Raw genomic sequence first — 288,358 nt, 5'->3', positions numbered from 1 at the left:
ATTCTTTGTTTCTTAAGATTAATTATTGCATCCATATCAAAGGCCCAATCGATGCCCAACAACATCGGGTAAGGATTACTAACATATATTATCTCAATTATTTCAAAATCAGTCAAAGTGCTTGCTCCTTCAATATCCACCATTACCCCATACAAGCGCTTCATAGGAATGATTTTCTGTTGATTGGTCATACAAAGATGGATAGGAGACCACTGCAACATAGGTCTCCCCATCCTTTCCCAAGTTTGTTTTGGTAGCACATTCGCATCAGATCCTAGATCAAGAATTACCTGCTCCATTTCATACTCTCTGATCTGTGTTGTTAGCCTCGTTTCATGGCCTATTTGTTTCTTGATTTTGCCCATTTTTCGTACAGGGCACGGAGGAGGTTTGACCTCACCTATACAGTTGTCAATTAACTCTCGAAGCCCTTCTACCGCCTTTCTATTCCGTAACAACTTCATACAAGTCTTCAGAAAGGTGGCTAATAGCGAAGGATCTACATCCTGCGCTTTGTTGTTTTCGCTAGACTCATCTTGACTTCCTAAGGTAGAGGCCTCAGAGAAGTTCTTTTTGGCTTTCATGAAGGTTTCTTTAGCCCTGTTTAGGTCAAATCCAACTTCCTTCTACACAGCCTTGCGTACCCATCCTTCAGTTTCTGGTTGCTTCCCCTTATCTTCTCTTGTGGCGATACCACTATGCGTTACTATGTTAATTCTATGCTCTTCTTCGCGAGGCTCCACCCTCATCATCTAAATGTTTTGCGTAGGTGTTTACGTCTTCTTTTTCTACATCTTGGCTATTAGTATCAACCAATCTTCAATGATGTGATCAAACTATCGGCAATACTGGCAGGAGGGACATGTTGGGTTATGACAATCGCGTGCCAAATGGCCTACTTCAACACAATTATAACAAATTATTTGGATGCGGCCCCTCCCATCCCCTCCTCCTCGTTCTCTTCCTTGACCCTCGAATCCTCAATGCACTGCACCCACGCCCTGATCCTGAGGCCAATTTTCCATCTGCATTCTATATGTAGGGGTTCGCTCCATCATTATTTTGTAGCTCCAGCAATTGCATTCATCACGCCTAACTGATTTACAGAGTACAAAATAACTGCGACAGTGTTTGCACATTTTTTTCCAGGAGATGACAATTATCAGTCGCATGCTTCCCAGCTACTTGACATATAGCGCACCATAAGGGTACTCTCACGCTCAATCCAACGATGTTTTCCAATTTTATAGGGACAATACCTCCCCCAGTGAGGTAGCTTTGATAAATGGGAAAGTGGTCCTTGTCATGACTCTAGCCTTTACACTTCAGGCACCAAACTTTTGCGCGCACCTCAGGCTGTGCTTCCTTTCCCTTCTTCAGGCTCTACAATTCCATGTGCAGGCTTGCCAGCTGCGATTGAATCTGTTGTACCCCTATATTTGTATCCTACACTAGCAAAGCTTCTAATCTCATGGCGATCTCCACTGCTTCTGCTTTCATTCCTATTTTCTGTTGTGACAAGGGCACTCTCAGATGTGGTAGGAGTGAAGCAATATACCAGTCTCTATGCTTGATTTTTGTATTTGTCATATTAACCTGTTGAATCAGACATTTTAATCTTTGATCAAAGTCCCATGCAAACTCATTTACCCTCTGTTGAATCTCCTTGAACTCTGTTACAGACTGAGCCTGAGATTTGGGCTTCTTGAATTCACTATTCAGTGCTTGTTGGGTCTCTAGCATAGTTGCAGTGGGCTTATCTATGCAGAACTTGATGTACCAACTCAGTGCTCTATCCTGCAGCGCTATGACTAGTTGTGCTTTCTTCATATTATCATCAGTGATTTGTTGTGCCCTCTATACAGCATCTGCGATAAACTAGAATTATTAGAGGTCTTCAGTTCCCACACCCTTAAACATGGGCAACTTCATTGTATTTGCGATATTAAATGATGGAGGTGGGGGTGGAGGTGAAGGCGGAGGTGGAGTGGATGGATGAGGTATTCCTGCGATACCTTCACTTACAAGTTGTAGCACACTTCGCAGTGTTCTCAGAATATTGCCTTCTTCGTCACTATCAGAAGATCATAATAGCGGACAGTATTCACAACCTGATTCTTCATTCCTTTTGAATGTTCTCCCACTTCGCGTAGTTCCAAACATCAATTTAAAGACATAACCTGTTTTTCGCATAATAGCATTTTAATCCAAGTCTTCAGAGATTTCATGTACTTACCTCTTAGCCCTTTGAAGAACATGCGCTCTACTTCACTGTAGCTGATGGATCGATCGCGAATTCAATGATGAATCCTCCCAAAATACGGTTAATCCAATGATCGACGGCCTGCACAATTTTGTTTTCTGAAGCCTCCAAGCACTTTACTAGTTCACAGGTCCACACAATAAGGTCATCAAGCTTCCACATACCCTGACTATCCGCTAATTTGGATAGCCACTCATGCACAAGGGAAAGAGCAGAAGAATATTTCATGTTCGTTTGTATATAGGTATCTATTCTTCCACTCTTCCTTCGATAAGTGCGGATTTATATTCTCATGAGCTGCGAACACATGCAATTTCCGATCGATCCACTTCTCAATTTCTTTCTTAGTGGGGAACCACTTATCACACATCCCTTTAGCAAGATCCCGGTCCCACCAATGGAACCATTTGTTGTCTTGATGGGGCCTGACCTAGGTTCAACGCTAGTTGCGCCAACCAAAAAAACCCTAACTGTTGGCCCTTTCATAAACAACCTGCGTAGCGCAGGCTGTGGTCTCACCCGAAGTAGTATTGGGGGATGATAGAACCAAGTTTCTACATCCAAAGGTCAATGTGATAAGTTAATGTGGCTACTAGGGCTTAGTTCTATCTTCACGCACCCTAACCCTTCCGGAATAGATTATTACAGTAAATTCACTTTAACAACTTCCAGATCTTCGCGAAGGCCTTCAATCATTCATAACATGTATAAAAAGTATAGATCTACCACTTTCGCGCACCAGATAATAGTTAATTCAAATAAATTACATTACATAGCGAACATACAGAAACTTTCAGAAGAAAAAAATATTACACAGATACGCAAGAATTGGCTCAAAATTATCATTATTAGATATAATAATTCAAGTACAGGCTTCTTTTCCCTGCGCACTCAGCTGCAGGGGCCCGCGCACTTAGCTTGCTAACTTACCAAGGTCTTTGCACACTAGGTTGCAGGGGCCTTCCCCTTCGCCTAAGTACAATAAACAGACCTTTCCTACCTTAGCTTACTTTCCCTTATAAAGATTCTTATCAATTCGATGCTCCCCTATACTTGCTATGACTCTTCTATTTATAGCCTTGCTTTTACAATACCATGGTCCATGGACCATGGGCGGGTCTCAAAACCTTCCTATCACCTACCCACCTAAGGGAGTAAAGCCCCTTTGACTCTGACTAGCTTCGCGCTCCGCTTCCACATTTTGCGGAGACTTTACATCTTTATAGAAAGAAATTAAAAAAATTATCAAAATTTGCCCCAGGGACCGCTTCCCAATAAATTTCCTCTTCATTTTCGTGTGGGGTAGCATTTCTTGTCCTCTACATGAACATAGGAGACAATCATAATCATCACACTCATTAAGTGGAAGAGTAAATTTAAGCTTCATCAAGCACAACTCTGTGATTCCAAACACAAATAGATAAAATGAAAAACACAACCCATTCAAATATTATTGTTCTAGATGATAGGAAATAGAATGTTCCAGTTATGGGGGATTTGAATACTTGTAACAGTAACATTCAATCTAGCCAAACAGTGGATTGTTTCCACTCTGTCTTGATCAAAGTAGAATTGAGTAGCAACCAAATGCTTGACGTCATTGGGGCCCTATTGATTGTGGTAGTTGAGAGGGTTGTAGGTACAAGGAAGAATTATGTCGGCTTGGTATCCAATGTAGTGTGGTATTTCTTTGATATTCCTTTGTTGAATGTAAATAGTGGGATCCCAAGTGGAGCCAAATTTTGAATGGTATATACAACCCATGACCCATATGGTGAATTGTGAGTAATGTGTTTATTAGTATCCAATTCGCTATTGTATGTCACCATTTTCTTTAGATCATTGATGCAAATTATTTGTGCACAAGGCTGAAGAAGGGTCATAAATATTGGTCAAATATGTGTGCCTAAAAAAAATCCCCACAATATATTTACTTCTAGATGTTAAAATTTTGGTGGTGTGTAGGTTTATTGGATAATATTGTAGAAACTTCAAACTACTGGTGAAGATGCACTCTCTCATATCCATCATTTGTGCAATGCTTAATGGTAAGGAGAAATACCATGATGGTCTCGAAAGATCAGACACACCCTTATTTTCAATGACCTATGGTAAGGTGTATGTGAAGGAGAAGGTGGCAATTTTCTTTCCAATACCATATCAAATAAAGAGCTCGCCATATGGGAGAACAAGAATAACAAGGCTTATGCCTTGATCATTGATTTTGTAAGTGAAGAGGCCAGTTACCATATTATTCCAATTACAAATTATTTTGATGCATTAAAGAAGTTGAAAGATTTATATCACTCACACTTAGAATTGGAGGTAGTTCAGTTGATGATCGCGCTTTTCAACCTAGAGTTGAAGGATGATGACCCCTAGCCATAGCCTCATAACTTAGGGTTGTCATGAGTGATGTAAAAACAATTATAAATAAAATGGACATCCCTCTTACAACCTTTGTCAAGGCCCTCTATCCTACATATTCTCACTATCTTGAATCCTTATAAGCTAGTGCTCAACTCAAGGACATTAATTTTGAGCCTCTTGTGGAGACGTTTGTAGCACAATATTTTGGGAAGAGGAAGAAAACTTATCTGTCTCCTGAAGAATTTGTGTGCCTTGCACCAAAATAGTAAAATCAAACATAAGATTCTTCTAGAGGAAGAAGTGGCAAAAGAGGATGTGGAAGGAATAATAACAAAGGTAGGGGGTAAATATAATCAAGGAGGAACATTTGAACTCCAATGTATTTTTTGTAACATAGATGGACATGATGCATCCACATGAAAAATCCCTTGGGAAAGCATATAGCAAGAATGAAAAGAAGAGAAAGGTAAAACACCCAATCTACGAAAAGGTAAAGAACCTGAATCTACTCATTATATTGTTGCAAATTGAAATATTCGATTAACTGAAGATATGTTTCATACTTCATTTGTTACTTGGAAACATTCATGACTACTTGATACATGTGTAACCTACCACACGACCTTCCAGACTTAAACTTCAATGAAATTTTAGATGGAGTAGTATTCTTTGCAGACAAGCAAGGCTCAAGCCATTCAGACTCGCCACCATCATGCTTAAATTGTAAAGACTTCCTAAATTTCTTTTGCATGACATACTGTACTTTCCAAAGCTGCAAAGAAACTTGTTGCCCCTTGTTCACATTCATTAACAAGGAAACTCCATTCACACATTTGATGGAAAAATGGAGATAAGAAAAACATAAAACAACACAGTTGTCATGAATGGAATAAAGGAGGAAAGATTATTGAAGCTACATGGAACATCTACTCATACACAGAACTATGCACACAGTTCTAAATACAATGAATGCACATTGCCATCTAGTCTTAGAAGGCATGCAAGATTTGGACATCTTAATATGAAAGTCTTTGTTTATTGAAAAGAAATGTTATTTCTGGTTTGCTAACTTTTCCAATGAAACTAAAGCAATGTGATGCTTGTATCCTAGGTGTCAGGCCAGGCAGTAACTCCAATAGGCAGTAAAACTGATTCGTTTTATTTCATTAGTTATGTTATTGTTATATACAAAAGGGTGTGACTGCTCAGTTCATCTCCTGATGACTGTTCACATTCCTAATTTAACAATTTACATAAATTCACCCAATTGTGAGGATTAGGTGTCAACATTCCCCCCCTTAATCTGAAGGGATGTTGGTGAGTCCAAGCATCATTCTGAATCTTTCAAGCTTTTCTCTTCCAAGCGCTTTGGTGAAGATGTCTGCAATTTGCTCATTTGTGGAACAATGACGGAGATGGATTGTTTTGGCCTCAACATGATGTCGGATCAGATGATATTTAATATTGATGTGCTTTGTTCGATCATGGAACTTTGGGTTCTTGGCCAACTTTATTGCAGAGGTGTTGTCAATCATGAGTGGAGTTGATTGTACTTGTTTTACCTGCAAATCTTCAATAATTTTCCTGAGCCACACAATTTCTTTTGTTGCTTCAGCTGCTGCCACATATTCTGCTTCTATTGTGGAATCTGCTGGAACTGATTGTTTGCGTGATCTCCAGGAGACAGCTCCTGATCCAAGACTCATAGCATATCCTGGAGTAGATACCCCAGTTTCTTTGTCTCCATCGAAGTCTGAATCAGAGTATCCGATCAAACTGAAGTCATCCACCTGTGTGTACTTGATTCCAAAGTCTTGAGTTCCCTTCAAGTACTTTAGAACTCTTTTTGCAGCAGACCAATGTCCCTCACAAGGCTTTTGCATAAACCTGGAGAGGATTCCAACAGCAAATGAAATGTCTGGTCTGGTAGTAGTAAGGTAGTTGAGACTTCCTACAAGCTGTCTATACTTTGTTGCATCCTCAAATTCCTTTCCTTCAATAGATGTGAGCTTTAAGTTTTGTTCCATTGGAGTAGTAAGAGGATTGCACTCTGTCATTGCAAATCTGTTTAACAAATCTCCAATGTATTTCTTTTGAGAAAGAAATATGGACTTTGGATGTTGGGTTACTTCAATGCCAAGATAGTAATGAACATAGCCCAAGTCAGTCATTTCAAAACTTTTCCCCAATTCCTTCTTTATGGATGCAATGTAGCTTTCATTATTCCCTATCATTAAAAGATCATCTACATATACCACAAGATATACAACTGTTTTTCCAACTTTCTTGACAAATAAAGTTGCATCATCAAGATCAAAATGATTGAAGTTGAGTTTCAGAAGATACTCAGTTAGTTTTTCATACCAGGCTCGCGGTGCTTGTTTGAGACCATACAAGGACTTCACAAGTTTGCATACTTTATGTTCATGTCCTTTCACAGCAAATCCTTCAGGATGGGACATAAAAACATTCTCTTTTAGATCTCCATTCAAGAAGGCAGTTTTTACATCCATTTGATGGAATTTCCAACCGTTCTGAGCTGCTAGTGCAAAGAGTGTCCGGATGGTGGCCCATTTTGCTGTGGGGGCAAAATTTTCTTCATAATTGACCCCTTCCTTCTGTGCAAAACCTTTTTCCACAAGCCTAGCTTTGTGCTTGTCAAGTGAGCCATCATCTTTGTACTTGTTCTTATAGACCCACTTGCAGCCAATTGGTTTGGTTCCAAATGGAGGATCAACCAACTTCCAAGTGCCATTCTTTATGAGGGCATCATACTCCTTTTGCATCACTTCTTTCCATTCATCATGAGAAGCAGCTTCTTTAAAGGAAATTGGTTCAAAATCTGTAGACAAGTTCAATTCACAATCATAAGAAACATCCATATCAACAGGTGAATTAGAGTCATCTACATCACCTCCATTTTGTCGGTTTGAATTTATGGTTCCTGTTTTTCCAATTTCTTCAGGATGAACACTTTCAAGTGTCTTTGTCAGCCACTTTGGGGGACCTTTCTGAGATGGTACAGGCTGTTCTGTTGATTGAGTTGGGACTGAATCAAGATTGAGTCTCCCAATTCTATAAATTACATCACTTAAAGCATCATCCGTTGTTGGAGTTTCATTCGAGGGAGAGTGTTCTTCAGAAGAAGATTCCACATGTTGATCTAGAATAAGAATCCCCCCTTCAAGATGTGGAATCTGATTATCAAATTCTTGAAATGATTTTGTTTTTGCGAATCTATCCAAGCGATCAAGTTGTCGCTCAACAACATTGTCAGATTTGGATGATTCAAGAAAAATTACATCTCTAGATACAACAAACTTTTTATTTACTTCATCATAGAGGCGGTATGCTTTGGAGGTGTTTGAATACCCCAGGAAGATACACTTACGACTTCTAGCACCAAGTTTGTTTCTATGTACCTTTGGTATCAAAGCATAACAAGTGGAACCAAAGACCCTGAGATGTTTTACCGAAGGAACATGTCCATACCACAATTCATAAGGAGTCTTGTTTCTTATAGCATTAGAAGGACATCTATTCTTTATATATGCAGCACATAGAACAGCATTAGCCCAAAACATTATCTTTACATTTTTTAAGAAAAGCATGGATCGTACCATATTCAAGATTGTTTTATTCATTCTTTCAGCTACACCATTCTGTTGGGGATTATAAGGCACAGTTGTTTGATGTTTGATCCCATGTTGGCGAAGATAGTTTTCAAATTCATTTGATGTATATTGTTTTCCATTATCAGTGCGAATAGACCCAATATGAGATTGTGCATCATTTTCAATCCATTTATGAAAATTATTGAATGTTTGGAAAGCATCAGATTTGTTCTTCAATAAATAAACCCAACACATTCTGGTGTAGTCATCAATAAACGTCATGATATATTTATTTCCATTTGCAGAAGGAACAAGCATTGGACCACATAAATCTGAATGAATGAGTTCAAGTTTCCTATGTGCTCTTGAATGTGAATCATGAAAAGACTGTTTGCTATGCTTTCCTAGAATGCAAGCATCGCATTGCTTAAGTTTCCTAGGAATTGTAGGCAAACCAACAACACCATTTTTCTTCAATAAGCGGAGACTGTCATAGTTTAAATGTCCAAATCTAGCATGCCATAATAAACTTGATGGAAGTGTACCTTCTTCATGATGAGAAATATATGAGAAATGTTGTGCATGAGCAGAGGTTCCTTGCAGTTTGAGAAGCCTTTCTTCTTCTATTGCCCTCATGACAAGTGAGTGGTCAGATGCTTTTCTTACCTCAAGCTTGCCATCAAACATATGAATGGAGTTACCTTGCTAGCGAATGTGGACCAAGGACAGCAAGTTTCTCTTGAGATGTGGGAGATATAGAACATGATCCAGAAGAAAGTCTGGAAGACCAGGCAGTTTAAGCCTGATTGTGCCAAGCCCTGATGGCTTGATTTTTTATTGATCTGCAAAGTATACTGCTCCATCAACATTGTCAGTGAAATCTTCAAAAAAATCTTTTCTATGAGACATGTGGCAGGTTGCTCCTGAATCAAGCAACCAATCATTTTTCCATGAAGCAAGTGAAGCATTAAACAAGTCTTCATTTACTCCAATGTTACATTGTGCCTCAACATAGTGAGCGAATTCAGGTGCTTTACCTTTGTCTGTATCATCAGTTTTACCTTTTTGTTGGTTTATTTTCTGCTCAATTTTGTCCCATGGTAGCTTGCATGTAGAGGCATCATGTGATCCATTTCTTTTGCAGGGAATACAGTGTAAATCTGCCTTTTCTCCTTGAGAATGTCTGCCCCCTGCCTTTGAAATATCTTCCTCTTCCTCTTCGTCCACCTCTTCCTCTTGTAGAATCTTGAGCAGGATGCTTTTCTTTATGAGCAAGGCACACAGTCTCTTTAGAAGACTCAGGGGTTGTCTTCTTTCCAAAAGCTTTCTCTCTTTCAGCAAACTTTTTCACAAGAGAGTCAAAGGTTATATCTTTGAGATTTCCATTTGCTTGCAAAGACTCAAGATAATTGGAGTAAGTAGGACAAAGTGCCTTGAGAAAAGCAATAAGAGGGATATCCAGCTCAACCGTAGTGGATTTGATATCATGCATTATAGACTTTACTTCAGATGCAAGCGCAAGAGGATCATTATTTTGCAGTTCAAGAGTGAAGAGTTTAATCATGAGTTGAACAACTTCAAGTGCAGAATGTGAGTCATAGATTTCTTTCAGCTTTTGTAAGGCTTCAAAGGCAGTTGAATATGACGAAATATGGCAACTCACCTCTTCATTTACAGATGCTGCAATTAATGCATAGGCTTTGCTGTTCTTGTTTTCCCAAATGACGAGCTCTTTGTCTGTGGTAGGCTGTACTGGGTCATTGTCCCCTTCTCCGACACACACTCCTTTCCACAACTCATTGAAGATGAGTGTGTGTTTTATCATCCGGGACCATTCAGGATAGTTCTCCTTGCCAATGAGAACTATTCCTACCATGGATATGATTGAATGCATTCTGTAAAAAAAAAACTTCTGCTGATAGAATAATACTTTTGATGGCAAAAAAAATGTGCTCTTGTGGAGAAAAAAAAACTTATGCTGCTAAAAAAATGATTCTGATATGAAAGTGTATTCAAAACCATCCAAAATCTGAGCAGGGATAGAATTCTGCTACGCCATTTATATATCATTGACCATTGAAAGGAATGTTGATAACCATGCTATCACTATCATAAAAATCTTCACCGCATATAACTTTTTAATCCATTATATGCCATGTCCATCATATAAAGGCAATATGGAAAAAAAATAATATGCATTTGAAGTGATATACGGTCATAGTTTAAAATTTTAACACCAAAAAAGGAACGCCCAACGAATATCCACAGGAAAAATACCGCAGCCAAACACTAACCATCAACTCAAAATCTATTGAAATCACCAGGCAAATTTTATGCAGGTGTGGCAGCGGCCCTAGGATTTCATTTTATGCTCGGCCCTTTCTCTCAGAAGCAACGTACAGTTCAATCAACTCGTCAGATGACGGTTTTAATACCTGCGATTAAAATTGTTACATCGTTGACTGAAGAAAAAAAATAACACCGCGCCACTCTGCAGTGCACCCAGATTCACACAATTTTGTGGGCAGAAAAGTTTCAACAACCCAATCGTTTTTCTCTACATCAGCAAACCAGCAAAAACATGTGGCATTTAAAAAAAAACTTCAATGTACAGTTCAACGTTATATGTCAACCAGCGAATACAATGCCAAAACAATCTTCAGAAATCGTTGAAACCAGCGTTATATGCCAAAACAACATTATATACAATGCCAAACAGTGTTATAATACCGGCGTTAAGAGCAGCAGCGTTAAGTCCAGCAGTGTTATAATACCGGTGTTATACCTCAGCGTTATTCCCGTCCAAGCTGCATTACATCCACTGATTGCTCAGGGCTGGTTGTCTGCTCATGCAGTAACACTTCATCAAAACTGAAAAGCTGCCTCTACATTCCAAAAGAACTAGCTCAGAAATGTACAAACAGGATAACCCGTCCAAGGATTCGAACCGCAGGCAGACTACACCAAAACCCGCAGGTAGACGCTTTGGAACACCACACAGTAACTCAACGCATTCAAACGGATGGCCAGTGGTCAGAGAATATGAAACATTTATGGAGTCTGAGCATATTCAAATGAACAGGGCGCAGAAATCATAAATAGAATATGTCAGGGCAGCGTAGGTGTGGCAGACAGAACGCAGGTATGGTAGACAGAATTATATAGAGAGCAATGGAGCAGATCAGGATTTACAAAGACATAAAGGCTAAACAGGGAGCTGGCTCTGATACCATGTCAGGCCAAGCAGTAACTCCAATAGGCAGTAAAACTGATTCGTTTTATTTCATTAGGTATGCTATTGTTATATACAAAAGGGTGTGACTGCTCAGTTCATCTCCTGATGACTGTTCACATTCCTAATTTAACTATTTACATAAATTCACCCAATCGTGAGGATTAGGTGTCAACACTAGGAAACCATAGCAAACAACCATTTCATGATTTTTATTTCCAAAGCATGTAGAAATATTGCATTGGTTCATTCTAATTTGTGTATACCTATGCATGTTGCTTCTACAAATGGAAATAAATAAATGATGACTTTTATTGATGATTACACCATGAATATTTGTTGAAAAGTAAATCAAAAGCTTTTGAAACTTTCAAAAACTTTCATGCATGGATTGAAAATGATGCATAATCTCATATTGGTTATATTCATACACATAATGAAAAATAATAACCTTCAAATGAATTTGAAAACTATATTTTCCAACATGGGATTCAACATCAAACAATTGTGCCATACAAGCCTCAACAAAATGGTGTAGCTGAAAAAGTGAACAGGACTATCTTAAATGTGGTTCAATCAATGATGTTCTTTGAAAATGTAAAGTTGATGTTTTGGGTTGATGTAGTTATGTGTGCAGTATACATCAACAACATATGTCCATATCATGCTCTCATAAACAAGGATCCTTATCAAATGTGGTATGGCCACATTCCTTCAATAAGGCATCTCAGGATCTTTAGTTCCACCTGCTATTCCTTGATTCCTACAGGACAAAGAAACACACTTGGTGCAAGGAGTCGAAAGTGTATTTTCTTGGGGCACTCACATACCACCAAAGCATATTGTCTCTACAATGAGGTAAATAAGAAGTTTATATTGTCTAGAGATGTGATTTTTCTTGATTCTTCCAAGACTGACAATACTATTGAGAAACAACTTGATCATTTGGAAAGATTCAGTCATGCAACAAATCTTCATGAATTTCATAATGAGATTCGACATCTTGAAGAGGGTATCCCTATCCTAGATCAATCTATGGAACCTCCTTTTGAAGCGCTCTCTCCCCCTCATGAAGTTCCAACCACTTCTTCAAATCCTGAAAACACTTTGTGTGATGTGATTGAGAGAATTGCAAGGCTAAATCTTGATGCAGCCCCATCTGAGTCAACAAAGAAACCTAGACCATCTCATAAAGGTCCTCCAAAATCACTCACTAAAACGCTTCAAAATGTTCATCCCAATAAGGTTGGAAAGATAGGTACTAGAAGTTCCAATAGACAAAATGGGGGTGATGTAGATGGCTCTGATTCAGTTGATGATATAGACATTTCTTATGATTGTGAATTAAATATGTTGACTAATTTTGAACCAACTTCCTTTAAACAAGTTGTCTTTTTTTTTATATAGATTTTTTAATTATCATTTATTTTCCTTTTATTTTTTTAAATTCATTGTATTTAAGTTTTTCTTTTTCTTAAATTTGTTTTTAAAATTGATTTAATTTTTGGTTTTTAATCAATTTTTATTGTGTTTTTTAATTCTCAAAAATGATTTCTTTTTTTAATTATTACTTTTTTTTAAAATAATTTTTATTGTTTTTTTTAATAAAAAAAGTTGACAAAGCCCCAAGGGATGATCGGTGGGTCGAGTTCTTGTTGCTAAGTGCCTCGCGTATTGGGAGGTCACGGGGTCAAATCTCCTTGACGCCCTTGGGGTTAGGCCTTGTTAGTTTCGACGTCAGGCAGATCCCTTCAAGTTGATCTACCTGGATTTTCCCGTGGATGTAGCAGCTACTCAATGTCTGTGAACCACCCTGAAAAAATAAAAAAAGTTGACATTACGCCAATATTTTTTTAGAGTGTTTTTTATGAATTTGTGTAAACTAATGATACTTGTATAAGTCGCCATTAAAAAAATATTGCAATTTTCCATTGAAAATGGATCAAGTTATCTTAGGATAAGATCTCAAAGGATATATACTTTTAGCCTTTTAAAAAAATGTTCTTCCTATAATGACTCTTTGATTTTTATATTGAATATTTTGGATTTTTTTTGCTTCATCATGATATTTGGATGATAAAGCCATGGTTGAAAGTTGTTGAAATTTCAAGGTCTTTTGTACTTGTGATATTTGGTTTTAATTCCATGGCTGAAAAATGTGAGAATTTAAGGTTTTTCAAAGACATGTTATTTGACCTTTAACGCCATGATTGGAGATTATTGTAATTTTAAGGTTTTCAATGTTCATGATTTTGGTTTTCAATGCCATGGCTGAAAAGTGTCGGAATTTAACCTTTAAAAAAAGGGTGATGTGGCATCACCACTTTTCAGTTTCATGGTGCTTTTTCATGTTTTTTACGCAAAAATAAGATTTTTTGGGCTAGAGTTCTCATTTTGAGGTTATAGTTCTCGTTAAGTTGGTAACATTGTTTGGACATCCCATCCATTGTTTGGAATTCATTTTGGCAATAAGGGAAAAGGTTTCATTGTAGTCATTTCCTTCAACTTGAGAGAATCTTTAACAACTAACCGAACCTTTTGTCTTTCAACACTTCCATCTAATGCATACTTAGTTTTGTACACATTTACATTTGACAATTTTTCTTCCTTTTAGAAGAGGTAAAAGTTTCCAAGTGTCATTCACCATTAAGGAATGATATTCTTCATTCATTTTTGTTTCCCAATCTGGATGACTTAAAGCTTCTGCAAATGTTTTTGGATCATTAGTCTTTGAAACTTGATCCAGAAGAGATGGGGCTCACTAGAATTGTGAACAAGTACAACAATGATTCGTAGGATCATCAAGAAGGTCACCAACTATTTCATGTGTTGAACGGACTCATTTGGGAAGTTGTGGTGATGGTGTAAATTCATGTTCAATAGACTTGTCTGGAGGAATGTGAGTAGGTGGAAATGGATTTTGATCCTTAGTGACATCATTTTAAGAAGAAATCAAAATAAGAAGAGAATGTGGCACAAATGCTAGAGATGGCTCACAAGATAAAGAGGGCACACCTATTGAATTAGGCATGCAGGCCAAGATATTTTCATCAAATTTAACATCTCTTCTAATGATTAGTTCATTGGAGAAAGGTTGAATAAGTATATAACCTTTTACATCTTAAGAATATCCAACAAAAATAGACTTCTCACTTTTAGGTTGTAAACCTTTCCTTTTTTCATCAAGAATGTAAGCCCATGCTACACTACCAAAGATATAGAAGTGGCTTACGTCCAACTTAATGTTAGTCCATGCTTCTTCCAGTGTTATATTGTTTAAAGTTTTTATGGGATTGCTATTTATTATGTAATTTTCATAGTTGATTGCTTATTCCCAATAATGAAGACTTAATCCCTTAAAATGAATAATACAATGAGCCATTTCCTTTAATGTACAATTGTTTCCTTCAAAAACAACATTTTGATGTGTATATGGAACAATATGTTGCATTTGAATGCCTTGTGTAGTGTCGTAAGTAGTGAATTTATTGTTGATATATTCACCTCCATTATATGTTCTTAACCTTTGCAATTGATATCTAAATTATTCTTCTACAAGGACCTTATAGGCCAAGAACAAGTCAAAAACTTTTCTCTTAAATTTTAAGAAATAAACCCTAGTGTGTCTAGAGAAGTCATCAATGAAAGTTAAGAAGTACTTGAACTCGGAGACGGAAGGATAATAAAGTGGACCACATAAATCATTATGAACAAGATGGAAAGGGGATGATGCATGCTACGAGGTATGTTTGCCAAAACTGTCTCGATGATGTTTTCCGAGAACACAATCGACATAAACACCATCTTTGCAAGAAACGAGAGGAAGACTAGTCACAATATTTTGATTACATAGTTGTTCTAATTATCTCCAACTAAAAACTTTGATTACATAGTAGTGAGAGATAGATTAGATTACCAAATTGCTTATGCCAAAGCTTTCTCAAGTTATCATTATGAGCAATAAAAAGTCAGGAAAAAGATGATGACCCGAAATTGTCAAACTTTTGTCACACTATTCTATGGGCATAAATTAGTACATAATAATTCAATCAATCTAGGTTTTTGTAAACTTAGAATCACATGGCCATATGTAGAGAATTAGACATTGACTTGTTTTCATGTTAAGAAATGGAAAATGATCATTTGTCCTAAAGATTTGAGTAAATTTCTTATGTTAACTAGTACGCAAATTGAAAAAACCTAAATTGGAAAAATTAAGAAAGCATGAAACAAAACTATGGCTTAACAAAAACAACTAAAAGAAACTAATCACACTTTTTGAAAGTAAAAAATCATTGCTTGGTTAAAATCTTTTGGAAGGTCAGACATGCATTAGTGTCCCACAAGCTGTAATTTCTTTGGATTCAAAGGCATACAATAGTTGACTTTTGAGTGTTGTACTTCTCTACAACATTTGACTTCAAGTTTTAAAATAAAAGGACATATTTGGAAATGGAAAGAATGCTTGAGTAAGTCTAATTAGCAGACTTGCATGTATCAAGTCCTTTTCAGAATGGATGGACACTTCTAATATTTCACCCAACCCATTAATAAGCTTGTTTCTCAACACATTCACTAATCTATGAAAGCAAAATCTATAATGCTTTTATACAATACAAGTTTGATAAGTTATGCATGCACTTGGGCCTTTTCCAATGGATGGGCACTCCTAGACTTTTCCCTAGTCTATCAATAAGCTTGTCTTTAAGAGCATTAACTAATCTATGATAAAAAAGAATCAAATTTTTCATGAACAATAACAAAGTTATGATATCTAATAAATAAATAAAGATGATAACTTAAAATAGAGGATTATGCACAAACGTAGACAAGAAAAAGCATGAAAATGATGATATGAACAAGATACTTGAATTTTCACAAAAGTAATGGTTTGCTTGCATAAATATCTATAAACATAAAAGGAAATCACATGAAAATATTTACCAACATCTACATCAAATGGAAACAAGTGAGTGCACTGAGATTGTGCAGGCCCTCCATGCCTTAGCTTACACAGTAAAGGCTACCACCTAATGAAAACTCACAATGGTTTCCTGCATTACAAATAAAGATGTTGAAATCAGAGCTTTAGTGATGAATTTTCTAAGTGTTAAGCTTCACAATACAAATTTAAGAGTTTGAAAATTAAATCTTGTTTGCCAAGCTTCACTAGCTTTGCTTTTATACACAGGTTTTGAAACAAACTATTGAAATTTATCTTTTCAACTAACATGAAACTTTTCTAAGCTTCCTTCTTGATAAATTCGACTTTTCCCATGGCCAAGATTGTGGAAAAAATCACATTTTAGTAGATCTCAGTGAATTTCTAGAGTAAATCTATGTTTTAGCAAGTAGAGTGGTTGTGTTGATTATGCGTTGATTGGACCTCTGTGAGTTTTTTTTCATGGAACCGAGGGGGATCTCACCATCTTGGAATCATTGGGGCAAAACCCATGTACCTGTTTTTATCCAAATTGCCTGCAAGTATCAAAACAAATGAGCATTTATGAAAAATGTTATTTTGTAGTAAAAATATCACGAAGTAGATTTACAATGCACACATTTTCATGAAATTTATAAAATAAAATTAATAACAAAATACCTTAGGGATTGGTTGATTGCTCAAAATGAGTTCAAATGTCACAAAAGTGGTATGAAAATAGGTTTATTTAGGGTTGGGATGTGGTATTTTATCATAGAAAAATGTCGTCAAAATAGAGGGTCGATAACTTGTACAAGCGAGTAATATCATAAACTATTCAAATGGCAAGGATATGCTTAGGATATTTTAAATCCTTAATTACAACTTGGTGAGATGAAAACTATATTGTTTTACGTTCACCTGAATCAGTGATCTGATATGTTGATAGAAGGTTGCAAGAAAGACTTGGAACACATAATACATCGTTGAAATGAACATTATCTACTTCAACCATTACAAAACCTACAACAGTAAGAGATCTATCATCACCAACAAATATTTGTGTGATGTTACAATCACTAAGAGTAGAAAAAATGGTTTTATGCTTAGCCATATGATAAGATGCTCCAGAATCAATAAGTCATTCATTAGAAGAAGAAGTAGAGATTGAATTGAAGCACAAACCAAAAGTAGAAAGTGCATGTCCATGAGAAGAAGAGCTAGAAAAAGAATCAAGGTTGATGTTGTGCTTCTTCATTGCTACTTTCAAAACCTCCATCTTTCCCACAATACTTGCAATGTTGGTCACTCTTATTACTCTTTGATTTTGGTCCTTTTTCACCATTAAGAGTAGAGGTCGGTTGAGAAAGTTTGGGACCCTTATTTTTCTCGTTGTTGCTCAGTTGATGCATCTTTGGATGCTTGTTTTTATCTTTATTTTGGGCCACTAGGACCTTGTTAGATGGAACTGTAGTGGTATCATTCCAATATGCAAGATTTTGTCTTATTCTTTAATCAAAAAGTCACAAAAAGATTCAAGAGAAGGTTTTTTATAAGCAGCCCCCAAAACCTCTCTAGTGGCATAAAATGTAGATACAAAAACAAAATATGTAGAACCAGGATTTTAAAGAATATTCCTCTTATGAATCAACATCATATTCTTTAAGCGAATGTCTGAGTGTATTATGTTCACAAAATATCTTTTCAACTTTTCCAAAGCTTCATTCAGAATATCGATTCCATGAATATGAAATTACAATATTTTTTTTGCTAGGTTATGTGAGTTCTGAGATGACTGGCATGCCTAACTTATGGCTTGAGTAGCCAAAACCTAGGGGCATCTAAGCCATCAAAATCACTTGGGGATCACACCCAGCCTAAGCCACACGAGCCCTTAGCATGGCTAGATTTTTTCTCAGGAGTTTCAAATCCATGACCTTTACACCACGAAGTGCCTTAACAAAACACCTGGTCACCATCTATTCTACAACCTATGGACTAATATGAAATCAAAGATTAGGATAAATGGACATTCCAATTAATTTGCGTGCTTCATCATTCCTATTATCCCATTTGACTCTCTTATTAGCATCAATGGGGGTATTTTCTATCCTAAGGTAATCTGCTACAATCCTTTACTTCTTAGTACATCCTTCATGTGGGATTTCCATGAGAAGTAGTTAGTACATGTAAGAAAAAGTTCACTTGCAGTGTCCATATTAAAATATGTAGGCAATATGGTTTCAAAAGTTGAAACTGACTATTTGGATGGAAAGCTCTAAAAAAAAGGGTTGTTTCAAAAAATACAACACTCAAAATGGACTTCTAATGTGAAAGTTATGCCATTTTTAAAAAAGGGCATCAATGGTGACAAAGAGCCATGTGTCAAGCAGAATTTGTCCCATGTGGTAATGGATATTGATAAAAAAATATTTTTCCTCACAAGCTTTGCTTATAATATCACCTTTACAAATAAATTACTTTAAGAAGTGACCCACTTTTATAAAACAAGTGAGAATCGGTTTTACAATGAACTTACTATATAAATAAAAGCTGCATGCAAAAAAATAACTTTAAAAAGATTAAAATTATTTTATAGTGTTTCACTTTTATATGACAAGTGAAACACACTTTACAAAAAGAATTATGAAATAACTTAAGTTTGCATGAACTTTTTCAAAAAGTAACTTAAAAGAAGAGATTTGAACACAAGACCTCTTAATAAATAAAATAATTTTTAACCAAGTGAGCTAATGCAAAAGACAAAACAATAATAGTGAATGAGGGTGGGGTTGTTGTTTTCATTTTTGTTGGAGATTTGCCTTGAACTATGTGCTTGCTAGAAAAGATGTGCTCATCCAAAATCAAATAGAAATACGAAGAAAGAGAGAGAGAGAGACTCAAGACTCAACAATAATGGGGTTAGATCTTGGTCAACTTACCTGGAAAATGTAAGTTTTCTCATTGCTTATGATTTGTTGATATTGCACAAAGCGCATGGCTAAGAGCATACACAATCAAGAAAACACTTTTCACTTTGTTTTTTATTTGCCAAGATCACACAAAGTGAAGGGAAAATAGCATATGTAAACCATAAAGAGTGGCAAACCGAGAATATAAACACAAAACTGAATTCTGCACTCTGTTAAAAAAAGGGCACATTTGTTCTGTATACTTCTAGATTTGACGAAAAAATTTCTATTTCAGGAAAACAAACACCTTTTCAGATGAAAAAAAAGGTGTTCTTAACTGAAAACAATGTTCCAAACATAATGAAAAAATTTGTTTATGCCAAAATGGTATAGAAATAGTATATCTTAGAAATGTTGAAACATGGGCTTTTAGATCTTGATCACCAAATGGAGTAGTTATTCAAGTGGGCTCTAATACCATGTTTGGGTAAACATGGTATTCCATACATGATGAATACCTTCACTAACCAATCACACAATCAAATCAAAGATCACAACACTTATATTTTTATGTCATTAAAACCCTCTGAGAGGGAAATAGTTTGTGGCCCTAGCCAACACAACCACTTGTTGCAAATTTATTAATGCAAAATAAAATATTTTACATAAGAGAATTCTCATAATCGATCATCATCCATGAGCCTCCATTCCCTTCCAATAGAGACCATGGACCAATCAGGTGTTAAGCCATTGATCAATAGTTGTTAGTATCGAGGAGAATATGAGTCATTAGATTACTTTATGTCTAGAACATATTGTAATTGTCATATTACAGTGCAACTAACGCATACTAAAGAAACACACTTTTACCTAATAAACACATTAGACCAAGTTGAACTTAACTAGAATCCTAAGTGTCTAAATTTCCTAGCATTCAAGCATGTTCAATTCATAGGAGTTTGGTGTAATTGAATGATCCAAAGGTATATTACACAACATAGGTGATATAATGGCCTTTAGATAGTGTTTTTAGGGAAGTAAGGTAATTATTTATTGTGAATCCTAATGCTCATTTCCCATCCTTTCTGAGGTTATGCACTAATATCAAGTTTGGATTTTTCATCTTTTGTTTTATCTATATCCTTTTATTTTGAATTCGAATTTAGGTTATCCTTATTCACTCTATTCCATGCTTCTTATGGTGTGATATTATTTTGGGTATATGTGCATTCTTTCCTCTAGTGTACTGGATTCTTGTTGGAAGAAATTTGTTCTTTTTTCCTTGGCAAGTGTAATGGAGTAATTCTTCTCTAAATGTGAGTTTTGAATTCTTAAAGGCGTTTTATGGATAATTTGGTCCATATTTTCTTAGTGGCTCACCTTTTCTCAATCTTGTTTGGGTTCTTTTCTTAAGGCAATTATGGATTTTCAAGACATAAGAAGAATATTGTAGGTACACAAAGAATTCATAAAGTATAACAAGGAAACTCTCTACATATCCATAGTGAAAATGTAGGACAATGAGCACTAAGTAACCTATCAAATTGCACCTATCATGGGGATCCTAGCTCATTTGAATCAAAGAGTAACACAATTGGAAGAGGAATGTGCTCTTTTTAGGAACAAGTGGTTGAGCAATATTGGGTTTTCAAGTGCCTATAATTTCATCAACCTCGACATTGCAAACCAAGGGGAACTTAGGGAAGAAGGCCAACAACTTTTTGAAGCCATGGAAATAAGTGGCATGGAACCACAACAATCTACGCAAGAATGGAGGATGCTACTAGCTGAAACATTTTCTAGTTAGTCTATATTTCAAAATTTTACTAATACTAGCAAGATTTTATAGGATTTACAGTCGTTCTAAAAACTGCGAACTTTTATTATCAATTTCGTGTACATTAATTTTTTTCACAAGTAGTTATCATGCTTAGTTTCTTTAAATATCTTAAGAGAAACACATAATTGTTTTTCAATTCAAATACATCATCTTTTGATTAAAGAAATTTGTTCCTCAATTTTGGTTAAAAAATATGTGTTCAATCATTTAGTCCATTTTCCTCCCGCAATCCAGTTCATTGTTGTTTAAACCCACTGTATTGGAGTTGCCACTAGTTATGGAATAAAGATTGGTGGATCCTCTTGGTCATGGATATAAACAATGTATAATTGATATGAACTTAACATTTTTGGATCTACACCTTCAACACAACTTGCTTCTAGCATATTTTCTAGTGTCAACTATGTGCCAAATAAATGTTTGTAAATTGACATCTTATGAAAAAATCAATTCTCTGTGTAACAATTAATGTGTTAATGTATTTTGTTCGACAAGTACAATGCTAGTGATTTAACAATACTTTCTTGATGTTTAGAATGGTGAATTTCAACTTTTAGTGAACATTTTAAGCATATTACCCTAAATCTAGTAGTAAACACTAACTATGTAAGGAGAACCTTTCCTAAAACCCTAGTCCATTATTTACTCCAATTTTCCTTATTATTATTTTTTTCTTATTAATATTTTCCTTGCTTTTATTATCACTTGTTTAATTATTACCAAATCTAAACCAATAATATAAAATTAAAAACCTTAAAGCAATTTTCCAATATAATTTGCTCCAATTCCACATAGATATATAAATAAATATAAATTGTAAAATAATCTTATAATAATATTTCTATATTTTTTTCCAAGGAAAGAAATCAACCTTCATCTTTGCTCAAAGGCAAGAGTGATGTCCATGGTACTAGGCCAACCCATAATTATACTCACTTAGGAGTGCTTTTCTTAAGCTCGAAGTCGTTATAACATTAATCATCAAGGCATCAAAGCTCATAATGTTGCTAGTGGGAATTTGAATCTGAGTAGAAAGGATAATAATCGTTCTTCCCAACCACCTGAGATCACCCCAATTAATAAAACAATATCTCTATATATAATATGGGAAGAAAATATTCCTCATATGTTATACATATAATTATTTAAAAATAATAATGTTGATATAAATATAATTATAAACCTCAGTTGGGGTGACTAACGTGATGGAGAAGGGGGGCAGGATGTCACCTCCCCACCTGCAAAACACATTTGGGGACATGGCACCCACCCCTGATGAGGTTTAATGTCAAAGGTAAATGCTTTCAATGGTCTATGTGCTTGAATTTATGGAAGCGATGATGGAGAAGACTATGTGGGTCATGGATGGTTTGTAGTGTTGGTGCAATCATTTGAGGTAAGAAGGTGGAATTATGAAAACTACAATGTTAAATATTCGATAGGAGAATATGGGAGGTTAGTCTGGGGTTTATCGATAGTATGTGGCAAAGGCTATAACACTCCTAGTAGAAATTATTCGGGATTTTCAAGGGTGAAACTGGGAAGAGGTCTAGAATGCATTGTCGATTTCCTCTCCTTTGCTTGGGCATGTGCATGGGTGTGGTATTATGTTCCAATTATTATGGGATTTTTGGATACTTGCTAGTCTATACTTCAAGCATTCGAGAACATCTTTTTCTCCCAACTGGTAGGAGAAGAATCAGTTAGTGGGTAATTCTCTTTTGTTTTGGTCTTTGGCCTTAGCATATTTCCTTCTCCCCCTCGCAAGCTTGTTAATGTCAATAACCGTAGAATGCAAGGAAAGTTCATAGTTTTTCTCCTGAGTAGAGTGACAAAGGGTTGTTGGTTGTGAGTCATATGCATTATCACTTTGGATTTCGCTTCAGGCTTGCAAGGTTGTATCTCCTCTTATGTTCACATTTCTTTTTTGTTTAATGCCGAGGGGAGTTTATTTCTCCTGGAATTAGTTGGGCTAGTTTTGGTGAAGTCTATTTGTAAGCCTTGGTGTGGGAATGCCTAGAAATCCAAGTGGGTGAGGTGTTTGAATTATGTTGTCTTTTCCTTGGTCAAGATATATTATGTGCTCAATTGTAGATGGTATATTGTGTTTGGTTTCATCATCTTTTAATATTTAAATAATATTGGAAGGGACAACACTCTAGGGATCATTTACTTGAGCAAGGAGAGGGCTACTTAGTGACTTGTTGTATATACTAGGTCTTTCAAGGGCTCCTCTATAGTTTGTATAGACTTTTACATGGTATCCCCATCCCCCTTGTATTCTTCTGGATTGATTTATGTTTGAATGGCTCAATGAAGCATTTTCGAAGAGCTCAGGTTATGGTGTTGGTTATTATTGTTGCACTAAGGTGGAGGTTAGTGGGTTAGAGGAAATGCCTCATGGAGATTTCTATTATGCCTACTACAATGGGGGCCTAATGGTCTCACACTTTGGGTGAATTTTTTTCCAACACATGCCCTCAGTTTGGGGATCTTTTGGTGTTGCGGGTTCTCAATGGTCTTCACTATGTTAGTGATTGTCAATCAATAGATCAGTTGGTGATGATGAATCAACAACTGCGTGGTACAATTCCACATTAGAGGGTACGAATCAGGAGATGGGTTGCATATTATAGGGATTGTGCCCAAAGGAGGAAATCACATATGCACCATAGGCTGGAGGACTTTTTTGGGAATTACCAGGAGTTGGTGCCAGGTCCTATCTAGGAGGAAATTGCCAAAGATGAGGCCGCAACCCCCATGCATAGATCCCCTCTATCTAAAACAAATGTCCTAGTTGAATAGTTTGATTGGATCCCTGACACTAGGCATACTAGGGGTCGGTTCAATTGGTACATATAAACTATATACTTGTATTAGCAGACAAAATTTATTTTCGAGCATATGTTGGTGGATAGACAGGAGCATCGGGAGGACACCTTATACTCATTGGAGCGCTTTCACCACCATTAGGGTAAAGTAGACCACAAGCTTGACAATATCGAGCACCATTTGGGTAGTCATCAAACAATGGAAACAACTAAAGAGAGCTCAAAAGAACTGATGCAGATTGTTACCTCAGATTTCGACCCCTCCAGATAGTTTTTTGATGACTTTTTTCTATGTAGCTTTTGATATCAATATCTCTTGGTTTATATCCCATGAAATGTCTCCAATAACCTTCTTGTCTATGTTACTTCTTTTTCTCTCTAGCTACCTTTGTTCTTTGTCTCTCTTTGGAGAGTTTATTTTTTTATTATGGTCAGGTCTCCCAGCAAGAGAATGATTAGTCAATGCTACTTTTTGAAGTAATTACTAGTTTCTAAAAATAAAAATAAAAACTCACTTATATATATATATATATATATATATATATAATGATGGTGATATAGATATAATTGTTAAAGATAATAATCCTTATCAACATTAGTATTGAGAATCTCCATATGCTTATCATGACTCTTGATAACTTCAAGCATAAAATATGAGATAAAGTTAGATTAAGAAGTTTAGCATACCCCCTACTATTCCCCGCCAAAATTAAGGTTAGCAGAAGGAAATGACTATGATGGTCTAACTCTCATAGTCATGTTATGGAAATGGGGTCTAAAATTTTTGCTTTCTTCTACTCTTTTGAAACACAAAATAAACAATGTCAGATTCTGGCAATATAAAATTCATCCCAATCCAACACTCAGATCAACAGATTTGGCCAACTAATATCATGGCCAATTAAGGGATGCCATGTGGTGCCCACATGGAGCCCTCATGATTGTCCAAATCATAAGCCACCTGCCAACTGTCGAGTCATTCATACTCTAGGTCAAGGGTAGACCCATGTTGGCGGCTCATAAGGCCAATGGAGGAATTTTATATCACACACACACACAAATATATTTACTTAACAAGCGTGGGCACGAACCACCCTTGTCAAACCCTGGAATTACCTTTATATTCTTTGTCCCAACCCATTGAGATGATGAGGATTAGGACGATGTGGACCTATAGAGGGACGTGGAAGCCTTAACAAAAACGTCGGGTGAGGTGCATAAATAAGTGCCAACAATTCATTACATGACAAAGAGGGGTACTTTCCCATTCCCCAAAGTTTTTCGCTCAACACTCTCTTAAGGGTGCAACAAGGGGACGAGTTGGGATGACTCAACACCAGAAGATGTGGCATGCAGGTCCAATCGAAATACAGAAGGCAACTAAATGAACACTACATGGATATGGGCCTGCATAACTTGGACATAGCACTACATCGTCACAAAGGGAGATCCCTGGGAGAAAACAAAGGGTGCACATTAAGGAATGGCTTGGGCTAATGAGGCTCCAGGATTATGTGGTGACAAAATGTGAACATCCAATAGAAACCACCAAAAGAAACCCTACAATTGCTTACCTATCCCGGTGCATGAAGGAATAGTGAGGTCGGGATGATGTGTCCCAAAGTACCATGATCATGAGCCTTGTTTGCATGCATCACATGGTAAATCATTTGGGCATTGAAGGTTAAACACCAATATTTTATTCCCCTGTCAAAAATGCCAACGAAAGAAAACTTCACTAAGGGAAAGGGAGAAGGTGTAATTCTTAAGCCACACGATGGTTATCAGATATGAAGGGATTCCTTCCCCACGCTCTTATGTGAGTGCCTTACCTGTTCCAAATGATCGATGCAAGTATAACATGATTCAATCATACAATTGGGTGAAGGAAGCACCAATGTATAAAACATTTGTGTATGCGTAAATACGTGTATGTAACCTACATACACGTGAACACTATCCTTCCCGAGCTTGAAAAATAATGGAACAAGGCTTAATAGTTCATTCCATAAGTGATACAGTGAATAAAACAAGGATTTTCCCCTTCATAATCACTAAGGCCCTATAGAAAAATTAAAAGCTTATAATAACTCATAAGTTTGCCAGCCTCTTAGGTTGATAATACTAGACAAAAATCAAACCCATTTTAACTGAGAGTTCCATTACCTCTTGGACTATTGATAAATATTTAATGAAATTCTGAAATCAAACATGAAATTGTACCATCCCCCAAATTTTCCCAAGGAAATCAACATTCCACAGGTGGACATGAAAACCCCATCCTATTTCAATTCATAGACATGAAACACACACATTTGAGCATTAATTTTAGCATCACTATAGTCTTGTAACCAACACACACATTTGAGCATTAAATTTAGCATCGTTATAGTCTTGTAACCAACACAATACTTGTATAACTGATGTGTGCAAGAACCAAAACTCCTTTATATTAGCATGTCATTACCTTATGCAAATAACAAAGGCAATATAGTAATCACAAGCATAAACATAAGGTTATACTTATCCTATAAAAGTTATGGAAACTGAAAGTGGAACACCAACTCTCCACCCAACCATAGAAAAGTTGCAACCAAGTCTTTCTTGCGGCTGTCACCCCCAAGCCAAATTCTAAAGCTTGAGGTAGGGTGCTTTCAAAGGAGTTTTAAACCAATATTATTAGATGAAATAGGGTGTCTCAAGGCTACCTCATCTCCACCCACTAGCTATCAAAGTCAAATAAATACAATGAGCCACATCACTGGCATACATCCATATTCTACTCGGGGGATTAAATCAGTATCACCAGCCGAAATAGGGTGTCTCAAGGCCACACTACCTTTACCCACCAGCTATTCAAAGATTTTACATCAGGTAGGGAACACTTTCCTTTAGTCAGAGGGACTTATAATACAACATCCCAACATATCCAATGATTTGGACACAGAGAGTATCAATTCAAATGTGGATAGAAATATATAGTTAATAACATGGAGGGTTTATCAATTATGTTACCTTGAAGGAATAAGAGTGAACTTTCCAGCAGCTTAGTGAATCTTCCACCTATGTTCTCAGCCCAATCCCATGGAACTACCATCAAGTGTTATCAACCCACTAGCCCTGGGTGCCTCCATCTCTCAAGGTTATCAACTAGCATAGCCTTTGCTGGATTTATCAACCCTATAGGGCACAACCATTTCTCTCTGATTATCAGTCAGCAAGCCTTAGGGGTTTATCAGTTGGCTATCATCAAAGTTATGCTCTTCTCCCTGAATTCTTTTAGTCCTCATATCTTTGTTTCCCTCTTTGTAATGTTCTTGATGTTAAAAATGCAGCAATAAAATCTCAGTGTGACTTTGCCTTGGTCAAGCTAGAGAAAATTTGAATTTCTATTTCAGCAGAATTATTGGAGGTAGTTAACCGAGGTGACATGGCACTTGTCACTCAGTTAACTTAGTTAATTTGAGTTGGGGAAGCTTGAGTTTAGTTAAATATGTTTGATTTCTAATTTGTAGCAATCTGTTTCAATTTATTTGAGTTATTTTCAATTTAACTAGTTATAGTTGCTAGAAGAACTAGTGGATGTCAAGTTGTGGAAGTGGAACTTCAACCACACTAAGAGAACAACCATTTAATTGATCAATCAGCCCAAAATAATTTTTGCATGCAAATAATTCGAGTTACCCAGTTGAGATGGAGATTCCAAAGCAAGTACTATCAGTTGTAGCATATTCCAATGTGTACATGTGGTGCATGCAGTCAGAGAAAGGACCTAAGGTAATTGCACAATTCCTTGGTGTGAAATTCCTAAAAAATAGGGGCAATTTCCTAAGGGAACAACACAAGGAAATAGGAGCTTGGAGGGTTTGAAAATTGGCTAAGTATTGGCCAAATTCAGTCAGTCAGGCAGAGGGATAGACTATACACTTACAAGGTGTGCTTAGGCTTGAGCAAGCATATGTATTTCTTCTCTATTCTATGATTAATGCAATATAGATAGTAACGGGTTTTGAACAATTTCTTTCCCATAGATAAATCTATGTGCATGTGTGATGTTTCCTTTTGCATGTCTATGATTCTTGTTTTAAATGGTCAATTAAATTCCGCAGATCAAAAGAGTAGCTTCAAGTCTTGTGATTTAGTATATTTCATGAGCAGTATTGAATCTACACATCAATTTCTACATGGTATCAGAGCTGGAATCACTGTAGAGCAGAGATTTCGAAGTTGTCATCGCAGGAGGTTTGAATTTGCAGATCAGAGTCGCAGTTTTCTTTAGGACTGAGAAGATGGCTTCCAATGGACTAAGGCTCAAGTATGTCCTTGAGGGAAGCTTGAATTATGTTGCATGGAAGGGCCGCATGGAGGCAGTACTAGAGGATAATGGTTTAAAGGAATTCATTGATAATGATCATCTGAAACCAGCAACATCTGATGCAAAGGATCTAGAAGAATGGAAGAAGTGCATTGCCAAGGTGAGGAGAATCATATTGGAGGGAGTACGAGACCATATTGTCTCAAATATCTACGAGAAAGAGACTTTGTATGGAATGTGACAATCACTAGCATATTTGCTCCAGAATAGTAGTGACCACATGAAATTGACACTCAAGGACAAACTTGGAAATATCACGATGCAGAGGAATGAGACCATTCCACAATACCTTAGCAGATTCACACAATGTTGTGATGAACATGGTCAATATGGTGTTACTATAACAAAGGATGATTTTGTGAGCCTAGCCCTTCTAGGTCTTCCCAAGAGTTGGCACAACTACCAAGATCTGGTGAATGGGAGGGAGAAACTACCATATTGGGAACACCTATGGTATGATTTAGTACAAGAGGAAATAAGGTGGAATACCAAAGACGAGACTTCATCCAAGGGTGAGGATGAGGAGAACTGTGCCTTAGATGAAAAGATAAACAAAGGGAAAGGGAAAGGGAATAAATCCTAATCCAAAGCAGAATCTAGTCAAGGGGGCAAGAACAAAGACTTGTCCAAAATCAAGTGCTTTCATTGTCATGAATTCAAGCATTATACCTCGAAGTGTCCACATAATAAGACAAGAAAGAAGGCCCCGGAAGGAGCAGTGGGCGAAGCTTTGGATTCACAGTTTGAGCTTAATTTTACTCTCATTGCATGCATGTCCAACACAGTGATGGGAAGCGTGTGGTATCTCGACAATGGTGCCTCATTCCATATGACAGGGAATAGAGATTTTTTTAGTGATTTGGAGGAGAAGGATCTCCAGATGCACATCAAGATGGGAGGTGATAGAACTTAAAACGTGACCGGGATTGGTACAACCACCTTTTAGAGGGAGGCAAGCTCCCCTCTCAGGCTCAAGGATGTGATGTTTGTTCTTGATCTAAAGAAGAATCTTGTCTCCATTGCAGTTTTGGAAGATCGTGGCTACGATGTGATATTCAACAAAGGAAAGGCATTCCTGAGACACATAGTTACAAGACAAGTGAAGCATATCGTGGTTCGTGTGAATACCCTCTACAAATTATATGTGGAGGTTTGTTCTGCATTGAGCACAAAGGTGGAGAAGGTGCAGGGCCGCGAGGTCAGTGAACTTTGGCATAAAAAACTTGGTCATTTGTATCATGGTGCTTTGAATATCATGCAGCAGATGACCACAAGCCTCCCCAAAGTAGCACTAGAGCAGCAGGACACATTCAAATTTTGTACCTTGGGGAAGTACACAAAAGCCACTTTCCATGATCGGGACAACTGAGCACATACAGTCCTTGAAAGAATCCACTATGATGTATGTGGTCATTTCTCAACAGCCTCCATTGCCAAGCACAAATATTTTGTCATCTTTATTGATGAATACTCGAAGAAGTGTTGGATCTTCTTCATGTGGAAGAAGGATGAGACTTTCTCCAAATTCATAGAGTTCAAGGAACTCATGGAGAAAGAAACAAACAAGAAGGTGAAGGCTCTCAAGAGTGATAATGGAGGTGAGTACGTGTCGAACAAGTTTAAAAAAAATGTGCAAAAGAAGGCATTCGACGAGAGTTCACAACACCCCACATCCCACAATAGAATGGGGTGGCTGAGAGTAAGAATCCTAGCATTATGGGAGAAACATGGGCGTTGTTGCATGACCAAACCCTACCTTTGCACTTGTGGGTTGAAGCATGCAACACAACGGTCTATTTGCAGAACAAGAGTCCTCATCGAATTCTTGGAATGATCATACCGAAGGAGGATTTCTCAAGGATGAAGCCAGATGTGTCACACTTCAAATCTTTAGAGCCTTTGTCTATTGCCATGTCTCCAAAGAGTCAAGGAAGAAGTTAGAGTTGACAGCAGAGTTGGGGGTATTTGTGGGTTACATAGAAACTCCCCACAACTACAGTGTGTATTTTCCATCCCTTAGAATGACAATTGTGTGATGAGATGTCAAATTTGATGAAGACAAATCCATGCGGTGCTCTCTTGAGAGGGAGTTTTAGATCCCACCAGAGGAGGAGCTTTTAGCTCCAAAGGAGGAACCTCAAGATGTTGTGGAGTAACCACAAGTTGAGGAGCAGAGAGTGGAGACAACCACTCAAGCAAAACCATCCACAAAAGGTTGGAAGAGAACCAGAGAAGTTGAGATACTTGTGCAAGATGCAAGGGAGAATGTGGGTGCTCCTTCAAATTATTGCAGGCAGAGAAGGTCACCAGATCGGTACACTAGCTACATAGCTCTAATGACTAAGCTAGTAGAGATTGTGCCATCCTCTGTTGAGGAAGAAATAGAGCAACCAATATGGGTTGATGCAATGGTAGAGGAGTACGAATCCATTGTGAAGAAAAGTGTTTGGGAAGTGGTCCCAAGACCAGCAAACAAATCAGTTGTGGGTTCGAGATGGATCTTCAAGGTGAAGCATGCAGCAGACAGAAGCATAGAAAAGTACAAGGCCATATTTTTGGCCAAGGGGTACTCTCAGGTGGAGGGGATTGACTATGAGGAGACATTTGCTCCTGTAGTAAGGTACTCATCCATCAGATCAATCCTTGCTTTGGTTGCACAGATGGGGTGGAAGATCCACCAGATGGATGTGAAAATAACATTCCTCAATGGAGTTATTGAGGAGGAGGTGTATATAGAGCAACCAGAAGGCTTCAAGACTTTTGATCGAGAGTCTCATGTGTGTAGACTCAAGAGAGTGTTGTATGGTCTCAAGAAAGTACCAATGTAACTATCTCACTAATTTGGGCTTCACCAAAAGTGGAGCGGATGCAAACCTCTATCATATTTTGGTAGAAAGTCAATTGTTGATTAGTGTTTTATATGTTGATCACTTGATCCTGACTAGTGATGAGCAACTAATCAGATCTTGCAAGGAGGACCTTGCAAGAAGGTCTAAGATGAAGGACATGGGTTGCATGCACTACTTCCTTGGATTGTAAGTATGGCACGGTGATGGGGAATTGTATGTCTCTAAGGGAATGTATGCCAACGAGATACTTCAGAGGTTCCACATGGAAAGGTGCAAACCCATGGAGACTCCTCTACGAACCAATTGGAGGAAAGAGGGTGCCACTTTAGGTGAGGAAGTGGATGCAACTGTTTACCGATAGTTGGTGGATTCACTCATGTATCTTGTGAACACACAACCAGATATGTGTTACGCAGTCAACTAGCTAAGTCAAGTTATGGTTAGGCCAACCAAACTGTTTTGGAGGGGAGAAAAGCATGTTCTACGGTACCTCAGAGGCACTACCCAGTTTGGACTATGGTACATACGAACATAGGGAGTGAAACTACGTGGCTTCACCAATGCAGATTGGGATGGAAGTCTAGCATACCAGAAGAATACATTTGGGGGAATTTTCAGTGTTGGGTTTGCAACGGTTTCTTGGTACAACATCAAGCAAAGATCAATGACACTCAGCTCAACAAAAGCAGAATACATGGTTGCAAGTCAAGCAGCATGTGAGGCGATCTAGATGAGAAAGATACTTGTTGGTTTGTTTGGTCAGATGATGGATCCTACTGTGATTCACTGTGATAATCAAAGTTGTATCAAACTCTCTAAAAATCCTATTTTTCACAATCGATCCAAGCATATTGATATTCGATATCACCATCTACTGGATTATGTGTAGAGGCAGATTATGTTGTTGTAGTACATTCTGACATAGGAATAAGATGTTGATATTTTGACAAAGGCCTTGTCAAGAGGAAAGTTCAAGTTCCACAAGTGCATGATAGGGGTGGTTGATAATCGCTTTCTTGCTGAGAGGGAGTGTTGAAAATGCAATAAGAAAATCTCAGTTTGAATTTGCCTTGGTCAAACTAGAGAAAATTGAATTTCTATTTCAGTGAAATTCTTAGAGGTAGTTAACTGAGGTGACATGGCACTTGTCACTCAGTTAACTCAGTTAATTCGAGTTCGGGAAGCTTGAGTTCAGTTCAATATGTTTGATTGCGAATTTGTAGCAAACTATTTCAGCTAATTTGAGTTGTTGTAAATTTAACTAGTTATAACTATCAGAAGAACTAGCGGAGGTCAAGTTGTGGAAGTGGGACTTCAACCACACTCAGTGATCAACCAGTTAACTGATCAATCAACACAAAATAATTGTTGCATGCAGAGAATTTGAGTTACCCAATTGAGATGGAGATTCCAAGGTAATGTACTATCAGTTGTAACATATTCCAATGTATACAAGTGGTGCATGTAGTCAGAGAAAGGACATAAGGTAATTGCACAATTCCTTGGTGTGAAATCCCTAAAAAATAGGGGAAATTTCCCAAGGGAACAATGCAAGGAAATAGGGGCTTGGAGGGCTTGAAAATTGGCTAAGTGTTGTCCATAGTCAATCAGGCACGTAAAGGGATAGACTATAGACTTGCAGGGTGTGCTCATGCTTGAGAAAGCATATGTATTTCTTCTCTATTCTCTTATTAATGCAATATAGATAGTAAGGGGTTTTGAGTAGTTGTTTTCCCCTAGATAAACCTTTGTGCATGTGTGATGTTTCCTTTTGCATGTCTATGATTCTTGTTTTAGATGGTGAATTAACTTTCACAGATCAATATAGTAGCTTCAAGTCTTGTGATTTAGTAAATTTCATGAGCAATATTGAATCCATGCATTAATTTCTACATTTGATCCTTATGAGCCTCTAGACCTCCTTTTTTTTCCTTCTTTCTTTCTTTGCGCTCCTCCAACTCTTCCAGTGCCTCTACTCTCTCGAGTGTAATTCTTAGAATGTCTTCTTTTCCCCCGTCGTCTAGTTTTTGTGCCTGCCTAACGGATCAACCGCATGTCCTTTTCCCAGGCTCCACCCAATCAACTTGCCTAGCACAACGCATCCCATTCCTTCTTTAATTTTTGTCCTTTATTGCTTGTAACTGTTTCCCAAAGAAAACATGGGCCCGTCCTTGTTTTGTAACTAAACTAATACATAGTCAACCCATTAAAAACCACTCAATGCATCCATAATTGATATTTAAAATAAATAACTCAAACAATGAAATATGTATCCCTCTCTCAACTATTTTTAATTTACAATTACATAATTACAAGGGAGAATTCCCACATGAAACATCCCTAAGGAGGATAAAAATGCATACAAAGTAATATTAAACAATAATAACTTTAAAATAATAATACTTTAAAAAAGTTTTGATGTGGAGCATAAAGATGCATACAAAGTAATACTAAACAATAATAACTTTAAAATAATAATACTTTAAAAAAGTTTTGATGATAAGCAATATAGATATTATTTTTTTCATTCATTATAAATAGGAGAACCGTTAGAACAAGTTCTCGTTGTTAATTTGTTCTTGTTTATGGTTCTTTGGTAGTTTAAAGTGTATGTTGTATACATTTTTAAAATATAATATAAATATTTATTTATTTATTTATTATTATTATTATTATTATTTTTAATAATATGATATATGTTATGTTATTTAAAAATAATAATAAAAGTTAATTTGTTTTTGTATTTTTATATTAATTATAAAAGATGTAAGATTTTAAATTACTTATTTTCTTTTATGTGAGAGTTATGATTAATAATGATATATAGATGGATGGATTTGTTTGGACAAACACAAATAATGTATAATGGTTGTAAATTAAATATTCTTAGATTTGTATTTAATCATAATATCCTTCTAAAGCATTTATTAGTGGCTATTACTTTTTGTTCTTTATATTATTAATTTTAACCATTTTCATACTTTTTAAATCTTTTTTTGGGTTGGTACTTAGATGGAATAGGTAATGTAACCATAAAACATTACATTTTTTTATTATTTTATATTTTTTTATTGAGTTAACAAATACAAGTGAGATGACGTTCAACTAGAAAACCTTAGTCGATGGGAGTTCTACATCCACTGCTCAAACAACATTTTGTGCTTCCCTTTGGATCTTCTCCCTTTTATTGCCTCAACTTGGAGTTAGATCTGGTTTCCTTTTGGGTTGATGCAAAGAACTTTGAAGACGACAATGAGGAGTTTGGAGAGGGGTGGCCACATGTGTCCTTAGCATGCATTGGCGCCCTCAGAAACAAATTGAAAGCCCCTTTTTATCTTCTTTGTAGGCATTGGAGGGGAGCTCAGGGATTCAGTTTCACAGGGAAGGGTTTTCGATGTTTGTAAAGCATCTCTATGGGATGTCATTACAAATGTGGGTCACTGAGTCTGATTTGATAGTGCCCCTAAAGCGGATCTTGGAGAATCATCTAGGGAATCTTATATCCATGCAACAACTTATCTATGAAGGGAAACAATTGTAGGATTCTTTTTAGTTGCATGGCTACATTATTTCAAGGAACTTTACCATTGTTTTGCTTTTGAGGTTGTGGGGGGGCATTGGTTTCAAGGAACCCAACTGCTTCAATTTATTATAAGGATGCGGCTCAGGGTAAAGGACCCATTGGAGTGGATTAGACATATTTTAGTCCAAGACCATATATTGTAGAACAACTGGTACAAATTCCAACCTTGGAAGTAAACTCAAAAGAGGTAAATCATCTCTTTTCTTTTCTATAAGATAGAGCTGTAATTGTAAATTTATTGGTTTTTATCCAAAGTTTGAAGCTTTGCATAACTAGATTTTTGTGACATGGTCCAAAAATTGTGATATATTTCTTTGTTCAAAAGGTTTTTTCATTGTTTAGTTTGATTCACAAGAAGATTTAGAGAAAGTCATGTAGGAAGGACCTTGGTTCCGGGGGAGAGAAAGGCTCTTTATCACCCCTTAGTTCCTAGAGTTTGATTCTACAACAATGGTGGTTACAAAGATGTTAGTTTGGGTATGATTTCCAAATATGCTCCTTCCTTTTTGGCATCACAAAGTATTAGAGGACATTGGAAACGCTTTAGGTCCTTTCCAAGTGATGGATATTGAAATAATGGAGAAAGGGCTATTCATCTTTGCACATATCTATGTAGAAATAGATCTAAGTAATGGACTACGAGATCACATCCTGTTGAAACATAAATCTTTTCAATGGCAACAAACCTTGGATTATGAAAACACGACATTCAAATGTTGTACATGCTACAAAATAGGAGATGTACAAGATTCATGCCCTCTCGCAAAAAAACCCTCAAAAGGGAAAAAGGGGCAGGTCCATAAAACAAAAGGTTCGAAATATTTTGACCCTTTCCTTTAGAGGAAGAAGATGGGGTAACTAAGAAGGATTTTTCAAAATAAGAAGATTTGAGTACTCAAGAACTTGATGGACAACCACCATACATACATAGTCATTCAAAAGCCACACCAATTCTTGAATTAGAACAATATGAAGAGATGGATGGAAAAGAGGAGGGGATTGTGGGTAAAAAGAGAGTTCATGTTTCAGAAAGTTTAGAATCTGACAAAGAAACCCCACCTGTGGTGACTATTAATGACTTGGCAATGGTTCCATTTAAACCTCCTTCGAGGGTTTGACAAAAGATCCAGAGGAAAAAAAGGAAGAAAGAGAAATTAAGTGATTATTATAACACTTAATTTTATCTGATATACTTTTAATTTTATTTTTTATGCTTTTGAGTCGAGATGCTACTTATACTAAATGCTTTAAGCATCTGCAAAATGTAATTTTGTTCCTTTTTAAAAGTTGCGATGAACTTACCATTTTTCCTAAGGAACTCCCCCCTTCTTTTATAAAAAAAATATGTATATGTTTATAGTAAATGCTTTACTATAAAAATGAGATATTATTTATATTCATATCACAATACTTATCAATCTCAAGATTTAAAGCTTTGTTCAGAAGGTAAAGATATAATATTCATTCATTAATGCCTTTTTTTATAAAATAAAAATGTTAATATATTAAAATTAAAATTTAATTAATGTTAACCAAAACTAATAAAAGTAAGAAATATCAAATTTTATAAGCAATATAAATGTTCATTTTATTCATGTCATTAGAACCTATTCTCATAGTTCTTTTTTTTAGTTATAGTTTTCTAGTAGTTTAAGATGTATATGCATAGATTTTAGTATAATACAATTAGTCTTCTTGATCTCATCTCATATGGATAAGGATTTCTCTCGAATGTTGTGCAATTGCACTCATTTTTAAAAGCATTTGATAATGATTGACATTTTTATATGTTCATATTGGTTTAACTCTAACCAAAAACATAATATGGTGAATCATTTAGTTCATTTTTCTCTCATGGTTCATTGTCGTTTGAACCCACTATGTGGAGTTGCTACTAACTATGGTATATATATTGGCGAAGCACATACACAATGCATAGTTGATCTAAATTTAGTATTTTTGGATTTAGGTGTTAAAGGTTACAAAATAAAAATGCAGATCATCAAGCTAACATTGGGGGTCACATGAAGGAGGGGTTATTAAACATTAGTGATTGGGTCACATTATTCAAAGCAATCCCATTAAAATTTTCATCTCGAGGCATTTATAATTGGAAAGGTATAAGTGCATGCACGTTGGATCAATAGAGGAATTACAACCCACAAAATGCATTGTTGATTCCCTTCTAATGCATGAAACAATAAAGAGTACAAGGATGGGATTATTTTTTGTTCATGGGTCCTTGATTTGAGTGTTGAAGTTGAGCTTTTGGATCTTGTTCATTCACTTTGGGCTTGGATCTAGTGGTAGCTCTCCAAGTAAAGAGAAAGCCTACAAATTCTTTGGGCAAGGAAAAGGATGCAATTATTGCATGGTTGCTTGGTTTTCTTATTATAGTTGTTTGTTATCACTAAGGGCTTAAGGAAATAGTGGTCCATTGTCATTGTGATAATAATTGTTGTGAGCCTCATGACTTGGTAATAGTGAAAAAAATAATAAAATGATGTGACAGGAAACCAATAACGGTTTATATCTCTACAAGGACTAGGTCATTAAAACAAAAGACATGAGAAGAAGATAGGCATGAGAAGTGGATGATAAAACAAACAAAGAAAGAGAGAGGTTAGTGGAAATGAAAGTATTTATGCATTCATAATGATAAAAATAGTTTAAGATGGAAGCAATAATGTGGTTTTTGAGTTACTAGGATGGAGTGTTAGAGTATTTGGAAATTTCTCTAGATGGAGCTACATCTCCTCCCCCTCTAGCTTTCATGACTAATGGACCCCCCTCTTTCAGTTTTTTTGGAGTTGAAGAAGATGTTGTGAATGAAGCTTATCATTTGGAACAACTTGACATGGACAAGGACACATGAGAAGTAAATGAGAAGACCCTGCAAAAGTGGATAGAAATAGCCTCACGGGGTGGGATTTTATAATTTATCTATTCAAATAGTAATTATTTTGTCATTTCATTTTACTTTTGTTTCTATTTGTAATGCATAATACTTGCCATATAGGTAGCGATAACTATAGAATAAGTTGTGAAACATAATTTATTTAGAAACAATATTTAGTTTTGTGTGTCATTCTTGTCAGAGCTTTTCAAAATTTGTATTAAAAGGCTATGTAATTCAGTCTTAACACCTTTCTTAATACAAATTTAATTATTGTGTAAAAAAAAATTCCTAGTGTGGAGCTTAGGGTTAAGCCCTAACCAATGAATGGCTAGGCATGTATGATGTAATTATGCTTAGATGGGCCATGTGGTAGGACTGTAATGCTGGGCTCAAGCTTTGTAAATAATTAAGTTGAAAACAATATATAATGTATGAGTTTGTTATTTAGAGCATGTGAACAAGAGGGGCTATGATTCCACCAGGGGGGAAGAAGAAAGAGGGGGCATATGGGGGTGTGAATGTGAATCTTATACTTCCAAGTGTCAAATTGTGTTCTTATTTACTTTTCACCATGTAACATTGATGAAGCCATACAACTCCAATGATTCATTAAACCATTTATTGAATACATGTAAGAGGTTGGTTGGAGAAGTCTTTCATGCAGTTATGGAATTATGGGTTGAGTACATCATGCCTTATGGAAAAGGTAATGTCATCCATCATTTCCTTGGTTTTTCCAATCTTTTTAAGGGTGCAAATTCACAATAGAAAATGTGTTAGTTCAAGATAATAAAAGGGGGGAATGATGGGGTATGGCCTCTGAAGGCTAGGATCTATGAGTATTTATGGTGGCTATTTGTTCCATGGTTAATGGAGTTGAGCAAGTAATCCATAGAGTGGAATTGAACCATAAGAGTGATATCAAGTCATAGAGCAACATTGTTATACTACTTTGGAGCCCATAATATTTATTTTCAAAACTAGGCCAAGACCTTAAAAGTGGGTAAGTTGTAGAGTGGTATTTTTAGACCACTTTGGGGCTCTTGAGTCTAGTATTGGAAATTGAATATTGATATCTAGATCTTATGAATGATTACCACATGTTCATGCGATATACCACTCCAAAGGGCATAGGGTGCATTAAATTTATATAATTGGGCCCTTCAAAATGAATATGAGTCATAGATATTAGTTTTTTAAGATCATGGACATGACCTTTGGTAGATCACCTTATCATGCCTGCACGTTTTATTAATGTATGGACATAGCCATTTGTGTGGACTCGGTTTGTAAAAATATGAATCGTAAAATGATGTGTAAAGAAGTAAAGAGGCTGCTTGGGGACTATAAAATTTTGACAAGGCCATACACGATTAGGGTTTTACATGTCAATATAAGAAAATAAAGTACCATGATAATAGTTGTTATATAGGTTTGGGTATGTTACAAACAACTGATATTAAAATGGATTACAACACTAGACCCTTATGACCTCAGAGATAAAATCCTAAGTTGTAAAGAGGTCATATCATATATTTCTTCACTAGACCAATATAGGAATGAAAGCCGAGAATAAATTGTTTTGACCATGGTTATTGGGAATGTCATAGAGGCCATAACAAGTCAAGAAAATTTGATGGCACATAATTCCTGATCTTATGAATGCATCGAGAAAACTTTGAGTCTTGGAGAAATTTTGCATGAGAGAAATGGTTTGAAAATATAGGTTATTGATAAACTAAAGGAATTGTGATCATGAAAGATGTGTAGGATCCCTATAAATTTGAGAGTGACATTGTAAGGGAGAATATGCAAAGAGGAAATGTGAAAAAATAGTCCATTGGGTGTCAGAATTAGGAAATTCCTCCTAACATCATTGAGACCAAGAAAATTTTGAGAGTAAAGTTACAAAGTTGTAGAGAAGATCACATGAGATTGACTAAAGCTCGAGAGAAGAAAAATCAATTGAACATTGATATGCTTCATAGTTTGATTAATATACAAAAGTGGTTGCATAATGGGCATAATTCAAGTAATTCCATAAGTGAAGTGAATAGTTCAAGAATTCATAAGAGGACTTGCAACTTTAAGAGCAAGACCTCCATCAATGGTGCATATACATCATTAACATCTTTATTAATAAGTATTTTACCTCCAAGGAATCGTTAAGCAATACATGATCCTATTTTGAAATATATAGGAGGAAGAAGCCTTGTAGAGATGACTTTTAGGGAGAACATAAAAAAGTAAGCCACCTACATTTGATGGTGAAATGAATTATGGTTAGGAAGTTGAGGATAGCTTCCAGGGATGAGAAAGTATTTTCAATTCATTGATTACTATAGAAACATGAAGATCATAGTAGCTACATTCAATTTGAATGGTAGAGCTTCAATTCATGGTGGTTTCTTAGACAAGTCAAGAGGATTAGTGAGAGAAAGATTGTTTAGAAGTTGATGAGCCCTGGTATTGCAACAAGCATGGTGCAACTCCTAAGGCTATTGACTTAAATTATCAACCTGAGGTTCGTACAAACTTAAGAGGTGTCGACACTATATTGCAACATGCAATGTGTCCTTCTTTCATTGATCTGATGCAACGAAGTGAATGTCATAAAATCAAATCCTAAACTAATAGGAGAAATGAAAATGCTACTCTATTTGTGAGAAATGGAAATGATGCTTCCTCAAATGTGAATGCTAATCATAATTGTAGAAATGTAAAGGTTATACTACTTGCAAAAATGTAAGCATTAAGTTAACAAAATGTAAAAGTTGCATTGAAAGGAAACGTAGTATATGGAATGGAAATAATAATGCTTGAAATAAGCTTAAAAATAAAGAAATCAAAATAATCTAACTTGCATGAAGGAAATATAATGTAATCAATCATTGCATTCCAAAGAGTTTAGATCCATTGATAGAGTTCATTAGATGTGGCAACTAAGAAAATCATTATTGTGCTATTCAATTCATAAATATGTCCACTAACCCAAATTGCAATGGAGAAGAGGAAAGGCTTAAGAGATCTTTGGTCTTACTCAATCATGGATTCAGAGCCTAGGGTTCATTATTCAAGCCTAAGACAAAAACCAAGCTTTTGGAGCAAATCTAGTCAAGTTTACATGTGTTATAGGACTTCTACTCCTCGAGATAACTTGCCGAATGCCCAAGAAAATCAAATGAAAATGAGATGGGACAATTTTTTTTATAAATTAGGATGTCCTAGGACTCCATTCCAAGTGGAATCACTCAAAAATACCCCTATTGACATGTTCTAAAAATAACAGAAAATTACTACTCTAAACATCAGAAATTCAAGAATTAGTGAGATAGTTAATATATCAAATGCCTAACCTGATCAATTGTAAATTCTATGGGGTATTTTTATTTATTAACTTGAATGTTTTTATGGCTCAACACAAGTGGAATCAACTCAAATTAAGCTCATTAACACTTTCTAAAAAACAATAGAAAATTACTACTATTTTGCTACAAGAGACTTCCATAAATTCTAGATTTTTGAACTAGTAAACCAATCCAAGTAGGTCAATGATGAATATGACTTTTCAAAGTTGTTCTAAGGATGAATCATGCTTGTAAACCTGTAAATAACCTACAAAACAACTCACTTCAATCATTTAACCAATGTAACCTACTATAAAAGAGGCTTGAACACTAAATGCAGAAATAAGAGATGCAAGTGAAAAAGACATTCAAAGGAAATGAAGAGATTGTACAAGAGGGATTTGAGGCTTCTGGGATGGCCAAGCCCAAGGACACTTAGAGCCCTATGAAAGAAACCAAGCTTTAGAAGCTAAAAATGTTAACAAACTTCATTATTTGAATCAATCCAAGTACATCTCTATTAGAAATGAAAGTGGAGTTTCTAAATAACAAGTTTTCTACACAAGAAGACTAAGAAACACATGCTCGTAGAGGAAAATTTGAATTGGTACTTATAAAAATAGATGGGGAAGCATCCTCCCTGAAGGGAGGTAGCTTTCCCCTCCAAAATCCCTCAAAAAGTGGTTCTGGTTCCCAACACTAGAAATCTTCATTTAATGACTGGGAACACATTCCTAGATTTTCTCAATTTGTGGAGTTCCATAATTTTTTCAATAATTTCATAATATTTTGTTATTTTATTATCCAATATTGGTCCATCCTGTAGTAGGGAGCAAGTTCCTATATTATCTAATTTAGAAGTTACTCAATATTCTTTCAATATTCTGCAAAAATAAATGATATTAGACACATAATATGCAATTATCTGTAAACCTTCCTAAGAACATATTAAATATAAAAAAACATTATTAAGTGTAGAAGGAGAGGTTTAATATATCTTTTATGTGCCTAAGAAAGGTTATATGTGCCTTAATTTGTGTCTAATTTGGAGGCCTATCAGAAGAAATTCAAGAAGCACTTCTGATAGAATTATCTCTTTCATTGGAACTATGATTATAAGATCAAAGAGTCATATGCGTTAAAGTTAAAGTTGGATCTTATGATTATGGAATAATATATTAATATGTTCTTGGAATTGTTAAGATATGTGAAATGTCTTAAGGATTAAAAAGAGAAGATTCATCATTTCTTAAGTGGGTCACCTCTATCTTATAGGGACATGGTTGAGTTTAATGAATCTCAAACTTTAGATGAGGCAAAGAGAAAATATAAGTATTGTTAAGATCAAGATAAGAATAGACCACAAACTCATAAGGAATGGAAGGACTTGTAGAAGGTGAAGCTTTACAAAAGAAAGAGTTCAAGCCACCTTATTTTAAGAATCAACCAAACAATTCCTAGTAGAAGTGGCAAAAATAAAGTGGGGCTAAATTGGTCGAATCAATGGGAAAGAGACTAAAATGGCCTATTCAACGTTGGGTATGTGGAAGATCATTCACGTAGAATTAATCCACCATAGAAGGAGAGCAATGGGAATGTTCAAAACATTCAAGAAGTTACAATTGTGAATGATGTGACAAGCACTACTCGTAAAATCTACGCTATACTAGATAATCATCAAGTGGACCATCAATCAATAATGGTTGATGTGAGAGGTAATATTGCTAAACAATCCCTTTCCATTTTCATTGATCAAGGGTCTATTCAAAATTATATTGCATAGCAAGTTGTTATTAGTTCAATTAACCATTGGATCCAAGAGGAAAGTTAATTGAAATGGCAAAGAGGTGTCCACTTAAGTTGAATGGATGGGTGAATTTGGATATTTTCCTACTTGGTTATATGATTTCCTTATTGTTATGGATTGGTTGAACTTGATTTACACAATAAGGCATTTGATTATATCAATGAATGTGGAAATCCAAGGGTAATGACAGGTTTCCTAAAGCCATCTCCATAAGGAAAATATTTGCCTTCCAGCTAAATAAATGCTTCAAAAAAGTGTTGTGAACCTCCCTAAGGGTGTAATGGGAGCCTAAGGGTCCATGAGAGTAATTATGGTATAGTTCATATGGTGGTCATTCATTATACAATGGATTGGGTCCACTATGTTGGCTATTATTTAATAAGGCTCACTAGTTTATTGTCATTGAATAAATGTAATATGGCATCTTTAAAGAATGTCCACTAGGGAATTAGAAGGTTTCTATGATTAACGCTCCCTAGCTAGGTATAAATAAGGATGGGTTTCTCCTTATGGAACATGAATTGGAATATTATTCCATTAGATCTTGGCTCATTAGGAGGTTGTCCCCTTGAAGAGGTATGTGAATAATAGTTGATCTTCCCATAAAAAGGATAATTTTACAATGTTTCCCTATGGTATTAGGGCTTTCGATATTGAATAAAATGTGAGCATATATAATACATTTTTTGTGATTCAATTTTAATGGTTAAAGATCAAAATAACTAGAATCAAAGCGACTTCTTAGGAAAAGGTAGATTTTATTTTATTTTGTAGGTTTTCAAAGAAAAGATAGGGTGATGAAAATCAAATACATTCATATAACTCTTTGTGTAGAATATGAACAATATAATTGTAGATTTGTGAACCTAAAACTAGAACCTAATTTCAAAAAAAAATGTGCAAATAGAAGTGTGAGAAATGAAGATGTCATTGTTTTAAAATCAAGAATCTTAGGGGTTTTTCCTATTATGGCCACAACTTTATTCAAGGTATTCCATAATATAGAAATTTTGACAAGCTACTGAGGTTAAATCCAAATCAAATTTATTTGGTAGAGCACGTAATAACTTTAATTCATGGAAAATTTATCTTGGGTGGTTTGGAGGAATGATTGTTATCCTCCTCACCCAAGTTCAATTCCAACAAGTGACATGATGAGCTTTGTTGTAATTATCCATAATTATCTTAAGGTAATATTCAATTTTCTAAGTATTTTATATAGTTTCTAGGAGTTCTGGATAATTTTAGAGTAAAATAACTTTATTCTATATAATTTGTGTAAATGAATTAAAAAAATGGAAATTAGAAAATTATTTTTTAGGAAAATACATGCAAATTTAGCGCATGGGAAAAATTTAGACTCTAAAATTTTCCTTGCTTTGATTTGATATATTATATAATATACTTCTAAGCTGAATTGAGGAAGTTTGGATGATTTCATTTCGCTGCCTCAAAACCCCAACTCTCACACTGACAATGGATTATGGAATTTTACATGGATATATTAGACCCAATAATTGAGAAATATTTAAGGTTCTTCACAAATTATGGAAGATGAAAATTACATGTAAGAAGCCCCTCTTAAGTTTTCTTGAACTTGCTTTGAAATATGAAGAGCATATCCAACAATGGTTAGTCAAAGTATAAGAATTTTCACATCTTGAAGTAGGCTTTGTAGAGTAGCCCCATCCAAAGCACATACTACAAAAAAAATAAGAAGCTTATGAAGTAATCCAAAGGTTGTAGCTTCAAAGACACATTTAAGATGATTATACAAGAGACACATATACTTGGGGTGATTTACAAGAGGCATGCTAGTTGTAATTTTTGGGATGATAATTACTTCCACTTCTCTCTAATGAATCCACTCCATCATATGTTTAGAATATCATTGAAGGAAGACAGAGATGGTTATAAATACCAATTTCTAGTTTTAATATTCTCTAGTAGAAGTGTTTCTTCCAGACCCATAGTTGAATTTTTATAGCTACATGGATGAACTTTTGGACATGGATGGTTCTCTTTATTTAGATCCATGTGATGATAGTGTAGGTTTTAACCTCGTACATAAATTACCTGCATACGAATTGTAAAACACAGAAAATAAACAATGCGAGAGCATAACACATAAAGCACATATACACAGAGGTTCCCCTGGATCCCAAAACCGGGACTACCAGCTTGATTTTTCATTATGTTCCTTTGATATGTTACAATACATATATATACATGCCGAAGCATCCAATACCATGGATCGAAAACCATCGCGCCCAAAACCATGTGCGAAAACCATAGGTAGGTTCGCCCCACCTAATATAGGGTCCAACAAAAATTTTCCCTAGGGCGCTGCCCTGAACCCCATAGAGGGGGGCTACCCGCCCCCCCTCAAACCCCCTGTCACCCCCCTGCTGTGTAATCAGAGCAACAAAGGGGGGGCTCCACCCCCCTCTAAGCCCCCGGTTAACTAGGGGGCCTACTCGTGGAAAGAATATAACACCACCCAACATTCTCCCACTTGTTGTTTTCTTTCCATAGGGGGCCACAGGAGAGCTTAGTCATTTATCCAGCCCTGCAACACCCATTGTTTCTCTACACTAAGGGAACTTCTCAGAGCTCATAGATTTTGTCAATGCATCTACAGTATTCTTCAAAGTGTCCACCTTTACCAACAACACCTTTTTGTCTTCTATCATATCTCTCACAAAGTGATACTAAACATCAATGTGCTTTGCCTTTGAATGGTAAGCAGGGTTATTTGCCAAGAAAATTTCACTTTGACTATCACAGTCTATCCATATAGCTCCCTGTACTAACCCCACACTTGAACACAATCTCTGCAACTAGACTGCTTCCTTGCTTGCATGAGTGGCTGCCATGTATTCTGCCTCTATAGTTGATAGTGCCACTATAGATTGTTTCTTACTCATCCAACTGACTGCACCTCCAAATAGGTTAAACACATACCCACTTGTAGATCTTCTCTGATCCAGATCTCCAGCCCAATCTGCATCAAAAAAGCCATGAATATCCAACACTCTATCCAATCCTGATCTTCCTTGGTAGCACAAACCATAATCACTAGTGCCACGCAAATACCTAAAAACCCGCTTCACTATTGTCCACTACTCCGTCCCTGGTTTTGACATAAACCTGCTCAATACTCCCACTGCATGTGCAATGTTTGGTCTAGTATAGACCATTGCATACATCAGGTTACTGACTGCACTTGCATATGGAACACGGGACATGTCCTCTTCCTCTTCTTGTGTCTTGGGACACTGTTCAGCAGATAACTTTACACCTACAGGAATAGGAACCTTCATCGGTTTACTATCCTGCATATTAAACCTCTGTAGTATTGTCTCGACATACTTTCTCTGGTTTAACCAGAGCTTTCTCTTTGCCCGATATCTTTTAATTTCCATGCCCAAAATATAGTTTGTAGCACCAAGATCTTTCATGTCGAATTTGGAGGACAATTGGGTCTTTAAATCCTGGATAATTTCTTTGTCATTTCCAACCAACAACATATCATCCACATACAAGACTAGATAAATAACACAGTCACCAATTAATTTAAAATACACACAGTGAACTTCTGTGATTTTGGTGAAGCTAAGTCCCCATATAAATGTATCAAATTTTTGATACCACATCCTTGGTGATTGTTTTAACCATACAGAGACTTCTTTAACTTGCATACCAGTTCTTTCTTGCCCTTCACCGCAAAGTCTTCAGGTTGCTTCATGTAGATCTCCTCTTCCAGATCCCCGTGGAAAAATGATGTCTTCACATCCACTTGTTCTACCTCAAAATCAAAAGCAGCAACAACAAATAAAAGTAATCTAATAGAAGCTACCTTGGCAACAGGAGAAAAAATATCACCAAAACCAATTCCTGGCACCTGGGAATAACCTTTTGCTACAAACCGAGTTTTGTATTTCTCCACCTTTCCTTCTGCATTTGTCTTCTTCTTAAACACCCATTTGTTGTCAATGGGTTTCCTTCCAGCCAACAACTACACCAGATCCCAAGCCTCATTTTTGTGCAAAGATGCCATTTCATCTACCATGGCCTCTTTTGAGAGTTTTCCATCCTCTGAATCTACTACTTCCTTCACAGTTATGGGATCATCATCAGTACTAGATAAAGCAAAATTTGAACAGAAAGCAGATGGACTATACCTTTCTAGCTGCCTTCTTTCTCGAACTGATCTTCTCACAACTAGAGTATGTGGCTCTTCGTCTTCTGATTCCTCTTCTGTTGTAGAGTCTGATTCTTACTCCTTTAGCTCAAACTCTATCTTCTCAGGTTCCTTTGATGGGACTTCATGCTTAATAACATCTTTCACCTCTCCGAACACCACATCTCGCCTGTACAAAACCTTCCTTGTTACTAGGTTCTAAAGCTTATAACCCTTTAAACCATCCTTATACCCAATAAAGATGCACTTTTCATATTTACTATCCAACTTGGTTCTTTTCTCCTTTGGAACATGTACATATGCATCACATCCAAATACCCTCAGATGTGAAAGAGAGGGTTTCTTACAAGTCCATACCTCCTGTAGAGTCTTATCCTCCAACGCTGATGAAGGTGATATGTTGACCAGGAAACATGCAGTTTCCACTGCCTCTGCCCCATAATTCATGTCCTAACCCGACACCATTGAGCATGCTTCTTGCCCTTTCCATCAACATCTTGTTCATTCTTTCTGCAACTCCATTTTGCTCAGGTGTGTATGGAGTAGTCTTCTGCCGTGCTATACCACACTTCTTACAGAATTCTTCAAATTCCTTGCTACAAAACTCTTCACCGTTATCTATCCTAAGCACCTTTATCTTATTCTCTGTCTGGTTTTCCACTAGAGCCTTAAATTTTTTAAACCTGTCAAAGACATCAGATTTCTTCTTAAGGAAATATATCCATGTATTCCTTGAGAAGTCATCTATAAATGATACATAGTACATAGACTTACCCAGTGATGGAACCTTCACAGGTCCAAACACATTACTGTGCACAAGCTCTAATATATGTTTCGCCCTCTTACCACAAGAGGGGAAAATCACTCGATTTTGCTTCTCATATACACAATTTTCATAGAAATAAAAAATCTAGAGAGCTATTAGTCATACCTTCTACCATACCTTTACCATGAAGTATTTGAAGGCCCTTCTCTCCAATATGTCCAAGCCTTTGATTCCATAGCATGGTATTTTCTCCAGAGACCACTAGATTTTATGTTCCACTTTCAGGAACCACAGAACTGTGGCACCCATCAACAATAGTGCTACCTTGCAGCGTGTACAAAGTTCCAATCCGAACTCCCCGCATCAATACCAGTGCTCCCCGAACCATCTTGCAGGTATCTTTCTCGAACAATGTTTTTACACCTACATCATCCAACTTGCTTATAGAAATCAGATTTCTGGCTAATGTAGGAATATGCAGAACACCTGGAAGTGTTCTAATCCTTCCACCTTGCAACTTCAACTTGACTTTTCCACGACCAACGATTCTAGACTTCTTGTCATCCCCCAAGAAGACATCACCACCATCATATTTCTCATACTCATAAAACCAATCTCTATGGGGAGTGAAGTGAAAGGATGCACCTGAGTCAATCAAACATGCCTCATGATCTACATGTGTACTTGAAGAAGCCAAGTACACATCCCCACCTTCATCTGAGGTGGTTTTCGCCTCTGTAGAAGGAGCATCATCAGATCCCTTTCCTTTGTCAGGAGCTTTAGATTTACAATCCCTTTTGTAGTGCCCTTCCTTTCCGCATTTCCAGCACACTAGCTTTACAGGTTTTCCTAGAAATTTAGATCTCCCTCTAGATTTAGATCTCCCACTCGATAACTTATTTTTATTTCTGTTCTGGGACCGTCCTCGTACAGTCAAGGCATCACCATTCTGGCTCTCCATATTTTTCCGTCTCATCTCCTTCGTCAGCAAGGATGAAACTATTTCATCAAACTGCAAGGCAGTTGCATTGCTACCTATTGCAATAACCAGACTATCCCATGAATCTGGTAGAGAACACAACAAACTGATGCACTTTTCTTCATCTAAAATTTTAATATCAACAGATAATTATTGACTTACCACAGCATTAAATGCATTCAGATGCTCTGTCACCGAGTCTCTATCTTTCATCCTCGGGTTATACAACTTTTTGCGTAGGAACAGGTTATTCACTAGAGACTTAGATTGGTACAAAGTCCCTAACTTGACCCACAAAGCCTTAGCCGTAGCTTCCCCCCTCTAACCCCCTGATTAGCCGGGGGGCTAGTCATCGAAAGAATATAACACAACCCAACAGATGGTAGGCATTTCAAGTACACAACTGAACCTTTCACCGCACTGAAGAGTCATCAATTGGGAATTAGCATGAGCAACTAAACATGGGGCTTGGGATTTGATGGAGCTTCTTATATTACTATAGCATTGAGATTACTACTTATATATAAGACCTTGGATTATGAATGAGCTTCTAGGACTACGTCCATGTTGTGGTCAAAACTCATACATGGGACCTAGGTTTGTGGATGAGCTTCTAGGAGTACTTTAGCATTGTGACCAACCTTGTACATGGGAAGTTGGTTTCCTAGACTAATTTAGTGTTGTGGTCATCACCTGTACATGGGACATTGGTTTATGGTTATACATCTTCACTATAAGCATTGGGGGAAATGCTTTTTGAAGGAGGATGGAGTGTTGGAATGCTCCTTAGCGATGTAAAGTGGGGCATATAGTAACAATAGTGTAGTTATGGTGGCCACTCAATGTGAAGTGAATTTGATCTATTGCCTTTGTTATTATTAAATAAGGCCCATTAATTAGTTAGTATTGAATAAATATAGCATGATCTCATTAAAGAAGGTGCACTAGATTTCACGAGGTGGTCACTATTAGGGTTCTTTAGCTAAAATATAAGTAAGGACGAAGTCCTCCCTATGATAATGTTTGGAAGATTATTGTTTGGAACTTAACTCACTAGAAGCTAACTATGTGCAATGTTTGAAGTAAAAGTTTTAAGTACTTTTTTAGTAAATAAAATTTGGTTTTCATTATTTTTTTAGTCATTAAAATTTACAACATTTTCACAATTCTTTTAATAATATAATGCATTTTTTTCACTACATTAATGTGTTTCTTTTGTAGTGTTATTGTCATTTTTCATTTAGCTCCCAACCCAATTATTAATGCCTTATCCTAATAACATATTAATTAGATAATTTAAAAGTTATTTTTTGGTTTAATTAAAATGTACTTTATTACTCACAAACTCCAAGATTATTTAATTAATTGTTTTGCAATTTAAAAATTTAAAATTTATAATATTTATTATATTTCTTGATTTTAAACTATATGATTCTTTCTCCCTTATTTTTTTTGGTTGGTAGATGCTTATAATATCCCAATACTCGATAGGAACACTTTTTTATATGCAAATATATTCAATAAAACAAAACCTTAACTTTCTTCCAACTAAAAAGTCACGTATTTGTTAGGCCAAAATCAAGCTTGCTCATAACTCTAGTTGTTGTTTTCGCTGACACTAAAACAAACATGAATACAATTACAAGCACAACCATGCAATTAGAGAAATTTAAACCTTTGTAAAGGCAACATCAACACACTATTTTCATCCACCTCACAACTCATTATAAATAATATTATTCATTTTACCAATAATAAAATTATATATGAAAAAATAAACTCAAAAATAATTCCTACACCACAATCTCTCTTAAAAAGCCCTAGGGTTCCTTCACATACATTCCATATCTCTCAATAGTGCTCAATGGAATATATTAAAGTTTTATGACTCGAACTAGTGGCACAATGTTCTTGAGAATATGTGGAATCATCGAATGTCATGCACAATGCTTTTGAGAATATGTGGAATGAAGTGAGCTTTGCATTATCTTAGATAAATTGACATACCATAAGTGGAATAAGTTACAAAGATAGGGAGCAAAGATCATGTTTACCATATTCTAGATAAAAACAAACATCCTTAAACTTTAGTGATTTTAATGCTGGCCAGGAATAATTTAAACAAGGACAATCACCACTCTCTCGAGCTAAAATGTCCACACAAATATGTCATCCACATCTTTCTAGAACATTAAACCCATGTTTTTACTCACTTTGCTATTCCGAGAGGATATCCAAGGTTATACTCTATCTTCACTTTCCTTTTTCACTTAGGTTTCTTTGCTGGGAATCTTGTGATTCATTGGATATAATGTGCATAAGCTTATTCGTCCGATGTAAGCGGAGGACGCAAACGTACCAGGCATTGCGCACTAAACAAATATTAATATAAATATAATATCTCTCAGGCGGATGCGCAATCCAAAAACGTCGGAACTTATTCCTTACGCGTTCGACAATAAAATATCATAAAAGGCGTGATTCCAAGATGGGAAGACTTTTCGATGTGCGCTACTCGGTGCGGGTTCCTGTCCTCACACAGTTCGCATGCATTCTTTTCAGGAGGGCCAGTGTCGAACAAATTAACTATAAATTTATTTAGTGCGACCTGAACATGGAGTGTTTTTGTCTTACTCTAGTGGCCTTGTGCGGTCATAATAAATATAATTTCTCCTTCTCGGCTTAACTCAAAAATATCGGCTAGGTAGCGCTGCTTAGTGACGTTCCAGTCAAACCGTCTATGGCGAATATTTAATTATAGTCTACATATAAGGAGGATTCACGGTGCAGAATCGCTGAATACGAAGGAATGGCAAGGGATCGAGGCACTGGAGCAGTTTCCAGCGAGAGAACTCCTCTTCTTAACGATTACACTGTATGTTTTACATTTTAAGCATTGAAGTGGAGTGTCAAGGGAGGAAAACATTAAATTTTAAGCGTTTTATACTTGTCTCAAAGATTTCTTTTCTCGACCTTGAATGCGCGGAATCTCTTCTCTTTAGCTCCAAATTCGATGGATTCTTACCTGTATGTATGAATATTTGAATTCTAGTATTTAAGGTAGGCACTAGATTTTATTAAATTGAAATATTTCGTATTTTCCGTTTAAATTCTCTGCTTGTTTCAAAGTTCTCTCCTTGACCTTGAATACACGGCATCTCCTTTCGTTAGCTTCATATTTGGTACGTATTTCTGAATTTCTGTATTCTTGTATATAAATTGGCATTAGATTTGATTTATCTAAAGTTTTCGCATTTTCCATTTAAATCTCCACTTTTGTCAGAGGTTCCTTTCCTTGACCTTGAATGCGCTGTAATCTCCATTTTTTAGCTCTAAATTTGATGTATTCTTCCTATTTCTGAGTCTTTAAATTTTAGTATTTAATGTTGACGCTAAATTAAGATATTTCGTATTTTCCATTAAATTCTGTACTTTTCTCAAAGCTCCCTTTCTTCGACCTTGAATGCGCGGTAATCGCCTTTCTTGAGCTCCGAATTTGATGTATTCGTACCTGTATTTCTTGATCTTTGAATTTCATGTTCGTTAACCTAATTAATATATTTTTGTTTCTCGACTCGTACCATTTTTTTTTTTCACAATTTTTTGTTATAACCTTAAAATTAGGTTCACTGTAGCTTTAGCTTTGCTGTTAAAGTACAGAGTCCGTTAGCTTAATTTTTGGCTTTCATTTTGTTATTTTCAAACTTGTAATGCTGTATGCATTAATTTTGTTCCGAGCTCTAAATTTGGCGAACTAAAGTTTTTATGTTAGGTGCTCTCGATGATCTGTATATGGTGCGTGTTAACCTCATCCTTACCTCTCCCTTTTTATCTTTAACCTGATTTAACTTGAAGTGCTTCTTTGACGACTTTATTTCTTATTCCGCTCGTATCTTTTGATTTTGTTTTATATTTTTAGCTTTGATTAGAATATTTGTACTTAGTTAAAATGCCTTGCACTGTTACTCAGCAATTCAAATATTTAACTTTCTTCCTTTGAGTCTTTGTTCTGAGCAATTCAATGCCATGTCAATTGCTTCCTTTTCAAAATCGTCCTTGAGTAATTCCTGCATTTTTAATTTTGTAGCGACTTTTTATGATCCCTGCTGGAACAAGTCTTCAGGTATCCAGCATTGAAAAGTTGTTCAATAAAGAGTATATTTGTTTTCTGAATGGATTCTTAAAAGTAGGTTCCACGTTGGAGTATTTTTTCTTAAATTGTAAACGACCTTTTGTTTAGATGGAGCATAGTAATATCACAAACCGCTTGAATGCCATCTCTTGTCCTACTTTATTACACACCACTACAATGCTGTCCCTTTTTTTGCTTTATCACAAACCACCTAAGTGCAGTCCCTATTTCTGCTTTATCCCAGACTGGTTTCCCGCAGTCCCCATTTCCGCTTTGTCACAGCTCATTATAGTGCAGCCCATTTTTCCCTTGTTCATGGTCTTTGCTGTACCTTCGCAAAGCTTTTGATCTGGACAGGAAGTCTCCTTATCTCTCTTTTCTGCATGTGTGGAGGTCGAATTTGGAAACATGTCCAACGTGAAGTTCACAAGTTCCCATGAAAGAAATAAGGTCATGTTTCGTGTTTGGAAAAATTGGCAATCTTGCCAAGGAATTTTGATAGAAGGAGAGCTCATCCCAATACAGGGGCAAATGGAAACATCAGAGGAATGGAATTGGAAGTGAAGAAAGTGGTAAGCTTGTTCCCTTGTTAATAACAGGGAGAAAAATGTGGACAAGAATCTGTGGAATCTGGATTTTTGACTGGGGTTGTCTAGACATATGGTTCCTATTAAGAAGTGGTTCTGTAAGATTGGGGAAGAAGGGAGCAATGGAAAATGTTGTTCTTGGTTACAATAGGGAGCACAAGGGAAAAGGGTTTGGAACAATAATAATCAAGCAAAATGATCACAAGAGTTAGGCAATTTACGATGAGCATTATGTTCCAAGATTTAGGAGGAGATATCTTTCAATATGCCAAATAATGAAGGAAAATAAGAACTTGATGGTGGATTTCATGATAAACAAGTTTGTGGTTGAAGTCATGACAAACGTGCAAGTTTGTTGCACAAGGGTAAGAAGACAGTAGGATATACAAGCTTGACACCTCATGTAAAAGCAACACAACTTAAGTGTTGGAATTTTGAGTGAAGGACAACTTTGGCCCGAGAGGATTGGACACCTCAACTGCCATTTTGTTGGTTAAATGGAAATGTTAAACATAGTTGAAGTGTTAAAATTGGCAACTACGGTGAAAGTCCATGTGGGTCATCTTATTAATGGCAGCTGATATTTTTCTTGGATCCCTCTCACCGAGAGGTCTAGGATTGATCTAAAGATCATCCGATTCCGATAAGTATTCATGGAGATATGAATTTATTTGTGTTATGGGACAATTCGTCAAGGTCGGCCAACAACCAAATAAACCCCACTTGTGCTCAACGTTTTAGTATAAATAAAGGAGGACTTCAAGTCATTTAGACACTCATCCTCTTGGTGATCTCTTCCTCTCCACTTGTCTTTGAGTTTTGGTGGGAGGAGAGACCTAAAGAGGATAAGCTGCCCTAGAGGATGCCCTATCCTATACGCTGTCATGAAGGAGACCTATACTCTGCCCTAATGAAGATCAAGCTTCAGCCATGGAGAGATCTATACGCTGGACATCTAGACACAGGCCCTATAGACGCAGTCAAGGAGGATCCTTATACGCTGTATAAAGGAGGCCTTAATAAGCCCTAGTCGCAGTCACAAAAGAGGCATAGCCGCAGTTGGAAGGAGCCCTACCGCAGGTCCTATTACGCAGCAAAAGGAGGTCTAAATACAACCCTATATCCGCAGTTGAAGGAGGCTTCTATATGCTGCACAAAGGAGGACTAAACGTTGTCAAAAGAGACCTAATCTATCTGCTGTTGAGGAGCCCTAATCCGCAATCCTGAAGGAGACTTATACGCAGTCAAGGGAGGACCTATATACTGCCTGAAGAAGCTCCTCCTAGACGTTGTCCAGGGAAGGTATTAGACACAATTTAGGATGATGCCCTAGCCACTGTTATGTGCAACCCTTATTCCGTAGCAAGAAGACCTTATATGCAGCTCTAAGAGACCTGTTACAGTCATCTAAGCAGCTGTCATAATGCCACATTGCTGTAGGTGACAGCGTGGCCTATTTAAGGACTGTTTGGGCAAGTTAATGTTATTCTTGAGGGGCAGTAGAATCTGCAATAAGGAGGAACTAGAGGTTGCTGTTTTAGGGTTGTTTGGATCCCTAAGCTACAACCAAGAAGTGCCCTAACCAGTCATCATGACAGCATCAAAGACTGTGTCATAGAAGTGTGGTGACAGTGCAGTGATGAGGCTGTTCATGAGGACAGTTTATAAGGTTGTCATTACAATGAAGAAAATTGTCCTTGTGTATATTCAAATTGAGTCAATCTTGTTGGACTCAATAATCATAGGCTTAACTTGCTATTGGGCTAGGTCGTAGGCCATAGCCAGCAGCACAGTTTGATCTAAGGATCGCTCAAGTGGTAGAGCCTCACCTTGAAGACCTGCATTGTTGACTGTATGAAGGAAGAGCACTGAATGTTGATGACCTATCTCATAAAGCAGTGACAGCTAGTGCAGCAACATGATGATTAAGAGCAGCAAGTTGTGTACAACATGATGAGGTACAGCGCAGCAGTGGAGCAACATGGTGCAACTAAGGAACATGGTATGATGTTGTAGCATGGTGTAGCACATGGACAAGATGCAACACAATGATAGGTGAAGGAGTTACCTTGGAGAATCAGTTGAAGCAGCATGTCTTCAACTGATATCATGTAGAGATGATCGATTCTCTTATCTAGAAAGTTGAAGTGTTGACTTCTGTTGTAAATGTACTATCTCTCTCTCTCTCTCTCTGCTGAACTATTGAAGAACATATAAAAAGAATTGATCAAAGGTTTCCCCACATTGGGGTTTGTCCCTGGCTAGCGCCACATCTTGTGTCCTCTTGTCTTGGCATGTTTTCTGCGATTTATGTTTATGTTCTATCTACAATTTACTTTAATGCTGATGTGATTGCTAATCTAGAAAAGGTATTGAGCTAACTATGAAAATTGAAATAAATTGCTCTAAGCATAGAACATACCTAAACTTAACATGGTATCAGAGGTGAGGTGAAGACAATGCCCAAGCAAGAGTGAAAGAGCAATCACCGAAGACAGTTAGGAAAGGACACAATGATCAATGGGTTCCTCATCCCTCTTCAAATTCACCGAGGGTGAAATCAAAGCAGAGAATATTATCAGTATGGCGCAGTGGAATATGGCCTACCTAAAGATCACTTCATTGAGAAGACCGGATCTTAGGGTGGAAGGAAAGACGGGTAACTAGTATGTCCATTATGCGAAGGAGTGTCCAAATGGCAAGGACACATCACTTGATGATGATAACAATCATTCCAGGGACATCTTCAATGGTTAGAGGAATGACAAGTAATGCAGGTCATCAAGGAAACGTTCGACTTTTCACAAAAAGCAAGGAACCTTAGGTATGAAGAATCAAATGTTGTTTCTGATAAGATAAGGAAGCGTTATCTTGTATTAGCCCTCTCCTTAAGATTCTTTGGGAATCTGGCTTATTAATTGTAGTGCCCCATAACACTTCAATGGATAGAAGGGTGCTCTCACCAATTTGGTAGAGATGGAAACAATTGTGGGATTATACTTGGAGCCGATGCCACCTATCCCGGAAAGGATGTAGGAAATGTTACCCCTCAATTGAATGAGGGTAACTTGATTCGTAAGAAGAACCTGGTATCCATTTCGGCAATGGAAGTCAAAGGTTACAGGGTGGCATTCATCGATGAAAAGGTACGTGTTTGAAAATGAAATTTTCAAAGATGCTTTTACTCATGGGTTTAGGGTTGGCAATTTGTATCAAGTTGCAAGATGGTCCATTGGGGACCATGTCAGTTGACACATCTCATCTGAAACACTGAAGGTCTACTTATTATGGGGCCCTACTTGATGTGAGTGAGATGGTGATTGGGATGTCTGAATTCAAGAAGAGCATGAAGGTACATGTCTGAGATGTACCAAAGGAAAATCTTACAAGGGGACCATTCCCCTCATGTAGCAGGTCCACAAGTTTGGAACAACCCGAGGGATTTGAGATTCATGATCGGGAATCTCATGTATGCAGGTGGAAGAAAGCCCTCTATGGCTTGAAGTAAAACACCCCGGACCTAATATGAGAGGATTGATAGCTGTTTGATGAAGCTGAGATTCACTAAAAGTGAAGCCGATCCAAATCATTGTTTGAAGGTTGTGGATGATAGACCTCTCATACCAACACCTTCTGAGGACGACCTATTTCTAACCAATGCAGACCCTCTTATTTGCAGAAGTAAGAGGGAGTTGGATTTCAGATGTGGAAAGGTAAAACTGCAAGCCTGCGACTACCTCGTGGATCTTAACTTTCAGAAGTTATATGGTAGTGATGCCGGACCAGATTTGGGAAATGCCTCTGAGTTCCATAAACTCATTTGCATTGATATTCTTGGTGAACTTCCGTCCGGATATATGTTTTGCAGTTAGTATGATGAGCTCATATTTGATTGAGCCTCATTGGATTGGTGGCAAGAATCTTCTGAGACGTTTTCGGGGCACAATCTCTCATGGATTGAGATACACTGCCGGAAATATGAAGTTGCATGATTGTTCGAATGCTGACTAGGTAGGCAATGTGGAGGATCTCAAGAGCACTTCTGAGTGTTGATTCTCTTTGGGTTCTGCTTCAATATCATGGATGAGTAGGAAGTAGAAGTCGATTGCTATAAGCACTACCGAGACCGAATACATAGCTACGAGTATGGTCTCGTATGAAGCTGCCTGGTTGTGGAAGCTCTTCAGTGAGCTGTTTGTACACATGATGAAAACCACCATAATCTTTGTGACAACCAGGGGGGGTTCGATTATTGAGGAATCTCGTATTCGATGATTGCCCAACAGATAGACATCAGACACTACCTTATTTGGGATATGATAAGTCGATGAGCGAGGAGGCTCCATCACATTGAGATTGATGTACAGGTCGCAAAAACTTTGTCAAAGCCTCGGGGAAAGGTCAAATTTGTGATTTTACCGAACGACTCGGAGTCGTTGAGAGACCTTCGTATAAGGGTCCTGCGTGTTGCATGCATTGAGCTTTGGGAGCTCTGGGGGGCTTGGGGTACTTACTGGAGCGACATACGACCACAGGGTGACTCACCCTCCCCTGGTGGTGCGCTATGTACAGGGTGACAGGTTCAACCTTTCCCTGTGATACCTCGTGGCGACTATCGAACAGGATGATTAGTTCTCCTATGGGACAGGATGATTAGTTCTCCCGTGGCAACTGTGGAATAGGATGATTAGTTCTCCTGTGGGCCGGGATGATTAGTCCTCCCGTGGCGATTGCGGGACAGGATGATTCGTTCTCCTGTGGATAGGATGATTAGTTCTCTCGTCGAGGCATCCTACCCATGTAGTCTGGGACTCATGGGAAGTACCTCTCATCTTATTAATGAGCAGGGAAATGGGTTAGGGACCATAGTAGTACTATCGATGGACGCATTTTTGTATCTACCGTACTCCCTATGCTAGGATGACATCCATTGATCTGGGATCAATGTAACTAATCTGGGATCAGTATGAGTGATTTGAGACACTCTCTTGTGATATTGATCTGGGATCAATAAAACTGACTTCGGGTCAATAGAGAATGGTATGAGACATTCTCGATCAATTCTTCTTCTTCATGGTTCAACAGAGTAGAGCAGCACTGAGCAGAGCAAAGCAAAGCGGAGTAGAACTGAGTAGAGCTCAGCAGAGAAAAGCAAAGTAGAGCAGAGCATTGATGTCAGAGATAGTACAGTCAGACATATGGATCAACAGATGGAGTTCTCCCTAGTTGAGAGGGAGTGTTAAAATTGGCAACTAGGGCCAAACTCCATGTGGGTCATGTTATTAGTGGCAGCTGATATTTCTCTTGGATCCCTCTCATCGAGAGGTGTAGGATTGATCTAAAGATCATCCGATTCCGATAAGTATTCATGGAGATATGAATTTATTTGTGTTATGGGACAGTTCGTCAAGGTGCCAACAACCAAATAAACCCCACTTGTGCTCAACATTTTAGTATAAATAAAGGAGGACTTCAAGTCATTTAGACACTCATCCTCTGGGTGATCTCTTCCTTTCCACTTGTCTTTGAGTTTGGTGGGAGGAGAGACCTAAAGAGGATAAGCTGCCCTAGAGGATGCTCTATCCTATATGTTGTCATGAAGAAGACCTCTACGCTGCCCTAATGAAGATCAAGCTTTAGCCATGGAGAGATCTATACGCTGGACATCTAGATGCATGCCCTATAGACACAGTCAAGGAGGATCCTTATACGCTGTATAAAGGAGGCCTTAATAAGCCCTAGCTGCAGTCACAAAAGAGGCATAGCCGTAGTTGGAAGGAGCCCTACCGCAGGTCCTATTACGCAACAAAAGAAGGTCTAAATACAGCTCTATATCCGTAGTTGAAGGAGGCTTCTATATGCTGCACAAAGAAGGACTAAATGCTGTCAAAAGAGACCTAATCTATCCGCTGTTGAGGAGCACTAATCTGCAATCCTGAAGGAGACTTATACGCAGCCAAGGGAGGAACTATATGCTGCCTGAAGAAGCTCCTCCTAAATGCTGTCAAGGAAAGGTCTTAGACACAATTTAGGATGATGCCCTAGCCATTGTTATGTGCAACCCTTATTTCGCAACAAGAAGACCTTATACGCAACTCTAAGAGACTTGTTACAGTCATCTAAGCAGTTGTCATAATGCCACATTGCTGTAGGTGACATTGTGGCCTATTTAAGGACTGTTTGGGCAAGTTAATGTTATTCTTGAGGGGCAGTAGAATTTGCAATAAGGAGGAACTAGAGGTTGCTGTTTTAGGGCTGTTTGGATCCCTAAGCTACAACCAAGAAGTGCCCTAACCAGTCATCATGACAACATCAAACACTGTGTTATAGAAGTGTGGTGACAGTGCAGTGATGAGGCTGTTCATGAGGACAATTTATAAGGTTGTCATTACAATGAAGAAAACTGTCCTTGTGTATATTTAGATTGAGTCAATCTTGTTGGACTCAATAATCATAGGCTTAACTTGTTGCTGGGCTAGGTCGTAGGCCATAGCCAACAACACAATTTGATCTAAGGATCGCTCAAGTGGTAGAGCCTCACCTTGAAGACTTGCATTGTTGACTGTATGAAGGAAGAGCACTGAATGTTGATGACCTATCTCATAAAGCAGTGACAACTAGTGCAACAACATGATGTGTGCAACATGATGATTAAGAGCAACAAGTTGTGTACAGCGTGATGAGGTACAACTCAGCAGTGGAGCAACATGGTGCAACTCAGGAACATGGTATGATGTTGTAGCATGGTGCAGCACGGTGAGGTGCAACACATGGACGAGATGCAACACAATGATAGGTGAAGGAGTCACCTTGGAGAATCAGTTGAAGCATCATGTCTTCAACTGATCTCATGTAGAGATGATCGATTCTCTTATCTAGAAAGTTGAAGTGTTGACTTTTGTTGTAAATGTACTATCTCTCTCTCTCTGTGCTAAACTATTGAAGAACATATAAGAAGAATTGATCAAGGGTTTCCCCACATCGGGGTTTGTCCCTAGCTAGCGCCACATCTTGTGTCCTCTTGTCTTGGCATGTCTTCTGCGATTTATGTTTATGTTCTATCTGCAGTTTACTTTAATGCTGATGTGATTGCTAATATGGAAAAGATATTGAGCTAACTATGAAAATTGAAATAAATTTCTCTAAGCATAGAACATACCTAAACTTAACATGAAGGGTTTCCTAAGATACAAGGATCAAGTCAATTTATGAGGCTTGTTATTGAGGGAAGTTAGCACACACTAGTTGATTAATGTTTGCTAATGAACACTTGATAGATTAACATTCTTGATATTGTGCTTTCTCTAGTTTGTCTAAGATAGATTAATGCTATAGACAAAAGTCCTTTAGTTGATGCATGGATCTAGTTAGCATGCCCTCAACAAGAAACACACCTTCATTGGGTGATGTTGTTTTTGAACCAACTAACTATTCACTATTTCAGAGATCTAGTGACATGTGGGAGTCCAGGCTCTGTTAGACAATCACCATCAAATTGTGTCCATTGACAAGAATTAGCTCTCATTTACATTAGCATTGCCTAGCTTTCTCTAACTTGGGTAGCATGGGCATGATTCTACCACCTTTTCACTCTATGTAACCACATCAAAGCATGTTTTCCTCCTCCAAACACATTTTGTGGATAATTATGATTGCAATGTGCATATATTGTGCCTCAAGCACCAATTGTGCATAAATACCTAGGCCATCAGTGTAGAAATGATTGGGTGAGAGTTAGGTGCTCAACTGCATAGTGTAATATGCTTTCATGTATTTGATGTTTCCATTAAGATTTCGTGCCATGTAATTGGAATATTTTCTGGTATGCTTGTAATTTCAGTTATTTGTGTTGACATGTGAATGTAATATTTGGTTCTTAGTTTGTTCTCCTAGTATTTCCTTGTTGAATTGTTATTTGTCGTGTTAACAATCCACACCAAGTTAATTGTTTAATCTCTTATTTTCCACACATAACATTGGTTCCATTAACAAACTGGTGTTGTTCCTATGTCACTTGTTCTTGTCTCATCCTAGCTGCAATGTTTGGAACTCTCTATTATGTCTGTACCTTTTTCCTTCATCGTGGCTTACCCTTTCCCATAATAGTCACGTATGATGGTTCCACTGACAATTGAGTACACTTAACGCTGTATAGATTTATCTCCCAATAGCTAAGGTTGTAGTTAAATGGAACAAATATCCAGTTCTTCATTGAGACCCTTTGCAAACTAGCTATCTGTTTGTGTCAACAGAGATCCATTTGACCAACCACGTCCTTAAAGTAGAAGACAAAGTTTTACAAGCATTCTAGTGCTTCCTACCATCTTGTGAACACCATAACAACTTTGGACCATTTGACTATATTCGATTGTTGATGTTGCTTTACAACACTCATTTATTGATCCCATTAAGCTTCAAATGCGCATCAGAGGATTGAATGCCTTTTTCACCTTTGATACATTATGGAATTTCTATTGGCATTGGCTTGCATTCAATGCACATTGCACTAGGCTGGGTTATAATTATTTATCATATCACCAGTGTCTTCCTTATTTTCCCATTGTAACCTCACTAGTACATACCAGTGTTGCGAACATCTCGATAGCATCTCGATTTTATCTTGAAATCACGATTTTTTGGGCTAACTGGTGTTTGCCGATTTTTACTGATGATGGTATCTTGATTTTGCCGATGTTTGCCGATTTTTATTGATATTTTCTAGAATTTTTTCGATTTTTGGTTTTCCAGACCCTTGCCGATTTTATCCCGATGCCGATGTTCGCAACAGTGGTACATGTTATCACCCCAAGAAACTCTCCTAGGTTGTATATCAGAGATGCTCGGGAACATTACAAACTCAACAAAATGTTGGATAAATGATGGATGAATGAAAGAAATGCTGCATATTCAAGCCAGATAACCACTTCTACTATGCTTGACCCCAGACATGGGTGAACACCCCCAGACTACAAGGCTTTAGACCACCAATTACTCACAGTTTTAAAAAAATGTGATAATGGAGAATACTGACCACACCAGCAGATGCACAAGACCATGTGATGGCCGGCTGCAACCAGTAAAGAGGTTTGCAAATTTATTTCCTAATACACAGACAGGATGACAGCTCTCTGGCATTAAGATAACAGAAACCTGCATACAAATTCAATGATACATGCTAGATCTAAACACAGAGGTGGGATGACAGCCCCTCTAATGCTAAACATCTACAACACATGAATAAATGCATAACAGGCACAGCTTGGAACAAAGAAGAAGAAGTGGAAAGTGAGCAATTAGCAGCAAAAAAAGCTTGCATTAGCTGAAAATGAAGACTAGACACTGCAGGTATCACAGAAGTTACAGTCTTCAGAAGTTGAAGCTTACAACAAAATAACATTCATCAACCTATTACATTTTGTCTTCCAGATATATATAGAATTTGATTACAAAAACACTCTGCTGTGTTATACGAGGAAAGATAATAATGGTCCAACAACCATATTAACTCTTTGGAATGGTCCTCTGCCATGATCTGCTGCTTTAATGGACAAATCGACCTTTCTTTGGTGTTCTGCAATCCTTCTCTGAGCGGGTGGAGTGAACAATGGATGAAATTCCATGCCTGATAAATGCTCGTCACTGCTCGAGGTCGTCCTTTTTGTCCTTCGGCCATTCTGTCTTTTAAATGCGGTTGCTGAGGATTTATTACATTGGGAGCTGAAACACTGGCCGCCTTCTTCCTTTGGGAACATAGAACAGGTTAAAGGCGCGGACGAAATGGAGGAGGCACGACTAAATGGCGGAACGAAGCCCAGCCGTCGGATCATACAGATCAACGACGGAGACCGCATGATGAGGGTTATTGGGAGTTAGCAGACAGGCGAAATGAATGTGAGCAGTCGGATCGCGGTCGGGCGCGAAAGGAGCGCGGAAGTGAACGGTCGGGGGACAGTGGTATAGTGGGCGGGCGGTATTCCCCACACCGCCTATGGGGGCTCGGTGGTTTCCGTATATGATGGCATGATCCCGTAATATTACGATGCGTGGCGGACGAAAACCGCCGCCCCTGCGGGTTAACGCGTGCGCAAGTCGAGCGATCGGGGGGAGCGTCCACCATTAGATCTGGCGATGGACGCGATCAACAGTGGAGATAAGAACGAGGCTTAGTGCGCGATAGAAACGACAGAGAACGTCGAATCAGGATGCGATCGACGGTGGAGATCAAAGCCGGGGGGGTTATATGAGAGCGCCAAGTTATATGCTTGGGTCATGTGTTAAGCGCCCGAGCTAAATAAACATTGGTTTACGCGGGTTTTTGGAATAGAACGGAAACAACGGGGTAAAAGGGAATTTACGGTTTACGAAGGATTTCAAATGAAAATAGAAACAGCGGGAGGTTAAGATGGTGTGAGGAAATTGAAAGAGGAAGGAAAAAGAGACTGCTGCGAGCTCCTTTAAGCACCAACAACACTGCCAAGCTGTCATTGACCCTCAACTGTTCAAAATTGTAGCAGAGCTAACAGTACATACTACATAACATCCATTATTACACAGTTCCAACATTGACATCTCCTACGTGGACACATCCCCTCTTGGGCCTCAAGGAAATGCTTTCATTCTAGTAATGACGATGTCACACACTATCCCCATCATCACCACTATGCACTGCTTTAGGAATACAAAAATTTTCATTAGAGAAATTTTGAGGTAAAAAATGGGCCTCAAAACAAAAATGTACAATAAAAATCAACTTTATAAGAACCAATAGGCTTCAATATGATGATATTGATCATGGGGGATGATTCACCTTTTTTGGAGTAAAAAGGTAAAAAGATAAAAAAATTAAAAAAAACTACTTTTCCAACTCGTATTTTCAACTTATCTCTCTACGATTTTACTCAAATTTCGAGCAGGAGCACTCGTTGGATACAAAATTTAACTTTGCATCCAAGGTGTACCCATGTTGCATACTTTTGATGGACCCTATTACACAAAAAATGTGAAATACATGAAAAAAGTGGTTTTTCATGTATTTCACATTTTTCGTGTAGTAGAGTCCATCTAAAGTATGCAACGTGGATACTGCAAAGTTAAATTCTGCATACAACGAGTGATCCCACTCAAAATTTGAGTAAAATCGTAGGGAGATAAGTTGAAAATACAAGTTGAAAAAATAGTTTTTTCTTTTTTCCCTCCAAAACTTGAGGTAATCTAATCTTATTTTATTATTTCCACTATTATTCTATAATATTCCTTAGGAGGCCCATTTTAGACCTCAAAATTTCTCTAATGGTAGTACCCTTTAACCAATCCCTAATTCTTGCCAAGTTCCCCAATCTTGTAGAATAATCACACTTGATTCTAGTTTGTGTGAAATACAATAATCATACTTGGCTTTTAGCGCGCATGTGAAGTAGAGTTATTGTGATTTACTTCCACCTCGTGTGTGAGGTAAAGTAATTGAGCTTCAATTCTAACACATTGTTGAAAATTGGTTGCCATTGATGTCATTTCAAGTAGAAGCCAAAAGAAGCCTTGCTTTCCCTGCTCTTGTTGTGGCATATGATTGTAAGAATGCATGCTAGACCATCATCATTTGATGGTACTCGTCATTTTGTTTCCAATGGTAGGTGGCATGCCACGTAACTCCTCACGGTATGGAGAACCTAGTTCTCAACATCAGTTAACCCTAGGACGAAAACCCTTGGGTTTCCATTTCTTGTGAGTTGGATGAAAACCTAACATACTGTTGAGGAGATTTCATTCAAAAATCTCATAGAGCTTCAGTGATATCAGTTGGTGAGTAGATCTACAAGAAATTTGTATTTGGAGTGGGGATCACATAGATCTCCAACCTGTGCTACATTTTCAGTGATTTGAGGAGCCACTGTCAACCATTGCTATTGTTGTAACAAGCTATTATATTGATATAATAAGGCTTTATCACACTCAAATCTTCTCCATAAATTTCCTCTTCTAAATTTCGATCCCCTAAACGAGGACGACTAGGCTGGAGCATAGAGCGAATTACATTAGAGAGTGAATTGGTGGATTCTAGGGGCATAGACATCAAGCTTAGGGTCTTATCCACAAGACCTCAAAGTTTGGAAAGCATCCAACTGGTTTTCACCCAAAATTCTGTCGCCCTAGGTGTGCCCTAAGAGGGAAACCCACAAGAGGGCCAAAATGCTGATGCCATCATTATGTGGGTCTCTTGGAGGCATGTGTTGATCTCTCTTGGTGCCAAACTGAAGGAAGAGGGCTTCAAAAATCATCCTGTAGGGGTTGGCCCTTAGAAATCAATGCAGATCGTCATGTGGACCCCAAGTTTGTGTTTGGGGCATAGAATTGGTGTCATGGGTCCCTTGGTGATCAAATAAGCTAGATTTGCTCCATTATTGAGGGCTTGGAGAATGATGCTAGCCCTCCCATGTCTTTACGGGTGAGCAAACCACATCTGGGCCTTGGATCAATTGCCACACCGACTTAACACTGCTTAAGCCGATTGGGGGCATGCTAGTCCAAGTGCATGATCTCAAGAACAATGTGGGGCAAAGTGCAATTTGTTGTGGTAATGTAGGTGCACATGGAGTGGAATGATGATGATTTGCAAGTAACAAGAGTCCCATGGCTCTCACCACTTCACCTATAGGGTGTCATATACTCCTCTAGTGGACTTAGGCCCCAATTAAGTTGTCCAACCCTTGATGAAACCACATGCCAATCACACATAATGTCTAGTGCTGCATTTTCACCATTAGGTAACATTAATCATTTGTGCATCTAAGTGAACCAAGCTTGTTAATCAAAGGCACCTTGAGATTTCATGTGAGGCTTCTCTTCCAAATTTGGGGTTTTAAAATCGAAGTGGTGTTACCTCCCTAGGTAGGAGTGGCTAATAAATGATCTTATCAGGGTTTCCCAACCCCTAAGGGGAAAAACACGTCCTTGGTGCATCCTTTAATCAATAGGTGGCATATGAATAATGATGAAATGGATAGGGGCAAAGGGGTCTCGAGGCCAAATGCCATGGATACAAGGGTGGAAATAATGAGGAAGTCCACATGTTGGGTATATAGATGTAAGGAGGGAGCAATCGTGGTTACATGTGTTTACTCCAACCTTTGTTTTTCCACGCCTCTTTGTTTGCCTTTTGCCTTTTCTTGATTTTTCTTTGTATTACTGCTCAAGGGTCCAGGAGATGAGAGCATGTTGTGAATGATGTATAACAATTATTACCTCCTTAAGGTGGGGCGGTTCATCACCCACCAGGGGTTGGGACGTGCATGGGTTCCTTTAATGATGCAAGGGGCACTCATGGGCCCTAGGAACCAGGGTGATGGCCATAATGATAGGGGGTAGAGCACATGTTTGGCTTTTGCCCATGTGCTATTATCTAATGTCTCGACCATCTTTTGCATTTTATAATTTTCTTTTCCTTTTGTTTCTTGCTTGTAGCCATGATATGCTTTTTTCTTTTAGCTGCATCAACCTTTGGGGCAACATTCCTAGGCTCGACCCAAATATGTGGACAAGGGGAGGGGGTGTACCAGTGCCCTGTGGACCTCGAGAAGGAGTATGATGAAATAGGGCTTGTAATGTGCGGAGGGGAGTGAAAAATGTGGAACGGGAAAATGAGACCACGATACCAAAATCAAGGTTTCCCAGGTAGTGCCCTTCTTAAAGCCATAGGCAAATAGGGGAGGTCCCATGGCACTAGGATTGAAGTATAACCCCCCATTTAAGGCGAGGGAACAAAACCACATTCAAAGCCATTCCTTCTTCCAAGTCACTCGATAATCCATACCCAAAGTGCCCAAATGAAAAACATACCTTTTGTATTGGATTGCCCACCTTCTAACATATGTTCTTGACAGATGGGCGAGGAAACATACAACTGATGCAGGGAGCGGAGATAAAATGACACATCACATCGGCTATTAGGTGGCTCTCAAGGGCTGTTGGCTGCCTACTGAAGAAGATGAATAGGAGCAAAGCTCTCTTAGGGGTAACCACTTTTTGTGGGCAATAGCCCACATTCACTTCCATCTTGAATAAGGACTATGAAGGTTAACAACACTCAAACTTGGCTTCTCTTTCTCTAGCTCTTTCCTTAACTCCTTTTATGGGTCTTCATGATCTCCTGATTTCCCCTTTGATTTGACCTTTGAGTTAGTGCCTCCATCTTCTTTGAACAGTCAGAGCGAGCTTGCTAGGGCCGCCATGAGTAGGATCATATTGCGATTGATGTTGGTGACTTGTTCTTCCAACCTTGAAAATCTCTTTCGCTAGATCATGAGGGTTATTGTGAACAGACTTGTTCGCTAGAGTTTGACGACTTTCTTGTTAAATTGATTCCTAGATCCTTGCAGCTTCCCACAAAATGCTCCAAAGAAACTTTCTTTGATACTAGCTTGATTTGTAAATTGTTGTGGATACAAGGGAAATTTTTCTCATGGATTTGTCTTCAGCCAGCAGCCAATAACCCCTTATAGCTACTAGTGTTGATGATTTTGTGCCAGATGTTTCCGCTCCTTGAGCCAGTCGTATGTCTCTTCACCCATCTGTTGAGAGTGTATGTTTGAAGGTGGGCCATCCAATCCTAAAGGTATGTCATTCATGGTGCAATCAGATGGTCATGCTTGTTTTTCTTGGGCACACTTGGGTATGGATTATTGGGTGACTTGGAAGAAAGAAGGGTTTCAACTGTAGTCTTGTTCCCTCACCTTAACTAGGGTGTTAATCCTCAACCCTAGTCCCATGGGATCTCCCCTATTGACTTATAGCTTCACGATGGGCACTACTTGGGAGACCTTGATTTTGGTAGTGCGATCTTGTTTTCCCAATCCACATTATTCCCTCCCCTCTGCACATTACATGCCCTATTTCATCATCTTCCCGCTCTGGGTTCGCAAGGCTCTAGTACTCCCCCTCCCCTTATCCACATGTTTAGGCCGAGCATGGAACGATGCCCTAGAGATTGATGTAACTAAAAAAAAAGAAAAGCATATCATGGCCACATACAAGAGGAAATAATACCACAAAATGCAAAAGATGGCCGAGACAATAAAATTTAGCACGTGGGCAAAAGTTGAACACGAGCCCTACCCCTTATCATTATGGTCATCACCCTGGTTCGTAGGGCCCTCTATGGGTGTCCCCTGCATCATTAAGGAACCCATGCATGTCCCAGCCCTTGGTGGGCGATGAACTGCCTCACCTTAAGGGGGTAATCACTGCTATATCATATACAACATGCTCTCATCCATGCGAGCCCTGAGTAGTAAAATAAAAGAAAAACCACTAAAAGGCAAAAGGCAAATGAAGAAGGGTAGAAAAACAAAGGTCGGGGTAACTCATGTACCACAATTGCTCCCTTCTACATTTATGCACCCAAATCTGTGGACATCTCTCATCATTACCACCCTTAAGCCCATGTCATTTGGCCTTGAGACCCTTGTGCTCCCATCCTCATCATTATCCACATGACACCTACCACTTGAAGGATGTACCTTGGACATGTCCTTTCCTTTAGGGGTTGTGAACACCTAATAGGGTTGTTTATTTGTGAAAGTTATACTGCAGTGATTGATTTTTTTCTCGTACTTATTTACAATAATAAGTTATTTACCAATGCTTGAGTAAATATGAAAATAAATTCAGTTGCAGACATCACAAATTATGAACTGAGAAAAGCAAGAGAAACACCAGCACATGAACAATCTCACATTGACACACTTAATTTTGGACAATAGTCCCTGGAAAAACACAATGCGGGAAAACCGATGCAACAGATTTGAGGGTTTCTATTATTGGCAGGAAATTTATGAATACAATCTGGATGCCCCAGAGAAATGGAAATCCACTCAGAGAAGGTAACTGATAGAAGAAATAGTGAGAATTTTCTCACACTGAATCTGAAGATTTTGCACTGACCCCAGCTCCTGGATGAGCCATTGCACAGTCTCTGCGTGAGCCTATGCAGTCACTGCGTGGAGACTCCCTCTGACTACGTCACCCTTGCTGCTGATTCGTCTGTCGCTGAGATATTGAGATTTCATCTGTCAATCACTCACAGTGATTCCTGACACTGATCTCTGCTATCCCTTAGTGGTTCTGCGTCAACCTCCTCTAGTTGTTGCACTGTCCCTCCTTGGCACCGCGTTGCCTATTCTGCCCCTTCACTGTCTTCTCTAAAATATATTCACTGGAACAAGAAGTCACTTCCTTCAAGTACTGCCTCTGACCCTTACTGCTTAATCACTTGTTCAAATCCCTTAGCCAACCCTGCCCTAGGAATATCGAACTGATTGATCAAACCTCTATGTATTTTGGAATGAACCCCAAGCCTTGTTCTTATACTTTTCTCATTGAGACTTCAACAACCTAGATTAAGTCTCTAATCAACGACGAAGATTAAATCTTGACTTGATCCGCTTTCTAGAACATTCTCACCCATATTTTGATTAATACCCATTAATACTTTAATTTTCCTAAGTTTAGACTTAGAAACCCCATTAAAAATATTAATTATTTTAATAAAATACAATTCGGGTGGAATTTCACCAAACAGTTTCTGGGTTCTTTAAAACTCATGCGCCTTAGCCTCCCCACCAATTTTCATGGCTAGAGCACATTTGATGATACCAAAAACTAACACTCCGTCTTAGCGAGGAAAGTGCTCTAGCGACAATGTCCAAATGCATGCTGCTCCGTCTCTGAAAGCATCTCCTTTTTGCACTGTTGATGCCACCAACACTTTGCTGCTGCTGCTACTATACTTCTACCCATGTCATTGCCACTGCCACTGCGGCATCTGTACTACAACTCACTCTCAAACGTTACATCACGTTATTGAAAGGGATTTTCCAACATACCCATCTGTTCTTTGAATTGAACAAACTTTGTTCTTCCTAGAGCCTTGGTGAGTACATTTGCTACCTAATTTCCTGTGGGAGTATACTCCAACTGTATCGCCCCACGCTGAACATAGTCCCTGATACAGTGACACCAAATATCGATGTGTTTGGAGCGATCATGAAATGTTGGATTTTCAAAGAGCTTGATACGACGCTGATTATCACAAAAGATTTTTGTCGCTTCCATCCTCTTCCTGAATAGATTTACAAGCAGTTTCCTGAGCCATATAGCTTCACATGTAGTTGTGCTAGTTGTCATATACTCAGCTTTAACCGAGCTCAGTGCTACAGACTTCTGCTTCTTACTGCACCAAGAGGTCATCCCAGATCCAATATCGAAGCAATACTCAGCGGTACTTTTCCTGTCTACTAAACTTCCTGCCTAATCTGCATCAGTGAATCCACTCAATTCGATATCATCGCCCTTGGTGTACTTAGTCCAAAATTGACTGTTCCCGTACATACCTGAGAATGTGCTTTGCTGTTGCCCAGTGCGCCCTTTTTGGTCCCACCATGAATTGACTAAGTGTGTTGACTGCATAACATATGTTTGGCTTGGTGTTGACCAGATACATAAGCGACCCAATGAGCTGTTTGTATAAGGTGGGGTTCACTTCCTTGTCTTCGGATGCGTCTATTTTCTCCCAATTGGTAATCATAGGCGTAGCCATAGGTTGACAATCTTTCTTTCTGAATCTTTTCAGTATTTCTGACGCATATCTACATTGTCCAAGGAGGATCTCACCATCCTACTGCCAAACTTCCAATCCCAGAAAATAGTGCATTAGCCACAAATCCTTCATGTCGAATTCTGTTTCTAGGTTCTTGCAATCCTCTATGAGTCTGGATGATCCCATCAAAAATAGGTCATCCACATATAATACCAGAATTAATGACTCATCTTCTACTAATAGATAATAAAGATTGGGATCGACATCGCTCTTGATGAGTCCCAACTGCTGTAAGTAGCTGTCAATTCGACCATACTAAGCTCTGGGTGCTTGTTTCAGCCCATACAAGGTTTTCTTCAATCTACACACATGAGTTTTATTTTCATGTGTTTCGAAACTTTCTCGCTGTTCGATATATACCTCTTCTTCTATCACCCCATTCAAGAATGTTGTCTTGACATCCATTTATCCCATCCCATCTGTGCTGCAAGGGATATAATGGATCTGATAGAGGTATACCGAGCTACTGGGGAAAAGGTCTCTTCATAGTCTATTCCTTTTGCGCATACCCTTTTGCAACAAACCTAGCCTTATACTTGTCTACGCTGCTATCTGCAACACACTTGATCCTGTAGATCCATCTTGAACTCAAAACTAATCTGTTCTCTGGTCTTGGTACAATTTCCCAGACATCATTTGTCATAATGGAACTATACTCTTCCACCATGGCATCCACCCACACCTGGTGCTGTACGACTTCACGAAAACTAGAGAGTTCTTCAACCTGAGCTACCAATGCTTGGTACTTGTAAAGTTGCCTACGCTGCCTTTTGCGTCCCTCAGAGTCTGTCGTACTTCTTGGCTTGTCCTTCGACTAGTGGTGGGAGGTTCCATATGTTCTTCTTCCAATTGTCGTACATGATGTGACACTCCTGGTTCCTCTTCTCTCGAGGAGATGCTAGTACTGGTTACAGTGCTCGAACCAGATACTTGTCTTCTTGCTAGATTTGTTCCTTGTTGCTGGACAAGAGGAACATCCTCAACCTGTTCTTCAAAAGGCATCTCTCGAGATTTCCTGAAATCTCTATCTTCCATGAACTTTACATCCTGCCTTACTACAATCTTCCTACTGCTTGGAATGTAGATTCGGTATGCCTTTCAAGTCTCGCTGTAACCCATGAGATATCCAACTTCAGCTATCTGCTCTAACTTGCTCTGCTTCTCATCTGGCATATGAAAATAAGCCACACTTCCAAATATCCCGAGGTGACTCAGTTTTGGCTTCTTTTCCATGAAAACACCCTCTGACGTCTTCTTTCCTAAAGCCCTGTGAGAAGTCTTGTTCTGAATGTATACAGCTGTGCTGCATGATTCTTCCCATAAAAACTTGGGTAGATTCTGATCATATAACATTTCCTTTGCTGATCCAACAATAGTTTTGTTCTTCCTTTCTGCGACTCCATTCTGCTCTGGATTATAAGGTGTTGTCCATTCTCTTTTGATCCCTTCTCTTGCGCAGAAATCTATGAAGTTTTTATCCATGTATTCCCCACCATTATCTGAGTGCAATATTTTGATCTTTCTTCTTGTCAGGTTTTCCACTAGAGCCTTAAACTCCTTAAACCGATCAAAGACCTCATCCTTGGTTTTTAGGAAATAAATCCAAGTTTTCTTGGAATGGTCATCTATGAAGGTGACAAAGTACTCAACACCACTGATAGCCCTTGTAGACATTGGATCGCAGATATCTAAGTGTATTAAACCCAATACGCTCTGAGCTCTATTGTTGCTTATGGAATAAGTCGCTTTGGCGTACTTGCCTAGTACGTAGCCTTTGCATGTATCATCATGCTTGGTAGTAAGCATCGGAACCCTCGTAACAATTTCCTTGAGCATCCTCAACACCCCATGATGTAAGTGTCCCATCCTTCTATGCCACAATTCATTCAAGTATTTCTCTCCACTGACATTATTGCTTATCAGTGCCATAGGAGACTCAAGCTGCAACTTATATAACCTGTTGCTTCGAGTTCCAATTTGGGCCCGCCTTTTCCACTTAGGATGCTTGACATATACTTTGTTAACCAATGAAGTATACGTCATATCCTTTATCTTGTAATTGAGATACTGAAATCAAATTCATTCCCATACCTGGCACATGTAGTACGTTAGTGGCCCGAAGACTCTCCTGCTACTGTCTGGAATGTAATTGTTCCCTTTCCTACTGGGGTGCATTTCATGTTGTTACCCATTGTGATTTGGAAGTTCATTTGTTCCTCCTAATAGCTTGAGAAATACTTTCGTTCTCCAGTCATATGAGTTGAAGCCCCGCTATCAATGTACCAATCCTCCGCTGATGTAAAACTTGATAAGCAAGCGAATTCCTCTTTCAGCCTCGAAGCTAATTTAGAAACATTATGATCCCTACTGTTCTTCATGCTATTTTTCTCTACTAGTAATTTCTGCAAGGGACTGCGTGAATCTTTTGGAGATCGATTTGCTGCCAATGTGGCATCACCACCCTATATTGCAAAAAGTTACTGCCATCTTGCTTGATCTTTGCTTGGATACCATGTGAAAATTATACTACAATGATTGATTTATTTCTCCTACTTATTTACAATAATAAGTTATTTACCAATGCTTCAGTGAATATCAAAATAAATTCAGCTGCAAACATCACAAATTATGAACTGAGAAAAGCAAGAGAAACACCAGCACATGAACAATCACATTGACACACTTATTTTTGGACAATAGTCCCCGCAAAAACCTAATGCGGGAAAACCAATGCAACAGATCTGAGGGTTTCTATTATTGGCAGTATATTTCTGAATAAAATCTAAATGCCCCAAAGAAATGGAAATCCACTCAGAGAAGATAAATGATAGAAGAAATAGTGAGAATTTTCTCACACTGAATCTGGAGATTTTGCACTGACCCCAGCTCCTAGATGACCCACTGCGCAGTCTCTGTGTGAGCCTCCGCAGTCACTGCGTCGCCTCTGCGTGAGCCTACGCAGTCACTGCGTGGCCTCTGTGTGGAGACTCCCTCTGACTGTGTCACCCTTTCTGCTGCTTCGTCTGTTGCTGAGAAATCAAGATTTCATCTGTCAATCACTCACAATGATTCCTGACACTATCTCTGCTATCCGTCAGTGGTTCTGCGTCAATCTCCTCCAGTTGTTGTGCTGTCCCTCCTTGGCATTGCATTGCCTCTTTTGCCCCTTCACTGTCTTCTCTGAAATATATTCACTAAAACATGAAGTCACTTCCTTCCAGTATTGCCTCTGACCCTTACTGCTTGATCACTTGTTCGAATTCCTTAGCCAACCTTGCCCTAGGAATATTGAATTGACTGATCAACCCTCTGTGTATTTTGGAATGAACCCCAAGCCTCCTTCTTATACTTTTCTTGTTGAGACTTCAATGGTTGAGATTAAGTCTCTAATTAACGACTAGGATTAAAACTTGACTTGATTCGTTTTCTATAACATTCTCACCCATATTTTGATTAATCCCTGTTAATACTTTAATTTTCCTAAGTTTAGACTTAGGAATCCCATTAAAAATATTAATTATTTTAATAAAATACAATCTAGGTGTAATTTCACCAAACGGTTTCTGGGTTCTTTAGAATTCATGTGCCTTAGCCTCTTCACCAATTTTCATGGCTAGAGCACATCTTATGCTACCAAAAACTAACATTATTAACCACTCCTACCTAGGGAGGTAACACCATTACATGCTCAAAGCCCCAAATTTGGAAGGGAAATCCACTATGAAATCTCATTTCTGCGCTTGACTAACAAGCGTATTCACTCAATTGCACTAATGAATTATTGTCTGAAGGTGAGGAGACACATTGGATCTTTTACAAGATTGGCAGGTGGTTTCATCATGGGTTGGGCAACTTAACTGGGGCCCAAACCCACCAGAGGATCATATTGACACTAGTTTGGGAAGTGTTGAGAGCCATGGGTTTCCATCATGTGACAAAGTGTTATCTCATGCCATGGGTAGCCTCAACACCTTTAGTAGCTTGTTCATTGCCCACATTATATGCGAGATGATGCATTTGGACCAACAGTGCTCCTAGTTGCCTTTACAGTATATATAGGGGTTGGCAGTTGGTCTGAGGCCTAGAGAAGGTTTGTCTCATTCTTGAGACATGGGAGGGCAAGCACCATGAGACCACTACTTGTGCCCCAAAGCCACTTTGGAGCACCATGTGATGTTTTACTTGGAGATCAAGGGGCCACCCCCTTGACCATCATTCATGGAGCCCTCACTCTCATTATGGCACCTTGAGGACTCAACGAGGCCCACCAATGACCCTCCTACACCATTGTTTTTGTAGAATTTCCTTGAAATTCTGCAACTGCTTAATGAATAATTCTGAAAACTAGTTTCTATTAATAAAGAGTCAAGACACATAATTTCCCTACTTATTTGCAGCAGAATATAACAAAAATAAAACACAGTCACACAATAGTCAAGAAACAATTTTTTTAGGGAACTGAAAACCCTTTGCTTGTATGAGAATTTTATTGATAAAAAATGAGAAGCAAATCTGTTACTTTACAACTTGTTTCAATAGAAACCAATATGGTTTTCTCTGCTTGAACTAAGCTGAAACACTGCTTGCAAGACGCCTGATTTGTTTCTCACATTCTTTGCGCACTTCTGGAGCCCTATTTCCTAGCACATTCCACCTCAATCTATGTGCATAAGCTGCTCCTATCAACTAGGAATTACCTCTTAATTTCTAGCGCAATTCCCAAGGGAAAATAACCTCTATCAATCTGTGCACAAGCTTCTCTTGCAGACTCTTCCTCTCACAAGCTCACACACACAAACCTGTGCTCTCTATTGTCTTGTGTCACTAACTCGTGCTCACAAAACAATGATCAATTCTGTGCCTTCATCCTCCTTATAAGCCTTTCAAATAGGTTGAATCTGGCAAGTTTTATTTCTGGAAATCGAACTAGTGATGATGAGTTAACTTAGTCTAACTGGATCATGTAACTTGTGTTGCCTCAATTTAGAACTTGCGACTCACGCATGTCAATTTCCCAAACTAACTTGCACAAGGAGACAACAACTGAGCCTCCCACCCCAGCACGTCAGTCGAATTGCTTCATTAACTGTCCTAACTTATAGATTCTCGCCCTAATTTTTAGGAACTCGTGCATGTTAAGGAAAAATTACTTCTAGTCTATTTGACTAAGGCACAAGTCAGAAGGACCTTTCTCGCTACTATTTTCAATAGTTTCATCATTGTGGCTTCATTTTGGATGACTTATTTTTCAATTTATGAGCTATTTGGTGGGCTTGTCACCAAAGATATGTTATTTTGCACATTAAAATAATTTTAGGGGCATCTTAGGCTAATTTGAATAGGGTAGAGGATCATATATATTTAGATCTCTCCCATTGAGAGAGATCATCATCATCTCTTGGATCTATTTTCTTGTAAGAATTTCACACTTTTTCTTGGATGACTATTGGAGATTTGTATTGATGCATTTTGATATATTTGGAGGTTGAAGTTTCGTTCTTTCTTGGAGCCATTTATTGTTCTATGGATGGATATATCTCTTGTCATCTTATAAGTTTAATTTTGTTGAAGATCTCCCTTGAATAATGTCGAATGTGTATAATTGTTGCAATTGATTAATGCTTTTGTGCCTAGTTTTATTGAATATCATTGTAAAGGTGTATTTGATTGGCAATTGCACATGTTACTCATTGTATGACAAGTAGATGAATGTTCCTAGTGGATTAGAATTATTTTTTCTTCCATGAAAATGCATAGAGCTTGGGTGGGTAAATGTTAAAGAGTGGTTGCTAGGGCATCACTTTTTAGCCTCCTTGAAGACGATTTTGGCAAAATTTTAAATCATCATAGACTTCATAGCCCAAGGATTAGGCACTGATCCAAGTAAAATTGGTGGTCACCCTTCTTTTCTTCCTCTTTTCTCTCCTCCAAATTCCAAAGAAGTGTTGGTAAAAGACAAGATCCAAGTTTTGCCTCAAGGAATGATTCTACCTCTCATAAAAGACCTCCTCCTCCCTCTCCAAATATAAGAGATAGAAGAGACAACAGAGATAGTAGAGATAGAAATGATCTAAATGTTCAATGTTTTCATTGTCAAGCTTATGGTCACTATCAAGCTCAATGTCCTCAAAAGAATCGAAGAGATGACTATGAAAGGGATGATGATCGTAAAAGAAGAAAACACCATGCATGTGTTGCTGATCTAAATGAGCTGTCACCAAAAAGAAGGCACAGGGGAAATGATTCTGAATCTGAACACTCATTCTAGCTTTCTAAATTACTTGACTAGAAGTTCACTCAAAAGGTCAATGGCAAATATGAAGTCAAGGGCATTGAACTTAGATTTTTGACATAGAAGGGACGCTTATATGCACCACAAAGCTTTGGGAAGATCAAAAGATTTTGTTAAAGGGAGTACTTGAACTTAAGACAAATCATGATGAATGATGCAAGGATGTTGTTCAAGAATGACAAGTGTTTGAATGCAAAACCCTTGCCAATAACTGTTAATCCTACCTCGATATAAAAGGTTGAGAAATTGTTGGGCTTATGAATTCATTGCTAAGAGATCTAACATTTTGATGTTGAGGCTAATTTGCAGGTTGAATTCTAAAAGGACTCAAGACCAAGAGGGAGTTGCCTTGATCTCAAAAGATAAGTATCTTGTGTTTCTCTTCTTGTTTCAAATTAAGACTGACATTGGATTAGCTATGATTTATAAAACCCTAGGTTGGGTTTGGAGAAGAAAATCTGATGAACCTAACTCTAATTCTTTGTTGATAATATGGACTTGTTGAGAATAATGTGGTTTTGTTGATGACGTGGACTCATGATATAGACTTCTTAATGATGTGAATATGAACTCTTTGATGATATGGACTCCTTGATGATTTGTATGATGATATGGACTCCATGAGGACGTTGATGTCGACTCCTTAATAACGAATGATGTGTATTCTGTGATGTTGACAATATATACTCCTTGTTGATGATGATTAGTACTCCTTACTAACAATGATTAGTGACGTGGATTATATGATTGGACTCTTTGATGGTGATCTAAATTGATGCTCACTTTTTGATGATGATGATGATCTCAATGATGATGATGTGGAACCATTGATGGGGTTGTTGATGATAATATGGACTCATTGATAACATGAAATCATTGATGACATAGACTCGTTGATGACATGAACTTGTTAATGATGAATTTGACTAGACTCTTTGATGATGATATTAATATGGACTCCTTGATAATATAAGATGATATGTACTACTTGTGGTGTGGACTCTTTAGTGATTGGACGAGACTACTTGATGATGATGAAGATATGGACTCGATAATAATGTTGACTCCTTGATGGCGACGATTCGTTGACTCCTTGATGATGATGTGGAATCATTGATGATGTAGACTCCTCGACGATGTTGATGATATGGACTCTCTAATGACTTGGACTTTGTAAACACTTTGTTGATGATAAGAACTCCTTAATGATGTTGTGGATTTCTTTATAACATGAACTCTTTGATAATAGCATGGACTTCTTGATGATGTGATGAGATTGACTTGATCTGAGAAGGCTAAGGTCAAGAGGGAGCCTACACACTCTCAAAAAGATAAGTATTATCTTGATTGTTTCATTATGTGTCTCTTGGCTTGCTTGGTTGTTCATGTTCTTCCACAACCTCCTCGTGAGGATTGCAGGCACATAATGAAGACTGCCAAGGTGTGGCATATTGTTGGAAATGATGGAAGGACAATGTAACAAGAAGACTTGCGATAGGCTCTGTACTCAGAGGGATCAAACAAGATCAACCCAATTGAAGTGCGTTCTCATGATGATGGCTAGAAGCCTCGAAGTCCGATGTTGATCTAGATATGCTAAAGATGGGCTCGTGATATGACTCTAGGTCCATTGATATCTGGCTAATGAATGATTTGAAGAAGCTGCAAGACTTTGATATTGGATGGTTCATTGATCTATCTGATGATGTTTATTTCTGCTAAAGCCACTTATCATTTGCTGGATTTGATTATGGTCTGTTGGATTCTACTATGGCTGTTGATGCGTGCTTTTGTAAGAAGCCACTTATTGTCTATTGGACTATACTATGGTTATCGATAATTACTTCTGTGAGAAGCCACTGCTAAGGTCTACTATGTCTTGCTAATAGCTGTTGATGTTTGCTTCTGAGAGAAGCGCTTGATGAAGCTAAACAAACGGTTGAATGTTGTTGTGATCCACCATGGCTACATTTCTGATGATGAAATGGTTGATGATGTTGAGGGAGCACTAATTAGATGACATCATGGATAGACCATCTCTTGTACGTTGTGTGTCGAGAGACATTATGGTCCGGAGATGGATTCCTCCCGTATGTTGTGTGCCAAGAGACATTGTTGTCTGGGAGATGTATTGATGATTCCTCCTGTAAGCTATGTCGAGAGATGTTGTTGTCCAGGAGATGTATTGATGCTGTAGGCTCTGTGCCGAGAGACATTGTTTTCCAGGAGATGTATTGATGATTCCTCCTGTAGGCTATGTGCCAAGAGACATTGTTTTCCGAGAGATATATTGATGATTCCTCCTGTAGGTTGTGTGCCAAGAGACATTGTTGTCCGGGAGATGTGTTGATGATTCCTCCTATAGGCTGTGTGCTGAGAGACATTGTTGTCCAAGGGATGTATTGTTGGTTCCTCCCTTAGGCTGTGTGCCATGAGACCTCGTGGTTGGGGAGATGCTTTGAGATGGATGCTATGTATCTTTCCTTATGTTGAGTTTTGAGAGAGAGAAATTTGGATTCTGTTCTCTTCCTTAGGCTGTGGGCTGTGAGACCGATGGATTGGTCGGGAAGATGGATCTTGAGAGAGAATGAAAAACTACCTCCTTAGCTAAGAAGGAATGTTGAAGTATATTGTAGCTTCGGTCAACATTTTTCATTGCACACAAGGAAGAAAATTGATTATTTTTCACCTACAAGTTGGCTCAAATAAGCCCTTCAAGTCGGCTCATTGAAAGGTCATCAAGTTGGCTCTATTAGGGCTAATTAACCTTCACTGGAAGCCTATTTATATGAGGTCATTGACATTCATTTTGACTACAATCAAGCTCAAGCAATTCGTTCTGAAATCAATGAGAAGTTTGATCTACTACTTCAAAACTTTTGTCACTCATGCGAAGATCAGAAAAGGTTTCTTTTTGGCTACGTTGTTTATCTCCTTGAAGGCTCATTGGCTATAGTTGACGTGGTTGGTTTTTGGCATAAATTGTGTTCTGTTCTGTTTCATTTTTGGTGGCCGAAGATTACAAAAGAAACTTGATTGCAATCTCAATCCTTTGATGATACTTTGAATTGAAGTTGTGCAAGGGTTTATCTACAATTTTGGGCCGAGTTTTCTAAACAGTTTGTTGATACTTCTGAGGTGATCATAGTGCTATATTCGGCCTTCTACAACAATGATCACAACCCTAATTTCGGCCTTGTTGTACAGTGGATCTGAAGTTGATTCTCTCTCTACATTGGCAGACTTTGACTGGTATTTCCTTGTATACTGATTTGGATTTATTGGAACATTTTGTACTATTGATGGACAAAATCTCTCTCTCATAAGGAAAGAATTTTGGGGTTTTTCCCGTGTGGGTTTTGCCTTAGCTGTGAGCCTAATCTTGGTGTTTGTTTTCTCTCGATTATTGTCTATTGTGATCTCTATTTACTGCTCTTGTTGAAGATTTATTGGTTGAAGTTTTTCATGTATAGCTACTTGTTGATTAAGGGATAAAGAAGGAACTATTTGAAACACTAGAAGTAGTTATCAAATTGTGAAAAACTATTCTAGTCTTTGCATCACTAGAATTTCAACAATGTTGACCCTGATCACTTGAGGGAGTAGGCTTTTGTTTGATTTCAGCTTAAAAAAATGGTATATTGGCAAGGAATACACCACACAATTGAAAAAATGTTTTTGTAATTATCTCCAATCTCCCCAAATGAGGTAGAGTGCTCTCCTTTTATAGGAGAAAGAGGCCTCCAAACTATCAATTACAATTCCATGGGCTCTTTGAAAACAAGAGGGAAATACAAGTGGTTTTCCAACTAACCTTTGTCCACATAGATAAGGTCAATAACAAATAAAATAAAAATGGATAAAAAAATTGTGCCATTTTTCTAGAAGATCTATTAAAATAATAAAGTGGTGAAAACACCATTTTGAAATTTCTAAAACTCAAATAATTGAGACTAGTGTTCATATGACCAAATAGTTCAATTCTACATTAAATATTCTTTCAAGCGTGAATGTGGATATAAAGGAAGGGGGTACCCCTTATACATGTGCTAGTAAAAACATTATACTTTGAGAAATAATTCTCCAAATAATATTTTATGGACATGGAGGTTGATGTATATTCTGTTAATTTTACTAGGGCAATGCCAGAACAATTTTCTTATGCAGATAACTCAATCGTTATTAGTAATAACATTTATCATCATGAAGCAGTAATAAGAAAATTCATTTGTAGGCATGAAAGAGCAGAAGTAAATCATAGTCGAAACACCAAGAAACCATGAGACAAGAGACACAGAATTAGGCCTGAGGCCAGTGCGAAACCCACAAGGGGAAAAGCCAGAAATTCTTCCTTATGCTGGAGAGAGAGAATTTAAGATACATCAATACATCAGAAACATCATCAAGATAATAGCCAAACCAATTCCCAAGAACAAGGGATATGCCAAGCCAAGTCCCATAGCCCTCGTTGGGATTTTTGGCCTCCTTATCCCATTCTAAAAAATTGTTGGATCAGAGAAGTACAAGACAAATTCGATGTTTCAAATGAGGAAGAACCCTATCCGTTATATAGACTTCCAAGGGGGGGTCAAATGGTTTCCTTTTGGGGCCCAACCATCGTGAATTAACATGAGGCCGACTTGAAAATTTTGGAGGGAAAATTTAAATATTAAATTTCACATTTCCTTCCTTCTATTTTTGTTGAGGGAAATACCGACCATGGCTACAATTGTCAACACTTCCTCTTAGTCAGGGAGGTATTTTCATTCTCTTCCATTATAAGGAAAGCAGATAGCATCACAATCCAATCTCAATGCTCCCTCTCAGCTAGGGAGGTATTCTTCTGGCTGTTCCATAGATCTCATCTTGGCTGAACAATGATGCATCGATCACAACGAATGATAGGGGAGATCAATTTACCACAACCAAGTCCATGGTAGTGACACTTGACCTTGGTAAAGATCACACACCCTGCTAGTCTCTAGGTCAAGCTCCATGACCTAAAATAGTATATCATAGATTTCATCTCAGATGTACATGTCTCAACATTAGGAAAGTTGATAACTGCATCATCATATCATCTCATCTCATCTTTGAAGAATGATCCACAATGGCAATAGGGGAGATTGATACCACAACCAAGTCCATGGAAGTCATAAATGACCTTGGTAAGGATCACACACGACCTATGCCCACTGGCTGATCCTCACCCAACTTGATCCTCAACGATAAAGTGGTAGAACACTTGCATCCAACACTAGGGAGATCAATTTACCTTAACCAAGTCCATGGAAGTCGCGTCCAACTTTGGTAAAGATCACACACACCCAAGTCTCCTCATCCATTAGCAAGATGGGTGGCAATCCTGGCAAGCTTGTTGCTTAACCATCTCAATATGGCCCTTGGTCAGTAAAGACACAAAGGTGACTTGCAGCTAGGATGCATACTGAGGCATGTACTCAGCCAAGTCCATGGCTTCAAGGAGTACCCTCACATCTAGGAGCTTCGCTGCTCACCCCCTCCACCAAGTCCATGGCTAGTCGAAAGACTGGGGAAGAGCATATGCACAATGTTTTTGATCAGTAGTGTTCCCTCTTAAGGAGGGATACATTCTTGTGCATTCCAAGTTGCTCTCTGAAGAATAAGAACTTCGCTTTTGACAAAATTTTGGTGAGAATGTTTGCAACATGCTCATTTGTCGAGATGTGTTGGAGCCTCACTGCTCCTCTTTGTGCCATATCTTTGATGTAGTTGTACTTGATTTTAATGTGTCTCGACCTGTCATGGAACACTGGATTCTTTGAAAATCTGATCCCGCTTTGATAGTCACAATATATGAAGATTGATATGATCAAATAGCTCTGCAAGGAGCTTTCGCAACCATATTGCTTCACAACGAGCCATACTAGTTGCAATATAGTCTGCCTCGGCTGTATTGAGAGCAACAAATCTCTGCTTCTTGCTCATTCAGGGATTCATGGCAGATCCCAAGCTAAAGCAACACCTTGATGTGTAACACTCTCAACCCAATCATATAATCCTCAGCAACCGGCTCAACAACAAAAAAGGTAGCCATGGCGGACTTCAACACTTCATCAAAATTTCCAACAACATCCAACCATTCATTCAACTTTAGTTGGATCTTTTTGCAGAAGCAAATATCGACACCCATGGTCGAATCCAGTCGATAATAAGTGGCTTCTTATAGAAGCAAACATCAACAACCAACTTCACATGTCAGCTACATTTCTAGCTTCAATCGCACAACGGGCAGCAAGATCATCCATGTCATCCAAAATACATATCGTTTAAACTTTGGATAGAGTCAATAATGCCAATCAAAGGGATACATCAATAATAGAGTTATAGTAGCTTCTTCAATTTTCTTCCACAAGTGACCATGTATTCACAATCCATTATGCCGCATCCTTAGTGGATATTTTGCAAGGCTTGTATAATACTTTCAATTAGCTCCCTCTTACACAGGACAACGAGGACCTCAGTCCTTGTTAGGAACACAACAAAAAAGTCACAAACTCATCTCCAACGGCTTTGGATCAACATCACTCTAATCATCTTCATATTGGAAGTCACAATTAACTTCTTTACATCATGGATCAGGACATGCTTCAATTCAATCACAAGACTTCTTGACTTTGTTCTTCCATTTATTTGCTGCCACAACCCTAGCAGTGTTCATTATGCACATGCAATCCTCACTAGGAGGCAATGGAAGAACAAATCCATCCAAGCAAGATATACAAGGACAAGAGACTAATAATTAAAAACAACAATAGTAATAACCAAAAGTACTTATTATCTCTTGAGAGTGTGTCAACTCCCTCTTGACTATAAATTTTCAGATCCAATCAACTTTGTCCACATCATCAAGGAGATAACCTCGTTCACATTATCAAGGACTTGACCTTGTTCACATCATCATCAAGGAGACAAGGAGTCCTCCTCATCACAAAGGAATTAATGTCGTTCACATCATCAAAAAGTCCACATTATCAATGAGTCCACATATCATCATCAAAGAGTTGACCTTGTCCACATCATTATCAATGACCTTGTTCCATTTCATTATCAATGAGCCTATATCATTATCAAGAGGTTCACTACCAAAAGCACTTTGCCAAGACTAAATTTATGAATGAGTTAGCCCTCTTGTGATGCAAATGCCACTGTTATATCAGAACTTATGATGCAGAGATAACAGTCATCCAAATCTTGTAAATTTATGCCAAATGAAGAATGCCCAACTCATGCAATGCTTAGTAGATTTATTTAGATGACTTGTAGATGAGTCATATGTCACTTAGATGGATTTTAATCACTGTTATTAAAAAGTTTTTACTAGTTGTAGGTAAACAGTGAGAGGATAAGGGTTTAGAGATCAAACCCTTAGGCCTTGAAGGAACTTGCCCAATTGCCCAAAATTTTCCCAATAGATATGCTACATGTAAGTACAAAAATTTGGCCAAATTCTTTGCAAAACACACCAAATAATTAGCTCAAAAATTAAATGATCCAAATCAGAGATGGAAGAGGGCAAATGAGGCAAGGCTAGGGATAAGGAAGAGGGCTAGAAGCCAAGCTAAGGCAAGGCAATGCCTAGCTTAATGAGGGTAGTGGTTAAGGCACAAGGCCAATTAAGCCTGCGATTAAGGAGAAGAAGGCCTTAGAGGCCTTCCGCAAGCCCTAAGAGGGTTGCGGCCTAGGGAAAGAAGGGGCCGAGGGGCTAGGAGAAGCTCTAAGGCCTATGACTTAGGGTTGCAAGACCTTAAAGGCCTGTCGCAAGCCCTAAAGGGGCTGCGACTAGGAGAAAAGAGGGAGCTGCAAGGGAAAAGGAAGGAGACGACTAGGGAAGAAGGGAGAAAGATGGGGGCCAAGGAAGAAAAGAGGCCACGAAGAGGGGACAAAAGCTGGATGAAGGGTAGCAGAAGGCAGGTTGAGGCCTGGAAGGCCTGTGACAGGGAGAAAGAGGGAGGCCGAGGGCCTTTAGGGCTTACAAACAGGCCTAAAAAACCTGGAAATGACCATGGCTAGCCCTTAAAGGGTTGCCGTCCAGCAAGAAAAGGAGGCCGAGGCCTCTAGGCCTTACGATAGGGGTAAAACAAGGAGGCACTGGCCCTTTAAAGTTGCGGCTAGGCCAAACAAGGCAACAATTAAGGCTGAAGGTGGATGTTGGGCCCGAAGGACCTAAAAAAATTTTCAAACCTTCGCCAAAATTCGAATTTGCTTTAGATCTTCATTATTGCTCAATTTCACTGCAAAATTCCTTGATGCTGAGCTTGCAAAATTTTTGGAGACTAGATCTTACTCTTAAGGGCCTAGATCTAGCTCAAAACCCAACAAATATTCTTCAAATAGCTTGGATCTCACCTGCACAAATGAAAAATAAGAATACCCAAAACTCCAATATATACACAAATTTAAGATAAAACCCCAAACCCCAACTGCTATAAAACAAGGGTTAGAAAAAAATTATTTACAAAAAGTTATTTTACAAAATATATACAAATATACAATGCTTGAAAGATTTTTTGAAGAAGAATTTTTATAACAATGACAATGACTTGATGTATTTCGAAAGATAGATATTAACCACAGTCTTAGCGAAGTAAGAAAATCACTTAAAGTTCCCGGAGTCCAAACAAGGTCAGCCTGTGCCCACAATCTGTGAACTTGGATCCCAAAGGCCAGGGAACCCGCAAACTTTATATATCTTCTTCAAGAACGCTTGTTAGACATATGGCGAATCAGATCACCTAAGATAGACCGAAAATCTACCAATAGGATGTTCTTATCCCCATCTAATGAATAAACAAGCTTGTAAAATTTTAAGCACAATATAGGAAAGCACATACCCAACACATACCACAAATCAATGAGACAAAGACACCATGAACTGTACCCCAAAGTCTTCTATTATGAAATTCAAACATTCCCAACAAAACAGTGGCTTCACACTAGCTTTATAAAGTTTACATCAACCAAAGATGATAAATAGAAGCAAAAAGCCTTCTATTTATAGAGAAATCTCTTAAAGTGGAAAATAACGGCTAGTTGGCTTGATCCCCGTCAAAATAATCTCAATTGTTGATAAATACTTGATTAACTTTTAATCTCTGTTGTCGAAAATATTTGTTGTTGAGGTATTTTCGAATTTCTCAATAAACCCATTTTTTATTAGTCCAAAAATAATTACTTTGAATTAATTTCCTAAAAAAATTGACTGACTTAACCACCAAGATCCAAGGGCTTAATTTTTCTTAAAAAATCCATTTTTGCTTTGGTGGAAGACCTCCAAAAATTAACTTCTTTTTGACCCATGAATTTTTTGGTCATTTTCCACTTGGAGAAATTAATTTCTCTAGAATTTGTTTTTTGACTCTAAATTAATTAATTTTCTAGCTTAGGATTTAATTTTATTTTGCCAGAAAATTAATTAATTGACACATGAGTAGATTAATTATTTTTCCACCCTCAAATACTTTAGCCATGGTGTTTGATTGCAAGGGACCATGCACTAAAATATTTTTACTATATCAAATTCAACCTTCAAAGGTGGAATACCCATTTGTTATAAACCCTCATAATTTTTACCTAATTCTGCAACACAATATGATCTAGTAGACCAAGTGTTTTGTAATAAAATAACTTAGCCAAATAGCATAAATTATTCCCAAATCATTTTTACAATAGACTCGACTAAGAACACTATGACTCACCTAAGATTTTGTTAATAAATTTCACCCTAGCTTTGGGGTTATGTTGGAGCGAAAAAACTCTTCTGATTAGCCGTGTTTAGAAACACAGGTAATCAGTGAGGTTAAAAAACCTCCTAGGATGAATTTCGTCGCCAAAGTTGTAGGCTTACCTAATTTGTTACAGATAGCTGGTTGATGATTCTGAACTTCTAAAATTTTTGTACCACTGCTTTCTTGGACTTGTGACAAAATGGGTGCCACAAGGCCGACTTGAAAGTTTTGGAGGGAAAATTCAAATATTAAATTTCACATTTTCTTCCTTTTATTTTTGTTGAGGGAAATACTGACCATGGCTACAATTTTCAACAATTCTTTGGAGATGAATGACGCATCATGTAATCATCACATCAGCAATGTGTAGCTCCAAACATATAATGACAATCAAGCCTTGACTAGTTATTAGGCACGAACATAGATAAAATAATTTAGCACAAACAAAGTAAGCTAATGTTACCAAATTACATGAAATAAACCATGGGAGAAAACCTTGCGTCTTTTACATGTGTCTAATGACTAGGACATAAGGTATTTCCTACATCATATTTGTTAGAGTAGGTAAATGATGGCTAACTTATGAAAGGGAGGGTAACATAAGAATTAACTACTAAAGTTGTAACAACCCGAAGTAAACATGTAATTAATCAAGTAATTGATATTCAACATGCAATTCAACTGATTAACTTCAAGTTCAAAACTATGATTAGAATACTTACCTGTGTTTTCGGTTGAAGTCTGCTATCTGCAACAAGGTTTTGGGGACGACTCTCCACCCAACCGTAGGCTCAATTGTGCAACGTCTTGCTACAACTGGCCACCCCCGAGCCCTCAATCAACGTTCTACTGTCAGTGACTCCTAGGTCTTAGTATACCATTCTCCCAAGAGAATGAAAGACAGAATCTCGGAAAGATGGAATGTCGGCATGCCTCTCATCTTCCTCACCATCTATTAAATAGAACAACATTGGAAGGGGAACCACATGCACACACTCCATGTGTCTACATGCAACTTCTTTTGATTTTTAGCTTTCTTGTTTTATTTCTTTACTTTTCTTTTGATTTTTAGCTTTTCTTGTTTTATTTCTTTCTTTTTGATAGTTTTCTTGTTTTATTTATATTTATTCTTATTTAGAGTTTTAGTATGGTTATTACTATTTTTTTTTTTTTTTTGTAAGCTGGGGTGGGACTCTCTGATTTACATGTCCATTATGTACCCCTCTACGGGGGAGGGGTAGCCCAAGATTTGAACCCAAGACTTCCGGTTCGGTGAGACTTCATTTCCACGGCCCTTGCCGCTTGAGCTACCCCATGTGGACTATGGTTATTACTATTTTTATTTTTATTATTTTTATTTATTTTCTTTGTATATATTTTTAATATCATTTATTATTTAACATTTATGATTTATTATTTTTATTATTTATTATTATTTATTATTTATTAATTATTATTTTTATTATTTATTATTATTTATTATTAAGGGGAGGGATATTACAAAAGTCATGTATAATGTTGAGGTTCAAGTTTGTTCCAACTAGCCGATTAAACTGTGGATAGGAGTCTTTATTGATTTGCAAAGCCATGTGAGGGGGCCTTTACTGCTTCGGCCTACACACAGTTACCCTTTATTTTATTTTTCACTTTGATTTTCTTTAATTTTTCTACATCTTTTTTTCTTTAGATAAACATTTTGCTCTTAGGACTTGAAGGGGGGGGGGGTGCGTAGTGAATTTCTTTGTGTAATTTATTTTTCTCTTTACCTCTAGCCTTTTATTGCTTGCATTCTTTTTTTTCATGACCCTTCTTTGGATGATCTTTGGTAAGTCAAACATAAGTTGGGGGAATGTTTATTTTTATGGATGGGATGCAAATACAATAGTAGTTAATGAAGAATGTTAAATATAGAGGGGTTATGAATACACTACCCACTTTGAATTCCTATTTGTACCTAATGGCCTAGGTTAAAACACACTTATCCAAATGCAATTATGTGCTGACATGGTGTTGAACTTTCTAATTCTATCCGTTAGAAAATTAATCTGTATTCTGTCGGTTTATTTCTTCTACTTGTCTAAATTCGAACAAGTTATTTAATACATTTAAATATCGAAATAAACATAATACAGTCACAACATCTACAGATCAACAACTGAAAGAAAACAAACACAAGTGACATTGTTATTTTTGGACAAATGTCCCCGGAAAAACCTAATGCGGGAAAACCGGTGTAACTATTTTGAGGGTTATATTATTATTCAGTCTATCTGAGTACAACTGGGTGCCTAACCAGCTCACCCAACAGAGAAAAATACATGACATCAATACCTCTATATTCGGAAACAGGTATTCAGAAAACCTGTCCCACGAAACCCTCTTTGGCACAACTGAAGCTCAGCGTTGGCCCTTCTGGCCATTGTGTCAGCCTCCTACTGACCTGCGTCGACCTCCTATTGACCTATGTTAGCCCCAAGACCCTCTGAGGCACTGCGTAGCCTCTGGGACCCTCTGCGTCACTCCCTCTTCCCTTTGCGTGGATGATGCAGTCCCTCTGGGCTTTGCACTGCCTCTGCTGGGCTCTGCATAGCCTGGACTGGCTGCTGCTCTCGCTCTCTTTGCTTCTGTGTTGGTCTCCCAGTATTGTCTCTGCTTCTCTGCCTCGTACTCACTGCCCCTTGCCGTTGATCGCTGATTCAACTTTGCTTAGCAACCCTGCTCTAGCAAAATGAATGACTGATCACTCTGGTGTATTCTCCAACTGACCCTCAAGCCTCCTCTTATACTTTTCTCATTGGTCCTTCAACGACTAAGATTAAATCTCTAATCAACGGCTAAGATTAGATTTGGCTTGATCCATGACTTTTGGAACCTTCTAACCCATTAATATTTTATTTTTCCTAAATTTAGACTTAGGAACTCCATTAAAAATATTACTTATTTTAATATCTTCCAAACCAGGTACAATTTGTCCAAACCATTTCCGGGTCTTGGAGATCTCACGTGCTTTAGCCTCTCCACCAATTTTCTTGGCTAGAGCACATCCAATGCTACCCCAAATCAACACTCCCTTTTAGCGAGGACTGTGCTCTAGTAATACTCCTCACTGAGCATCGCACTGATTATTCGGCATCGGTACCTGTGCTGATGCTAGGCCTCCCTGCCCAACATCCTCTGCATTGCGGCATCCATACGACGACTCCCTTTGCATCTGTGCTGCTACTGGTGCATCCTCCCAGCACTGCATCCCCCTCTCATCACGCTGCATCGTGCTACTGCATTGCAACTCAGTTACTGAGAAGTAAGTAACTGATCCACCCAACTCTGATATCCCTGTCAGGCTAGAAACACTCCCGATGCTGAAGCTCCCTCTGTCGCTAACAAGTGCTCCCTCTACTGACCTCTGCGTTGCTGCAACAACTCCTTGCATCTCGCACTGTTGCACACCTCTCTATGCCATCCTGCACTGGTGCAACACTCCCGTGCCTCTCGCACTGTTGCAGCCTGCTAGCCTCGCGCTGCCTGGGGACTCCTGCGCTGTAGCACTCTTTGCTGCTCCATTTGCATCTGTCTGCCAGTCCTGCTACTCCTCTTCAGGGGCTCCCGTAGCAAGGTATAATCCAAGAGGTTGGGTACCTCAAGGATCCTGCCCCTCATCGCTTGTAGTCTTCCTAACTACAACTCGATGTCTCCCCACTTCTTCTCAAGTGGCACATGAGCACTCATGGCACAATTGTCATCCTCCTCGACCTCCTTCTCCGCCTTTGTTGGTGCCGCCTTCGAGTCCAAAGCCTCTCCCTTACTCTTCTTCCTAGGACACTGGTCGGAAAATGACCCAGTTCCCCCCAATGGAAGCACTTGACTTTGGAGAAGTCCTTCTTCCTCTTCCCCTGCTTTCCTGCAGATGCCAGAGCCACATCCTCTTCCTCTTCCTTCTTGATCCTAACCACTTTCCCGCTACTCCCCACCTTGCTCAACTGCTAGATCTCCACTTGGCGAAGAGCCACCTATAGTTCTTCCCAATCTGGAAGACTCGCCCTGCCCAGTATGCTCTGGACGAATGTTTCCCACTCCTTGGAGACTGCGTTAAGTGTGGTCCTCACCAACATCTCCTCATTAGGTGTGGCTCTTATGGTAGTTAGCTAGTCCCAGATCTCCTTCAATCGACTGAGGAAGTGATCTATTTGCTCCCCCTTTTGCATCTGGTATGATCGCAGTTGATTCTCAAGTAGCATCTTCCTCTGCACAGAAGTATGCTGATATAATTTCTTCAGGGCTTCCCACATCTCATTTGCCGTTTCCTTCTCGGCAATATGTTGGACCACATGATCCTTGACTCCATCAAGGATGATGCACTTTGCCCTGGCCATTGCCTCCTCGTACTTCTCATTTTCAGCTGGGTCAACTGGGATTGCCACTACTTTCAAGGCGAAGGCCTTGATGCGATATCTGTCTAGAATGGATAGGATCCTGGCCTTCCAGACCACAAAGTTGGATGCTGTTAATTTTAGGTATGTTCTATGCTAGAGCAATTTATTTCAATTTCTTTTCCACATTAGCAATCACATCAGCATAAAGTAAACTGCAGATAGAACATAAATATAAATCATAGAAGACAAGCCAAGACAAGAGGACACAAGATGTGGCGCTAGCCCAGGGACAAACCGCAATGTGGGGAAACCCTTGATCAATTCTTCTTTTATGTTCTTCAAAGTTTAGTAGAGAAAGTGAGAGAGATAGTACATTTATAATAGAAGTCAATCAATTTGACTTTTGATATCGGCATGAGATCAGTTGAAGACATATTGCTTCAACTGATTCTCTAAGGTGACTCGTTCACCTATCATAGTGTGGCATCTCGTCTATTTGCTGCACATTACCGTGTGACACCTTGCTGTACTGTCACGTCTTGAACCTTGATGATTGAGCTGCTCTCATCTTCATGTTGCTCATCATGCTGCATCTTCCAAGGTCTTATTCATCATCAAGCTGCCCATGTTCATGATCTCATTCATCATTATGTTGCCCATGCTCATATCATCATGCATCATTATGTTGCCCATGCTCATATCATTATGCTGCTTATCATGCTGCCCATGATCTCATACATCATGCTGCCTTCCTTCGGAGACAGATGTTCCGACTGTTTCGACAGTCCCCGGTAGTTCGGATTTTCCGGTAGTTCCGGCTTTTCTGGCAGTTCCGGCATTTCCGACTTTTCTGGCTTTTCTGGATTTTCCGGCTTTTTCGATAGTTTTGGATTTTCTGGCTTTTCCGATAGTTCTGGCTTTTCCGGCTTTTTTGGCTTTTCTGGTTTTTTCGGCGTTTCCGGCTTTTCCAGCAGTTCCGGCTTTTCCAGCAATTTCGGCTTTTCCGGAAGTTCCGGCTTTTCTGGCTTTTCCGGCGATTTCGGCTTTTCTGGCAGTTCCGGCTTTTTCGGCTTTTCCGACAGTTCCGACTTTTCCTTAGGATCTTTCCTCCTACTAAAACCCAAAGACAAGTAGAGAGAGGAAGAGATCCAAGTATGTGTAGAAATGACTTGAAGTCTTCTAGTAGAGAGAGGAAGAGATCCAAGTATGTGTAGAAATGACTTGAAGTCTTCTTCTATTTATACTAAAACGTAGAGGTTGAATAGACATGACTGTTGGGCTTCTGAGCCTACATAAGTTGCTGGCTGACTTAACAATTTGTCCATAACATAAATAAATTCATAACTTCATAAATACTTATCGGAATCGAATGATCTTTAGATCAATCCTACACCTCTCAATGAGAGGGATCCAATAAAAATATCAGTTGCCATAAATAATATGACCCACATGGAGTTTGGTAGTTGCCAATTTTAACACTCCCTCTCAACTAGGGAGAACTCCATCCACCGATCCATATGTCCAATTGTACTATCTCTACTATCAGTGCCTTGCACTGCTCTGCTCAGCTTTGCTAGCTCTGCTCTGCTCAGCTCTGTTGGCTCTGCTCTGCTCTGCTCAACTCTGATCAGCTCTGCTCAGCTCAACTTAGCTCTGCTAAACCATGAAGAAGAAGAATTGATCGAGAATGTGTCATACCATTCTCCACTGACCCGAAGTCAGTCTCAAAGTGTGTACCACTGGTCCCAGACCAGTCCTCAACCGACCTGAAGTCAGTGTCATAGTAGGTACAACTCCTACCACTGGTCCTAGACCAGTACTCTACTAACTCGAAGTCAGTCTCGGAGTATGTACCACTGGTCCCAGACCAGTCCTCAACCGACCCGAAGTCAGTGTCATAGTGGGTACAAATCCTACCACTAGTCCCAGACCAGCATCATTGATCCCAGATCAATGAAGGTCATCTTAACATAGGGATTACAGTAGATACAGTGATGTGTCCATCGGTACTACTATGGTCCCTATCCTCATTTCCCTGCTCATTGATGAGATGAGAGGTACTTCACATGAGTCCCACACTGCATGGGTAGGATGCCTCGACAAGAGAACTTAATCAATCCTATCCTCGCAGGAGAACTAATCATCCTGCTACACAATCGCAATGGAGAACACATTATCCAGGCCTCATAGGAGAACTAATCATCCTGCTACACAATCGTCATGGAGAACACATCATCCAAAGCTCACGGAGAACTAATCATCCTGCTACATAATCGTCATGGAGAACACATCATCCAGACCTCACAGGAGAATTAATCATCCTGCTACACAATCGTCATGGAGAACACATCATCCAGACCTCATAGGAGAATTAATCATCCTACTACACAGGAGAGCGAATCATCCTGTCCCACAAGAGAGCGAATCATCTTGTCCCACAAGAGAGCGAATCATCTTGTTCAAAGGAGAGCGAATTATCCTGTCCACAGAAGAGCGAATCATCTTGTCCTAGTGCGCACCACTAGGGGAGGGTGAGTCACCTTGTGGTCGTATGTTGCTCTAGTAAGAACCGCAAGCCCCCAGAGCTCCCAGAGCTCAATGTATGCAACATGCAGTGCCCTTTTATAAGGGTCTCTCGACGACTCGAAGTCGTTCGGGAAAATCATAAATTTGATCTTTCCCCAGGGCTCTGACAAAGTGTAGCAACTTGTACATCGTCTCAGTGCGATGGAGCCTCCTTGCTCATCGACTTACCATATCCCAGATAAGGCAGTATCTGATGTCTATCTGCTGGAGCAATCATTGAATACGGGATTCCTCAATAATCGAATCCCACCTCTGGTTGTCACAGAGAATCATAGTGGTATTCATCATGTGTACTCACTGAAGAGTTTCCACAACCAGGCAACTTCATACGAGGTCATACTCGTAGTTATGTATCCGGTCTCGGCGGTACTTATAACAACTGATTTCTGCTTCCTGCTCATCCATGATATCGAAGCAGAATCCAAAGAGAAACAACACTAAGAAGTGCTCTAGTGATCCTCCACATTGCCTGCCCAATCAACATTCGAATAATCATGCAATTTCATATTTCAGTCAGTGTATCTCAATCCATGAGAGATTGTGTCCCGAAGACATCTCAGAAGATTCTTGGCACCAATCCAGTGAGGTTCAACCAAATATGAGCTCACCATGCTAACTACAAAACATATGTCCAGACGGAAGTTCATCAAGAACATCAACGCGAATGAGTTTATGAGATTCAGAGGCATTTCCCAAATCTGGTCCGACATCACTACCATATAGCTTCTGAAAGTTAAGATCCTCGAGGTAGTCACAGGCTTGCAGTTCACCATTCCACATCTGGAATCCATCAACTCCCTCTTACTTCTGCAAATGAGAGGGTCTGCACCTGTTAGAAGTAGGTCGTCTTCATAAGGTTCTGGTATGAGAGGTCTATCATCCACAACCTTTGGATGGTTTGGATCCATTTCACTCCTAGTGAATCTCAACTTTATCAGACAACTATCGATCCTCTCATACTATGCCCGGGGTGTTTTGCTTCAAGCCATAGAGGGCTTTCTTCCAACTTCATATGCGAGATTCCTGATTATCAATCTTAGACCCCTCGGGTTGTTCCAGACCTGTGGACCTGCTACATGAGGGGAATGGTCCCCTTGTAAGATTTTCCTTCGGTACATCTTAGACATGTACTTTCATGCTCCTTTTGAATATAGGCATCCCTGTCACCATTTGACTCATAGACCTTCGGTGCTATGTGACAATGGACATGGTCCTTAGTGGACTTCCTGCAATTTGATACAACCCTGAACTCAAAAACATCTTTGAAAATTCTATTTCCAAACACATACCTTTCCATCGATGAGTGCCTCCCTGAAACCTTTGACTTCCATTTCCGAGATGGAGACCAGGTTCTTCTTGCGATCAGGTACATAAAAGTGATTCAGGGTTCCTTGCTTTTTTTGAAGAGTCGACCATTTCCTTGATGACCTGCATTACCTTCGGACGCTCCTTCACATAATGGCTGAGCTTATTGCAGCCAAGGCATCCGCCTTTCCTTCCACCCTTAGATCCGAACTTCCCAATGAAGTGATCTTTAAATGGGCCATCAGAAACTTCCGCTACGCCATTATGATAATATGCTCTGCTTCGTCTTCACCCTTTGTGAACTTAGAAGAGAGATGTGGAACCCATTGATCCTTTTTTCTTGTCCTTATTGTCTTTGGTGATTGCTCTTTCACTCTTGCTTGGGCATTGTCTTCACCTCAGCTCTGATACCATGTTAATTTTAGGTATGTTCTATGCTAGAGCAATTTATTTCAATTTCTTTTCCACATTAGCAATCACATCAACATAAAGTAAACTGCAGATAGAACATAAATATAAATCGCAGAAGACAAGCCAAGACAAGAGGACACAAGATGTGGCGCTAGCCAGGGACAAACCCCAATGTGGGGAAACCCTTGATTAATTCTTCTTTTATGTTCTTCAAAGTTCAACAGAGAAAGTGAGAGAGATAGTACATTTACAATAGAAGTTAATCACTTTGACTTTTGATATCGGCATGAGATCAGTTGAAGACATATTGCTTCAACTGATTCTATAAGATGACTCGTTCACCTATCATAGTGCTGCATCTCATCTATTTGCTGCACATTACCGTGTGACAGCTTGCTGCACTGTGACGTGTTGAACCTTGATGACTGCGCTGCTCTCATCTTCATGCTGCTCATCATGTTGCATCTTCCAAGGTCTTATTCATCATCAAGCTGCCCATGCTCATGAATTATGCTGCCCATGCTCATATCATCATGCATCATTATGCTTTCCATGCTCATACCATCATGTTGCTTATCATGCTGCCTTCCTTCGGAGACAGATGCTTCGGTTGTTTCGACAGTTCCCGGTAGTTCTGGATTTTCCAGTAGTTTCGGCTTTTTCGGCAGTTATGACAGTTCCGGCTTTTCTGGCTTTTTTGGTATTTCTGGTGTTTCCAGCTTTTTCGGTAGTTCCGGCTTTTCCGAGAGTTCTAGCTTTTCCGGCTTTTCCGGTATTTCCGACAGTTCCGACTTTTCCGGCTTTTCTGTTAGTTTTGGTTTTTCTGGCTTTTCCGACAGTTCCAACTTTTCTGGCTATTTCGGCTTTTCCGGCAGTTCTGGATTTTCCGACTTTTCCTTAGGATCTCTCCTCCTAATAAAACCCAAAGACAAGTAGAGAGAGGAAGAGATCCAAGTGTATGTAGAAATGACTTGAAGTCCTCTTCTATTTATACTAAAACGTAGAGGCTGAATAGACATGACTGTTGGGCTTTTGAGCCTACATAAGTTGCTGACCGACTTAACAATTTGTCCATAACATAAATAAATTCATAACTTCATAAATACTTATCGAAATAAGATGATCTTTAGATCAATTCTACATTTCTCAATGAGAGGGATCCAATAAAAATATCAGCTGCCATAAATAATATGACCCACATGGAGTTTGGCTCTAGTTGCCAATTTTAACAGATGCTCCGTCCAGCCTATCCTGATCCCTCAGCGCATTCACAACCATTTCTCTGCTTCTCTCTACTTCCCGCTTGGAAGTACTCTGTTCGATTCCTGCTGAGTTTCTCAACTTCCCATCTGGAAGTTCTCTTCTGGACTCCCTCTGAGTCCCGATTTCTCTCCTGGAAATCTTTCTGCCAATGTCAAGTTGCCCCACTCTGATCGTCTGTGCAACTTCAACACTGATCCAGATTCCTTGGCTAGAAATCCACTTCGGCAACAACTCCCTCCACCTTGGTCTTGCCCTGTTAGGTACTGTTCTGACCAGTGTTGCAGGGGAGCGCTCCCCCCTAATCCCGCTCCCAATCCGCGCTCTAGGCAGGAGCATGCTACCGCTAAAACAATTTCCGCTCCCTGCCAATTTCGGGAGCGGCTTCAGGAGCGTCGCTCCCGTAGCTTCGGGAGTGGATTTTATAACCTGGGAGCGGTCAGGGAGCGAACGCTCCCGAGTTATAAAATCCGCTCCTAGAGCGACGTGTACAGAGGGGAGTGACGCACACGGAGGGCGGGAGCGAGTCGGCGGAAAAAAAATAAAAATAAAATTCGGCATTAAATAAATTGATTTTTTTTTTTAAGTTGGGGGAGGGAGGGGCATAAGGGCTTCATTGTGACATTGAGAGTTGAGTGAGAGGCTGATTTGAGAGAGGGAGATTGAGAGTGTGAGAGTGAGGACTAAGGAGCAAGGAGAGAGTGAGACTGAGAGAGAGCAAGTTGCAAGGAGAGAGCAAGGAGCAAGGAGAGATTGGACGCATTTGAGGTAGGTTCGCCGCTCTACAATGTTGAATAGAATGCTTAGCATTTTTTAATGTTTATTAAATTATTCCTAATTTCTAAATAAATAAATAATTTTTTTCTATTCGGTTTCCCATTCCCATCGGGCCATTCCCATTTCATTTTTGTAGATTCAAAATTACAAATTTCAAACATCATGGTTCTTTTCTTGGCATTTTCTTCTTCTTGGTTCCTTTTCTGGTTATTATGGTGCTGGAGAGTAGGAAAAGGAGGGTTCAAAATGAAGAAGGGGATGAAGAAGGGGGACAGTGGATTTGATGAAAACCCCGGTGAGGAGGCGCTGGAGGAGGGTGAACATGATTCAACTCAAAAAAATAAACAAGACCAAAACCCATTGTGGAAATATGTTAACAGGCCTGAAGCAGGGAAAGGGGGTGGAACCACTAAATTTCATTGCCCCCATTGCAACAATAATTACACAGGTTCATACACCTGTGTCAGAAAACACCTCTGCGGGAAAATGCCATGGGATGGAGATAAACAAATAGGAATCAAAACTTGTGCAGGTGTGTTAGCAACAGATAGAGCCAACTACATAAGGGAAGAGGAGGAAATCCAATACAAATCAAAAAAATCAAGGGGTTAAGGCGTAGAACCATATCAGATTTCCTTGATGAAGGGTGTAGGAATGATGTGGATTCAAAAGTTTACAGGTTTCTCTATGCATGTGGGATACCATTCAATTTTCTTCGCTCACCTTATTGGCATGAAATGGTTTCTGCCATAAATGATGCCCCTAAAGGATACAAGAGCCTTGGGTATGACAATGCAAGAACTGTTGGACTTGATCATGAAAAGGCAAAAATATCACATTCTTTGAATAGAATGATAAGTTCTTGGACTGACCATGGGGTGTCCATTGTATCTGATGGATGGACAAATGTAAAAGACAAGCCATTGATAAGTGTTCTTGCTGTGTCTATTTGTGGTGCCATCTTTCTTTCAGCATATGATTACTCAGACAAGTTCAAGACTGACATCAACATTGCAGAAGCATTACTTGAAACAATTGATCGTATTGGGCCATATAATGTCATCCAAGTCATCACTGATAATGCTCCTAATTATAAGGCAGCGGGAGCAATTATTGAGGATAAATACCCCAACGTATTTTGGTTTGGGTGTTTGGTTCACACATTGAACCTTTTGATGCATGATGTTGTTAAGAACAAAAATGAACAATACAAATGGATTGGTGATTTGTACAAGAAAGGCAAACAAATGATAAAATTTATTACAAATCATAGCAATACCCATGGCCTTTTCTGCAGTCACTCAAGATTGGAGTTGTTGAAGATTGCGAGGACTAGATTTGGTAGCTATTACCTCACCTTCAGGCGCCTTTTGAAGGTAAGAGAGTCGTTGGCTAACATGGTATCAAGTCCACACTGGCAGGTATTAAAGGAAAGGGCTACAAATGCAGCAGACATGCAAGGTTTTGAACTGGTGGAGGAGGCGCTCTTGATGGTATGTTTTGGGCACGTGTGAGGCAAGTATTGGATTTCACCAAGCCCATTTATCACATGATTCGGTTTGCAGATACAGATAAACCAATGATTGGCGAGGTGTATGAATAGATGGATACCATGTTGGGGCAAATAAAAGATATTGTTCATAACAATGATCCCAACTTGTACAAACTGATTCATGATTTTGTGTGTGTACGGTGGAATAAACTTAATCTTCCACTAAATTGCTTGGCGTATATCCTTACACCAAAATACTACTCTACATCTTGGTTGGGCCAACCTGCGCTAGGGGGTGGGGTTAGGACCAAACCCCACCTAGATGAAGAGGTATCTAAAGGATATTTGGAAACATTAGAAAAGTTGATACCTGACAGGGAGGAATGTGCTAGTGTGCACCTTGAAATAGGCAGATACTTCAGTAACATTGATTTGTTTGGTACCTTCCATGCAATGGAAGACAGAGACAGATTTGATGCTCTCACATGGTGGGAATCATATGGCGGCCATGGACTTTTGCCAAAATTGGCAAAAAAAGTTCTATCACAGGTTGTAAATACTTCTTTTGCAGAGAGGTGTTGGAGCACCTACAACTTCATACATAATGTGAAAAGAAACAGGTTCAATGAAAACTGGGCAGAAAGCTTGGTTTATGTGCACTACAACTTAAGGTTGTTGAGTCATTACTATGATCGAGCTTATGAGGATCCAACATATAAAATTTGGGACAACCACCTAGAGGATGACAATTTGGAGGATGGCACTATACATCTTGAAGAACTGGAAGAGGAACTTATAAGGGAGGAAGATGAAGCAGCAGCCATGCCACCTCCACCATCCAGTTGCAGTGCTCGAGTTCCGAGTCTTGTTCCTTTACTGTCGCCACCTCCTTCTACACCCTCACGTGGAGGGCATGTGCCTTCTAGTTCTGGTCGTCGGTCTATGCGGGAGACTTCTAGAAGACCACCACGACCTGCTCATACATTAGACTCTCGTGGCAAGGGCCACATGCAGTAGTAGATAATAGATTTACAGTTTACTTGTCTTTTCTAGTTTCTATTAGTTTTCATAACTGTTGAGTCTTGAGTCTTGACTCTTTCATATCATAATGATATTTTTTGTAAACAATATATGACTGTGACAATGAAAGTTTGAAGTTTGAAGTTGGCAATTATAACTCATTGGTAATGATTTTGAATTATGAATATGATGCTTCGTGAAAGTTGTTTCATTTCATTTCATAATTCATTTTATAACATTTCATTTCATGTTAAGTTGTTAACAGTTAGATATTATTTCTTGTAATGGTTAAACTTAGCTTACAAGTACAACTTTGGTGATCAATGATGATAAATGTTATATATTGAATTTTCAATTTTGAAAACTTGAAGTTGAAACTTTAAGATTGATGAATCATGATTCACGAGACTCAGTTGTGGACGTGGTTTATAACTTCTAGATGATTGATGTTATATGGTTCAATGATCAATCTATGTATTTTTATGTTTTTTATATCTAATTCATCATTCTACATGTTTTTGTTGACATATATGAATCAAAATATAAAAAATGTAAAAAATATATATATTATATAAAAATCGCTCCGGGATTCGCTCCCAACTTGGAGCTTTTGAAAATGTCGCTCCCACTTTTGTTTTTGCTCCCTCTCCCCGCTTTCGCTCCCGCTCCCAAGTAACATTGGTTCTGACCACACTGCACAGTACCCCACCAGCTTCGCTTCGCAACTACCCACAACCTCATATGCCCCAGCAACTGAAGGATTGAGCCACTTGGCTCTGCGCAATCCCGACATCGGCAAATCAGCTTCCTCAACCAACTGCGTCAGCCCTCCTGGCCTCTGCATGAGCTTGATTCTGCCTCCCTCAGCGTCTGCGCTAACCTCTCTCTGGCCCAGACTGATGACGCAGTTCCTCTGCATCACTCCTTCCTCCGTCGCTTTCTGCAAGGATCAACTCTGTCACTCGGGACAGTTGATTCTGTTGCAAATGCTCTGCTTAGCTGATGCCTTCAGTTTTCCTGTGATCTGCAACCACGTTCTGATTCCATGTCGAATTTTCTAAGTCTATCCGTTAGAAAATCAATCTGTATTCTGCTGGTTTATTTCTTCTACTTATCTAAATTCGAACAAGTTATTTAATACATTTAAATACCGAAATAAACACAATACAGTCACAACATCTACAGATCAACAACTGAAAGAAAACAAGCACACAAGTGACACTGTTATTTTTGGACAAATGTCCCCGGAAAAACCCAATGCGGGAAAACCGATGCAAAGATTTTGAGGGTTATATTATTATGCAGTCTATCTGAGTACAACTGGGTGCCTAATCGGCTCACTCGACAGAGAAAAATTGACGGCAGCAATACCTCTATATTCGGAAATAGGTATTCAGAAAACCTGTCCCACGAAACCCTCTCCGGCACAACTGAAGCTCAGCGCTGGCCCTTTTGGCCACTGCGTTAGCCTCCTGCTAACCTGCGTTAGCCCCAAGACCCTTTGCATCAACCCTTTGAGGCACTACGAGCCTCTAGGACCCTCTGCATCACTCCCTCTTCCCTCTGTGTGGATGGCGCAGCCCCTCTGGGCTCTGCGCTGCCTCTGCTGGGCTCTGTGTAGCCTGGACTAGTTGCTACTCTTGCTCAATTTGCTTCCGTGTTGGTCTCCCAGTATTGCCTCTTCCTCTCTGCCTCTCGTTGCTGATCATTGATTCAACTTTGCTTAGCAACCCCGCTCTAGCAAAATGAATGATTGATCACTCTGGTGTATTCTCCAACTGACCCTCAAGCCTCCTCTTATACCTTTCTCATTGGTCCTTCAACGGCCGAGATTAAATCTCTAATCAACAACTAAGATTAGATTTGGCTTGATCCATGACTTTTGGAACTGTCTAACCCAGTTTTATATCAATACCCATTAATATTTTATTTTTCCTAAGTTTAGACTTAGGAACTCCATTAAAAATATTAATTATTTTAATATCTCCCAAACTGGGTACAATCTGTCCAAACCAATTCTGGGTCTTGGAGATCTCATGTGCTTTATCTTCTCCACCAATTTTTCATGGCTAGAGCACATCCGATGCTACCCCAAATCAACACATAGTTTGATATAGTAACAAGGAAACATTTTTTACTTAATTATACGTGAAATACCCATCTAATGCCAAGAATTCTTCACAAACAAGTGGAAACTTAACCATCATTTTCTACATAAGGGAAACCACACAGTGAAACCATACCTACTGTAGTCTGAGGTATCATGCAGCAACATTTTTTACTTAATTATACGCGAAGTACCCATCTAATGTCAAGAACACTTCACAAACAGTGAAAACTTAAGCATCATTTCTACATAAGGGAAACCCTACAAGGGATACCACACGGTGAAACCATACCAAGTGTAGTCTGAGGTATCCTGCAGCATCATCTAGGACAACTTATCTTGAGAGAATTAGGCACCAGGAATGATATACCACTGAATCCATGAAGATTTATGAGCACAGGAATGACAATTGATGCGATGGAGAAACAGGTACAAGCAGCATCAAATCACACCTGAGTGTGTCTCTTGGGGAGTTGCCTGAAGGGAAACAGTTCCTACAAGCTTACAATGTATGTCTGAACTGTTTCATGGTCTCTGAGTTTAACGTATCACAACCTTGATCTGATCTATGCCCAAAATACTTCATAACATTCTAATGGATGCTTGATAAGTCTTGATTGCATGGGAATAGGTTGTTGGCTGTTGGACTTTTTAATATAGTCCTACTTATAAAACCTGTGAACAAATGCCTTAGCATCTGTTGGCCCCTTTTAAGAGATCTGTGTGCATGCTGCTTGAGTTTACTTATTTGTAGAAAGCAAATATAGATTGATTGTATGGGTACATAAAAATATAGATTGATTGTATGGATACATAACTAAAAAAAATTAGATCGATTGACACTATATTTGAAATTGCTTTTTTTTCCTTGGTGAGAATTCTTATACAATTTTGATATAAATGGCTGAATTGACTTGTTTTTAAACTTTCTTTGCTATTTTGTTAGCTAAAGTAAGTTTTAGGTTGTTTATGATTGATAATACCAACATAATCTGTTCTTCAAATTGTCTATTGGATTCTGTCTTATTGATGTAGAAAAACTTCAATCACAATTATTCTGTATTCTTGCTTACAGACAGATGGCAAGGGGAATTCTGTTCAACAGAATAATGCTTGTGTATCAGATCATTCTGTTCAACAGAATAATGGTGCTTTATCAGATCTCGAACATGGTGACGCTGTCCAGGTGAGAATTTTCCTTCATTGTTTATAGTCACTGTGCCCTTTTATATAGTTTTTTACTCATGAAATGTAAGCAGGATTTTGGGATTTTGCCATTTACAGATGCTTTTGTCCTTCTGGGTTTATGGCATATATGAAAGAAATGTAATAGGAGTAGAAAAATGTTATTATGAAAGAAACATGTCTATGCTCAACCAGATCCAAAACTAGTGTTAAAATGCAATTAACATAGAGTAGCTTTAAGAATAACATCCTATGATGGAAGGAGGAAAATCTTCCTTGTATCTTCTAGAACTCAAGTTTAATATTTTGAGAATGAAGATAAGGCTTCAGTTCCTGTTTCTTTTCTTCTTCAGGGAGAATTCTGTACATAAAAATGTATGTTAGAACTTGAAAGGCTTGTTTCTCGAGTTCATCCTCTCGTTCTCATGTTGTAATGTCCTTCTTACCTTTGGAGGCTTAGGTGTTTGATCTTTTCATTTTACCTCAATGAAATACACATCATGGGGGAACACACTGGGCAGATCCTCCCTTTCGAATGATGGTACCCAAGTGTAAACAGGATTCTGCAGAAGCTCAAGGTTTGTCAGTGTTGACCACTACCGGTCAACTACCCATGCAGTACACCCCCTTTTTCTTTGCAATTCTTTGCAAAAAGGGGTAGCACCTGATCGACGTGTCCGTGCCATCCTGCAGTCATCAGCAGCTTGATCATTTTAATTGTAAACCCAGTCTGCATGTATGAATTGTAAATAATTTTAGCAGATATGAGTCGTGTATGTAAATTGACTAGGTGGACCTAACTTTCTAGTGGTAATCTACATTCCGGAAGGTTTTTCGTCTCACCGATCCATGATCGACAGAGTTTTCCTTCAGCCTGACCCCAAAGCCGGGAATGGATTTTGTCATTAGAATTTTAGGAGAAGCCTAGTGTGTTAATCTGCTAGATTATAGTTGTGTCGCGGAACTGGGTGGTTTATGAGGGTCTGTGTTGAATGGGATTTTCCCCTTAAGATGTAAAATTGTAAAATTCATGATGTAAAGTGTCTTGAGGGTTGGAAAATGTTTTAAATCCCCTCATGAGTCCTAAGTCCTAGGTCGTAGGTGATTTTTCCAAAGGCTAAGTTCGAGGATCCATTTTAAAATGAATTAAAAATTAAAAAATAATTAAAAAATAATAATAATAAATAAAAAATAAAATATAAAATATAAAATTAAAAAAATAAAATATAAAAATTATAAAATAAAGCAAAAACCCCAAAATAATAAAATAATAATATTTTGAGTGAATGCATGTAAAATATCATTTTTTAATAAATCGACGGATGAGATTAAGAGATGTTTTGATTGTCATCAACGGTCGAGATCATTTCGACATGGATCACTCGAACTAGCCGTTGGAATCATTTCCTTTAAATAGGGTGCTAGGGGGTCATTTCAGACCAGTCGATCTGTGAGTCTTGTACTGAAGAAGCTCTCTTGCAATTTGTTTCTGGTTAATAAAAGAAGACTTTGGGGTCCAAAAAAAAATAAAATTTGGCAATTTTCTTTTTTGCCAGATCCAGTTGTTCTCGGGAAATTATCATTTTGAGATGTGGAATAAATGTTTATTATCTGTACATGAATGATCATCTTGAAGATTAGCTACATGAATATGATATCTGGTTAATGTTCATAATTGCGTGGTTGTTTAAGGCATTTATCTTTCGAAATTATTACTTGCTGGATATCGTCCTTAATCTTTAATTATTCTAAGAACATTGTGGTTTTACTGGATAACTTGCATTGTTCGATTTATTTGATGATAAATGATTATTTTACATGAGTTTATATTTTTGCAGCGTTTGATAAATAATCATTTAATCATTTATTTCATAAGGCACTGGTCTATTAACTTCTAAATCAATTAAGTGCTTGTTTCCCCTCGTGTCTCCCGACCCAACTGGTCCCTAGTTGGTCATCCATTATCCCATAGGGTCTACCCCCCTTAGCCGCAGGAGACAGGCTTAAACGGAGAGATCGGGGATCAGGGTGACAGCCCCCAGTCTGAACGTTGTCGTGTCAATATGTGCGACAACATTTTTTGGCGCCGTTGCCGGGGACCTTTTTATTCTCGGCGTTTCAACGACAATCATCCTTCTCATTTTTTATCTTCTCATCTGGCCCGGCAACGCCAAATTTTTTTGGCGCCGTTGCCGGGGACAGTTTTTTTTGTCCTTGGTTTATTCGACATTTATCATCATCTTTCATCTTTCTCATCTCACATTTGAGCTGGCAGATTCAACATTTTTTTTGGCATCATTTGATCGTATCTTTCGTCATATCAGCAACTTCTCTTCGTTTTGTTTCTTGTTTGGGTGGCGACTCCATTTTCTTATTTTTCCCAGACAAGAAGTCTTCCTCATATCTGCTTGTTGGTTGCTTTCTGGATCTCAGAATCATAATCATTGTTCAAGTGGCGACTCCAATCCTTTCATCTATTGATTTTCTTGAGCAGAGATCTCGTTCTATCATCCCTTATTATTCATCATGGATTATTCTTTTAAACCATGTCATTTTACTGACAGTCTCCATGATTTTCCGGAGGAGGCCATTTCCAAATTACCTGTGTTCTCGGGTGGTGATTCAATCGCTGTTAAAAGGCATCTAGGTTTGTTGGCTCGTATAGTGATCATATATTGTAGACCCCCTCAGTTTAATCATGAAGATATCAAAATGCGTCTTTTTGTCTTTTCTTTAGAGGGTGATGCTTTGAATTGGTTTAATAATTTTCCTAAGGATTCTTTCACTTCTTTACAAGACATTGTCAATGCTTTTAAAGATAGATATGATAATCCAAACAACTTGCCTTCTGCCCCTAAAATTGTGCAACAGAATGAAAGTAATTTGATAAAAGGTCCAGCTGTTGGTGAAAGATTCCAAGACGATTCTTCATATCAGAATGTGTCATCCACCTGTACTATTTCAGATCAAGTCCATGATAGTGGAAAAGCAGGGACAAATGACAATGAAAAGGAAGATCAAAGGCAAATTATACAAGAACTAATGCTGCTGGTAAAAAATATGGAGATCAATCAAACTAATTACGTCAATGATGTGAGAACTTTATGCACCCACCTGGAAAAACGTAATAGAGAGATGGAGATCATGCAAAATCAGCATACTAAGGAAATTGAGACCGTGAAGATTAATGATGACACAAAAATTTGTTTTATGCAAAGCAAGTTATCAGGCTTAGAGGAAAATATGGCGACCATGAAATCTAATCATGATAGGGAAATTAATTCTATGCAAAACAAGTTATTAACTATGGATGAAGAAATGACTATCATGACATTCGATCATAATAATCAGTTAGCTACCATGCAAGCAAATCATAAGGAAGAGATAAACTCTATGCAACATTGCTTAATGACCATAAAGAAAAAAGACCGATAAAGTAATAAAAGATATGGAAGCTAATCAGATATGTCTTCAGAAAAAGTTATTGACCATGGAGGAAGATCATGCCAGGGAAATCAATGCTATGAAAGTTCAACACTCTAGCCAAATAAATGCCATTACAATACAGGTACATAAATTTCAACAACGGATTAAGGATGAAAGAAACCAGGAAACATCAATAGATCAGGAGCCTTCTCATTTGCTGCAACAAGCTCCATCTTATTATGAGGAGGTCATTGGTTCGATTGAAAGGTGGTTAATTGAAGGTGATCCAGATAAAATTAAAAACGATAAAGATCAGATGCAGGATGAAGAAAGACATGTCACGCATATCTTACATATTTCATTTGATAGATTTGAAGCAGAAAGTTCCATGTCATCAGTGATACAACCTGCCACAAAGAAAAAACGCAAAAGAAGGAAAATGAGAAGAAGGTTTGATGCATCAGACGGCCGCGAGCAGCGTGATTTTCGGATAGGAAAAAGTCCTACCATATGCAAAATTGGACATGGCACATCCGACAAGCAGCCGACAGATTTGCCTGAAAGCAGGCAAATGCTCAGTATACACTATATTGAACACATCTGATGCCATGGGGCATCTTTTGTATTGTATTTCTAACCCTATTCCTTGTTTTTCAGCATTTTCATTTTTGTTGTAGGATTAGATTTACTTTTCTAGATAGTTAATAAATGAAGAGCTTTTATCTTTCCTGTGCTTAATGTATATGATGATTTTTGGATTGACGCTACTTATGTTTTATTGTGTATTGCGTGGATGCAGATTCTGGATTCTCACATTCCTACAGAGCAACAACGTGTCCCCAAGTAGAGCCAGATGTTGACCACTACCGGTCAACTACCCATGCAATACACTCCCTTTTTCTTTGCAAAAAGGGGTAGCACCTGATCGACGTGTCCGTGCCATCCTGCAGTCATCAACAGCTTGATCATTTTAATTGTAAACCCAGTGTGCATGTATGAATTGTAAATAACCTTAGCAGATATGAGTCGTGTATGTAAATTGCCTAGGTGGACCTAACTTTCTAGTGGTAATCTACGTCCCGGAAGGTTTTTTGTCTCACCGATCCATGATCGGCAGAGTTTTCCTTCAGCCTGACCCCAAAGCCGGGAATGGATTTTGTCATTAGAATTTTAGGAGAAGCCTAGTGTGTTAATCTGCTAGATTATAGTTGTGTCGCGGAACTGGGTGGTTTATGAGGGTCTGTGTTGAATGGGATTTTCCCCTTAAGATGTAAAATTGTAAAAGTCATGATGTAAAGTGTCTTGAGGGTTGGAAAATGTTTTAAATCCCCTCATGAGTCCTAAGTCCTAGGTCCTAGGTGATTTTTCCAAAGGCTAAGTTCGAGGATCCATTTTAAAATGAATTAAAAATTAAAAAATAATAATAATAAACAAAAAATAAAATATAAAATTAAAAAAAATAATATAAAAATTATAAAATAAAGCAAAAACCCTAAAATAATAAAATAATAATATTTTGAGTGAATGCATGTAAAATATCATTTTTTAATAAATCAACGGATGAGATTAAGAGATGTCTTGATTCTCATCAACGGTCGAGATCATTTCGACATGGATCACTCGAACTAGCCGTTGGGATCATTTCCTTTAAATAGGGTGCTTGGGGGTCATTTCAGACCATTCGATCTGTGAGTCTTGTACTGAAGAAGCTCTCTTGCAATTTGTTTCTGGTTAATAAAAGAAGACTTTGGGGTCCAAAAAAAAAATAAAATTTGGCAATTTTCTTTTTTGCCAGATCCAGTTGTTCTCGGGAAATTATCATTTTGAGATGAGGAATAAATGTTTATTATCTGTACATGAATGATCATCTTGAAGATTAGCTGCATGAACATGATATATGGTTAATGTTCATAATTGCGTGGTTGTTTAAGGCATTTATCTTTCGAAATTATTACTCGCTGGATATCGTCTTTAATCTTTAATTATTCTAAGAACATTGTTGTTTTACTGGATATCTTGCATTGTTCGATTTATTTGATGATAAATGATTATTTTACATGAGTTTATATTTCTGCAGCGTTTGATAAATAATCATTTAATCATTTATTTCATAAGGCACTGGTCTATTAACTTCTAAATCAATTAAGTGCTTGTTTCCCCTCGTGTCTCCCGACCCAACTGGTCCCTAGTTGGTCATCCATTATCCCATAGGGTCTACCCCCCTTAGCCGCGGGAGACAGGCTTAAATGGAGAGATCGGGGATCATGGTGACAGCCCCCGGTCTGAGCGTTGTCGTGTCAATCTGTGCGACAATAGTCAGCACAGGGCCCAAGGCTGTTACAACAATATACTCTTTAAGAGTTCAACATGTTACTTGTGGGAATTGAACCTTGGTAGGGAGGATAACACCGCCTCTCAACCAGCTGGACTGGATCCAATTGATAGGCTTCAGGTTCTAGTACTATGCTTTAAATGATGTTATGCTCATTCCAATGTATAGTGAACTCCATATGCTCAATGCCAATCATGACACTGCAAAGTCAAACAAATTCCTAAAAAAAATTAAATGCTAGTTTCGATATAAAATGATTTTCTTGTTGGAACTTAAGTCTATGTTGGTTCATCAAACCTCTGAAGTTTTTGGAGACAATCAGTTGAAAGATCGACTAACATGAGATATTCAATTGAGTGGTTGACTGGCAGAACAATTGACTAAGTGGTCGACAGGTTGGTTGATTAGCCGATTAGCTAATAGTTGGTTGAGTGGTTGACCAGTGGGAACGTCCATTGAGCGGTCAAAGGAATTGATTGGATGGTTGGGTCAACTTGGACAATCGATTAGCCGACAAGAATTGTGTTGACTAGAACAATCAACTAGCCAACAAAACAATGCATATTTCATGGAAACAATTAGAACTACTGACACTCGTCTGTGGGTCGAATCTTCCACAATTCAAGGAAGTTGATTAGATTTGGTTACTACAAATAAAGGAAGCTATGGGTTGAATATGACGAATTGAATGTTGAAGGATAAAGAACATGGTTGCTATTCAAATCATGCATTATGATGTTCTGATCACAATCCATGGTGCTTAAGTGTTGTAATGGTGTCTTTAGACACCACCTATCATCTTAGAGCATAATTACTCTTCTGTGTATTTTTTTAGGTTTTGTTTTCTGTTCTCTGTTTTCGAGTTCCTTCAATCCCCAACATGGTATTAGAGATATTTGTTTTGACCTAGCTCTGTTGTCTTCAAATCATGCTGAGTCAGATCTTATAGTAATTAACTCTGAGCTGATTGATTTATTGATTGGAACTTGATTTTGAATAGTTAAGATCTATTGGAAACTTGAAGATGGCTTCCAAGATTGATCCTATAATTTTGGATGGACAAAATTACGCTGTTTAGGCATTAGATATGGAAACCCTACTGAAGAGCATAGGGGTTTGGCATTATACAAATACCATTATTCTAGATTCGAAGGATGACCATATAGAGTTTGTCATTGATGGAAAGAAAGATGAGGCTGTTAGGGTCATTATGACTTATATTGGTTGCGAAATTTGTTTCTATACAAGTTAGATTGATTGTCCTCATGAGGTTTGGAAGAAGTCGAGGTCATTGTTTGATAAAGTTGACAAAAGTTGGGTCATGCAGTGAGAGAAAGAGTTAATCTCTCTTAATCTACATTCCTTTGAAAGGATTGTGGGCTATTTGGTTCGTGTTAAAGAGCTAAATTTGAAGCCGAGTGAATGCTAGAAGAGCTTTCTAAAGAAAGATAGACAACTCATTGAATTGGTTCTGATGGATCTTAGAACACTTTTTGATGTGTTCTATTCCTCATTTTGCACCAATTGGAGATCGCTCAAGGAAGATGGTAAGGACTACACGTTTGACACCTTTTATGATTTGTTGATTAAGGACTAACAGAGGTTGCTTGATGAAAGGAAAGGAAAGGGCAAGTTGAATTAGAAGGGGAGAGGAAGTAGGCTGGAATGCTTCGATTGAAAAGCTAAAAGGAAGAGTGATGGGTTGTTATCGACAAGGAGGAATTGAAAGAAGAAATGTGACTACTATGGAAAGTTGGGACATGCATAGAAAACCTGCTAGAAGAAGCAAGATGATCTAGAGGAGAAGGTTAGACAAGTTGAAGGAAACATGTCAGTTGAAAGATCGACTAGTCAATCAGATGACAACTTCACCTTCTCAGTCGGAGGATTTCACTAGCCTAATTAAGTTTCCCTAGACTAGGATGGGAAAATTAATCAATGGAACACAATTTTCCTAAGAGAAAACATTATAAAAGCTAAATGGGGAAAAAGAGGACATGGGTCTTAGGGTAATGAAAATTCACTTTTAAATTATAAAGTGAGAAAACCCACTAAAGTGACTTTATTAAAATAAAGGTAAAAGGGTGGCAAAAGAGTCAAGTGAGTTATGCAAAAGGGGAAATGAGGAATCTCTCCTCATTCTTGCATTTGTTCACTTGAAATATAGTATTTTGGAGAGCTCTTGAGAAAGAAACTAGGGTTTTGGAAACCCTCATCCCAGTTGTTGGTTTCAATGTTGAAACTATACACCCTAGCTAGTATTGGAGTGAGATCACTCAGATTTCGACATTGTGCTTCATTGTGGACGAAGAAAGCATTGACAAAAAAGAGTGAGTCAAAGATGTTATCAGTTGATTTTATATTCTAACTTTTGGTATTTTACATTCTGTTTACAAGCTGAATCGTGAGCTATATCGGAGGTAGAGCATATACCTTTAAAGATGCCGAGTTTTTTTCTTCACATATCAGGCCAAGGGCTCTCTTTGCTGGTCAAGTTTGCATTCTATTGTTGTTGGCTGAGTTGACTATTTTTGGGGGCTGAGTTCTATCTTTATGGTGCCAAGTTCAGTGATTAAAAGGGTCGAGTTTACTCGAAGGGGCCAAGTTCTGTTGAGTGGGACAATTTTGCTTAAAGGGGTTTGTTCTCGATTGTTTAACAAGTCAAGTTATCACTGCTTGCAGAAGTAATATGCCATGGTCATCTTTTCTGCTAAAGGCGTTGAGTTTTGGTTATTTTCTGAGTTGTATTTGTTGTTGGGAAGGTTGATATCCAACATTAAAGAGCTAGGAGTGACTGTTGTAAAGGGAGGACACATTTTTGAGCTGTATTTTCTTGATTTGAAGGCTAAACCCACACTGTTATCATACCTAGAGATACCCATCTATTGCTGTTATATTTCTGAGTTATTTCTAGAGGCAAAAAGGTCATTACATTGATATTGTTAGCCTTTATCAGTGGTATGTACCTTTATGGATTCAATATAAATTATATGTTGTTGTTTTGAAGTTCGATTGTGGTGTTTATTTGGTACTGTGTACATCTTATTTAAATAAAATACAAGAAAAATGCATGTACAACCATATGCATGCAAATTGTTTAACAAAACACTTTAGTGACAAAGATTGTTTGTCCTCAAGCAATTTCGGTTTAGGATGTTGGAGCACCTTTTCTTATAATGTCCTCTACGAATCGAGGACGAAAGGGACTCATTAGCCTATCTATCCCCGTAGGCTATAGTCCACCAAAAAAGGAGAAAAACCCCAAAATAACCATTACTGGGCAAGTTTTGGGGCAATTGGGCTTTAAAAAACCCAAAGTTGGGGTTTGGAGTAAGGTTTACTCAATCAATTAAGAAAGATGAAGTCCCTCTAGGAATCTATAAATGGAGAAGGATTTAATTCATTTTAGAGCATCAAGTGTGGATCATCTCATCTGTTTTTGAGCATTAGCTTTGAGGTTTTTAAGACCCCTTCTTTTCTCTTGTCGATTTTGGTGGTGAAATATTCCACCCTAGTTGACATCCTCTCATTTCTTCTCTTTGTTGGGCATAAGAATCCTATCTGTGGCATTGAAGATCAGTGAAGTTGATTTCTGTTCTACCAGAAGCAACGAAAATAGGTAGAGTACTTTGTTTTCTCTAGGGAAAGCAAGGTTCTGGGGAGATAACTCTTTGTTCTATCTGGGGACAATCAGGCTCTGTGGTGATTTCATCTCTGTCTTGGCCCAAGAATCCTCCTTGGAATATCGAGTCAGTTGATGTTTGTTGGTAGGAAAACCCCAATTGAAGAGTTGCGGAAGTCTGTTTTTTGCATAGAAATATTTTCTGAAGCATCGACAAAGTATCCTGTTATTGTTCCTAAAACAGGGTTGTGAGGAAGCACAGTTCAAAGTAGGGATTTGGTAGAGGCCGAATGCTGTGGATGGTTTACAGATGTTAATCTGTAGCGACACCTTCTATGTATAAGAGACAACTGTATAAGCACTCGCAGAAGAGTCTATTGTTGACGCAAACTTCCTTTGAGGCTTGCAATCCTGCCGCGGGAAGGTGTTAAGAAATTTACTTCATAACCTAAATAATTACTGAGAGGAAAAATTATAAAAATAACCAGCAACAACCATAAACACATAAACACAAATGTTTATCCGGGAAACCCCCAAATCCGGGGAAAAACCCAACCTAATAAGATCTCATTAGCATTGGCCAAAACCCTGGCCAATCCGAGCAAGTGAGCCTTCACCGCTCACCTCCAGGTCTTGCATTACAATGAAATCCTTTCAGCCTTTTATAAGCTCCATTACATATAATACCACAAGCAGAATATTATAGGTGCACAATACCATGTGCCCCAAAACCATCACTGTTTAACTTGGTCAACTTTGACTCTATCCTGAGTAAAGTTTACCTAACAATTCCCCCCTTAAACTTGACTTGGGGTTCCTTGACCAACTCCAGCCAAACTTGCTAAGTGAGACAATCCCGCTCACTCTAGCCCTTACCCTCCTCAGAGTTTTTACCCGGGGTATTGTTAACCCGACATCCCTCCTATCACCTAGGTCTAACCCAGACTTTTCCGGTGATCACCAAGGGGTGCACATGCCTTACCAGATCTTACAGTAGTATGCCCATTTACATGCAATAATTTTGACTTCATTATTATTATTATTTTTTTTTTGTTTATTGCTGTTGCGATTCTGATCCATCCTCTCTCAATTTGATTTGCTCAAAAATTTATATCAAACCGCTCCAACTACGAGCCCGATGAGAACCTCGTAGATTCCAGCACCGGTGGCCTCTCGTAGTAGAAAACGAACAATTTTCGAAGCTACATGAACAATTTTCTTCTGCTAACCTGCATGCAGCCCACACCTACTCCATCTTTCAACACGACATAGAACACACAAGAAATATCCCTTATCGATTCGCTACGAAAAAAGCTCTGAACAAAATCAGCCTTGAATTTTAATATTACCAAAGGTATCTCTCAACCTTCTTTAAATAGCCGCATGAATCTCGAACAATTCGTCAGCATGTTCCAAACCAATAAATATCGCAAATGCACTGCGATCCCTGGTAGTTACGGCACTATCTTCCGCACATTCTCCTCGAGGTTCTTCCGCATACGATTGTTCCACCATTATTTTCCAGACCCAGATCTATAAAAAGGCTGCATTGATCTCATCAGGTACTATAAACCCCTGGCATCAAAGGATCCCTTTGAAGCCAAAACCTGCCCCTGGCATCAAAGGATCCCTTTGAAGCCAAAACCTGGCTCTGATACCAGTTGTTAAGAAATTTACTGCATAACATAAATAATTACTGAGAGGAATAAATATAAAAATAACCAGCAACAACCATAAAGACATAAACACAAATGTTTATCCAGGAAAACCTCAAATCCGGGGAAAAACCCAACCTAATAAGATCTCATTAGCATTGGCCAAAACCCTGGCCAATCCGAGCAAGTGAGCCTTCACCGCTCACCTCCATGTCTTGCATTACAATGAAGTCCTTCCAGCCTTTTATAAGCTCCATTAGATATAATACCACAGGCAGAATACTATAGGTGCACAATACCATGTGCCCTAAAACCATCACTGTTTAACCTGGTCAACTTTGACTCTATCCTGAGTCAATTTTACCTAACAGAAGGTTCTAACAAGAAGCAAGATCACCAGGATAACGACGAGTGTAGATATTTTGGGTCAATCAACTATTAAGATATTTAGGTGTGATAAAATTACCTTGGTTGATTATATAACTTGTTTTATTTTTGTGGATATTTGTAACTTGTGGGTTCGTTGTTTGTGGGCATTTAGACCTCTGTGGGACCCTTGTCTTTTTTTTTGAAAAAAAGAATTGGTTTGGATGGACTTAATATTCAGTTGAATACTCTATTGTGCTATGGATATATAAATTTTTGATTTTTACTGTATTATTGAAAGATCCTGTCAGGACAGGAGGTAACTCCTCAAATGAATTGCTTTTATTCATTAAGATTACTCATGGTTATATACATGATGACTTTTGGGCTTCACCTGGTGATGACTCTTCATTTTCCATTATTTACTATTTACATTATTTACAAGTGTTCAACCAATCCCAATGATTAGGTGTCAACATTCCTCCCCCTTAATCTGAAGGGATGTTGGTGAGTCCAAGCATCATTCTGAATCTTTCAAACTTTTCTCTTCCAAGCGCTTTGGTGAAGATGTCTGCAATCTGCTCATTAGTGGAACAATGGCGTAGATGGATTGTCTTGGCCTCAACATGATGTCGAATTAGATGGTATTTTGTATTGATGTGCTTCGTTCAATCATGGAACTTTGGGTTCTTGGCCAACTTTATTGCAGAGGTGTTGTCAATCATGAGTGGAGTTGAATGCTGTGCACCCAGCTCCCCAGGGGTAGCTCCAACTTGTATGCTACCTCCCCCACCTTCCGAGTGACATGATAAGGCCCATAGAAGCGGGGTTTGAGCTTCCCGGCCTCCTTCTGCTTGAGCGTAGACTGCCTGTACGGTTGGAGCCTCAAAAATACTAAGTCCCCTACTTCGAACTGCCTCTCAACTCTGCCCTTGTCTGCATAATGCTTCTGCTAATTTTGGCCATTTGCAGGTTGTCCTTTAGAGCCCTCAAGATATCTTGGCTCTCCTGTATCTAGTCCTTGGCCCTTGGGGCCTTGTTGTCTCCAGACATAATGTCAGCGGAAGATAACGCATCATAACCATATAGAGCTCGAAATGGCGACATACCTACAGACATGTGATGCGTAGTGTTGTAGCAATATTCACCCAAGTGCAACCACCGTATCCACACTCTCTGCTGCTCTGTCACATAGTTATCCAAGTAGCCCTCCAACCACTTGTTATCTATCTCCGTATGCCCGTCTGTTTGAGGGTGGTAACTGGTACTCGGGGTGAGCTCAATACTCACCAACCAGAATAGCTCCTGCCAAAATCCACCCATGAACTTGCTGTCCCAGTCATTGATGATGGTCTTCAGGAGACCATGTAGTTGAAACACCTCCCTGAAAAACAATTCGGCCACCTGTGAGGCAGAGTACCGAGATGGAATGGCGAAGAAGTGAGTGTACTTTGTAAAGTGGTCCACCACTACATAGATGTAGTGTTTGCCTTGTACCGTGGGCAACTCGGTAATGAAATCCATTGATATGATTTCCCATTTCCCCTTCGAAATGGGAAGCGACTACAATAGGCCCGCAGGGTGTGTCTGCTCTCCCTTGTTTTGCTGGCATGTGTCACATTCCGGATATGCCTTAGAACATCATCCTTGAGGCCCTTCCACGCAAAGCACTCCCTGATGGTTCGATATGTCTTTGTAAACCCTTGGTGCGCCCTGCTAATGGTGGATCATGAGCAACTTGTAGAATCTTCTCCCTCAGTGGGGAGTTGTGTACCAAGTAAATCTGGTCTCGGTAGTAGATCACCTCGTTCATCACCCAATATCGATCATCTGTCACTAACTCATCAAGGACCTCACATGCAAACTTGTCCTTGGAGTATTTTACTAATAACTGCGCCCTCCAATCCAAGGCGATGCTGATCAAGGAAAGAGTGGTTGGCCTCCTGGAGAACCCTCCAATTCGAGGCGATGCTCATCAAGGAAAGAGTGGTTGGCCTCCTGGACAACGCATTAGCCACTACGTTGTGCTTCCCTTTGACATACTCAATGTCAAAGTCATATGCCTGTAGTTTGCTCACCCACTTCTGCTGCCTCTCTTGCAGCTGTTTCTGCTCCAAAAAGAACCCGAGGATGTTGTGATCGGTCTTGACCATAAACCTGTTCCCCACCAAATACTGCCTAGACTTGGCCAACGCATGCATGATGGCCAGCATCTCCTTATCACAGATGGAGTAAAGTAGCTCATGGGGCAGTAGCCTCCGACTTTCAAACGCTATGGGGTGCCCCCCCTGCCTCAATACAACCCCCACACCCACTCCTTATGCATCACTCCAACACGAAAGGTTGAGTGAAGTCAGGATGTGCCAACACCAGACAACTACTTATTACCTCCTTGAGGCGATCAAATGCCTCCTGCGCTGTAGTGGTCCACTCAAAGGCCTCCTTCATCAAGTCTATGAAGGGTGCGGCCAAGTGGGAGAAGCCCTTCACGAACTTCCTGTAATAAGTGCAAATGCCCACGAAACCCCTCAACTCGGTCACATTCCGGGGCTCTGGCCAGTCTTGGATAGCCGTGATCTTCTCCTCATGTACTTTGACACCATTCTCCCCAATGATGTGCCCTAGTTAAAGTATCTCGGTCAGCCCAAACTCGCACTTGGGTAGTTTGGCATAGAACTGCTACGCCTCCAGAATGCGCAGTACTGCCTCAAGACGCTGCAAATGCTCTTCCCACGTCTGGGTGTAAATCAATATGTCATCAAAGAACACCAGCACGAAATTCCTCAACTGCCCACGAAACATGTGGTTCATGCATGACTGGAATGTCGCAGGTGCGTTGGTCAACCTGAAGGGCATAACTAGGAACTCAAAGTGCCCATAATGGCACCGAAATGTTGTCTTCGGGACACCTTGGTCCCTCACCTGGATCTAATGGTACCATGATCGCAGATCAATCTTCGAGAAGAACTTAGCTCCCCTCAACTCGTCCATCAGCGCATCTATACAGGGAATGGGATATCAGTTCTTCAGTGTCTTCTTATTGAGGTCCTTGTAATCGATGCACATCCGTAAGGACCCGTCCTTCTTCTTCACCAGCACAACTGATGAGGAAAAAGTACTAGAGCTAGGCTTGATGTGCCCAAGTGCCAATAGCTCATGGATGGCCCTCTTGATCTCATCTCGACAAGCCTTAGGATGTCAATAAGGGGTGGTGATGACGACCTGCAGCCCTGGCTCCAACTTGATAGTGTGCTCAAACCCCCAGTCAGGTGGTTAATCCAATGGTATGTCCCTAAACACCACTAGATATCTCTCAAGAATAGCCTGTATCTCTGGATGGGGTAGCTTGGGCTTTCCCCCAACCTCTGAGATCCTCAACTCCACAACCCACTCAATTTCACCATGTGTCAAGTCAGCCTCCATCTTGTGGATTGAAACAGTCTGTGGTGGGTATGAGTGCATCCCTGAAGCAACACTGCCTTGCCATCTGGCCCTACAAACTCCATCTCCAACTTCCTCCAGTCTGTTGTGACTGTGCCAAGCGTATAGAGCTACTTGACTCCCAACACTATGTTGGTGTCCAGTACATCCACCACAAAGAAATGATCTGTCATGGAGTAGTTACCCATGGTCATTGTGAACGCTGGTACATAACAAGTGCATTGCATGGTTCTGTCCCCAAGCACAAGAATTGAGAATCCATCACTCCTAAAGTGTGATGCCCCTCCTTTGAAACAATTGAGCATCAATGAAATTGTGGGTAGCCCCACTGCCCACTAGAATTGATACACGTTGCCCTTGAAAAGTGCCTCTAATCCTCATAGTCAAGAATATGGGTACCCCACGCAGTGATGCAAGGACCCCTCCAGTAGGTGCGAAGGAAACTCCCCCTGCTACTGGTGGTGGTGGTGGTCCTCCCCCCTGAGGTGCTGAGATGTCCTCTCCACCCATCTCAAAATAGGTCTCATCCTTTGCATTGCTGTTAGAGAAGACCTCGATATAGTGGGCCTTGCCCGCTGCACATATATGCCCTGTTGCCCACGACTTCTGATAAGTGAAGCACAGTTTCCTCCTCCCGAGGTCTCCCTGGGTCTCCTCATCCAACTGCCCACACCCTTGATTGGCTTTCGATGGTGGGGCCCTAGTGTCCTTCCCCCTTTGCTGGAAACCCTATCTAGGGGGTAATAGTGCCTGTGCCCTAGGTAGGGCATCCTGTAAATCTTGGGCTCTCCCTATCGCATCCTGTAATTTAGTGGGTCTATTGGACCTCACTAACTCGCATAATGGCTCTGCTAGCCCATCCATAAACATGAAGATCCTCCTAAACTCTGACAAGTCAGGCACCATCACAGACAATTGCAGAATCTCTGAGATGTAGGCTTCTACACTCCCGGTCTGTTTGAGCCTTTTCAGCTCCCCGAAATACTCCTCCGGATCCTTCCTGTCAAACCGTTCCAAGACCCTACTGGTGAAATCATCATAGGCAGTTACTCTTGCATCTCCCAACGTGGTGAATCCATGGAACCACCAGTCGTGGGCTTCCCCTTCCAGATGCAACGTGGCAATCTTGATTGCCTCTCCTTCTATCATTTGGTTCAGCTGGAAGTAAACATCCAACTTTTTGACCCATGATTTGGCCAAGCTCTTGGAGGACCCATCGAAGGTTGGGAGAAATAACCTCCCCACCATGTGTTGCAAATCTGTCCCCTGCATGAAACCTCCTCCTCTCTATCCCTTGGGCTTATTGTTGCCCTTCAATTGACAAAAATCTTTGAAAGTAATGGCCCTCCCAAAATCAGGTCCATAAGATTGATACTCCAGGAAATAGTCCCCATAAGGTGCCTCCTCTTGCTCTGGCTGCCCACCTGCTCCAGATTGTAGGAATGTAGGAATGGTGGATCTAGGGGGTGTGTTCTGAATCAATGGCATGTTGGCATGGAGAGATGCATGGTGCTGTGAGGTGCCAGATCCTTCTCCATAGTGGAAATTCCCTTGGACTCCCTTACCCGTGTTGCCATTACCATTTCGCTGGCCCGTTCCTTCAATGTTTCGAGATAAATTCTGCACTACCTTCAGTAGGAGTTGGGAAAACTCCTTCTCCTCCTCCCTTTTGTCTCCTTCATTGCCCCCCATGTTGGTTTCTTCTACCTCTGGATCTGTAGTCACAAGATCAGGGGTGATCTTTGACTGTCGTTCGTTGCTTCTATACCTCTACCTTCGGTATGTCATGTTTTGCCTATCCTCTGGTGTCATAGACTACGTTGCTCCCACAGGCTATGCCAAGTCTATGAGCGCTAATACCACTATAATATCCCTAGGGGAAAATTAACAGTAAATATGCAAAGCAAACACCATGAAATCAAAACAAACAATCAGACCACGAATTCACATCCAAAACTGCATTGTGTACTCATTTTGTTAGTGGAAAGAGGTGTACAAAAAGGTGTTGGAATGAGTGCACCTGGGCTTGCTCTAGGCAAGCTAGCAAAAGCCCAAAATGATCAATGAATCACCCTCCTCCAATTTGCTACTAATTTAGCCCAAGTGTTGTGTTGTAAATGCCTAGAAATGTGCTACTGCCTGAAATGATCCACTGATAAAATTATGGGAAATTAATCTTGACCTCTACTCAAGAAACCCCAAATAATCCAAGAAGGGTTTGGCCAAAGCTTGACCCCGAAGATTCGACTCTGTTGGGCTTGATTGGCTCTACTGCTGGGCAAATCGACCCACCTGAATATTCTGTTACTGAATACATACTCCAACAATGTTTGTAAACCATATTAGAAGGCTCCCCAAGCCTTCCCTCCAAGTTTCCTCCACAAATTCCCCTCACTCCTTAACTTCTCGGAGTGCCTCTAGCTAAGATTGCACAGTCCCTGCGTTGCTGTGGCTTTCCCTGTTGCTGTAACTCGACTCACTGTTGCTGGTATGAATTGGATGATGTAGAACTCCCTCCTTGGGCTGGCAACTTGAAGTTCACCAAAGCAAGCGCTGGGATTTCTGCTCGGAAACACTCGGTGTGCTGAACAACACATGCAAACTTGGCTCACGGCTCAATCGTGCTATGTCAAAAGACATTCAGAAAATGAGAGATGATGAGCAAAATGAGAGCCCCTCCTTCCTTTTGCCGATTTGCCTCCAAGGTTGCCCATGTGGGCCCACATCGAATTCCCCTAACCAATTTTGCTTTGCTGAGAGCATACTCTCCATGTGGGCCGAAGTTCCCTTGTGGTGGCCCCCACACTCCACCAAAGCCACAATCTTTCCATCGAACTCTAATGTTGGGGTGCTTCTCATGCCAAAAAATGAATGTGGGTCCCCTAAGCCCACTTCTCCTAAGTGAAACAATTTAATACGCCAACAGGGAAAGCCACAACAACAGAGTATGCGAAGAACCAGTTTATATGTGCACTAATCGATGAGATCATTCAAGATGACAGGTACAAAATAATTGGAGTCATTTATTATAAAGACATGGATACTTGGTTCTGAATTTACACTCAGGGAAAAGATTTTAAAGGTTACACATGATATTCCCTCAATGGGGCATCAAGTATTTTTCAAGACATATCAACAGATTCTAAAACGATTCTCGTGGAAAGGGCTCAAGAAAGATGTGATGAAATATGTCAGGGAATGCATGACATGCCAACAAAATAAGGTTGAGCATACACATCCTATAGGTCTTCTCCAACCCCTACCAATCCCATAACAAAAATGGGAGAGCATCTCGATGGATTTCACCACAGGGTTACCCAAAGCGCAAGGGAAGGACTGCATCTACACGGTGGTAGACAAGCTGACTAAATTCACACACTTCTTTGCCATCTTAGCTGATTACTTGGCCAAACAAGTGGCAAAACTGTTTTTCAAAGAAGTCTTTAGACTGCATAGGCTGCCAAAGAATATAGTCAGCAATCGTGACAGTAGATTTATGGGCGCATTTTGGCAGGATATTTTCAGGCTAGTGGGAATTGAATTATCCCTAGCACTAGCTATCACCTTCAAATCAACGGTCAGACAGAAATTGTGAGTAAGTGGATTGAGGGATACCTACACAACTATGTGATTGGTCAGCAGAAGGCATGGATTAAGTGGTTGTACCTTGGGGAGCATTGCTACAACACCACCTACTGCTTATCCATTGGGATGTCACCCTTCAAAGCTCTGTATGGATATGATGCCCCGTCCTTAATTGACAATTTTTTGGAAACAGCAAGGCACCTCTTGCCAAAGACTGGATACGGGAGAGTCAAAACATTCTCAGGGTACTTAAGGAAAACATACAGGGCGCTGAAAATCAACAGAGGTTGTGCGCAAACCAATATAGAATAGAACGTAGTTTTGAGGTAGGAGATCTTGTTTTCTTGCGATTGCAACAGTCTACACTCGAGAGTTGTGGAGCGGAAAAATTGAAGTTGAGATTTTATGGGCCTTACAAAGTTATCCGTAGAGTGGGCGAGGTGTCATATGAGTTGGAGATACCAAGTGACAACAGAATCCACAATGTATTCCATGTGTCCTGCCTCAAAAAGGTTGTGGGTCAGTAGGGTGTTGATTTCTGGTAGCATCTCAAATTTTGCAGATAAGCTTAGACTCATGTATTCCAAAGAACCCAAAAAACGTTTTAGGAAATGTCACCCAGAAACAATTTTATTAAAATAATTAATTATTTTTAATGGGACCCTAAGTCTAAAGTTAGGAAAATAAAATAATTAAAGGGTATTAATATAAACTATGGATGTAACTTCTAGAAGAAGACGAGGATCAAGCAGAAATGATCTTAGCCATTGATTAGCTTCTAACCTGGGCTGTTGAATGTCAATGAGGAGATTATTTAAGGAGGCTTGAGGGCTAAGTTGCACTGAAACGGATACGGGAACGGATACGGATACGGGGTTTGAAACGGATACGACAAATTTTCAAAATATGAGGATACGATACGGCAAGGAAACGGCATGCATATATATATATATATATATATTTCATATTACCATTCATCTTTTAGAATCTAGAATCTAGAATCTATATCTAAAAATGCATAGTCATCGTCATGAATTCAACATAAACAAATCATCGTCATCAATTCAGCATAAAAATTGTCATCATCATTAGTGATTATTATAACATTCAACATATTATCATCATCATTAATAATGTAATAAAAAATGCAACAGCCTTTGTGCTTTCGGGTCCAACTCCTTCAAAGAACGTGTCATGCATGGCAGATGATATCTATCTTCCTTGCATGACAATTAAAAGGCCCATGGGATCATTGGGATATTCCATCAAGACCTATCTGAACATTTCAATCTTCTCAATGTCAGCTTGGTCTCGTGACTATGTGCAGGCACAAGATTGGCTAGAGAAGATTTGTTATATTGGAGGGATTTATGAAATCAAAAGCAAAATCAATGACAATTAACAAAACCTTAACCAAAATGAAAATTAATCGCTCAAATAAATCTCTTTACGAAGACATTCATCAAACCCTTTATTTGCATTTTTGAACATCTATCTTTTTCTTAGTAAGAATTTTTGATAAATATATGGAGTGTTGTTGTTTCTAAAGATTTAGACAAGATTTTATGAGACTCTGTTTATAGTGAGTTTATTCGCAAAGCTGATTTCTTCATTCTTATTATTTATTTATGGCTATGCAAATTTTCAAGCTTTTTAACATTTTAAGGGTGGATTCTGATCATAATTTTCGTGGATCCGTTTTACCGGAAACGGATCCAAAAAAATTTAAATCCCTTGGAAACGTATCCAATTCCAAATCTAAAGTTTCCGATTTTTTGAAACGGCACAAAAACGTTTTTACAGTGTTTCGGACAAGAATCGTATTCGTTTATGTATCGGAAACAGGGATCCGCGTTTCTGGGAAATTCTTCAGGAGTTTCCGGTAACTTAGCTTGAGGGTCACTTGGAAAAGCACAAAGAGAGTTTAGAAGTTTGATTTTCTGAAGCAGCGCAGAGGAGTTGCTGGGAGAATTTTGATAATGTGCTGTTGCAGTGAGGGGTAGGGATAGTTCGGTTGGAGTATCTTCTCCAGAACCCAAGATACACAACAGAGAGAGGCAAAGAGACACCAAAAGGGTTGACGCTGGGCTAGAAGGGCCCACGCACAGCTCGACACTGAGAAAAAGGGCTCATGTAGAGACATCATAGTCATCCAGAGCAAAAATCTAAGTTTTGCAGAGGAGCTGACATTTTTGAGCCGGGAGGTTTGGAAACTGCTCCAGAAGGCAAGACGTTTCCTAGTTGAGCTAACGCAGGTTCAGCGCAGAGATAGCCGGGGACAGTTGGTTCAACAGCCAGAACAACTAGGCATTGATGGGTAGAGTGAGGTAATCTCACTAAGTTTTTTTGCTAGTTTATTTTCTTTGTAACTAGATTGTCGGAAGGGCATTCAGAGTTGTATTCAGAAACTACTACTTAATAATATAAAACCCTCAGAGTTGCTGCACCGGTTTTCTCGCATTGGGTTTTTCCGGGGACATTTGTCCAAAAAATACTGTGTCACTTGTGTGGATTTTTCTCTATTGTTTTGTTCTTGTTTTGGGCAAATTAATTAATTAAGTGAAGGCTATAGTTGTATTAGCTTCGATATTTTCTGTAGGAAGCAATAGATAATTTGTTTCAGTCATTAACAGATAAGAGAAGTTTAATCAGTTGCTGCAGTAGTTGATTCGGATGGGATTCTCAAATTTTCACATGGTATCGAAGCATTTCAGGTGAAGCAAGAGGAACAGTGCTAGAGAACTCAACACTGAGCAGAAGAGGAAGATCGAAAAGCTGCAGGGGGCAGCAGTTCGAAACCTGGATAGTTTGCGCAGTCCTAGCAGGAGGGATGATTTTCGAGGAAGTCTCTCTTTGAGTGAGTCGACAGAGAGGAAGGACTCCCAGTTTGAAAGTTTGTCGGGGCAGAGGGAGCAGCCCTGAAGCCTCGACGTGAGGAGAAGCTGGTGGGATGCAGTTTTTTCTGCAGGGTGTTTTGCAGGGAAGAAAGACGTCAAAAGAGAAGGAAGAAACATGGTTGAGGGAATTTTTCCTCATTAAGACTTCTCACCAAGAAGTCCGTTTTCTTATTGGTTGAGCAACAACAGTGAGAACCAAAAAGGAGATTTTCGACATTTTTGGCAGAGGTTGCAACCAGTGGCTTGAGGGATTAGGATATGTTGGATGGAGCATCCAATTATGTCATTTGGAAGGCTAGAATATCATTCCTTCTAGATGAGCATGCCTTCAAGAAATATGTCGACAACATGGTGGCTGTGCTTGCAGATGCAGATCCGTTGAAGAAGTACCGAGCTAAAATGGCGAAGGTGAAAAGAATGATCCTCGACAGAGTGAAGGATCATGTGGTTTGTCACATCGCTAGTAGAGGGACTGCTAAGGAGATGTGGGACACATTATCTACACTATATAAGGGATCTTCCAAGCAACGAAAGATGTACTTGGAGTAGAAGCTGAGTTCTGCTCAAATGCAGAAGGGGAAGCGTATAGATCCGTTCCTCATGAAGCTTTAGGAGACCCGGGATGAGTTAGCAATTGTGGGGTCTACACCTCAAGGTTTCGAGATGGTGAGACTGGCCCTAAATTCAGTTTGAGAAGAATGGCAAGTCTTTGTCCAGAGCATTCTGGGCAGGGCAACTTTGCTAGACTAGGATTGTATGTGGGCAACTCTCAAGCAGTAAGAGCTGAGTAGAGATCCAGTCAAGTGCAAGCTTGACGGAAGCAACAACAGTGGGTCGAAGCCCAAGCAGGAGGAGGATAATGTAGCCCTTACATCTAAGGGGCAACAGACCCAGCGGAGACATAAGAAGGACGTCTTGAAGATAAAGTGCTTAAGGTGTGGTGAGATGGGTCACTACACAACTCAGTCTCCTCTTAGGAAGAAGGACAAAGATGAGAAGCACGATCCGAAGGTTGCGCCCGCGAAGATCGAGGAAGAGTAGTTCACCATGACAGCCGAGATACCTCCAGAAGGGAGGTGGGCTGATTTGGAGCTGTAGTTCGAAAGAGCTACAGATCGCAGGATCCTTGAGGAGTGTTGTCGCGCAGATTGACACGACAACGCTCAGACCGGGGGCTGTCACCCTGATCCCCGATCCCTCCGTTTAAGCCTGTCTCCCGCGGCTAAGGGGGGTAGACCCTATGATATGACGAAGACCAACTGTCGACCAGCTGGTTGGGAGACACGATATGATAAGCACTAGATGGATTTAGAAATGAAAAGACCAGTGCCTTATGGAGTAAATTTTTGATCGTTTAATTATCAGATGCTGCAACAATATAAACCATGCAGAGCAAGCACCTATCATGAAAGCTAGAACGACGAAAGATATTGATTGAAACAACAATGATTACCAAAACGAGAGAAGATGCTTAAACGATGATCCAGCGATTAAAGCTTCAAAAGATAAGATTCGATTTTAAACGCTAACCAGATATCACATTTATGCAGCTAAATTTTTTTTAAAGATGATCATTCATGTACAGATAAACATTCATTCCGCATCGATAAATTTGAATTCTCAGCATGATAATTTCCTGAAAACAGCTGGATCTGGCAAAAGAAAATTTCCAAATTTTTTTTTTTTTTTTGTTTTTTTTTTTAAACAAAAATAAAACTTTAAAACTAAAAATATCTATACTAAAACAAAATTTAAAATCTAAATCTAAAGCTAAGACTGTAAAAGCCCTTTTTTTATGAATTTTTATTTTTAAACAAAACCTAAAAAAATAAAAAAAATCTAAATTTAAATTTAATCTAAAACTTAACTATAAAAATTTAAAACTAAGCCTACAACCTATGAATCTTTTTATTTTTTATATATATTTTTTAAAAGAAACAAAATCAAAACAAACAAATCTAAATTAAAATGAAATCGAAAAAACCTAACTCTAAAATTAAACTAGAACCTAAAATATACCTAAGTCGAATCCATATATCATGACATTACAGCACAACGCTGATGCTAAAGCGACCCCGACCAAAAAAATTTAGCACGCAGAAAGGAAATTCGGAAAGCAAAGTTAGTGGCGGCAGGAGAAAAATGGATTAGCTTGAAAACACACACCAGACAAACTGCGATGGTATTCAGAAACAATTCGAAAATGAAAACACTGAGTCGTAACCCTGGAAAAAGCCGATGTCTGAATACGCAGACATATGAAGACGGCGGAGGCTGACAGTCAATCATAAATCGTTTTGATACTTACTTGTCGGCTTTCCTGAAATCGATTTGATTCTCTGCGACAAATGGAAATTCCGACGGCTACTCACCATACCACATATCTGAGCCAAATCGTGATCAGATTTAATAAAACCGAGAGTGACCCTTGCTGCGTACGCAGAGAGAAACTCTCACTGTTGACGGCTCAACATTTCTGAAATCCCACGAAAAAAATGCCCACCGCTCATGTGATTTCAAAACATCAAAGGATTCGATCAATATAAATCAATGCCCTCACGTGGTGAAACAGATAGATACGCATTCAGCAGTTTCGTTTGGTGGCAGATGGGAATGATTCCTCGTGCATACGCAGAGAGGACCTTCCTCTACCTCTGTTGATGGCAGGAAGCTATTTGAGGATACCTCTGGAGAGACCCTGTTCCTGTAATTGCAAAGAGACAAAACCCTAATGAAAACTGTATAAAGCAAAAAATTTGAAACCCTAGATCAACTTGACTAATTTACAGATTTTGGCCCCTTAACAGCCAGATTCAGCAATGAGCACAAAAATAATTTAAAGAATAAAAATTTCAGGTTTTCACTGTGAAGAACTTCAAAAAATCTCTCATGCAAATAAGAAAAATAAACTGAATGATAGACCCAGGATCAAATCCAACTGGGCTCAGCAGAAAATGCTTGCGGGAGTTGGCTGGTTCAGTCGAGAACTTCCCCTAATGCCCGACAATCTTCTTCAGTAAGAGTTTTCCTGCACAGCTCACTTCAACCATCAGTAAAGAGGGCAAAAATGCTGCTAGATCTCAAAAAGTAATGGAGATACCTGCCATTACTTCAGAAACCGTAACACCACTCAAACCCTAGCAAGTGAACAAGATACCTGTGCTCACAATACTCTACAATAAGCTATTATTAATGGCTGAAAAATAAAATATGCAGAAAATTAAACAATCTCACAGCATTTCCAGAGAGTAACACCAGCTAGATTTGGACCCCAAAGTCTTCTTTTATTAACCAGAAACAGATTACAAGAGAGCTTCTTCAGTACAAGACTCACAGATCCAATGATCTGAAATGACCCCTAGCACCCTACTTAAAGGAAATGATCCCAACGGCTAGTTCGAGTGATCCAAGTCGAAATGATCTCGACCGTCGATGAGGATCAAGACATCTCTTAATCTCATCTGTCGAAATTGTTAACTTATTATTTTTTGCATGCATTCACTTAAAATATTATTATTTTATTATTTAGGGTTTTTGCTTTATTTTATAATTTTTTATTTATTTCATTTTTTAATTTTTTAATTTTTATTTATTTTATTTATTTTCTTAAATGGATCATCGAACTAAGCCTTTGGAAACATCACCTAGGACCTAGGACTTAGGACTCATGAGGGGATTAAAACATTTTCTAACCCTCAAGACACATTACATCATGACTTTTACAATTTACATCTCAAGGGGACAAACCCACTTAATACAGACCCTCATAAACCCCCCAGTTCTGCGACACAACTATAATCTAGCAGATTAACACACTAGGATTCTCCTAAAGTTCTAATGACAAAATGCATCCCGGCTTTGGGGTCAGGTTGAAGGAAAACTCTGCCGATCATGGATCGGTGAGACGAAAAACCTTCCGGGACGTAGATTACCACTAGAAAGTTAGGTCCACCTAGGCAATTTACATATACGACTCATATCTGCTAAGATTATTTACAATTCATACATGCAGACTGGGTTTACAATTAAAATGATTAAGCTGCTGATGACTGCAGGATGGCACGGACACGTCGATCAGGTGCTACCCCTTTCTGCCAGGAAAAGGGGGTGTACTGCATGGGTAGTTGACCGGTAGTGGTCAACAAGGAGCCCACCTCTTGGATCATTACCTTGCTATGGGAGCCCAATTTTTTGGTCGCAGGATGGACTAGTGTCGGAGGGTGTCGAGGAGTGTCGAAGAGACAGTTGCAGTGGCTAGGAGCGCAAAAGACTGAACAATGCAGAGCAGAGTTGGCAACAGTGCAGATGGCACATTGCAGAGGTCAGCAACAACTTGGTAGATTCAGAGGGTCAGCGTAGAGACTAGCAGTGGTCAGGCTCCAACATTCACATGGTATCATACTGAACACAATTAGTTCAATAATTTGGGATGTTTTTCCGTTGTCGATGGAGTAGCAACAACATTTTGCAGTGCAGTGGCATTGCCAGCAACAAAGCGGATGCAGGAAGCTAGAGGGAGTTGCAATACGAATGTAGTGTTGACAGTGGCAGGGTCAGCAACAATACAGATGCAGCATTTGCGTAGTGGTTGATGGATAGGAGGTGAAACATCAACAGTGTAGAGGGATATGTTACAGAACAGAGTGATGCTCCAACATGGTGCATTGCTAGAGCACATTCCTCGCTAAGAGAGAGTGTCGATTTTTGGTAGCATTGGATGTGCTCTAAGTCTCAAATTTTGCAGGTAGGCTTAGGCACATGTATTCCAAAGAACCTTGAAAGTGTTTTGGGAAATTCCACCCAAAAACAGTTTTATTAAAATAATTAATTATTTTTAATGGGACCCCAAGTCTAAACTTAGGAAAATAAAATAATTAAAGGGTATTAATATAAATTGTGGGTGTAACTTCTAGAAGAAGATGAGGATCAAGCAAAAATGATCTTAGCCATTGATTAGCTTCTAATTTTGGCCGTTGAATGTTAATGAGGAGATTATTTAAGGAGGCTTGAGGGTCACTTGGAAAAACACAGAGAGTTCAGAAGTTCAATTTTCTGAAGCAAAGCAAAGGAGTTGCCGGGAGAATTTCGATAGTGAGCTGTTGCAGTGAGGCGTAGGGATAGTTGGGTTAGGCAAAGAGACACTAGAAGGGTTGACGCTGGGCCAGAAGGGCCCTCGCAGAGCTAGAAGGGTTCACGCAGAGACAACACAGTCATCCAAAGCAGAAATTCGTGTTTTGCAGAGGAGTTGATATTTCTGAGCCGGGAGGGTTGGAAACTGCGCCAGAAGGCAAGACGTTTCCTAGATGAGTTGATTCAGAGCCTTTTGAAGCTGATGCAGGGCCTACGCAGGGCTAGCACAGAGATAGCCGGGGACAGTTGGTTCAACTGCCGGAATAGCTGGGAATCGCTGGGTAGAGTGAGGTAATCTCACTAAGTTTTTTTGCCAGTTTATTTTCTCTACAACTGGATTGTCGGAAGGGCTTAATGAAGATTATAAAAGAAGGCTAGTGAAGAGGTGAAGACACACAAGAGCTCAAGAGAGCGAGTCACGACAAAGAGCAATTTTTTCTTGTGCGAGTGGCTCAATAGACTGAAACATAGAGGAGGAGAAATATGGGAGAATTTGAGGGTGAATCCAGGAGGCTGAGTTGTGGGGATTGCTTGGTCGAGCTGCTGAAGTGAGGTGTAGTTGCTGGGAGGCTGAATTGTGAAAATTCCTAATCCTCTAGGAACCCCTACTGCAGCAAATCCGAATCTACTTCACCTACTTGATTTTAATTACATTCATCAAGTTATTCTTTTGAATACTAAAGCAAATTACTTCTGCAGCCTACACTACTTAAATTTGATTTACATGAAATAAGGAAATTGAGCAAAGAACAAGATACATAGGACAATTATTTTTGGACAAAATAATGCCCGAAAAAACCCATTGTGGGAAAATCACTGCTGTAGCTCTGAGGGTTTATTATTATGCACGAGAAAATTCTAAATACAAATCTAGGATGCTCAACTAGCAATCCTTTACAGAGAAAATACTGGACAAAAGACTGGTGAAATAATCTCACCCTGCCACTAGAGAACCAGTGACTGATCCTCAACTATGGGAGGCTCTGGGTCACCTTTTGATGGCCTCTGCGTCAAATTGCATCAGCTTCTGCATCACCCCTATCGGTTATTACGTTGCCTATCTGCTCTGCATCTTTTGTTGGCTGAGAATTCGACTTTCTTGTTTCCAGTCTCACACCCTGGCTTTTGGCACCTGAACTTCAAATTCCCTTTGCAGAATTTTGACTTCCCCTCGCTGACTGCGCTGCCTTTGTGTCAGCACTGCATAGGCCAGCGTCAACCCTCCTCTGGACGTCTTTTGTTCTTTCTTTGCCTTGTATTCTCTGGAAAGTCATTCTCCTGGAATCTCACTGCCCCTCTGTTGCAAGATCTCCCCAATCGATTTTCCTCTTGAGAACTTCTCACCTCAGAAAATCGATTTCCTCAATTTCTCTGTGTCTTTTTAAATGAACCCCAAGCCTCTTTCTTATACTTTTCTTGTTGAGACTTCAATGGCCGAGATTAAGTCTCTAATCAACGGCTAAGATTAAAACATGACTTGATCCGCCTTTTAGATCATTCTCACCCATATTTTGATTAATACCCATTAAAATTTTAATTTCCCTAAGTTTAGACTTAGGAACCCCATTTAAAATATTAATCATTTTAATAAAATACAATCCGGGTGGAATTTCACCAAACGGTTTCTGGGTTCTTTAGACTCATGTGCCTTAGCCTCTCCACCAATTTTCAAGGCTAGAGCACTTCCGATGCTACCAAAAACTAACACGAATTAGCAGGGCTGAATTGCTTGGTGTAGAGGCCGATCTCTAGTGATCAGTGGGGCCAATTTGATTGAGTCCAAATTACTTCTGAGGCTGATTTCTAAGTGGCCGAATTGACCTTGTGGGAGCTGAGTTAAAGGTTCCAATTATTGTATTTTTGCTTGTCTCTGTGGGTCGAAAACCCAGATTTTCCAGATTAATAGATGACAGAAAATTGTTGTGGGTGAATTGTTTTTGCAATGTGTGATTGATCTTTTTGATTTAAATTCCGCTGTATATATATATATAGAGAGAGAGAGAGAGAGAGAGAGAGAGAGGGGTTAAAAGTACCAGTGATTTTATTTTTCGGTAATTCTGAATTTATCTGGCTAAATAAATAAGTTGCTGGGAATAAAATTAACTGCCTTGAGAAAATAAATAAGTTGCTGGGAATAAAATTAACTGCCTTGAGAAAATAAATCTGGCTGATATTTGGAAATTTAGCAGATCTACACTCTATGGATTATGATGTGGCATGGTATGATTGCCTCACGTGCATGAAGAATAGTCCAAGAATGGCTAGGGTGTTGGAAAGAGGGGCTCGTTGAGGTCTCACTACATAAAAGTATGTAAAAGCCCCTCATGAGTTGGTTTTATTTGATCTCAAATGCTAAATTTATATAAGTCACAGCATACTAGGTAGGTGATCAACTAGGCTAGATGTAACTACTACATAGGTATATGCATGCTTGGGAATAAAATAAGTGTGCTTTCTATGTGTTACAACCATTAAAATACATTAGCATGACTTCGACATGGTGGTAAAGTGAAAAATCATAGGGGTTCTCTAAGTCATGTGTCTTGATAGATCTGCTCCAAGACCCCTACACATCCACCTCAACTATAAATGATCTCTAAGAGATGGTTAGTATGTACTATGACCCATGAGGGCAGGGACTATCTTCAAATGGGGACTAAGAGGAAGGGCCATGACAAACCACAAGTGTCTAGATAAACCGCCTAGATAAAAAAAAGGACTTTATACGGATCATTAAGCATGGTCTAGTACAATACTTAAATACAATGGTCACAATTTTGGTTGATTGTGATACATAATATGAATCCTCATCATAGCATGATTGATCGTGGAACATTGGTCTCTGACATTATTTCAAAATATGCACTAGGACAACTCAGATACTGGAACAAATCTTGCAAAGAAAACGGGGTACTTTGAACTGAAATTGAAGGGTAACACAACTACTCGATGAAGGAATAACCATAATTTGAAGCCAAAGATCAATTAGACAATGTAAGACATCCTTCCATTGAATGAATGGTGCCACAATACATCACATCTCCAAATCTGATTCCAAGACAAGATTAGAAGGGTCATAATGTGGCAGATCCAATCTGTAATTACAGAAGAAAAATCCACCAAATTTCAAAGTTACAAGAAGGATTAGGGAGGGGTACATCCTCAAATGCTAAACTCTTCTTATTGGAGTAAAACTACCATTTGACAAAGGTTATTCCATCAGCAAAACAGTGGCAATCCTTGCATAAACCCAAGTCATCCATGAAAAAAGAGAACAAGAGGTTGAGAGCCCCTTCATTTCTTCCTCCCAATAAATTTTGAACTAAACTTGGAGGCAATCTGCTCACAAATACAATCATGTTCAACAAATGAGAGGTCTTCTATTATATAGAATTTTAGTTAACCTTTTTTACAATAAATTATTAACAAGTGGATTCTTGATCCACCGTCTCCTAGAATACACATTATAAAAGCCTCTCAATGCTGGTCACTCCACAAGAATAATAAAATATATATGGTCACGGGTTTGAATGACTGCTTGATGCCACTTATCATGCTTATATGCAAAACATGCCTTTGGATAGTTCTTCTTTGACCAAGTACATGGTCTCCTTATCCCACTTCATCATCTTCAAGATAATCACTAATAAACCATTTTCCCTTGAAATAATAATAAAGACCATGGCATGGGTACCCTCGTCAAGATAAGCTAAGGATTCGCTGTCAAGAATATGTTGCACAGAGTTGGCATTACTAATTAAGCATATGCATTGTGTGGTAAGGATGATATAGTTCAACTTGTTTATTGGAAATACCAGAGTGCCAAAATTTTTTGGCCACGGTGTCAAGTTGAATTTCATTCCCTTTTTGTAGTCACTCTCTCATGGAAGGGGCCTCTAACTGGGGACATTTGGATGGTTGGGGATAACTAGAAATTGAATTGGCATTCAGTTTATTTGGTTGGAATTGGATTCCTGTGGAAACACCATTGTAAAGTTACATTCCATGAGAATCCTGAGCCTCTTTAATGAGGGGATTTGAGTTAATTTAAGCAAGAGTTGGCTTTTCTCTTGAGACTTAATCTTACTTTATTTTGCTGTGATGTTGAGTCCTTTCCTGTGGGGGCTTAGGCACATACGTTGACGTTTTAAAATTTTGTAGATCGAGACTTCCCAAGCAATCCTTTTGTCCCTAGTTGTGACTACCTTAAATCCTGATGTACGTATACGTATTGAAGCACTTATAATTAAAAGGAGGCACCAATCTTGCTTAGTTGCTGCTTATGATATTTTTCTTTACGATTTATAGGGTTCTCTTTTGTTTGTGATTTAAAGACTCTTAAAATGCTGGTTTGAAATTGCTTCAATTTCAAGAGTCTTTTCATTTTGTTGTTTTGCATTCAGCAACTGAGCTCTGATTGATCTGTAATTCAAGCAGTTTTTCTGGTCCTTAAGGTGTTAAATCATTCAAATTATCAAATATTGAAATTCTACTAAGCTTTTTGGATGAAATTAAAGGCAAAGATTCTTTAAATACCTTTTTTTCATTGAAAAATATCATTATATACACAAGGACTGTCACGTAAACATAAGTACTATTTTGATGGGCTACTTAGTTTCTAATCAATGGATTCTGTTCTAACAATCTAGATGTTTTTCAATTCAGGCTGCAAATGTGGGATTCTGCCGTATTTTGAAACTGGTATTTTCCTTTCCTTCTAAATTAAACAGTGCTCATTATAATGCTCTCTTTTGTCCATATCCACACAAATAGATTTCCTGATCATATTGTCTTTCTAGTGTAAAGGACTCTCCATTCATAGTGATTATGTACTGATGTCTATTGTTATTGCTTCTTATCTTTCATCATATAAGGCACGACCAGAGGCGGGAAAATTGGCTATTGCAACTGTGGCACTTCTCATTGCATCCACAACAAATATTTTAGTTGTATGTAATTTCTATCTGGGTGAACTCTATGAACAATACAGTGTTAAAGAATGTGTGTAAGATTGACCTGTTGTTTGCAAATGCTCTACATTGGTTACTATAAACCATGTGTAATATTTAATGATTTCAAATGACTGGGATCCAAGTTCGTTGTTTTAGTCATTTTCAACATGGATAGACCTATTAAACGTAAGAATTTTTGCATGAATTGAGTTTAAAATAAAACAGAAATTTAATCTCTTTGACTATAATTTTCGTGGACCTTAACCCTATGAATTTTTAGCATTAGGTCTGTTATGAATTAGAATAACAGTGGTGGAAAGATGTAGTGAAGTGACACATTTTAATTAAAGGACATGACGATTCAACCAATGTGACCAGTCAATCTGTATATATATTGTGTCACAGAGGTCATTGTATATCATATCATTCAATCTATTTTATTCATTATTTTATATTACTTGTCCTTTATGGATTTCTGTCTCTTATCCTTCTTATGTTGGATATTTCTACAATAAATGATTTTGTTCATTTCATTGGTATCAGAGCTACATTGTGATCGAACTTTGAACCAAATTCAAGTATTTTTTTTTATTTTTTAATTTCCCAGTCTCTGAGCAAAACTAGGCCTTTGGCCATACTTTTACCAGATCTTGTTGTTGAAAATGTAGCGAGTAAAGGTCTTTTGGCTTGTGCCTTAGCTAGTGAAGACCTATATTTGTCTTTATCTCGGTACGAGTGCGAGCTCATGACTTAGACTTCAGTTAGGATGAGTTTATTTCCAGTTTACTAGAATAATCATCAAAATGGCATGTGTAGAGTTGGAGCTTCAATTAAGTGGAAGTCTTCATCAGTTTGACTATAGAACGAGGTGGCGGTTACAAGTTTGGTTAGAGCAAGTTAGTCTTCAGTCTTGATTGAAGGAGGAACGAGTTAAGAATCCAAGTGTTGATTGGAGAGAAAAATAGTATCACTCTCAGTTAACTCGTCAAATAGAACTTGAGTTCTAAAATTGAACCGAGCCTTCCTTGCATGATCGAATTTGGTCTATAAAGGGGAGGACGAAGGCACAAGAAATCACAAGTTTTGTACACAAGGTTTGTGAGACAAGACAATTCACAAGGTTGTGAGATTATCCTATTGAAAAGTGTAAATAGGTTAGGTCTTCATAATGACGTGTAATTGTGATTTTAAGTAATTGATGAAAAGAAGAAAAATAAAATTATTATTGTAATGCTTGTCTCATGGGTTTCATGAGCAACGAATTTTATTTTTGTGATGGCTCCCATTGAGAGCCTATAGGATTTGTCATCTAGTCATAATAGTCAATTTGAGTCTATTTCATGTATGAAGGACACTTCTTGGGCATATTACATTTTGTATGAGTCATTAGATAAGTATAAATAACCCTCCAAGACCAAGCAAAGTCTCCTCCTCAAGTCGGCTTCAAGAAGGATAATTATATCTCCATCAAATGACACATCGACCCAGCTTGCAGTCATGTCGGCTTATTATGAGGCTACAACAACTATATATAGGGTAATACATCTCCATTTCAAAACATAATTTCGGTGATGATTTTGGTGAAGCTTTGGAACAGTTAGAAGTGTGAAAGGGTAAAAGGAAAAGCCTCCCAACCAGCGAAGTAACAAGAAGGAAGAGCGAAGTTCTTAAGGACTTTTTGGGTCTGTTTTAAGGGTTGAAAACTCTATACGTTCAAAGGAATTTGTTGCAGCAAGGTCGAGGAGAATTCTGTTGCAGCAGTGGAAGCCGAGGAGAAGTGCAGAGAATTCTATTGCAGTAGTGGAAGCCGAGGAGAAGTGCAGTCCTCCTAGGGAGCCGAAGTGGAAGAAGGGGTAGTCAAGAAGGTCCTGAATTAAGGTCAAGGATTGCGGACCTAATTCAAGAAGGTCGAAGGTTTGAAGCAAGAAGGAAGCCAAGGTTGAAGAAGAAGCCAAGAAGGAGGAAGGAGTAGAAGGTTGATCTTGTGTCTTGGTCTTGGAGTGGCAAATAGGTCAAGGGTCTTGGTCTTGGTATTCGTCAATTGAACTCTCTATAAGAAAAAGAATTTGTTCGTCAAGCAAGAGAGGTTTTGGCTCGGGCTGATAGCCTATGTTTTGTGTCTCTTGTCTCTTTATGTTTTATGCATTGGTAGCTATTTGATGAAGAAGAACAATAATAATCTAAGAAAGAGAAGATCCTAATCTAAGAAAGTAAAAAGCATTCACAAGTAGTTATCATAAGAAGAGAAATCACCTAATACTTGATGCCCTAGATTTCTCAACATATCCTTGATTGTGGAGAGCACAGAGAGCTTGTGTCCTAAGGAATAAAAGATCACAAGTGCGCAAGTATTTAGGAGATTGTGCGCAAAGCTTGTGTCCTAGGGAGTAGGAAGTCACAAATGCGCAAGAGAAAAAAGGAATTGCGCTACAAGATAGGAGCCAAATTCGTGCAAGGAAATAGGGGCAATTTTATGCTAGGATTTAGGGGCCTCATGTATGCTAGGAAATAGGGACCTCGTGCGCAAGGATTTAGGAGGCTTCTAGAGCACAAAGATCAAGGAGAAGAGAGCAGGATTTGCAAGGCAATTCAAGGCTTCAACAGGGGAACAATTATGTGATAGAGGGTCGAGATCAAGCAATTATCAAGGCAGGCTGAGATCAATTGTATCAGTTGAGATTAGTGAGAAGAAACAATACGCTTTGTCAAAGATAGTTTGCTTTGTAATTTTGGCAAATATCTATTCACGGTAACTCAAGCATTTTCACGGTTAAGGTTTTCCCTACAATGTGGATTTAAATATATTCACTCAGAAATGGAGATAGGGCATTCTCAAGCATTTTTACGGTGAAGGTTTTCCCTGCAATGTGGATTTGGATATATTCACTTAGAAGGGAAGATAGGGCATTTGATTTAAAACAACAACATATTTTCTAAGGCAATGGAAATGCATTCAAACATGACAACGGGGCAAGAAATTTCAGGACCTGTGGAAACAAATGATATAGGACAAGTGAAAATTGCCTCGTTAGCCAGTGCAGAGAAATTGGTTTGGGTCAATACGAAACAATTTCGGGCATTTTTAAGCGAAGACTAGCCCGTCTAAAATGGGAGTAGGCAAGGAAAAACAATCTCAAAGGCAAAGTACTCGGGCCCTTCACAATAAACAATATTCAAACAAGTCCCTTTTGCAAGCATGTAGCAACAGTAGGCCCAGAGGAAAAGTCATCAATGATTCTGCCTTTTATAGCCCCACATCCACACCTCTCACTTGGTCATCTGATCTTTATGTGAAAGAATTGTTAAGTGCAAAGAGGAGGTTGGAGGTTTTAGAAGCTAAAGAGTAGGAAAGAGATCATAAAATTCATGTAATAACAATTGAAAATCAGTTTTTAGCAGAAAGCAATAAAGTTTTGAAGGAGAAAGTGGCATTGCTACAGGAAGCTCTCTTGATAGGGAAGACAAAATGGCAACGCATGAAGATGGATGTGAAAAACATGAAGAAATCTGTAGTGGAAAGTAAAGAGGTGGTGAATTCGAAACCATCCCAGGATAAAGGAAAAGTGTTGCCCAAATAGACAACCATGAAGTGAAAGCAAGAGAAGAAAGGAAAGGAGGTTTCACAAAAGTTTCCAAAACTTGGGCTCAAGTTATTAGCAATTCTGCTAGTAGGGAAGAAGAATCAAATATTAGGGCTGACAACATTCAAGATAGAGAAAGCAAGGAAAGGCAAGATAGAGCATCAAACATAATTATTAAAGGGGTGAAAGACTGGGAAAGATGAATGTACTCTTGACCTTGTAAGGGACTTCTTAAAATACAAGCTACTTTGGCAAGGACAAATATGCCAGGCATGGAGGGTGGGTTGTTAATTTTTCATCAATTTGTTCTATGCTGCAACTATTACTTCAACAATATCCAATAGCATCCAATCTAACAATTTCACTTCTTCAATTATCCAATGACAGTAGAGCTATAGTAGATAGAACAACTAGACAAATGCACAACGAAAAGACATGTCGATTGGGCTTTATGAACCTACATGATAGTGTAGCCAACCTTGCCAATTTGCACATGAGTGGGCTTTAATTCAAAAACACACTTCTCCTTGTCCGATTTGAGTGATCTTTAGGTTGATTTTGGTCCTCTCAAAAAGAGGAATTTAATGCAATAATGATCTCCATCAAACGAGTTGTCCAAAATGGAATTTGACCGTAGTTGCATAATTTAACAGTCCCTCTCAACTAGGGAGAATTCCACTTGTCAATATTTGTCTATTGATCATCATGTCATCTTGTCATCATGTACCATCTCTGCTTGACGCTGCTCATCTCATGCTGAACATTCTCGAATCTAAATAAGAAGAAATGCTGCAGGGGAGCTCCAGCTACCACCCTGCCTCTATCATCATCGAGGAGACCCTGCTACCACTTGGAATCATCATCATCATCATCATCATTGGGGAGCCATAACCACCACCCGGATCTAAAGACAATGGGCAAGACCAACCTACCCCAAGCGTAGGGATCACACTCTATCCCAAAGTCCCTAATCATCCATTTTAACCATAAAGAGTCAGATGGTAGAACACATGCATCCACCAACTTGAGTGAGATCCACCTATTGCAAGGGTAGGGATCACACTTTATCCCAAGTCTCTCAACCCATTGGTTAGATGGGAGAGTTTATCACATAGAGTGGGCAGGACGTTAACCGTGGCATACTCTGATTAGGGAAGATCCCAGGTCTCAACATCCTATCGGTTAGCGATTTCTCATCCCTAGGAGCCCTATAGCTCCATTCCACACCCTGGGAGCTCAACCAGGGGGAAGAACACCGCTCAGTGTTTTTGATCCCTTATTTAAAAGGGTCATCTCAATCAGTCCAAGCTGCTCTATGAAGACCAAGAACTTCCCTTCCGGTAAAACCTTGGTGAGGATATCAACTATCTGCTCATCTGTTGAAATGTGGAGGAGTCTCATGGCTCCTCTCTGCACCACGTCTCGGATATAATGATATCTGATCACGATATGACTGGACTTGTCATGAACCACAAGATTCTCTGACAAATAAATCCCACTCTTGTTGTTGCACTAGATGATTGTCGTGTCCAGAACCTGCTCAGATAACTCTCCAAAGAGATTCCTCAACCAAACTGCTTCAAAACTCGCAAGGCTAGCTGCAATATACTCGACCTTAGCAGTGCTAAGGGCTATGAATTTCTGCTTCCTGCTCATCCATGATATCATGGTAGATCCCAAATTAAAACAACATCCGAAAGTACTCTTCTTGTCGACAATATTGCCAACCCAATCTATGTCTGTATATCCATGTAGTCTAACATCTCCAATGACATATCTCAATCCAAGGTTATTAGTCCCATGTAGGTATCTCAATACGTGCTTGGTAGTGACCCAATGTACATGGTGAGGCTCGGTCATAAACTAGCTCAAGGTGTTAACTGCAAAACATATGTCGGGGCGATTATTCACGAGAAACATCAGAGCACCAATCAATTGTCTATAATCAAAAGGGTTTGCTTGGTCTGGTCTAGCGACTTCTCCACACAGTTTCTTGAAATTCATCTCCATAGTTGTAGGCAAGGACTTGCACTCAACCATGCCAAATCTCTCTAGTAGTTTCACAACAATATTTTCCTTGTGAAAGGAAAATCTCGCTTGGCTTTTGCCATACTTCTAGTCCTAAGAAATAGTGCATCAAACCAAGTTCTTTCATCTTGTAACGACCCATCTATAAATATAAAGAACGCAAGAATAATAGCAGGCATACGGTACATACATATGATAGCTACATATGTATGTGTCGCATACACCGCACTAGTATTATATACTAAATTAACTAAGTGTTAAATACCATGACACTTCTTTAAATAGAGGTTCTACCCATTCATCAATATTGCTTAATGTATGGGTAAATCTTAAAAGAGGACTATATAAATTATATATTCCAGATTATTGATAAAAATTATATTAATAAATTAATAAAATAAATTTTTAAAATATATATAAGAAATTAATTAAAAGGGGCTCTAAGTATAAAGTTATGATGTTATATTAAAAAAATATATAATAAAACAATGTGATATATTAAATCATAATGTTTAATGTGATATATTAAATCATAATGTTTATAATGTTTAAATGTGATATATTAAATCATAATGTGATATATCGGATATAGTGTTTATATTAAAAGAATATTTTAATAAAAATATAATATGATTTCAAAAACATAAAAATATACATTCACGACCTTAAAAGATATAAGGGAGGAATGCGTAAGGGAGGAGCGTGTCATCAGCAAGCTGTGCGGTGGGTTGCAGAAGGAAGAGCGGCCACCGCCAAACAACAGGATAAAACCACAGGACAGTGATTTGGGAAAGGGGAGGAAAATTGAAAGGAAGAATATTTGAAGGAGGAGGAACATCATGTACGGGAATCATCCACAGGAAGAGCTTGAGTTGTTCTGAGGTTCTGGGCATGGGGGAACAGTCGGCTTCTGCTAAGAAGCTTACTGGATTGAGCAGCCAGGTTCTGCTCAGTTTGGCTGGGTGGATTCAGCCTTTTGGTAACTATAGCAGTGCAGCTTGAGGCATCTTCAACCGCAGGGCACAGGTAGGTACCCCCGCAGTTCTGTTAGCTGATTTTGTAAGATTTTTAGGAAATTGTATACAGGTTCATGATATAAATCCCTTTACTGTGTTCTCATATGTTTATGGTCTTTACACATCTCGAATTTGGAACCAAGCACGGGGGGCTTTCTTCAATCCATAGAGAGCTTTCTTCAATTAGTGTACATGAGTCTTCCTATCATGAACTTCAAATATTGGAGGTTGTTCTACGTACACTTCTTCTTGCAGCAAACCATGTAGGAAAGCGGTCTTCACATCCATTTGATGGAGAGTTCGTCCTTGACTTGCAGCAAGGGCTGCTATTGAACGAATGGCTGTATATTAGGCCACTAGAGAAAATATATCATCGTAATATTCTTCCTTTTTTTGAGAGAATCCATGGGCTACGAACCTTGCCTTGTATTTTTCGATGCTTCCATCAGCCCCTTCGATCTCGGCACAATATCCCATACGTCATTTTTCATAATAGACTCATATTCTTCGGCCATTACATCCTTCTAGACTTGTTCCTTCACGACTTCTTCAAAGGTACTAGGTTCAACTTGAATCATATTGCTCATAGCCACAACATATGCTTGGTACTTGCATGGCTTCTTGCCTTCCTTGAAAGTTCCACAAGCAACATGTTTCTCAACATCTTGTAGTGTGTCCTTGAGCCAAAGTGGTGTTTTCCTTGTATGGGGATCGCATGGAAGAGGATCCAAGGGGTCCATAGGCTCCTTGGGATAGTCAACGTTGTCCTTCTCGCATTCAAGCATAAAAGGACCTTCTAGAATATCCATATCATCACTCTTGTCTTGAGGAGGAGGAGGCAAAGGGAGGTCCCTTACTTTTCTAAGTGCAACATCTTCAACAAATGTTACATCCCTACTAACTTCAACTTTCCTTTGACCATAAATATATATTCTAAATGCTTTGGAATCTTCACTATATCCAACAAACTTAACTTTCCTTCTTGTAGTTTCTAGCTTTGTTTCTTTTGTCCTTCGGCACATGGAAATACATGCGGGAACCAAAATTTCGTAGATGACCAATATCGGGCTTGACACATGTGAATACTTCCTTAGGAGTCTTGTTGTCCAAAGCTTGATGAGGCAACTTGTTTTGAACATATACCGCTGTGTTTGTTGCTTGAACCCAAAGGAACTTTGACAAATTTTGATCATGGAGCATGGCTCGGGTAGCTTCTACAACGAACCTATTCTTTCTCTTAGCCACTCCATTTTGTTCGGGGGTGTAGGGCATGGTGGTCTCCTTCTTAATTCCTTCCTTCTTGCAAAAGTCTATAAATTCATTTGAGGTGTATTCCTCGCCGTTGTCGGACTTGAAGATTTTATTTCTTTCCTTGTACGATTTTCAACCAAAGCCTTGAACTCTTTGAACATTTCGAATGCCTCATCCTTATGCTTCAAATAATATTTCCATGTCTTCCTTGAGAAATCGTCGATGAAAGTGATGTAATAAAGGTGACCCCCAAGTGAATGCACGGGCATTGGACCACATATATCAGAATGAATAAGGTGGAGGATGTCTTTGGTCTTGTTTTCACTAGAGGGGAATGGTCCCCTTGTCTTCTTTCCACTTGCACACCTAGGGCATCCTCCATCATGTTGAGCTTGAACACTGGGGATCCCGGAGACCAAATTCTTCAATTTTGCAAGTGAATCATAGTGTAGATGGGCCAACCTTTGGTGCCACAACTCGCTTTGGAGATTTGTATTATGGACCATAGCTAGAAGAGGTCTTCCAATGACTCTAAAGAGTCCTTCAAACCTAGTTCCCAATGTGAAGGCATTTCTCATGTAGGATTCAATGGGCCAAGTAAGTACTTTATCTTTAATGAATGCAACCCTCATTCCTTTATCCTCCAAAGCAAATATCAAAACCAAATTCTTCTTCAATCCTGACACATATAATGCATCATGAAGCAAGACAAATTCCCCAGAATTCAAAAGAAATTTGATAGAACCAAAACCATTTATGGGATGAGTGGTATTGTCACCAAGAATAATGTTCAAATTTGTCTCCCTCTCTACCAAATTAGAGAGAAGTTCCATATATCCAGAAAAATGATGAGAGGCCCCACTATCAACCAACTAACTATCCCAAGAATCTGGAGGAGATGCACTAGGTAATGCAGAAATAAGAATATATTCAGATTGATTAGTGGCATTACCTTCATACCCAGAGTTCCTTGACCTCTTTGGAGGATGATGGCTATCTTCATGATCACTGGGGGAGTTTCTTCTTCTTTCATATGACTTATTGTTGTTGAAGTCACTGTTATTGTTGTAGGACCTTGAAGAGTTCCTTCTTGGAGCATCTCTCTTTTTGGGACAATCTTGAGCATAGTGACCCTTTTGATGAGAATTGTAGCACTCAAAATCTCTATCTTGCCTTCTTGAATCCTTGGAATCTCGATTAGATTGAGGTGGTCTTCTAGATTTATATGGCTTTCCCTTTCCTTTCTTTGCATTCTTTTTCTTTCCTTGAGCAACGTAGGCAGAGGGCTCTCTTGCATTTGATCCTTGAATTCTTCCTCTAGATATCATCCTTGATTCTTCTTGAGTGAGCTTTCCAACAAGATCATCAAATAACGGGAAGCTATTGTTGTTACTTATAGTAGTAATGAAGGTTTCCCAAATGGGAGGGAGGCCTTTGAGAGTTACAATCACAAATTCCCTGTTAGGTGTGGTTTCCCCAATTCTTTACAATTGATCTCTAAGACGAGATATTATCATAATATATCACTGCACAGATTCTCCATTGTTCATCTTTGTATCTTTGAGTTGATCTTTAAAAGAGATGATTTCATTCAAATTGTTGACTTCATACATGCCGACTATCTTGTCATACATGTCCTTAGACCTTCTTAAATTTCCAACATAAGAAAGTAGATTATCTTGTAAACCATCAACTATAATTTGCTTTGCTTTTAACTCACCTTTCTTATGCTTTTTTTGGCAACAACAGAAGCATTTTTGAGAGGCTCAGGTACCCTTCCTTGAATGAAGTCTAAAACATCATTGTTCCCAGCTATGATCCCCAACCTGACTTTCCATGCAACAAATTTAGATGAACCACCCAACTTCTCATGCTCCTTGAAGAAAGAGGAAGACATTTTTACCAAAAGATTTTTCCTTTTTTCAGTCAGCTGCTTGAAAGATGGATGCTCTTGTTCTATGTCTCTTGGGCTTGTCTTCAACTCGGCTTTGATACCATGTTAATTTTCAATCAATTTGTTCTATGCTGCAACTATTACTTCAACAATATCTAATAGCATCCATTCTAACAATTTCACTCTTCAATTATCCAATGACAATAGAGCAATAGCAGATAGAACAATTAGACAAATACACAATGAAAGACAACCAAGAGACAAGAGATGAAAATTTGGTTAATGACCAGGGAAAAACCCCACTAGGGGGAAACCCTTGCAAATCTTCTTTATTAGATTGCCTTCAAATGTTCAACAGAGAGAGTACATCATCCAATATCAATTTCAATATGCAATATTCAATCATCTATCCAAAATAGAGATGAAAGAGAGAGAGTCTGTTGAATTTCCACGATCTTGGGTCTAGGTTAGAATCTTAGAATCTTTGACACAACCAAACCAAGAATCTCAACAAGAACTACTTTGCACAGTGGAAAATATAAAGCAGTAAATGACATATGCACAAGTATACACAATTTTTAAAAAATATTGTATAGTAATGTACAACCCAACCTTCGTTATATTAAACCAATATGAATACTACAACAGTCTATGGAATATAAGATACACTGATAATCTTCGCTGCAACTTCTATGTCTTATCTTGTCTTACCGGTCCTTCGCTTTCGTACTGCTCTCTAGCTACCCCTTAGTCCTTCAAAGGACAACACATAGAGACTCCAGGAGGTTTGCCACCTAACACTGCTGCAAGTCACTTCTGTTGCATGTACACGGGCTGATCCAATCTGCTCTGTAGGCTGGCCAATCCCTGAGCTCCAATCCACCAATCTAGTAGTCAATTTTGTCCATCAAAGTGCTGCACATTAGGCACCAAACTTCATCAAACCTTCAACTCTCTTCGTTGCTTCAAGATTGCTTTTCTAGGGCTACTTTGGGTAGCCAACACGTTGTCCTATACTAGACCAATGGAACCCACCACTTCACTGTAGAATTTGCTCCTATGAAGGCTCCCGATCACCAAATCAAGCCTTCAACTTGGCTCCCACATGCTGCAATAGAAACTGATCCAAAACTGGTCCAATCTATGACCCAATACAAGACAAAATGTAGCTCTGAGTCTTTTGTACTCTTGCTGTTATAACTGTGACTGGTTAGGGCATCATAGCATGTTGCAACAACCCTTAACCAAGCACCCAAACAATCCTTATTCACTGCGGCTTACCCTTGGAAGACTCCTCTCCACCAACGCTGTTGATCTGGGCATGAGCCAACCCCAAAACTGCCCTACGCGGCCCTGTTTTAGGTTGGTAAGTCCTGCGGCCTACCCACAATAGCCTTCTAGGGTTGCGACTGCCTCTTCCAAGGGTCTGTCCACCCTTAACACCTTCAGACTTAACTAGGAATCTGTCCTCTATCACTCGGTCCTCCTGCACAACAAATTCGGATCCAAACAACCTAGAGAAATGCCTTAACTGCCATCTCCTCACTGGTCTGCCCTCATTGATTGCCTCCCAAAACAAAATTCATTTCTCCTCCAACGAGCTCTTTCTTATGCTTGTGTTGCACAAATGGATGTGAGAAATGACTCTCCATCACTTTCTTTTTATACACATAAGAACGGCTTCTCAAAACGTCCAACAAGGACTTGTCCAACTGTCAAGAGGCTTACTAAACTTAAGCCGACCTTAACTCATTTGGTGCAAACCCACTCAACTTCAAAAATTCATATCTCCATTTCTACAACTTTGAATCGGGTGATCTTCGTTGCGTCGGATTCGTCTCGACGAGAGCTATCATCCTCATCCATCACACGTCGAAATGTGCCCATGGTTTTGGCCCAAATCATGATGGGTGTAAAACCCCAACCTTGGGTTCCAAGCCCACAAGTGACTCTTGTGGCGCTTTCTCCTCTAAACCATGAACCCCAGGGCTTGGAGTACCTCCCAAGCTATTCAAAAATCAACACTTCTAAGACTAGGAAGTAACTCATCATCACTACTCGCAACACTCACCCAACTCTTGGCACTCACCATTGCAACAATCCTTGAAGCATGAACTACGCCTCTCTCAGAAGTGTCGCTTTCACTGGAAGCATCCTGCTTCTTCTTCTTCTCACGTGTCACTTTCCAATCCCTCCGTGATTCCTTCTTGCCAGATGTGGAAGCACCCTTGCTCCCCATTGACCACGCGCTCTTCTTGGGGTGCAAAGTCTCACTCTGAATCTGCAAGCTCCCGCTAGAATTCGACTCCCTCTGAGCCTCTGGAACCTTGACCTTCTTCTCGGGAACCTGTAAGTGCTCCTCTGAAGCCTGCACCTACACATACTCACCTGCTTTTTCTCATGATCCATAGGCTTTCCCGTCAGCCTATATAGACCATTCACTCTAACTCCAAGCACAATCCCATTGGAGCTAGAGCCTCTAGGCTTGAGTCTTGCCTTTCCATCCTGGAACAAGACCTCAAACCCGTTCTTCTCGATCATTGAGACAAATATCACGCTATATCTGGGTTTTGGTACAAACAGAGTATCCTGGACCCACATCACACGTCCTGTCTCCATTCTGAATGGCATAACTCCTGATCCTCGGATCTCCTTTTGACTCTTATCGCCCAACACCATGTGCAACTTTGAGTCCCTTTCAACTAGAGTCTCAAAAACCTCCTGTGACCTTGTCATATGTTTTGTCGCACCACTGTCCACGTACCATCCATCCTCATCGATAATACCCTGTGAGAAATGAGAGATCATAGCAAAGTCCTCCTCCAATCTCCTGGTGAGAGAATCTATCTTAGCAGAAGTGGAAACACCGACGACCTTCTTCCCTTTCTTCTTCTCATCAAAGTCAAATGATAGGTCAAAGTGCTTGGTCAACACCCTGCAACTGCTTTGAAATTCAACTTGCAATAACTCTGTAATTTGGCCCAGAAAAACAATCCCTTGTCCTTCACACGTGTGAGAAAATCCTTTCTTCTTTGAGTTGTACGAACCAACAGGAAGAGGAGAGATAAGATATGTGAGTGATGATCAATTGCTAAATGAGAATGAAGGTCACTTGTATTTATATGAATCGATGAGGGTGAAAAGACATGTCGATTGGGCTTTTATGAGCCTACATGATAGTGTAGGCGACCTTGCCAATTTGCACATGAGTAGGCTTTAATTCAAAAACACACTTCTCCTTGTCCGATTTGAGTGATCTTTAGGTCAATTTTGGTCCTCTCGAAAAGAGAAATTTAATGCAATAATGATCTCCATCAAATGTGCTGTCCAAAATGGAATTTGATTCTAGTTGCATAATTTAACATGGGTAAGATTAGCGGTGAGAGGGCTAGGCTCATAAAAGTCATCATGCCTAGCATGTGTGATAAACATATCATTCTAAGTAGGAAGTAGCTCTTGAGGGGTTCTCTCTTTTTTCTAGAAGAAGATTTAACCATAAGATAGCAAGAGGAAAGGAGGGAGGAAATGTCAAAGTTTAGGGCAGCAAGGGACGAGGGCAAGAGAGCATGGATCTATAAAGTTAGAGTTGTGATAACGCATTTTGGGCCCCATTCCAAAATAAAGTAGCAAGATAGTAACAAAGAAGAGACAACAAATTCTTTAGTAGGAAACCATGCAACAAGGTCAATATGGGAAGTAGGGACAAAGACTCAACTTTGAGTCTTGTATGTCAAAACAAATAACAATCAGTCATACCCAAGTTTCCTTAAGTTTAGTTTGTTGGAACTGCAAATGTTACCCATGGAAATGAAGACCTGGGTTAGGGCATATTGCGGAAGATAGAGACATGATTTGTCTCATAGGAACACATGAGCATGAAGGGTTCAAGACACCTTTGTTTGAAGGGCATTGGAAGATGGCCTTGTGGAACAAGGCAACAGGGAATGGCAAAGGACACGGGGGTATCATGGTTTTAGTGAGGGAAAAAGGTCATTTCATTCAGTTAGAAAAAAAGATTCAAATAAACAATTCATTTGGTTTAAAATATCAGAAGATGGAAATCACATTAGAATTACAACATGCTATTTTGTGTCGCAAGTTAAACTTACAAAAGGAGAGGGCTTGACCACAAAGATCCCTTTTCAACCTTAAAAGTAGATATTGCAACATATTCTCAGCTAGGTGAAGTCCATGTAGTGGGTGATTTCAATGCTAGGACCGCAAGTGAGCAAGCTAGCATTCTTTTTTGTAAAGAAGATTGCGACCCTATCTGGTTTACAGAAGAGATTAATCATCAGTGGGAAAAAATTTCAGAGGACAAGGGCTGGAATCTCTTTGGTGAACAATTTCTTACTCTATGTGGGGCTTTCAATTTAGTCATCTGTAATGGTTTGACTAGATGGGCAAAGTCTAGTAATTTCACTTGCACTACTTACAATGGAGGAAGTGTAGTAGTTTATGTAATCTTCTCGCATGGTTTGTGTGAGAAAATGGAGGGAGTTTTGATTGGTGAACAACTTTGGGATTTAAAGTCAGATCACAAGGCAATCTATTTAAGTTTCTTTTGGACTGGAAAAAAGCAGTTAGGGTCGAAAACTCAGTGTTCAAAAAAAATATCCCAAAGGGCAGAATTCTTTTGACTCCAAAAAACCATAATACCTTCAAAATAACACTAGAGAGGCTCTTCGAGAATGAGAAAATTCCAATCCATGGCCTTCATAGTCATGAATTGACACGTTTAATTGAAAGCACACTTGCAGAGTGCAAAAGAGAAAAAAATCAGAAGTCTCAAACAAATTGTTTTCCGGTTAATGCTTGATTTGATGAGGAATGCAAAAGCTCAAGGGGAATGTTGAAAGAGTCAAACAAGGATAACATAAACCTCAATGCTTACAAGCAGATATTAAGAAATAAAAAGGCTGCTTTCATGGTTGCAAGGAGAGAAGAACTAATCTTCCTTGGGAAAAATAACCCTAAATTATTTTGGAAGGAGCTCCAACCGAGAAAGACGCAAATTGAAAATAGTATTACAACTTCTAAATGGTTCGACTATGCAAGACAACTTTATGAGTAGGATCCCAAGGTTTATCCTCCTCCCTTGGTCAACGTTGATACTAAGCTCTTCACGGTGCAAGAAGTAGAGATGGGTATCAAGAAGTTGAGTGTTGGAAAAGAAAAAGATGTAGCTGAACTCCAAGTAGAGTATCTAAAGGGGGGCTTAAAAATTGTTGCACCTCACATTACAAAAAATTTCAACAACATCATACAACAGGTGTTCCCCACAGATTGGACAACTAGTTTGGCAATACCTCTTTTCAAGATTGGTGGCATCAATAATCCCTGCAATTATAGGACCATAATGATAAAACCCTTGTTTGCAAAGTTATTTGGAAGCATGCTAGAAAATAAAGTCAGTAAGTGGGCAGAAGAAAGAGATAAATGTGCTAAAGCGCTAGTAGGTTTTAGGCCTAAACATTCCACAGTTGACCATGGTATAGCCTTAAGGCACATCATTGAAAAAGTTCGGGAGAAAAAGGAAGAAGCCTTTTGTTGCTTTGTTGATTTCAGAAAAGCCTTTGACATGGTCCCTAGGGATAAGCTTTGGCACAAAATGGAGGAACTTGGGGTTCCTAGGCATCTTAGAGCAGCTGTGCATAGGTTGTATGAAGAGGTGAAAGTCAAAATTAGAACTTCAACATGCATCTTTGAAAGTTTTAGAAGTGATATTGGGGTCAAGCAAGGTTGCCCATTGTCTCCCAACCTTTTTGGTTTATATATTGACAAAATTGAAGTGTGGCTAAATTCGCAAGGGGGTGATGGTGTCCATTTGGGCAAGTTTGTTATAGGGCTTCTTTTGTATGCGGTTGACCTTATTTTGATTTCTAAATCTGCTCTTGGTTTGCAAGAGTACTTAATTTCCCTTTAACATTTCTGTAGAAGGGTGGGGATGCAAGTCAATATTAGCAAAACGAAACTAGTGCTTTTCTCTAACAAAAGAAAACATAACCAACATAAATTCTACTATGAAGGTAGCACTGTGGAAGAAGTTGCAGATTACAAATACCTCATAATTGACTTCAACAAAAATCTAAGTTGGAACGACTGTAGAATGAAAAGAACTTTGGGGGGTTGGAAAGCATTTTATGCTTTTCAAAATACGTGTAGAGAGGCAGAGTTATGGGACTGGAAGGCCACTCAAACTCTTTTTGGGCTTTTAGTGATTCTCCACAGTTGTGAACTGTGGGCTAGCAGTACATCTGACATGCAGTGGGAACAAATTGAGAAAATTCAAAAGCACTTGATTACAAACAAGTTCAAATTTAAAAGTGCAGTTCCTTATGATATCTTGTTAAGTGAAATGGGGGTTGCTTGTATTGAAGCAATCGCTATAGTGCGAGCCATAATATATTTAAAAAAAATTGGGCAAATGGAAGAAGGCAGATGACCTAAGGTTGTCTTTAATGACATATTGTGCAAAAGAAAGAAGACTTGGATGCAGAAAAATAACAATTGGTTTAATAAATGGGGTTTTTTTTGAACATGTGTCCCACAAAAGATAGAGATAAAAACTTTTGTCATGGATAAGTTTTGTAAGCGTACTTGGGATAAGGAGATAGGGAGAAAGAAAAAGTACTATTTTGAAGAGTTTAATCCCACTCTTAATCATCAACAAAAAGCGTATGTAGGGGCCAATATTTGTTGTAGAGCCAAAATTCTTATTGCTCAGTTAAGGACTAGTTCTCATCAACTCCGTTGTGAAATAGGGCATTGGAAAAGTCCAAAAGTGGCGTGGGAAGAAAGAATATGTATTTTTTGCTCGTTTGGAAAAGTGGAAACAAAGAGACATTTCATTTTAGAATGTGAGGCCTTCAAAGATAGAAGGGAAAGTTATGTAGCTATTCTAGTAGCTAGCTCTTAGGATAATTTATACAGCGAGGGGTTTGTCGAGAAGCTGAGAGTGTTTATTGTGAGGCTTCATAGGGAAAGGGCTGAATATAGGAATTAGATGGCGAAGCAATTTGTCCCATAGGCTATCTTTAGCCTTGTGGACGTCAAAAATAATTTCTTTCTTTCTTTCAAGAACAACCAATAAAATACCTCAACCAAGGAAGCCGATTTTCCCTGTTGGGTTTCCTGAATAAATAAGCGTGTCAATTTGTGTGATGTGTTTTTTTTATCTCTGGTGTTTTTATTCCGTTGCTTATAAATTGTTAAGAGACTTTGTATCTTGGTGAAAGTAAATTAGTTTTTAGTTTTCAGTTGTTTTTTTTTCCAGTTATTCATCTAAGTAGTTGCAGAGTTTCATGGAATTTTAACACTTGTCTAGCCAACCTTTGGCCACAAACTTAGCAGAGTTTCTTTGATCTTTGTTTTTGACCACCAATGGCTTTTGTCTATTTCAAAAGAAATAAAAGAGTACTTCGCTACTAAATATGATTGCTAAGAGACAAGTCAATTTCAAAAGGGGAATAAAAAATTTAGAAAAAATAAATTCTCATCTTGAGAATCATAGTCAAAGCTTGATCACATAGATTAATAAGTTCAAATGTGAAAAGAAGTTGCAACAAGAAATGTTGAAGTAACTTACTGGCAAAGAACTAGTGATTGTGAAGAAACAATGACTGACCCCACTGAGATAGAGAAGTCATCAGATGTAAAAACCTAGATAGGAAGGAACTAATATAGAACCAACTGAAATCTTATCAACTAATAATCCAAGAAAAATATCAGTTATCATAAATAAGATGACCCATATGGAGTTTGGCCCTAGTTGCCAATTTTAACATGAAAAAACAAGGACCAATAATATGTATGTACCTTTGACATGCAGGCCTTAGAACTTCTGCGCCTAGAAAAGAAACAAACTGCTAAAAGTAACAGTTTCTTGATCTCTCAATTTCTGATGAAATTGTTTTTCTAGCAATCTTTAATCACTTTGAAGACTTGGATGCATCTATAATGGAACTAGCCTGATGGAATCTAGCTAAAGTTTAATTTTTAACCCTCCAGTTGCACAAACAAATCTGGCGGTTCACAGGTTAAGACCCACAATTGTTTGGGGAAATTCCACTTGGATGGAGAGATTAAAATAATTAATATTTTTAATGAGACCCTAAGTCTAAACTTTGGAAAATTAAAATATTAATGTGTATTAATATAATATGGATGAAAAGGTTATAAATACCGAGGATGAAGCCAAATCTAATCTTAATCGTTGATTAGGGACTTAATCTCGGCCGTTGAATCGTCAACATGAAAAGTATAAGAGGAGGCTTGAGGGTCAGTTGGAGACACACCAAGTTGATCAGTCAGTTCGATTTTCTGGGGCAAGGTTTGTTGAGGAAATCGAACAAGTGATCTGTTGCAGCGAGGGGCAGTTCGGTAGGAGGCTGAGAATACATAGCAAAGAGGCAATGAAAGTGCCGGAGAGACAACGCAGAAGCACCCTGGGCTGACGCAGAGGCTTAGAGGGCCAACACAGAGGCCGCAGTAGGCCGAGAAGCTGACGCAGGCAGACACAGAGGCTAGCAGAGCTGACGCTGGGTTGAAGGAGCTGCGCTGTGGTGTTTTTGTGGGGCAGACTGAGAGATGAGAGGAAGACGCAGAGCCGTAGAGGGTGACGTAGTCCTTAGAGGGTGACACAGTTTCGATAGTTAGCTTGGAGCAGCTTTTGCTGTCCAGTTAAGGAACAATCGAAGTCAATGTAGGGCCAATCATCTGGTTGCTGAATTAGCCAGAATATCTGTCTACGAAGCAAGGTACTTCTGCCAAAGAAAACTCTGAAGGGTGAGCCATTTCTGGCACCCTAGTTGTATTCATAAAACTGCATAATAATAAAACCCTCATATCTGCTACACCGGTTTTCCTGCATTGGGTTTTTCCGGGGACGATTGTCCAAAAATAATGTTGTCCCTTGTGTTGTATCAATTTATTTTAGTTGCTGATCTGTATATTTGTGAAGGCTTCTATTGTGTTTATTTCGATGTTTATATGGTTAAATAACTTGTTAATGTAAAGAACAAGTAGGAGATAATAAACCAGAAATAACAGTAGGGATTTCTGAGGTGTTAAATTCAGAAATTTTCACATTGTATTAGAGGGATTACAGAACATAGGAGGACTGAAGACACTAGCAGGAGAAATCTGAAAAATTTGCAGCAGAAGCAACTGTCTCGAGAGACAATGCTGTTCCAGAGCTGAAGCAGCAAGAGGAGAGGTGACGCAGAGGCTCACGCAGAGCTTGCGTCAGCATTTTGAGCTAGGAGAGGGGCCAACTCAGAGGCAAAGAGGGGCATATCAGACCTACGTAGTGCCCAATCATCTTTCTCAGCCAAGAAGGATTGATGATGTGGCCAGGTGGAGCAGATTTAGCCCAAGCTGTGATTGCGCAGAGCTTGAAGGGCTCAAATTCCTCAATTGCCGAGGCTAAGGGAGCTGTGTAGATTGTTATTTGAGGAGTTGGTGGGACATTGTTTCTGTCTGTGCAGAACATTGTCTAAGGAGACGAAACCAAGGTAGAGGGAAGCACTACCTCGACGGATTTTTAGCTAAGAAATACAGATATGAGTTGCAGTGACAAAGGAGGATTGGAGAGGAGTTATTCGACATTTGGCAAAAGGGTTTCCAGGAGGGAAGTCGAGAGTCAGAGGGAGTCTGGAAGAGGAGCAGAGATGGCACTGAATGGATTGAGGGATCAAGACAGATTGGACAGGGCTTCCAATTTTGTCGTCTGGAAGGCCAGGATCCTGGCAATCTTAGATAAACATCACATCAAGGACTATGCCTTGAAAATCGTAGCTCTCTCAGTTGACCCAACTACTAATGAGAAGTATGCGGAGGCCGAGGCAAAGGCGAAATGCATGATCCTAGATGGGGTCAAAGATCATGTCATACCACATATTGCTGAGAAGAACACAACAAGGGAGATGTGGGAGGCCCTGACCACCTTATACCAGGGCTTTTCCGTGCAGTGGAAGATGCTACTGGAGAATCAACTGAGGTCATATCAGATGCAGAAAGGAGAGGAGATAGATCACTTCCTCCTCAGGTTGTAAGGAATTCACGACCAACTTACTTCCGTGGGGTCTACACCAGATCTAGAGTTTATGGTCAGGACTGTTCTGTATGCAGTCTCTGAGGATTGGGAGACGTTTGCCCAAAGCATCTTGGGCAGAGCGACCCTTCCTAGTTGGGAGGAGATGTGGGTAGCTCTTCGACAGGAAGAGATCAGGAGGTTGACCAAGGCGTGGAGTAGTGCTAAGGGAGTTTGAGTCAAGAAAGAGGAGGAAGAGGATGCGACTCTAGCATCTGTAGGACAACAGGGGGTTTGGAGGAGGAAGAAGAAGGACATCTCCAAGGTTAAGTGCTTCAACTGTCGGGAGTTGGGACATTATTCATCTCAGTGCCCCAGGAAGAAAGGCAAGGGAGAAGCTTCCAATTCAAAGGCAGCTCCAACTAAGGCAGAGAAAGAGGTTGAGATAGATGACAATTGTGCCATGAGTGCTCATGCGCCTCTAGAGAAGAGGTGGGAGACATCGAGTTGTAGTCAGGAGGACTGCATACTAGGGGCAGGATCCTTGAGTTGTCCAAACTCTTGGATCACATTTGGCTACAGGAGCCCTTGACGATAGTAGCATGATGACAGGGGTCGGGTGGAGCAAAGTGTGGTGGAGCGGCAAGGTAGTGCTAGAGTGCAAAAGTCTGTAGTAGCGCAGTAGAGGTTGCAGTAGTGTGAGAGGCACATAGGTGTTTGTAGTAGCGTAGTGGCATCAGAGAGAGCATGGGTTAGCAGCAGAGACAACTTTAGCATCACGAGGCTACCCGACTGACCGAGATGTCGATGGTTGGGAGAAGTCGGTTACTTCTCGGTAACTGAGTCGTAGTGCAACAGTTAGCAGTGGCAGTGCTATGGGTGATGCAACATGTTGAGAGGGAGCTGCAGTACAGATGTAGGAGTGGCAGTATCATGGGTAATAGTACAGGAAGTAGCAGTGCAGAGGATGTGAGGTAGGAGGCCAAGCATCAACACAAGTACCGATGTGGAGGATTAGTGTGATGTTTCTATGGTGAAGCATTACTAGAGTACATTCCTCGCTAAGAGGGAGTGTTTATTTTTGGTAGCATCGGATGTGCTCTAGCCATGAAAATTGGTGGAGAGGCTAAGGCACATGAGATCTCCAAGACCTAGAAATCGTTTGGGGAATTTCCACCTGGATGGAGAGATATTAAAATAATTAACATTTTTAACGAGACCCTAAGTCTAAACTTAGGAAAATTAAAATAATAATGTGTATTAATATAATATGGGTGAGAAAGTTCTAAATAACGTGGATCAAGCCAAATCTAATCTTAGTTGTTGATTAGGGACTTAATCTCTGTCGTTGAATCGTCAACTAGGAAAAGTATAAGAGGAGGCTTGAGGGTCAGTTGGAGACACACCAAGTTGAATAGTCAGTTCGATTTTCTGGGGCAAGGTTTGCTGAGGAAATCGAACAAGTGATCTGTTGCAGCGAGGGGCAGTTTCGTAGGAGGCCGAGAATACATAGCAGAGAGGCAGAGAAAGTGTTGGAGAGACAACGCAGAAGCAGCTTGGGCTGACACAGAGGCTTAGAGGGCCAGCATAGAGACCGCATGAGGTCGAGAAGGTGACGCAGGCAGACATAGAGGCTAGCAGAGATGACACTGGGCTGAAGGCGCTGTGCTGTGGTGGGGCAGACTGAGAGCTGAGAGGCAGACACAGAGCTGTAGAGGGTGACGCAGTCCTTGGAGGGTGACACAGTTTTGGAAGTTAGCTTGGAGCAGCTTTCGCTGTCCAGCTAAGGAACAATCGAAGTCACTGTAGGGCCAATCATCCGGTTGCTGATCTGTATATTTGTGAAGGCTGCTATTGTGTTTATTTCGATGTTTATATGATTAAATAACTTGTTAATGTAAATAACAAGCAGGAGATAATAAACCAGAAATGGCAGTAGGGATTTCTGTGTTAAATTCAGGATTTTCCACACAAATGAGACCTCTACTGTCTTGATTAAGCCATTAATAATGGACATAAGCATGCTGGTCTAAGATCAGACCCAAACATGCCCTCCAAGACTAGCTCACAACACATAATTGCTGCTAATCTCCAAAGGGTTGATCTCTTACGCATTCTGTTGATCTTAGGAAAGCTTCCAAGATAGAAAAATGATTTTTGACTATTTTGAAGCATGGAAAATGATCTTGCATTTCAGGCATTAACACAATGAACTTTTGATATCATACAATGGGAAAAAAGCATCCCTAAGCAGAAAGCTTTGCTTTGGATGAGTGTGTCGCATAGTGTCTCCTAGTGTACAATAATTGTACATGGAATATCTTAAAATTTGCTCACTGCTTCTCCTTGGATCATGGGGGTGATGTGCAAGGGTGCACATATTTGGACATGATACAAATATGCAACGGAAAGGAAATTAATATTCAAGCATGAGTACATAAACAACAATGTACTCATCACTCGTCATGCTGTTTTCATAGACGTTCAACATTAGGGATTTGAGCACTAGCTTTATTATGCTTTGGAACATATATATCCTCACAATAAATGAAAGTTTATTGAATAATTGGATGTGCTAACCACTTTTATGGCAAGATGTCTTGGATTGTGGACTATTTGGAACATATGATATTTAATTATTTTGTTGGTTTCAATTTATAGTGTGTGCTTATTAATTTTTGCTGTCTTTATTTTTATTAAGTTATAGAATATTGTAATCCATTTGTTGGTTGTTTGCACTCTCATTGTGAACTAAGATAAATTCCTAAGTTTATGGATATGAAAATATGCATTTTAAATTACATTCTTAGCTTTAGCACTCACTTTTTTGAATTTTCCTTGAGAAGGGTCTCTACAAAAGAAAATCTTTCAGGTACTAAATTTTTTACTTGCTTTTTCAATTGTAGCCAAAATATGGCGGCAAGATTATTGATATTGTCAGCAGAGATTTGAGAACGGAAGAAGACAAAGCAGCTGCTTTTAATACCATCAAAAACACTATTGTGGAAATTCTTCTTATAATCTTAATTGGGTATGAGAAAGTTGCATCGCCATTTTCTTTATTTATCATTCTCAAGCTTGTGATGTTATTTGTGCTTCCTTCTCAATAGAAGTAATGGAAATCACCACCTTTGATGACATCTTTCTTTTTGGTTGGTTGCAAATATGGTATATTTAATAGAATTTTTCCTATGTGAGGGTTAACAATTTTAATATATATTATATTAGTTTATATACATGTTAGGTATAATGTCCTATATTTTCCCTGATATTTCTGATAAGTTTCATTGTAGACCCTCAACGATATATTCCATGAAACGATATTTGCAACATTGATGAGAACATGTCTGAAAATGGCAACAAGTAGTGTGCCTTAATTGGTGGGTTCATGCATGAAAATTTGAAAGAGTCTGTAAATTATGGCAAGCAGTGCCCCCTCCCTATCAAATCTGCATGCAGCTGAGAATAACTCCAAGCAAGGCACACTATCCCAATGAAATATCATAGCTTGAATATCACATGAAGATAACCCAAAAAACGTGACAAGGGAGGATATAAAACAGCCTGTTATATCCTTGGAGATCTAATGACCAAAGGGGCCAAGGAAAAGCAATCCCTAAGAAACACTGAAAATTACCAGTAAACATTACCCTACTGCTTTGTTCAAACAGCTTAAACCTTCCTTGGATACTTCTCTGCTACAGGGCGCAATGTATGCTAACTGATAAATATCATCATTTGATCCAAATGTGCTGGAAATGGGTCTCAATACCACTATATACTCTTTCAAAGATGGATGCCCATCACCTTCAGTTGCGATAGAAATGTACAATGGGTCATAAGTTAATGGTGCAAATCTCAGGATCGGGTGTTATACTTGGATTAAACCAAAGTTGCACGATATGGCCGGTACGAGTTTCCGAAACGGGTATGGGTACGAAACGTGACCCGCCCAATTTTTGGATACGGGAAACACAATAAATATATATTACATAAAATTATATATGTTAGGACATTTAATAAATGTTTTGTGCAATCATAAAGCATACATGATACATTATTACATTTGATTAAAATTTAAATTGTCCAATGTTAATGCATAAACTATAACTCTCTAAATATACATCACATTTACTCATGAATGATCACATAATGAAAACAGCAATATCCAAAAACAGCCTTGATAAATGAGGTTTATTATAAATATATATCCAAAATCAACCTTTATTATATATACGAGGCTGCAAGTACAATAAAGACTATGATGCTGCAAGTACTATAAAGATTAAAGACTAATATTCTTCAATCTTCATCCTCATCATCATAATCCTCGTCAAAAATAGAACCAGAAGCATGCTCAACAGTGGGTGGGGCTGAAGCAGAGGATTGTCCAATTCCACTTCTAGGCTTCCAGTGCTCAATATTTAGGGTAGCGAGAGAGAGCTCCAAATCAAGACTTTTTGGATCCACATCCCATTCTTTAGAAGGACCACTGCTATATTCTGGACCCCTAAGAGATGCAAGGCAAAGGTTGGAGTGCATATAAACAAGATCCTCTGCCCCCTGTAAGCCCAACCTGTTGCGCTTCACAAAATGAATAAAACCATAGGTGCTTGTATTCCTTTCTGTTGACGAAGAGTTTGCCACTTGTGAAAGAACACAAATGACAAGGTTTTGCAAATGTACAATATTTGCTCCATGACAAATCCACCACCTAATTGGATTCATGGTGTTTTTCTCCTCCAAAGCTGATATATTTGAATAATCATCTAGTCCTGCAACAAAACTGACAAATTCTTCCTTCAACTCCATGTGTAGATGAGCTAGAAACATTCTCATAAGGGTTTTTTCCTCCCCATTACCCACCTCTTTATCCTTATGGGGTTCCTTCCTCTTCCCATTGCTTTGAGCAATAAGCTCATCATAAAATCTTGGGTTCATGGCATGTGCTAAAGTGTGCAATGGAGTGTTGAAATTGTTTCACCTATCAACCTAATTTTCTTGGCTAAATCAGCAAAATGATCATCAACAAATAAAAGCTGTGGAGACTCTTGCGAAATGATTTCCATACTTTTCTCAACCATGGCATCCATGCCATCATATACCTCTCCTAAGAAAGGTTGGTCCTTGTCAGTGTTCCGAAGAAGCTCAAATGCGGGGGTTGTGAACCTTAGCAAGAAATCTATCTTGCTCCACCACTCCTCAGCAAGGCACATTGTACGCACCATATATCCCCGCTCTGAATCTTCCTATCTCTACTCAACGCAGAGTTGACTCACCACCATAGAAACTAATGGTTGCTTAACCTCCACAAGGCGACACAACATTAGGAAGTTTGAGGCATATCTTGTCCCAACAACTTTTAACAACTCCAATTTGGAGTACTCTCGAAATATTTCTTGAGATTGGTGGTGGTTGGTGATGAATTTGACGATCTCCCTTGCTTCCTCTGTGATTTCCTTTATCCTCGAAGCTTTATTGTTAATCTTCTCTAAGATCATATTCAGATTATGGACAATGCAAGGTGTCCAAAAGATATGGTCGTACCTCCCCTAAATAATTAAACTTGCATCTTTGCAAACTGATGCATTATCCGTGATAACTTGCACCACCCTGTTAGGTCTTATTTGTTCAATAGATTTTATTATTACATCAACAATGAACTGTGCATTTTTTACCTCTCTTGAGCAGTCTTCTGCCTTTAAAAACATTGCTCCTTTTGGTTGAAGTGGCAATGATATTTATCAATGGCCTATGCCTTGTATTTTTCCATCCATCTGAAACTATGCTAACACCAGAGTGTGAAAATTCGGCAAACCTCGAATACTATTGCAACAACTGATGTTCATTCTTCTAATTGTTAATTCGATTAAACAATTTACTTGTTGTGTGTTATGACAAATATCGAATTAAATACACTACAACCTTCACAAAATAAATATTGTGGAAGAAATAAAAAGTGTTGGAAGAATAGATGCACACAGACACAAATACACAATTATTTTTGACTAAGTCCCCTGAAAAACCCAACTCGGGAAAACCGGTGCAGCAGCTGAGGGTTTTAATATTATGCAGTAGTAAATCTGAGTGCAAGACTATGGATGCTCAAATCTAGCAATCCATACAGAGAAATGACTGACAATAAATCTAGTGAGAAAAATCTCACTCCCATAGGGGATCCCACATTGCCCTTGGCTCATGTTGAGCTGCTCTTTGCTGCCTCTGTGCAGTCACTGCGCCAGCCTATGTAGTACTGCGTCCCCACAACTCGAAACTGCTTTCTGTCTCGCTATTTCATTTGCTTCTCTTTGGAAGATGGATTCTCCTGGCCTCTGGAATCTCCTTTCGGCTTCTGGCACTGAATCACTGCTTCTCCCCAGCAAAATACAAAATCCCTCTAAAGCACTGCGCTGCCTCTCTGTGGCACTCACTGCCTCTCTACAGTGCACTCACCGGAACTGAAAAAACTTCCTTCGGCCTTACTATCTCTACCCCTCTTTCACTGCTTTGAGCTCACTAGCTCTCTCTCCTTTGGAAATTGATCTGCCAGTGAAATTGAACAACTGGTGTGTGTTCTCCAAACCCCATCGAGTTTCTTCTTATAATCTCTTGTTGAGACATCAATGACCACGATTAAAACTTAATTGATGGCTGAGATTAACTAAAACTTGATCCAAGTCTTTTTCTAGAAGATTCTCACCATGACTTAATTAGTACCTAAAATTAATCATATTTCCTAAGTTTAGACTTAGGAAATATTAAAAACTGATTAATTATTTTAATTAAGTCGTCTCTAGGTGGAATTTCTAGAAACGATTTCTGGGTTTTGGAGAATACATGTATTTTAGCCTCCCCACCAAATTTCGTGGCTAGAGCACATCCGATTATACAATAACTAACACTCCCTCTTAGCGAGGAATGTGTTCTAGGGCTGCAACCCACTGAGGCAACACCTTGTCTCTGCACTACCTCCTGTCACGCTGTTGATGTCTGGTTGATGCTGCCCACCAACTACTGTGCAATTTTAATATACGTTGCATTTGTGCTGCTACTGGCCCTTCTGAATTGCTGCCAACACCGTATCTGCACTACAACTCCATCTCCATCTGCTGCTGTTGCAACTGCAACTGAAAATCATCCAAAATATTGAATCAACTGTGATCAGTATGATGCATCTGTCTCTTATGTCTCTGACTACTGCTAGCCTCTGCGCTGTCATTGAACCCTCTGCATTGCTATTGACTCTGCTTTGTGCCAACTGCACTGCTGCCAACCCTGCACTACGCTGCCCAATATCTCACTGCTACTAGCTACCGCATTCATCACTCTGGCATCAGACTGCATCATCTGCCACTGATCCATCCTGCTACTGCATGCTATGGGCTCCCACAACAACGTATTGATTCATGAGGTGGACCTCTTCAAGAATCTTGTCCATCATGTAGCTCTCTGAGGCTACAAAACCAAATCAGCCCACATCACTCCTGGAGGTATATCGGTGATCATGGCAAACTCTTCCTCGAATCTAGAGGACAACCTGTCGATCTCTGCATGAGTTGTCGCCTGGTCCTTCTTCTCCTTCTTGTCTTTCTTCCTGAGGGAACACTGGGTGCTATAGTGGCCAAGCTCACCACATTTGAACCATTTGACCTTGGAAAGGTCCTTCTTTCTCCTGTGCTGATCTTACTGCCCCTTTGATGCGAGGGCCACATTCTCCTCTTCCTTCGCTTGCTTTGTTCCACTGCTAATGTTGGCGCTCCTCACCAAATCTTGCCTCATCTCCTCCTACTGCAGATCAGCCCACATTCGATTCCAATCTGACAACTTGTCTTTGCCTAGAATACTCTGGACGAAGACTGTCGATTTTTGGTAGTATCAGATGTGCTCTAAGCCTCAAAATTTGCAAGGAGGCTAGGACACATGTATTACAGAATACCCAGAAATTGTTTTGGGAAATTCCACCAGGAGACAGTTTTTATTAAAATAATTAATTATTTTTAATGGATGCCTAAGTCTAAACTTAGGAAATTAAAATAATTAAAGGGTATTAATTAAAATGGGGGTTAAACTTCTAGAAGAAGACGATGATCAAGCCAAAATGATCTGAGCCATTGATTAGAATCTAATTTGGGCCGTTGATCGATCAACGAGAGGATTATAAGAAGAGGCTTGATGGGCATTTGGAAAACACATCGGGTGAGAGATCAGAGATCAATTTTCTCAAGGGAGCAGTGCAACAGTTGTTAGAGAAGGTTATCGAGGAGATTTCGTGCAATGAGGGTTAGGGATAATTTTCCGGAGAAAGTTTTCTTGATCCAGAGAGTGCAAGGCAGAGAGGGCAGAGAATAGTACAAAGAGGCAACACTGGGCCACGCAGAGCTACGTTGTGGCAGCACAAAGCTTTAAAGGGAGTCTGTATTTCTGCTGGGGAACAATCGGGATCTAGTGCGGGACCCTGGGTGTGAGACCGGGAGGCCAGAGGGCAGAATTTTCCAATGAGTAGATGATCGAGAGGAGGTGCAACACAATCCTAGATACAGTGACACATTACTGCGCAGAGACAACGCAAAGGCTCATCTCCAATGCAAATTAGTGTTGGATTTCCTAGTGAGAGGGTGAGATCATCTCACTATCTTTTTGCCCAGTTAGATCTCTGTATAGGATTGTCAGTTTGGGCATCGGATGAACTGTACTAAAAAAATTACTACAAAATAATACAAACCCTCAGCTGTTACAACAATGTTCCCACATTGGGTTTTTCCGGGGACATTTGTCCAAAAACAATAGTGTCACTTGTGTGTGCAATTTCTTTCTTGCTCAGTTCTTGGTCCCGCATATTATTTAAGTTGTGAAGGTTGTAGTTGTATTTATTTTGATGTTTACCGTATAATATTATAAATAACTTGATTCAGTAGGAGAAATATAATTAGTTGTTGTAGTAGTGATTCGGGGATTTCGAATTTTCACATGGTGTCAGAGCGTAAGTGAAGCAAGAGAGCAGACAGGAAGAGCCCAACGTTGAAGAGGAGGAGGGAGATCGAAGTGTTGCATAGGCAGCAGATCGAATCCCAGAGGGATGGCATAGTCCAAGCCAGGAGGGCAAGATTCTCGAGGAAAATCTCTCTCTGAGTGAGTTGACAGAGAGGTAAGATTTCCATATCGAGATTTGTCAGCGACAGAGGGAGCATCGCAGTAGAAGCTTCAGTGCAAAGCAGTCTTTAGGTGAGACGCAATTTTATGTAGTAGTTGCTGGTGCAGAAAAACATCAAAAGAAGGAAGTAGACACTTTTTGACGGAATTTCTTCCTTGGAGAATTCCTAGCCAGGGAATTCGAATTCTCAATTGCTAAATAATAGGAGAGAGGAGACAATTTGACTTTTTGTTCGCTGAGATGGTAGCTAGTGGGCTAAGAGATCAAGATCGGTTGGACGGAGCATCCAACTATGTGATCTGGAAGGCTAGGATCTCCTGCCTTCTGGATGAGCATAATCTCAAAGCCTATGTCGATAGTGTGTGTTAGGTCCCTATAATACTAGTGATTACCCCATTACTATTGTAGTTGTATCCCTTATTAATATTGTTGTGCCCCTATTGTCCCCATATTGTTACTACTGTGCCCCATAGAATCCCTCTATTGTTATTTTTGTGCCTTTATATTATTATTGTTAGGTCGTCTGGGTTATATTGTGACTCCTTAGACTCTTATATATAGAAAGGAGGTTTTGTCATTTGAATCATCAAATAATCATTCATTTGTGTAATGTAAAGGAGGTTGCCCCCTCGAAGAGGTTGAATTTTAAGGTGTTGATCTATCTTTTTTATCTTTTTGTGCGTTGGTTTCATAACAGAAACTAAGATAAATGACATGGAATCTAAGATAAAGGGCATGAAAACTAAGATGAATGGCCTGGAAGCTAAGATGGACGATTTGAAGATAGATTTGAAGATAGGCATGGCAGAATTGAAGACAGATTTGAAAATTTTTCTACAAGAAATACTTACTAATGGTGAAAGGGTAGTAAAGGAAACTCATGATGCGAACAAAAGAAATGTTAATCATGATTTCATAGACTCTAATGTTGGATCGAAGACCCACCATATTCCAAAAATCGATATGAGGAAGTTTGATGGCAAGGACCCGCAACATAGATATTATAGATGGAACAATTTTTCGATCTCAATAATGTGCAAAACACACAAAAGGTACGTATTGCAACTTTATATTTGGAACCAAATTAGTTTGTATGGTATCAATGGCTTTGCTCTCGTAAACAAATTATCACTTGGGTAATTTTTACGGAAGAATTGACAACACATTATGAGGATACAAAAAACAACACTTTTTTTAGCCAATTGATAAGTCTCAAACAAAAGGGTTCAATAATGGAGCACATTGAGGAGTTCCAAAAATTGAACATAAGGGTAAAAAATATTTCATCAGAGCATAGGATTGATGTGTTCATAGGGACTTCAAAGGATAATATCCAACATGATGTTTGCCTTTGGGAACTTGATTCATTAGAGAAGGCATTCAGGTTAGCAAAAAAAGTGGAAAGCAAAATTATGGCAACCAGGAAGCATACCACTCACAACTATAAAGATGGAAGTGTTGTTGCCCCTAGGCTTCCACAACCTATAAGGTTGACATCACAACAATTGGAAGAAAAAAGAGCAAAAGGGCTTTGTTACAGTTGTGATAGCAAATACACTAAAGGTCATAAGTGTGTTGAGAAGAAATTATTCTACATAGATTGTGAAGAGGAAGAAGAAAGGAGCAAGAAAGGTCAAAAGAAGAGGATATACTCCATGAACTAAAACAAGATAAAGAAGAAATGAATCCGACCATATCTTGTAATGCATTGGCTGGAATTACCACTCCTCAAACCATCAAGATAGAAGGACAAATCAAGAAGAAAAAGGTAATAGTGTTGATTGATTCAGGAAGTACCCACAATTTTATTCATTGGAAGGTAGCAAAAGAATTGAATTGCTTCCTATATCCAGCACCAGAGTGTCAAGTGATGGTTGCAAATGGAGAAACAATAAATTGCTCTGGAAAGTGCCATAATATCAAGCTATCCATGGGAGAATATGTATTGACTAGCCCAATGCTTTCCATTCCAATGGGAGGTGCTGATGTTGTACTAGGAGTCCAATGGCTACAATCCTTGGGTACAATAGCTTTTAATTTTCAAGAAATTTTCATAAAATTTTCTGCGGAAGGAAAGGAAGTTGAATTAAGGGGTATTGCAGGGAAACCAGGAAAGATAATCAGCTCTAACGGTATGACAAAGCTTCTAAAAAATGAACAAAGAGGTGTAATTTCATAGTTATGTTTGTTAGATATTTCCACATCAAAATCATCTATTTCTCTAGATTTCCAAAAATTCTTGGACAATCATCCCAAGGTATTTGAGACTCTCAAAGGTCTCTCACCTATTCGTGATCATGATCATGCTATTCATCTGATTCCAGGAAGTGTTCCTCCAAACATCAGGCCGTACAGATATCCCTATGCCCAAAAGAGTGAAATTGAACGTATGGTTGCAGAAATGTTAGAGGCTGGTATAATTCAACCTAGTCAAAGTTCTTTCTTTGCTCCAGTAGTATTGGTGCAAAAGAAGGATGGAACATGGCGCATGTGTCCGGATTATAGGGAGCTCAACAAGCTCACTATTAAAGATAAGTTTCCCATTCCTGTCATTGATGAATTACTAGATGAATTGCATGGATCAATTTACTTCACCAAGTTGGATCTTCATTCAGGATATCATCAAATCAGAATGAAGACTGAAGACATTCCGAAAGCAACATTTAGAACTCATGAGGGTCATTATGAATTTTTGGTCATGGCTTTTGGCCTTACCAATGCACCTTCTACATTTCAAGGTTTGATGAATTCCATTTTCAAACCCTTAGAAAATTTGTGTTAGTATTTTTTGATGATATACTAATCTACAACAAGTCTTGGAAGGATCATGTTGAACATGTTGACAGGGTGCTACAACTATTGGAGAAGAAACAATTATATGCAAAAAGATCCAAATGTTTCTTTGGAGTACAAGAGGTGGAATATCTGGGTCATATTGTATCTCATGAAGGAGTTAAGGTAGACCCTAGCAAAACTAAAGCCATTAAGGAATGGAAAATCTCCACATCCATAAAGCATCTGCGAGGATTTCTCAAGTTGACAGGGTATTATCGTAAGTTTGTTAAGAATTATGGGAGAATAGCAGCACCTCTAACAACATTATTGAAGAAAGATGTATTTTCATGGACTCCAGAAGCAACAAAGGCCTTCATACATCTTAAAGAGGCACTGTGCCAAGCACCGGTCTTAGCTACATTAGACTTCACAAAAACCTTTATTGTGGAATGTGATGCTTCAGGAAATGGAATTGGTGCTGTTTTAATGCAAGATGAAAGACCCATTGCTTTTGAAAGTCGTCCAATCAAGGGAAAGTTTTTACACAAAGCTATTTAGGAGAAGGAAATGTTGGCAATACTACATGCACTTAAGAAATGGCGACCCTACCTAATGGGAAGACACTTCAAGGTAAAACGGATCATGATAGCCTTAAATACTTTTAGAACAAAGATTATCCTCTGAAGAGCAACAAAAGTGGGTCACAAAGATGTTGGGTTATGACTTTGAAATCATCTACAAAAAAGGGAAGCAAAATGTGGTGGGAGATGTACTCTCAAGAAAGGATGAGGATGTGGAAGCATTGTTGTGCGCCATTTCTATTATCGAACCAGATTGGATAAATGAAGCAAGGGAGGAATGGAAGAATGATGGAGTGTGGGCATTTATTCGAAAGTTACAACAAGATCCCAGTACATCTAATACATTTAGCTGGCAAAACGATTCGTTATGGTACAAAGATCGCTTATACCTTTGTAAGAATTCCCAACTCAAACAAAAGATTCTTATGGAATTTCACACTTCTCCCTTGGGAGGGCACTCAGGATTTTTAAAAACTTACCATAGGGTTAAGAAGGAATTTTTTTGGGATGACCTTAGATCGGATATTCAAAAGTTTGTGGTAGAATGTTTGGTTTGCCAACAAAATAAAGTTGAAACAATTAAGACCCCGGGTCTATTACAACCTTTATCCATTCTAAGCCAACGTTGGGAGGAGGTTTCAATGGATTTTATCACAGGTTTACCCAAGTCTGAGGGAAAGAGTGTCATCATGGTGATAGTTGACAGACTTACCAAGTATGCACACTTTTGTGCATTATCACATCCATTTAAAGCCAGTATAGTTTTTGCTGCGTTTATGGAAACAATTCAAAAGCTACATGGAAACCCAAAGATTATTGTAAGTGATAGAGATCCCATTTTCACTGGAAATTTTTGGACAAAATTATTTTCTTGTCTCGGTACTCAGTTAGCTCATAGTTCATCTTATCATCCTCAATCTGATGGGCAAACTGAGATAGTAAACAAATGTTTGGAAATATATCTTCGTTGCTTTGTATCTGATAAATAGACACAATGGGTCAAATGGTTGCCTCTGGCTGAATGGTGGTATAACACTTCCTTCCATACAACAAAAAAAATGACCCCATTTATGGCACTTTATGGATATCAGCCACCATCCATCACATCATATTTAAGAGAAAATTCTAAGGTTCAAGCAATGGAACATCACATCGAGCATCAACAACAAGTCCTCCAACTCTTAAAGGATAACTTCGTGTTGGCGCAGAATAGAATGAAACAACAGGTAGATCAACATCGCAGCGAAAGAAGTTTTGATGTAGGTGATTGGGTATTCCTACGGCTACAACCATATAAACAAATGTCCCTCAAGCAAGCTAAGAAGGATAATAAATTATCACCAAAGTATTATGGTCCGTACAAGGTGTTGCAAAAGATTGGTGCTATGGCATAAAATTGGAGCTTTCTGCAGCTTCTCAAGTGCACCTAGTTTTCCATGTTTCATGTTTAAAGAAGGTTATAGGCGACAAGCTCCCAGTTCAAACAATATTGCCATAACTTGACGAGGAAGGAAAAATTATATTGGAACCGGAAGCAGTCACAGAAACAAGAACTCGACAGCTGTGAAATCGATTAATTTTGGAGTATCTCATCAAGTGGAAGAACTTATCCACTGAAGATTCCACATGGGAGGATGAGAATTTTATACAGAAGCATCCAAAACTACTCAAGCGTTGAGGACAACACTTTTTTGAAGGAGAGGGGCATGTTAGGTCCCTATAATACTAGTGATTACCCCATTACTATTGTAGTTGTATCCCTTATTAATATTGTTGTGCCCCTATTGTCCCCATATTGTTATTATGTGCCCCATAGAATCCCTTTATTGTTATTTTTGTGCCTTTATATTATTATTGTTAGATCGGCTGGGTTATATTGTGACTCCTTAGACTCCTATACATGGAAAGGAGGTTTTGTCATTTGAATCATCAAAGAATCATTCATTTGTGTAATGTAAAGGGGGTTGCCCCCTCGAAGAGGCTGAATTCTAAGGCGTTGATCTATCTTTTCTATCTTTTTGTGAGTTGGTTTCATAAGATTGTGGTAGCTGAACGTGTAGATGCGGATCCACTCAAGAAGTACAAGGCTGAGATGGTGAAGTCCAAGCGCTTGATCCTCGACAGAGTGAGGGATTACGTTGTATGTCACATTGTTGGCAAAGGGATTGCCAAGGAGATGTGGGATGCCTTGGCTACGTTGTATCAGGGATCTTTTGAGCAGCGGAAGATGTAATTAGAGGAGAAAATGAGATCCACGAGGATGCAGAAAGGGGAATGCATTGATCCGTTCCTATCGAAGCTTCAAGAGGTCCGAGACTTTTTGGCAACTGAAGGATCAATGCCTCAGCCCACTGAGATGGTGAGGTTGGCCCTAAATTCAATCTTAGAAGAATGTCAACTGTTTGTCCAAAGTATCCTGGGTAGAGAGAGATAGCCAGATTGGGAAGAGATGTGGGTCGCTCTCCAACAGGAAGAGATGAGGCGAGACTTAGTCAAGTGCAAACTTGATAGCAGCAGCAGTGGGACAAAGCCCAAGGAAGAGGAAGAGAATGCATCCCTTGCATCAAAGGGGCAACAGGAGCAGCGGAGGCAGAAGAAGAATGCCTCAAAGATCAAATGTTCCCTGTGTGGTGAACTTGGTGACTACGCTGCACAATGTCCTCTCAATAAGAAGGAAAAGGATGAGAAATATGATCCGTAGGTTGCAACCGCAAAGATCGAGGAGGAGGAGTTTGCCATGATTGCCCAGATACCTCCAGGGGAGAGGTGGGGTGATCTAGTACTATAATTCAAAAGAGCCACAAGTGGGAAGGATCCTTGAGGAGTCCACCTCTTGGATCAATACCTTGCTATGGGAGCCCATATCAAAAGTAGCAGGATGGACCATTGTCAATTGGTGCAGAGGAGCGTTGGAGTGAGAGTTGTAGTGGCTAGGAGCGCCAGAGACTAAGCAACGCAGAGTAGAGTGGCAACAGTGCAGTTGGCATAGTGCACAGTCAGCAACAATGTAGAGGCTTCAGAGGGTCAGCGTAGAGACTAGCAACAGTCAAAACTCCAGCAACATATGCATCATGCTGAACACTTGTTCAGTGTTTTGTATGTTTTTTTATTGCAATTGTTGCAGTTGCAACAACAACAAGCGGAGAAGGTTCTAGTGGAGATGCAGTTGGCATCAGGATGTAGAGTCAACAACAACACAGATGCAACATTTGCGTAGTAGTTGATGGGCAGTGATGTCAGACATCAGCAGCGCAAAAGGGGATGTTACAAAGTCAGGGTGATGCCTTAGCAGGTTGCATTACTAGAGCACATTCCTCGCTAAGAGGGCATGTTGATTTCTAGTAGCATCAGATGTGCTCTAAGCCGCAAAATTTGTAGGGAGGCTAGGACACATGTATTCCAAAATACCTAGAAATCATTTTGGGAAATTCCACCCGGAGACACTTTTATTAAAATAATTAATTATTTTTCATGGATGCCTAAGTTTAAACTTAGAAAATTAAAATAATTAAAGGGTATTAGTTTTTAATTAAACTGGGGTGAAACTTCTAGAAGAAGATGTGGATGAAGCTAAAATAATATGAGCCATTGATTAGAATCTAATCTGGGACGTTGATTGATCAACGAGAGGATTATAAGAAGAAGCTTGATGGGCATATGGAAAACACATCGGGTGAGAGATCAGAGATCAATTTTCTCAATAGAGCAGCGTAGCAGTTGTCGGAGAAGGTGATTGAGGAGTTTTTTTGCAGTGAGGGGCAGGGATAATTTTTTCAGAGGAAGTTTTCATGATTCAGAGAGTGCAAGGCAGAGAGAGCAGCGAGTAGTCCGGAGAGGCAGCGCTGGGCCACGTAGAGGCATTGTAGAGCTACGTCGTCGCAACATAGAGTTTTAGAGGGAGTCCGTATTTCTGTTGGGGAACAATCGGGATGTAGTGCCACAGCTGGGGTATGAGATCGGGAGGCTAGAGGGCCGAAGTTTCCAGTGAGCAGAGGATCGAGAGGAGGCGCAGTGCAGTCCCAACAATAGTGACTTAGTAACTGTGTGGGTGTGATGTAGTACTGCGTAGAGACAACGCAAAGGCTCATCTCCAACGCAGATGAGTGCCGAATTTCCTAGTGACATGGTGAGATCATCTCATTATCCTTTTGTACAGTTAGATCTCTGTATATGATTGCCAGTTTGGGCATCCGAAGAATTGTACTAAGAAATTATTGCATAATAATACAAATCCTCAGCTGTTGCACTGGTTTTCCCACACTGGGTTTTTCTTGGGACATTTGTCCAGAAACAACGGTGTCACTTGTGTGTGCTATTTCTTTCTTGCTCAGTTCTTGTTTCCACGTATTATTTAAGTTGTGAAGGCTGCAGTTGTCTTTATTTCGATGTTTACTGTATAATATTGTAAATAACTTGAGTTAGTATGAGAAATGTAATCAGTTGCTGCAGTAGTGATTCGAGGATTCCAAATTTTCACAAAGACCTACCAGTCTTCGGAAACACTGTTTAGAGCTAATTTCACCAATTTTGTAGGTTTGGGCACTGACCCTACTGCAGACAAGTGGTCTCGGACATTCTGAATCCTAGTGAGGAAGGGGTTCATGTGCTCCCCTTTCTGCATCCTTGTACATCTCAGCGTCTCCTCAAGATACATCTTCCATTGCTCGGAAGATCCCTGGTATAGTGTAGCAAGAGCTTCCCACATCTTCCTGACAGTATCTTTGCTCGCTATGTGAGACACTACGTGATCTCGAACCCCATCGAGAATCAACCTGTTTGCTTTTGCGATTTCCTTCTTGTAGGTCTTCATCTGATCTGCATCCGTGGGTATAGCTACCACACTATCAATGTAGGCTTTGAGATCGTATTCATCTAGAAGACAAGAAATTCTTGCCTTCTAGATCACATAGTTGGAGGCTCTGTCCACTGATCCTGATCTCTCAGCCCTGCTGATGCAATCTTTGCAAAAATATCGAACTCCTCCTCTTCTTCTTTGTGCAGCTGCTGACTGGCTCTATGCACTCCCTATTGGACTGGGCAAATCTGCTCACAACTACTGCTGCTCTGCAGTGAAAAATCAAACTTCTGGACGAGAAATTTCCTATGAAAAGAATTCCCTTAGTGTGTGCTCTTCCTTCCGCCTGATGCTATTCAGCGCCGACAAACTGCTGCGAAATAACTGTGTCCTAGTTGAAGATCTGCCCTGCAAGGAAAATACTGCTTCTCCCTCTGCCGCTGGTAATCTTTGATGTGGAAAATTTATTTTGTGTCGACTCTCTTAGAGAAATAAACTTTTCCTCAAAAATTGACCCTTCTGACCTAGGAATTGCGTTGCTTCGGAGGGCTTCGAACTGCTACCTACGTAGAGCTACGAAATTCCTGTTCCCTTTTTGCTATTGAGCTCTCCGACTTACAATCTGTGCTCTGATGCTTTTGTTCAACTGCAATCCCTTGTCCTCCTCCATGCAAAAGATGTGCCTTCACTCTTGGGTAGGAGCTCTTGTACGAATTGCTGCAAAGATTACATCGCAATTCCCACGACCCATCACTTGCACATCTTTGAAGCTTCTGAACATATGCCTCCAAAGAGGATAATAGTCAGCCCTCTGGTTGGACTTGTGGTCTGAATTTGCACCTTGGTTGGAAGCCATTGCTGCAAAAAAAATTAAAAAAGAATTGTAAAGAAAAAACGTTTTTCACATTTTTGGAAGCATAAACCCTAAAAAAATAGAAGAAATAGTAGGAAAAAAACTAAGAAAATGAATGCTTCTTACCCAAGTTAATTTTTTGTAGCTGAAGCTACCCAAAAATGCCACAAAACACAAGAAAGATGGTTATAGCTGAGCCAAAAACCAAGAATGTTGTAGCTGGAAACTCCCACTCTGAATCTGCTTGTGAAATCTCCTTTTCTTGCTGTTGAAATCGCCTTTGCTCATTGTTGAAAACACCCTAGCTGAAACAACTATTCTCTTCCTCTGTTCTCTTTGCTAAAATCGCACTTTCCAAGTGAAATGACTGGTTCAATTCGTGTGATGAGGGAATGAGGCGTGAGTCTTTACATCCACAAATATTTTAATCGCCCCAAAAAATAAAAAAACACAAAAAAGGCACTTTCTCTGGAAATGCGGCCGTACGGCCTTGAAACACGTTTCAGGATGTACAGGGCCACATTTCAGCCTTGTGAAACGTGTTTCAAGGCCATACCATACACGTTTCATCGATTCCATTTTGTTTTTTGCCTGAAACAGCCTCCTGCCCAGCATTTCCTGCAACACAGGATTAAACTGATTTGAAAAAAATGTCAGTTGCCACTAAATATAATTACTGTTTATGTAATAGGTCAGCTCCATATTGGGATTTGACTTCAAGTTGGTCCATCCATCATCAACTCGGGTCAGTTCATCCAACATCAACTCAGGTTGGCTCTTAATCAAACTTGGAATAATAACCGTAGTGCCTTTCTTTGACTAAAAAGGGTGTGTTCCAAGTACGCATGGGTTTCCAAGGATAGCGCTTCCACTCAGCCACAAAAATACCAGTAGAACAAACACTGCTAAGCATCCAAGAAGAAGCACTTCAATCTGCAGTGAATATTGACATACACGGAATAAAGAAATTCCCTGAATATGGCACTCTAACTGATGAAGGAAATGATAACAGCACTGTTATCAATTACTCAAATCTGTTGTTCATCCTCATAACCCAATCCACTACAATCTGAGCATCATGATGGAAAACAAGGTCTGTCCTGCTGGTTATAAGCTCCATCAAGTGAAAGGCCATCATTGCAGTGAACAATAGATTTAATTATCCTTAGGACATGTCCCTCAAAGGAGCGCTGCAACGATGCTCACTCATCTTGTATACAGTGCTGAAATCCATGTCAAAATATGATCTGAAACTCTGGTCCTATTTGCTCCCAGAGTTGATAACAGTGGATCCATAATGGGAAAACATTCCCCTTTGGGGTGCTGAGAACCTCAAAAATATCCAAGGAATTACTGAATCTGGAAAACTCAACTTATTATAGAGCAATTCTTGAAGTTGAACTATCGATGTTCATCATAAACTTTATTCAGATATATAGCTACCATATCAAAAATGACTCATAACTGATCAGCATACTCAAAATGCCAGTGAAGCTGTTCATGCGACCAGTTGATCTAATGGGACCACTAAACATAGTCAAAACCCTAGTTTAGCCTGTTGATGGAGTTGACTTCCAGAAATCTGCCTTCACCTGCTTATCAATCAACTGATTCTTACCAAGAAAGAAGGAAGAAACCCAAGACTCTTGGGCGACTACTCCCTTGATAATATTTTCCATGTACTAATTAACTGGGTCAACACAACCACCTGAACTGGAAAATGATTGAACTCAAAAATAGATGCCGACACAAATTGGATTGAGAAACGATTACCAAATCAGGGAGCTTTTCCTCCAGCAACACTATCTGTACTGGATGCTCTTCTTGAAGTAACTTTATTATAGAAAAGAGAAATGGTCTTGCATACTGATCCAGGTGGGTGTGAACACTTTGCTGCACCTCCTTTTCAAATATAGAATCATTATTCAAAAGGTCAACAACTCATGGTCTAAATTTGGTTCCTTTCCATGAACATATTCATCATCCTTGTTAGGATTCAGTCAATAATCTTTGAAAACTGCTAAGAAGGCATCCAAAGTGGATATCTTCCCAACTGGTAGTTTTCCCTTAAACCATACTCTAGCATCATCCTTCAAGGTCTTCACAAACACATCCATCAAGAGATCCTCATGGGCAATATCAAAACAATCAGTGAGTTCAGCAGAAGATTTAAGATGTAGGCTGACTGAATCACCAGAGCTGTGGAACTTTGGAATGTGTTCCTTCCATCCTCATGCATTAAGAAGTGGATTTGGATATCCGTGGATGATTGCAAAGTTCAGAAAAACATACCTTGCAGCCAAGGGCTTTTGGAATGATACCATGACCCTGAATGACCAAATCCAAAGATGTAAACTGCCAAAAGGGGCTGAGAACAACTCCAAGCAAGGCACACTGTCCAAACAAGATTTAACTGCTTGAATACCATAGAACGATAACCAAGATGTAAACTGCCAAAAGGGGCTGAGAACAACTCTAAGCAAGGCGCACTGTCCAACAAAATGTAACTGCTTGAATATCACAGAACCATAACCAGAAAAGCGTAGCAATTTGGCCAGGATAGCAAGCAGTCTGTTCCCATCCTCCAGGATCCAACGACCAAAGGGGTCTAGGAAAAGTGATAAATCTGGCTGCTTAATATAATTAATCAACAAACATGAGGTAAGAGACACTGCAAATCACTAGTAAGAATCACCCTACTTTGTTTAAATCCCTCAAACCTTCCATCAATACTTTTGTGACAGGGCATGATGGTATGCTGGCTGATAAATGCTGTGAATTAGATCCAAATTATGAAAATAGTTCAGAAATAAAGCCATCAACCATAGTACCAATTGAGTTTGCCTTAATTTGTGGGGGTACATGCATGAAACAGTCTGAAAATTATGGCGAGTGCGTCTTCAGTATCAAGTCTGCATCCAGCTGAGAACAACTGCAAGTAAGGTGCAGTATCCCATCAAAATGTCACACGAAGATAACCAGAAAAGCGTAGCAAATAAGCTAGGATGGCAAGCAGCCTGTTTATCTTCTAATATCCAATGACCAAGGGGGACAAGGAAAGGTGATACTGAACTTAATCACCGGTACACATTGTACCACTTCTTGGTTCAAACCCCTCAAAGTCTTCCTTGACTAGTTCTCTGCTATAGCACGTGACGGTATGGAACCGAAAATTACAGAAGGCATTATCTATCTTGAGAATTTGATTTGTAGTGTCCAAAGTTTTTGATTTCAGAATGTTTATGCTATGGGGTATTCACTGGAAATTGAAATTGTTTTAATAAACAATGTTAAGGACTTGCAGAATATTAATTCTGTTTTATTATTCTGTTTGATTACAACATCTTAGGATGTAACAGTAAATCCTTTAGTCTCAATAAATATAAATTATATAAAGGTTGTTTATATAAAGTGTATAAAATTTGTATAATTTATCTCGGGGTGGTTGAGAGGATTCTTATAAAATATGCTCATATAGAATATAACAATATTTTTCACGTAAAAAATTAAAACTTAAAATGAAATATAAATCAATATACATTAAATTTTTTATTATTAATCTATAAATATTTTTTAAACATGTATATATAAACTTATGCTTTAAGTTTTTGATTAAACTTAAAAAAAATTAAAAACATATATAATAAAAAACTTTTAAAAGCTCTATCAACAATATTATTAATTTATAAAAGAGTTAAAATATATATTTTTCAAGCTAGGCTGAAGCTCCAATGGATGTGGAGATTGGATGCTCTTTGGGATAATTTAATTACCCCCAAAAAGGTGGCTTCCGTCCTCAATCCCTCCTCCCTCCTCTTGAGGTTTGAACCTAACTTGGTAACTTTATGGGGATTAAATCCCACACAAACAAATCAATCAACACTTCATATATATATAAAATATACTCTCAAACTTTTCACTAATTTTAAAAATTCATCTGCTATCTCTGTGAGAATAGGAACATCGAGGATGAAAACCACTTCCTCTTAGAGTGCCATGCGTACAACCACATTAGATCTTAGTTTCATAATCTTTGTCGCAACACTGACCTTCCTAGTCTTTTACAATGTCAAAATTATAGTGAGCTTGGGAGGCTTCTCTCCAAGCTTTTTGAGCATAGGAATAAAATTCTTAAATCAAACTAAATAATTTGTCTCTTTAGGTCCGATAGACCAAAGTTTGGTTTCAGTAGAAGTTAACCACCATCATCATCACATATATATATATATATATATATATATTCTCAGACTTTTCACTAATTTTAAAAATTCTGAAAAAATATTGAAAATATTGAAAACATAGACGAGTTTTAGAAATTAATAAAATTCAAAAACATAGTATAACAAAGATATACGCTAATGAGTAAAGTTCTAAAATAAAAAAAATATATATAGAAGTTGAAAACTTATCTAACTTTAAAGTTAATAAAATTTACAAAATTAAAAGTCTCTATGGAAATAAAATAATATAACGACTATGAGATTGACCGAAATTAAAAAAATTTAAAACATGCGAGTGACGCAATCTTAGACGGAAATCCATTTACGACTGTCATGCAGGGCACTCCAAAATTTCACAGGTCGTTTCAACCTTTGTTAAGCGGCTGTAAAGATCATATCTAAATGGGGTATCTATTACCGGTCTAAATATCAGTGCCCACAGTATTACTGGTTTTCTTTGGGTTCAGTGGGGTAATCTCGAATTATTCACCATCAGAGATTGCATAGGCAATTAGGAATTTGAGAAAGCTCCATAGAGTTGGAGTTTGACATACTCGTAGCAGCACCCTAAATATTCTGAAGTATCCATTGTCATACTTACCAATTTAGAGTGTTTCGTACCCGCTCCAAAGCTCCTGGGAGAGGGGAAATGTTGGATACGTGCTCCGCAAGCTGCTGGAGCCGTACCTATGCAACATCGCTAATAAACATTGATTGATCCCGTTTATCAACGTTTCCTGTTCAAGCTAACTTGCTTCAGAACTTGAGCATGCCAGTGATAAAATGTCTTCTTGATCATAGATAAAATCCTTTGGCTATTATGGGCTGCATTGTCGAATTTGTTTCATTCAAAAAGTACATGGGCATAAAAATAGGCCATGTCGGCAGGAAGGATGTCAGTTTAGAGGTTTCTCCCTATCAAAGTGCCAATCTTATTGTTGACTTACCTTTTCTAAAATTATGTTGATATTGCATTATATTCTTTTTCTTCTTCTTCAAAGGCTGTTAGATGTCACTGAACTCCTTTTAGAGGATATATTTATGTACGTCTGGTTGCTTTAATTTTCTAATTAATTGGTCAACATAATGAAACTATGATCATGTAAAGCAATTAAGAAGGGAAAGTGAGAATAAAGAGAATTATTTGTCTTGCTGTGCACACATATTTTTGTTGCATTCATCCAAGGTTCTCTTTGATTTTGCAACTACATGAAATCATTGTATCGCTGTAACATCCAAGATGGGTCCAAGCTGAGCATGCCATCTTGTACATCAGTATTGATTTTATGCAAATTTGTCCTTAAAATCTCAATATTTAAATTTCGTTTTTGTTGTTTGATGTCTCGGGGCTATTTATGCAGTTCATTTGCTACTGCACTGCGTGGATGGTGGTTTGCATCATCAAGTGAGCGTGTTGTTGCTCGACTGAGAAAGGATTTATTTCGACATCTTATTAACCAAGTGAGAAATATTTATCCATGGTTGTTTTTGTAAATCTTAAATACATTTAATCTTTTTGCATCAATGTGTGATGCTTTATTTTTAATTTATCTTAGGAGATCGCATTCTTTGATGTCACACGAACTGGGGAACTTCTTAGTCGTCTTTCAGAAGATACACAAATTATTAAAAATGCAGCAACTACGAATCTCTCAGAGGCTCTCCGCAATCTCACAACTGCATTGATAGGCCTTGGCTTTATGTTTCAAACATCTTGGAGGTTAACATGTAAGTATTTCTTGTTGAATCTTTAATATTCATAGAGCTATTAAAACAATGATGAACCTCTAGTCGTTTGGTTTAGTCTATGATTATGTATACGTTAGTAAAACCTAATGAATAGACTAGAGGATTCAATTTATTTCTCTTAGGCTATAGCTATTGCAACTCTATTTTTGATGTATAAGAGCCATGAAAGAGCTATACGATTTCTTCATATTGGAAACACTATATTTAAAATCATTGGTGATAATTTAAGTAGGAAAATGAATTGTTGATGAGGAAAAGAATTCCCTTATTTTGGAGCGTCAATGCTCCTTTGGACTACTATAGAACTAAGTGGCACTACTATTGAGGTTTGGATAATGCTAGTTAGGGTGCTCTCAATTGGTGTCATTCAAATCATCTTTCACCTAGAAGTGTTTAGCTTGCATGGTGATCATTGTTGATTCACACAAGATTCCACGTGCCACATGCTCCCTAGTAGGAGATTAAGCCAATAACGCTTTTAGCTTCTAGGACATTTCAATCTAGTGAGGAAGATTAATCTCATTGCGTAGTAGCACAATTCTTATATTGCTCTCCACAACCTTGTCTTTCATAATTTAGGCTTGTCCCCGTTTTGCTTTCCACTATTGCAAAATTAATTTTGCTTTCCCTTTGTTTTGGTTGCTGCAATGTTTTAGTTTGCCAAGTTGTACCTTGCCTTTGCATTCAACAATTGTCCAAAAGGTTTACTTATTTGGGAAGTCTTGCATCTATGACTCTTTGCAACTTCTTGAAGTATTTAATCACTGTTGCCGTCCTTCCTCCTCTTGAGGTGGTTTTGTATCCACCATAATTAACCCATCATTTGAACCTTATAATAGAAGCCTATGCCATGCTAATACACTACCAAATGGAAGGATCTTATCTATGCTCATAAATGAGAAATCACAATTAATTCACCTCCATGGATGTGTTAGAGTGCCTTGGTTGTCGTTGCCAAATGGCATGAAATGTTCTTAGTAGATGAAGGTGCTCCATTGTTTTTCATGATATGGGTAGTGCTATCGAGGTTACACATATAGTTACGAGATTTCTTAGAATGCATTTTTGCACCAACATGTAATTTTATATGCCATGAGCTTGCAAGGTTGTTCAACCCATTACCTCAAAAGGTAGTTTTCCTCAATGCCAATCTATTTGAAGACCTCAATGAACTTGTATACATTTGGGTGAGGGAGTCGATCTTATTCACCAACTAATTTTGTACTCAACCTCCTAAGCACCTATTTCAGGGTCCAAAGCGCAGACCATGGAATTGAGGACTATCCTTTGATGGCCAAGGTGTAAAAGGCTGAAATTCGTGTTGTTGAGTATGTCTAGGGTTAAGCCTCTGGAGCCTCACCCATGGTAGATAATGAAGTTTGAGTGAAGATTGTAAAGAAGGGAAAGATCCTCAAGTCCAAAAAGCTAAGCAAATTTTGGTACTTGACTTTGGCTGACCCCTTGGAAAATTGTTCACACAATTGTGGCAAAATGCTAGTTGGGGCCTTCTAGCCCATCTCTTATGAAGGAGTTGGGGGTTATATGGTCCTGTCTCCATCCATATGCCTAAACTCTTAGTTGACTCTTGATTGGGAATACTCTAAAAGGAAACCAAAGAATAAAACCCTAAAAGATTACTTTTTTTTGTAGATGCAAAGTGTGACCTCTACAATTGCTTTCAACTCCTTTGTGGGCTTGGGAGATGAGGTGATGATGAATTTTCATGTTGAAATGTGGCAATGAAGATTGTATCATGGAATTTGAGGCCTTATAAATCCTTGCCTCAAATCCATGGTTTGAATAGTATGTGAATTTGTTTTTGAGTTAGATATTTTGTGTTTGTAAGAAGTTAAAGTTAGTTTGATTATGCAAATTATCCTTTTGGTAATTTGGTTGAATGTTGTCGTTTTTTACTAGTCATGTTGAAGGTAAAGGAGGTGATGCCATACTATTCTCCTAAAAGGTTGTTGGTGTTGTCAGTGGACATGGTATTGATCCAACAAGTTGATTGTTTTCCTAGACAACCAAGTCTTAGGATCAACCAACATATATAACCCAAATGATGTGGATGAGATAACGATCATGTGGGAGTGGCTAGTAGATGAGCTCCCAAATTAGTTGTTGTGTGAAGACTTAACAATGTTGAGAGTCAAGATAAAGAGGGATTGCTACTTGTCCAGGTGTTGCTAAGGGAGAAAATTGCCTAGATGGCTTGAAGGCTAGGTGTTGGTGGTATTGTCAGGAATCTCTTGAGTTGGGGTTTGCTTGGTCCAATTACTTGAAAGGCAATGAAGACATTTGAAGTAGTCAAACTGAGCCATGCCTACAGGGAAATTCCTTTTCCTTTATGTTGTAATTGAAGAAGCCTTATTCGAGTTTTAAGAGAGCTTTCTCTTTCTGATCACTAGCCTATTGTTTTTTCATCTATCGGGAATTGGCAAAATCAAAGCCCCAAAGTCTAGAGTTATGCTTAATGTATTCCATTTCAAGAAACTAATCTGTATTGAATCCATCAAATGCATGTTAATTTTCCTATGAACCAAACACTCGACAACCCATTGACCTAGTAGATCATAGAGTTACTGAATGAATGCACAACTAGGTTCTTAACTTTAATTAGCAGAAGCAATAAACATAACCAATCCAAATTCTGCCCAATCAAATCAGTTCTTCATTAAAATTGTTCAGAACCTACTTTGGTTCCCATCTTGGGATAATGGCCCAACTAAAGAAATTATATACACAACAACTGGATTTGGTTCAACTAGTCAAGCCCTCCTTAAATGATTTGGAATTTGGATCTCCTTATTGCCCTTTTCCCGAACGCAACTAGAATGGAAGTCCTTCTCCACTCATCATAGAGATAACTCTCCGTTCTATTGTTTGGTATGTCTTCTCTCACTTCATAGCCTTGTTTTATAACTTTACATTGAGCTATAACTTTACGACCAAGATTAGATCTTGCCTCACTTGAGATCAAGGGTTGAGATTAAAACATAATCACTAAAATAATTATCTTACTTTTCCTAAGTTTACTTTAGCTCAACTAGCCTACATAATAATTATGTGCTTTTTTAAGGTAAGAATTAGTCTAATTACAAATGCAACTTGCTCACACTAGAGCAAGTGTTTTAAGAGATCTTGGATGACTTTTGCATGCCTAGACACTTAGGCCTGTGCAAATATACTCGCCCAATCTACAAACATCAACAATGCATTCAAAAATCTATTGCCTTGGCCCAAAGGCCCTACAGGATAGATAGTTTGGTGGGAGGATGATGCTAGTTGGATCATTGCTTTCTGGCAGCACTATAGGAAGTAGAAACTCGTTGTTAGAAAAATGGAGAATCTAGTTGTGATAGAGGAACTCAAGCAATTGTCTTGATAATTGTAGCTTACCCCTTTTAATGAGCAACCCATGCTTGAGTTGTGAATATGAGACATTTTTTGTACGTTGAGATGCTACATTTTTTGTAGGTTGAGATGCTACACTAGCTTAAGATGGACAATTGATCATCTAAGGCCTTATTCAAAGACTTAATAATGAAGGAGGTGGGGAAATGTTTGAAATCTATCGAATCCTAAAGGGCACATGACATGTAAAGCCCTGAAATTTTTAACAAGATATAATTATCCCAAATATAAGAATTTATCAATTTGTAGTTGAGTACATACCTAATGTTAAAGTACCTACCTGGTGGAAGATGCTTCTGATTTGCTCCAGTTCCCGCTCTGGTTACCAAAAAACCAAAACCTCCCAGCCAAGCTAGGTACAGTATCAGTACCCAGCCCCAAAATACTTCAAATTCGAAATATTTTGGCCCCCGTGCCCAAAAGTCTCAAGAATAGCTGCTCAATCTCCATTAATCTCTGCATCTTCCTCTTATTAGTACCTCCTCTGCCTCCCTTTGTTTTCCTTTCCAACATTCCCCCCTTTCTACAATACCCTTCCTCCTTTTATGTCCTTCCCAAACTCCTCCACCGCTTCCCTTTTCTTTATCATTTTAATTTGATAAGTTCATAAGTTGTAGAGTCGGTCATCGCCTTCTCCCTTTCCAATTTGCTGACCATGCAATCTTATTTATATAATATCTCCTTTATCATAATGTTAGGTTTCACTTTTATTTAAATCGAATTATTTTCATAGTATTTTGGTTTTATATATATTATTCTCTTTATTACATTCACCATTTAATATATATAAATGTATACTTTCCTTTAACTTTATATAGTAGAATTATATATATGTATTATGTTGGTGGTACGTATATCATATACCCTACTATATTCTTGTTAGTTAGGTATTCATTTCAATAGTTAATTCATTACCTAAATACAGACATTTTTTATTATTAACTATTATATATACTAGTGCAGTGCAGGTGATGCATGCATATGTAGCTATCATATGCATGTCTCGTGTGCATGCTAATATCTCTCTGTCTCTTTTAAGATGGGTCCTTACATGACAAATCAAGAAATATTGAAAGAGAATTTGTAAACCATTATAAGGTTATTTTCTAGTCCCAAGAGATGATGGAAAAATGAATAGTGGCCATGTTGACGTGCATTGCTCACATTTTCTTTCTCCAAAACATTAGAGACTTTGTGATCAGGAGTCAACGTCGAATGAGTTGATAAAAACCTTGAAAGAGATGGTTGATGGCAAGTCTCTAGGTCTAGATGGCTACCCATCTAAATTTTACAAAGCCACATGGTGCTTTACTGAGCGTAACTTGCTTTAAATGTATAAGGAGTCTATACATAACCAATCATTAGGGAATGGCATAAATAAGGGGTGTATAAAGTTTATCTCTAAGCTTGGAGACTTTGTGTTAAATGCCAATTGGCATCCAATCACATAGCTAAATATTTTGTACAATATATTCACCAAAGCCTTGATGCTACATTTGAAGCATATTCTCACGAATATTATGAGGCTTAAACATGTTGGAAATCCGGAAGTTTTTCAATTTTATCTTAGATTTCCATTACATGATAATTACTTCTGAGTTTGTTTATTCTGTTTTCTTTCTTCATCAAGCAATTACCATAAAACATGAAGATCATAGAAGACAATAGAACACAAGATATAGGCTCCAAGCCAGGGCAAAACCCCTCCAAGGGGAAAACCCAAAAAATATCTTCTTATAGAATCAAATCAAATGAGATATCCAAGACCCATAACCACAGAAATTTCCACCTCTAGATGCCAAGTCAAATCATTCTTCCTTCCAGCAGATTCACCAACAAGAAACCAACAACAAGAGATGTACCAAGGTAGATCTTCTTCCAGACTTTGGCCTTCCTCATCTTCTCCATCTTCTTTGATATTTCAGACCAAAAACATCCAAGTGTGTGTGTCCAAATGAGCTCCATCTATCCTCTATTTATATAGTTCAGAGGGGTGCGAATAGACATGTCCATTAGGGCAAGGCCGACTTGACATGTAGGCCGACTTGGCATCTAGAGGGGTTTTTGTCCCAAAATTTACATTTAAAAATTTCTTTTCCATTTTCTTTTACAATAGGTCCAAAATAGGACTTTGACTCAAAAACCTAAAAGCACAAAGAACATGCTTATATAGAAAATAGTAATAATTTTTCTTTTTCTTTTCTTTTGCTTTTTACATGATATACACAGTGGTACAATTTAGAGGCAATATTTCATGAAGTAACATACCAAAAAAGGGGAATAAAATAGACCCTCTAGAGGAATCAAAACCCTAATCCCCAAAAAGAGAAAAAACAATTGCACTAGACAGACCAAAAACCCTAAACCCCCAAGAAATGGAGAAATCAACGCTTTGAACAGATCCATATCTAGAATATGTTTTTCAAATAGTAAACACATGCTTCAATAGAGCAAAGATGCTTCATTAGAGCCTGCTATATTTTAGGCAATGCTATCCCATGTATAATTGGATGGAGTGGGAAAGAAGCTTGGGACTAAAGACCATGTTCATCAAATCTGATTTCAAAATTGTAGACCATGGGTGGGTTGGGATTTAGTCAAAGTCGTAGAGAACCCTTTTGCTTTTCATGCATTTCCCAAGGCATAGTGGGAGGTTATTTTCAAACAATAATAAGAAAATTGACCAAGAGATTATCAAGACTATCGCTCTTGTTTCCAAGTTCTAGATGTGCAACAAAGAGTTGTGTGGCATGCATGTTATTTATTTCTCATGTTGGGTCCCATCTATTAGATCTCGTCAATGATTTCAAACGTAGTTTTTAATTTTTTTTATGGGCTAATGCAAAGGGAGAAAAGGGATTCCATCATGTTAGCTAGAATCTTTGTTGTGCTCCTCAAGACTTGGGAGGAATGGGAATTATCTCTACATGCACGCAAGCCTAGGTGCTAAGTGCCAAATGGGATCACTGGGGAAGTGGAAAGCCATGAAGCTTGGAACACTTGAGAAAGTGCATTACTTCTAGTGCCCTCTAGGTCAAAGGATTTGGAGTGTTCTTACTTTAGAAACTCTAGTAATTATGCCTACCTTGGTAATTATGTCCTATTTTATAATTTAACCAGAGACTAAAATTTAACAATTCATTTTGCAAGTACTTACCTGGAACTTTTGTTTGAAGGTGTTTCTGGGCTGTTGTCGCTCCCGCTCCTGTTACCAAACTTACCCTTTCCTCCAGCCTATTTGGGATCAACCTATTTGGTTCCCAAATCTAGAAGAGTTCAAAATTGAGGTCTTTTAGCTCTAGTGACCAAAGCTCCAAGAACAAATAAGGCTTAATTCCTCCTCTATTTGTGAAATTCTCGGTACTCCTCTATGTTAGAAAATTAGAAAGGCAAAAATATTTTCTTATATAGATAATTACCTGCGATTCTTTTATCTTTATTTTGTTCTTTATCTTTTAGGTCATCAAGCAATTACCAAAACAATAACACAAGGACAACAGATGTAGGCGGACAACCAGGGAAAAACCCCTATCTAGGGGAAAACCCAGTCAACAATTCTTCCTTCAATAGTTTCTCGAGATAATCCAAGACTCTAGACCCAGATAGAGACTCCCTCCACACCAAGTCAACCCTCAGTCCTTCGACCTAGCAGCATCAGCAACAACATCAACCTAGTAGCAGCGTTGACCCAGCAGATGTAGCAATAACAACGTCGACCAAACTTGGAAGACTTCGATCTCCCTTGATACGCCTCGGAATTGAGTGAGAGTTGACCCAAAATTTTGATCTCGAGGCCTTCTATCTTTCTCCAGAAACTCACACTTCTTTTTAGCTCCTTTTCTAGCCCTTAACCAACTTTGCACTTTTCCAGCTTCCAGCTTCAGAGATCAAACTATGTGAGAGAGAATGAGATGCACTAAATGAATTTGAACTCCTTGTATTTATAGCCTTCTGGGGAGGTCGAATTACTTGTCTTGAGGCCGACTTGATCTTCTTTAGGCCAAGTTGGTGAGGAGGAGACTAAATTCATTTTTGACTAAAAAATAATTCCTTTTACATGAACCGAAAGCCCAAGAAGGGTCTCTTTAAATGTACAATGACTCTAATGACTGAATAAATCCTGGAAGTCCTCAATGGGGACTTTGACATAAAACATGATGACCCAAGCATGAAAGCCATGCTGTAATAAGTCATAATAATAATAAACATATTTTCTTTATTCTTTTGATAAGTACATCTCAAATATATTTATGAAGACCGAACCTAGTTACAAATTTCAACACTCTGTCTGTGAAATTCTTAGTACTCCTCCTTTGTCTGTGACAGACCAAAACAAGACTTCCTCTCTCAAAGAATTTCCTCTCTTAAAGAATTTTTCTTCCCCTCTTCTTGTGCTCCCTCCTGCCTCTCTATATTTACTCCTTAGCGGTCACTGCTTCTTTACCAGCTAAATCCACCGCTACCCTATATGGTGACACCTTAAATCCTTTTGTTAAAGTGCTATGACACTTGCTTATGGTATTGTATGTTGACATGTGCATTAGATTTATTTTTAGAATTAATATTTATTTATTTATATATAAATGTCCTAATTGACGTTAAATTTTACGTTTATATTCATAACCAAATTTACTTTATAGTTTAAATTTATATCATTGAGATTATTTAGAGTATTGCTTGTTAATTATGACGCAATGAGCAATATGGGTGGTGTTGGGTAAGGGTGTAAATTCAATCTGAAGGAGTGTCGTGTTATTTAATATTTTATAGTCAATCTAAAATGTATACTAGTGCAGTGCATGCGATGCATGCATATGTAGCTATCATATGCATGCCTCGTACGCATGCTAATATTCCTATGTTCCCTGTAATTCAATGGGTCATAACATATACCCCTCCTTCAGAAAACTTTGTCTTGAAGTTAGGGTTCATATAATATATCAATAATTACTTTAGCGATTAGTGTAATCATGTAAGGATTGTGTCCCATAATTGAATTTTAATTTAATGTGAGGATACTTTAAAATTTGTGTTTTGAGCACTTATAGTTTTACAACCTTAATAGTCATGCCTTGCCCAGGGCGGGCTTCCAAGCTATTCTAGAATCATCCTATCCTTCCTAATTTCTTCCGCTTCCATCCTATCCATCCTCTACTGGAATATGCCATGGCGTCAGCTATACTGATCTAACTATTCATAAACCTTAAAGGTGATAGCATCGACTATATTGACCTAATTTTCCAGTATGCATCTGGAAGTAATCATCACACGTCTAGGGGAACGTGATTCGCACAGTCCTCCCATGACTCTAGGTTTTGGAGGATAAACGGTGGGCAACATCTCCACCCCTCCTAGTAGGACCAGTGTCAACACCTTATCATGGAATCTCATTGAGCATCAATTGTTCTTGGATTTTTGTCATCACGTGGTCAGTTTGGTAACGACACTATCTGTAATGTAAACACTTGCCCACACATTATAACATATGCATGAATATATTAAAAGCCAATTGTATTCAAATTTCAGATAACAATTTTCTATGCATTCTTAATAACCTATCATCTATGATATTGATCTTTGAGTTCATATAACATACTTGGCTACGTTTAACCAATATATTTGTAAGTTTTTGTTCACATTTAGTAGTCAAATGTAGTCATTCTTTTATTTCCATCTCATCATTCATGTTGATATGTAAAATAAAAATTATAGATATCACATCCATAACCTAATTCATAATTTATATTAGTATCCATGTACCAACAATGTTAAGCATAATTATTTGAAATCATTCTTACGTGTATTGATTGTGCATGAGACTGATGGCTTTGGATTGCTAACTGAGTGGTGAACTTCAGTACCATCATCAATTGCACTGACACTTGATATTTGATCTTACCAGCACCTATTGTTATGTCCCAAACATTCATTGATCTGCATGTTTTTGATCCAGTAACAACTAGCTGGGTTGTTATCTTATTTCATAACAAAAATGAATCATCCTCCCTATCAGCCTTCAATCTATTGTTTCCATGAATGAAGCATCATATGGATAGTCTTTAGCAAAGACAGATCTCAATTCATTTCTTTTAACAATAATATTGCTTGTTGTTCTTTCCTTATTATTATTATTATTTTCTAATTGAAATACCTAGATCAGAACATGGTATACAACAACATTAGGGACATATCCTGTATTCAACATTTCCTCTAACAGTAATACACCATCCATTGCTCTATGTTTAAATGGTAGTGCTCTTTCAATACCTCAGCACTATGGGTTGTATTTATGCTCATGGAATCTGTTCTTAGGGTGTATTAATTCACTATAAGGACTGCTAAATTAGGTCTGAATGTTGTCCCAATAATCATTCCTTGAAAAGCTAGTGCAAAATGTCATGCCAAAGTGATAAGCATTGCACATAAATTTCCTTTCTCTGTCCTGAAGCCCATGTCTTGTATTGAGTTCCAATGCTTTTGTTCACAACAGAAAATATGTAGCTTTATCCCTTTTCCTTTTTTTTTCCACAATATCTCTTATGGCTAATTTGCACTAGTTTTAATATTCATTCTACAAATTCACTAGATCCTTGTTACCTTTCCAGCGAAGTCACCTGACACGGGGATTTGGGATTCATAGGATATGGGGATTCGAGTGTTGGATTCGGACACGTTGACCCCCCGGAACAGGACACATAGGATTCTTATATATTATTTTATTATATATATATATATATATATATATTAAAAAGTAGATATTTCTTACACAAATTCTCATTAATGATACAAATTCATTGATTTCAAACATAGATCTTCATCTAGATGTTAGTTTAACTGTTTACAAAGTAAGTTAGTAACATTATAGCATGCATAGTACATGCAAAATTCAAATATCTGCATAAACCCTCACAAACCTCATAATTCCTCATAAACCTCATAAACCCTCCCAAACCTCATAAACCCTCATAAACCCTCACAAACCCTCCCTCATAAACCCTCATAAACCTCATAAACCCTCCCTCATAAACCTCATAAACCCTCACTTTTTTGGGATTTGAATCCCAAAATCAGGACACGAAGTGTCCTAACGGGACACGACCAGGATTCGATGGTGTCTTGTTAGGACACGTGGTGTCCCATTTTAGGATTCGAATTCCCATCGAATCGTGTCGGATTCGTGGGATTCGGACACGTGGCCTGTTTTGGACAAATCCGGTTTCATAGCTTTCCAGTGTACCTCTAGTGTCTAAGTTTTACCACTCTTTACTTTCATTCTGTTATTACTAATCTAACATTCAACATGTATTTCCATGGTTGTTTCAGATTTATGCCTCACTTTGCTATAGAAGTACCTTTGTCTCCCCTCTCCATGTACTTCCGTTTGACCATCCTTTTCATCAAGCCAATGTTCTCAGACTTTACCACAACAGAAGATAAGGCAACATAACCCACAAATTGGAACCAAATGCATTGCTATGTTGACATCATTTTATATTTCAAACCAAGTATCCATTAAGTCCCAATCTTTATCCTTCATCCAAGATAGGGGAGTCTTTTGAAGAATCTGAGTTCAGCCTTTTACCTGTGAATTCAATTATTCTCTCCATAATGTTAAATTCAACATATTCATGAATTAACTTACCACTTAGTTTAATTGAAGTGTTCTTTTAAGAGTTTATGAGGTAGAATCAACAATGGCAAGGTTATGATATGCTCCAATAATATATGGAACTAAAATAGTGAATTGGGTCCAGGAAGTTGTTTCCTTAACAACATAACATGGATTGAAGATATTTTCTAGGGAGCATGGAATGTTAAAGAGGATCAGGTATTCAACTTGATCTGGCTACTTGCAATGTCCTCATCATCTCCCTAAGAAAGCAAAGGAAAGCAACAAATTTTATGATGAGAAATACCAAGATAGATTTATAATTGATCATAGTCATAGCATAGCCCATATATGATAGGGACAATGTTAGGGACACTGACATGGTGTGCTTCAGTGATGAGGATAGACATTCTTGTTGAAGCTCAATGGTAGATTTTCCTTGACATTCATGATACCTGGTGGCCCAGTCTCAAGGACCTGAGACTTTCATTGATTAGTACCTGAGCTCTTACATCATATTATTCCAGGGTTGAGTAAACCATCCAGCTTGTAGATGCTATTTTGGCATATGGGTGAATGATTAAGCCCGAAGGTATTGATCACCTCCTGCAGTGCCATTTAGGAAGCACTGCAACTTGTAATGGTGAGCTGTCCAGACACTTTTAGTCAACAAGATGCTTCAGAAGGGACACTGGGCTTAGATTTATAATTTTTTTTTAACAAAGTTACCATCCTATGCATGAGTTTTGACAATTCGACTATTCAGCTCCTTATCCTGTGGCTGATTCATGCAGCTAGAGAAATGATTTTTCAGGTCAGGATGTGACAGAATTTGACTTTCAATGATTATCCACAGAATTCTAATCTATAGCATGCACTTTTGAAGTGAATGGATCTACTTGTCATGCCAGATTTAAAAGGAACAGTCCAATCCTTTATTAACTATCCTGTAACAGTATATAAATACTTTCTTATGCAGATATAAAGGAAACAAAAGTTAAAAAAAAACTTGTGACAATTGCAAAATCTTCAGTTTCGCAAGATACCCTTGGAAGGCTAGTAGTAGGAATTGTTGAGTTTCCACGATCTTGGGTCTAGGATAGAATCTTAAAATCTCTGACGCTACAAAACCAAGAATCTCAATAGAACTACTTTGCACAATGGAATATAAACAACAGTAAATCACACGTGCACAAAATATGGATTTTTTTACAATTTTCAACCCAACTTTGTTATATTAAACAACATATAATACAATAGTCTAGGGCTCCCGTACCAAGGATAATGGCCCTCATACATCCATTAGTACAAGATACAAAACTGGGGCTTGGTGTCAGTACATCGACGACCAATCTGCCTTCAACAAGATACTCTGACCATTTTGCTAATGAAGTTGACTCTCTCAGCTCCCTTGGTTGTACCCTGTACCTTCCCGGTTCTTTGGCTCCCGATTTGCAGCTCCTGCCTCTATCAATGCTCCAAGTCCATCTGGCCACTGAACCTTGGCTATCAATTTGCTCACTAGTTGATTGTTCTTCCATCAACACATCAACACATCAACACATCGAGACTCCTGTCGAGTTGTTCACAACTCCACTTGTTCACAACTCTCAATTTTCCCACTATTGCTCCTTAGCTACTTAGGGACTTCAGCCCACTATGGTCTTCCTGTGTTGCACCAATGAAGACCAACATAGGGCACAAAGGGCTGCCACCTATCACTGCAAGATGTCCATCTCCCACAATGAACACGGACTAGGAGGACTTCCCATCATCTATTGTAGAAGTCCTTCTCTACACACAAGTCTAGGGCTCTACAAACTTCTCTTGGTTGATCAGACCCTTGAGCTCAACAACTCCCACTCTAGCAATTACTTCTGTCGATCAAAGTGTTGCACACCAGGCTCCAACTTAGACACTAGCACATTGTCCTCCAATAGACCATAAGTTCCCAATCCACTTTCACACTTGGTCCACTCTCACACTACCCTCCAATAGTCCACGAGTGACCAAGTCCACATTGTAGCATCTGCACCGAGTTAGGGCATCCTCACACCTAGGAGACCCTTCTATTGACTGCCAACAAACTTCTCATCAACTGCCCTTTGCTTCTGCAATAGAGGAGCTATTGCAATAATCTAGGCACCAATCTTGACTCTAGAAACTTCCCATTGGTTAGGACTTCTAACCTCCACATCAGCGCTCCATCCTTGGCTTCCACAGTCCGCTCATAAAATGATCCAATACTGATCACTACTTTACCCAACACTTAGTAATAATGAAGAAGGCACATACCTTGAAGACCACTGTTCAACATTACAGAACATTGATTACTGGTTAGGGCACAACTGCAGACCATATTCTTCCACCATATGTGGTCAATTTTTCTCCATAAAACTGCGACTCCTCCTCCTCTACAATGCTGAATACTTCACTGTGTGAATGTGCTCCTACAACTCCCGGTTTATGGTTTGCTTGACCCTCAAACTAGCCATTACAGGCCTACGACCTCATCATCACAAGACAATCTTTATTTCAGATTGTTTAGAGAAGAAATACAACTTGAAAATAGTCCCACATGTGAAAATTCAGGATCCCCGAATCACTATTGAAGCAACTGATTATATTTCTCCTACTGAATCAAGTTCTTTATAGTATTATATGGTAAAAATTGAAATAAATACAATTTCAACCTTCACAACTTAAATAATATGTGGAAACAAGAACTGAGCAAGAAAGAAATAGCACACACAAGTGACATTGTTGTTTTTGGACAAATGTCCCTGGAAAAACCTAATGTGGGAAAAACGGTGTAACAACTGAGGATTTGTATTATTATGTAGTAATTTCTGAGTACGATTCTTCGGATGCCCAAACTGGCAATCCTATACAGAGATCTAACTGGGCAAAAAGGTAGTGATGATCTTACCTTGTCACTGGGAAATCCGACACTAATTTGTGTTAGAGATGAGCCTTTACGCAATACTGCATCACAGCCATGCAGTTACTGCATCACTGTTGCTATAACTGCGTTGCACCTCCTCTCGATCCTTTGCTCGTTGGAAACTTCGGCCCTCTGGCCTCCCGGTCTCACACCCCGGCTCCGACACTAGATCCCCACTGTTCCCCAATAGAAATATAAAATCCCTCTAAAGCTCTACGCTGCCACAACGTAGCTCTACGCTGTCTCTGCATGACCCAACGCTGCCTCTGCGGACTACTCTTTGCCCTCTCTGCCTTGCACTCTCTGGATCAGGAAAACTTCCTCTGAAAAATTATCCCTGCTCCTCACTGCAAGAAATCTCCTCGATCACCTTCTTCGGCAACTGCTGCGCTACTCTCTTGAGAAAAACGATCTCTGATCTCTCACCCAATGTGTTTTCCAAATGCCCATCAAGCCTCTTCTTATAATTTTGTCGTTGATCAATCAACGACCCATATTAGATTCTAGTAAGTGGCTTAGAACATTTTGGCTTGATCCTCCTCTTCTTCTAGAAGTTTCACCCCCAGTTTAATTAATACCCTTTAATTATTTTAATTTCCTAAGTTTAGACTTAGGCATCCATAAAAAATAATTAATTATTTTAATAAAATTGTCTCTGGGTGGAATTTCCCAAAATGATTTCTGGGTATTCTGGAATACATTTGTCCTAGCCTCCCTGAAAAATTGCAAATTATGAGGCTTAGAGCACATTCGATGCTACTAGAAATCAACACTCCCTCTTAGCGAGGAATGTGCTCTAGTGAAACTTGCTGAAGCATCACTCCGACTCTGTAACATCTCTCTCTGCGTTGTTGATGTTTGACATCACTTCCCACCAACCACTGTGCAAATGCTGCATCTGTGCTGCTATTGACTCTACATGCTGCTACTGTCTACTGCATCTGCACTGCAACTCTGCTACAACTATTGTTGTCTTTTGCAACAACTGCAACGAAAAAAATCCAAAATACTGAAGAGGAGTTCAACATGATGCATCTGTTGCTAGATTTCTGACTGCTGCTAGTCTTTGTGCTGACCCTTTGAAGCCTCTGCGTTGCTGATGTCTAACATCACTCCCCACCAAACACTGTGCAAATGCTGTTGCTGACTCTGCATGCTGTACTGCATCTTCACTGCAACTCTGCTACAACTGTTGTTGTTGTCTTCTGCAACAACTGCAATGAAAAGACATCCAAAATACTGAATAGGTGTTCAACATGATGCATCTGTTGCTGGAGTTCTGACTGCTGCTACTCTCTGTGCTGACCCTTTGAAGCCTCTACGTTGCTGCTAACTTTGAACTGTGCCAACTGCACTACTGCCAACTCTGCTCTCCGTTGCTCAGTCTCTGCCGCTCTTACCCATTGCAACTGTCACTCCAACACTCCTCTGCACCAACTAACACTGGTCTATCTTGCTACTTTTAATATGGGCTCCCGTAGCAATGTATTGATCCAAGAGGTGGACTCCTCAAGGATCTTGCCCATCTGTAGTTTTTTCGAACTACAGTGCTAAATCATCCCACCTCTCCCTTGGAGATATCTGGGCAATCATGGCAAACTCGTCCTCGATCTTTGCAATTACAGCATGCGTATCATGTTTCTCGTCCTTGTCCTTCTTCTTGAGAGGACACTATGTAGCGTAGTGACCAAATTCACCACACCGAAAACATTTGATCTTTGAGATGTCCTTCTACCTCCATTGCTCATGCTGCCCCTCTGATGCAAGGGATGCATTCTCTTCCTCCTCCTTGGGCTTTGTCCCATTGCTACTGCTGCTATCAAGTTTGCACTTGACTAAGTCTCACCTCATCTCTTCCTGCTGAAAAGCGGCCCACATCCCTTCCCAATCCGACAATCTCTCTCTGCCCAGGATACTCTGGACAAACACTTGCCATTCTTCTGAGACTGAATTGAGGTCCAACCTCACCATCTCGGTGGTCGGAGGCACTAATCCTACAGTTGCCAACGAGTCTCAGACCTCCTGAAACTTCGATAGGAATGAATCAATGCGTTCCCCCTTCTGCATCCTCGTGGATCTCATTTTCTCCTCCAAGCACATCTTCTGCTGCTCGGAAGATCCCTGATACAACGTAGCCAAGGCATCCCACATCTCCTTGGCAGTCTCTTTGCCAACAATGTGACATACAACATGATCCCTTACTCCATTGAGGATCATCCGCTTCGCCATTTCAACCTTGTACTCTTGAGTGGATCCGCGCCTGCAGGCACAACTATCGCACTATCGACATAGGCTTTGAGATTATGCTCATCCAGAAGGCAAGAGATCCTAGCCTTCTAGATAATTGGATGCTCCATCCAATCGATCTTGATCTCTCAGCCCATTCGCTGCCATCTCAGCCAAAAAAAAGTCGAACTGCCTCCTCTCTCCTACTGCTTAGCAATTGAGAAATCGAATTCCCTGGCTAGGAATTCTTTGAGGAAGAAATTCCCTCAAAAAGTGTCTCCTTCCTTCTTCTGATGTTTTTCTGCCCCAACAACTGCTGCAAAAAACTGCGTCTCACCTGAAGACTGCTCTACATTGAAGATTCTGTTGCGCTGCTCCCTCTGCCGCTGACAAATCTCTATATGGAAATCTTACCTCTCTGTCCAGTGTCAACTCACTCAGAGAGAGATTTTCCTCGAGAATCTTGCCCTCTTGGCTTGGACTGCACAATCCCTTTGGGGATTCGATCTGCTGCTTATGCAACACTTTGATCTCCCTCCTCTTCAGCACTGGGCTCTTCCGGTTTGCTCTCTTGCTTCACTTACGCTTTGATACCATGTGAAAATTCGGAATCCCCAAATCACTACTACAACAACTGATTATATTTCTCCTACTGAATCAAGTTATTTACAATATTATACGGTAAACATCGAAATAAATACAACTGCAGCCTTCACAACTTAAATAATATGCGGAACCAAGAGCTGAGCAAGAAAGAAATAACACACTCAAGTGACACTATTGTTTTTGGACAAATGTCCCCAGAAAAAACCAATGTGGGAAAACTGGTGCAGCAGCTAAGGGTTTGTATTATTATGTTGTAATTTCTTAGTACAGTTCTTCGGATTCCCAAACTGACAATCCTATATAGAGATCTAACTGGGCAAAAAGATAGTGAGATGATCTCACCCTGTCACTTGGAAATTTGGCATTGATCTATGCTGGAGATGAGCCTTTGTGCTGTCTCTACGCAGTATTGCGTCACACCCACACAGTTATTGCGTCACTGCTATTGGGATTGTGCTGCACCTCTCGATCCTTTGCTCGCTGGAAACTTCGGCCCTCTGGCCTCTCGGTCTCACACCCCGACTCTGACACTAGATGCCGATTGTTCCCCAACAAAAATATAGACTCCCTCTGAAGCTCTGCACTGCCACAACGTAGCTCTACGTTGCCTTTGCATGGCCTAACACTACCTCTCCAGACTACTCTCTGCCCTCTCTCCCTTGCACTCTCAGGATCAGGAAAACTTCCTCCGGAAAATTATCCCTTGCCCCTCACTGCAAGAAATCTCCTTATCACCTTCTCCGACAACTGTTGCGTTGCTCTCTTGAGAAAATGGATCTCTGATCTTTCACCAGATGTTTTTTCGAAATGCCCATCAAGCCTCTTCTTATAATCCTCTCGTTGATCAATCAACAACACATATGATCAACAACACATATTAGATTTTAATCAATGGCTCATATCATTTTGGCTTGATTCTCGTCTTCTTCTAGAAGTTTCACCCCCAGTTTAATTAATACCCTTATAATTATTTTAATTTCCTAAGTTTAGACTTAAGTATCCATTAAAATTAATTAATTATTTTAATAAAACTGTCTCCGCGTGGTTTCCAAAACGATTTTTGGGTATTTTGGAATACATGTGTGCTAGCCTCCCTGCGAATTTTGAGGCTTAGAACACATCCGATGCTACCAGAAATCAACATCAGACTCTCTTTATAACGTCGGCCTAACAACAAACCTTCAAGCACTTCAAAACAGTCATGAGAAGGCTCCACGCTGCCTTCTCTTCCTCGCTGAAGTGACCTTCCTTCTGCACCCCTAACAGAGATGTCCTTCTCTTAAAATAATGCCCAAAGCAGTCCTATTCATATCCTCTTTCACTTCGGCCCTCCTGCAAGGTAATCCTGGTGCCAAAACAATCATGGATAAGCCCTACGCATAGGCTTTTCTTCCTTTGTTTGGCTGCTCCTTCACCTGCGGCCTAAGACAGAACAATCCTCCCTTTTCAACGAGCAACTCTTAGCTTTGTGTTGCTCAAATGGATGACTAAATGAATGCTCCTTCACCTTGTATTTATACGAAATCCAAGGGCTCCACGAATTTGTTGACTTGACTGTCCATAATTAATTGTCAACTTCAAAAATTCAAATCTCAAGTTCTAGAGCTCTGATTTGGGTGATTTTCGAAGCATTGGAATCGGCACGGCAAGTTCTATCACCTCAAATTTTCTCATGCTTAAATTCTTCATGGTTTTGGTCCAAATTCCGATGGGTGCAAAACCCATGCTTGGGTTCCAAGCCCACAAGCCTACTTGTGGTGCTTTGCCCTCCAAACCCCGACCACTAGGGCTTAGAGTACCTTCCAAGCTACACAAAAATCAATAGGAATTACCAAAGAGAAGAAAATGATAACAATGAGACGAGATTGCCTGATGAAATAGAGTCAACCGAGAAATGGTGTAAAGTGTCTAAGATTGTGGAAAGCATCGCTAAAGAACCAAAGGATGAAAGAACAGGTACAGTCGTGGTCAATTCGGCTTCTCATAATTACAAAAATGTTGCAATGACCAAACATTGGAAAGCCCACCTCTTAGTGGAATATTCCAAAATAAGTTTGTCTGCAAATTGATGGACTGTCTCATCCAAGATGACAGGTACAGGGTAGAAAATGAGGTTATTTTCTATAAAGACATGATGTATTTGGTCCCTGAATCTATACTCAAGAGGACATTCTTGAGGGCCACACATGATATACCATCTAAGGTTAATGATGGGCATTCTTTGAAGTACTTTCCTCAATACAAAGATATTAGGAGGATTTTGGTGGAAGCAAGTTGGAGGCTAATGTGAGTGGCCATAAGAGAAATAAAATTGCAAAAGCAGATTTTTTCCGTAGGTTTTATGGAACAGAGATTAGGAGGATGGTCCATTGATAGTAGTACTATTAAGGGATAAAATCCAAGACACATTGGTTGTGAGAGACATTTTGAAATGCTTGTGAAAGCAGCACAGCAATACAGCAATGGGAAATTCAATGATCCTCCAACAAATGTGATTGCAACCCCGGAAGCTCTCAAAATAGCTTATCTAAGTGTAACACATAACTGGAATCTTATAACATTAGACATGACTGGATTGTCTATAGTTGGTGCTAATGTTATTGGTTTCAGTTCGATAGCAAAGATGCTGGTAGATGGGCATTTTAATGTAGAATCAAATATTCGACATTTTCTTCGTTGAAAAATAATCATGAATACTTGATGCTTCCCGACATACAATTGAAAGCTGTGCAAGAGGCAACTAGAATAATATTGAAGGTTGTTTACAGCCCACAGTTTTCCAAAGTTTTCCACAGTTTAGAAATGTAAGAGGGCAACACTCAACTGTAAAATACATTGAAGGTCAGATTCACAGTCCTTATTGGCGGTTCAGCATTCTCATACAAAAGAAACTGGATAATTCAGTCTTTATAAAATCAGTGGCTGTAGTGAAGAAAATATCCAAGATGGCCTGATGAAAATTAAACCGCACAAACCAAAATAAAATTATGCTGAAATCAAATTTTAACCCTATCCAGCCTTCGCAGAGAACCAATAATGATGGTATATTATTCTTTGTTACTTAGTAGATTGGTATGTTAGTGTCATAAAATAACAAATATAGAGTTTTATCATGCTAGGCAAAGTGAGTGAAATCGAAAGTGAATATATATATACATATATATAATGAGACAAGAGACAAATTTAACTTAAAAGGACTCTTATATCTAAGTAAAGAAAGTTATCTTTTATTGAGACAGAAGACTAATATAACTCAAAGGACAGCTAGACGCAATTGGAATGGTTAAAATTCCTTTTACGATTGAACAATTATCTGGGAAATGATTACACATGACAAATGATCGAACCATGATCAACCATGTCCAAATACTTTTGGTAAAAGTGATTATCTATACAATAAAAAGGTCAATTTAAATTTAGCTTTTATTTTTAAAATACAAATAAAACCATATCTTTACTGTTAAAATTCATATTCAATATATTTATTATTATTATTATTAATTTTTATTTTCTATTTTATTTATTATTATTATTTTTTTATATAATAATAATTTATCTTTATCTTTTAATATTCTTAATTTTGATATAATGAATAAATTATGGCTCAAATCAACGTTAATGTTCTATATTTACATTCACCTTACCCTTCAAAAAAATGGTCAATTTAATTTTATCTTTTATTTAAAAAAAATATACAAATAAAACTATATCTTTATTGTTAAAATTCATATTCAATATTTTTATTAAAATCTCTTTTTTTTTTTTTCTGATATAATAATAATTATCTTTATTTTTAATATTCTTAATTTTGATATAATCAATAAATTATGGTTCAAATCAACGTCAATGTTCTATATTTACATTCACCTTCCCTTTAAAAGAAATAACAATTTATTTTATGATGTTTTATTATTTATATACATTTTAAAATAATAATTGATATAATTTATAAATCCTCGCTAAAATAAATGTCAATTTTCTATATTTGCTTTCACTTTATGATAATAGAACAACACTATTTATCTTTTGAGAAAACTTATTTTAACATGTTATATATTCATTTAAAAATAATTTTGCATTATTGATAATTATTAGACCTTTATATTTAGATTATCAAATTTTATTTTAAATTTTTTATGTAATTTATATTACTATAATTTTCAAGAGAAGGAAATCAAGTATTGAGTATTCATTTAAGATTTTTAAGAGAATTGTATGTATATAAAACTGAATTTATTGATCGATATTAAATTACAGACGATGTCAACGGATTCGACAAAGGTCTTACACATTTTTTTAAATATTATAATAATTTAAGTTAAATTGATTATTAAATATAAATTATTTAATGAACATATTACAGGCACCCACAATAAGGTATGACAAATCTGGGATTTTAAAATACAAAATTATGAGTTATGACACATGTTATATATATATATTCTTAACTGAATTTATTGATTGATATTAAATTACAGACGATGTCAACAGATTAGACAAAGGTCTTACACATTTTTTAAAATATTATAATAATTTAAGTTAAATTGATTATTGAATATAAATTATTTAATGAACATATTACAGGCACCTGCAATAAGGTATGACATAAATCTGGGATTTTAAAACAAAAAATATGAGTTATGACACAGGTTAGATTTATTTTGTCAGCAATGAACAACTCATAATTCATGGGAACATTTGCAAACAAGGATGTGATAATTTCAAAACAAACTCAGTTAGATACACAAGTATCTCAGCAAACAGACATTTCCAAAGAGAAGGCAAAAAGGAACATTGGGAAAGATAGTCCAAAAGAAATCAAAGCTAGAGCTGAAGGCGCTAATGGTTACACAAGGAGAGAGGAAGAAGAAGATGCAATTGCTCGTAGAGCACAGGAAATAGAACACAAAGAAAGACAGAACAAGAAAACAAATTTTATTATCAGGGGAATAAGAGATTATGGGAAGAATGAAAGTACTCTCAATTTGACAAGACACTATCTGAAAGAGAAACTACATTGGAAAGGGCAAATTTGCCAAGCAAGGAGGATTGGGAGGATATGTGAAGAGAGGCTTTGACCCATAAAAGTCACCATGGCAAGCGTACAAGACAAACACCAGCGTTTGGGCAAAAAGGAACTCTTGAAAGACTCACACTTCTTCCTCGATGAAGATTTAACCAAAAAAACAACAAGAGGAGAGAAGGGATGAAGTGGATAAAATTAAAACAACAAGAAATGAAGGGAAAAGGGCATGGTTGTACAATGGTAAAGCCGTTATTGCAATGTTTGGGCCTTCGGGCAAAACAGGGCAGCAAGCTGCAAGTAAAGAAAAAACAAAGAATTCAATAATAAGGACAAAAACAACAAGATCAACATGGACGAAAAGGGGTGAAGGCTCAAATTTGAGTCTTATGTGCCAAACTGCGTAGCAGTCAAATCCTACCCAAGTCTACTTAAGTTTAATTTGTTGGAATTGTAGAGGTTACCCTTGGAGGACAGGACCTGGGTTAGGGCCTATTACGGAAAGTAGAGACATAATTTGTCTCACGGAAACCCATAAGCATGATGGTTGCAAAACTCCTACGTTTGACGATTATTTGAAGTTGGCAGTTTGGAACAAGGTAGCAGAAAATGGCAAAGGGTATGGGGGAATACTAGTTTTAGTGAAAGAAAAAGAAGGCCGTCACGTTCAATTAATTAAAGAAGATGCAAATAAACAATATATATGGTTGTAAATATCAGAGAATGAGAATCACATAAGAATTGCACCATGCTATTTTGCCCCTCAAGTCTCAAAAACTTAAAAATAAGGGGCTTGACAGCGAGGATCCATATGCAACTTTAAAACAAGATATTTCCATGTACTCTTAGCAGGGAGAAGTTCTTTTAGTGGGAGATTTGAATGCTAGAACAACAAATAAACAAGCTAGCTTTCTTTGTTGCAAAGAGGATAACAATCCTATTTGACTCACTGAAGAGGAGAATCCCTAATGGGCGAGGTGTTCAGAAAATAAAAAAGTTAGCAATCATTTTGGAGAGGAGTTGCTTACATTGTGTGGGGTTTTCAACTTAATTATTTGCAATGGTCTAGATAGATGAAAAAGGTTTGGGAACTTCACTTGCAACACATACAATGGGGCAAGTGTCGTTGACTATGTGATGTGTTCACAAAGCTTGATAGAAAAGATAGACGAAGTTAATATTGGAGAGCATATTTGGGACTTAAAATCAGACCATAACCCAATTTATATAAGGTTATCATGGTTAGAAGAAAGGCAACATAGGAGGAAAACCCAATGCTCTCGACAATCACTATCAAGGGGCAAAATTCTTCTAACACAAGAAAATTGTACTATCTTCAAGACAATGTTAAAGAGATTAATTCGGAAGGAGAAAACTGGTTTCAAAAGCTTCAACAATCATGAGTTAACAAATATAATTCAAAGTGCACTTGAGAAGTGCAAAAGAGAAAAAAATAGGAAATCAGAATCAAATTGTTTTCCTGTAAATGCTTGGTTTGATGAGGAATGCAAAATGGCAAGGAGAACCTTGAAAAAGGCAGGAAAGGAGAAGATGAATGTAAAGTTATATAAGCAGATACTAAAAAGGAAAAAAGATGAGTTCATGCAAACAAGGAGAGAAGAGTTAATATATTTAAGCAAGAATAATCCAAAGCTTTTCTGGCAAGAACTGCAACCAAGGAAGAAGCAAATTGAAAATAATATTACAGCCAATCAATGGTTTGAATATGCAAGGCAACTCTATGAGAAAGAATCGGAGGCGGAGCCCCCCCCAGGATCAACGCAAATTCAAGGCTCTTCACGTTACAGGAGGTGGAGAATGGAATTAAGAAGCTGAAAACAGGAAAGGAAAAGGACTTGGTTGAACTTCAAGCAGAGTATCTAAAATGGGGAATGAATGCTCTTGCACCGCACATCATGGAAATATTCAACAACATCATTCAGCAAGGATTCCCAAGAGACTGGACAACTAGCCTAACAATACCCCTTTTTAAAAGTGGAGACATTAATAATCCATCTAACTATAGAACAATTATGATCAATCCTTTGTTTGCAAAGCTTTTTGGCAGCATGGTAGAAGACATAATTAGTAAGTGGGCAGAAGTAAAAGAAAAGAGGGCAAGAGGACAAGTGGGTTTTAGGCCGAAACATTCTACAGTGGATCATGGTATCACGTTGAGACACATTGTTGAAAAAGTTTGGGAGGACAAAGAAGTAGTATTTTGTTGCTTTGTTGACTTCAAAAAAGCATTTGACCACAGTCCCTAGGGATAAGTAGTGGTGTAGAATGGAAGAACTTGAAATTCTTGTGCATTATAGAGCCGCTGTCCATAGAGTTTATGAAGAAGTGAAATTCAAAATTAGAACCTCAGCAGGTATTTCAGAAAGCTTTAGAAGTGACATTGGAGTCAAGCAAGGTTGTTCTCTATCCCCTACTCTTTTTGGTCTATATATTGATAAATTAGAAGAGTGGCTAAATCTGCAAGGTGGAGATGGTGTTCGGTTGGGGGAGTTTGTGATAAAGCTTCTTTTATACACTGATGATATTGTATTGATTTCTAAATCGGTCCATGGATTGCAAATGCACTTACATGCCCTTGAGCATTTTTGTAGAGCAGTGGGGATGCAAGTCAATACTAGCAAGACCAAAATAATGATTTTCTCTAATAAAAGGAAGCAGAGCCAACATACTTTCTTCTTTGAAGACAACATTCTTGAAGAAGTAAATGAGTACAAGTACCTTGGGATTGATTTCAACAATAAACTCAATTGGGAGGACTGTAGAAAGAAGAGAATTTTAGGAGGGTGGAAAGCATTATATGCTCTTCAAAACAAATGTAGAGAGGCAAAGTTATGGGATTGGAAAACGATTAAAGTGCTTTTTGGACTCCTAGTTTGTCCAGTGATGCTATATGGGTGTGAATTGTGGGCTAGCAGCACTCTCGTCTCAAAATGGAAACAAATTTAGAAAATCCAAAAAACGCTTGATCATGAGCAAGTTCAAAATAAAAAGTTCAGTACCTTATGAGATAATGTTGAGTGAAACAGGAGCAACTCCCATTGAAGCAATTGCTATGGTGCAGCTCATAAGATATCTAAAAAGAATTGAGCAAATGAGAGTAGGTAGATGGCCTAATGTTATCTTCAATGAAGGCATGAGTGAAAGAAAGAAAACATGGATGAAACAAAACTACACATGGATGCAAAAATGAAATATATACCTCAATGCCTGTCCAACAAATAACAAGGAGCTAAAGGATTTTGTAATGGAAAAATTTCGTAAAAAGGTGTGGGAAAAAGAGTTGGGTAGAAAGAAGAAATATTACATTGAGGAATTCAACCCTACATGTGATCTACAACAAAAAGAGTTCATTGGAGCTAGCATTTCGTGGAGGGAAAAGGTTCTTATTGCTCAATTAAGGACCTACTCACATCAACTTCGGTGTGAAACAAGACAGTGGAAAAGGCCTAAAGAAGCTTGGGAAGAACGGGTGTGTACATTTTGCACGTCCGGGGCTGTGGACTCGGAAAAACATTTCATTTTGGAATGTGATGCATTCAAAGACATCAGAGAAAGTTATGACAACATGTTAGCGTCAGTTTTTTGGCATTGTCTTTTTAGCGAGGGGATTGTTGGAAGGTTGGGCCAGCTCATCATCAATTTGAATCGAAAGAGGATTGAATTGCAAAAAGCGAAAAACAGGGAGCTAATGGTTTCATAGACTATTTTTAGTTTCGTGGACCTTAAATATCATTTCATTTCATTTCATTAAAGTTGATCTTACCAAATCATTTAAATGTTAAAAGTTTTGGTTTTTTAGTAACTTTATTTACCTTTTCTATTTCTTACAAAATAATATTCAAAACTTAACTTAAAACTTAATTTAAAATAATAATTCAACAACTTAATGTAAAACTTAATTTAAAATAATAATTCAGTGAATATTAAAAGAAAATTAGAATCAACTTAATTTTTTTTTGTTTGATTATGGTTTAGCCGTATATTTTAGTGTAAGTAGTTCAAGTTCAATTATTAACATATTCTTTATATAAAAAGCTATATGAGATTCTCCAAAATGACTTCGTGATTACTCTATTTTGTAATTTTTTGGTACAAAATTAAAAAAAAAAGAAACTGGTATATATATATATATATTACTCCTGCTTTTTTTTTTTCCAAAGAAAAAATTGAACTTCTATTAATGCAATAAAAAGTTACATGGTATATGCAATAAAGCATTCAAAGAATTTATGTTTATAATCTAAACATAGAGTTTTATCTGAGCTGGTAAGCAAAATCATATTATTTTCCCATCTCAATATGCAAATATGATCGTTAAACTAGTTCCCGGGCCTCCTCATAGAGGAAAACAACCCAAACAGGAATAGGATCAGCAACCAATCATCCAAATCAAAAAACCAAAACTGATTTTTCTCTATTCCATAGCATAATGTATATAAACATATTTAAAGTCTGAGAGTCCATCATTGAAAAGCATTAAACAAAAAATAAAACTGAGCACATATTTGGCTCTGTATGTAGTCTCAAAAAGGAGGCAGATCCGACACATGGATCTGTTCATCTTCAGATTCTTCTATGCGCCAACAATCCAGATCCTGTTGCACACCTGCTTTAGAAAGTTGGTCTGCTAGGTTTGTCTTAAAGTCAATTGAGTCATTGTGATGTATTGAAGACCCATTTGGGCATGTTACATATTGTAAAGAAAAAATTATTGAGTCAAAAGACCCTCCAAGATCTTGTCATGGCACAAAGATCAAGTCGACCTACATGAAGGGACAAGTTAGCCTCAAGATAGCAATTTATACCCCTCACAAGCCTATAAATAAGAAGGAATTCGACCTCATTTGGACACTCACTCAAGCAAGTTCGATCTCCACAAGATAGAAGCTGGAAAATGATGAAGAAGGAGGAGAAGAACAAGTTCGATCTCCACAAGATAGAAGCTAGAAAAGGATGAAGGAGGAGGAGAAGAACAAGTTCGAAGTTTTGGGCCTCTCTCTCTCTCTCTCTCTCTCTCTCTCTCTCTCTTGTTAGGGTTTCTACAGTTACTGGGCAAGACGAAATTCTGAAGCTGTGAAGCTGCATTAAAGCTGTGACGCTGCATTGAAGTTGCAAGATCAAAGCTGTGAAACTACAAGGTCGAATCTATGACACTGCTTCTAGGTCAAATCTGTGAAGCTGCTTCTAGGTCGAAGCTGCATCAAGGTTGAAGTTACAAAAATTGTTGCTAGGGTCGAAGTTCTTGGAGAAGTTGTTGGAAGGTCGAAGTTTGTTGTTGGAAGCTGTTCAAGAAGGAAAAGGTTGACTTGGCCTTGGAGGGTCTTGATCAAGGGTTATAGGTCTTGGAATTCGTCAATTGAATTTCTATAAGAAGAGAAAAATACTGACGGGTTTTCATCTGAGTTGGAGAGGTTTTGGCCCTGGCTGATCGCCTACATCTTGTGTCCTATTGTCTCACTGTTCTTTATGATTTGGTAGCTGTGTGATGATAGAGAACACTAATGATAATAAAGGAAAGAAGAATTAATCAAGTAAAGTAAAAATACATCACAAGCAGCTATCAAAGTAAGAGAAATCACCTTCTAGTTGTCCTAGATTTCTCAACATGGTATCAGAGCTAAGGTGAATACATCAAGGAAGGGTAGCACAAAGAAGGATACTCAAGGGTCGAAGTATGGAGAAATCATCTTGGAAACATCAAGAGCATCAATCAATAAGAAGAGTTCGATAAAGGAAGAGAAAGCAATCTAATACCCAACAAAGGAAAAATATAGAAGAGTGAAGCATTTTTTGATTTGTTTTGGGCTAATTATCCTCCACACGTGCGAAGGTTAGGACATCATTTGCAACAGTGAAAGCCAAAAATTGCAATCACTCAAAGGAGCCAAAGTTTGGGTCAAAGAAGGACTATTTAGCACGCTTAATTGTGAAGAGGAGTCAAGGTCAAGTGAAGTCAAAAGGAGGAAAATCTAACCATATTCCAACCACACGTGTGACCTAGGGTTTCTGCAGAAAAGGTCAAAATTGCAGACCTCCTACAACAAGCTGAAATTCTGAAGGAGGACTGAAAATTTGAGGTTGTGAAACAAGTTTGACTAGCGTTGACTTTGTTGTCGCCTAGATTGTACCGGAACCGCGACAACCGCTCAGGGCAGGGGCTATCACTCTGATCCCCGCCCACTACGTTCTAGCTGTCTCCCAACAATAGGCTATGGGGGGTAGTCCCTATGGAAATGAGGTGAAGGAAAACAAGTTGGGAACGAACTTGCTTGGGAGGCACGAGTGAGGGGCCTAACTACTCTGTTAAAATTAGCAAGACTCAAGGATTTAATCATAGTTTTAAAACTTCGACTCGGATTTGGAATCGTCTGAGGGTCGACTCCGACTCCGACTTCGACATGGTATCGACTCGGTCGTTGTAAAAAATACATTAAATATATATATATATATATATATATATTTTAATTTTTTTTTTAATTTTTTATTTTTATCAAAGATCATATTTTTAAAGATTTTCATTCATTTTTCCAAACTCAAAGCATTAGAATATAAAGAGAAGACAACATATGATCAAAGTATGCTCATGAATATATCTATTATATCAAAATGGCACCCAGTGCACTGTGCAATACATGTAATATATAGTGATTAGAACAAAAACACATAACCAAGGAGGCTCTAAATGGCCTCTACAACAAAACATCACTAGTCACTTTTGCTAAGCAAGGAAAGATCATCTGGCTCAGACTCTGAATCAGAGTCAGACGGGGAAACCCATGGCTCCTCTTCACTGCTGCTCCAAAAAACCAACTCCGACTCTTCACAAACTCCTCACAAAATCTCACACAAATGCAATGAGATAGTTGTGAGTAAATATGGGGGGGTTGGGTCACTTTTATGGGGTTGGTCACTTTTATAGGCTTGGGAGAGGGGTAGAGGCATTGAAAAAAAGGCCCAAAAAATTTAAGTTTGAAGTCCGAGTTGCCACCTTTTTTCTCCGCGGACTAGCTTGACCCCCTGTTTTAAGAAACGGCCGTTTTGAAACCGAAACGGCCGGCTTGCTCCATTTCGCCAGCAAGGATAGTGACCCGGCCATGGAAACGGTCCGGTTGGCCGAGTCACCCATGACTCGGCCGAGTCATGGGTGACTCGGCCAACCTGGCCGTTTTCGATATGACTCGGCCGAGTCACAAAGGAACTGCCCAGGCAGCGTAAACAACAAACAAATATATTTTTTAATGGATTTTTTAAATGTTTTTTGTTTGGTTTGGACCCCAAACAGTTATATGAATATGCTAAATGATTTTTGGGGTCCATTTCCCCCTCCCAAACCCTATTTAACACACCCAAGTGCTCTCATTCACTCACAGCAGTCTTATGCATTTGAGTGAGAGTCTTCTTTGAGAGTTAGTGAGCAGTTCTTGAGCTTGTTTTGGAGCAGCAGTGAGGAGTCTTGGAGGAGCATTGTAGCTGGAGTGAGGAGCTTCTTGGGCAACCATTTGGAGCAACATTGAGGAGCTGATTCTTGGAGCAAGCTCGAGGAGGCAGTTTGTGCCTGGAGGTATTTTTTTCCACCTCTATAAATCTGTTTTTGCTTAGTAAATTTTAGGTGCATATCTAGAAAGCTTAGAGAGTGTTTTTTGTCAAATAAATGAACATTGAATCAATGTTTTTTTTTTGTCATTTTCAGATTGTTTGCTTTCATTTCCTAGTCAAAAAATGGCACCTAGAGCAAGAGATCCTGCTTGGGCATATGTTGAAATGGTTGTGTTGACCTCTACTGGTCAACTACCCATGCAGTGCACCCCCTTTTTCTTTGCAAGAAAGGGGCAGCACCTGATCAGCGTGTCTGTGCCATCCAGCAGTGATCAGCAGCTTGATCAATCTAATTGTAAACCCAGTCTGCATGTATTAATTGTAAATAATCTTAGCAGATATGAGTCGTGTATGTGAATTGCCTAGGTGGACCTAACTTTCTAGTGGTAATCTACGTCCCGGCAAGTTTTTCGTCTCACCGATCCATGGATCGGCAGAGTTTTCCTTCAAACCTGACCCCAAAGCCGGGATGGATTTTGTCATTGGAATTTTAGGAGAATCCTAGTGTGTTGATCTGCTAGATTATAGTTGTGTCGCAGAACTGGGTGAGTTGTGAGGGTCTATGTTAAAGGGGTTTTCTCCCTTAAGATGTAAATTGTAAAAGTCATGATGTAATGTGTCCTGAGGGTCGAAAAGTGTTTTAAATCCCCTCATGAGTCCTAAGTCCTAGGTCTTAGGTGATGTTTCCGAAGGCTTAGTTCGATGATCCATTTTAAAATGAATTAAAAAATTAAAAAATGAATAAAAATAATAAAATAATAAAATAAATAAAAATTAAAAAAATAAAGCAAAAACCCTAACTAATAAAATAATAATATTTTAAGTGAATAAATCGACGGATGAGATCAAGAGATGTCTTGATCCTCATCAACGGTCGAGATCATTTCTACATGGATCACTCGAACTAGCCGTTGGGATCATTTCCTTTAAATAGGGTGCTAGGGGTCATTTCAGATCATTCGATCTGTGAGTCTTGTACTGAAGAAGCTCTCTTGTAAATCTGTTTCTGGTTAATAAAAGAAGACTTTGGGGTCCATATCTTGCTGGTGTTACTCTCTTGAAATGCTGTGAGATTGTTTAATTTTCTGCATATGTTATTTTCAGCCGTTAATAATAGCTTTTTGTAGAGTATTGTGAGCACAGGTATCTTGTTCACTTGCTAGGGTTTGGGTGCTGTTAGGGTTTCTGAAGTAATGGCAGGTATCTCCATTACTTTCTGAGATCTAGCAGCATTTTTGCCCTCTTTACTGATGGTTGTTTTGAGATGTGCAGAAAACCATTTTCTGAAGGAATATTGTGGGCGTTCGGGGAAGTTCTCGGCTGAACCAGCCAACTCCCGCAAGCATTTTTTGCTGAGCCCAGTTGGATTTGATCCTGGGTCTATCATTCGGTTTATTTTTCTAAGTTGCATGAGAGATTTTCTGAAGTTTCTTCACAGTGAAAATCTGAAATCTTTATTTCTTTAAAATATTCCTGTGCTCACTGCTGAATTTGGCTGTTAAGGGGCCACATTTGTAAATTAATCCGCTGTCTTAGGGTTTCAATTTTTTCTGATCTAGGGTTTTAAATGTTTGTTTTATTTAGTTTTCATTAGGGTTTTTTGTTTTCTTGTACAGGGTTTTCATCAAGTCCAGGTTTTCAGAAGGAGATCAGGATTGCATTTTTCGCCCGAACCGGCAGCATCGGTTTTTCAATCAGTTCACTGGAAAACGAAGTCCTAAATGGCATCTTGACTGTTCATCACCATCAACTGAGGCGTGGCTGCGTTGCTTTAGCCGTCAGAATTTGGAGGTGTTCACGTTCTGAGTCCATCACGCAGAGTTACGATTCCTGTTTAATCACCAAATAAATCGAAGCGTCTCTGGGCAAGGTGATATCTTTCAAGAGCCTGCGTAGCATGTAATCGATTTCAAATTTTTCTGCCGCCGTCCCAAGTAAAACCAACAGTGTGTATTTCCATGCGTTGGGGGGTTTCAAAAAACGTTCAAATACCAGCTACGTCCACCATCAAAACGAACAAGAGCCTTTGACGTGATCGAGCAGCTGGGGTTTACGATCTACGCAGCAGCATAGGGGCAATTCAGGGCCGATTTGTTGTGATTCATAGCCAGTAGTCACGCAGGTATTTTCATTAAACGCTGTCCCTTCCGCCGTCGTCCAGCTTCTCCACGCATCCGAAGCTCCTCCTATCGAAACCGCACATGAACCTGCAAAAAATACGCAAACCAAAATCGATTTTTATTTGTAAGCCGTTCAGGTAATCTGCGCATCGGTCCTCAGGTAAACAACGGCAAATCCGGCTCAGGTAAGCATTGTCTCGTTTTCTGTTGCCGCCTTCTGCTATCAAAGCTGCCCAGGTAAATCCGTTTCCAATTTAAACGCAGTCAAGAGCATAAAAAATCGAGTTTTGTTCTGGGCACGGTGTCGCATTCTGTGCCTGTCGATTTTTTTTTTTTCACGCGTACGGTATTTTTCTTTGAGCCAAGGTCACGATCATATATGAAATGCAAGTTTCGATAGCAGGGTTATGTTTTTCGGTTTCGATTTGGGTATGCGTAGTTGTGTAATTCGTTTTGCACGAAAAGGCCAGCGTAGATTTTAATTAGGTTTTAATTTATTCAAAAGGTTTTGTATAAGTTCATTTTATAGATTTTATGTTAGGTTTTGTTTAGATTTAACATATTTAGATTTTAATCTTTTTTTAAATAGTTTCATTTTATTACATATAAATTCATAAAAAATCAAATAAAAAAATGCGTTTATGTTTAGGCTTGGTTTGATTTTAGTTAGAATTTAACTTTATTTTTATTTTTTGATTTAGAGTTCAGTTTTAGGTTACGTTAGATTATTTAAATTTAGAAGTCAGGGTTTGTTAGATTAATTTTATTTTATGTTTTAGACTTTAATGTTTTATGGTTAGATTTCGATTTTGTTTAAATTAGATTTTAAATTTTAATTTTTAGTTTAGATTTTTAGGTTTTAAAATCTTTTCATTGAAAAATAAAAAAAATATATAAAATATAAAAAATAATAAAAAAGATTTATTTAAAAGTTTTTGTTATTTAGAGTTTTAATTTTTTAATTTAGCTTAGTTTAATTATTTTTAATTAGTTCTAGCTTTTAGATTTAAAAAAAATAAAAAATAAAAAAAATAAAAATAAAAAAATAAAAAAAAAATTCGAAAAAATATAAAAATTTCGTGGAAAATTATTTTGCCAGATTTAGTGGTTTTTCATGTTATATCTTTCATGCTGAATTCTCAAGTCGAGATGCGAAATTGATATCTGGTTAATGGTTTGTGATTCTCGTGGTGGTTTAAAGCATTTATCTTTTTAAGGTTCCCAGTCGCTGGATATCATTTTGGTCATTCTAGGAGCATTGTGATTTAGCTGATGATAGATGATTGCTATTCATGGTCCATATTTTTATATCATTTAACAAGTAATCGTTTTAACCACAATCTCTTAAGGCACTGGTCTGCTAAATTAATCAAATCCATCTAGTGCTTTTCATATCGTGTCTCGTGTCTCCCAACCAACTGGTCGACAATTGGTTCTCATCATCTCACAGGGACTACCCCCCTTAGCCGCGGGAGACAGGCTTAAACGGAGGGATCGGGGATCAGAGTGACAGCCCCCGGTTTGAGCGTTGTCGTGTCAATTCGCGCGACAACAGGTTGATAGTCAAATGCAATGCAAATTTTGCCATAGGAAAATTAAGGAAGGTCCTGGGGGCATTAATAGGCTGAAACAACACTTGGCAGGGATTAGAGGCCAAATTACCCCATGTACCTCACCAGAAATTGGGGAGATTAGAAAGAATTTGTTGGCCAGCTTTGAGAAATTTAAAGAAGATAAGGCTAGGCAAAAAGACATACAGGCTGAAATTGGGAGGAAGAGGGAGATACAAAAAATGATGGCTACCAACCCCCACTATGATTTTGAGGGTTCTTCCTCTATCCCTCAAACTGAGGCATCCAACCCTTTCCGATATGTTCCTCCCTCTTTTGGTTCTGTTCAAGATAAGGGAAAGGGTAGAATGAATTTGAAAAAGGGTGATGTGACTATCAAAAGTTATTTCACTCCCTCCTCTCCATCAGATGCACATGGTCCTAAAGTTAGTAAAACTCAAATGCAGCCCACTTTAGATGACCATTGGAAGAAAGAATTGAGGGAGACTGCTTGTGATTACATAGCTAGATGGTGGTATGATGCTGATATCCCCTTTAATGTTGCTCGTTCACCATATTATGAGCCTATGTTTGATGCCATACACGCTGCTGGAAAAGGCTTCAAAGGCCCTACTATGCATGAGCTAAGGGGGTTTCGTTTGTAGAAAGAAATTCAATCCATTAATGAGTATTTGCAAGAGTTCAGGGACTCATGGGCAAGAACAGGGTGTACCATCATGTCAGATGGATGGACTGATCAAAGAAACCGTATCATCATAAACTTTCTTGTCTTCTGCCCACAGGGAACCATGTTTTTAAAATCAGTTGATGCATCTAATAAGATAAAAGATGGCCACTTGTTGTTTCAGCTATTGGATCAGGTTGTTGAGGAGGTGGGGGTGGCTAATGTTGTTCAAATCATCACAGATAATGCCTCTAACTATGTTCTTGCTGGTAAACTGTTAGAGGAAAAACACAAGACCATATTTTGGACCCCATGCGCTGCACATTGCATAGACTTCATGCTTGAGGATATTGGAAAATTAGATTGGGTCAAAAACACTATAGATCATGCCAAAAGCATAACAAAATTTATCTACAATCATACATTGGTTTTGAGCCTCATGAGGAAACACACTGGGGGCAAGGATATTATTAGGCCTGCCATCACTAGATTTGCTACACATTTTTTGACATTGCAATCTATGCTTTCCCAACATAGAAACTTGCAAAAGATGTTTTCCAGTGATGAATGGAATCAAAGCAATTGGTCTAACAAACCAGAAGGCAAAGAATTGAAAAGGAAAGTCCATGAAGAAACTTTTTGGAGAAAGGCAGCAGAGATTGTGAAGCTTGCTGAGCCACTAGTTAAGGTGTTGCGGTTGGTGGATGGGGAAAGGTTGGCTATGGGCTTCATTTATGAGGCTATGGATCAAGCAAAGGAGCAAATAAAGACGGTATACAAGGATAGAGTGGCAAAGTATGGGCCCATTTGGGCAATCATTGATGAAAGATGGAACAATCAACTCCATCGCCCTATACATGCAGCTGGGTGTTTTTTGAACCCATGGTATCATTATAAAGCTAAGGAGTGAGGAGCTTTGAGGGGGGAGGTCAGAGATGGACTGGTTGATTGCATTGAACGCATGATCCTATTGGAATCTGATCAGCTGGAGATACACCGACAGGCCAATATCTTCAGCAATGTAGCAGGTACCTTTGGGAAGAACCTAGCAAAGATTGCAAGAGAAGCAGATGAGCCAGGTAAACAAAAATTTCAATTTTCAAATTCTTAATAGTTTTACTTTTTTTTAAAGTTTGTTAAATCGTTTATAATTTGAAAGTTAGATATAATTTGTAATTTTGTTGAGCTAACTCATTACACTCCTATGTTTTTATGTTTTTTGCAGCACAATGGTGGGAGGCCTTTGGTGGCCATTGTCCTGAATTGCAAAGGTTTGCAATTCGTATTTTGAGTCAAACTTGCAGTGCATCTGGGTGTGAGCGCAATTGGGTTGTCTTTGAGAGGAGTCACACAAAGAAGAGAAACCGTTTGGATCAAAAACGGTTAAATGATCTAGTTTTTGTCCAATACAACCTTCGGCTCAGACGAAACCATTTGTTGAACAAAAGACCTGATTCAGATCCCATTGTGTTGGAAGACATTGATCCAACATCAGATTGGGTAGTGGAGAGTTGTCCAGCAGAGTTTGATCCTGATGAGGATCTTGATTTAGATTTAGATCTGGAGACATCAGTTGAACTTGAACATGTTGTTCAACCTCAGCCTATTCAGTTGAATGCAGATCCCAATCCACCAGCCTCAGTCTCACAGCCAGCAAGGACTCCAGCTGTAGGTGCTTCCTCTACTCAACCACGACAGAAGCGCAGCCGCATATCTACTCTATCTCAGCTTGCATCTGCTGCAGTTGCACAACCTGCTAGTGGTACCACTTCTACAGTTGCAGTTGGGGATGATGATGATGAGGAGGAGTCATGGGGCCCCCTGTCTGACTCTGATGATGATGATCCAGAGATTGATCGACGTGATCTTGGCTCCTCTGACAGTAGCTACTAGCCAGTGGCCCAGTAGTACTGTAGTACTAGTACTGGAGTCTGGTGACCGTCACAGTTTACTTTTGTTGTAGAGGCCATTTCTGGCCTCCTTGGTTATGTGTTTTTTGTTTTGAGTCTTCGATCATGTATGACAGTTGACTATGTATTGCCATTGGGTACCATTTTGATATAATGGATTGGTTCATGAGCCTACTTTGATCATATGTTGTCTTCCATCTATATTATAATGCTGTGTGTTTGGAAACATGAATGAAAATCTTTAAAATTATGTTTTTTTATAAATAAAAAAAATATTTAATGTATTTTTTACAACGACCGAGTCATTGAAATCGAGCCGGCCGAGTCATTACCGTTTCGGAGTCGGAGTCGGAGTCGATCCTCGTCGGAGTCGGAGTCGGAGTCGGAGTCGGAGTCGATCCTCGTCGGAGTCGGAGTCGGAGTCGATCCTCGTCGGAGTCGGAGTCGGAGTCTTAAAACATTGGCTCGACCAACCCGGTCAGTCCGTTAACGAACCGATCGAATCGGTGTCTGGCTCGGCTGGTTCGATAACGGACCGACCGTCGGACCGGTTTTTCTACCTAGCTGACCTGAGCAGGGGTTTGGCACGGTCAACCAAAGGTGAATATGATTCGGATTGGCCTAGTTTTAAAACACTGAAGCCTGAAACGTGGCCAGTAAGGCCTGAAACGTGTTTCAAGCTCGTACGACTGCCTTTCCGGCAAAAATACTTGTTTTTTTCGTTCTTTTTTTGTCTTTTTGTCTTTTTAACATTTTTACTTGTCGATTAAAATATTGTGTGGGTGCTTCTAGATGTCTCTCACAAGTTATAAAAAGACTCTTGCCCATCATCTTCTTCCGCTCCACCATCCACTGTTGAGCATGCTTCTGCTTCTATTTTTGACGAGGATTATGATGATGAGGATGAAGATTGAAGACTTTTAGTCTTTACTGTGAACTAGATTGAGCTCATGTTTTATTTCTATATGTGTTCATTGTCCATTGTTTGATACTTGTTGATGTAGCATTGTACTTCCAACCTCATATATAAAGGCTGATTTTGGATATATATTTACAATAAGCCTCATTTATCAAGGCTGTTTTTGGATATCACTACTTTCATTATGAGATCATTGATGAGTAACTGTGATGTTAGTATGTTTCATCATCATGTATAATTGATAGACTTATAGTTTAAGCAATGACATTGGCCAATGTAATCACAATGTAATAATGTATCATGTATGATTTATGATTGCACATAACATTTATTAAATGTTTTAACATATATATTGCATTTCCCCATTTCCAAAATTTTGGGGGGTCACGTTTCGTAACTGTGCCCATTTCGGAAACCCGTATCTGTTTCCCCGTATCGTGCAATTTAGTTTCTAACTATTCACTACGCACTTGTCTTAGTACAGTTTTGGGTCATATAAAGCATTTAATTTTCTGACCATTTTTCTCTTGCAGTATTGGCATTGGCAGTTGTTCCTGTCATATCAGTTGGTGTACGTAAGTTCGGGCGGTATGTTCGTGAACTTTCTCACAAGACTCAAGCTGCAGCTGCTATGGCTGCATCGATTGCTGAGGTCTGTTTCTCTCTCTCTGTATGTGTCTGTGTGGGGCTATTGTATTAGAAAGAGAGATCTTGATAACCTGCAACTAAATTGAGGTTTCAAACTGTAGAATTGTGTCATTATTTGCCTTCTTTACAACCATACAACCATTGAAAAGCTGTATGAACTTGTTTTCATAAATGTGATGTGAAATGCAAATGAGAAGATGATGATTATGGGTCATCTACTTCGCTCTCTTCTGGGTCAACATATCCTTCCATTTTTGTGTATCAATTGGTGGATCATTTTGGGTTCAATTAAAGATAGGTGCATTTGGTTTGACACTTTTTTTGGCTTGCTACATTCAAAGTTTAACTATACTGTAAAATGTGATAAAGAATAATACAAAACATAAGTTTATTATTTATACAAAACACAATTTTTTTGTTTTTTGTTTTTAACTTCTATGGTTTGACATAATATAAATGCGGCTGGCAAGTAGTACAAGTGACAGTACCACTTTACAATGCTGCAACTACTTCACAATGAAAGTTAGGGTGTGAGAAAATTTAATATATTTGGAAAAGGGGAGAGAATGTACGGGGAAGTCAGTTGGAGAAGTTCCAAAGGATTATACCAAGAGCTGTTCTCAAGGATTCTTGAATGTCCTTTTATGCAGGCATAGACTGCTTTACATCCTGCTCTTTATCAGATGGAAAACTTTTTGAGCTTAACTAATTTTATATTGCTGTGATGTGAATCCTAAGTAGTGGTATGTGCTTCATGCATTGCAATCTTTTTTATTTAAATACTAATATTAAAGATGTCTTTTATTATCTCTCCTGACATGGCTTCGGCTACATTTTGCATCTCAACATGTACAAAATGAACACGGTCATTTGAAGTTCTTACATACTAGAAGTATGGTAGCAAACCAATGGAACTCAATCGTATTTCGACAATACTGAGATTAAATTTCAAATTTAATGGCATAAGTCATGACTTACATCGTCAAGTGATTCTTTTAATAAACTGGCATGATGAGAAAGCAGAAATAAAAATTGAGGTTGATTGTCTATCAAAAAAATGTCAAAATCAGAATAGTGTCCCTTGCATCTGATTTCATCACAGGATTTTGTTGCAGCCAGTGAAAATACCTTTTGTCTCTTGCAGGAATCTTTTGGTGCAGTACGCACAGTAAGATCCTTTGCACAGGAAGGACACGAAAGCTTACGCTATGGAGAAAAAGTAGATGAGACTTTGAAGCTTGGCCTTAAACAAGCTGTATGTTTCCAAAAATTCTAGTGAAATTGTGGTCTTGTATATGTCTATCAGGAACAGAAATCATTTTGTATAACATGTGAAATATTAGTTCGTTAATTTTTTTTGTTTCTATGAGCAGAAAGTGATCGGGCTTTTCTACGGAGGCATGAATGGAGCATCCACATTGTCGGTAGTTATTGTGGTTATCTATGGTGCTTACTTGACCATTTATGGGACCATGACGACTGGGAACCTCACATCTTTTGTCCTTTATAGCCTCACAGGTCTGCTATTTGGACTTTATCTCAGTAGTAGTTGCATTATGGAAGAGGTTATGATTTCTGTTGTATATACTCCCACATTTTGCTTCTCTGTTTGTAAAGATCTGATGTATTTTTCAAAAAAAACGATGCGTGCTAGTTACATAATATCAATATGAAGGAAAAAAATATTTTCAGGTTTATTTTGTCTTAAGGATTTGTTCTTTGTTGCAATGGGTAAAAGGCTAGGTATAACATGTAAGTCAGTTCACATTTATAAATTTGTTAACATTTATCTTATGCTCTGTTCAGTGGGTTCATCTGTATCTTCCTTATCGGGATTGTATACAACAGCCATGAAGGCTGCAGGAGCAAGTCGAAGAGTTTTCCAGATTCTAGATCGTACTTCAACCATGTTAAAATCAGGAAATAAATGTCCTTTACAGTAAGAGTCAGAACAGAGATCTGTGTGCACTCTGATGTTCTTCATGCACTGGGAGTACTATTACCATTTGTTTTTTCTTGTCAACGAGGGTGGATACAAATTTAATTTTGCAAATTACATGTGCTATAAGTTAAAAACTACAATGGTGTAGCTAAATACACATAATTAGGCAGATTTGCTAGGTTCTTAAGTAGTTCTAACAAGATAATATGGACACTGGCCGTGACAGGGACCAAGATGATGGGGAGGTTGAATTGGATGATGTGTGGTTTGCTTACCCTTCGCGCCCGAATAATATGGTTCTCCAGGTACCAAAATAAATTCCTAATGTCTGGATCTGTATTATTTGCTTGCGTTAGCATTTCATATTTCCAATTTAATTATAAATTTTGTATGACTGATCAATGGTGAAACAATTGATATTGGTTTTTCATATCAGTTTTGTACAGATTTCACAAAGCGAGAAATATAGCACACTATATGTGAAGTATCCAGTCTAGTTGATGTAATTTATGCCGAGTCACCAACCATATATTCATTTGACTTATTAGTTGGATTAGAGTCTGTTACCACCCAAACACAAGTCCTAAAAGCACAACACAGACCCTAGGGGCACTAAAGAAAGGCGACCCACTAAAGAATGCTTCAAGTGTAGAGTCCTTATTTGAATGGAGGTATGGTCTTTCAGGTCTTTTTTCTTCTTCCAAGTGTTGTGATGATGTGATCCTTGTGATGTGATGGATAGTCCTCCTTGATGCCTTTAATTTTTCCTTGACGCTTTCCTGATGCTTGGCCCTTATGTATCCTTCTTCAATGGATGATCTTCAAACCATAGTTTTAAAAACCGTTCCGGTCTAACCGGCCGGTTGGAGGCCTGGCCGGTCCGAACCGGCCCTTCTAACCCGGTTTACACCCCAATGTGCCCAAAAAAAGGCCCTAACCGGTAAAAACCGGCCGGTTTAGGGCGGAACCGGCCGGTTTATAGCAAACCGGCCGGTTTATGGACAGGCCGCCGGTAAAATGAAAAAGCGCTGCGGTTTTTGGAAATGAGGGTGGTTTAGGGGTTTTGGGGGTGAGGGAAAGGTATTTTCCCTCCAAAAACACCCTCACACTTGCTATAAGACACCCCTCTCACTCTCATTTGTCTCACACAACTGATTTGGAGTGTTTGTGAGTTTGTTTGTGAGCTTGGAGAGTGTGGAGTTTTTGCTGAAGTAGTCATCATGGAGTTGGAGTTGGAGCTATTTTGGAGATAGTGTGTAGCTGTCAGTGGAGTTGCCATCTTCAAGAGGAGGCTAAGGGAGCTAGTTTGCATTTCCAGGTAAGGATTTGCACTTGATAATTCCTCATTTGAGTCTGCTGTCCATGAATTTTTTTTTTGTGTTATAAACTTCTCACTTCTATGATCTACCATCCAGGGAGTCATCATGCCTCCAAAAGCCGAAGATACTGCATGGGCTCATTGTGATATGATTGATGGCAAAATGATCTGCAAATATTGCCAAAAATCCATTCAAGGAGGGGGTATTAACAGGTTCAAGCAACACTTGGCTGGGATAGGAGGCCATGTAAAGCCATGTGGAGCACCAAATGAAATAATAGGGCATATTAGGGCAGAATACCTTCAAAAGTTTGAGACTCAAGTCACTGAACCAATAGAGAAGTTTGTGGCTACACAGTTTGGGAGTCGAGACTCAACCAACTGAGTTTGATCATGATGACTGAGACTCATGAGAAGTTTCAACTTCAAGTGATAATGTTGATCACTATTATAGTATTACTATTATCATATATGTAGAGTCTAGACTGAAGTCTTGTAGTAGGCCACTGGCCCCATAGTTTGTAGGCTTTATTTTTGCACTCTAGTGGCCATTTAGAGCCTCATTGCTTATGTATTTTGTCGATGATATGTATTGCACTCGGTGCCATTTTGATATATTCACCTTTAAGGCTTTACATGGTATATCAATGAGCAATCTTTGCATATTTTGTCTCTATTGGCTTGGAATCATGGTTTTAAATCTTAAAAATAGTTTTTTTCATTAAAAAATAATTATTTAATGTATTTTTCTAAAACCAGTTCGTTTAGACCAAACCAGTCCCGGTTAGACCGGTTCCGGTCGGTAAACCGGTTCATTAGGTGGACCGGTCCGGTCACCGGTTCCGGTTTTAAAAACACTGCTTCAAACTGCCTTTTCTGGTTGTTGTCACCTTAGCTCTGATACCATGTCGAGAAATCAAGGGCAGCTAGATTAGGGTGATTTCTCTTACTTTGATAACTGCTTGTGATGTTCTTTTTCTTAACTTGATGTACTTGTAATTAACTTATTCTTTCACTGGATTATTATTTTGTTCTTATCATCAAACAACTACCAAACTGTGAAGATCAGTGAGACAAGAGGACACAAAATGTAGGGTGCTAGCCAAGGCCAAAACATCTCCTCTTGAGAGGAAAACCCACAAGAATTCTTCTCTTCGTATAGGATCTTCAAATGACGAATTCCAATACCTAAGACCCTTGACAAAGACTCCACCAAGACCAAGTCAAACCTCTTCTTGATGAACTTGCTTCTCACCAAGTCAAACCCAAGTCAACCTGCTTCAGAACTTCAGATTTCGGCCTCTTCTTCAGAAATTCTGCTGTTGCTTCATGACTGTAATTTACGGCCTCTACTGCATAAACCCTTGCTGGCACATGTGAGAAAATAATGGTGAATTTTGCCTCCTTTCTCCTTTGCTTGATTAGCTTTTTCTTCCTTGACAATTCAGCCTGCAAGCTTTATCCTTTTCACACCTGATTTTGACCTCCAAGATGACTGCAATTTTCTGTCTTGCTGCTGCAACAGATTCCCTAGTTTTCTCGCACGTGTAAGATCATGCATCCCAAAACAGTCCCCAAAAATGTTTCGATTTTTCTTCCTTGTGTTCTCTTCTTCGCTGGTTATTAGGCTCTTGTTCCTTGTAATCGAACTTGATTGGATGCTCTCTTCAAATGAGGTTGAGCTCTTATATATATAGGTTTCTTGTGAGGTCGAGTTGCTCTTCATGAGGCTGATTTGACACTTGTAGGCCGACTTCCCTTCTTGTAGGCCAACTTGGTCTTGGAGGAGAATATATGACAGTTTTTGGATTACATAAATTTCTTTTACATGATATAAAGTGCCCAATGGGGTCTTTCATATATGACAATGACTCAATCGACTTCTTGACTCTATGACAAACCCTATAAGCACTCAATGGGTGCTTGACCTACAAATAAATCGACTTTGAGCATGAAACCCATGCTAAAAAAGTAGTAATAATAATTTTTCTTTCTTTTTACAATATACAAGAATCAAGAGTACATTTCATATTTATGAAGACTGAACCTAGTTACATACTTCAACACAATAAATGCAAATGGAAGATCTGGATATCTTCCTGCAATGCCAACTATGGTGGCACTCGAAGTTCATCGAAATCAACTAAGTATTGGCTAGGGTGGCACTCAAAGTCCATCGAAACCTGTTTGATCACTTCTCCTAAAACCCTCGAGTTAGACTCGCTTGAGCCCAAAACAATCACCAGAAATAATAAACAAATCGAAATGAATAAGAAATGGCCTTCTCTCCCTTTTTAAAAGTTTTTGTCGGATCTTCTCCAAAGTTTTTGATCATTGTAAAGCATAATGTATATTTTGTCACTTGACGTACTTGTATTTATCGTTGTAAAGCATATTTATAAACGCTAGAGTCAAATGAAAATTTATTTCGAGTCAAAGTCTCATTGCGACTTTTTAAAGATAAAAATTTGAATTTTTGAAATGTAATTTTTGGCTCCAAAAATGACAAGTCGGCTTCCCCCAAGTCAAGTCTGCCTTGGCCCCTAAAGGCATCCATTCGACCTAGACAAATCACTATAAAAAGGCAACAACTCCTCCTCTGTTTGGGCATTCGATTTCTCACTCACAAGAAAAGTTTTCAGCAATCAAGCGAAGGACAAGGAGTATGAAATATGACAAAGAAGGTGGCCAAAATATCTCTTGCAGCTCGCATGTGTTAACTAGTCTCTCTTTCTGCGATTCATAGTTTTCTATGCATTCTATTGCAAGGGGCCGAAATTTTTTGGGTAATTGGGGCAATTGTTGTAGGGCCGAAATTTTTGGGGCAACTGGTAACTATAGGAGGGCTGAAATTGTGGGTCAGATAGGTAGAATGAAGTGCTAGATTAGATTGGATGACTTGACTTGGAGGAGAAGACCAGGTTTGACCATAGGTCTAGGTGTGTCTCTCATTGAACAAGAATAATTTCTCTATTGAAAAAGGTTGTTGGATTTTTCGCATTGGTGGGTTTTCCTAGGGTAAATCTTGTTTTCTTTTTTGCGTTGTGATATCTATTATTCTACTATTCTTATTGGTTGAATTTATGAAGCATAATTATTGAATGATATATTGGAATACGTTAAAAGAAGATTTACATCAAAATTAATTATCATAATTTCGGAAGTATTGTGCTAACCTAATTGCACTAAGAAAATCAACAATTTTCCGCAAGTGACATTTTCCCCTTTTATTCAATAATATTTTTCCCCTTTTTTCCTTTTTCTTCCTAAAGCACTTTTCACCTCTTTTATTTAATAAAGTGACTTTTTATTAACTAGTTAAAGTTACTTTTAACTCTAGAAAATACTTAATTTGCCACCATGATCACACCAACCGTCTTGTCATGTTCCTTTTTCTGGGATCCCTTATGGCATGGTCAGGATGGACTTCCAGGGTTGGGGGTAGTTAGGTCATAGGTGTAGGTTTACTCCATCAACGGGCTCAGGGGCTTCTCGAGGGGTTTTGAGGAGTTTTTATGAGGTCCGATGGCATTTGCTGGGCATATTATATCATCTGCACAACTTGCCTTTTGTTCTATTGCATTCCAACAACTTTCGGAAAATAGGGTTATTATGGAGCCTAACTCAATTAATTACGCTTCAAGTGGCATTCTGGGAGGAATACTTGATGAAACAACTTAGTGTAATAGTTTGGTGGAGCCAAAACGAGAAGATCTATAGGATGAGATGGTGGGAAGTGACTTTCAGTGGCCTAAGGAGGAATGGAAGCCGATTTACGATTTTCCCAAATTAAAAAAGGTATTTTAATTAAAATCAGAGGAGGGAAAAAGTACTAAGTGATTAAAATAATAATAAAATAAAGGCTTCTAGAGCGATCCATCAGATCAATATAAAGGGAGGAGACCATTTGAAGACATCTTTGAGTTGAATATTTTTTTTGTGGAAAGGTTTGGAGAACCGGGATCCCAGCTTCAACAATAGTCCCAGGATGAACACCCTTAGGTGATTCAATGAGAGTGGGTGAGTACCCATCTCTCCCCTTGGTGAATTTATCTAAAATGCGTAGGAGAGTTTAGCAGTTGTATCCCAGTTCAGTTTTGGAGGGCCAAGGCAGTATTGGAGTAGATTCTTGAGGCTAGCTTTCCCATCTTAGCTATATTGGTTGTATCCCCATTTATCTATTATAATAAAATATGAGATTATTTTTGTTCATCCTGTTATTGTTAAAATTGGCACTCATATTATGGAGATGATTATTGCATTGGATTCCTCTTTCGGAGAGGTACACTTTTGATATAAAGATCATCTCATTCTGACAAGCAGAAATGGAATTATGAATTTATTTCGCTTATGGACAAATTGTCAAGGTCGACCACAGTCAAATGTAGGCTCATGAAGCCCAATAGATTGGTCTCCTCACCCTTAACAAATTGTATAAATAGAGGTGACCTTTTCCTCATTTGGACATCATCTTCTCTCTTGGTGTTAAAACTGGCAACTAGGGCCAAACTCCATGTGGGTCATCTTATTAATGGAAGTTGATATTTTTCTTGGATCCCTCTCATCGAGAGGTGTAGGATTGATCTAAAGATCATCCGATTCCAATAAGTATTCATGGAGATATGAATTTATTTGTGTTATGGGACAATTTGTCAAGTTCGACAAGAAACCAAATAAACCCCACTTGTGCTCAACGTTTTAGTATAAATAGAGGTGGCCTTCAAGTCATTTTCAACACACTTGGGATCTCTTCCTCTCTACTTGTCTTTGGGTTTTAGTAGGAGGAGAGATCCTAAGGGATAATGCTGCTCTAATCCAAAGGGCAGAAGCTGGAATTGCCGGGAATAGCTGGAATAGCTGGAACTGTCGGGAATTGCCGGAACTACCGGGAATTGCCGGAACTGTCGGGAATAGTCGAAATTGCTGGAACTGTCGGGAATAGCCGAAATTGCCAGAACTGCCGGGAATAGCCGAAATTGCCGGAACTGCCAGGAATAGCTGAAATTGACGGAATAGTCGGAACTATCGGAACTGCTGGGAATAGTTGAAATTGTCAGAACTGCCGAGAATAGCCGGAATTAATGGAATAGCCGGAACTGCCGGGAATAGTCGAAATTGACGGAACTGTCGGAACTGCCGGAATAGGCGAGAAAGATGATGCAGAGGGCAGAAGCCGGAACTGCCAGGAATAGCCGGAATTGCCGGGGCCCGGAACTGCTGAGGACAACCGAAATTGCAGAACTGCCGGGAACTGTCGGGAAAAGCCGGAACTGCCGGGAATAGCCGAAATTGTCGAAATTGCCGGAACTGCCGGAATAAGCAAGAAAGTTGACACAGAGGGCAGAAGCCAGAACTGCCGGAATAAGCAAGAAAGTTGACACAGAGGGCAGAAGCCAGAACTGCCGGGAATAACCGGAACTGTCGAGAACAGTGGAAATTGCGGAACTGCTAGAACTGTCGGGAATAACTGGAACTGCCAGAACATTCGGAACTGCTGGGAATTGCTGGAACAGCCTAAGCATCTGTCTCTGAAGGAGAGCATCAAGCAAGGGACAACTAACTAATATTGGGACAGTTGTATGGTACTTAGCAGCAAATAAACCAAGCATGCAATGTTACAGCTAGCATGCAAGGGATAGCTAGCATGCAACAACAAGCATGCTAAGGACAACAAGAATGCTAGGGACAACAAGCAAGCAAGAGACAACAAGCAAGCAAGGTGCAGCCAGAGCATAGGTCAGTACAGCAACATGGTGTAGCAATGGCACATAATGCAGTACAATGATGGGTACAATCATGATTAATGAAGCATGATGAGATGCAACATAGTGATGATGGATACAGCATGGTGCAGCGCGGTGAGGTGCAGCATGATGACGAAATGCAACACAACGATAGGTGAAGGAGCACCTTGGAGAATCAGTTGAAGCAGCATGTCTTCAACTGATCTCATGTATCATCTTCTTAGAGATGATCTTTGCTCTTATCTAGATAAGTCAAAGTGTTGACTTGTAATATTCCTAATTAGCCATGGCTAATTGGAATATTCGATTTTGCTCAATTTTGCCTTTTATAGTTATTTATAAATAAAAAGGTGAGGAAAAGGGGGACATAACTCACCTTTAGAATAAAGTCACTCCCTAGTAGCACAACGTTGTGACTTAAAGGGGAGCCAAGGGGGCCAAAGGACCACGCAGAGATGGGGCCCACGCAGACAGTTGGAGGGACTGTGCAAATGGAAAGGAACACGTGGCAAGAGAGGGACTACATTGGAGGAGGTGGGCCTTGGGATTGAGAGAGGCCAACACTATAAAGGAGAAGGGAGCCTCCTCATTTTTTCATTCGATTATGTGCATTTGAGCTACTCACTTCAACTTGGAGCATGTTGGCTGTTAGCCTGTCTGCAACACTATTTAGTGCATTGAGTGTCTCCGTTCGGAGATCTCACCCTTAGCTCCAGGGGACTTCAAGTACCTACTCGGACAAGGTAGTTTCCAGCAGTCTTTTGCAGTAGGATTGATCTTTGGCGTTGTGGAGGAGCTGAGCATTTGAGGATTGCACAGTCTTGAGAGAGAGGGACGTAGTTCTTTTGGTGGGAGTTCCGGATTGGGGGTTTTGTGGAGGATTACAGTTGGGAGATTGAGCAAGGGATCAACTCTTGCATGTTGGAGGATTTTGGCAGAGTTTCGGGCTAAGTTTTGGTGGATTCTATTCAGTGGCAGCGCAGAGCCTTGAGGGACAACGTATATCCCCAAGGGGATGATTTTCGGGGGTCGGCTATTTCAGAAAAGCTTTCTGGGGTTTTCTGGGTTTCTTGAGTAGACTCTGATTCCAGAGTTTCATCATTTTCTGAGGAGGGGAACAACCCCAAATCCTCAATTGATTTCCAGTAGTAGCAGCACGACAGTTCTCCAGTAGCTTGGATGCAGTTCAGAGAGAGGCCATTCCTTTGCTATTCTGAGTGTATTTCTTCACTTGCCTTGTGCAAGTCGAGGTGCCATCTTTCTGATCACCTCCTGTACTCATTCCATTACTCAGTATAATAAAATGGCTTAGCATTTCTCTTTGCATTTCTTGAGTATCTGCTTATATTTCATGTTCACATTATTATATGTTGTACCACTGTTATTTTTATCACTTTGAGTTTCCCGGTCACTATATCATTTGGACGTGTTTTGTTGGATTTTGCTTGGGTTTGAGGGATATCCCAGAAACAGGGTATTACAGTGGTATCAGAGCATAGATTTGGCTCAGCCTGTGGAGCTAGCAATCTATGACACTGGGGGAAAAGCCCTACATCTGTTACAGAGGTAGGAGATACAGAGACACTAGGCATAGGTTGGAGAACACCTACGGAGAGGGAGATTGTGTTCCAGTGGTGGACGCAGAACAAGAGGAACCTGTGGTGGACGCAGGATAGGAGGAGCCTGTGGTGGACGCAGATTTGGAGGATTCGATGGCAGATGAGGACGGGAAGAGATTTGCGGACATGCTCCTCAAATCAGTGCAGGATCTGTCGAGGCAGATCGAGGTGATGGGGCAGAGATTCACAGCGGTGGAGGCTAGATAGCGTGATAACCCGAGGGTTTTTCAGGTGGGTGAGGGATCAGGTACATCCCACCATTTTCCAGAGCAGGGTGCCACTCAGCAAATGGCCTCACATGCCCCTACACGCTCTACCATGCCCACTTTTCTAGGAGCAGACATGGGGGCTGGAGCCTAGCAGGAGGCAGAGCCCGGTCACATGGGCCATTATTTTGCAGAGTACCAGGCCTATGGGCAGGAGTTCAGGGACGCTCTCTCATTCAGAGACTTTGTTAAGCTCCAGCGGGATAGTAGACCCCGCGACCATCACAGAGGACACTGGCATTATCACGATGGAGACACCCACCTCATAGCTAGTAGATTCCACTTGCCTACGTTTGATGGTTCATCAAACAGTTTGGCGAGGTCTTGGGTGGAGAAGCTGGACATCTATTTTCGGCTTAACCAAATGTCGGAGGCAGAGGGCATCAAGGTGGCGACATTACATTTGGATGGTGAGGCTCAGGATTGGTGGTTCCATGGGATGGTTACACTCGGACATTTCACAGTGATGACATATGCCCCGAGTTTACCAGGAGATTGATGGAGAGGTTTGACCAGAGGGATCGGGAACAACACTTTGTTGAGCTGACAAGGCTCAAGCAGACAGGGAGCCCAAAGACCTACATTGCAGACTTCTCGAGGATTTCAGTGATGGTGCCACATCTATCCACAACATGGAGGATCTACATGTTCGTTGAGGGGTTAGCAGAGCCACTTCGGGGTCTAGTCAGGTCCACTAGACCAGTCACACTCCAGGATGCTATCAGCAGGACTCGGGACTTATAGGATGCCTTTCCTAGGACCCAAACACCTTACCCCTAGAGACAGGCTTTCTAGCCTAAGGGGAAAGACGTGAGGATTCCGCCTCCAAAAGGGAATCCAGGATGAGCACAGATTGATGATGACGCCAGGAGGGAGTTGAAGAAGAAGCAGTTGTGCTTTACCTATCAGGAGCCGTGGGCACCAGGACATAGATGTGCTGCTGGCAAAGCACACTTTATTGAGGTCTTCTCCGAGAGTAGTGGGAAAGAGGATGATGAGGAGGATGTGGAGGCAGGAGATAGTCATGTCGTGCAGGGTCCCTCGCTGCCTCCACCACCAGCAGCAGGTGGTGCAGCTTTTGCACCTACCGAAGGAGCCCTTGCAGCATTGTGAGGAGTTCCCAAGTATTTGATGCTGCGCGTACGGGGGACAGTACGTGGCCAGCGAGTATCAGTTTTGGTTGACAGTGGGGCAACCCACAACTTCATCGATGCACAGATGGTTGAGTGGAGAGGTATACAGACAGAGAGCTTCGATGGATTTTCAGTTCTGGCCCCAGGAGATCAGACCATGGTGTGTGCTTGTTATGTTCTAGAGTTATCAATGACGATGGGCACCTACACACTGACTGACCATTTTTTCGTGGTCAATATTCTGGACACCAACATAGTATTAGGTGTTCAATGGCTTATCACTCTAGGGAAGGTCACTACAGATTGGAGGGCCCTAGAGATGGAGTGGGATGATGAGAATACAGGGAGGCATGAGAAGATAAGGGGACAACACACATATCCGTCTCAGACTGTTTCGGCTCATCTGATGGAGGCAGTCTTCTGAAAGGGAGACATAGAGTGGGCAGTAGAGTTGCGTGCATCAGAGACAGGGACTACAGGGCAGACAGTGCACCCGGAGATATAGTCCATCCTTGATTGGTATGCCACAGTATTTGGGGAGATTCCGCCAGGACAGCCACCAGACCGAGGGTTTGAGCACACCATTGAGCTTGGGCAGGGCATACATGCAGTGATTACTACCCCCTATAGGCATCCCAGGCCTATCGGGATGAGATTGAGCGGGCCATTTAGGAGTTGTTGGCTCTTGGGCACATTCGGCTGAGCACGAGACTTTTTGCTTCTTCTGTGGTGTTGGTGAAGAAGAAGGACAGCACATTGAGGATGTGCATTGACTATAGGGCCCTGAACAAGAAGACACTGAAGAACAGGTACCCCATACCCAGGATCAATGAGTTGATGGATGAGTTGAGAGGAGCACGATTCTTCTCAAAGATTGATTTGAGATCTGGGTACCATCAGATTCGCGTGAGGGAGCAGGACATTCCCAAGATCGCCTTCAGGTGTCACTATGGGCACTTTGAGTTTTTGGTGATGCCCTTCGGGCTAACCAACGCCCCAGCTACATTCCAGTCTTGCATGAATCACATCTTCCGCAGTCACTTAAGGAAGTTTGTGTTGGTGTTCTTTGATGATATCCTCAGTTACAGCAGGACTTGGGAGGAGCATCTCCAACACATTGAGACAGTATTGTGCATCTTGGAGGAGCAGCGGTTCTATGCCAAACTCTCCAAGTGTGATTTTGGATTGACGGAGATATTATACTTGGGACAAATCATAGGGGTGGACGGAGTGAGGGTCCACGAGGAGAAGATCAGGGCCATTAGAGATTGGTCGGAGCTGAGAAACGTGACAAAGCTTCGAGGATTCATTGGCATTTTTACTTACTACCGGAAGTTCGTGAAGAGTTTCTCACAGCTTGCTGCACCCCTGATAGATCTGACGAGGAAGGGGGCATTCCGTTGGTTAGATACAGCGCAGCGAGCCTTTGACATGCTCAAGGAGGTTATGAGCAGCTGCCCAGTGCTTGCATTGCTGGATTTTACGCAGCCATTTGTTTTGGAGTGTGATGCATCGAGAGAGGGGATCGATGCAGTATTGATGCAGGGAGGTCACCCTATAGCTTTTGAGAGCCGGAAGCTCCTTCCGCACGAGAGGTTGTATTCTATATACGACAAGGAGATGCTGGCCATCATGCATGCATTGGCCAAGTACCGACAGTATTTAGTGGGTAACAGCTTCAGGGTGAGGACTGATTACAATAGCCTCAGGTTCTTTTTGGAGCAGAAGCGGCGACAGGAGAGGCAGCATAAGTGGATCAGTAAGATCCAAGCATATGACTTTGACATTGAGTATGTCAAGGGTAAGAACAACATGGTAGAAGATGCCCTTTCACGTAGACCAGCCGCGTTGTCTCTTATGAGCTTGGACGCAGACTGGAGGGCTTGACTCTTAGTAGAGTACTCCAAGGACATATTTTCATGTGAGGTTTTGGATGGGCAAGTGGCGGATGACAGGTACAGGGTGGTTGATGAGATCATATACTACAGGGATCGGATCTTCTTGACTGAGAGATCTCAGCTCAAGAAGAAGATACTTCAGGTGTCACATGATTCACCATTGGCAGGCCATCAGGGGTTTACCAAAACCTATAGGGCCATTAGAGAGAGGTTCTCATGGAAGGGCCTCAAGGAAGACGTACTCCAGCATGTCCAGGAGTGCGACGTTTGCCAGAGGAACAAGGGGGAGATGAGCCATCCCGCAGGATTATTGTAGTCTTTTCCCATTCCGGAGGGGGAATGGGAGTGTATTTCAATGGACTTCATCACAGGGTTGCCCATGGTACAGGGCAAGGATTGCATCTTTGTCATCGTTGATCGATTGACGAAGTACTCACTTTTTCGCCATATCCCCACACTACATAGCAGCATAGGTGGTCGAGCTGTTCTTCAGAGAGATCTTCAGGTTACATGGTCTTCCCTAGACCATCAGTAGTGACAGGGACAGCCGTTTCATGGGCGGATTTTAGTAGGAGCTTTTCCGGTTGGTGGGGATGTAGTTAACACCGAGTACCAGTTATCACCCATAGACGGACGGGCAAACAGAGATAGTTAACAAGTGGTTGGAGGGCTACTTGCGTAACTATGTCAGTGGGCAGCAACAAGCATGGCTGAAGTGGCTGCATCTGGGGGAGTACTGCTACAACACTACACATCACATGTCCATTGGTATGTCACCATTCTATGCTTTGTATGGATATCATCCCTTATCTTTTGCTGATGTGATGTTTGGTGCTAACAAGGTTCCGAGAGCCAAGATTTGGATCCAAGAGAGTCAGCATATTCTCTGAGCTCTCAAGGATAATATAGCTACAACACAAAACCAGCAGAAGCTGTATGCCGATAGGGGTCGGGTGGAGAGACAGTTTGAGGTAGGGGACTTGGTCTACCTACGGTTACAGACATACCGACAGTGGTCACCGAAGTAGAAGGGGGTTGAGAAGCTCAAGCCCTGCTTTTATGGGCAATACAGGGTGATACACAGGATTGGACAGGTTGCGTATGAGTTAGAGCTGCCCCAAGGCAACAAGATTCATAACGTCCTTCATGTATCATGCATGAAAAAGGCATTGGGGCAACATGTGATAGTGACAGATGAGCTACCACCCACGGATGATGAGGGGCATTTGGTGTTGCAGCCAGAGGCTATTATTGATACCAGGGAGAGGCAGCTGCGGAGCCGGATGGTTCGAGAATTCTTGGTGAGGTGGAAGAATTTACCGGATGACGATGCCACTTGGGAGAGAGAAAATTTTGCAGCATCCATCACTTCAGTTGCTTGAGGACAAGCAACATTTTGCCGGGGGAGATTATAATATTCCTAATTAGCCATGGCTAATTGAAATATTTGATTTTGCTCAATTTTGCCTTTTATAGTTATTTATAAATAAAAAGGTGAGGAAAAGGGGGGCATAACTCACCTTTAGAATAAAGTCACTCCCTAGTAGCACAACGTTGTGACTTAAAAGGGAGCCAAGGGGGCCAAAGGACCACGCAGAGATGGGGCCCACGCAGACACTTGGAGGGAATGCGCAGATGGAAAGGAACACGTGGCAAGATAGGGACTACATTGGAGGAGGTGGGCCTTGGGATTGAGAGAGGCCAACGCTATAAAGGAGAGGGGAGCCTCCTCATTTTGTCATTCAATTATGTGCATTTGAGCTAGTCACTTCGACTTGGAGCACGCTGGCTGTTTAGCTTGTTTACAACACTGTTTAGTGCATTGAGTGTCTCCGTTCAGAGATCTCACCCTTAGCGCTGGGGGACTTCAATTGCCTACTAGTGCAATGTAGTTTCCAGCAGTCTTTTGTAGTAGGATTGATCTTTGGCGTTGTGGAGGAGCTGAGCTTTTGAGGACTGCACAGTCTTGAGAGAGAGGGACGCATTTCTTTTGGTGGGAGTTCCGGATTGGGGGTTTTGTGGAGGATTAGAGCTGGGAGATTGAGCAAGGGATCAACTCTTGCATACTGGAGGATTTTGGCAGAGTTTCGGGCTGAGTTTTGGTGGATTCTATTCAGTGGCAGCGCAGAGCCTTGAGGGACAACGTATATCCCCAAGGGGGTGATTTTCGGGGGTCAGCTATTTTAGAAAAGCTTTCTGGGTTTTTCTGGGTTTCTCAGTAGAGTCTGATTCCAGAGTTTCAGCTTTTTTTTAGGAGGGGAACAACCCAAAATCCTCATTTGATTTCCAGTAGTAGTAGCAGCACGACAGTTCTCTAGCAGCTTGGACGCAATTCAGAGAGAGGCCATTCCTTTGCTATTCTGAGTGTATTTCTTCACTTGCCTTATGCAAGTTGAGGTGCCATCTTTCTGATCACCTCCTGTACTCATTCCATTACTCAGTATAATAAAATGGCTTAGCATTTCTCTTTGCATTTCTTGAGTATTTGCGTATATTTCATGTTCACATTATAATATGTTGTACCACTATTATTTTTATCACTTTGAGTTTCTCGGTCACTATATCATTTGGATGTGTTTGGATGGATTTTGCTTGGGTATGAGGGATATCCCGGAAACAGGATATTACATGACTTCTGTTGTAAACGTACTCTCTCTCTCTCTCTGCTAAACTATTGAAGAACATATAAGAAGAATTGATCAAGGGTTTCCCCACATTGGGGTTTGTCCTTGGCGAGCGCCACATCTTGTGTCCTCTTGTCTTCGCTTGTCTTCTGCGATTTATGTTTATGTTCTATCTGCAGTTTACTTTAATTCTGATGTGATTGCTAATCTGGAAAAGATATTGAGCTAACTGTGAAAATTGAAATAAATTGGTCTAAGAATAGAACATACCTAAAATTAACACTTAGTTCGTAATAGGTACAACTTGGAGGCATCTCTCTCTTTCTTCACATGTGTGGCTGATCTCTCTCTCTCCCCTTCGCATGTGTGGCAGAAGGCCGAATTCTTTTGGGTCAAACAGGCCGAGTTTCAGAAGTGCTGACCAAGGTTGACTTCAGGTTTGACCGCAAAAAATTGCATCAATATTTTCTCTCTCCTTTGACTGAATTTGACCAAAGAATTTGGGCTGACTTTGACTCTCCTGGAAGGCCGAATTGAACTACTATTTGGAGGATGTTTTGGGGCAGCTTTGACCACCGTTGACCTTCTTGTTAGGGCTGATGACAGATCTGTTTTGGGCTTGTATTTATGATATTTGTACTCTGTCTCTCTTTTGCTAAACTATTGAAGAATAATAGGAAGATTTGATCAAAGGGTTTCCCCACATTGGGGTTTGTCCCTGGCATCCGCTCTTGTGTCCTCTTGTCTTGGCTTGTTTTCTGCATATGTTTTTATATTCTATCTACATTTACTGCCAATGCTTATAAGTTAATGTGATTGCTACTAGATATAAGCCATTGGACTGCTAAAGGAATATTGAAGTAAACTATCTTAAGCATAGAACATACCATTGTTATCTAAAATTAACATGGTATCAGAGGTGAGGTGAAGACAAAGCCCAATCAAGAGTGAAGCAAAGCAATCACTAAGGGAAGCTGTTGGACAAGGACTTGGAACTAGTCCCAACGACGACTACATCTTTCTTCAAATTCGAGGACAAGCTTAAGGACAATTCCGACTATCATGCATGGAAGATGACTTTGGATTTGACTTTGGAAGAGAATGATACCATGGACTATGTCAAAGGAATAATTGTAGAGCCTCCTTCAAAAATACTGATTCAACCCCCTTCTCAGTGTTTCCAACATCAATTACCCTTTCCTTATTCCTTCCCTTTCTATCTCCCTCTTTTTATTTTTTAATCTTTTTTTTTCATTTTTCCATTTTCATCCAATCCTTGGTTCTCACAAAGTTTCTTTGCCTTCCATTTATCCTTTTCTTTTCTACTTTTTGTTTACCCTTGATAAAATTATTTTCCAATTTTTCCTAGTTCTATGCTTCTTTCTTTCTCATAATGTGTACTCTCTCCTTGTTTTTGTTACACTTATGTTCATCAATTATTATTATTTTTTTTCATCATCTTTGATCTTCATCCTCTTATCCAAGGGTTACTTCCCTGTCAGCACTCGTGTCAATCATCAAAGCTTAACTTGTCTCTGATGATGGGTGGAGTATCTACTCACATGTTGGATGTTTCAAAGCCAGAATGCAGTTTACTTCAAAAAATCTCTGGTGGCAAAATTATTTTTCCTCACAATTTTTCTTAGAAATTTGGCATGCTGAATTTCTATATCTCTCAATCCTTGTTGGTTGTGCTATCATGTATTTCAACCATTTTGATGATTAGTGGAAGAGATTCAATACTATATCTTTGTCTCACTTGTGAATGTGTATGTAATCCGATAGCATAGCTAAGTTTCTGAGTGTTCATGGTTGTTTTTAACCTTTCTCTCTAAAATTCTCTCGGTATTGGACTTATCCTGTGTGTCCACTGTCAACACTTGCTGAGATCTTGGTGAGGAACAGCTCATCTCCGTTCATGGTTCATCTTATTGTTTTTCTGTGAAATCATCATTGTAGTTTTAGCTTCTTTCTCATACTTTTTTTTATTTTTCATGTCTCTTCTTAGCTTATTACGTTACCATAAAACATTACGGCCTTGGTAAATACAAGCAAATATGATAAACACTTTTATTTTTCTTTAGAAGAGATATAGATCTGGTTTTTTGAATAGCGAATACACAGTGTCTTTTCTTTTCCTCTATTTTGGGTTTACTTGTTGATCTACGTGGTATCTATTACAATGTGCTATTTGAAGGGAGAAACTTTCAATTATCTAGTTGGTTTTCTCATTTAAAGAGTGAAATAGACTGGATAATCCTATTCTCTTATGTGAAATTGGTTGGTTATTTTTTCCTTTAAACTATAACATAAGATCAACGTCACAAACATTCATGTTTTAGATTATAAAGTACATATTTGATATTGAGATCTTTTTCTGAGTTTAATAAAGCATGAAAACTTTTGATCAATATTATAAAGCTATCAGTGGCTTCTTTCGTTCTCAACAAAGATATGAAGCCAAAACATTTCATTCAGGATTATATGATCTTGAGTAAAATCTAGGGCTTGATGCTTTCTTGAACAAAGGCGGAAAGTAGTGTTTCTATGGCATTGTTAATATAGGTCAAATCTTTTGGTCTGTTAGAAATGGTAGATGGGTGCATATTAAAATTTCAGTAACTCTTCAAAACCATTACATAATCTAACCTGGCCAGAAAATATGCTAATTATTTGAAATGAAATTGAAAGGAAAAGTCTATCACATTTTGTATTGCTCATTATATGTATGAATGTCAAAAAATATGGTTGCTAATAGAATGATGTCTTTTTCAACAGGGAGTAAATTTGAGGATGAAACCTGGGGCTAAAGTTGCTCTTGTGGGTCCTAGTGGAGGTGGCAAAGTAATACTTCCTTAGCCTCTGCATTACAACTTTTTAATGGCACATCAGCTCCTTCAAAGATGAATCTTTGATTTTTGTCTATATTCTTTGGGTCATTCCTTTTATTGAATCATTACAGATATTTGACTCTTTTTTGTGTGTTATAATATGTGGATGTTGTAGACAACAATTGCAAACTTGATAGAAAGATTCTATGATCCCATGAAAGGGAAGATCCTTCTTAATGGAGTGCCTTTGGTGGAGATATCACATCGACATCTACATGAAAAGGTATTTAAACTCGATCTTACACTTAATTAAATACGTGTAAGCATGAAAAATGGACATGCAATGATTAATCATTACAGGTAGATGATCATCCAATCATGAATCTCCAAAGTTTACCTTTCAACCACTCAATATAAATGTCACATTTGGAGGTTCTGCCTATGGTATATATCTCAAATAGAATTTTTTGAACATTCCAAGTTCAAACAACCAAAATATACAGGGCTATGTTTGCTGATTGTGTAAGTACTTGTAGTTTTGATCGAGTTAATGACTATAGCTGCATGTTCCCCTATGGATGCACTAACTCATATATGAATACTAAATTCCATTCAAGTTATCGAACTTGACTATCTTGATATTTGAGGTGTACATGGTCATGTGAGGGTCTTCTTAGTGCGTTACTGTGGAGAAGATTTTTTAGTTGCTTGTCATATAGCTAGTTTAAGATTTGTAGAGCCTAGAGTCGGAAATAAGCAAACAATTTCAAACTCTTGTTTATATTTGCAATATTTGACAATATGAACTATGAAGTATGATATTTACCATAGAGATACAATACATGTTAAAAAATTGAATTGAGGCTTCAAGTGATTTGAGGCTCCAAAGCTAGATTCTAGCATAGTGTCAATCACTCCCTAGATCCCTAATTCGAAAGGAAGAAATAATATGTTCACAAATGAACAAAATATGGTCTCCTTTTTCGAAGGTTTAAGAAGTTTACTTTAATGTGTGGTAAGGGTCATATTAAATAAATGACCAACAAGATCAACAATGTATCATTAGTCATAGAGTTAAATGAAGTATTAGAACAACTTCATAATATATATAGAATATAAGGTGATTTACCTCACTGTATTAGATGATTCCATTTATAATAAAACCTTAAATTTCACATCTCACATGTTATTACATTCCTAATTTCCACATGGTATACAACATATTGGTCATTAAGCTTGTGATTTCCAAGGACATAATATATAAATTAAAGGTTTGAAGGAAAAACAATGATCGTGATTGCAGATGAGCGGGAGTCAAAAATCCTAAGAAAGGTAAAATAGAAAGTTAAGGATAAAATTACTTTGAAAACACTAATAAAATGAAAAACTTCTTGAAGAATTTTCATTACATTGCTAAGGTTGAGACTTCAAATTTATTTTTAGGTTAATTTTAAAGAGAATTCATCAAGAGAAGTAAGTTTCTCCCACAAAGAGAAGACTTGATGAAAATAAACCTAAAGAGTGGAGGAAGGTAACTTGAAGAATATGATGAAAGCGCAACGAAAGGGCATTGCAACTCAAGTGCGCAAACAAATGTCTGAGCAAAGACAAATTGTAGACCATTTTCCATTTGTGCAAGAAGAACATGGAGCCCATACTAGCACAACCCAACACACAGTGAAATCTAGTCATGAAGAGTGAAACAATGGGTGAGGAAGACAAGTGACAAGTGCCATGTTACTGCTTAAACTAGTAGGGGTCCTAGGAGGGGTTCCTATAGAGCAACTACTAGGTCAAGGGAAACAATGGAGCAATAGACCATTGTCACCTCAACTAAGGATCTCTGCACTTTATAGACTTTCACCGATGGGAGGATTCCTGGTATATGAGAGGAATCACAAGAATATATAGTCAATGATAAGATAATGAAGTGATTCCTAGGCCTATTCACAAGAGAGACTCAACTAAATGGATTGCTTGCTTTAGAAGCAAGGTGATGGGTTCTCTAGGAAGGGCTAAGGGGGCCTTTGAGGATAGAGTTTGAGAGTATGCCTTGTCAAGGTAGCCCCTAGTCTTGAAAAGCCTTATGGATGCTTGACTTCTAAGTGATCTTTGTGGAATTGGAGTCAACAAGTTGCGAGACCATAAAGGGCCAAGTTGACCCAAAATTAGGTCAAGGATATGGAGATGATCAACCAAGGATGTACTTGATCTAATTAGGGAAGGGAAGGATATCAAAGAAAGAATCTCCTTTTGATAATTTGATGCTATGATCCCAATGAGGTCACTAGCAAATGGGAAACCACGGGCAATAGTCGATCTTTGGGCTAAGGCTTGAAATATCTCAAGATCCGATTGTCAAAATTTCGTGAAATTTGGAGGGCTTCTAGAAGAGACACCAATGCAGTTGTGGCCAAGATATTGAATTCTTTGGATGGCTAAATTGTGAGAAAAGTGACGCCCTAGGTGACCTATGGAGGCTAGGCCTAGAAGGGGAAAGGTGAGAGGAATTTTCTTTAAAAATAATCACCTATGGAAGGATCAATACCTTATCCTTTGGGGGAAGATGGAGTCAAGATGAAATTTGTGATTTAGAAGAACTACACCAAATCAAGGAGACTCCTAGACAACTTCGCATGGCAATTAGGGCATGAGAAATGTTGCTAGAAGAATTTATACTTCAATTTGCAACAAGTTATGACTTATCAAGATGTGTTCAATAGAAACAATCTTTAGGAACATTCCCCCTTTCACACATGATACAAGAGATGATGCAACGCTACAAAAGACTAAATTTCCACAATTTTTCATAACAAAAGCAGTAAATTTCAGATCTAGTATAGTGAAAATCCCAACAACATCAATGTGTTAAAGTAAATAACAAGAATAAACATGAAAAAATTACTTACTTGTGTAAAGAGTATATCCAATCACCAAATTATGCCAACAATGAAGCTCCAAGTAGAGAGAGATATCCAAACATCAAAATTCATCCATTACATCCAAAATCCTCCTCCAAAAGGGATAGCGAAAATCTCACAAGAGATAAGAAGCCAATCCGAGTGATGATGATGAAAATGAATCATCTCACGTCTATTTATACAATCACTAATGAGTTTGATTTAGCTAATTTGGCCTAATTGAGCCCCTAAAATAAAGTAATGTGCATAATCACAATACTTTTGGTGACAAGCCCACTAAATAGCTCAATAACACAAGAATAAGTCTCTCAAGAGTATCGAATGATCAATAAAGTGAGTAATTGGGCCTGTGAGGAGGCCTAATGCAATCCAAGGGGTGCCATGAGGTAGAAATGGACTCCAAAGAGGAGTTGTCTTTAATGCGACTTTTTGGAAGCTTTTACGGTAGGTTTTTCCGGTCTAATTTCTCTAAAATCCGGCAGGAATTTATTGAAATCACAAGCTTGATGGGTAATCTTGTGCAATCGAAGTGCCCTAGCAGTTTTCCAAGGTGTTGAATCCATATATGCAGTCAAAAAACTAGTTTAAATAACACAAATCAAGATTTCACCTCAAATTTTTCCACCGGATTCCGGCACCAGAAAGTCCAAAAAGTTGCACTAAAGACAACTCCCTCCAAAAATAGTGGACAAGGGGTTGGCCCCGTATTTTCCAAGAAAGAACCTGTGGTGCTTCCGAAGTGGGTGTGGGGGCACGAGGGCGTCCTCATGGGTCTCCAAATGGATCAAATATGCCTATAGACCATTTGTAAGAGCTGGAATGATGACATAAGCCCTCCTTCTACAGCAAGAGACATCCTCGAGACCCTAGAACATTTTCCAAATGTATGGTGCAACTGTGGGGTTGGTTGGGCATGGTCAACCAGGTGCATCATCCTTATCCAAAAGGTGGAACACGAGCAATCAATGGGCGTTGTTGGGGATCCATGAAGTAATATCTATTAGGGTGGAGGCCCATGGCTCTCAACGCTCACCCTACAAGTGCCAATGTGTCCCTTTGGAGGGCTAGGACCCCGTACAGGGAGACCAAAGCCAAAATGGAGACCCGCCTGCAATCTTGCATAATTTCCAATGTGTCCCCTCGCCCTCCAAGATAACAAATCATTAGAATAATCAAGTAAAAGAGTTTACAAGTCATGGGATCAATGGGGCACTTCATGGTGGTATGCCCTTCCATAGTGGGCTTTGGGATGTACAAGTGTCTCCAAGCTCAATAGGGCTTATCCAAGGAACCTATTAGGTGATTTCAACCACTAAAGGGGATGACAGGTCCATGGTACATTGTTCAAATGGTAAGTGGCAAATGATATAATAATGGAATGGAGTGGGGATCAGGGGAATCATCTAGGCCACATGTCAAGGTGCAAGGGTAGCTATAATAAGGGAAGCCCACACTTGGGTATATGAGTGCAGGAGGGAGCAAATTGTGGTACATGAGTTACCTCGGCTTTTGTGTTTCCACCCTTCTTCATGTGCCTTTTGCCTTTGATTGATTTTTCTTCATAAATGCTCGGGGCTCCAGGGAATGAGAGCATGATTTGTAATATGTAGCAGTGGATACCCCCTTAAAGTGGAGCAGTTCATCGCCCACCAGGGGTTGGGACAATCATGGCTTCCTTAATGATCGAGGGGGCTCATCTAGGTGTTTATTTGGGGTAGCATTAGATGTGCTCTAGGCCTCAAATTTTGTAGGGAGGCTTGGGCACATCTATTCCAAAGAAACAAGAGCGTTTTGGGAAATTCCACTCATAAACTATTTTATTAAAATAATTAATATTTTTTAATGGACCCCTAAGTCTAAACTTAGGAAATTAAAAATATTAATGGGTATTAATCTAATTGTGGGTGTAACTTCTAGAAGAAGACGAGGATCAAGCTAAAATGATCTTAGCCATTGATTAGCTTTTAATCTGGGCCATTGATTTTCAACGAGAAGATTATTTAAGGGAGCTTGAGGGTCATTTGGAAAACACACTGAGAGATCAAGAGATTGAATTTCTGAAGTGAGAAGTTCTCAAGAGGAAATTTTTATCGAGGAGATTTTTTTGCAGTTGAGGGGCAGGGATAGCATTTAGAGAGAGATTTTCTCAGCCGGAGAATCATCACCAGAGAGAGGCAGAGAGTGATCCAACAGTTCTCACGGAGAGGATGACGCAGGGCCACGAAGAGGCCACACAAAGGGTGAGAGAGAGTCTGAAATATTGCAGCAGAGTCAGTTTCAGAAGTCGGGAGCTGGTGTGTGAGACTGGGAGGCCGAGAGCAGAGACTCCAGGTAGCAAATCGATCAGTTGGTTAGGCGATGCAGTGCCTAGAGGGGTTGACGCAGGGACTGCACGAGGACTGCGCAAAGGCAGTGTAGGGCCTGCCAAAGGCACCTCATCCAATGTCCGGATCAACCGATATTTTTCTCATTGATTGTGTGCGGTAATCTCACAAATCTTTCTTCCAGTATTTCTCTCTCTGTAATTGAATAACCTGATAGTTATTCAGAAATGTATTCAAAATTTGCTACTTCTGAATAATAATAAACCCTCATAACTGCTGCATCAGTTTTCCCACCCTCGGTTTTTTCGAGGTCATTTGTCCAAAAATTATGGTGTCATTTGTGTTGTATTTTCTTTCTTGCTCAGTCTCTTGTTTCCGCATAATATTTAATTAAGTGAAAGCTGCAGTGTATATGTTTCAATATTTGTCGTAGGAAACTGCAAATAATTTGGTTTATTAATTTAACAAATAGAAGAAACATTATCAGTTGCTGCAATATGGATTCAGGTTGAGGAATTTTCACATGGTATCAGAGTTGCAAGTGAAGCAAGAAGAGCAGTGCTAGAGAACCCAACATTGAGCAGAAGAGGGAGATCGAAAAGCTACAGGAGGCAGCAGTGCAAAACCCCAAAGGGTTTGCGCAGTTCTAGCCGGAGGGCTGATTTTCGAGGTAGTCTCTCTTTGAGTGAGTTGACAGAGAGAAAGAACTCCCAGTTCAAAAGTTTGTCGAGGTATAGGGAGCAGTGCTGAAGCCTCGGCGTGAGGAGAAGCTGGTGGGACATAGATTTTTTTGCAGGCAGTTTGCTGGGCAAAATATCGTCAGAAGAGAGAGAAGAAGCATAGTTGAAGGGAATTTCTTCCTCAAAGAATTCCTAGCCAAGGAATTCGAATTCTCTAGAGCTGAGCAGCAGCAAGGGGCAGCAGTTTTTCTAGCTCCAGCAGGGAGTGCGTAGGCTAGCCCAACAATAACACAGAGGAGAGAGGAGGTCATTCAACTTTCTATTTTTGGCAGAAATGTCAACCAATGGCTTGAGGGATCAGGACAGGTTGGATGAAGCATCCAACTTTGTCATCTTGAAGGCTAGAATGTCATTGCTTCTAGATGTCTGATGAGCATGCCCTCAAGACATATGTCGACAGCATGGTGGTTGTGCCTGCAGACGCAGATCCGTTGAAGAAGTATCAATTAGAAATGGCGAAGGCCAAGAGGATGATCCTTGACGGGGTAAAGGATCATGTAGTGTGTCATGTCGCTAGTAGAGGGACTGCTAAGGAGATGTGGGATGCCTTGGAAATGCTATATCAAGGATCTTCTGAGCAGCGAAAGATAGCAAAAGCTGATATCTGCTCAGATGCGGAAGGGAGAGCGTGTGGATCCATTCCTCATGAAACTTAAGGAGACCTATGATAAATTGTTTGTTGTGGGGCATACACCTCAGGATTCAGAGTTGGTTAGACTAGCCCTCAATTCTATCTCAGATGAGTGGCAAGTCTTTGTCCAAAGTATCCTGGGGAAAGCAGCATGGAATTGGGATGAGATGTGGGCATCTCTAAAACAAGAGGAGCTGAGGAGAGACTTATTCAAGAGTTAAACTTGACGGAAGTAGCAGCAGTGGGTCGAAACCCAAGGAGGAGGAGGATAATGCAGCCCTTGCATCGAAGGGACAATAGGAGCAGCGAAGACGTAAGAAGGACGTCTCGTAGATCAAGTGTTTAAGGTGTAGTGAGATGGGTCACTATGCTACTCAGTGTCCTCTCAAGAAGAAGGACAAGGATGAGAAGCACGATCCAAAGGCTGCGACCGCGAAGATCGAAGAGGAGGAGTTCGCCATGACAGACGAGATACCTCCATGAGGGAAGTGGGTTGACTTGGAGTTGTAGTTCGAAAGAGCTACAAATGGGCAGGATCCTTGAGGAATCCACCTCTAGGATCATTTTCTTGCTATGGGAGCCTAGATCAGAAGTAGCAGGATGGACTAGTGTCGGATGGTGCTGAGGAGTGTTAGGGAGACAGTTGTAGTGGCTAGGAGCACCAGAAACTAAGCAGCGCAAAGCATAGTTGGCAGTAGTGCAGATGGTACAAAGCAGAGGTCAACAACAACACAGTAGATTTAGAGGGTTAGCGCAGAGACTAGCAACAGTCAAGCTTCAACATTCACGTGGTATCATACTAAACACAGTTAGTTTAGTAATTTTGGATGTTTTTTCGTTGCTAATAGAGTAGCAACAACAGTTTGCAATGTAGCGGTAGTTCGCAATGGCAGTCCTAGCAGCAACACGGATGCAGCACTTGAGAGGGATTTGTAGTACAGATGCAATGTTGACAGTGGCAGTGTCAGCGACAATACAGTTACAACATCAACGCAGTAATTGGTGGACAACATGTCAGACATTAGCAACGCAGAGGATGATGCCTCAAAGTCAGAGCAGTATGCAACAACGTATATTGCTAGAGCACATTCCTCGCTAAGAGGGAGTGTTGATTTTGGGTAGCATCGGATATGCTCTAGGCCTCAAATTTTGCAGGAAGGCTTGGGCACATGTATTCCAAAGAACCCAACAAGCGTTTTGGGAAATTCCACTCGTAAACAATTTTTTACTAAAATAATTAATATTTTTTAATGGGCCCCTAAGTCTAAACTTAGGAAATTAAAAATATTAATGGGTATTAATCTAATTGTGGGTGTAACTTCTAGAAGAAGACAAGGATCAAGCTAAAGTGATCTTAGCCATTGATTAGCTTTTAATCTGGCTCGTTGAATGTCAATGAGACGATTATTTAAGAGAGTTGAAAGTCATTTGGAAAACACACTGAGAGATCAAGAGATCGAATTTCTGAAGTGAGAATATCTTAGGAGGAAATTATGACTGAGGAGATTTCTTGCAGTTGAGGGGCAAGGATCTGGATAGCATCCGGAGAGAAAGAGAGATTTTCTCAGCCAGAGAATCATCAACGGAGAAAGGCAGAGAGCGATTGATCAGCTCTCATGCAAAGGGTGAGAGAGAGTCTGAAATTTTGTAGCAGAGTCAGTTTCATAAGCCGGGAGCCGAGGTGTGAGATCGGAAGGTTGAGAGCAGAGACTCCAAGCAGCAAATTGATTAGTTGGCTGGGTGACGCAATGCCTAGAGGGGTTGATGCAGGGACTACGCAGAGGCAGCATAGGGCCTGCTAGAGGCACCTCATCTAGTGTCCGAATCAGCCAGGATTTTTCTCAATGATTGTGTGAGGTGATCTCACAAATCTTTCTGCCAGTATTTCTCTCTCTAGAAATGAATAACCCGAGATGTATTCAGAGATGTATTCGGAATTTGCTACTGCTTAATAATAATAAACTCTCAAAATTGTTGCACCTGTTTTCCCACATTGGGTTTTTCCGGGGACATTTGTCCAAAAATAACGGTGTCATTTGTGTTGTACTTTCTTTCTTGCTCAGTCTCTTGTTTTCACATAATTTAATTAAGTGAAGGTTCCAATGTATATGTTTTGATATTTTCTGTAGGAAACTGCAAATAATTTGGTTGATTAATTTAACAAATAGAAGAAACATTATCAGTTGTTGCAGTAGGGATTCCAGTTTAGGAATTTTCGCATTAGGGCCCATAGGAACTGGGGTGATGTCCATGGATAAGGGGTAGAGCTCATGTTTGGCTTTTGCCCACGTGCTAAATTTGTATGTCCTAGCCATCTTTTGCATTTTGTGCTACATTTCCTATTGAGAGTGGCCAAATTATGTGCTTGCTTTTTTTTTAGCTGCATCAACTTTCGGGGCATCATTCCAAGCCCAACCCAAGGTGTGGACAAGGGGAGGGGGAGGCTAACCCTATGTGTACCCAGTGGACACATGTGGACCCAGATGGGAAAAGATATGAAGGGGGCTATGAGTGGAATGGGGTGATGTATGTGGTGTCGAGAAGCGGGACCACACAACCAAAATCGAGATTTCCTATGTAGTGCCAACCCTAAAGCTAATGGCCAATAAAGGAGATCCCACGAGACTAGGATACAAGGGTAACCATGGAATTGGGCAATGGAGCCAAGAATACAAAGCTAACCAATTCTTTCTACAGAATTCCCCCACCAATTCTGCCCAAAAGTGCCCATGACAAGTAAGGAAAATTACTCAACTATACCAATGAAAAACCATACCTTTAGGGTGGGGAGGCCCACCTTCAAACATACAATCATGATAAGTGGTTGAGTGACCACATCGCTGGCTCAGGTGGCGGGGACAATGGCACATTGAGCTATCTGGTGGCTGCAAGGGGTTGAAGACCATCTAGGAGAAAAAATTCTCCTATATACACTACCCACAAGTGGTGGGTAACATCTGGCTCCAACGGGGACATGATCTCGAGAGAGAGTGCACGAAGTTGCTCGTACGAGAGGTCATGAGAACACCATCAATCTCTTGGTATTGCAGCCCTGTTGCATACGCATGTCAAAGACGAAGCACATGAGCAACATGTTTTTGTGGTGTCTTATGATCACCCATGCTCAATGTTAGGCCGTAAAAATCAACGAGGAAGTAAAAGTGAAAACTTAATCAAATGCAACTAATATATCATGAGAATATCTTATGATGTTAGTTCTAATGAGAAAATTAGCATGCAGTGCATCCCACCCTAACATGTATATAATACAATGTCAAGTATCAAGGAAATGGGTGATGCGGCTTAACTTGACCGATTGTAGCCAAAGTTCGTCGTTAAGTTTGGCAATGTAGTAATAATCTTCCCCAACTTTCCCATGAATCCTGATGGGCATTGGATTTTCTTCTACCAAGACCACATCCCCAACCTTGTATTCCCTTTTAGGCTTCCACTTTATGTTTGCTTTGTGATTTGGTCGCTTGAGAATACAGACTTCTTGTGAAGAGAGAATGGGAGAAGGCTTCTCAACCTTACGTGTTTTGTAATATGAGATTGGTCTTGGCTTGACCACATGAGTAGGGTATGTAAGCTCTGTATAAAGAATGAAGGGGGTTCCATCAAATTGCAAAATAGTAGCATATGACAAGTCCATTTAGAGATGACCTCCAATGGTGGCTCCCCACTTTCTTGATAGCAGCATCCCCCAAACATCAGAGATATCTATGATCACAACATCCATAATCAATGATATATCAGGGCTCATGGCTAGGAATTAAAACCACACACATTTTTATACCTTCGAGTGATGCTAAGACGCAATTGCTTCATGACTTTTAGTGGCATGATGTTTGTAGAAGCCCTTGAGTCCAACATATAATTATGTAGTAGATGGTTGTTTATGGCTAAGGTAGGCATGTGTAATATCCCGTTTCCGGGATATCCCTCAAACCCAAGCAAACTCCAACCAAACACGTCCAAATGATATAGTGACTGGGAAACTCAAAGTGATAAAAATAACAGTGGTACAACATATAATAATGTGAATCATGAAATATAAGCAGATACTCAAGAAATGTAGAGAAAAATGCTAAGCCATTGTATTATACTAAGTAATGGAATGAGTACAGGAGGTGATCAAAAAGATGGCACCTCGACTTGCACAAGGCAAGTGAAGAAATACACTCAGAATAGCAAAGGAATGGCCTCTCTCTGAACTGCGTCCAAGCTGCTGGAGAACTGTCGTGCTACTGCACTGCTGGAAATCAAATGAAGATTTGGGGTTGTTCCCCTCCTCAGAAAATGCTAAAACTCTGGAATCAGACTCTACTCAAGAAACCCAGAAAAACCCAGAAAGCTTTTCTGAAATAGTCGACCCCCGAAAATCACCCCCTTGGGGATCTACGCTGTCCCTCAAGGCTCTGCATTGCCATTGAATAGAAATCACCCAAACTCAGCCTGAAACTCTGCCAAAATCCTCCAATATGCAAGAGCTGATCTCTTGCTCAATCTCCATCTCTAATCCTCCACAAACCCCCAAACCGGAACTCCCACCAAAAGAACTGCGTCCCTCTCTTCCAAGACTGCGGTCCTCAAATGCTTAGCTCCTCCACAACACCAAAGATCAATCCTCCTGCAAAATACTGATGGAACTACCTTGCCCAAGCAGGGACTTGAAGTCCCTGGGGGCTAAGGGTGAGATCTTCGAACGGAGACACTCGATGCACTAAACAGTGCTGCAGACCAGCTAAACAGCGCGTGTGCTCTAAGTCAAAGTGACTAGCTCAAATGCACATAATCGAATGATCAAAATGAAGGGGCTTCTCTCTCCTTTATAGCCTTTGCCTCTCTCAATCCTAAGGCTCACCTCCTCCAATGTAATTCCTCTCTTGCCACGTGTTTCTTCCCTTCTGCGCAGTCCTTCCAAGTGTCTGCGTGGGCTCCATCTCTGCATCCCCCTTTGGCCCCCTTGGCTCCCCTTTAAGTCACAACGTTGTGCTATTAGGAAGTGACTTTTATTCTAAAAGTGAGTTATGCCCCTCTTCTTCACCTTTTTATTTATAAATAACTATAGAAGGTAAAACTTGAGCAAAATCGAATATTCCAATTAGCCATGGCTAATTAGGAATATTACAGCATGAATGGCTCATGTCCTAGGTTCAGATCGGGAAGATGGATATTTTGCAATGCTTCAGGTAACTCTTCCTCTTCAAAGCCCAGGGATTTCTTTGTGATAATTGTTGGAAAATCGGGAGGCTTTACGATTAGATTAGATTTTCCTTTCTTTGATCACTGCCTGTGAAATTTGTTGATTTCTTATTAATTTAATTTTGTTCTTCTTCATCAAACAATTATCAAGCGTACAAAACATGAAGATCACAGAAAACAAAAGAACACAAGATATAGGCTCCAAGCAAGGGCAAAACCCCTCCAAGGGGAAAACCTAGAAAAAATCTCTTCTTATAGGATCAGATCCAAGTGAGATATCCAAGACTCGTGACCAAAGACTTCAATCATCTAGATGCCAAGTCAAATTCTCCTTTTTCATAGGAAATTTCATCAACAATAGACCACCAACAAATTTCTAACAAGAGATGTAATACGACATATCTTCCACAAATCAAACTTCAAGAGACATTCTTCATCAACTTTTGATTTCAGCCTTCATCTTTTTCTATGATTTTTCAAATCAGATTGAGCGAATTGTATGTCCAAATGAGCTCACAACATCTTCTATTTATATTGTCCAGAGGGTTGCTAATAGACATGTCCTTTTGGGCAAGGCCAACTTGATAAGTAGGCCGACTTTAGCATCTAGAGGGTCTTTGACCCAAAAATACATATTTTAAAGATTCTTTTTCCTTTTCTTTATAAAGGTCCAAATAGGACTTTGACTCTTCGACTCAAAAACCTAGAAGCATGAAGAACATGCTTGTCTAGAAGAATTAAAAATAAATTTTCTTTTTCTTTTTACATAAAATACAAATTTATACAAGTATAAAAATAAATATGAAGATCGAATCTAGTTACTTTTCCAACACTCCCTCTTAACTAGGGAGCTATTCATAATGACTCAACAGGGCTATCTCAAGTTGAAATATTCTCATAAGAAGAGATCCAGGTTGATAAGCATCAACAATGACATTATCATCATAGCTAGCATTGTCACATGACCAAGGCCTTGACAAGTAAACTCTAACTTTCCACAAGATTAGAGCACAATGCTGGGAGTTATTCCATGGGACATAACACCGCCTCACCGAGGTACATATTCCACCTAGGATACTCGGAGCATGTCCTTCATTGGACCATTTCCCTCAAGGAAACGTTTGTCCATTGAACCATTCTTTATCTAAGTCCATGTACTTGACTTAGGATCTCCATCCTAATCCATCACAGTACATGACTCAAGAATGTCTGTCCAAGTTGCTTATCCAATCCACCATTCTCCTTATCCATGTCTATGTACTTGACTTAGGATATCTATATTTATCCGTCACAACACCTGACCCAAGGAAAACCATGCTTGTTCAATCCATTCTCCCTATCCGTCATACATGCACTAGATTTGCGGGTGGTTAGTCCTGGCCTAGTACATGACACAGGGAGAACTAGTTTCCAACCTCATTCCCTCTCAACCTAAGAGGAGAAATCCATGCTCACTCCCTCTTAAATAGGGAGACTTCATCAATAATTCTTAGCTTGTGTCCGAATTACTCATACTTTCCTTACATCCACTACTTGTTATAGTTGTTGCTTCCTCAACTAGCCCTCTTATCATTGAGTTTGCTCATCTTGCAACTTCTTGAACTAAGGATCCAAATTTGCCTCCTAACCGTCTATAAACCTGTACTTGAGGTCTTCACCTACTGCATCCTGTATTGTGTCCAGCGCTACTTGTTGCACCGCTGCCTGCCTTGAAGATAGTCCATCACTGTTAAAATTGGCAACTAGGGCCAAACTCCATGTGGGTCATCTTATTCACGACAGCTGATATTTTTATTGGATCCCTCTCATCGAGAGGTGCAAGATTGATCTAAAGATCATCCGATTCCGATAAGTATTTATGGAGATATGAATTTATTTTGATTATGGAATTATTATCAAACTGACCAGCAACTTGAGCAAGCTCAGAAGCCCAAAAGACATGCCTATTCATCACCTACGTTTTAGTATAAATTGAAGAGAACTTGAGGTCATTTGGACATACACATTCTTCATGTGATCTCCTCTCCACGTCTTGGGTTTTTGGAGGAGAGACACTAATGAAGGACATGATGCCCTAATCCAACGCAGTATTGAAGACACTTAATCGCAGTAAGGAAGACATTATTACGCTGTTCATGATGGAGACTATTATGTTGTTAATAGAGACACATACACGCTAGCAAACAATGAGGACCAGGAAGCACCATATACGCAGGTCATGAAGGGAATTGGGCCAAGGTAACAAAGCCACAGACATGATAACCTAGCCGTAGTAAGCAGCAGGAGGATGATCTACATACGCTGTAATGGGAGTCAACAGCATGAAGACTCTATACGTTCCTGGAGACACAGTCTATATGCAGCCATGGACTCATCTATACGCAGCCATGGAATATGCGGCCTTGGAAACATCGAAACACAGTCATGAACCAACATAGTCATGAAGACTGATCCAACGCAGTCAACATGCTGTTATGAAGACTCATTCGCAGGTCATACACAGATATGGAGACACTGTTATACATTGGAAAACCTTATACGCTGCAATGGAAACCAAACGCATAGCAATGGAAACATCCCCTAATCCATTGTCAATGGAGACATATATACGCAGTTATAGAATCCATATGCACAACGTGGACAGTCTATATGTTGTCATTATACGCAGCAATGGAAACTCTTTATACACAGCCGCAGTTATGAAGAGGAATCACTATAAAGGCATGAAGCCGCAGAGAGCCGCAGTCAAGCAAAGTCACAGTCAAATGGAGTTACAGTCAAGGTCATGGAGCCGTAGTGAGTTCAGTCTCCTCAGATGGATTAAGGAACTAAAGCCTATCCATTCTCGGCATGGCAATCTTGATATGACAAGGAGCAGTTTTGATTTTGATGGCAATCCTGTAGCAGACTTGTTATAGTCTTGCTATAAGAATTCAATGAGATGATCCTTAGCATACGTATCATCACTGCAATTGGATCTAGCTCAACATGTTTCGAAGAAGTGACAAGGACAGCATGATGATGAATGAGAACATGATGCATGGGCAGCATGATGTATGAGATCATGGGCAACATGATGTATGGGCAATATAGTGATCATGAGCAGCATGATGGTGCTACATGGTAAGGTGCAACAAATGGACGAAATGCAACACTACGATAGGTGGAGTCATCACCTTGGAGAATCAGTTGAAGCAGAATGTCTTCAACTAATCTCATCGTTATACGAAATGATCTATGTTAGATCTAGATAAGTCAAAGTGTTGACTTCTGTTGCAAATGTACTATCTCTCTCTCTCTTTCTCTGCTGAACTTTGAAGAACATAAAAGAAGAATTGATCAAGGGTTTCCCCACATTGTGGGGTTTGCCCCTGGCTGGCGCCACATCTTGTGTCCTCTTGTCTTGGCTTGTCTTTTGCGATTTATATTTATGTTCTATCTACAGTTTACTTTAATGCTGATGTGATTGCTAATTGTGAAAATTTAAATAAACTGCTCTAGCATAGAACATACCTAAATTTAACAATCACACAATTTCGTCAAATGATTGATCATCACAGTACCAAGGTAGCCAATACACTTTGTCCAATCAACCTTGAACAAAAATTGGTTGTCCTTTCCAAACTTGTATTGTTCAATCAACATAGCTTCGTAGATTCAAATAATTTTGCCCTCTAGTTGCTTCTCTTGTTTCTCCAAGATAGCCAACTCTTAGGGACTTCACCAAATTTCCCTCTAGCATAGACAAGGATGCTCCAATGTTTCTGCTCGTAGGGAATTCAAGTTTTCCCTCTTATTAGTGATTTGCACCATCAAATCTCTAAACTAGGGCATCAACAAAATCTGCGCTTTTGCACTGCTGCTTCACTTCAACTAGGTAGTGCACTTAAGATCTTCACTTTTCCCTCCTTGTCAATCATCTAACTATCCCTTAGATATTTGAACTAGGGTTGCCAGATATTACTGTTCATGACCTATGGACATATTGCTTTACTCACACTTCTAGTTCACTCATTACGACTCTCCTTTTTGCCCAAACCCTCACACTTTTAGTCCAACAACCTAAGGGTATTTTTAGTCCAAATAATACTAAGATAACTTGCAAATCTTGAGACGTAAACACTTGGACAATGCCCTAACTAGGGCTCACACAACTATGTCCTAAATATTTAGGACAGACCCTCCACACTTTGTGATTTTCCTTTATAATATGTTGCCCATACATTTGCCTTATTGACTTTTATACAACCCACAAGAATTCAGTTTTGTGTCACCATACCTTAGAGATTCTTGGTCCAATACTATCTTTCTATTGCCAACACAAGTCTACTAATCAACCCTTCTGTAGCTCCTCAGTTCGTACCCTTAATCTTAGGTTTGTAACTCTTGAAACAACTCCGGCCTAGGATATTCTTCTGTGCAGGAGAATAGGGAACCTCAGCCCTAATTTTTGTTCATGAGACATACCTTTTAAGTGTCCTTTTACTACAAAAATTAGGGTAACGACCCTCTTCTCTATTTCAGAGAGATTATGTCCCACTCAATTGTCCGTCCTTCTGCTCAAGTCCATCTTTGTCTCCTATTCACTTATAAAGTACTTCACATTCCTTCAAATTCAAAATGTGTGCGAGCCATATAATGAGCCATGAGCTTTAACAAAATGTTGATATGAGCATAGCAATTTTCATTGCTTTGTCAAACTTTATTTTAGGTCGGCTTTTATGGATATTACTGCCAAGTTATATTTTATCAAAATCTTCATGGTTTTACTGCCCATACTTTAATGTAATTTACGCAAGCCATGGTACTGTTCTAAGATCTTAGCCTTCATGATTCTGGTACCTTCCTGCAACTGTGATCCAATCTTAAATATTTTCAAGTCGGCCGTATTAATATTTCCCTTTTCTAGAACCAGGTCATCATACTACTTATTATTCATTGACCATCATTTATAGTTGTTGAGCCATAAAGTGTTGTCATCAAATTCTCACGACTATAGTTACATTGTCAATGGATGCATACCATGAACAATGCCAAAATTCACTGCCATCTCAACACCATCTCTGGTGGTTATCGTTATTAGATCATTGTAGCATTGTCCAGGTATTACGAAGTTAAGTGTTGTCACATATAGTGCAATCCAATGAGAGCAATGTCATTGCAATGTATGAGGTGAGCCACAAGAAACGATCATAGGTAATGCCAATGTATTGTAAAGCAAGATCTTTAACAGAGCATAGAGTGATTTACGAGCCAAGAGTGACCCGCTATACAGTCTGATCCACAGGAAAATAGATAATACAAATCATTATGATGCCACATCAATTAATTTCTAGCCAAGAGTTGAATTGTGAGCCAAAGTATGCAAGTGCAAGCTACAATTATAAGGATGTGAGCAAGTGAATGTCACTGTATTGTGATTACTGTGTATAGAGAAGTGCAATGTCATTCATTTCAGGCCATTCCATTGAGCAAGCCATAACAGGCCACTGTATAGTTAATACTATCTAACCACTGCGTATTAAGAGCCACTAAATATAATCACAACACTGTGCGAGCCATACATCTGATAACCATATGAGAGCCCTTGTCACACATAGATGTGATGCGATGGTTCTGTAGTACAAAAATTATATGCGAGTTACTGTATCAACTTGCGATGCCACTGGGATCTTTGAATTTGAGTCAACGGTCTTAGAGAATACTTATGCGGGTCATGGAAAAAATAAGCGAGCCATTACCGAATTAGTGCGAGATCTTGTGTCTTAGACTCTTAGAATAATGTTTGCAAACCAAAATTATGTGTTAACTATCCATTGTATATTGTGCCACAGTATTGAACCTTAGAGATTTATGTGAGCCAAGCGATTGTACATTAGAGCGAGCCAGCAAACCATAGAAAATTAGTCAATGTCAATCCAATATGAGCCACAAAAGTTATATATATCGTTCTTCTGTATGGAAAGCGAAGTATAAAACAAGGATGTCACAATATATAACTGATACCACTGTAATATTGTAGATCCCACAACTGTATGCGATTTCATGAACAAAGATTGTAAATTTTGGTCCCAGAATTCTAACATAATGTCAAAATATTCTTAGAGTATGCCAACAAGAAGTGATCTTCAAGATGCCAACCTTAGCTCTAATACCATGCTAGAAAATCGGGAGGCTTTATGATTAGATTAGATTTTCCTTTCTTTGATAACTGCTTGTGAAATTTGTTGGCTTCTTATTAATTGAATTTTGTTCTTCTTCATCAAAAAATTATCAAACGTACAAAACATGAAGATCACATAAAACAAAAGAACACAAGATATAGGCTCCAAGGGGAAAACCTAGAAAAAATCTCTTCTTATGGAATCAGATCAAAGTGAGATATCCAAAAAACATGACCAAAGACTTCAATCCTCTAGATGCCAAGTCAAATTCTCCTTTTTCGTAGCAAAATCATCAGCAAGAGACCATCAACAGATTTCCAACAAGAGATGTAATAGGCAAATCTTCCACAAATCAAACTTCAAGAGTCATTCTTCATCAACTTCAGATTTCAACCTTTCTCTTCTTCTGTGATTTTTCAAATCAGATTCAGCGAATTGTATGTCCAAATGAGCTCACAACATCTTCTATTTATACCGTCCACAAGGGTGTGAATAGACATGTCTTTTGAGGCAGGGCCAACTTGACAGTTAGGCTGACTTTGGCATCTAAACGGTTTTGACCCAAAAATACATATTTTAAAGTTTCTTTTTCCTTTTCTTTACAAAGTTCCAAATAGGACTTTGACTCAAAAACATAGAAGCATATGCCATAAAGAACATGCTTGTCTAGAAAAATAATAATATTTTTTATTTTTCTTTTTACATAAAATACAAATTGATACAAGTACAAAAATAAATATGAAGAACATGTTGAGAAATCTATAGGGCTGCAACTAAGGTGATTTTCTTGATTATTAACTTCTCTTAATATTATGTTGTTTTTATCATCAAACCACTACCAAAACAATAAGATCAACAATACACAAGAGCACAAGATGTAGGCTACAAGCCAAGGACAAAACCTCTCCACTTGAGAGGAAAACACACAAATCTCATCTCTTCTTATAGATTCTTTAAATGACGAATTCCAAGAACTTTAGACTAAGACCAATACCCTTCCAAGACCAAGTCTGGCCTCCTTGATGATGTGCTTCCTCTGTCCAAGTCAAACCCAATCAAATCTCTTTCAGCTGCACAACTTTGACCCTCAGTGACAAAATTTCGTCATTCACTGTAGGTCTGAAATTTTCAGCCCCTGTAGCAGTGACTGCTTCCACACGTGTGAGGAATTTAAGGGCTTCCAAGGCTTGCTTTGACCTCCGCTTGGGTTCCTCCTTCTAACGCTTGTAGGTGACCTAATAGACCTTCCCTTTGACCTTCTTTTTGCAATTTCCTTAGGTTCGACCTTGCAGCAACAAAACCCTAGCCTTTCTTCTTTGCACATGAGAGAGAGAGAGAACTAACCCAAACTTTCATCCTTCGTACTTCTTCCTTCTTCGCTAGCCTTCTTTTGCTTCTCCTTCGCTTAGGTGATGAGATGATGAGTGAGTGTTCATAGGAGGCCGAGTTCCCTCCTATATATAGGATTCCAAGGAGGACGACATGCCCCAATGAAGCTGACTTCTTAGCTACCACGCTGCGTTTGTCTTACAAAAATACAAAAATAATTCTTTTTACATGTTACAATGTGCCCAATGGGGTCTTCTTCATATGACAATGACTCTTTTGACTTCTTGACCTAGGACAAATCATAGAAGCACTCAATGCGTGCTTGACCTCTAAATAAAAGACCCTGAGCATGAAACCCATGCTACAAAAAATAACAATAATATTTTTTCTTTCTTTTTTCAATTTACAAGAATCAAAAGTACATTTCATATTTATGAAAACCAAACCTAGTTACACATTTCAACACTCCCTCTTAACTAGGGAGATATTCATAAATGGTACTTGGACATTCTCAAACTGAAGAGACCTCATAAGAAGAGTCAGATTGGCAAGCCATTTCATAAGCTATCATTTTAGCTTATCTATTTGCATCATACCAACCAACATTGTCACATAGCAAGGCCTTGACTAACAACTCTCTCCACAAGATTAGAGCACAATGTTGGCGAGACCAGTGATTGATAAACACCATCATCATTGTCTCTCAAGGAACATACCCCACCAGGGTGTTCACAGGGTATGTCCTTTTAGGACAATTCTTATCTTGGAATAACACATCCTCAAGGAATTTCCTCTTCTGTTAAAATATGGAGGTTCTATGCAGAAATTTTAAAAATTCTTTGCAGAAGTTCTATGCAGAAAATTAAATGTACTTTGCAAAAAACTGAATGTACTTAGCAGAAAACTGAATGTACATTGCAGAAAGTTGAATATACTTCGCAGAAAACTGAATGTACTTTGCAGAAAGTTGAATGTTCTATGTTGTTTCAATTACTTAGAATGCAAATTTCTTCCTCACAACTTTTTAGATAAGCAATTGTAGATAGAACATAAACTTAAGAATCATATGAAGAAAACCAAGCACAAATATGGGACACTGAGAGTTAGGTCTAATGATCAGAGAAAAATTGTTAAAATTGGCAACTAGGGCCAAACTCCATGTGGGTCATCTTATTTATGCCATCTGATATTTTTCTTGGACTCCTCTCATCGAGAGGTGTAGGATTGACCTAAAGATCATCTGATTCCGATAAGTATTCATGGAGATATGAATTTATTTGTGTTATGGGACAATTCGTCAAGGTCGGCCAGCAACCCAATTGCCCCCACTTGTGCTCCACGTTTTAGTAGAAATACAAGTGCCTTGCAAGTCATTTGTACACACAACTCTCTTGAGATTTCTTCTTCTCCACTTGTTTTGGGTTTTAATGGAAAGAAGAATCTCTAAGGGAAAAGCACAGTCCTAGAGGATGATGCCCTAGCTCATGAAAGCCATACGCTGTCCAGAGAAAGGTCTAAAACGCAGACATGAAGATGATAATGATGCCCTAGCTATACGCTGTCTAGAGGAAGCCTAAAACGCAGTCATGAAGGAGGTCTGGTCGTAGTAAAGAGGCTCCTATACGCTACCCAAACGTGCCCTTATATGTTGCCTAAAGGATGCCCTAACCGCAGTCAAAGGAGGCTACTTAGCCGCAGCAAAGAAGGGAGATCTACCATTGTTTAGGAGAGCTTCTATACGCAGCAAGATCCGCTGTCATGTGGAGGCCTTAAAGATCCCTAGTTGCAGATCTAGTAGACCTAGCTGCAACAAAGAGAAATGCCCTAGCCGCAGCAAGAAGAGACAGCGTGAGGACAACATGGAGAGCCTAGATTAGAGGTCGAGTTGCTGTGGGGATGCGGATTGGTTTGAGGGTTGTTTGAGGGTGCAAACAGGCCCAAGAACAGGGTTGTCTCAAGGGACAAGGAGCTGGAGATTAGGCCGAGTTAAGGAGGCTCCTCGCAGGCCTATCTTGAAGGCAATTCAAGAGCACCGAGATGTTGGAGTAAAGACAGTTAGGGCACTTCTATTTGAGCTGCAGAGAGAGGCTACTACTGCGTGGGAAAAGAGGCTGCGTAGGAGCTGTGTGTAGGGTTGTTAGGCCAAGTATCTACAGGAGCCTAATCAAGGTTGTTTGGACAGCAATCAAGGTAAGGAAATATGTTTTTGGGTGAGTTGTAGATGACAGTTGAACTGTGATAGGCAGCGGGCCTAATCGATGAATCTGTTAGGACTGTTGCAACAATCATAACTCAAATCAGTTACATTGGCATTGCTATGTGCTAGGCCACAGGCCATAGCACCATAGCAAGCAACCTTGGTATCTTAGGATGAATGCTGTAAGTGTAAGTATATAACAGCGGTATGCATAGTGCAGCAGTATGAAAGATGCAGCTCAGTGAGACACAATGATGGTGCAGCATGGTGCAACTCTGTGATGTTGGACATGGTATGCATAGTGCAGCAGTATGAAAGATGCAGCTCAGTGAGACACAGTGATGGTGCAGCATGGTGCAGCTCTGTGATGCAGGACATGGTGTAGCATGGTGCAGCACAATGACAAGTGCCACATGGTGATGGAGTCACCTTGGAGGATCAGTTGAAGCAACATGCCTTCAACTGAGTTCAGTTAAGCTACCTCATGTGTCATCTTCTTAGAGATGATCTCTGCTCTTATTTAGATAAGTCAAAATGTTGACTTCTGATGTATATGTACAATCTCTCTCTCTCTTTATTGAACTATTGAAGAACATATAGGAAGAATTGATCAAGGGTTTCCCCACATTGGGGTTTGTCCTTGGCTAGCGCCACATCTTGTGTCCTCTTGTCTTGGCTTGTCTTCTACGATTCATGTTTATGTTCTATCTGCAATTTACTATTATGCTAATGTGATTGCTAATTTGGAAAATATATTGAGCTAACTGTGAAAATTGAAATAAATTGCTCTAGGCATAGAACATACCTAAAATTAACATGGTATCATAGTTGAGGTTAAGACAAAGCCCAAGGAAGAGCGAAAGAGAAATCACTGAAGACAGTTGGAAAGGACAAAAAGGCTCAATGGGTTCTTCATCTCTTTCAAATTCACCAAGGGTGAAGTCGAAGCAGAGAATAATATCCGAGTGGTGCAACGGAAGCTTCTGATGGCTTACCTAAAGATCACTTCATTGGGAAGTCCGCATCTAAGAGTAGAAGGAAAGGAAGGTGCCTTTTTTTGCAATAAGTTCGACCCTTATGCGAAGGAGTGTTCGAATGGTTGGGACACGTTACTTGATGATAACAATCATTCCAGGGACATCTTCAATGATCGGAGGAATGACAGGGAATGCAAAACATCAAGGAAATGGCTGACACTTCAAAGAAAGCAAGGAACCCCAGGTATGAAGAATCAAATATGGTTATATTGGCCCTCTCCTCCAGACTCTTTGGGAATCTATAGTGCTTCAAGGCACTTCATTGGATAGAAGGTTGCTCTCTCAAATTTGGTAGAGATGGAAACAATTGTGGGATTATACTTGGATTCAATGCCACCTATCCTGGAAAGGGTGTAGGGAATGTTACCCCTCAATTGAATGAGGGTAATTGATTCATTTACAAGAATCTCTTTATGTACCTGATTGCAAGAAGAACCTGGTGTCCATTTCGGCAATGGAAGTCAAAAGTTTCAAAGTGACATTCATTGATGGAAAGGTACATGTTTTGGAATTTTCAAAGATGCTTTTATTATGGGTTGGCAATTTGTATCAAGTTGCAGGAAATCCATTAGGGACCATGTCAGTTGACACATCTCTCTTATAGCACCGAAGGTATGCTTATTATGGGGCCCTACCCGATGTGAGTCCGATGGTGACTGGGATGATTGAATTCAAGAAGAGCATGAAGGTACATGTCCGAGATGTATCGAAGGAAAATCTTACAAGGGGACCATTCCCCTCATGTAGTAGGTCCATAGGTTTGGAACAACCCGAGGGGTTTGAGATTCATGATCGGGAATGTCATATATGTAGGTGGAAGAAAGCCTTCTATGGCTTGAAGCAAAACACGTCGGGCTTGATATGAGGGGATTGATAGCTGTCTGATGAAGCTGAGATTCACTAGGAGTGAAGCCGATCCAAACCTTTGCTTGAAGGTTGTGGATGATAGACCTATCATACTTGCATCTTCTGAGGACGACCTCTTTCTGATAGGTGCAGACCCTCTCATTTGCAAATGTAAGAGGGAGTTGGATTTCGGATTTGGAATGGTGAACTGCAAGCTCGTGACTACCTCGATGGAGCTTAACTTTTAGAAGTAATGTTGTAGGGATGCTGGACTTGATTTGGGAAATGCCTCTGAGTTTCATAAACTCATTCTAGCATTGATGTTCTTGGTGAACTTCCGTCCAAATATATGTTTTGCAGTTAGCATGTTGAGCTCATATATGGTTGAGCCTCACTTGATTGGTGCCAAGAATCTTCTGAGATATCTTCGAGGCACAATCTCTCATGGATTGAGATACACTGCCAAAAATGTGAAGCTGCATGATTATTCGAATGTTGACTGGGCGGGCAATGTGGAGGATCGAAAGAGCACTTCTGAGTGTTGGTTCTCTTTGGGTTCTGCTACGATACCCTGGATGAGCAAGAAGTAAAAGACGGTTGCTTCAAGCACCGCTGAGACCGAATACATAGCTAGGAGTATGACCTCGTGTGAATTTGCCTAGTTGGGGAAGCTCTTCAGTGAGATGTTCGTAGACATGATGGATACCACCGTGATCTTCTATGTCAACCAAAGGGGGATTCGATTATTGAAGAATCTCATATTCTATGATCGCTCCAAGCATATAGACCTAAAGTACCACTTTATCTGGGATATGGTACATTGATGAGCAAGAAGGCTTCATCACATTGGGACTGATGTGCAAGTCGCCGACATTTTGTAGAAGCCTCTGGGAAAGGTCAAATTTGTGACTTTTTGAGAACGACTAGGAGTCGTGGAGAGACTCTCTCCTAAGGGTCCTATATGATATGGACATTGAGCTCTAGGAGCTCCAAGGGGCTTGGAGGTACATCATGGAGCGATGAGCAACCATAGGGTGAGTGGTCAAGCCTTCCCTAGTGGTTTGCTATGTAGGCAGGATGAGTGGTTCATCCCTCTCCTGCCGAGACACAATCATAGGGTGAGTGGTTCATCCTTCCCCTAGTGATTTTTTGTGTACAGGGTGAGTGGTTCAACATTCCCCTGGGATACCCCTTGTGACATGTAGGCAGGATGAGTGGTTCATCCTTCTCCTGCTGAGACATCCTACCCATGCAGTCTGGGACTCATGGGAAGCACCTCTCATGAGTAGAGTAATAAGGATAGGGACCATAGTAGTACCAATGGATGCATCATGTTACTATTGTACTCCCTATGCTAGGATGATATTGATCTGGGATCAATGAAACTGACTTCGGGTCAGTGTGAGCGGTTTGAGACACTCTCTTTTGATATTGATCTGGGATCAATGAAACTGACTTCGGGTCAGTGTGAGTGGTTTGAGACACTCTCTTTTGATATTGGTCTGGGATCAATGAAACTGACTTCGGGTCAGTATGAGTGGTTTGAGACTCTCTTGTGATATTGATCTAGGATCAATGAAACTAACTTCAAGTCAATAAGTGTGATATAACTCACTCTCTTTTGGAATGGATCTGGGATCAGTAAGAGTGGTATGACACACTCTATTCGTATGGGATTGACTTCAGGTCAGTAGAGAATGGTATGAGACATTATTAATCAATTCTTCTTCTTCATGGTTCAGCGAAGCAAAGCAATGCAAAGTAGTGCAGGGCACTGATGGCAGAGATAGTACAGTCTGGCAGATGGATCAACGGATGGAGTTCTCCCTAGTTGAGAGGGAGTGTTAAAATTGGCAACTAAGGCCAAACTCCATGTGGATCATCTTATTTATGGCAGCTGATATTTTTCTTGGACTCCTCTCATCGAGAAGTGTAGGATTGATCTAAAGATCATCCGATTCCGATAAGTATTCATAGAGATATGAGTTTATTTGTGTTATGGAACAATTCGTCAAGGTCGGCTAGCAACCCAACTGCACGTTTTAGTATAAATACAAGTTCCTTACAAGTCATTTGTACACACAACTCTCTTGAGATTTCTTCTTCTCCACTTGTTTTGGGTTTTAGTGGAAAGAAGAATCTCTAAGGGAAAAACGCAGTCCTAGAGGATGATGCCTTAGCTCATGAAAGCCATACGTTGTCCAGAGAAAGGTCTAAAACGTAGACATGAAGATGATAATGATGCCCTAGCTATATGTTGTCCAGAGGAAGCCTAAAACGCAGTCATGAAGGAGATCTGGCCGCAGTAAAGAGGCTCCTATACGCTACCCAAACCTGCCCTTATACAATGCCTAAAGGATGCCCTAACCGCAGTCAAAGGAAGCTACTTCGCCGCAACAAAGAAGGCAAATCTACCACTGTTTAGGAGAGCTTATATACGCAACAAGATCCGCTGTCATTTGAAGGCCTTAAAGAGCCCTAGTCGCAGATCTAGTAGACCTAGCCGCAACAAAGAGAAATGCCCTAGCTGCAGCAAGAAGAGACAGCGTGAGGACAACGTGGAGAGCCTAGATTAGAGGCCGAGTTGCTGTGGGGATGTGGATTGGTTTGAGGGTTGTTTGAGGGTGCAAACAAGACCAAGAATAGCGTTGTCTCAAGGGACAAGGCGCTGGATATTAGGTCGGGTTAAGGAGGCTCCTTGCAGGCCTATCTTGAAGGCAATTCAAGAGCACTGAGATGATGAAGTAAAGACAATTAGGGCACTTCTATTTGAACCGCAGAGAGAGGCTACTACTGCTTGGGAAAAGAGGTTGCGTAGGAGCTGTGTGTAGGGCTGTTAGGCCAAGTATCTACAGGAGCCTAATCAAGGTTGTTTGGACAACAATCAAGGTAAGGAAATCTATTTTTGGGTGAGTTGTAGATGAAAGCTGAACTGTGACAGGGAGCGGGCCTAATTGATGAATCTGTTAGGATTGTTGCAGCAATCATAACTCAAATCAATTACATTGGGATTGTTGTGTGCTAGGCCGCAAGCCATAGCACCATAGCAAGCAACCTTGGTATCTTAGGATGAATGTTGTAAGTATATAATAGCGGTATGCATAGTGCAACAGTATGAAAGATGCAGCTCAGTGAGACATAGTGATGGTGCAGCATGGTGCAACTCTGTGATGCTGGACATGGTATGCATAGTGCAGCAGTATGAAAGATGCAACTTAGTGACACAGTGATGGTGCAACACAATGACAGTTGCCGCATGGTGATGGAGTCACCTTGGAGGATCAGTTGAAGTAGCATGCCTTCAACTAAGTTTAGTTAAGCTACCTAATGTGTCATCTTCTTAGAGATGATCTCTGTTCTTATTTAGATAAGTCAAAATGTTGGCTTTTGATGTATATGTACTATCTCTCTCTCTCTGTTGAACTATTGAAGAACATATTAGAAGAATTAATCAAGGGTTTGCCCACATTGAGGTTTGTCCCTGGTTAGCGCTACATCTTGTGTCCTCTTGTCTTGGCTTGTCTTCTGCGGTTCATGTTTATGTTCTATCTGCAATTTACTATTATGCTGATGTGATTGCTAATCTATAAAAGATATTGAGCTAATTGTGAAAATTGAAATAAATTGCTTTAAGCATAGAACATACCTAAAATTAACAAAAACCCACAAGGGGAAAATCCAAATGATTCTTCTTCTATTAGATTTCTTCAATTGTTCAACAGAGTACAGAGAGAGAGAGAGAGAATGAGAATGAATAAAGTTACCAATGTCTAATCAACTTGCAGTTGAAATATTCTTTCTCTTTGCTTGAAGATCTCCTCCTTCTCCTGGTCGGATCTTGTCCTTCACACTTGCTCTATCTCTTCCCTTGCTCTTACTCTTCACTTGCTCTCACACTTCTCTTGCACACACTCAACACTAGCACTCCTTCACAATGAACATGCTACATCAACTCTCACTTGCTCTTGCTTAAATAGATGAGAAAGGAGGGGAGTTACAAAATGAATTCATGCATCGAGCCAATAATAGGAGAATCGAATTCCATGAGGGAGGAGTTACTTGAGGAGAAGTGTAACTCATCCCAAGAATAGAGAGAGAGGTACACATGTCTTGAGGAGTTACAATTCGACTTAAGGAGAGAGAGAGAGTTACACTTAACATGAGAGAATATTTGGTGAGTTACAAATCGAATTGAATGAGGGAGTTACACTTTTGCCATACATTGAATTAGTGAAGGAGAGTTACATTCTCATAAGTGTGGAGTTACTATTTTATTCTAAGAGAGGTTCAATTTACCAAGTAAGAGATTGTCAATTTAATTTACTTATTTCATTGGAGAATTCTTTTTTATTAATCCATTAAAGATGAATGGCTTTAGACTATTTTAGAAATAATAGTATCATAATAATAATAATACTAGTAAGGATAAAAATATTAATCCTTGACTTGTATAATCATGATTGATTTGATTTTAAAATGGATTCCATATGTCAAGATCATCCTTGATTATTTATACATGACTTTCTATTTTTGGAAAGTCATATTACAATTGTTAGGATTGAAATTTTATTATAGGTGGTTCAAACAGAACTGAAAGATATGATTTCTTCTAGGTGAAATTCATCCCTGAGCTATCAAATTTTAACATCTTCAACTACTCTTACATCTTGGATGCCCACCTCATCATCAAACAGTATTCGAAGCTAGATGCTTACCCAATCCTCCATTCTTTCTTCATGAGGTGAAGAAAATAATGATGTGTCTATCTCTCCCTCTCAACTAGGGAGGATATAGCAAGAATCCATGCTTGTCCCTCAAATACACAAGCTTCTTATTAGGAAGAGATTTTGTCAAAATGTCAGCTACCTACTCATCAATGGAGATATATTGTAGTTGCAACACTCCATCTTGCACCAATGTTCGTATGTATGTGAAAATTCAATTACCTGAATCACCACTACAGCAACTGATTAAGTTCCTTCTATTTGTTAATCACTGAACAAATTATTTATTGTTTCCTATAGTGAACACCGAAACTAATACACTACAGCTTTCACCAATTAAATTACAAGTGAAAACAAAAAACTGAGCAAGAAAGAAATACACAACACATTACACCATTATTTTTGGACAAATGTCGCTGGAAAAACCCAATGTGGGAAAACAGGTGCAGCAGCTGAGGGTTTTTATTATTAAGCAGTAGTTTTTGTATACAATCTCTAGATGCCTTGCTGGCTATCCAGTACAGAGAATATCACTGACAAAAGAATAGTGAGAAGTACATCACACTATCATAGGCGATCTTGACTGATCCAACCACAGAATGGCTTGCCCCTTGCTGCCTCTGCGCAGTAACTGCGTCAGCCCAACGTCACAATGTCTAGGGACAATGTCACTCCCTCTGTTGATCGATTTGCTTCCCAGGAACTTCGATTTCCACCTCCCTGTCTCACACCCCGGCTTCCGACTTCAGAAATCGATTTCTCCATTAAAAAATGCGGACCACCTCAAGGCTCTACGCTTCCTCTGCGTCAGCCTACGTTGGTCAGCTTAGCCTTTGCGTTGCCTCTCCTGGATCCCTCTGCCTCCTTTGCTGAGTATTCTTGAATGAGGAGAAATCTCCAACTGGAACTATCCCTGCCCCTCACTACAAAAGATCACTTCGAATTCTCTTCCCGACAATTGTAGTGCTTCATAAATTCGATCTTCTGATCTCTACTCAATGTGTTTTCCAAATGCCCATCAAGCCTCTTCTTATAATCCTCTAGTTGATAACCAATGGCCTAGATTAGATTCTAATCAATGGCTCAGAGCATTTGGCTTGATCCTCGTCTTCTTCTAGAAGTTTCACCCACAGTTAGATTAATACCCTTTAATTATTTTAATTCCCTAAGTTTAGACTTAGGCCTCCATTAAAAATAATTAATTATTTTAATAAAACTATCTCCGGGTGGAATTTCCCAAAACGATTTCTGGGTATTGTGGAATACATGTGTCCAAGCCTCCCTGCAAATTTTGAGGCTTAGAGCACATCTGATGCTACCAAAAATCAACACTCCCTCTTAGCGAGGAATGTGCTCTAGTAATGCAAGTTACTGAAGCATCACTTTGACTCTGAAACATCTCCCTCTGCGTTGCTGATGTCTAACATCGATGCCCACCAACTACTGTGCAAATGTTGCATCTGTACTGCTATTGACACTGCCACTACCACTGCCATTGCCACTGCCAACACTGCAACTCCCTCTCAAATTATGCATCCGTGCTGTTGTTGGCACTGCCACTGCCAACACTACATCTACACTACAACCTTCTCCAATTGTTGTTGCTACTGCATCAACAATAGAAAAGCATACAAAATTACTGAACAAGTGTTCAGCATGATGCATCTGTTGTTGGAATTCTAGCTACTGCTAGTCTTTGTGCTAACCCTCTAAAGCCTTTGCTTTGCTGTTGACTTTGCTCTGTGCCAACTGCAGTACTGCCAACTCTAGTATTGCGCTGCTCAGTGTTTGGTGCTCCTAGCTATTGCAATTGTCACTCTAACACTCCTCTGCAGCAACTTACACTGGTCCATCCTGCTACTTTTGATCTGGGCTCTCGTAGGAAGGTATTGATCCAAGAGATGGACTCCTCAAGGATTTTGCCCATCTGCAGTTCTTTCGAACTATAGTTCTATATCACCCCACCTCTGGGCAATCATGGTAAACTCCTCTTCGATCTGTGTGGATGCAGTGTTTGGATCATGCTTCTCGTCCTTGTCCTTCTTCTTGAGTGGACATTGTGTAGCGTAGTGACAAAGTTCACTACACTGGAAGCACTTGATCTTCGAAATATCTTTCTTCTTCCTCCACTGCTCCTGATGCCCCTTAGATGTGAGGGCTGCATTTTCATCCTCCTCCTTCGATTTCGTCCCACCACTGTTATTGCTATTGTCAAGTTTGCACTTGACTAAGTCTCTCCTCATCTCTTCCTGTTGAAGAGCGGCCCACATCCCATCCCAATCTGACAATCTCTCTCTACCCATGATACTCTGGACAAACACTTTTCATTCTTCTAAGACTGAGTTCAGGGCCAGCCTCACCATTTTGGTAGGTTGAGGTGTTGACCCCACAACTGCCAATGAGTCTCTGATCTCCTGAAGCCTCGTAAGAAATAGATCAATGTGTTCCCCCTTCTGCATTTGCATGGATCTCATCTTCTGCTCCAAGTACATCTTCCATTGCTCGGAAGATCCTTCGTATAGTGTGGCCAAAGCTTCCCACATCTGTCGAGCAGTGTCCTTGCCGACAATGTGGCACACTACATGATCCCTCACTCTATCGAGGATCATCCACTTGTCCTTCGCCATCTCGGCCTTGTACTTCTTGAGTGGGTTTGGATCCGCAGGTACAACTACCACACTATTGACGTAAGTTTTGAGATCTTGCTCATCCAGAAGGCATGAGATTCTTGCCTTCCAGATCACATAGTTGGATGCTCCCTCCAACTGATCCTGATCTCACAAGCCATTTGCTGCCATCTCTACCAACGAGTTATTGAACTACCTCCTCTCTCCTTCGCGTAGCACTGGGCTGGCCTACGCACTCCCTGTTGGAGTTAGTACATCTTCTCCTCTCTGTTGCTCCTCAATACTTGAGAAATCGGACTTCTTGGTTGGAAGTCATCAGAGGAAGACTTTCCTCAAAAATGTCTCCCTTCTTCCTTCTGATGATTTTTTGTCCCAACAACTGCTACAGGAAACTATGTCACACTAGAAAACTGCCTCTTCGCTGAAGTTGTTGCGCTGCTTGCTCTGACACTAGCAAACTAAGATCTAGAAGTCTTACCTCTCTGTCGACTCGCTCAGAGAGAGACTTTCCTCGAAAATCTTTGCCCTCCTAGTCTGGATTGCGCAATCCCTCTGGGGATTTGATTTGCTGCCTACGCAACACTTCGATCCTCTTCCTCTTCAGCGTTGGGCTCTTCCAGATCTGTTCTCTTGCTTCACCTGCAACTCTGATACCATGTGAAAATTCAATTACCTGAATCACCACTGCAGCAACTGATTAAGTTCCTTCTATTTGTTAATTATTGAACAAATTATTTACTGTTTCCTACAGTAAACACCAAAACTAATATGTTGCAGTCTTCACCAATTAAACTATAAGCAGCAACAAGAAATTGAGCAAGAAAGAAATACACAACACGTTAGACCGTTATTTTTGGACAAATGTCCCGGAAAAACCCAATGTGGGAAAACCGATGCAACAACTGAGGGTTTGTATTATTAAGGAGTAGTTTCTGAATACAATCTATGGATGCCTTGCTAGCTATCTAGTACAGAGAATATCACTGACAGAAGAATAGTGAGAAGTTCCTCACACTATCACAGGCGATCCTGACTGATCCAGCCACAGAATGGCTTGCCCCTTGTTGCCTTTGCACTGCCTCTACGCAGTCACTGCGTCAACCCAGCGTCACAAGTTACAACGTGTAGGGATAGCGTCACTCCCTTTGTTGATCGATTTGCCTCCCAGGAACTTCGATTTCCACCTCCCGGTCTCACACCCCGGCCTCCGGCTTCAGAATTCAATTCCTCCAGCAAAAATATGGACCACCTCAAGGCTTTGCGTTGCCTCTGCATTAGCCTACGCTGGACAGCTTAGCCTCTGCATTGCCTTTGCTAGACCTCTATCCGCCTCCTTTGCTGAGTATTTCCGGATCATGGGAAATCTCCAAATGGAACTATCCCTGCCCCTCACTACAAAAGATCACTTCAAATTTTCTTCCCAACAAATGTTGTGCTTCAGAAATTCAATCTTCTGATCTCTACTCGATGTGTTTTCCAAATGCCCATCAAGCCTCTTCTTATAATCCTCCCATTGAGAACCAATGGGCAGATTAGATTCTAACCAATGGCTCGGAACATTTTGGCTTGATCCTCATCTTCTTCTAGAAGTTTCACCCACAGTTAGATTAATACCCTTTAATTATTTTAATTCCCTAAGTTTAGACTTAGGCCTCCATTAAAAATAATTAATTATTTTAATAAAGATGTCTCCTGGTGGAATTTCTGAAAACGATTTTTGGGTATTGTAGAATACATGTGTCCAAGCCTCCCTGCAAATTTTGAGGCTTAGAGCACATCCGATGCTATCAGAAATCAACAATGTAGTGATACTTGTTATTTATGTGTGGAACAGAAAATGCCTGATACGCAGAAATTTATATATGTAAATATTTTTTTAAGAGATGAAAATTACAGATGATGATGTTTACAGTGGGTTGCCTGGCTTATATACCGCCATGGACACCCTTTAGGAAAGGGCATGATCTTATGATCGTGCCCTTTCGCCTAACTAAACCTAAATTAAATAATAAACCTAAAATTAACTATTTTTTACATAACATTGCCTTCCTCTCGAAAGAATGCTTTGTCCTCAAAGCATACGTAACGACGGATGTTGTTGACAAAATGCTTCATTCTCCCAAGAAGCTTCTTCTTCGGGCAAGTCCTTCCACTTGATCAGATATTCCTTGATAGTACGATAACGAAGCTTTCTTTCTCTAGTAGACAAAATACCTTCTGGTTCTAAAATGACTCTTCCCTCATCATCTAGGGATGGAAGTGTTGTTTGCGCTGTTTGATTGTTACCTAGGGCCCTTTTAAGGCAAAATACGTGGAAGACGTTGTGAACACGACTTGTCTCTGGAAGGCTTAAACCATATGCAACTTGGCTAATCTTTTTGTTGATCTGATAAGGTCCATAAAACTTTGGTGCCAATTTGTTTTTTCCTTTCTGTTTTAAGGATAATTGTTTGTATTGTTGGAGCTTAACAAATACCCATTCTCCAACTTCAAACTCTCTTTCGGTTCTATTACGGTCTGCTTGTTGCTTCATACGATTCCTTGCATTATTTAGATTTTCTTTTAATATTTGGACGATTTTCTGGGTTTCTTCTTGTTGATTTTTAACAGCAGGTAGATTTGTTTGGACAATAGCTAGATCTTTCCATTTCGGGGGTTCATACCCATATAGGGCTTGAAATGGCGTCATTTTCGCTGATGTATGATAGGTGGAGTTATACCACCATTCAGCAAGGTGTAACCATTGAGCCCATTTATTTTGTTTTTCTGTAGCGTAGCAACGTAGGTAGGCCTCCAAACATTTATTGACAACTTCTGTTTGTCCATCTGTTTGCGGGTGATAAGCGGAACTCATATTTAGGTAAGTTCCTATATGGTTGAACAATTCCTTCCAGAAATTACCTTTGAACTTGGCATCTCTATCACTTACGATGACTTTTGGAAAACCGTGTAACTTATATATATTTTTGCAAAATATTTCAGCGATTTCTTTTGCTGGGTATGACTTCTTTATTGCCATAAAGTGAGCATATTTGGTGAGTCTGTCGACTACTACGAAAATCTTGTCCTTGCCTTCAGATACTGGTAATCCTTCAATAAAGTCCATCGAGATTTCCTCCCATTTCTGATTTGGAATGTTTAAGGGGTGAAGTAATCCTAGTGTCGTAATATTTTCGCTTTTATTCCTTTGACATGTATCACACTCTGCTACATACTTCTGAATATCACGATTCATTCCCTTCCAAAAGAAGGATTGACGTGCATTGTAGTACGTCTTAAAGAATCCTACGTGTCCAGTTGACGGTGAGTCATGTAATTCCTTGAGTATCTTAAACTTAAACTTGGAATTTGTACTTAGATATATTCTTCCCTTATACCATAGGATATCATTCTTCCACTCAAATTTTGAGTTATTGGGAAGGTTATTGATTATTGCTGTTACTTCTGGATCCTTGGCATACTCACTTCGAATTTCGTTAAGCCACTTAGGAACAACAACCGACATTGCAAGTAGTGTTGATTCTTCATCTTTCCTGGATAAGGCATCGGCTACTACATTGTCTTTACCTCTTTTATGTAGTATTTCCAAGTCAAAAGCAGCAATTTTTTCAATCCATTTTTGTTGTTCTTCGGAAAGCGTTTTTTGTTGAAGGAGATGTTGGAGACTGTTATGGTCTGTTCGAATAGAAAACTTCCCAAAAGATATTGCCTCCACTTAGCTAGTGCGTGCATGATAGCGAGCATTTCTTTGTTGTATGTGGATTTGAGGCGCTCTCTTTTATTGAGCTTCCTACTTTCAAAAGCTATGGGATGTCCTTGTTGCATTAGTACTGCACCTATACCGAATCCAGAAGCATCACACTCAATGATAAATGGTTTAGAAAAATCTGGTGTTGCTAATACGGGAGCATTAGACATAATTTCTTTTAATTTTTCAAGACACTTTCCTGCTTCCTCATCCCATAGAAACGAATTCTTCTTTAAAAGATTTGTTAGAGGTGCAGTTATATGTGCATAGTTTTTAATAAACCTTCGGTAATATCCTGTCAAACCTAAGAACCCTCTTAGCTTGGATATATTAACAGGTTTGGTCCATTCTTTTATGGCTTTGATTTTGTTAGGGTCCACCTTTACACCTTCATGGGATATAATGTGTCCAAGGTATTCTACTTCTTCCTTTCCGAAGGTAGATTTGGATTTTTTTGCGTAAAATTGGTGTTCTTTAAGTAGTGTAAGAACCTTATCCAAATGTTGCAAGTGCTCCTTCCAAGTTTTACTGTAAATTAGAATATCATCAAAGAATACTAATACAAACTTTCTGAGATGTGGGCGAAATAATTCATTCATAGTTGCTTGAAACGTTGCTGGTGCATTGGTTAATCCAAATGGCATTACTTTAAATTCATAATGACCTTCGTGTGTTCGGAATGCGGTTTTTGGTATGTCTTCTAATCTTATTCTAATTTGATAGTAACCTGATCTTAGGTCCAATTTTGAGAAATACCTTGCGCCATGTAGCTCATCCAACATTTCGTCGATAAAGGGAATTGGAAACTTATTTTTAATTGTTATTTTGTTTAATCCCCTATAGTCAATACATAGCCTGAATGACCCATCTTTCTTCCTTACCAACACCACTGGAGCAGCGTAAGGACTTTTACTTTTCGAGATGATTCCACACCTTAAGAGGTCTTGGATTAATTTCTCGATTTCTGTCTTTTGGTGATGTGGATATCGGTATGGCTTGATGTTAACCGGGTCTGATCCTGCCTTGACTTCTATTGTATGCTCAATTTCCCTATTAGGCGACATCTTTAGAGGTAGATCTTGAAATACTTCTTCATGTTTCCTAATTAGTTCTTGTATCTCTGGTGACTCTTCACTGGTCATATTTGCAGATAACATTTCTAACTGATGACATTGTACTACATAAGCAGGTGCTCCTCTTCGAATCATCTTCATCATCTGAGATGATGATACAATTTGATTTTCTGGTGCTTGGAACCCATGTAATTTGTACTTTTGACCTCCCCATTTGAATTTTATAAATTGTACTTGGTGGTTAGCGGCATAAGTACCTAAGGTTCGTAACCACTGGACACCTAAGACTACATCTACTCCTCCTAATGGTACTGTGAAAAACGAAGACTCTAAACTGAAGTCTTGAATTTGCAATTTAACCTTATGACATTTCCCCACTTTTTCAATCCTCTTACCGTCTGCTACCATTACCTTCATGCTTGGTAAGGGAAATGAAAAAATATTAAGTCTCTTGGCCATGGTTGCATCCAAAAAATTGTGTGTGCTACCAGAGTCAATGAGAACCACCACGTTGTTCTTCTTAATGTGTCCCTTTAACTTTAGAGTCTGAGGTTGTGATATACCTGTCATGGCTGATAACGAAACTTGCGGAATACTTTCGTCATCTAATTCTGGTGAGAATTCTGGGGCATCTCCTGTTTCTTCTATGTCAGAATCTTCACTGTTTGAGTCATTGGTTGCTTCACAATTATATAGGTTTTTTGGTTCTTTTCCTTTAGCACACCTATGTTTGGGATCCCACTTTTCACCACAACGCTTGCATTTACCCTCCTTTATCCTTTGTGCTTCCACATTAGATTTTTCATCTTCACGACGATGTGGTGGAACATATCTTGTATTTTTTGCGTCTGCATACTGAGGTGTTCTTCGTCTTGAATATGTTTTTTCGGCTTTTGACCAAAATATTTGTTCGAATTTCTTTTCGGCTGTTTTTGCTTTTCGTCTTGCTACTTCTATTGATGAAATGTCATGCATCTCAAGTTCTACTTGTAAATGGGTTTTAAGTCCCGAGATGTATGACTGAATTAAACGAGATTCTGATAACCCAGGCACTCGAGTTACTAAGGTCTCCCATTCTTGAGTGTATTCATCCACACTTCCTTTTTGTCGTAATTTGATGAGTTTTGAAAAGAACTCTTCTTCCTTTACACCTTGGAATCTTTTGAAGAATGCATCTTTAAATCTCCTCCAGCTAATGACGTGTGTTGTCTTTTTCCACCACATATACCAGTTATATGCTTCTCCCTCCATTTTCATGGATGCATGTCTGAGCTTTTCGTCATCGTCAGTGATGTCATATATCTCAAAGTATTCTTCTGCTTTATTTATCCATGCAACATTGTTTTTTTCGTTCCCATCGAATTTAGGCATCTCAACCTTTACCCTCTTCTGGTATGTGGCTAATGGTTGAGCAAAAAAAGGGTGTTGATTATTAAGAGTATCCCAAAGTTGCTTGTTTGTAAAGGCAGTGTTACTTGCTTCTTGGTGGGGTGCCGCTGATTTTCTTGGGGATTCAACCTTTTCATGAGAATTTGTTGATTTTGTTGAATCTGATGAGAGATGTTCTTGATTTTCTTCACCATCTTTTAATAGCTCTTCGGGTGTACAATTCGACTTTTTACACAGACTTTTCAGCATTGTTAAGACTTCTCTGAAGTTTACTCCTGCTTGGACATGTTGACTTTCCATCTTTATCTCTATTTGATTTGTCGTATCTTCAAGATTTTTGATTTTGTCTGCTTGCTCCCCAAGCTTGCTCTCGACTTCATTTAATCTTTTACTGACCTCGTCGTGGTTGTTATTTATCTTTTGCTCTGCATCCAACAACCTTTTTTGGAAATCCGCCATTGTCATTGTCGACATTGAGCGGGTTTGCTAAAATATTTTTCCTTCCCCCTTTTTTTTTTTTAAATAATTAAATTAAATTAATTTAATAATTTAATTTAATTAATTAATTATTATATATATATATATATATATTTTTAAAGTTGGTGTTATATATATATATATATATATAAAATATAATATAATTTGATAAAGTTATGTAATATATATATATAACATAAATGAGTTAATGATATAACTATATAATATACGTATATATAAATAAATTATATATAATATATGTTATATAATATATAAATATTTAATATAATTTAGTTATATATATAACATATACGTTGAAATGAAACGGCACAACCGGTTTAATTGAAACGTTACGCCGAGATCAATGGCCACGCTGATTCGAATCGAGGGTTTAATGATTTGATGCGGACGGTGTGCAGGGAATGGCGTACAGCGAACGACCGACAGGTAGAACGATGAGCGAAGAGGGCGGACAACCGGGCGGCTGTGGACAGTAGCGGATTCGACGGGCAGTGGAAGGGATAACACAGCGAAGGAACAAGAGGGAACACGACGAGGGGCAATGGAACAGTGAAACAGTTGGGCAAATGAGCGATGCGGTGGTCGTGGACGGTGAGGGACAACAGTCGAGGGCAGCAAAACGGATTGCAGGTTGAAGGCAGCAGAACAGCGATGGTGTGCAAGTCGAGGGTCGTAGGGCTCTGATACCAGATGGAACAGAAAATGCCTGATACGCAGAAATTTATATATGTAAATATTTTATTAAGAGATGAAAATTACAGATGATGATGTTTACAGTGGGTTGCCTAGCTTATATACCGCCATGGACACCCTTTAGGAAAGGGCATGATCTTATGATCGTGCCCTTTCGCCTAACTAAACCTAAATTAAATAATAAACCTAAAATTAACTATTTTTTACATAACAATGTGCTTTGTCTTTCCATGGAACGCTAGGTCTTTAGACAACCTTATACAGCGGGTGCTGTCACAATGTATCACTTTAGGGTCCATTAGTCCTTCAAACAAGTCGGACAACAACTTCCTCAACCAGACAAATTCTTTGCTTACTTCACAGGATGCAATGTATTCAACCTCAACACTATTCAAAGCAATTGATTCTTGCTTTCTACTTATCCAGGATATCATGGAAGATCCCAGACTAAAACATCCTCCAGTAGTGCTTCTCCCATCCATCTCACTGTCTCCCTAGTCGAATCTATATATCCAATCAAGTGGACATCATTCTTATTATCATACTTTAGGCAGTAGTGGATTGTTCCTTGCAGATATCTTAGTATATGCTTGGTTGTTATCCAATGATCATGCTTGGGCTCTATCGGGAACTAACTGAGAATATTCACTGCAAAACAAATATCCAGTCAAGTATTCACTAGGTACATCAGAGAGCCAACCAATTGTCTATACTTTGTCGGATCCATAGGGCTTGAATTGAACTTCTTAGCCTCTTCAAATGTGTGATCATAGGGGTTGTTATAGGTTTGCAATCCATCATGTCAAACCTTTTCAACATCTCGATCACATATTTTCCTTGACCTAGATATATCTCATCAAGTCCTTGCCAAACTTCCAACCTCAAATAATAGTGCATCAGCCCTAGATCCTTCATATCGAATTTTGCTGCGAATTGCTTTTTACACTCTTGAATATGACGTTCCACACCCATCATGAGAAGATCATCCACATATAGAAGAATAATTACGAACTCTTCCTTCACAACTTTGATATAGAGATTCAGATCAGCGAAACTCTTTGAGAAGCCCAATCTTTGTAGGTATGTGTCCCTCTTGCATACCAAGCCCTTGGTGCTTGCTTAAGGCGATAAAGTGCCTTCTTGAGCCTGCAAACATGAGTCTCTTTATCTTTTACTTAAATCCCAAGGGTTGTTCTATATAGACTTCTTCATCGATAGTACCAGATAGGGATGTTGGCTTGACATCCATTTGATGGATGTTCCATCCCATCAATGCTGCCAAAGAGACCAATGATTGTATCGTTGTATACCTTGCTGTAGGTGCAAATATCTCTTCATAATCAATGCCTTCTTGTTGGGAGAAACCCTAGCCACAAATATTTCCTTATATTTATCAATACTTCCATCTATTACATGTTTAATCTTGTAGAGCCACTTGGGAATAACCACAGATTTATCTTCAGGCCTAGGAACGATTTCCCAAACTCCATTCGTCAATATTGATTGATAATCTTCATTCATGGCATTTTTCCATTCTTGATGTTTGACAACCTCTTCAAAGGTGGATGGTTATGCTTCAATTAACTTTGTCATATAAGTTGCATACCCTGAATATCTTTTGGGCTTCTTACTTTCCCTGAATGTACCTTTGGCTGCTCCATGTCCCTCTGCATCTAGAAGAGTAGACTTTAACCAATTAGGTCTCTTTCTACTCTCGGGGATGATGACTTGTTGCATAGGTTCATTGGAACCTACTTCATGATTTGAATCCTCTTCCTCCCTAGTGCATTCTTCTTCAAATATTGAAAGTTTTTCATCATCAAAGTCAATCAGGAGGTCCTTCGATTTCTTGAATGCAATACTTTCATCAAAGATTACATCTCAACTTACTTCTATTCGGTGCCCTTCCTTTATGTAGATCCTATATGCCTCAGAAGAGTTACTGCAGTGAACAAATACACCCTTCATACTTGTAGTATCCAACTTATTTCTCTTATGCTTCGGAATGTGAATGTAGACAAGACAACCAAATATTCGGAGATGGTCTACGCTTGGTTTCTTCCTAGTGAATGCTTCTTCAGGAGTCATGTTGTCTAGAGATCTGCGAGGGCTTCGATTTTGAATGTAGACAACATTCTTTGTTGCTTCTCCCCACAAAAATTTTGGGAAGACTTGATCATGTAACATGGCTCTAACCCTTTCCTCAATCGATCGATTCTTTCGTTCAACAACTCCATTTTGTTCATAATTATATGGGACTATCAACTCCTCTTAATCCCATCCTCCTTACAAAAAGCTATGAGTTTCTTAGATTTGTATTCTTGTCCATTGTCAGACCTTAGTACCTTTATCCTCCTATTTTGAGGTTCTCCACTTTAGCTTTGAATTCTTGAAATTTGTCAAATACTTCATCCTTGGATTTCAACAAATAGATCCAAGTTTTCCTTGAGTGGTCATCAACGAATGTTACATAGTATAGATGACCTCCAAGAGACTTTGTAGACATAGGACCACAAATATCAGAATGAATGAAATCCATAATTTCTTTTGACCTTGAAGCACTGCTTCCAAATGGTCCCTTAAAATTTTTCCCTAATGCACATCTCTTGCATATGTTGAAATATGTAACTAGGTTCGGTCTTCAAAATGACTAATATAATCATGATTTTATGTATTTAATGAGAAGAGAAAATAAATTTATCATTATGAGTCTTGAGGCATGGGTTTCATGCTCAAGAGAATTTATTTTTATAGGTCAAAGCACTCATTGAGTGCTCTTAGGTTTGTCATAAAGTCATTGAGTCATTGTCATGCATGAATGACTCATTTGGGCATGTTACATATTGTAAGAAAAATTATTTGAGTCAAATTAGAGTCAAAAGACCCTCCAAAACCATGTCAAATGTGCAAGCATCAGGTCGGCATCATGAAGCAACTAGTTGGCCTAAAAGTATGTGTCAAAAATCCCATATATAGAGCCATCGACCTCATTTGAAGAGCACTCACTCAAGCACAAGAAAGTTTGATCAAGGAACAAAAAGAAGCCTCTTATCCTAGCAAAGGAGGAAGAAGGAAGAAGGAAGAACCAAATTGTTTGGGTTTGTTTTAGGGTGAAAATATCTCACACGTGCAAGGAAGATTGGGTACTATCTGTTGTTGCAGAAGTCGAGTCATTACAATCATCTAAGAGGGCTGAAATAAGGAGGAAGTCAAGACACCTTTCAAGCCGAATTGCAAAAGGAGCCACTATCCAAGCGAAGAGGAATCAAGGGATAAATCTTTGTCTATCTCTCACATGTACTGCAACTATAGTTTTTGAAGAGGTCAAAAAATTGCAGGCTTGTAACAAGAGGTCGGAATTCTAGAGAAGCCGAAAGCAAAGGTGTAGAAGTCAATTCGATTAGCATTGACTTACAAAAGAAGAGTTGTTCAAGGAAGCCTTGTGACTTCGTCTTGGGGAGCTTCTTAGGTCAAGGGTCTTGGTCTTGGAATTCATCAATTCAAGTTTCTATAAGAAGAAGAATTCAGTGGCCTTTCCTCTCAAGATTGGAGAGATTTTGGCCCTGGCTAATAGCCTATATCTGGTGTCCTTTGTCTCATTGTTCATTTGTTTTGGTAATTGTTTGATGAAAAGAATTCACTAATAATCAAGCTAAAGAACAATATAATCAAGAAAATCAAAAAGTATTCACAAACAGTTATCGTGAAAAGAGAAATCACGTACACTTGTTGCCCCTAGATTTCTCAACAACATATCCTTCATGATCTTCTTTGAGTTCAAGGATGCCATTCACCATTGAATTTAGAGTTAGTAATATTTTGTAGTGAAGGTGTCCAAACCTTCGATGCCAAAGTTCACATGGACTTACTTCAATGTGAACCAATGCTTGAGAGAGACGTGTGAGAAACCTATAGAGTCTTCCTTCATGAATCCCAATGACTTTTGCATTGTTGATGCTAGAGTCTTTGTCCCATACTACAACCTTTCCATCTATGAAAGTGACTATATCTCCCATATCTTCTAAACATGAAATAGAAAGTAGATTCTTTTGTAAACCTGGAACGAATAAGATGTTGTTTAGATGAATGTTTGCTCCATTCTCTAGCTCCAGTGAAGTTGATGCAATTCCTCTTACAGGATAGCTCTTCTTGTCACTGATTTCAACGGAGTAGGAAGATTTTCCTCTTGATAAGGTCTTTAGTTGTTTGTGCTCACTTGTCATATGTCTAGATGCTCCATTGTCGATTGGCCATATATTTTCATCTTCAAACGTACTTGTAAGTGTGGAGAACAATCCCTTTTCTTTTATAGTGGAAATCTTGGTGATACAATTCTTCATAAATAGTAGGAGATTCCATAAGGATTTGACTCCTTGCTTGAAGTGGCTTGTCATCATAGAGAACTGCTTCAATGACTTCTTTAAATGTGAAGTGATCTTCATCATGCCCTTTGTCAACCTTAGCTTTGATACTATGTTGAGAAATCTATAGGGCTACAACTAAGGTGATTTCTCTTTAACTTGATAACTGCTTGTGATTTATTTTTAATTTTCTTGATTATTAACTTCTCTTATATGTTTTTATCATCAAACAACTACCAAAACAAGAAGATCAACAGTACACAGGATGCAGGTTGCAAGCCAAGGCCAAAACCTCTCCACTTGAGAGAAAAACCCACAAATCTCTTCTCTTCTTATAGATTCTTCAAATGACAAATTCCAAGACCTCTATAACAAGACCAATACCCTTCCAAGACCAAGTCTAACCTCCTTGATGATGTGTTTCCTCTGTCCAAGTCAAACCTAGTCAAATCTCTTCCAACTGCACAACTTTGACCCCCAACTACAAAATTTTGGCCTTCTTTGCAGGTCTGAAATTTTCGGCCCCTGCAGTAGTTACTGTTTCCACATGTATAAGCAAATTCAGGGCTTCCAAGGCTTCTTTTGGCCTTCACTTGGGTTCCTCCTTCTAGGGCTTGTAGGTAACCTAATAGACCTTTTGACCTTTATGCAATTTCCTCAACTTTGACCTTGCAGTAGCAAAACCCTAGCCTTTCTTCTTCGCACGTGAGAGAGAGAGAGAGAGAGAGAGAGAGAGAGAGATGTTGATTTGGGGTAGCATCGGATGTGCTCTAGCCACGAAATTTGGTGGAGAGGTTGGGGCACATGAGATCTCCAATACCCAGAAAGGGTTTGGGCAGATTCTAAACAGATTAGGAGATAGTAAAATAATTAATATTTTTAATGGAGTCCCTAAGTCTAAACTTGGGGAAAATAAATATTAATGTGTATTAATATGAATCTGTGTTAGAATGGTCCAAAAGACATGGATCAAGCCAGATCTAATCTTAGCCGTTGATTATGGACTTAATCTCGGTCATTGATATGTCAACAAGAAAAGTATAAGAGGAGGCTTGAGGGTCACTTGGAGAGTACACCAAAGTGATCAATCATTCTATTCTCTAGAGCGGGGTTTGCTAAGAGAGATAGAATCAGTGATCAGGAGAGCAGCTGAGGGGCATTGAGTACAGAGAGGCAGAGATAGTGCTGGGATAGCAGCAAAGCAGCCACAGAGAGAGATGCAGGAGTAGTTAGTGCTCACGCAGGACCATGCAAAGGCAGCTAAGTGCTGCGCAGAGCACCAAAGGGGCCAGCGTAGCTGACGCAGAGGCTCAGAGAGCTGACGTCGGCCAAGATAGGCTAACGCAGTGCTAACACTGGGCTAGGAGAGGCTGACGCAGTCCAAATTGGGTAGACACTTGGGTTTCTGGGGCAAATTGGTGCTGAGTAGCTACCGGAAGGATTATCCGGGGTTTCATCCAGTATATTTGTCAGGAACCGCGATGTATTACTGCTAAGGAAATTCTCTATTGGGTAGGCCAGTTTCGGCACCCAGATTGTACTATGATATTGCTTAATAAGAAAACCCTTAGATAGCTGCACCGGTTTTCCGGCATTGGGTTTTTCCGGGGACATTAGTCCAAAAATAATGGTGTCATATGGTGTGTTTGTTCTTGTTTCTTTGAGTTGTTGATCTGTAATATGTTGAGCATGCACTAGTGTTTATTTTCAGTATTTACATTGTAAATAACTTTTTAAGGAAAAATAATAAGTAGGTAGGAATAAATCAGATAAAGTGCATGGAGGGTTTCTAACCGTAAAAACTTAGAAACTTCAAGAAGATAACTAACCCAAACTTTTGTCTTTCGTCCTTCTTCCTTCTTTGCTAGCCTTTTTTTGCTTCTCCTTTGCTTTGGTGATGATATGATGAGTGAGTGTCCATAGGAAGTCTAGTTCCATCCTATATATAGGCTTCCAAAGAGGACGACATGCCCTAATGAGGTTGACTTCTTAGCTGCCAGGGCGACTTGGTCTTGGAGGGTATTTTGACTCTTTTAAATACAAAAATAATTCCTTTTATATGTTAGAATGTGCCCAATAAGGTCTTCTTCGTATGACCATGACTCTTTTGACTTCTTGACCCTAGGACACACCTTGGAAGCACTCAATGCATGCTTGACCTCTAAATAAAAGACCTTGAGCATGAAACCCATGCTACAAAAATAACAATAACAATTTTTCTTTCTTTTTACAATTTTCAAGAATCAAAAGTACATTTCATATTTATGAAGACCGAGATCTAGTTACACATTTCAACAGACCGAACCTAGTTATTTTTCCTACAATAACTACTTTGTTCATATCATACTAACATTATTTCAGGTCAAAGGAATAACACTATGGCATCCATTTATTAGATGAGCCAGTATGTAAGGCATAATTAAGGAAGAATCTTCAATATCTGGTCAATAAATATTGAATGGTGTTTGTTTCATTGTAACACAACTCTAATTGTTGGTTCTCAGAATTTGAAGCTTGTTTCTTGAACTTTTAATCCCCTGATATAAATTATAGGAAGAAAAAAATAAACTTAAAGATCTATGCAAATTGTTTAAACTTTAAACAGCTTGTGGTCTTGTCATATTGATTCACTATAAACAGAAGAAACTATATAACCAGATCACCAAATGGTACCCTATATGAGAGTCTGAGACAAAGACGAAGCTGTAACTTGGTAAATGATGATTGTGTGTTTAAGGAGGACAAAGTTTTAGCTATACGCATGGCCACGTATTCTTAAACATTATACTATCCACTCTTTCCTTTTGAAATAGTTGAAGGACCCTTCCAAAGCCATCAAACTTCCTTTAGGGAGATGTTGTACAATCCTTTTAGGTAAGTCAGCTACCACACAAATATTTGTTCACCTATTGCATCTGTTAATCCGAGTGCCTACTATAATCAGGCATCATTAGAAGATATAAACGAGTGGCAATCTCTTTTCATGTTTACTATACTCTATTTTTCAAGGGAAAGTATTAGCCTGGAAGCAAAGTTGATTTTCATGCACTCATTTAAAACCAACTGGCAAATTTTGCAGGTAAGTATTGTGAGCCAGGAACCTGTTCTTTTCAACTGCTCAGTAGCAGACAATATTCTATATGGACTGAAAGGCAGAGCCAGCACTGTTGACATTGAAAATGCTGCTGTACGTTTCAAAAACCTTTAGACATGTTTTAAATCTGGTTTGATTTGAACTAGAAACATGGGACTTGTATTGTCAAATTGAGAGTACAATTAGCTGCTTCATTTGACTATTTCAATGAATATGGGATTCTCCTAAATTTGAAACATTGTCCACTTCCGGCTCAACAAATTGCAGAGAATGGCCAATGCCCATGAGTTTGTATCAAATTTTCCGGAAGGGTACAATACACTTGTTGGAGAGCGTGGTGTGAGGCTGTCAGGAGGTCAAAAACAGCGGATTGCAATAGCAAGGGCATTACTGATGGATCCTCGTGTACTTCTTTTGGATGAAGCTACGAGTGCTTTGGATGCAGAGAGTGAATACCTGGTTCAGGTGATACCATGACCCGAACCATGATAGCCTCTTTGTTCTTCTATTACTCTTGATTTTTCGTCTGATCTTATTTTCTTCCTTAACAATGCCCTTGCTTGTATTTAATCAGGATGCCATGGACCAATTGATGAAAGGACGGACGGTTTTAGTTATAGCACATCGACTTTCAACAGTCCAAAGTGCAACTACCGTGGCAGTTGTGTCAGGCGGTGAGATAGTTGAAAGTGGTACTCATGAGGAATTACTGAAAAAGAATGGTATCTATGCATCTCTAATTCGAAGGCAATTGCAAGGATCCAAAACTGAAAATTAAGTTTTCTTAGACCGAATGAACATGGAGCAGACTACCCGTGCTGCGTCTCATAAATCCATACTACATTGATAGCTAATTACGTCTAGTCTGAATCTCTGATACCAGAGTCACTGACACAGAAATTTGACGGTTAACAATTGTTAGATGATCCTTGCTTATAATTTGATGGAAGGAAATCTTCTTGAATATTTCGTGTGTTTGTGGTTGTGTCCTGGACTTATTGCAAATCTTGTTTACTGTTTCTTTTATACTTCTTAAAGAAGATAATGCTCTTAAAAATCACGGGAAACATACATTGATCTTCTTGTGCATGGACTGGTAAGAGATGTAATATATGGTTAATTCAAACTCTCAACTTCTCCATATTCACCCATCAGACTGCCTTCCAAAATATTCGAGGAAACAGTTACCAAAACTTCTTTACAGTGCCACCCAATGAAAGGCTGATGGACTCAAGGGTAAGAACAAAAATCACGAGAGAATAACTGTCTTGGCTGAAGAGCATGTTGCTAATTGCTTTTAAATTGTTGAATCCATTACAATGTAGTGATTGAAACAAACAGCAAAGTAGTCTGAAATCCTCTAAAAGCGTGTTATCTACAGATTGTGACTATATATTGCATATTATCCCATCTTTGTCGCTTTTTCTTATTCTCATTTACGAGTAGAGTTGACTGCCTATGTATACAGAGCTGAAAAGGCTCCTTATATCCTTTCTCTCCATGTGCTTTTGATCCTCTTTATATTGCCATATCTGATGGTCCCCATATGTATTGCTGTACATATTTGTTGGATGAATATAATACAATCATATGGCTTTTTTTCGTGCTGAAAAAGAGTTGACTACGCATTCCACTAGATACACAGCATAAATACAGACAATGTCGTGTAAAAAAGAGTAAAGAAAAACCTATGTTAATCTTAAGCTAAAGTGGAATATTTTGAATACATCTAGAGCTTCTAACTTTTTCATGATAAAGGCAACCGATGTTCTTATAGGCACACATTATCAATAAACGCATTAAATACCCTGCACCACCATATGCTCTAGACTGCATTGTTCCATATGTCCGAGTGAACTACATCAAGAAGCCCTCTTATCATGGTTGCAACATCGTTTGGGAAATCACTCCTGAAAATGCTTTTCATAAATGCAACTCTTACGGGATTAGAATGTTATTGACGCACTAACATCTAAACTTGTTGAGCCCCTTCATCTAAGTATTTCAATATTGACATGACAGTTTCAATGCTACAACTTTCCTTTGCTTAGTTTTCTAGCCAATACTAGCATTACCATTTATAAAATACATCTGCAGAGAGTATCCATACAAGTTACTGTCTCATTTTCAGTACACAACTTCATACTGTTGAACATATTTTTTGACACCTCTCTCTGCATCGAAATCGATTTTCAGCTCAGACTGCTATTATATTTGTTCTATTAATAGAAAGAATTTTCAGTAGAAAGGTTTGTTCCTCTCCTTAGGCGCATTTAATACATCACCACAGTGTAGGGCGTTTCCTTAGTGCATTCTATCTCTGATGTGATCTTTGATTGGCTCCTTTCTGTCGATATTGTATGACGACCATCCAAGCTATCTTCACCGTCCAATTCCTGGGCACCAGAACTCATAGCTCATATATGGTATCGGCGAGGGGCTTAATCGGGTTTATTAGTCCTCTCGCGGCGACTGCCGCTTCAAATACGCCGACCGACAGCTGCAGATATGGCGGCCCTCGTTTACCTCCCTGTTACTCCCGCTGGCAGTATGAATGAAGCATTAATCCAAGGTTTCCGGTTTCCAATCTTGCAACACTACTTTCATTTGGGAAGATTGTGCTAATATACGAATAGTAGCGCTTTCCAGAGTAATCTAAACCAGGTTTTGGAGTTCCTGGTGGGGAACGCTTCTATGAGTGGATTCAATACATCTAGTGTTGATGACGGGCAAAAAAGCCACGGTACGGTTCATGGGTTTGCCCAACGCAGGGGAGATTTAAGTTTCTGCGATTGCAAACAATGCACGGAGAATGCAAGTACCACGATTATATCAGGCATTCATGGATGCAACAGAACTTCTGCATCCATTCTACTAGACGGCTGCTGCTTACGTTATGACAACCATAGTTTTCTCAACAATTTTAGTGGAAGTGCAGAAACCTATATTATTTGCAACGGTGGGAAAAAAAAAACAGACAGCCAGAGTTCACAATTGCTATTAGTGCCCTCCTCCAAAATAAAGTTGCGAATAGCTCCAATCTTTTTGCTTCAGAGAAAGACGTTGCGCCTCATGATTCGACAGAGCATATCTACAAGTTACCACGGTGTTGGAAAGATCTGTCCACAAAAGACTGCGAAGCTTTTCCTTGTTACATATATATTCCAATTGCTCAACTGTAGCTATTGGATCACAATTCGGATCGGTGAACTGCTATTTGCGTTCCGAGCTTTATGCATTTTTCAACCCTCCGATTCTCTTACTGTCGCCGTCGCTGTCACCCTCCCCAACTCCACAAGAAAGCCCTTCAATATCCAGTATCTTCTTTCACATAATCTGTAACTAGCAATGCTATTTGCGTTGCGAGCTTTATGCATTTTTCAACCCTCCGATTCTCTTACTGTCGCCGTCGCTGTCACCCTCCCCAACTCCACAAGAAAGCCCTTCAATATCCAGTATCTTCTTTCACATAATCTATAACTAGCGCAGATGTCGTTTATACTGATCCCATAGTTTATAATCATCAGAAATATAGTGGTGATTTTGTAAGGGTTTCACTTTGGTGAAATAAAACACAGCCAATACGGTGGCAGTTTTCTAAAGATTTTGTTTTGGTGAAATGAGAAGACAAGTTAATCATCTGAGAGAGCTTGTGCAAATTTGCGGAAGCAAAAAGATCTAATGTGCTGCGCATAACTCTGGCCGTAGTAGCCCCTACGGTTGGATTAATTGCAGTAATGCCCCTTGCAAGCGGAATTTTTCCTATATTGGGAAAACATGGGGACCATTTTCTGAATGTTAAGGTTGCAACTCGGTTATTGAAAACCATGGAATTGAAGACAGCAGAGTAAAATTGAAATTACAAGGGAATGGATGCTTAATTAATTACAAATTTGCTTCGCCACCCCACTCCGGGAGCAACCCATAAGGCAGTTCTTCTGCATCATATATTTAACGGGTTTCTTGTCTTGTTCAGGTGACCAGCGACCTTTTCTCATCTTTTGTTAGGAGGAAATGGGGATCATTCTCCTTGCCTTCGTGTCATTTTTAGAGCCGCCTGCCAGTTGATCTTCTCTGCTAGTGATTGAGTTTGGTTGTCGACTCGTCTCGGAAACACAAGCATAATGTGAGATTGAAAAACCTGCTTACGGATGCACCCATCATTCTCCAGTTTTCAGTGATCTGCACATGGACGACTCACCATAGGATTGTTATGCTTTCAAGGGATATCATAGTATTTGTCATTTTTGCTCCTTTCTTCCTTCCTCCGGATGACATGAATTCCAACTCTGTCTGCACAAAGAACATACCAATGAACATCGCATGCGTTCAATCGCTTATTTCATGTTACTTGTAGTTGAGAGTGATAAATCATATATCAGATTTGATTTTTTTTTCATAAACAAAAATATCGCCCTTTTCTATTACTAAATAGGAGTACATAGCATCTTTTACAAAATGTGTTTACACTGCTTTATATGACTTTGGCAAACAGCCCAGGATTGCAGGAAAATAACTGCATAATATGATTTACAATAGTGTCCAAAATAAACATCATAATCCACTGGGATCACAAAAATTGATAAAAGAAATCAAATTTGAACTTACTCCTTTGGCCTTTGCTTACTCAAATATGATGTCAACAAAACAATCGTGTTGTTCATAATACGTGGCCTGAAATTCCACCCCCATGCGTCCAGATGTTGAATATTCATTGCAGCTAAGATTAATCAAATCAAATAAAGACTATCTTTAATTCTTGATCCAGCTTTTCATAGTGAGAAGTTTTGTTAAACTGGTTCCCAAACATTTGTATTTCTGTCATCAACTAGCAAAACGTACAGGGTACGCGATATAAAATATCGATGCAGTATATGGATCATGCAAAATAGTTCTAATTCGGGGAAACCAAAAACCTATAGAAGATGTAATTCCAAGTACTTTGGGAACCTGAAATTTAAAAAACCTTTTTTCTCACCTTTTTTTTCATTTGAAGACTGCTGTACCGAGAATGAAATTCAAAAAATCTATAGAGGATATAATTTCAAGTACTTTGGGGAATTTTTAAATATTAGTTTAAGCTAGTTTGAGGAATTTTTAAAATTCTAAATCCAAGACCCTGTTAGGGAAAATCTATATAGTTAAATAAACATAGGAGACACCAACATTTTTATGTCAGACAGCTGAATAAATATTTTATTTGCACCAAATATTTCAGCGTTCAATTCAGAAAAACAGAAACGTTATAAGCAGATGCTTCTCATTTATAACTCTTTTAAAATGTCGTACGTGTTCCTTTGGATATGTTAAGAGCCGGACGCAAACTTATGAAGGTTGGTGTAGTACGAATTTCAAAACCAAACCACTCGTCAAACGTACAATGCGATGATTTTCAGTGTGGCTAGTGACAAGCAATTTCAACTTCCATAAAAAAATAAAAAAATTAAAAAAATTCAAATATAAAATAACATGAATATATTTTCACTCATTAAAGAGGATCAAAAAGTAGCATGCATTGCAGGTATATGGTTGAGTATTAATTTTGTAATTTTCTTTCGGAAAAAAATTAAGTTGTCAGTTTACAAATTGAAGTTTCTACTCAGATGAAAACTTGGATGATTTTTTTAATTTAATTAGTTTAAAATTTGAAATGGGTAAAATTTTATTTATATAAATTTTTATCAACTATTTTTAAATTATATTTAAAATTTTGATTAAATTAAATTAAATTATTATTTAAAAATGAAATCCTCTATTACATATAGATATTTAAAAAATTGATATGTGAAAACTTACATATATGTTTTTATGGTAAAATATAAATTATATATTTTAAAGTTATGTCATAATAAAACATTGTTATTTATTAATAATATGTTTTATTCTAATTTTAAATTTATTAAAGGGACTTTATATAGAGAGTGATGGAGATTGTGAGGGGCATTAGGGTTTTGTGTTTATTCAGATCTCTGGAAGGTGTTGTGTTGCAAGCCAAACCACTATAATATGCATTATCCCGAAAGACAAATGCTTTTTCCTCCATGGTGACAGATGATATACCCTTTTGCTGCAATTTGTCAGGTGATTTCATGGCTAAGCTATGGCTTTGACCACTGTCCTCCTTTCCCATTCGGACTCTAGCCTTGCTTGGATCCTTGGCGTCGTGGTCATTTGCGTAGTATGTGCATCAAGGTCTTCCCATTGTGCATGTTGGGTTTGGGTTGTATGCATGTTGATGACATCTTGTTGCGAGGATTGCTTGGTAGCAAGTGTCTACTGCACCACTGTGGGCGTATCCTTTTGTATAAACTTGAATGGGGCCTTGGGGCACGCGAAGCATTTGAGTGATGAACATGTATGCGAGAAGTTTTCCTGCAAAGTGTTTGTTGAAAGTTGTATTTGAACTCTTCACGAGTGGAGTGGGTTTGCCCGCAAATTGTTTGATATAACTCCCCAGCTAGACTAGGCTTCCAAATTTGTTTCGAAGATCATGAGTTGTTTACCTGAGATGGATTCTCTGTCTCCAAATTATGAATCCATTCTGTCAAAGTTTGTTGTTGGGGATTTTGCCATCCAAAAATTCCCAATTTTTGTCAAGACTTTATTGGGAAAGTCCCTATGCATCTTGGTTAGTGAAGGGGATATTGTTTCATCACTAGCTGGTAGTATTCATAAACTAATAGGTATTCCTATGGGGGCGACAAGCCTCCTTTTCGAGGGAAGGCTACTAAATTCGAAAAATGAACTCAATGATTATGGCATCAAGAAGGATGTGTCCATTTCCCTCACTTCATACCTAACTGGTGGTGCAAGAGGAGGTGGGTCTTCTTTGGCATCAAAACCCTTGTCATTTAAAGATGTCTTTATGCCAGGCTCCTGCTCCCAAACTCCCTTGGGTTCTTGTAGGTCAAGCTTTTGTGGTGGAGCATTTAGTGGACACCCCAATACTTCAAATGAATAAATTTTTTACTAAGATTAAGATAATGGGTTATCAATGACGTGCAGTTATTTGTTGGTTCAATGGATTTTGGCTCGCAGCTACTAT

At 39.2% G+C, this 288,358-nt stretch overlaps 1 protein-coding gene across 1 annotated transcript; it reads left to right on the top strand.

Moving 5' to 3' along the window:
* Positions 1-51,276: 51,276 nt before the first annotated feature.
* On the top strand, positions 51,277-282,279 carry ABCB27 (transporter associated with antigen processing protein 2). The gene is made up of 17 exons (XM_089426388.1): positions 51,277-51,667; positions 103,624-103,734; positions 134,853-134,888; positions 135,062-135,136; positions 157,849-157,973; positions 178,679-178,778; positions 178,874-179,045; positions 216,223-216,341; positions 217,482-217,592; positions 217,711-217,855; positions 218,144-218,276; positions 218,506-218,584; positions 235,660-235,725; positions 235,888-235,995; positions 281,299-281,406; positions 281,581-281,778; positions 281,888-282,279. Exons 1-17 carry the CDS (start codon positions 51,602-51,604, stop codon positions 282,089-282,091), a joined length of 1,956 nt encoding a protein of 651 aa, XP_089282514.1. The 5' UTR covers positions 51,277-51,601; the 3' UTR covers positions 282,092-282,279.
* Positions 282,280-288,358: the final 6,079 nt, after the last annotated feature.

Source organism: Pinus tabuliformis, chromosome 6 (assembly GCF_031772625.1).
Source record: "Pinus tabuliformis cultivar Carrire ecotype Pingquan chromosome 6, CPIR1, whole genome shotgun sequence".
Classification (NCBI taxonomy): domain Eukaryota; kingdom Viridiplantae; phylum Streptophyta; class Pinopsida; order Pinales; family Pinaceae; genus Pinus; species Pinus tabuliformis.
Note: the sequence above shows the minus strand (reverse complement) of the source record. Positions and strands in the feature narration are given on the sequence as shown.

Bases quoted from the DNA above. Each gene is read 5' to 3' on its own strand.
- ABCB27 (XM_089426388.1), top strand. From the start codon at position 51,602: ATGGCAAGGGATCGAGGCACTGGAGCAGTTTCCAGCGAGAGAACTCCT. The intron at 135,137-157,848 runs GTATGTAATTTC...TTTCAATTGTAG, and splicing joins CCACAACAAATATTTTAGTT to CCAAAATATGGCGGCAAGAT. The intron at 157,974-178,678 runs GTATGAGAAAGT...CTATTTATGCAG, and splicing joins CTTCTTATAATCTTAATTGG to TTCATTTGCTACTGCACTGC.